Source organism: Manacus candei, unplaced genomic scaffold, assembly GCF_025592945.1.
Source record: "Manacus candei isolate 608988 ecotype Guabito, Panama unplaced genomic scaffold, ASM2559294v1 h1tg000018l, whole genome shotgun sequence".
NCBI lineage: Eukaryota > Metazoa > Chordata > Aves > Passeriformes > Pipridae > Manacus > Manacus candei.
The window spans coordinates 4,448,471-4,692,263 of record NW_026138066.1 but is presented as its reverse complement, the minus strand read 5'-3'; the positions used below and the strand labels follow the sequence as shown (position 1 = coordinate 4,692,263).

Genomic DNA, 243,793 nt, shown 5'->3' with positions numbered 1-243,793 from the left:
CAAGCCACTGTGTTTTCCTTGAAGGGTCCTTTCCATGAGAGGTGTGCAAAGGCTGGACAATGCATCAGGACTGAAGCTAAGCAGGTGTTGGGCCTGGCGCCTGATTTCCTGCAGGACAAGTGTAGCTGACAGGGAAGCATGGGGAGTGCTTTCCTCAGTGCTCTTGTCTCTAGGGGCTCACCAAGGACCATCTGAGCCCATCCAAATCTCCTACCAAGACCCATTCATTGGCAAGGTGGGCATCTGAGACCCTAGAGTGACTACATGTCCTGAAGGCTGCAGTTGGCACTTCCACCTGGAGGGGGTCTGCTTTGTCACCCTCTCTGTCTTTTACTGGTTAAGGGCAGACTTTCCCTAGGACCGTTTTGCGGTGCTGAGGAGGGTAGGTGGGCATGCTCTGCTCAACCACCCAATGCTAAATCTAGGCATGGAAGAGGACAGAGTCGGATCTGTGACCACAGGGTGGATCACCGTGCTGGGGCGAGGCTGAGAGCCCCATGGCCAGCAAGGGTGCAGGCATCCATTGGCCAGGGCAGGACGAGGATGCAGATGCATGTTGCTTTCTGTTCAGGCTGATTTCACGTTGCTTAGCTTCCAAGGGGCTCTGAGAATAGCAATTAAAGCACCGAGCTTAATTGTGGAGTATCCAATTTGGATATTAGCATTATCTCTGCTCTCACTGCTTTCTTTTCGTTCAGATCTAATTCTGCTGCCTGCCTGCTGGCTGGGCGCCTGTTCCTTTCTTCTCATTATTACTATTTTATGGTTATTGTTAATGTATTTTTTTAAGCATTCCTTCTCTCCGTCGCTTCCAACCACCCGAGTCGCGGTCCGAGGGGGTGTCGGACCCAGGGAGCCCCCGGTGCTCCCCGCGGGGGCTGCGGGGGCGGCTCGGCCCCGGCCCCGGCCCCGGCCAGGCAAGAGGCACAGGTGCCTCTTGCGGCTCGGCCCCCGGGCACGGGCTGCCTCTTCACCCCGCCGGACGTCGGAGGTCGAGACCTGCCCGCCTCGGTAGCGGTTGGTCTCCCGTTACACGTACTGTCTCTCCTCCTCCTCCTCCTCCTCCTCCTCCTCCTCCTTTTCCTCCTTCTCTTCTCCCCCCGTTTCCCCCACTGCTCACTCGCACAGACCTCTTCCCGCTCCCCCGTCCCTTGATTTTTTCCCCCCTCCTCACCATTTTCCGCGGGTATATTTAATTATTATTAATCGTTAAGCTGCTTTATTAGTTCACGTTCCCATGTTTTCTCTACCTCTGGGAAGCATTCTCGGATCTTTTATATTGCAGAGGATTTTTTTTTGCAAAATGTATTTTTAGGGTGATGCTCTGAGCACTTCCCCCTCCCCGCCCCGCATCTCCCACCCGGGCAGTAACAGAGGAGAGACTGAAGAAGTTGAGCATGTCTGAGGCGGATCAGCCTTGCAGGCAGAGAGGGGGGCAGTAGCTACTCAGAGCAAACCGAGTGCTTGAAGCAGGATTTGCTGGTATGTATGTGGGTCTGGATTTTATGACAGCTGTAAGTGTGAATCTTTTTCTGTGCGAGATGGGAGGGGAAAAGAAAAAAAATACCTACGGCTTCATTAAATAAATGCCTGCATAGCTATAAGCCCGGTCCGGCTGTGCACCATCGGTGGTGTGGGGACACTCCCAGCTACCCACCCACCCACCCCTAGGAAAAAAAGAGCCCAAGCAAAGCCCTGAGAGGCGAGGGTTGTGTTGCGGGAGGCGAAGGGGGGGGGGGGGAGGGCGTGGTGGAGGGCGCGTAGTGCAAACCGGCCCCGTCGCAGGTGAAGCAGCCCCCCATCGCCCCCCCGGCCCCGGTGGCGGTGCGTGTGTGTGCGCGGAGCGCGCCCCGCGCTGCCCGTGGAGCCGAGCGCGGCGGGCAGCGGTGCCGGCAGCACTGCAGAGGGGTGGGCACGGCCCTCGCCAGCCCTCGGGGGCTGGGCCCGGGGGTGGGCGAAATGCTGTGCGTGCGTGGGGAGGGGGCCGTGGCGGGGGGGGGAGTCGCCTTCTCTCCGCGATTCACATCGTGCCCGCTTTCCCGTCTCGTATGCATGCCTATCCCGGGAATGGTGTAGTCAGCCCGTATCTGAATTATTTATAGACTCGTGCCAGCTGGTTTTTTTTGTTGGTTTTTTTTTTAATTTATTTTTTTTTTTAATTCCGCTGGTGTGCACTGTTGGGAAATGCGTTTTGTCTCCCTTCTTTCTCAATATATTAATGTCTTTGTTGGGGAGCGGTTTTTATCCCCTTCAGATCCCTCTAATACAAAATTGATGCTTATTTTTCCCTTCAGGAAGGGGACGCTTTGAGGATAATCATGCTTCACAGAAGAACGGCACCGACCTCCAGTTGCATTAAACACAACCTCTTTCAATAGGGCTCCAGGAAAAAAAAAAAGAATTATAAGAATAATCATTAAAAAGGCGAAAGGAATGCTTACTCTGGAACCTGCATTTGATGATCCTCACCAGTCGTGCTGAATATCCTCTGTAGTGATTCTCTCCAGCTTTTGAATTTGCACCGCTTCAAGACGCAAGATTGCCACAAAGAAACCTCTATTTTTTTTACAGCCAAGTAGGATTGTTTTTTAGCTCATTCCCCCACATTTGCCCCCCGACCCTTATTCTTCTTATGTGGATATGCAAGCAAGAAGAGGAGACTGGACATTCCCAACATGCTCTCTCCCTTGATCTGTCCGTCTAGAGGTTCTGCTTCTACAAACCAAGGTAGGGAAATTCCTGTTTCTGTGGTTTTGCTGGCAGCTCATTTTGGTTTGCCCAGGGAAGATCACTCACAGTAGAACAAAAGGTTTAGAGATGCTGCTTTTAGAAGCAGACACGGGGGGAAAATAAAATAACATTCACCAGACATGTTGATTCTCTCTTGGCTCATCAAATAGGACGTGAAGAGAAGGCGAGAGGGATGCTTTTGAGTTACATACCGCGTCGTGAATCGGGGAAAAGTCCCTTGTGATTTTTTTTGGGGGGGGGGTGGGGGGGTGGGCAGGTGGGGTCGAGAGAGACACGGGAGGAGGAACGCGGCTTTGGAAAGGGGTGAAAAGGAAAATAATTCCCATCCATCCACCCGCAAATTGCCTCCTTCTTTTCGCTGGTCCAGCGGCTTCTTGCCATGGTTTGATGTGAAAACAGAGCTCATTAGGAACAACAGGACGTAGAAACCTGCTTGTTGCCGAGGAGGGTGGTGCATTACTTAGAACCCACGCCGGCCTCTCGATCGTGAGCGGCCTAACGCGGGGGCCGGGGCCGGGGCCCGGGGGGTGGTCGGGGCCGCCCCTGGCACCGCGGCAGGAGCCCGCCCAGCGCCGGGGCGAGCGCGCCTGCTTGCGTGGAGGTGAAGGGCTATTTTAAGTCCAAGCACGTCAAGAGACTTAGCATGAACCTACGAGGCGCTGTATTCAGGCAACTTCACGTGTTTTAATTTATCCCCGTCCCCCTGGTGCTATCAGCGGGCATCGTGGTCCCTGTCCGCCGCGACCCATCCTCCTCCCCCCCCCCCCCCCCCATTCCCCGCGCCTTCCACCCCGTGTCCCTGCGCAGGCAGCCCCTTCCCCAGCCCACTCGGGAGGGATGCAAAATGGCTAACGTGCCACTCGGCTGTAGATACGCGAGAGATACCGGTGCATCCCGACCGTAACGTGACATGTGAGTCTTTCTGTAAGATGGTGGCAAGACAAAGGGAGCAGAGCGCCGTGGGATGCGGGAGCGCCGGGCACAAGGTGTTGAACGTCTCGAGGTTATTTTAAGCCTCAGCCCGTGCCCAGCGCGCCGCTTCGCCCGGCACGCGTGGGTCTGCGCTCCCACGCCGAGAGGCGGGGGGCAGGGGTGAGCTGCTGCACAGCCCCCTCCCGGGGGCGCACCCCCACCACCCTTACCCGCATCGGCAGCCCCCCCACCTGGGCTCCCACCGACCCGCCTCTCCCTTCCTTTCGACCCTATAGCAGACCGGAAGCCTGGCAGCGGGCGGGGGGCGGCCATACGGATCGAGAGACTCACCCCGCTGCAGAATGAGGGGGGGGGTGTGTCACCCTCCAGCCCTGCCGCGGGGTGAGGCATCCTTGAGGCACCCTCAGCCCTTGAGGCATCCGGAGCATCCTGAGGCGGGGGCGCGCCTTTCCCACCCCCGCCTTTGCCTTCATCCTTCCAGTAGCTCTTTGCCACATTTCTGAGGGGTTTTTGTGGGGCTACTGTTAAAACCCAGGAGTGGTTCCGCGTCAAGGGGTTGAAAGCCACCTTTCCTGACATATTCTGACTGTGCTTCTATAAATATCTAAGGCTTCCCAGGGTTTATCCGCGCCTGGATCCTCCCTGCCTGAGCTCTCCCTCCCTCCCATTTCCTCCGCAAGTGGGAGTAGAAACTTTACCTATGCGGGGAGGAGGGCGTGCCGAAGCCTTTCCCCCCTTTTCGGGAGGAATTTCTCAGGCCTCGCGGCTCCCGGATCTACCCAGGACGCCAGCACCGACTGGGTGGGGGATTGTAGCCCCCTTCGTCGGGGGTCACTTACCCCTGAGAACCCCTAAAACACAAGTCCCGGGAGGGATGCCAGCAGCGTCCGAGGGGAGAGCAGATGCTGGGCTCAGCCCCTTCCCCCTCGCCCTGGCTTTTGCAGGCAGATAGGAGGGAAGAGGAGGAAGGTTGCCTTGGGTGCCTGGTCAGGGTGGCAGTCCCCGGGAGCCGGGCCGGGCTGCCTGCTCCTCTGGAGAGCTGCACCCATCCCTGCCCGCCTGGTGCCTGCCACAGCCACCAGCCCTGCCAGCAGGGCACTGGGCCCAAGCAGCTGCCGCATCGCTATCACAGCCCTTCTTAGCCCTGCCCTGGGCCAGGTTCATGCTCCAGGTGGAACAGGGCAGATCGGAGTTGGGGAGGGGTTTGTCAGCTTTGATGCTCAGTCATGGGGGCCAGGAGCATGGGCCTACATCCTCATCCTTCTTTTACCTCCCAGTCTCTCTTGCTGTTACCTTTACCTGTGACTCCTCATGTTCTCTGCAAGCTCCAGTATGGGCAAAAGGAGATGCCCTCTAAAACTGCTCTCCCCACCATCAAGCACAACTACCTCAGGCTTTGCAAGCAGTGTATGGAGGCAGCTGATCCCCTCTGAGCTGCCCCTTGGGGAGGCTGAGAGGGCTGGGTATGCAATACTCTCAGCTTATGGGATGAGCTCATGCTAGTGCTGCCCCATTCCCCAAGGCCTTGGGGAGCAGAGCAGGGGCATGGCACCCTGTGATGTGGGATGACCTGGTGTGCCCCAGCTGCAGCTCTGGAGAAAGCAGCAGTTTGTGTGTGGGTGCAGGGTGCTCTCTAAGAGGAGAGGTTTGGGTATGGGCGATTTTCAAGTGTTCACCCATGCCATCCCAAAGCAGCAGCTCTTGTCGCCTCCACACATCCTGGTTTTCTTTGGTTCCTCATCACACCGGCTTGTCTCCCAGTCCTGAGTGGGGGTCTCAGAGGATTAGGAGATGATGAAACAGGTTGAGGACAGAATGGGAAAACAGCCTGGGGGAGGTGAGATCCACTTCAGCCTCCTCTCGGCTCAGCCTTATATACGTAGGGACAGATCTCAGCAGGTAAAAGGAAAGAAGCATAATCAAAGCCACGACTCCTCTTCCTAAGCACCCTGGGCTCTGATCTGTTGTCACACACCTGCTGCACCAGCCCAGCTTAGCCTGTGCCGGTCTGGTGCCTCTTGCAATCCCTTTGCCAGTGAGACCATTGCTGGGCAAAAGAAAGTGTCAGCAGCAGTCTCCAGCCATCCCATTCTGGGCAGGATTTTCAGGAAAACTGCATTGTTGGCTGAGTTCTACATTGCACCTGTGCATGCAAGAATGCAAAGAGATCATGGAGAGATGGAAAATACAGATCAGGGGCAAAAATCCCAACCCCCCATGCCCATCTAATAATTTAGGCTTTGACTTGTTTTATCCTCATTTTGGATTACTGAGTCTCCTTGTATAAAAAGCCTGTCAACCTGTGAACCAGCACCCCATCCCCAAACCCTAACCTACAGGGGGAAAAGATGATGGAATTAACGTATGCGTTTCATCTGATATTGGAGCTGCGGCTGTTTCTTGTGCTTGGTTTGGAAGCGGGCAGGTGGACCTCACTGCTGGTGCCAGAGCTATGGAGCTGTGCTTGGATTCCCACACTGGACTCACGTTGCCTGGGTTGGCACCAGGAATCAGTGTCTCTGCAGTACCACGTGGGAGGTCTGGATGTGATTCCCAGTGCTGTTTCCTCATTCCCCCAAGCTGGCAGAGGGTGGGAGCTCTGTACAGACAGCACGGCTTATCTTTGCAATGGGCTCCATTCCACACTCTTTTGCTCCTTAGGATGCACAAAAGCTGCCTGTGAGATCGTCCAGACTGAGGACTGGTCCCTAGAGGTTTAATCTTCTTGGCCTTTAGGGAAGCCACAGCTCTACTCTGCCAGTAGTCTCCTTTGCAGCATGGTTTGGTGGGCCACAGGGAGACTTATCTTGCAGCTGGAGAACACGCAGAGGGTTTTTTTAGTTTTTTTTTTTTAAATTTTCTTTTGTAAGCTGCAATTTATCACAAAGAAATGGATTAGTTAATAGAGGAGATGGACTAGATGATCTTTTTGAGAGAGATGGCTCAATATATTGTGATTGCCTAATCCACCATGGAATGCTCATAGTATCCATTCTGCCTGACATTGGGGCTCTAGGATTGCCTGACTCTTCTGCGATTATCTTTCTTTGATATATATTTATACTTGATAGAAAAGCACAAAATGTTGGGAGAAACATGGCTGATCAGTTACCTGCTATTACTCTCATCCGTCCTCTGTCCACTCATTCACTGGAACTCTTCAAACCACAGTGAATCAACTTATTAATCTTGCCGCTTTGCCGCAGTCAGACGGACTAGCTATGGCCCTGGATACCTCCCTGCATAAGATGAAATAGTAGTTTGAAGATCACAGCACTGAAATATGTGGAAGGAGAACCAGAGAAAAATAAGATATTTGAAGCTAAGCATGGCTCACCTGCTACCACTGCCTTGTCCCTTCTTCTGAGCTTTGTGTTTCTGCTTCAGCAAAGTGCCTCATAATGGGAACTAAAAAACCCATTTTTCCAACCACAGAGGGGGCTCCACCATCCATCTGACTTACCCTTCTTACTTGTCTGTTCATATAGATAGGAAAGCAGTTGCTGGCAGGGATGCTTGCTCTGACAAAATAAGTGCCATAGTGCTAACCACCTGGGAACTAGGAGATTGACCCAGCTGGATTAAATATCAGAGCTACCTCTCATGCTGGAAAAAAAAATAAATCCAAGTGAACCCACCCTTTATCATTCAGGAGCTCATTGCTTCCTTAGCTGCAAACCACAAGCTCCCAGATAGAACTATACGTTGGAGTGTGAACTGGTGTGTGTAAAAGTCGACCACAGGCATGGTGGTGATCTGTGCAAACCAGGCAGTGTATCTCCATGTGCCCGAGGTTACTGAAAAGAAAAAATGTCCCCTCTCTATGCAGTCAGAAACAAATGTGTGGCACAAGGCAGCGTGCAAACTGTGCTGTGATCAAGTCAATTCAAACCATGGCTAATTTGAATCTCTCAAGGCAAGGCTGCCTTTTATTTAGTGTTTTCTTGGAAGCAGGAGAGAACACTGAGTCTGGGCAGGAGGAGGGACTGACTTATCGTTTTAAAATTGTTACACATACACTGAATATGCTTCATGTGTGGGGAATAAAAATATTGCTTTTTCTGTACTCAGGGTCACTAAAAGGGGAGAGAGAAAGGGTACATGCTCTGAGACTCACTGACAGCTGATTCTTCTTAATACAGTGCGTATTTGCAGGCTGAGAAGTATGCTGGGTGGCCCTCTTCCCTTTCTAATACAAGCAATCAAAGACCATGTTTCAGAGCCACCAATACAAATGGATTGATTAAATATCTGGGGGAAAAGAGAAATTTTGAATGAGGGTGTGGTTACTGGCCCAAAGTGAAAGGGATACTATGCTGAGACCTCTGCGGCATTCACTCCCTCAAAACCCATCTACAAGGAAGGGTCAGAACTGAAAAGAGTCACTGAAAGTGACTCAGGTAAAAGGTTGGGTTGCCAACTCTGAATACTGAAGATGTTTCTGTATTCCAAAGCTTACAGTATGATACAGTATCATTAACACTGGTGTGCATGGCTGTGCTGAAACATTTATAGGGAAGAAACACTCTTAGGGGGAAAAATGTGAATTTAACTTCATGTTCGTGTTTGATGGCTTGTCTCTGCTGATTGCTCATCCGCTAAAACAGGTGTGGGGCCACCAGATTATCTGGTCTGAATAATCCACAGGACATGGGTCACTCCCACTCATCCCTGGCATGTTGGGCATGTAGGAACTCACCTCCATTTAACTCTTCATGTGACAAACTCTTAAATTACTTCTCAAGGTAGCAGTCAGCCTACACTTCTTTGTCTGTATGTAGCTATATGGTTGTGGAAATAATTCTTGCTTGCTAACACTTTCAGTCTGGATTTCAACCACTGACCAAGAAATGAAGCAGTCTGACTGCCACCATCCTGCTCTAGACCTGCTGTCCACCCCATGTGTGAACTCCGTATACAATCCTGTTTGCATTATTTGTTGGAAATAATGAAATGATCTGTCTAGTGCCTATTTACAGTTGTGGTTAAGTCCTGCTTAGATAACTGTGTTCTCTTTAGGGGCTGCACTTCTAAGAGAGGGAAGAACTGGAGAGAGTGTGGGGGAGTGAACTAAGACAATGATCACAGAGAAAACAAGACCTGTAAAAAAGGTTGAGAGAGCCACAGAAGCTCAGTCTGGAGAAAAGACAACTGTGGGTGGATCCCTAACTGTCTGCAAATACATAAAAGACTGTTACAGAAGAAGGACAGGGGCCAATTATTCTCATTAGTCACAAAGGACAGATCATGAAATAAATGAGTTTAAGATGAAGGGGAGAGAATACAAATTAAACATCAAATTAAATGTTTACTGCAATAATGTTTTTAGTGACAGTAGAAGATGTTGATAATTTTGGCAGATTAGCTTTGACTGACGATATTTAAAGCTAGATGTAGGTGCTGAACGATCAGGATTTTGTATCTAATAAAGTCTGTCTTCAGTGAACCTTAGATCATGATATTTGCATGCTTAGCCAAACAACTTTGGAAGAAAGATAATGAGGTTGAACTGTCCTGTGTGCAGGAGGGAGGGATTGACTGTCCCATCAGAGGAACCTGATTGGGTTGGGCCCTGTGCTCCAAATCTCATATGGTACCTGTAGGAGTCAAAATGATGGTGTCGACCGGTGGCAACAACCACCTGATACACTTGAGTGTATCAGGAGCTCCCCAAAGATGTCTGGTTTGCAATATCTCTGGTATGTTGTGGCCGCTCATCCTGTTCAGGGGACAGCTAGAACTTCGGTATAGAATTTGGGGCAGAAGAGGCTTACAATGTGAATGATGCTGTAGCATTTGCAAGCACAGTTCTTGAATCCTGGGATAAGATAGGCTGTTCTAGATTGAGACCATATCCCTTTCATTAAGAAGCTTCACCTGTCTGTAGCCGTTGCATTCAGGTTTTTACACTATCACAGCATCTGAACAGCTAGTGTGCCAAAACCTCCTACTGCAAGGGGAGATGATGTTTACCATCACATACTGAATGATGTGAAAATTCACACCTTGCTATTTCATGATGTCATTCTTTTGTCTTACAAGTTGAGATACAGTTTAAAGATGTCTTGTGTTTACTTTGCTGCTTCCAGAAGAAAAAATGGGATATGGGCAATCACAAGCATCATGGTTTCTGAGAATCATGGCTTCACTAGCCAGCCTTCACAATCTCAACTCTCTGTGCTCTGAGTTGGAGAAACTTCCTGTGCCTGGTTGGGGTTTGAATGGGTGGCTCTGTTAATGGGTTCAGTGAGGGGTCTCCCTAGTTTTGAGTCAGTAGAGATTCCCCTGCCGGGGGCTGAGGTGTCTGAAAGTGCAATTTTGAAATTGTGAGTTTGGCCAGCATTGGGAACGTGCTGTGTGGTCTAAGGCCTATGCCAGTGTATATCCTCCTGTGCATCAGCAGAAGTCATGACTGTGGTGCAACTTTGCTGGTGGATTACACTATTTTTTAACAGATCAACAAGCATGTAATCCTGACCTCTGGTGTATTTTGTAGGATTAAAGAGTTTTCTATACAGGTGTCCATGACACACCCAAACCCAAATGGAGGAAATGACACAATAAGCTCTCTTTTTTTATTATGCTTGGATTTAACATTTTTATTTCACCTATTCTCCTAATCTCTTAGTTAAGGTTGCCATGCACTGTTGAGGAGCTAATATACACAACTCTCTAACATGGATGTAGTTTCTTGCATGTATGACCTCTGAAGAATTTGGAGGATTTTACAAAAGGAAACAAATGTAAAACATAAAAAGTTAGTAAGTTATTAACAGTAAACTATTTCAAAACAGACTAGGAGGTGAGATGGTTACTCAGAGCCAGCTGAAACAGATAAGATCTGGTGTCAGGAGCCTGATGATAATTTACTAGTGCAAATGCCATGTCCTACATCTCAGCTGATGGCCTAATGAACAGAAAATTGTTTTCAGGTGATAGGCATAATAGCCTCATGATAGCTTAAATTCACAGTGGTCCTGCATTGTTACCTCTGACTACAGGGCATGAACAGGACACAGTGGGTTACAGGTAGGTTAGAGATTGAAGTCTGCTGTAACAAGGGGCTGTGGCCATGTGGCCCTGTGCCACATGGGACTTCTGCTACTCCAGTGTTCACAGCTGGGAATGAGGTCCTGGAGATATGCAGGGGGTGTTTGGAATATGAAAGAAGAAGGTCCTAAATTAATACCACCTGGAAATGATTTGCAGAAATGCTGCTAGGAGCCTAAAGGTGGGGTCTGATTTCAAGGGCAATCCCAAGTTTTCACAGCATTGTGGGGCAAGTGGTTTTGAAGCCTGTGCAGTGAGAGGAATAGCTCTACTACTGCCTGGAAAGGTATCGGAATGCTGCCAGCTGATCCAGGAGGAGGATGGAGAAAGGGTTGCTGCTGTACATCTCTTTGTGCCAGGTAAAGCAGGATGTTGTTTAATTGTACACAGCTGGATTGCTGGGTAATTTCTGTCACAAGACTGTGCTGGGAAATGCATTTGAAGTGCATTGTGGCAGAGGAAATGCACTAGGATGCACTAACTCGCGGCTACTTGCACGTAGGCATACGCTTGTATGAAAAGCACGTGGGAAGGATCTGCATATCCCTCCAACCCTCTCTCTCCTCCTCTATAATTCTCTGTTATGGCTGGCTGCTGTAGTCAGTGGCCTAAGCATCTCAGGGGAGATTCCCTTGTGTCAGACCTGTTTCGGAAGAGGCAAGCTGAAACATCAGAGGCTGATAATCCCCAAGGGAGAGTTTAATGAAAGCAACAGAATGACATAATCTGTTCTCGTAGGCTCTCCCTTTTGTTTCTCTGTGGTTTTGGTGCAACTTGGAATTACTCTCTAATTTATTACTGAAAAGGTGAATATCATATATAATTAAAATTATACAGATAATGTCCTGAAGTGTTGAAAGTCAAAGTATAAAATCAGTTTGGATGTGGTCTGCAGTACCATGTCTTTCTGTGAGGAAGCTTTTAAGACTCCATCTGAAAGTAACAAAGTGGCAAATGCCACAAAAGTATAAACGGGAATCTCAGAAAAGACACTGCAACCATTTTGTAACATGATGGTGGACCCTTAAGCTAAACAGGAGGAGATAAAAACTAAGAAGCTTAGAAAAATAGAGTAGCTGTGGGATGGCTGCCTTAAGAGATACAGTGACTCTTGCAGAAAGTTCTCTTTCAATCTCTGGTTTGAAAGTTTGCAAAGTTTCAAACCAGTGATTCAGAGAGAGCTGCAAGGATCGTGTGTTATCCTTTTTTAATTTGCACCATTTCAATGGGGAGTAAAGGAGCTAAAAGACTCTCTGAACTTCAGGACTCAGAACTTTGCAAGAGCTGAATGCCTGAGCCTTGGCACTCTCTGAAGCAGGAGCTGGATGCCCAAAGCAGGTATCTTACATGAGCAATGCTTTTTGTGCAATGGTTTTTACTTACTGGAGGGACTAATAACTTTCAGAAACCAGGAGATACATAGTAGGAGATGAGTGTTGGTTAAAGTCTATACCTTGCCTTAATAGTACTTTTTTTTTTTTTTTTTTGTTAGGATATTCTTTGTTTGGACAGATTGATTCCTGACTTCAGCTTTTGACATTAGAAATGGTGATCAAGGTTTTTGATGAAAGAGGTTTGTAATGGAGTGAACATGGCAGGAAATGGGTTAACTGCCTCACAAAAAAAAAGAAAAAAATTAATTTGAGAGGTTTTGCTAGTTCTGCCATGAGATTAGAGTGTTTGATGTGTTTTCATGAAAAAGCAGAGAAAAGAATAGCTAGCAGCCTAGTAGGCAGAAAACTAACTGGGTTGTCGGTGACACATCCCTATTCTGCATACTTTGAATTGGGGACTTGTCCCCGAGGCTGTCTTAGCCAAGATGAGGGCTTGGACAACTGGGTCCTCTGCAGTAATGCTTTCTCAGTTGGAACTTTTCCAGTTGGAACTGTTCTACTTCATATAAATGCCTATTCATTGTCCTGGAGAGGGAGTGCTCTAACGACTGGGCTGTGGAGGTAGTTTGTTTCTTTGGCCTGATATAAAGTAAATACTTATAAAAAGGGAAATTACTTCAGCATGAAAAAAATGGAGGCACAGGCTCTGTAGCCCAGAGGCAGTGGAGTCCTCTGAGACTTAGGAGACATGGGAGCTAATTCTCCCTGCAATTTAGTCAGTGCAGGTTTGTTCTTGTTCTGCTTTGGATGCATTTGTTTTTTCCCAGTGACAACAAAATGTTTCATTTAGCATTGAGCCCCAGTGCTGACTCCAGGTGGGGAAAAAGTGACGGGAGGAGGTGAATTCCCAGGGAACAAAGACCTGATTCTCAAACAAATGCTCTTAAAGGATGAGGGATGAGAACTACAGACTCTGTGACAGGAAACCAGAGTTACTGCTTCAATGAAATTTTTTATCAATTCCTATAATGTGCAGGTAGCTCTTTAAAATTGTCTCCAGATCTTTAAAATCACTTGTGATTTTCATTCCTGCTGTTCATATCCCTCTGTATATCTCCTCTCATTGTTCATCATACATTTGCTTTTATAAGCTTGGTGAGATGTTTGGCTTTTATACAGAAAGGGGAGTTTTTCCAGAAGTGAACACTAGCTGTGGCAGACTTGTTTCTAGAGGACCTCCAGGGAGTCAGTGGAGAAAGACAGGGTCCTTCAAAGGACAGTGTAGAGCAGGAGCCCAATGGATGTGCTCCAGCTTGCCCTCTAGAGAAGCTAATCCCTGTTGAGTACAAAGGCAGCCTACATAGATGAGTTTCCTAAAAGCTTTTAAGTGTCTCTTTTGTTCTGTGTGTATGCATTTTAAGGATGTATGGGGTTGGGGGCTAGAAAAGGCAGGAGGTGTGTTAAATTACTGCTCTTTCATCACCCAGTTTTGAAAACAGGCATGTTCCATGAGGAATCCAAAACCTCCTAATGCCTGGTCCTCTGTCTTGTATTTTTCCACTGTAAGGAAACTGGCATCTGATAGTCCATCTCTTTTTGAATGTGAAGGCCTGGAGATTCCTCAGTCTGGGTCTGATATAAACTGTCCCAAATTCGATTTGAATTTGCAAGAAACAGGGTGCTCTGTATAGATGAGCCCGGCCATGATCTGTGAACTTAGACCTTAATTTCGAAACGCAGTTGAATGTGCAGTTGGTGCATGAGGTCTGTTGACATGACCAGGTATAGAGCTGGGCCTTGGCATACCACAGAGAACTGTTTCTCAGGATGCTACAGGAAGGCTAAAGAGAGATGACCAGGGCTTGCTGCTTTACCAGTGTCCCAGGAAGGAGCTAGTTTAAGAATGACATTTTATTACATGTCTCCATACATTCACCTGCATGGATTTAAAAGCATTGCCTGTCTCCATCAAGGCAGATCTTTCCTGAGAAAGTATTGCTTGCATGATGAAGCATAAAAATCAAGCAAAACAGAAAATTAGAGAGAAGGTTTCCCCTGGTAGTCTGTGTCCTTTTAAGTGCACAGGATAATAGATAAATATGTGTATCTTCTCTGACATGACAGTCTTCTGTGATACTGTAGTTTGGCAACTCTGGCAGGACAAATGGCAACGTGTACCTATACAAGGGTGGAGCTGCAGCCCAGAGATTGGATCCACTGTCCCTTTGAGATAGGGAATCTTGGCAGACTTTGGATGTCTGCTCTGTGGTATGAGACGCACGGGCTTACAATATTTGTTTGAATCAGCTTCATTTTGAAATATTATTGTTTATAAACTTGTTCACTTTTGTCATTGGAGGAACATTGTAAAGAACTATTGAGGTGCTGTCTAGGTTGCTGTTTCAATGCCTACGATGAATGCTGCATAAATCCTTGATGTTAATACAATGGGTGCTAATTTTTGTCTTTGTGTTTGATGATTTCCTTGTTTTTTGAACATTAAATGATGTATATAAGGATACCAACAGATTCTTAAACACTTCTTTTTCCATGTAAGTTTTAATGTATTTTCTTGATCACGTAATGTATTGCTTTTCCTGCAGTATAAAACAGCAATAAATATAGAATCTGGTTGGCATTCAGCTTTAGGATCAGATTAAGTTGTGTCAAGTTTCCTCCCCCAAATCTTTGTGGACTGTGCCTGGGGGAGAAAAATCAATACTCTCTGGTAAGAACTGCTTAAAATGATTGTATTTGGCATAGCTGAAATTTCCATTTGAACAAAATTTGAGACTTTTAAAGCAACTTAATTGTGTTTCCTCATAATCTGAACTACTTTGAAAGAGTAATATAAAATGATGGTTTGAAAATTGCAGGGCAAAACTTGATGGAAAATCATAGAACTTGATTTTACTGTCAGAGATCCAGAGGGAGAAAAAAAAGTGTTCAAGACTTAAATTCACTTTTAAACTCCTGCTTTGCTTATAGGTGTCTAAATATTTAGTGGCAGAAAGACAGTGTTTGGTCCAATGCTCCTCCTGGATAGGGCAAATCTTAGGTGAAGCCTAGGAATTTAAAGGGTTCATATGCAAAAGACTCTGCTTGAACTTTGGCTTTACTGAAATACCACGTTTATTACACCAGCTAAAGAAATAAAGAACTTGGATAAAAGCATCTGGAGATCATATGCTCAATGAAAGATCAGCATAGCAACGTAAAGAGAAGGCAAATTTCACTTGGAAGCAGGAAGTTAAGCTGTGCCTCTTAATATAACTGGAAATGAAATATGAAACATTCATACTGGTAAACAGAAGAACATACTGGGAAAAAGCCCTAGAACTTGAGCAGCATTTGCACTGAATGGATGAAGTTCCTCAGTGCAAAACTGAAGGGCTTGGAGCAGGTGTAATTGACAGTTTAGCATTGCATGCTAGACCAGGATGGTAAGAGCCACACTAAGGTTTTTCTTGTCCATAGTCAGCTCCCAGTTGTCTGAAGCCAAGCTGACCTTCTCATCCTGGTTGAGCTGGTCTGGTATGTGCTGATCAGCATCTGGTGTAAAGGGGTCATCCTTGGTCTGTGCCAGGAGATACAGTCAGATGGTATGGATGGAGTTCCTCTTCTCTAGATACATGCATAGGTCTGGTCTTTCTTTTCAGGTTAGAAGCATCCTGAGATCTTGTAGATTAGTCTCCTGAAGGAGGACCCATGGGCTTCAAGTAAGTGCAAAGTGTCGGAGAGGTGTATGCGTGCATCTGTGCCATCTCATGTTTTTGGAACATACAAAGGATAGACACAGTTTTGTATTTTTATGCAACCCACTTTGTTTTCTCTCTCTGCTGAAACTGATCCTTTTATGAAGATCTTTGTGGTGGTGTTAATGACTGTCACGAATCCAGTCAATTCACATGCTTTTCAAGTGACTTGAGTTGTGCTAAGCCTCTTTGGTCACTTCCAAGTCTGGAAAGTTAATCAGAAAACCTTCTCTTGATGCTGGTGAGGAGGAAGTGGGCTGACATGGGTTATGAGAATAGGTTGTGGCAGGAGGACAGATTTACACACCTTGTTGGACTTTCACTGGCAGTAAATTGCATTCCAGTCCTGGTAAAGCCTGAACCATGAAGTGCTGAGAGAGCTGACATAAATTTACGAGCACTAGCAGTACATATTCATGGGAGAGGGTGAGAGGGAGTAGCCATTGCTTTACTTTGGACTGTTTTCTGGAAACTACAGCCCACTCAGTGGGTAATGTGCCCCCTTCATCTGCGTCCCAGAGCAGAGGGGGAGCAGGCACAGTCAGAAACATAGTGGCAAGGACCCCCACACCACTTGATTTATGAGCTGCAACTGCCTTGTGGCTATCAGAAGCTTGACTGGGTTGACCAGCAGAGTTGAGCAGCCATGGAAGCAATGAATCAATGCTTCCCAGGGCTAGCTCTTCATCCACCCTCAACTCTGTGGCACTCCACCTTCCCCTTGCTCCTCCATCTTCTTTCCTCCTCCTCCAGACTGGACAAGCCTAGCTGGACTTCATTCCATCACCCCCAACTCAGGCCCAGGGCAGCCCTGCAGGTGATGAGTGTGGCTGGGAGGCAAACAGTGTCTCATTGCCTTTGAACAAGTTTGGGAGTTGTTAGAGGCTCTGCTGTCTGGGAGCTGGAGGGGCAGGGAAAGAGTTTTGAAGGAGATTTCAGAGGGAAAAGGTTTGGAGGAGAGGAAAGGGTTTTTTCCTTTTGCATCCTAAAAAATCTTTGCACTTGGATCCTGCTTCTGTGACAACATGATGCTCAGGCAGCATCTGGTGTGCTTTGGACAAATGTGATGTCTCACAGAAAGGCTTTGAGGTACCCTCCCAACTCCCCTCTCTTTGGGATGAAGGACGAGGGGAACTTTTGACACCATTGTTCAGAGGAGGTTGATGTTCAGACTATTAGGAAGGTACCATGCCCACTTCGAGGGTGTGCACAGAGAAAGGCAGTGTACAGAAATATATCCCAGCAGTGGTACATTTAGTTGATGCTTAATCAACACCTGTTCAATGCTCCCAGTTGTTGTCATAGGGCCTGGTGTGGGTCTCCAGGGCCCACTGCTTTTTCTGAGAGCAGGAAAACTGTCATTTACAGTGGCACAACATTGGTCGCCACCAAAGCCGAATTGCAGCCTTTGAAAACCATTTGACCGTTTTTGGTGAGAGACTGATGATGGGGACAGTTGTGTGAAGAATCCATATTGTCTTGTGAATTTAGGGATGTGCCTTGACTGTACTGTGATGACAAACCCTCTGACTTTCCTTTGTGAGAGTATTTCCATTGGAAATCAAAGAGATTTGAGATACATAGCTAGCTAAGCAGTCATACCTCAGAATAGGATTTGGGGATTAGCAGAGTGGATAGTAAATTGAATAGTAGGAGTTAAAATCAGACTATGCTCGGAAAGAAAGCAGAGATGAGAGGTATACCCCTGGAAAGCAGTAATGCCAGAAATGACACTGAAGTTACACCGGTTAGCAAATGAGATATTGGCTCACAATACAATGTGGCAGCAAAGAGTCTGATGTGATTTCTGGATTGCATAAACAAATCTGTTGTGTCTCGAAGCAAGGAAATGTTTTCTGTGTGTTTCTAGTCATGTTTTCTTCATGTGCCTGATCTGACTGTACCTAGGCTAATTTCTGGAGAACTTAGTGCCCCAAAGATGGCAGCAAATTAGAACAAATTCAGTGGAGCAACAAAAATGATTAAGATGCTGGAGGGATTGATCTAAGAGGGAAGATTAAAGTAACTAATTACATTTAGCTTGGCCAAATGACAATTAAAAGAGAGATGTGATGACTGCCTTAAAATGTGTGCTTAAGAATGTAAACACAGAAGAGAGAGAAATAGAACCCGGGATTGTTTATTGCCGTTGGAGTGGCTGTTGGTTAGAAGCCTGGTCTGCACTGTTAGGGGAGTTGTGTAGGAGCCTAACCAGAAACAGAAGAGAAGTAACTGTAGCCAAACAATAGCAGCAAACCTAACAAAAGAAAGCACTGAATAGACAGCGCAGTTCCTGCTGTGAAATGTGGCTGAGGCTAAAGCACTGTTTGAGGGAAGTAATGGTAGACTCTGGGAGCTTTGCTACGAGGAATGTCCAGAATTCTCCAGGAGAGGATGTAGTGTTCCCACAGTAGTCCTGCCCCTCCGATTTGCAGGACTTGTAGATCATTTCTCCCCTGTCCTTTTGTCTGTGAATGTGTAGTATTGCATCCATGTCAGGTTGTAGTGTTTTTAAAAAGATAGTTTGCAGGCTGGAACAGGAGCAAGCAAGGGGATGGGATAGATGACAGTAGACACTAACTCCTGTAAGAAATGCTGAGAGAGTCAGGCATGTTCACTCTGGAGGAAAGATAACTGTAGGTGAAAACTGAACTGCAAATTTGTAAAGTACTGTTATAAAGAGAGAACAGGGGCCAATTATTCCCTTCAGTCACTAAGGGCAAATCTGGAAGAAAGTGGGCTCTTAGCTGGAGCTGGGGAAATCAGGATCTGTATGAAGAGACTTAAGTGTTGGGTGACGAGGAGGCCAGGAGAGAGGATGGGAGAATTGTTATGAGTGTAGATACCCAGGGATGGCATTATATACTTGCTTATCAAGGGATGACAGAGGCATCAGGAAACTGGTCTTGTTTCAGTAAGTTTTCATAGGATTTCACAGTTTTTAAAAGCTTCTTGAGCTTCTGAACAAAACAAAGCTGTGGTGCTTTTCTTTGCAGGTTCTTAATTTGTATTATGTGTATTAACATGTTTGTTAATGTTTCTGTTTAATTATATTTTCTTTCATGATGGATCTGTTCGAATACTGTCTTTTGCAATGGAGGAACTACGGATGAAATGCACCCTTCTTACAAAGAAGTGCAAGGAAGAGCTAGTTCCAGCAGAGTGTGGATTAGCTGGTTTTTTTTGCCCTTTTGGTGTGAATATTTTTTGAGGAAAAAATAGCTTAATTAGTTAAAAAAAAGTCTCTGTACAGTACTATATCTCCTCATTTTGACAGGCATGGGAAAATATCATGAAGCAAGAAGTCTTATTGCATTATTTCTCATCCAGTTGTATTTAAAAAAATTCTGTACATTTTTCATATAAAGTCTGTTTTCAGATGCTGGGATGATATTTCATACCTGGAAATGTTAACTTCCTGATCTGCTTTTAAGACTGAGCACATTTCCAAGTGAAAGGAAGAGCTGAGGACAAGAAACAGAGCCATTAGCTGGTGCAGTATCTCAGCTGGTGGCTCCAGTCTCTCTGGGTGAATGGCTCTGTCGACTGTGATGTGAAGAGCATCCTAAATGTATTCTTTCATGATACTTGTTTGGAGGGTTGTTTTTAAAATAAATGCTTCAATGTAGTTCCCTATAGGGCAGTGACTGTGTCTTGGTGTCATAGCTAGTTCCTGGGCAATTTTAAGAGGAATTTCAAAGAGTGACATGAACCCAGCATCAGAGAAACAGGTTCTTGCTGCAAACTTTTAAGGGCACCATTTAAGGCAAAGGCTGACGCACTGCATGCAAGTGAGGCTGTGCTGTCCTTGGCTACAGGGAAGACTCAACCTGTGGTAGAGAGAAGGGTAGGGTCCCCTATCTGACTTTTCTGTGTATTGGCTTTTATTCAGTTAATCAGGAGCTGTGGTCGTTTCCCTTCCCTGCCCCAACAGTTCCTGCAGCAGTTCAGTGGTCTGGCAAGCCCACCTTCATTGCTGGTTGAGCATAGCCTGTCAGGCTGTTGGCTGCAGTGGATGAAATGCAGGCACAGGTCTCTGTCTGCTCTACCAGCTGCCTGCAGTACCTTCTCACGAGCATGGTAAGCTAAGGTTGGACAAGTCTTTAACAGTAGCAGAATTTGTCAGAGTCCATGAGGAAGTCACTCAGCACACTTGTGCTTCTGCAAGCTGGGATGATGGACACATACCCACCATATAGCTGTATTCAAAAACCATACTTTCTTTTGTGCTTATGAGGTGCCCTGAGACTTTTCAGCTGATGATGCCATACTTACTCTTTACTTAGTCTTGCCTTTCAGAGCTCTACCCCTGGCATTCTTCAGTGGTTTGGCACTTACTGAAAGAAATAAAGCACCCCATACAGAGCAGAAAAGCATTTTACAAAGCATATTCTGATGAAGTCAGCTTCTTGAACAGCTGTGACAGGGACAGAAAAGCAACCAGAAATACAGAAAGGGGAATATGATGGGAGATTTATGCTGGTGAATCTATCATGAGATCTGCAAGATCTGTGCCTAGAGAAGATCTCAGTGCTCAGTGCTGTCTTACCTGTGAAGCTCTCATCCCAGACTTCCAAGGCTCTGCTGCCATTGTTAGATTCGCAGATGTTTTATGTGATATGGGGTTTGGGATACAGTAAAATTCCATGTCCTCTCTGAAAAAAGTATGGAGCATATTGATTTTCCTTAGATTTCTGAAATGGCTTTCTGCTTCTTATGTATTTATGTTTAACTATTTATTTTTTTTCAGAAGACAGCTGCTGGGCTCATGCAGTTTGTAACTTGTTAGTGCCAGTGCACTGAGTCAACCCCATGCCCTGTACCTGTAGAATTCTTAGGAAGAACTGTACTCTTGTTGCTAGAGTATTGGATGATGGTGAGGAACTTGCTCTGGAAATCTCTATAGCAGAGCAGAATATTTCTACCTTTCAGTTAGCTTTTGAAAAATTAAAATGTTAGATTATACCTAAAGAAAGAAGCAACCGTCTGAATGCCTTCATTCTAGAAATGAGTTGGTTTGAACAATACAAAAGGTCTGTTTCTTTCCCCAGAGTACCTCTGAGTGGCCAGGTTTACCTGAGTCAGAATGGAGTTGTACTTTGGAGCTGCAAAAGCTTTGTCCAAACACAATCCCTTTCCTTTGCAAAGCTCCAAGAAGCCATGGTTTGGAAACATAGACTCAGCGCAGGTGATGGCTCAGGGACACCAGAACTGACATGGACAGCAGCTGCTCTGAAGGTCGTATGGGTAGAGTCAGGAAAGTGGGAGTCTGCACTGGGTGTGCAAACGTATGCATGTGCAAGCCCCTGTTAGCAGCTGGCTACCTTGTCCCCTCAGGATGCTGCAGTACCAGTTTCCTACCCCAAAGGGCTGCGTACCTGCCTGCACCCCGCCTGCCCTGATGTGCTCTTGTGTGCTGGCATTAGGAGACATGTTTGTAGGACATTCTGACCTGCTGCATGCTCGACAGACGGTAGAAGATGATTGCTGGAGGCAGCCTTTAGTCTGCTTGCAGATTGACTTCGGGGATTACATGCAGGTACATCTGAGCTGCAGCCTTGATGTACCATGGTTCTGCATGACTTTATAGTGCTTGAGAGGCACGAACTTCATTGTGTGAGATGTTTGCAGCAGCATGCATGTTCTAATTTCTGAAGAAGATGCTTGGCATATCCACCTTCCACTTTTCTCTAGCTTGCATTGGGAGCCAAAGTACATAAGCAGCATCTTTCCCATAGCCTGTTTCTGCTGTTGTTAATATCCGTTGAAAACCTTTTTTTCCTGCACAGTTCTGCAGGTTGGAAAGACTGATGGCACCCAAGGTGAATCACTACATGTTGATGTATTTACTTTACCTGTTGCTCTGTAGAAGCCTGAGATCCAGATACTGAGGTTTTAACAGCTCCCTGCCAATCAGATTAAATATTTAGCAGCAATAGGTTCTGGGCATCCCATTTCTGACAGTGTATTTCATGCATCATTTGCTGTAAACGTTGGGAGATTTTTAGCTACCGCTTGCACAGTAACTCCCTCTCCTCTCTCTCTCCCATTATTATCTCTTCTTTCCACTGTCCCTCTCAATTTTCACTTCTTTTCTTGTTCTCACTTTCTTTGCCCTGCTGATTCCTTTCCCTTAGCTTTTCCCTTCTTTATCTGATCGCTGTTCATGAGTATGTGGTTGCGTACATTGCACCTGGAATGGATAAATCATCAGCCTGTGATGGAGGAGTGGAGGCACTGACTGGATCTAATTGAGAATGCCCACCTTCTTGGAAAAGTGTGCACAGCTAGAGGAGGGTGCAGGCTGATGGTCTTTTTGGGAAGTGGAAAGCACTCTGAGGACAAGAAAAGGGAAAGTATTTCTGTCATCCCTCTCTCCATTATGCAGCTCATCTATCTGCAAGAACTATCTGCTTTGCTCTTATCACATGTGCCGATTGCTCTTGGACTATGACTGTGGGGCAACCTTTTTCCTTTTAGTCCCTTTCTGGCTGAAACTTTTGTAGGAAAAGAGTGCATGGGCTTAGTCATCCAACTGGAAATGTGGTCATGTCTGTCCCAGTAAGGTCCCCTTGTCCCACCAATTGTCAGCTTGCAGCAGACTTCTGTGTCAGCTGTGTTGACATCTGGCTGACACCCCGTTGCTGGGATGAGACCCATCAAACCCAAAAATCTAATGAAGGCTGAAAAAAAGGAAAGAGATATCTCTAGGTTTCAGCATGGGATGGTATTTTCTGTAACAGCAGAGGGTTGTTTCCTGAAACACAGCAAACAGTATAGAAGGGACAAGGACCTTCCTTCACTTCCTTCAGGTGCTGGACAGCAGCAGGTTTCACTTGTACAGTTGTCTGGTGGTCATCTGAGTTTTCAGGCATGATATCTAAGGAGATGGTCCTTTAGAAGAACTCTGTGAAACAAGGATTAGAACTGTCACTAGCAGTTGTTCTGGGCTGATACAGGGCTGAGGAGCATAAAGTATCCTAGGCTAGTGAGCTCTGTAGACAGGATGGAGCCCTGCATATTTTTTGCTGCAAAACCTTCTCTAGAGCTTGTCTTTCACTGATTGCTTGCCATATTTTGATGCTGTTCACTATAAGCTGTGATCAGATGGTTTGACTCTTCATTGCCTTGTTCCCTTCACTCTTTAGTATGTGCATCTTTTCGTCTACTCTTACTCTGTGTTGCCTGCCTAAACATGTCATTGCAGTCCCAGAGGAAGCCCGTGGTTCTTACTGCCTCTGTGTACGCCCTGTGTGATTGCTGCTCCACATTCCTGTCATCTCACATCTGGTACTCAGCCCCAACTGCTCCAACTGTCCTGCATTACCAGTCCAGGAGCTGATGATTAGCACCAGGGCCAGGTTTTTCAAGCTGCTGTGACAAGTCTGAAGCCATCTGGTGAAACATCAACCTCTTCATTTCTTGTTTCTGTTGGCAAGGGACATATCCCCTCTTCACACTAGTGGGCTTGAAGGTGTGAGGGAGACAGGACTGATGCTAATAAAGGGACATTTGGGAAGATGCCTTGCTTTGAAAGCTGGGATGTGTAGGAGATTATTTTCCCTTATGAGAGGAGTGGGGACCCTTAGGTAGAGGGAAGAGGAGAGTGGACCCATGAGGTAATAGCAGCTAGAGAAGATGTCTCTTCATTTGCTCTGTTGCAATGGGCACTGAGAATCTGCTGGACTGGGGTGTGGCAGGCCAGATGGTTTGAAGTGGGTACTGGGACGTTTGGGAAACGGCTTCAGCAGAGATAAGGTGTAGAAAACACCTGTAAATTCTGTAAAACAGAACAGCTAGTGATTGGCAAACCAGACTGCTTAATTTCTTGTTTTTTTTTTTCCTCCCCCTTTCCCTACCCATTGCTCTGGCCCCTTGCAGTCCATTCCCTGCATCTGGTGGCTTATTTCCCTACAGATATCATCTTAGCAGTAACTCAAACCTGAACACCTCCCTTGGGGAGTTTATGCACTGCATGAGTGCTTTTTCTTTCCTTAATGTCTGGGTATCTGATATATTGGGTTTGAAGTGGTGGTCTTTTGTTCGTGTGGGGTGGTTTGTTGGTTTTGTTTGTGTGGTTTGTTTTTTTTTAATATACATATATGCTTTTTATAAATAAAGAAACATTTTAAGAGTGGGGGGAAGGGGTAAGGCAGATGGACCCAGAGAGGACAATCCCTCAGCTGCATGCCAGGCAGCCTGGGCAACTGAAGGGGCTGCACAGCTTGCCCACCAGCTCACCTCAGCTCCAGGGCTGGGAGCTCAGTCGTGGTCTGTTAGGTCCTCTCATCTCTTTAATTAGGAAAAGAGGAATGATAAATAGGTATTGCTGTTTGTCTTGCTGAAGTATCCCTGGCCTCTGGATGAAGTGGTGACATGGCTGTGCTAGGAATATGGTCAGGGAGGTGGAGGGTCCCTGAAGCTTTGCAGACTCTGAAGATAAAGTACAAAAAAGAGGAAGGGGATCCCAGAGCAACACCAGGCAATGTAGTCAGGTGATAATGCATACGTGTCTTGTTTATTCCATCTTTTCCCTTTCTCCTCTGAGGCAAATATCACTAGGAGTGTGGCGAGAGGCTTCTCCCTGGATGTATGCTCTGTTTATAGATCATGAACCCCCTCCAGTGGCATCCAGTGGCTCACAAAGGTGCTAACACCTGTGCAAAGTGAGTTAAAATGCTGCCACATCAGGTCAGAGGGGCTTTACACCCCTCTGTCACAGAGGTAGTGGAAATAGGTAGTGCAAAGGCATCTGAAAATTTTAATGTGCTTTGGCATCTTCATACATGTATAACAATTGACACGGCTGAATGCAGAAATGCTACCTGGCTTGGAAACAAGGTCCTGTCGCAGTGTTGTCCTGAATAGGACACCAAAGCAGGGGCTGTGTCAGAGGCTTTGCAGGAAGCAAGCATAATGTCTAAGTGCGAATTTATTTATTTTTTTTTTAAAAATTGAAACTGGTGATCTCATGGGGCTAGAGTTCAGCCCTGTGGCCTGGACCTGGCCTGCAGGAGAATCAAAGCTGTGATGAGTAGAAGAAACAAGAAAACACCAAAGTGAGCACAGTCCCAGGAAGTTCCAGGGGGATGAGTGGTGTGCTCAAGGCATTTGGAGAGGCAGTTCATATGGGCAACAGGGTTTGCTTTATCTACATTATTTTAAGGATGGGTAATATTTGCAGCATATAATCTTTGGCTGTTCAGGATGTCAGTATTGGTACTGTCATATACAAAGAAGTGTGAGACTTAACTCACTTACCTGTTGTTAACTGACTGCTTTAATGTGGTGGTTATTTGGCACTATAACCTCAGGGTTGTACAAAAGCCCTTCAGAAGACAGGACTGGCACTTCAGTGCTACTGCAGCAATTCAGCATGGGCAGGGTGAAGACAGCCTTGATGCTGTATCCACCAAACTCTTGCCTACAGGCTGAGTGGTGCCTCTTCTTCCACTCCAGAAACAACTCTTGAGAGGGAGAACAGCTGCAACTTGAATGTTGTCTCTACCTTTATTTTTCCTTCCCAGGACTGTTTTTGAGTTTTCCTGTTTTTAGGAATACATGTCTTTAGTGTGTTTAGGAACTGGTGCCATTGCAGGTCTGGCAGGAAAGGAGTAAAGAGCTGCTTCTCTCACCTACTTTCCTCCTTCAAAGAAAGGCAACCCTATCTGCTGGTTCAGGATGAGACAGTGCATTATACCCTTTAAATATATATAAAAATAATAATAATGAAGACATATGTATTTATATATAAATACATACATAGTGTATGTACATGTGAAAAAACACACACTCTCATTTTACCTTATATTTAATTCTGCAGAGGGAATGCACTACTCTTGCAACAATGTTCTACAGCAGGAAATGATGGGAACTGGAAGAATTTGAGTTAGGGTGGACATCTTTTCTCTTGACTCCAGGACTACTCCAGCCTTCATCAGCTGTCCCTGGTCAATAAAAAAATCCCCCAAAGCAGAGCAGTTACTCTCTGTAAACTTGTCAATGACAACAAATACCCTGTGGCTGCCAGAACCCAGGTCTTGCTCAGGTGCTCAGCAGGTACGGTGGATCACAGTATCCAACAAGATCACAAGGTTACAGCCTGCAAGCAGTTTTTCCAAGCAGGGGGCCACCTTTAGAGGCAGAAACTTCTTTTTGATCTGAACCTAATGGAAAAATTCCCTCCTTCTCCCTGGAAATACTGAGATACTGCAAGTTTAGAGGTACCAATGAGAGGGAACTAATTAACTGTGGTGAAATTGTCAGTTAGTTTCCTCCCTTGGCTCCCAGGACTTCTAAGGTTTACAGCTGTGGACCTGGCCTGAGGCCGTGGGCCCTCAGAGTTACATCTGAGGACTTCTCTATGATTCCCAGATTTCTGACACCTCTGGCACTGTAGCCCCAACCAGGACTGTTGGGGTCTCCAGGCTCCAGGATTTTTGTTTAGGAGTGAACTAGAGCTCCCAGGACTCTTTGACCATGTTATAAAGCCTGGTGACTCTGGTCTAACCACCTACCCAGATCTATTTAAATCCAGGATCTGAGGGCCTCCATTTCAGACCCATGGCTAGATCATCTCCTATTTTGAGTTTCTGCAAGTGAATTGAAATGGGGTTGGGCTTTACATTTCCACTGTCCAAGATCAGCTGGAACCAGACCCCCTGGATCTGTGGCAGACTGCCAGAGCAGATCTCTTGATGAAATAGAAGATTTCAAAATCTGGCTTGAAATTGCCAGGTGGATGGGTCCTGGTGCTTAGAAGAGCTGTAGCTCCACCCCAGACCCTGAAGGCTGTCTGGCTGCAATACCTCCCTCCCCGAAACTCTACATTGCTCTTGCTCTTCCTTGCAAGCAAAGAAGCAGCTTTGGACTAGGTGGAAATCTGTCATGAGTTTAGATGTTTTTGTGAGAGTAAGCTTAACAAACATGCAGTTGGTGACATGTTTCATCGCAAACTATGGATCAGCAATATTTTGCAATTTGAGTCAATGTGGCAAAGTTGATATTAAATATCAGGAATTAGCTTGGAAACTGCTAACTATTTGTGGTATTGCAGGATTTCCTTTCTCTCTATTCCTAGCTAAACTAGGATTTATTGTCCTGAAGATCTTGGACATACAGGTTTTAATACACTCTCTTGGGATCCTGTGAGTAATGTTGTGTATGATCTCACAAGAAGACATTGCTGCCTTCGGGTAAGTGCAATGGAAAGCAATAATAATAATCTTAGCTCCTGTAGCTTCTATCGCTTGAGAGTGAAAAGTACTTTAAATACCATAAATAATTAAACATTCTAACTCTATGAAACAGAGAAGATGCATCTCTGCCTTTCTGATGAAGAGAATAAGGCAAAGAATGAGAAGGAAAACAACGGTGTTTACACTTTCAGAAAATGCTTATTGATTTTAGATGGTAGTATGAGGGATTAGAGCAAGACTTCACTGGTTGTGGTTCATTCCCTCCATGCTTTCAAGATTTAAAACCAGATACTGAACAGTGTGAATACAAGTGAGCTAAGATGTACCAAGGATGGACCAAAAATATGACAGTACTTAAAGTGAGGAATGGGGCCGTGAAGGACAAAAAATGGATTAGAGGTAAATGATGGATGGAGAAAGCTGTGAAATGTAGTAGAGTAGGACATATATTCTAGCTTGAAGGAAGTTGATGGGGAATATTGAAATTCTGGATTTTCTTTTATACTGAGCCCTCTTATGCTGTTTTAAAAGTGTAAACTGATCTTAAAGCATAAGTAACTCACGGCTACACTTTGTCCATAGTATTGATTTTTATTTAGTGGTAGTTGCTATTGTGACAATTGTCTGATTCCAGTCACGTTCTCCCTTACTCTTGCTACTAATGCTTTTTTTGCTGCTGCAGATGTAAGCTATAGTGACTTCTGTGTAAATGAGATGTGGCCCAAGGGGGCTGAGCTGCACCCTGAGGAAGCCAATGATAGAGCTGAGCTGGGAGGTGACATAGGCTGGTACTTTCTTGTATGCATTGGTTGGCACAAGGAGGAATGAACAGCTATGTGAGCTACTGGGAACGGTGGCTGAACTGGCCAGCATCAATGAATGTGAGAGGCTGGAGAAAACAGAAAACAGAGAAGAAAATGCATGGAATTGCTATTCAACTGAGCCAAACAATCTGTTTGCTTGAACTGGATTGGGCCTTCCCATCCCTGTTCCTGAAGCATCAGCAGCTATAGTCCAGACACGGCTTTGCCTGTGTATCTTTCTGTCATTGCAGCTCTGTAAATATGATCGAGTGCTGAGCAGAGGGAGAGGTCAGCAGTTGCTGGGCTGAGTCCCTCCAACTGGGAGAGCTTTCTGGACACTATTGATTGAAGTTCTTAGTAAGACGAATTGGCCCTGACCTGTCATACAATTGTAGGCACAGCATGGTCTGGTGCACAGCACTAATGTACTGTGAAAGCATATTGTATCCAGCTGCTTGATGACTGGTATCTTACTGGTCATTGAACTCAGGGAGAGAAAGTTAGGGAAAGAGAAGAGTGTTCAGTGGAAAGAAGAAAGAGGGAAAGAAGAAGAAAAATGAGACCACCAAAAAAAATTTCTGATTTACAGTTGTCAATTTTCTCTTTATCCTGGCTTTAGTATTTTTTGTAAGGATCAAGTTTTTCTAAAGGGGTAAGTGTTTTTTTGGAATGCTTCTGGGTTGGAAGTATAGAGATCCAAACATCTTGAATTGGCACTCTTATATGTGTTACACATTTTGTTTCCCTTGTTAATTCTCCTGGGTAGATTTAGTTTTGTTTTTCAGTAAGTAATGATAACAGGAACATAAAAGTCCTTTACCAAGAATCAGAGTGAGGAAAATGGAGGGATAAAGGGACTGAAAGTTGCAAGGAAGGAGACTCAAATAAAAATTTTCTGGGAAGTCATCCATCATTTCTAGTGGCCTGACCAGAACCTTCTTTTGACCTCTCTTGGCTTCAATGGCTGTGGCTTCCTCTTTCCCCATGCTAAAACCATGTCTTCATCCCTTTCACTTCCAGATTAGTTCCCTGTCTCATTTAATGAGCAAGGCTGGTGTTGTCACAGGGTCCCTTGGTGATTAAACCTCATTTTCCAAAATGCTACATACCACTGGAAATCAAGAGGCCATGAGGCTCCTGAGGGATGCTGGCAGTTTGTGAAACATGGCCCGTCAGTGTCTGTAGCACTGCAGCTTGGTCCTGAACCAGCTCACAGGATGCATCTCTCTCTTCACCCTGCTGCCTCCACTCAGCAACTCTTGTGTCCTCATCACATCTTGGTGTTTCAGGCATTGAGACACCTTCTCTGCCATTTCTGCTGTCTGTAACACCTTTATGAGAGTATGATCAGACCTGGTGAACTCTGGTATCTGCTTTAGGGCTGTTTAAAAGTTGCCGTAGCAATGCCATGATGAGCGAAGGTGGTGCATATTTTCTCCTAGCTTGTCCTTGTTGCATGGTTTCCAAGACTGAGATGTGCACCCATGAAGATCTTCCTTAAGGGATAGCCAGTTTTATGTTTTAAAGCTGCATCCCATGTCATATATTATATCTGAGGAGATTGGCAGCAAACTGGATGACTATGTCCAAAGTGCATGTGTAGTTTGAGGCTGTCTTCTTCTGATTCAGATGCCCTTTTTGGGATTCTTGTATAAGAAGAAATCACTGAATTTCAGCCTTAAAAAAAGACATACCATATTTTATTTCTGACTTACGGTATGTCTCAAGAAACCTTTGTGATTTGGCTTCTACAGTGTTTACATACAGCATCCAAACAATTAAGGACTGTCTCTTGATGTGAGACTTTGAGTAACCAATGGGGATCTTGGTTACTTAAATGGGGATCTTGGGATTCTGGTGTAGAACTTGGCATCTGCCTTCAGGAGACAGTGCAGACTCGCCTGCCTGCTCTGTGTTTTCCCTTTAAGGAAAGAACACAGGGAACAAACAGGTACTGAGTGAGGTGCATGAGAGAGTCTGGGGAACAGGAAAGTCCTTCCGCCGATGGAAAAGTTCTCCATGATTTTTAAATTTTGAAATCCAATGTATCAATCTGTCAATGCACAAAATGCACAGTTGATTAAGGTTGAACAGAAAACCTCAAGTTAATACATCAAATAATAAGAAATGCCAAGGATACACTTCTCTAAACCATCCATGTGAAGTTAAACATGTGTTTCTCATGGATATTAATGGATTGGAAGTATTTAAATCCCTAGCTTTTGGAAATTGCAGTCTTTAATATTCTCATGTTATTAATGTGCTGTTGATTCCTGCTTGGAAATGAAAACTGGAAGTGGAGAATTAAGAAGGGAAGGAAGGGATTGCCTCATGGATTTCCAAAGCGTTTCAGTTCTATTTAACAGGCAAACCCGATGTTGCTCTGTGCAGCATTCTGCTCCTGTTTAAACTGAGTCTTGCACTTCAGGAGGCAAAGCTGCTTTGAGCCATGCTGAAATCCCTGTGGAGGGGCCTCGCACACAGCAACATGTCCTTTGATTTGGATGGTCTTGCTCTGAGCCTGGATCCAGTTCTGAGATGGGGCAGATTACAGTGGGAAGTGGGAAATGGTGCATGCCTTGTAAGCTTTGAACCCCTTGTTTCAAACAGAACAAGCAGAGTGACAGCTGTGGCAATCCAACCCTCCAGGTGGTGAGGATATTACAGTCTCTGGCAGGGAGGACCTGTCTCATCCCTCTAAACTTCTCTAAGCAGGATGCTGGGGGGAGGATGAGATCCTGGCAGGGGAATGGTGGCTCCAGCCTGGCTCTGCAAGCCAGGCTTGCAGAGAGCAGTGGCCGTGCCAAGCCTTTATGCTCTGGCATTTAGAAGTTGGCACTGGGTAATGCCAGACTGACCTGCTGTCTTGCTTAATGGCTTTTGTGTGTGTGACACTGAGTCCCGCAGCTCTGCACGTGTGTGCCAGCCTGGATAAGCAGGTCAGACTCCTCTCTGCCGCCCAGCCGTTACCTTCATTGCTCATTCTGATGAGAATCCAAGGGGACTCAACTTATGAGGAGCGATAAACACAAGCTGAACTTTTGCTGCAGTAGAGGAAAGTCTCAAGGGGTGATCAGATAACCACCTACAAGCATTTTCACAGAGGAAACGGTGAGTCGAGAGGGAGAAATTGTTTAGGCTGAGTGAAGAAGATACTATTAAAGTTGCAGGATAGCTGAGCAAAGGGAAAATTTAGGCTGTTTAGGGAAATATTTCTAAACGTGAGCCTTAGAGTTGTCTCCTAGCAGTGGTAATCCTATTGTTTGTGTCATTTCAGAGCAGGTAGTATGCTAAGCAGGTGCGGTTGACAGTAATCCTGAAGTGACTGAGGAAGGGCAAGACTATTAAACAGAGGATTTTAATTTTTGATTTCTATGAATCATTTGGTATTGGGCTCAACAGAAGCTCGCAGGCTGTAGCTGTGTCAGCTATCACCCGTGATATGTAAAATATGTGGGTGGGAGGAAGTGGGAAGGACACTGGGAACTTACCCTTGGGCAAGCTTACAATAATGAGACATAGTTCTTCATCTGTTGGGAATGATATGGGTCTAATTGATGATCAAAGCGGGTTTTGTACTGCCTTAAGTGCAGGGAGAAAATTGCTCTTCTCCTTTGTGTGGGGTAGAAAAGGGGAAACACTTTTTCACCTTATTCCTGGATACACCTGTTGGATAGACAGAGGCAAACTAGCCTCTGATGTATCTGATACTGCCTCAAGTCAGGGAGGAGTTTGTACCTGGATTAATAAAGAAAGAACAGTTTTGAAGAAAATAAATAGAGAATAGAAGTAAACATATGTGCTACTTTCCACCCAGTGTCTACGGAAAGAAAGCTAACAGTGAGTTAATGAGAGAGCTCCAAGGGCTTCGAAGGCTTTAATTGGGGGTGTGTGATGCATTCCCCAAAAGAACAACACTGACTTGGGAGAAGTAAGGGAAAATTGGAAACGTTTTGTAAGTTAGATAGAAATGAATCTGTAGGACTTTACAGGCATGGACAAAGGTACATGTTGGAGAGGGAGGGATTGTGAAGAGAAGAAAGAAGACCTGCCCAAAAGGCCTCAGAGAAATGTTTCTACCACTGTCATAGGAACATTTTTATATTAGAATGATAATATAAGTGATGTTCAAAGCTAGTTAAAATAAACTAAACCACACCAGTTTTAATCTAAAACTACTGAAATGCCCTTGTGAGTCTGTTTACTCAGGGTCACCGTAATGAACCGTTTTGGTGCTGGACTGTTGCATTCACCACTGTGTATGGTGCTTTCTATTGTCTCTAGTCTCTGCTGTCTTTTATGTTCTGAACGCATGGAGATTTTCCTGCAGCATCATTCATTCTGTTTATCAACACCTGAAGTGTGCAGACGCTTATAAGACACATCTATCGTGCCCCAGATCCATCCTCCTCTTCTTTGTGTCTGTTGACAAAATTCCTGGAGCAACAGGGCTGTGAGCCAGAAGAAGATTTATGGACACTTATGTCACCAACGTAGTAAGAAGTAATATGGGAAACAGCAGCACAAGAGTTGCCAAGGTACAAATAACCTAAGCTGAAGGTGTGGTAGGATAACGGTTAAAGCAGTGTTAGAAGAGGAGGAATGCTTCTTCAGAGATATACGATATGCAGCAAGTCTAGATTGCAGAGACGGCAGTAGCCATGAGAATGGGAGGCTCTCCTAAGCTGAAATTGGGTCCCCAAAAATCAGGGAGTTAGAGAAACATAGGTGTAAATTGTGGTGTGATTTATAGCTTTAAACTCTAGCTCTTAAGAATAACAGTTTCTGAGGTTGCAGTCTGTCCGGTCTGGTTTTTTTTGCATGGGTCTTGGCTCCTGCAGTTTGCCATAAGGTAGGTAGTAGACAAAAAGATCAAATAGTCACCAGTCTTCTGTCATTGGCAAACACTGAGTTCTGCCATTGGTAAACACAGAAATGGTGTTCTTCTTTGGTCTAGACATACTTGTATTTCTTTGATGGACAACCCAGTAGCACATCTAGGCAACGTTAACTTCCCTACAACTGCTTCTAGTGCAGTCGCTGTTCCCTGATGGGGAAAAAAACACGTTCCAGCTTTGTAGAATATTTCACAGGTGAGGTGGATTTCTTCCTACCCACAACAAGGACCTGAAACATTGCTTTTGGATTCATTGTCTGATACTTCTCAAACTGTCAGAGAAATGAAGGCAGTGTGAATTAAGATGCTGTCAAATATGAACAAATACCAAAGGGTATGATAATGTTGATGTTTAACACTGGGGCTGGCAGGACATCTGTCTCTAGGTAGTAATGGGACCCAGAAAGAACTGGGAGAGGAACTTCCCTGTGGCCCTCCAGGGAAGTATTGGAAGGGGAGGCTGGAGGCAGGTGATGCTTTTCTTTCTCTGTATGGAGCCAATGTCCCTGCAAAGTTCCTTTTACTGGTGGCTAGTGCCATTGTTCAGCCTCCTGTCCCAAGCATTATCTTCCTCTTAATTAGGAAATCTGCCTTCAAGACAGCTTTCTGTCTGGGACTGCAGACTTCCTTTCCTCTTGCTGTCTTGAGCTTGGAGACAGCTCCCTAGGGGCTATTGTACCAGGCTACCTGGGTGGCACAATTGCAGCAGGAGATACCAGCATCAGCACACAACAGAAATGCCCCCAAAATCTTGTGACCAGCCCATATTCTGCCTCAGTTTCTTTACCTGACATGACGATTGGCTGGCTGTGCTGTACGCTGCTTGAGTAGTAGTCTGTTTACAGTTAGCCTGGTTGAATGCAAAGTGACTGGTCTGTGTACTTTCTGTATTTTGAAATATCATCCAGAAATATCTCTTAATGCTGAGCTGTATTTTGCCTGTGCAGCCTAATAATTTTCTATTAATACTTATCTTAGGTCTGATCCACATAAAAGTGCAGTGTCAAATAAGGTTCTCGTGATATTTTTAAGCAATCTAACCTTTGATCCTGGCTAAATTCCAATCTGAATAATTACTGACTACCTACATTTTTCTTGCATTTTCAATTGAAGAAGTTAGCTTTCCCTTCCCGTTTTGAAAGTGATTGTGTAACATTGCTCTGCAGTAAGTAGATGCTGCATTCCTCTACAATGGTGCGTATGTTTTACTGGTAAGTTAAACGAGATTATAGAGGTATAATGGTTTTACTGGCATGTTTATACCTAAATATAGATATGTCTGTAAAACCACTTCATCTAATGGCCCTCCCATATATTTTTTTCTAGGGAGTAAGAGACAACATAATAGTGTGGAGTACTGTGTAAGGGATTTTACTTAGCAGTCTGGAGTCTGGGATTTGCTAAATTGTTTTGGAGTGCCAAAATCGCAGAAAAGACTTCACTGTGTTGCCCCACACCACCACCAAGGGAAAATCCTGCTCATGTAAAATACTTTGTAATAAAATATCCCTGCATGTTTTAGTAATCATTCTTGACTGGTGAAATTATACTGTAAAATTATTAAAGTTGCTTGAAACAGAAAGGGTAAATGTCCTGTTTTACAGCTGCAGCCTTGTCTGGTGCTTATGAATTTCTTCATGTGTGAATTTCTTCATTCCTCTTCTTCACTGGGAACAAGAACCCACTCAGGAGGAGGTCCATGTGCTGCCTCCAGTGCTTCCTTGGTTGGATGCCTTGAATGTTTGCATTCAAACACCATAGAAATTAATGGACAAAACTTGTTCCTGTGTATGCAGAAACACATTTTCAGGATAGTTCTGGGGTCACCTTAATCTGATAATAAGTCTATAGTCATTCACCCTTCCCTTGCCTCTATTAGCACACATTCAAAAGGGGCTTGTAGTGAGCCAGACCAGGGGAGGAAAGTGAGATGAGGTTTGTGCTGCGATGTTTGTCCCTTTCTCTAAGAGCCACCACCTGCGTGTGAGCAGACATGTGCAGAGTGGCTACTGCTCAGGAACAGAAGTCAGCCCCAAGGAGGGAAGGGACAGTAACTCCATGAGCACCCCTGTTGCAGTCTCTCCATGCTGCAACTCATGCTCAACTCCATGCTGTGACCCTGCTGCTGCCTTATGGGAGCTGGATGGTAGAAACCACACTCAGCTCTGAGTTGTGTGTAATTTATTGACGTTATCCTGCCTTATCACATCCCTGTGTCCCATCATACAAGGGAGTCCAGCCTGGATCTGGTACCTGTTATTCCCTCAGAGGGACACTGATCTGTGGCACATGGATGGCCCCTGGAGCACCTGAAAGACATTATGAGCATGACAGTAATGTTATGTATGAGTGAGAGAGGGCGAGATAGATGTCTTGGTTGGTACAACACAGGCTATGTAAGCATTGCTATGCCTGATCCAGGTGGGGGGTTAAAGATGACAATCCAAATTGGAGGTGCTGGCTTGGCTATAGAGACACAGACACCCTCCTCTTTGTATTAGCTTCTTTCTAGCCCTGGCTGCTCCCTGCATATCTGGGCAGAGCTTAGGAACTGGCACTGTACAGATAACACCATCATGTGTTTAATGGAAAAATCTGCCTGGGGGGGGGGCACATTGCATGAGCTAGGCACCCAACAGATTGGCACCTATGTGCTCTTCAGGATCTGGACTCTCTTATCCTGCTTGGAGATAGATGTTAGAGATTTATTGGCTTTGATGCAGGTGAAGAGAAGGGGATGGACTTTTTGGCTGCTATTTTTCCCACTGGGAGAGGCCTGTGCTTGGGTGTGAAGGCTGACAGCTGCCATGATTGCCTGTATAGCTTCTGCATGAATGCTATCTGAGCCCTGGGTTGGAAGGCCCTGTTAAATATTCCTGGTGGGAGAAGGACTGGGAAAAACCTACACTTTTCTCCCTGGGCATCGCAACTAGCCATTGCCTAATCAAGTGTAATATACTGTATGAGTCAATGCAGGAGACATATTTTAAGAGAACAAATATAGCATTAAAGTGAGTGAGCAAGAGACTGAGAGACAGAGAGTGTACAGAGTGCATTAAAGTTAATAAAGCATTGAAGGAACGGGGACTGCATTTCACTGTGAAGGAATCTAATTTAGTGACTCGTAATTGGAGGATAACAGTCATGCTGGAATGAAGTTAACTGTTCATTTTGCCAAACTCTCAAAGTCTCTTGGTTCTCCTTGTGAGCATCTCTCGGAAAGTGAATCCGTCAGAGCTTAGAATCGATCGGTGCTTCACAGCCGTGGTCCCTTTCAGCCTTCTTAAGTGGATTTGGTTCCTCTGGTGCATATTTATTATCTGTTTTATTATCTGCTTATTTATCTGGTAATATCAATGCAGGATACATTCTCTCTGGTTAGCATGACAATGAGGGAGCAGGTGCTGAGCCTATGTGTTCTCCAGGGCAGGGCAAGATTGGCCCCTTGTGCCTTTTCCCTATGGATGGCTGGTGTCAGGTAGGGCTGTTTTGTGGGCTTCCCGCTTCCACAAAGCTTTGCCAGCACTGTCTCTGCTGCTGTGGCTTTCTGTTCGTGTGATAAAGGCAAGTGTAGCAGCAAACAGTATGAAATGATCCTGTTCTTGGACACCCAAGAACAGAGGTGCAGTGCAAAAAAGTGCAGGGCTAGTGTATTTATTTGAAGTGTGCCTGGCTGCTGAAGAACAGAATTGTGGGCGTGAGTGGCCGAGCAGGACATTTTGCCCTGGGGAAAAGTCTTCTTTAGTTTGAAATGCCTGAAATCTCCTTGGGACATGAACATGGCCCTGGGTGGGCATACCAAGCAGTGCTACCTCTCACAGGGGTGGTGGGCAAATGTGGGGACACTGCTCTGTTGTCCACAGACCAGGGCTGGGGTTCTGATCTTTACACCGCATAGGTGCTGTAAAAATTAGTTTGTTAATGTTTGTAAAGTGCCTTGAGGATGAAAAGTGCTGTGGAAATGCAAACTATTGTTAAAATGAGAGTAAATAAAGAAAGAACTAGGAACAATCCCTCTGGGAGCTGTCCTGCTCAGGCAGGGGCTGGAGAGATGACCTCATTGGATTTTGCTGTTCCTACTGTTGCAAAATAAAGTGGATGTGTTCAGGGAAAAGATCGATGTAACATACCTGGCTGTAGTAGCTGAGGGTGAACCATCATAAGCTCTAAGTATTTCTCCTTCTGCGCAAAAATAGCTGTTATATGGGCTTGAAGGGAATGTCTTCTCTACGCTGCATTGATCCAGTTTTGGCCCCAACCACTGGGAAATTTTGTATTCCTGGCTTTTTTTTTTTTTTTTTTTTTAAAGAACCCTGTATTGGTGGAAAGCATATAGCTGACTGTACTACAGACTGGAGCTCTGTGTGTCCTGGTGGTGGTAAGAAGGTCGTATGCAATGGATACATATGTACACGCATACATATACATCCAATGACCTTGCCCGTTTGTCCTCACTTTATTCTGGAGGGACTGTGATGAGAAAGTAAAAGGGGGCCCTTATTTGCCTGTTCTCCTCAGTTTCCGTGCCTGTACCTCCCGCACAAGCCCAAACTGATTGCAAGCACCAGTCATTCCTTTGTGTTGAGGGTGAGCACTCAGACATGGGCTTGACATAAGCAATTAATTTCACAAAGTCAGCCGATCAGCTGTCAAAGGACAATTCTCTATCACTTTTGACTTGGGTCTCAGAGTGACATGGGACTTGAGAGATGACATGATCCCATCTTCTGTTGACAGCTGTTTTCTTAAGTGATTCCAAAGTCTGAAGTAGAGGCTGGACTGGTCTGACACTAGGGCTCCCCCCAACTTTAACAGAGCCCTGAATGTAGCCAAAGGGCTAGGCATTAGATGAGAAGGATTGTTGGGAGGAGAGCTAGTGGCTGAGGAAGATCAATGGATCTGCCTTGAAGGCTGACTGCATGACTGACTTGTCAATTAATCACTTTCTTTTACTTTCCCCCTTTCCCTTTTTTTATTTCCTCACTCAGGGAGTCGAAGAACCGAAGATGAGGCCCAGTGCGGAGTGCTACTCTCCGAGGTTTTGGCTGGTGCTGGCAGTCCTTGCAACAACAGGGAGCGGGGCCCATGCCCAGAAAAGCCACCCGAGCATTGGCATTGCAGTCATCCTGGTGGGCACCTCAGACGAAGTGGCCATCAAAGATGCCCACGAGAAAGATGACTTCCACCACCTCTCAGTGGTGCCTCGGGTGGAGCTGGTGGCCATGAATGAGACAGATCCTAAGAGCATCATCACCCGCATCTGTGACCTCATGTCAGATCGGAAAATTCAAGGGGTGGTATTTGCTGATGACACAGACCAGGAAGCCATTGCCCAGATCCTGGACTTCATCTCTGCCCAGACCCTCACTCCCATCCTGGGCATCCATGGAGGCTCCTCTATGATCATGGCAGATAAGGTAAACTTAAATGAACTTCCTCCTATTGCAGACCTGTGGATCAAAACTTAAACCAGAAAGAAATATCTTATTCTGTGATCCTCAGGTGTTGTCTCATGGGGCCGAAGGGTTGAGGGATTAGACAGTTTCAGATTCAAAGAGAGATTAAAAGAGCTAACTGTGTGTAGCACCACTGAGAAGAGCCTATTAATCATGTGGAATTATCTGCAACAGAGAAAAAACGAGGAGGGAAAGGAGCAGGTAGAAGAGAGCTGAAAAAGAATTGGCCCTTTTGTTCTTCCTTAGGGAGGGTAAAGAACCCCTGACAATTGTAATTCTTTTTAAAGGTTTTATTTTTACCCGTGTTTTACCTTAGAAGATCCGGGGATCCTAGCCTGGGTTTTTACTGCATGTAGCTGGAGGACACTGTGGTATTTTCAGGGACATTTAATACAACTCTTACATCTTAATTGGAATATAATTGAATCTTTAATAAAGCCATCCTCTCTCAGAAGTGTTCATTAGCTCCTGAAGTTAAATAGATGTTGGCTAAAACAACTAACCAGTTTGAACCAGTCCAGCTAAGTCTTTCTTTTTTTCCACTGCACTACTTTATTCCTTCATATCATTGACATTTTACTGTTTTCCCAGGCCCTAGCCAGTCTTCTAAGGAATTACTACGCAATCAAGCCTTCCCCTACTGGTTTTGAACAGGGCAAGATGTAGAGGGAGTAGCATCTTTGACCACTGATTACTGTTATCTTAGTGGAGCCTCCATGAGGTGCAGGTGGACCTGATAGAAGTCTTCCTCCTGTAAGGAACAGGGGACCCAACAAGTAGCACCTGAGTCTGCGTTTGGCCAGATGGCTAACATGCCTCTGGGCTACTGTGGGCCATGGAAATGTGTGAGAGGAGCTGGCTGTCCTTTTCGCTGCAGGCTCGAAGCCAGAGAGAGTTAAGGCCAAGCCTTTTATTGAGAAGACCCTTTTGACCCATGCTTGTGCCTTCCAAAGAAGTAAGCAGGGACACAAGCTGACAGCCTTTTTCTTTTACATGTTGTTTTTAAACAAATCTGAGACATTTAACTAGGCAGAATCGGGTCTAATTGAATGAAGAGTGGGAATTAACCTGGCTACTGTTGCTTTTCCTCAGAAACAGATCTAGCGGGAAAAGAAATCCAGGCACTTTCTGTTTTATTTACCTTGCAAATAAATAATCCGGTGCAGGCTATTGGAGGTGATAACAAATTATTTTCTCACTCTTTGACCAACTGTTCAGTTGCCAAATAACATACAGTTACTACGCAGTATTGTTTTCTCATATCAGCCTTTGAACTGAAATAGTCACTGAATAAAATAATCATGGGCCTTTTTTACTCTCTCTCCTTGAATAGTTGCACATGTGCTAAAGTCATGCAGCCACATTCCACCTACAATAAAGCTTTTCTGCCTTGGAGGACAATCAGACAGCAATGCTGCATCTTGATGCTCTCCTGCCTGCTGCATTGCATGGTTATCAATCTCTGTGCAAAAGAGGGTCTGAAGCATTTCTTGAGTGCTGCATTTCACACTTATGGTGACATTTTACATCCTCTTTGAACAAGTGTAAGAGTTACTGACACAAGACCTTCTAGACACTGGGAAAGGGTCCTTGTGACTTTGAACATGGCAGGCAAAATTCTGATTTCAGATTCCCGCAGTGTAAATCCAGCATAAACCCATTGCCTTTGGCAGGATTAGATCAAATTTACCCTGCTGTAATTCAAAGAGAAATTTGGCCTATTGAACTTTGAAAAGATTTTTTTTTTCTACCTGTCTCTAGTCTCTCCTTGGGAAGGCAGCATCTCCCACCACTGCCCTGTGTACCCCACTGGCTTGCTTCTAAAGATCATTCTGGCAGGCAAGCAGCCCACAGGGAGCTCAAAGGTAGAAGCCTTATGAATGGAGATTTCTGTTTTACCAAGCTCCCCCCCCTTTTTTTTTTTAAGTTTTGCAGACAGGAGAAGCAGATTATGTACAAAGATCTGCAGTTTTAGGAAAGGCCAAGGTTTCTTAAACATAATTTGAAAAGGCTGACCTTTACGGTTTCTGATCCGCAGGTGTGTAATCTTTAATGGATAATATTTATTTGATGAATTGAATGAAAATATGGTAGAGAGTAAATACACTAAAATTCTACTAAAAATACTAAAGTCAGCCTGCTAAGTCCTTAAGCAATTCCATTTTCCACAGAGGGCCTTGACAGAGGCTTTACTTTTAGTGACTCTTAGTCATATTCTTTGCAGATGAGTTGTGTGGCTGAGGTTTGATCCTGCAAGCATGGATTGCTTCTTTCAGCATCCCCTCAACGCCCACAGCAGTCAGCTGTGATTGAACTTGCTCAGCATTTCACAGGTTCAGATCTGCACTTACAGCTTCGTTATGCTCCCTGAGTGTTTGTGATCAGTAGCGCCAATGCAAACCTAAAGAACGCTACAAACCACTAATGCCTTAGTGTGACAGATAAGCCCCTCTTCTCTGGAGGTTAATGCAAAAACTCCTCAGTCAAACCACCTTTCCCAGAGTAGCATGTGAAATTCTGTTTCACCTTCAATGAGGGTTTTGTAAGTGTGTCTGCAAGGAAATTTGGGTCATGTAAAAAAGGCTTTGTAATGTGCCATGCAACTGGTAAATTGAGACACAAAAGAGCAGGGAAAAAGAAAAAAAAAATAGAAAAAAATGAGGATTTCAAGCCCAAATTTTATTTTCTCCTGTATATAAAACCAGAAATATTGCGTGATGTGCACCATAAGCTGGCCTTATCTCAGTTAACATGCGTCTGGAAATTTGCTACCCACCAGCTAGAGGTCTAGGCATCAGTGGTGAAGGAGGCACCACCTGAGGACAATTCACCCCACTCACCTCAGGGTGCAGTGAAATGCTCGTGGGACAGTCCTGTGTCTCCCCACTGTTTGCTGAAGAAGGCTGTACCTCAACTTGTTCGTGATGCCTCAAGTTAAATGCCATGAATCCTGTAACATAGGTGGAGGTATGTTGCTGAAAGTGTAACATCTGGTTTTCCTGATTCTTTTTGTTCACACTCACATTCCTTAATATTGCATTGGATTACATTTTGTAGATAATGTTTATGTATTTTTGTTTTCCTGGTGTTTTGCCTTTTTTTCTCTGAAAAATAGGTATAGAGGAATTTGTATATGTTTTTGCTGTTTTACTCAGTGTTCATGTCTCTAATTCCACCTGCTTAGCTGCTACGGAGTGTTACATTTAATTTCTGCCTAATTTGGCATAAGAAGAAAATGACCAGATGATCTGTGTGCACACTGTGATCTGGGTTCAGTTCCAGGAAAATGGTGAAGTACAGATACATGATGTGCCTCACTTGAGCTCTGGAGAGACCACTTTGCCGGGTGAGAGTTGTGTCATAGCCAGTTAAGGTCCTTTAGTCCCTGATAAGCATGCCAGCAGTGATGCCAAACACAGTGAAGTACAGCAGTCATTTTGTGGGGACTGGATGGCCTAGGAGTGATGGCTGAGGGGATCCAATAGCCCCCACGTTAGTTCCTCTCAGAGGAGCAGGGCCTGTAGCTCTGCGGCAGGATAGAAGAGTGCTCATGCTGTTTTGGCCCTGTAAGGAAGCACTTCTTCCTTGTTTTGGTGCCGACACCTTGAAAAGGATTAGGGTGATAACATCGTCTTACCTGGACCTGTGATGAGGAAGGGAAGAGCACTGGTCACTGATGATCTCTGTTTAATCCAAAATAGATGAAATGGAGAGGAGAGAAATGTGCACCAGTACCAGTGTTAGGTTTTTGTGGTAGAATAACTTTGCTTGTGGAAGCTTGCTGGTCTCTTTAGTTTGCCTGATGTTGCCACAATGACCTTACTTTTTGTATTACCCGATTTTAAGCATTAGTTTGTATTGTCCAGAGGACTGCAATGCCTTTTTGACCAATAAGCATATCTGCTCCCATTCCAGTGTTTAAAATAATGTCTTATTTCTCCCCAGTTGTTTTGAAAGCAGAAATTCAATTGTATGAGGATGCTCTATGTTAAGAGGCTGATGGTGAAAGTAAACCTTCAAGGCTGCAAACCAAACTTCAGTTCCGATAACCATACAAACAAATATCTTGTGTTTGCAGTCCTGAGACTGGCAGTCTGGACCGGGCTTTTCTTCACTGTAATTTCAATATTCCCTAAAATCCCTTCTTCCCAGAACTAGGAGGTAAAGGAGCAGTCACAAAAAAAAAAAAAACAAACCCCACAAAACTAACAGATATACATTTATAGGTATCTCAAGAGAAGGATGAATTGTTATTCAGATTTAAATAACTTACTGTGTTGGAAAAGATTTAGCTCCTTGCCTAAAAAGTGACCACACCATTGGCTGACTGATCCATTTTGTAATGATAGAAATATTTATTTGTTTTAAAATAACAGAAAAAGTCAACTTGGTGATAATGAATGCAGAAAAGGTAAGAGCAGAAAATGCCTTGGGTTCTCTTATAGCACAGCTGGTGACCATCATTTTTGCCAGAACTGTGCTTTCCTATTTCTCCACAGTCGCGTTATTTTGCCAAAGCCTCTTGTCCTATGAAGTGTTATAGTAACACAAGGGTGCACAGGCAGCACAGGAAAAATATTGGAAGAAGAGGATGGTTATGTTTTCCCAGGTGAAAATCATTCTTCTCTGTCTCTGCATCCCTTGCTGTTTTCTCCAGGGCTTGCCCACACAGGGATACGTGCAGTATGCATCAGCATATTGATGGAAATAAAATGGTAGGAAAGAATGATCTGTTGAGCTGGGCTGTGCCAGTAATAAAATTTGTATAAAAACTGCATGAAACTAACCTGAAATCTAAGATGTGATCTGTTCTAGGCCAGATTCTCCTTCCTTTTTTTCACAGAGCACGGAGCTGATTTTTCTGTTATTCCCTCCCCTACCTTGTTCTTTTTTCCCGTTTATACCAAAGCTGCAATGTTTTCTCTGCCTTTTCATCCCCACTTCAGAAATCCCTCTCCACTGTTTTTCTTTTCTGTAAGGCTTCCAAGAAATGTTGTCTCTCTCCCTTTCAATGCTGACGGCTGCTATGATTGCTCCATGCTTGGGCCATGCTGCTGCAGCAGTGATTTCCTTGGTATTTTGGTGGGGAGCAAGTCCCAACTTGGACGATAGGTGTAAAGCACCAGGGAAAAAGAGTACCTGTTGGTCAGAGTGCAGCAAAGTGATGCTGCAGATACAGGAAAGCCAAAATTAGTTGGATAAGATGAGCACCTAGATACACACTGAAACCAGGACAAAGTCAAAGACACTGGGACAGTGCTGCTAAAAGCAGAACATCTGTAATTAAAAGGAAAGCACTTTCACTCTCAGGTTTCCAAAGGTTAAATAATAGGCATGCATGGGGAATGCAAACCTCATTTTTTGGATGTAAATTTGTTTCATTTCCATTAGGGATGACATCTGAAATTTTTTGAGCCCTTGTGTGAAGGAAATTCAGTTAAAAAAAAAAAAAAGATAAAGTTCCCTTTGAACAGATTATATGAACTGAAGTAAAATAAATTCAAAAAAAAAATGTTGCTTAGAAGGGAGAAGAACACACATTTTGATCTGCGGACATTGAAAGATTTCTTTCCCTTTTTTCCCTCCAGACAAATTTATATGCAATTCCTGTAAGTTCACAAAGCATTTTCATTTCTCTGAAACTGCATTTGATGACAGTAATAGTTTAAATGTTTCTTAAACTAATCTAATAATTAGCAAAGACAAGTTTGATGTTAAAAAATAAAATAAAAAGAAATTGGCAGTTTCCCTTCAAGCTTTTAATAATTTTTATTGAGGACATGATTAATACACTTCATTTGGTACTCAGTTTGCTTTTGCTGCCAAATGAAAGCTCTGTGTAGCTCACAAATAATGAACTAAATATCATGTATTCTCAAATTATGAATTTACTGCAAAAGTTGAGGGGGGAGAATAAAAGGTAGGTCACAGAGATATAGACAATATACATACAAAATGACTTTTTTTCATGTAAAGAAAGGGAATATAGGTAGCATATTTTTGTGAAGTTTAACACCTGAGAGTTTCCCTAGAACAATTTTTATTACTTTAGAAAGAAATCACAGCATTTAAAATCCCTCAGGTATTCAGAAACCTGGAAATGAACTTTTAAGAGCTTTAACCTCTCCCTAGGGCCATTAAATCCTTCAATGTTAACTCTCATTTTCTAAACAAGAGCTCAAGTACTCTCAGCAGTATTATTTAAATGAAAAAATGACTTTTCAAAGAAATGTATAATTTCTTTTATTAATTATCCTATTAAAATAATCTGGATTTTTTGTTTTGGTGTGGTTTTTTTTTTGGTTTGTTTTGCTTTTGTTTTTTTTTAAAGCTTCCCTCTATTTTATCTCAAATTTTCTTGGGAGGAACCCCATTTCAAGGTCTTCCCTTCTTTTGGGGTATTCTTTTCAAGAGTCTCAGGGAAAAAAGTGGAGTTTGATTCCTTTTTTTTTTTTAATTTTATCCCTTAGAAGAAACAAGAAAGCACCTTTAAAAAACCCAAATAACCAAAACAAAAGTCTTATGCAATGTAACTTTCCATTAAATATCTCCATCAATTTTTCCCCCTCTAATAATTTATACTGGATGCACTTCATATCTGTCCTGAGCCTTGTACACCTGATGCTTGAAGATGTCATCTGAGCTTGAGCATCACAGAATTGCGAAGGAGAAAACCTGGGGTGCCCTGGTGAGACTCATACCCTGCTAAGGTGCCCTGGATGCTTTTGGGCAGAGGCCGTGCTGAAGGAGAAGATGGCTTCCCAGAGGTGCCTTCCCTTAGCAGGAGTTGTCTCAGACAAGAAATGTTAAGCAAAACTGAAGTCTGATTCTCTTACATCAGCCTTTAGCAGTTATTTATAAACTGTTTTGTTTTGGGTCATAGGATTCTTCTTCCAGGAGTACAGAGTGTTAGTTTTCTTCTGTTGTTATAGTGATGTTTTCTTTTGAGGGACAAAAGACCTTTCCTTCCCTAGCTCTGCACGCAACTGCTGCAACCTACCTGAGGTAAAGAGAAGCTGAATTAACCTTATTACTACCATTAACCTTATTACTACCATAAATGCAGTGTTGTCATTCTTTGCCTGGAAATAGAACTACTGAAGTGAGGAAAATATTGATTTCCACCTGGCTTGGATCTGGCAAGTAATAGGGCTTCTGTGAAAAAGTTCTTTCTTGCTAGATTTCTAACCTTGATTTTTACACTAATGATGTTTAGTTAGATCTCCAAATCTGTAAACACTTACCTAAAGAAAATCTGGAAGCTTGATGAGATCTGACCCATAGTTATTTATAATTACTATTACAACCCCTTTCCTCAAAACAAAAAACCCAACACAAAAGTCTTAAATCAATTTGTGCCATCCCCAGCCGGACAAGGAGATTAGTTTCTTCAATCTGGACAGGCAGTCCTTTATTACAACCTCAAGCAGTTACTTGTCTCACAAAATCTAAATTAATTACACTCAAATTTGTCCCTGCCCTAAACTGGCCTCAAAATGAAATTAAAAACACAGAGTGTGAAATTGCCCAGTGCTGCTGCTTTAGATCCATGTGTCATTCCCCAGTAACCGCAGGACAGAGAGAACCAATTCTTTCCAGGGAATCTCTTATTCTCTTTGCCTTTTATTTGCCTCATTAACCAAGTTTGGAGGGGATGGATTATGAGGGAACTTAAGGGAAGTATATATACACAGACTGGAAAAAACTGAGTACAGAAAAAGGTAAAATTGTAGTCTGTGACTCTTAAGGATGTGGAGGAGCCAATATATGAAGAAAGAGTGTAACAGCTGTATGCGTGCATTGTAGATGGACTGAACAATGAGTCAGGGTATGATTTATATACTCAATGAATAGAGGTAGAGTAAGATTAGAGAAAAAAATGGTTGGTGTAGCTGCCAGAAGTAGCAGTAGGAATGACAGGATAAAGTTAAGGAAATATGTTAAATGATGTATTATGATACATTAAATGATAATATTAAATTATATATATGTGTATCAAGGAAAAGGCTCAGACACTGAGATTTATTAAAAAGTGCTCTAGACTTCTTAGGGAAGAGTGTGGAAACCATATTTCTTCAGCTGTTTTCAAGCAGAACTGAATTAAGTGCTGGAGAACATGTTATATAGATACAGCAAAGGAGAAAGAGAATGAATGAGACGAAAGACAGCAAAACTTCTCCTGAACATAGGATCATGGGGAGAAAATTAAAAAAAAAAAGAAAAAAATAGGTTCTGAGAGTGAGGGGAAAAAAATGTGTCCTGGAGACTCCGTCGAGGCAGTTTTTCTCTGTGTTTTGGCAATAGCTTCTAGCTGTATATCTGTGAAGTTCCTGATGATAACAAGAAATGTATGTTTCAGAGGAAGGGGGAAGAAGGAACGAAGCACATGGAGAGTTTAAGGGTGGCTAGGCAAAAAAGTAAAAAAGGCAGGGACACACAGTGAGAAGGACTGATCTAAAGGGTGCCAGCAGAATCTAGCAGTCCTGATAAACCCGAGTCCTCACTGCAGCTCTGCTATAAAACATGACTTTAAGGCAATTGCTCTACAACAATTTGCCCTTTGCAAGAAGACCATAACAATGTTTTTGTAAAGTACTTTGAGCTCTACAAAAGGCAAAGGCTACTTAATTGCTAGGGAACAATTAATGCGTTTTTCTAGCTGAAGTAAATACAATGCTTGATATGAAAATCTGAACTCCAAGAGGAGAAGCCATAACCCCCATTAGAGGTAGTGGCTGAATAGCTGCAGCATGCCGGAGAACTCATTTTATGCAGGGCTGATAGTACCCTCTATTGTAAGCTTGCCCATCATTCCCCATTATAAGATCTCTTGGGGGTTTCCTGTAATTTTGCCAGACTATGACTGTTTGAGTAAAGTTTCCTATGCCAGGTGTATGCCTCAAGCTGATTAATTTATTTTTCTATTTATTTGGAAAATAAAACATCTCTCTCTGAATATGTGGCGCAGGAAGATACATGATTTATCTGTGTTGCAAGTGCTGGCATCTTTCCCTCCAAAGGTTCTGCCTGATGATCATGAGCAAGGACACAGGTCTGGAGAGGGGGTATCTGGTAGGGAAGAGCTTGTAACCAGAGATGTTCTTTTGCTACCACTGCATAGGCTGCCCCAAGTCTGGTCTTGTTATAAGCATGAGAAACTGTGGATATACCTGAAGTCTTTTTAGATGTTTGCCACGTATCTTGAAAAGAACTTGTCTTTGAAAACTTTGCTTCAGAACTAAATCTGGCCCTGGGGGCTGCGCAGGCCATGCTGGAGCTGGAGCTCTCCTGTGGAGTCCTGGTGGGATCCAGCCAGGAGAAATGTGCTGTGCACCAGGGAATCTGGGCTGGAATTCGGGTGAGATAGGGGACACCTGGGATATGAAGAGGAGCCAGTGCAGACGGTGAGCATCTGGAAGAGATCCTGAAACAAGGAGATGGGCAGAGGGACTGGATAAAGGTGGGAAGCAGGAGACAGGGAATAGGAAAAGGCAGAGAAGGAAGAGGAAAGAGGAGATGTGTCTGTTCAGGTGATGCTGCCTGCCCAGGTGATGCTTCCTGGCTGGCCCCAGGAAGCAGGGGGTGGCAGAACTGCTGAGCAAATGAGATCAGGGTTGTGAAATAGGAGTGAAAAATCTGTCAAGTGGAGACTGAGTGAGAACAGAATAGTGGGATGGGGCAGCAATGCTTTCCCTGTGCATGCTGCTTTCCTCCATTTGGGCAGAAATATTCCTTCCCCACTCTACCCTGAACCACAAAGGAAGCCAGAAATGGGTCCTGGGGTGTGACTGATGACTGTGGGGGGACTGGGACTGGCATCAGTTCTCCCTGCGGGGGGAAGGCCAGTGGGTCTTCTAAAGTGTGCCTGGGGCTGGCTTGGCTGTGCAGTGCCCCAGCCAGCACATCCTGTTTCATGGCCCTAGGCTTGGTGGGGAGAGGGAGAAGCTCCTGGGAGGAGGGAGCAATCCCTCCAGAGCCTCCACCTGCTACCTGGCTTGGGGCTGGTGTGGTCACTGTCAGGCCTCTGTGCTGGAGGGGATAGGCTGAAGCCATTAGGAGGTTACTCCATGATGGAGCTGCTGGCTCCTCTAGGTGCAAGCTCCTTTGTCATGGCTCCCTCTTGGGCTCTTGCTCTGGCACTTGCTTTCTGCAGAGGCAGAGCTGTGTCCTTGCCCCCCTGGCTTACTGCAGCAGTCTGGAGGTATGACATGAAGAGCCAAAGGCCCTGCCACCAGGCCACCAGCCTTGCTGGGTCTCATATCCTGCTCCCTACCTGCCACCCTTCCCCTCCTCTCCCTTTTCCCACTTCCCTTCCTCTCACCCTCTTCTGTCTGTCACTCTACCCATTTCTTAATTATTGTTTGCACTGTGCTTTGAAAATGCAGTATAAATGTTAAGTGGTATTATTGTTATTATTATTATTTCTCCCTTTTCATTTGCATCCCTCGCTCTCTCTCCTCTTGCTATTGTGGCTTCCAGAGAGAATGTGTGGGCTTACATTATTTATAGCTGTGTGAGAGTAATTACAGAAATGATTTAATTACTCAGTTAATACTGTTCTCCACATCACCAGCTTGACAAGCTAGTGATCTCTCACCACAGCACATGCACACTAGTATTGTCCACATCATGGATGAGGGGGTAAGGGGAGGCAGAGCTTGGGGAAAGATTTGTGACAGCCCTGCACATCACTGGTTACTCCCCCTGCGCCAAGAGATGAGGCTGCTGAGCCTGCAGGGGCCTGGCCAGGGGCAGCATGTGGTGTGACCTTAGCTAGGGCAGAGCTGCCTTCAAGGAAGTGGTGTGCAGTGATGGTTCATGGCTCCCAGCTGACAGGGGCTACCTCCAACACAAACCTACTTGAGCTGAAGTTTCAATATTTGGTATGCTACATTAACCAGCTCTTCACATTTATCAAAGGTCGCAGATCTGGCAGGGTTTTATTGTCTTAACTTCTATTTAAGCCTACCAAATCATAGGGTAGGGTTCATACACTCTGCATGGAGTTTGAGTGTGAGGTAAAATCACTATCATCAGAAATGTTCTTTCTTGCAAGTAGCCACATGTAGCTCTGACCCTCTTGTAATGAATGAGTTTTCCTTCTGAAGGGGATAGCTTCCTCTTGCTGAGGCTCCTCCCATTGGAATTGCAGTGTTTCTATCCCTTCCAGTTCACAAAGATTTGAGGGAGCTGGGAATGTCCTGTTTCTGGTGCAGTATGGAAGGAGTTTACATGAGGGAGAGTATGTGCTTTCCTTCAGTGGATGCAGTGAGCAGACAGTTACCAATACCTTTTAGTTATCTACTAGAGACCGTTGAAAAAACCCCAGAAATCACCCTAGTGAGCTCAGGAGAAACATAAGAATCACAGAACATTCTGAGTTGGAAGGGACCCACAAGGATCATTCAGTCCAATTCTTAAGTGAATGGCCCATACAGGGATCAAACCCATGACCTTGGGTTTATAAGCACCATGCTCTAACCAACCGAGCTAAGGGAAAACATTCTTTTCTGACAGATAAAGAGGAGAGGGTCAATGAATTCTTAACAGAGAAGGGAAGTGGAGAGAGAGGCTCTTGTTGGATAATGGTGCATTTGTCAGATAACAGTGTGTGGAGAGAGCATCTCTTATAAGTGCCTGCTTTCCACGTCTCCAAATTGCCTGGTTCTATTTGGGCTCCTTCATGGCCTGGGCTGTGGGCCAGGTTCAGACTGTTCCTCGACATGGCAGGGCTGGTGGGCGGCAGGAGAATTGGGAACAGGTGGCATCGAGGCTGGTGGAGTGGAGCGCCTTTTCCATGCAGCACTGCCTGCCAAGCTGCCAGGCGCGGGACACCTGGTATCTGAATGGGCTCTGCCCGCCTCCCAGGAAGCAATGCAATCAAAGAAGTAGGCTAAAGTGTTTTGAGTGTGAACAGTGAATATAGGTCCCTTTTTTTTTTGACAGTATGCAACATGAGACAGGTTAAGACAGCCTTTATTTGAAAAACTGCTGGGCATCTCCATCTTCTGAAAGTTGAGCCTTTCATGTTGCATTTCAGAATGGACACTCGGAGTCCCTCATTGCTTTTGCAAATACACACTAGAGGCTTTTATTTATTTTTTCCCCATCTGACACACTTGAAAGTGAATTTTATGACCTAACATTGGAACAGCTTTTTGAGAAGACAGTGAGTGGAAGGGCAATGGAACAAGTAATTTTGTCAGCTCCCAAATGAATGAATCCTCTTTTCACTGGATTCACATCTCATGGTTAGTTGACTCTTTAACTGAATTATATAACAAGACTGTAATGTGAGCTCAGTCCATAGTAGACATCAGAGAGTCCACAGAGATAAGAACTTGAGCTGGGCGAAGAGATTTCAGAAGAGCTGGACCCATCCTTCCACCAGTGGTGAGGACCAGCGTCATTAGAAGGGTCTCATTTCTTCACCTACTGCCCTGTGTCCACTAGAAGATATCTAGTCCAAATAAGTGTGTTTCCCCACACTTCAGTTTTTCAGGGGCTGTCTACACCTCCTCCCTACAATAATACCATTCCCCCTAGATCTCCTACTGCTTTTCTCCCAGTTTTCACTGTGTCTTTTATGCTCACTGGCTGGCACGGTACATGAGAGAGATGTACGTGGTGCCCCTGGGCATCTGTGTATAGGGGCTGTCCACCACAGGCATGCTGCCAGGTCAGGATGAAGTTTATTTGATTGCCTAGTGAGCCTTTGACTGTGAGTGGGTGAATCATACACACTGCTGTGGGGCTAGACAAAGATTTTGGGACTGCATGCAGTTGCAGCCTGTATTTTTGTACAGCACTGTAAGAATTTAATTCTCTTTGAGTCCCCTGCCCCTTTGTCAAATCAGGTGGAAATTGGCCAGCAGGTTCAAGAGTTACTGGGAAGCCTGACTCACCTATGCACAAACACAAATGCATCAGGTTTGCAAGAGCCTCGTTTCCTAAAAAAATACAAGCTGAAAACGCACACAGAAGGTGGGCACAGCCCTGCATCGGAGTGTCTCGGGAGCTGTGATTTCGGCACAAGTGACCCGTGCACAGTGTGTCCCAAACATGCTTGCAGCTTGCTTGCCCTCTCTGCCGTGCACTCCCACGGTGACTCACTCTGATTCACCCCAGCGCGGCCCTGCTCCGTGGTGCGCACAGGCGAGCGTGCGATGTGAGCGGCGCTGTCTCTTGGGGTTGGACGTTTGGTTCACACCTGTACTTGGCACACACGTGTGTGCTCTGTGACTCACGCCACCACGCCGCAGTGGCGATCTAAATCGCAGCAGTGAATGAGACATAGTCATGAATAGGCACTGGCTTAGTGTCACATGCTCCTATCAGTTAGTTTTTGAAGGGAAACATGGCGCAAGGCTTGGAGATTTTAATATTTCTGTCCAAAGACAGACCTCTTGAGAAAGGAAATTAGCCTGATGACAGCAGCAGTAATTGGATTATTCCGTTAGTATCCTCTGTGGAAGAGGAAGACATGTGCCTTTAACTATATTTTAAATGCAGACTTAAAATGTGAATTAGGCCTTGTTTTTCTGACAAGCAGACATCTGTTTTCTGCCCCACTTTTTTCTACCTTTTAACTGGCTGAGCTTTCTGTCTAGCCTTATTCTTACCCTTGTGCCAAGGCTACAGCAAACTGTGGTGGTTCAAGTTCCTCAGCTGGTGCTGAACGAGATCAGGGCATACTCAATCACTGGGTGCCTTGAGTGGGCTGAGAGGAGACGACCTGAAGGTGAAAATAAGGGAGGATATATCCCTTGATCTAAAGGAGGGAGTGTGCTGAAAGGGCTGAAGTCCTGGGAAGGGGAGAGATGGGAAACTCTGAAAGATGCAATGAGGTGAAATGCAGGGGAAGGAAGTGCACAGTAAACTTTGGATATATCTCTGAGTGATTAGTCCCCCGTGGCTCTATGGGCTAATCTCTGCAGTTGCAATCTGACCATGGAAGTAATCTATAACGAGACTGACAAAGTTTTGGAGTATGTACATGTCTGCAGGGGACAGCAATGCTGAAGTAGAGGGGCATAAGGAGGAACTGGACAGAGGATGAACCAGCCAGCCTTCTCTTTCTGTTAGTTTTGGTCATCTGACAGAATCCCCAAACTCATGTGGCCTGTCTCTATTTTGTTGTATAAGTCTATGATTATCTTTTGGTAAACTTTTAATTACTGTGAAACTGTGAGGTGAGTTTTGATGGGTTTTGGGCATATCCAAATGTTTGATGCAGCCATCATCTGGCCAGAGATGTAATTTTTTTTGCTAGTCGGTTCCCTAATTTGGATTTAATAAGTCACTTTGGCATTAAACATTTTGCATGAAGATCTAATTAATGGAGCGCAAAGTGTGCTTGCCTGCAGATGGTGGAACAGGTTCATTTAGGGAATGGCTGGAAACCGTACCAGGCTGTGCTGGTGCCCATGGTCCATTCTCCCCCAATGAGCCATGCTGCCATTAACCTTTGCTGTCTCCATGTCCTCCTGTGAGATCACAGGGCTCATCTTCACCAGGACTTGTCCCAGCCATTGTCTCTTTTATATCCCTCTGCCCTTGCCTGAGCTCCCTTGGAAGATTTTACATGCACGTGTGGATTTGAAGTTTCATCTGCTTAATTACTATAAAGTGAAGATATGGCTGATAGCTTTCTCACCAGAGACAAAACAGGCTGGCAAAAAACACACTGTGATGCTGATCACCGGGAGGAGAAACAGAGGTTGTGAGTGATATTTGTCTCTTGCTGTGTTTAGGGCCACACTTTCGTCTGACAATGTCACTTACTGGTCACTGCACTGGTCCAGCAGTCTGTTGCTCTTTGTCTTGAGATGTGCCTGTAATAATACTGAGTAATACACAGTGCAAGCTGTGGGGAAGCATTTTGTGCTTCCAGAGAGCCGGTAGCCAGCCATCGGCTCCTGCTGTGCTGCTGCTGTACGATACACAAATCTCTTGAATCATACAGTTATGATGGCTTTTTTGTTTGGTAATAGTGGAGTGAGTTTAGTTTTTCCTTTTCTCCCTCTCCCGGTCTAGTTTAGACTGGAATACTAGGGAGAGGAATTTCTTTCTTGGCGTGCTCAGGTTTCTGTGGCCAGGGAGAAGTGGTTTTGTATGGGAATGGGTAATAGCATGTTACAGGAGATGTGTGACTGTGTCTCTGTGTAACCATGCCCGTGCAGAAGCATGTCCTGTCCTCCACACTGCATGCATCCCTGCTCTCAAGGAATCCTTTTGGTCAAATGTTTTGCTGCCTTTGATGAATAAATTCAATAGGGAAATGAGGTGACATGAGTAGGTTAGACATGAGTGACAAGGATCTTACCTGGACAATCAAATTTTTGCTTTGCACTTGGGAATCTGTAGGGAATGGTCCTCTAGGAACTCATCTGCTGGGATCTGTTCCTTCAGTTTCAAGGAGATAATCTCCAGAGGTTACCTGATACTCCTTCCTTGCCACTCACCTGGTCTTACTATACTTCATACTGGTCCACCTCCATGTGCTAGCACCCTGTGAGGTGTAACCCCTGCAGATTGGGTGGGATTTCTCATAAGAACTGAGAACATGTAATAGAACTGAGCCAGGGGTAAGAAAAGGATGAGAAGATCTGCTGAATAGTTGTTTTCGAGGGTACCCCAAGAGGGTGGAAGGAGGCGAGGGTATGGAATGAGGAGGTTTACATGATATTCTAAGTAATTCATAGACTAAAGCAGATAGGGCTCAGGGTGAGATCAGATAATTGATTAACAATTGCAGGGTTGCATCTTCCTCTCTCAGCCAGCAATATGTGCATTGTGTGAATTCTAGTGAGCGTATCACTCCTGCTGCTTCTCTCACTTACCCCATGGCCAGATGTCCTCAGCAGCTTCAGCTCTCTTACAGACATCCCATATGTGCTTTCTCAAGGCTGTGGACCAGAGGCTGGAGCTGCTGGTGGCCACTGCCATGCTAAATAGTGTTGCCACCTCCTTGGTGACATGTGCTGCCACCCTGCACTGTCCCCATGTGGTTTGCCATGTGTTCCCAGTTTCTGCCTTGTCTGGGAGGTCTTCGTAGGGGGCTACAAAGAAGGGAACGGAGGCTTCAGTTGCCTTTTCTCCCTCTGTTGCCCAGGAAGCAGGATCTGGCCCCACTGCTGATGAGCACCAGGCTGGGGAGGGAAGGCAGTGCAGCCTGGGAGGGAAGGAGTGACTCATTCTCCTGAAACGAAGCAAATGCACAAAAATGTGTCTATGCCTAAAGACTGGGGGAAAAAATACAACTTAAGACTCAAAAGGTTCACTTCTGTTTCCAGAGCATCCTCAGAGAAAAATTCTTTGTTGCCAAATACTTTCTTTTCCACAGCCCCATTATTTTTTCCCCTTAATGGTTGAATCGTTTAACACCACATACAAAGTCGTATCTGGCCGCTCTGGGGTGATTCTGAGTTGCCATGGCAATGAGGCCTGTCTCTCCAAATTAGGACATTTTTCCTGCTGCCTTTTCTATGTGAGGCTTTCTCTCATCTCTTTTTCTCTTACTCTCCCTTGATGTCTAAAGTGCTGAGCGCTGCCTCCTCTTTCGCACGCTCCCTGAAAGGGATCAGATTTTGCCCGTCTGAATTAATTCCTCTGAAGCCTGTGCCAGCTTGGTGTGGACCAACTTTGTGCTCCACAACGAACCTGCTGCAGGATCAGGGTGAGGAGGGGTAGGAGAGATGTAAATGTGGTGAAGTTAGCGAGGGACAGCAGCATGTGACCATGGCATGCACATTCCCTACTTGGTACACTGTTGCCTCATCTCTGCCTGTGTGCTGCCAGGGCTGTCTGGGGCTGGATTCTGGGGTGAGAGCTGCTTAGCTGAAAGTATATTTTAGGACTAGAAAAGCTAGTGGATAAACCTTGAGTGAACATAAATGTACTAGCATGCACAGATCTGTTGGATGGCCTTGGCACACCAAGGTCCCATCCTCTATGGGGCAGGCACCTGCACTAAGACCAGAAGAGTCATTTGTCTCTTTGGGGAATTATGATCTTGTCCCCTGGATACACTGAGCTGTACCTGGTACATGTCAGTGTGCTGAAGCAGGCAATTGGCTTTCTACCACTTGTGCACTTGTATATTCCCCTTGCCGGCTTTGGATTTGGCGTGAGTCAGTCCCACCTCAATTTATCCTGGCTGCTGACAGACTCCCAGGGCCCCTGTGGCAGCTGGGATTAGTCTGACACACAGATGCCCCCAACCAAAGTGTCTTTCCTGGGCTATGCATCTGACCTGAGGGAGTAGGAATAGAAAGGAGCTGGCACAGGCAGCACTAGAAACTTATAGAAATGGAGGCATACCCATACTGGGCAGGTCTGGGTGGCTGAATAATGCCAGGGACTGGGAGCTGATCCGCTGTCTCAGAGGAGCGTCATCATGACAGTGTGAGGTGATGTGTGGCAGAGCAGTACAGTCCAGCATTTTCTACCCATCAGGGCAGAAATGAAAAGGTGATGTGATGAGGTTTCCTTGCTCATTCTTCCCCTGGCCAAGCAGGCTACTACCTCAAGACCAGTTTTTAAATGTGTGGATTATTTTGGGACTTTTATGTAGAGGGCAGAAAATTGTGGGAGGGTAAAAATAATGGATTGTGAATATTTGGAATGGAGATGAAGGTGTAAATTTTGGTGGAGAAGATAACTGGCCTCAGAGCATGTTCTGTCCTGGCCATGGTACAGTGTTGCTGTTTTTCATAAAAGATGCTTTGAAGCTGAGGGCAGTTGTCTGTGAAGCGAAGAGCAAAGCAGAGTGATGTGCCATGGCTGAAGCCCTTGGGCTCAATCCCAGGTGCTCTGCACCTTTGGCTGCCATGGGACGGCAGTAATGTCCTGCTGGACTTGATGGGGTGATCAGACACATTCCTCCAGGAAGCCAGAAGTCTAGATTCTGTTTAATGATGCAGTGTTTAAATAAAAAGAGGTAGGTGAACTTGATCCATAGTGGTAGAGGCTTTGCTACACTGTCCCAACAGACTTAAAGTTGTCTAGTAATGTTAAATGTTAATATAGAAATCTTATGGTAGTGATGCGTGAACTGGTTTATATCAAAAGCTGATTTAGCGCAGCATTCTGCATCGAATAGCAACTGATAGACAATCAGTTAGTGACCTTCCTCAGATTATTCTCCAAGCATCCCATGAGTTATGGCTTGGAACTTTCTAAGCTAGTCAGTGTCTTTGTATTTAGTAGTGCTGGGTGGGTTTTTCTTCCATACACTTACCAACATGCAAATTCTTGGCATTTGTGGACCCAGCCAAGTTTGCATCATCCAAGAGACAAGCAGTTTAACCACTTAACTGCACATGGGGTGAAGAAGTTCTTTGTTGGAAAGTTGCCACTAGGCATTCTCATTTTAATATCTCCTCATTCTTTCACAGGGAAAAAAAGCTGCCTAACAGTTATTCCCTCTTCACCTTCTCTATACAGGCCCTGACCTTAGAAGTCCTTACTGTTACTTTTCTTGAGGAGATTTGCAATTTATTTAGTTGATTCTCAGGAAGACTTTTCCAGTTGTGTCATCCATCCTCATACCTTTTTTTGCTTCTTCTGTATCCCTCTGGGGAAGGAATTACACAGAGACTCTTCACTGAAAACAAGGAAGATCTGTAGACTGTGGGAATTACTTGCAGTGTCTAACTAAGTTGGTCCTGACACAGATACAACACGTCCTGTGCTGTCCTGAGGGACTGTTTTTGGCTCTGCCCTCTGACATGTGGGAAGAGATGCAGGTACCCATCCCTGTTTGAAAGGTAGTTACAAAGATGGTGGAGCCAAGCTGTTCTTGGTAGTGCCAGACAGAGTAATGAAAAACCATCGTAGCTCCTTGGACAACAGGAAAAGAAATGCTGTAGGAGTGCAGTGCAGTGTTGGAACAAGGGCCTTGTTGTGAGGGGATCCTGCAAGTCCTGTCCTGACAATGTTTCTGTGATGCCATGAAGTGAACTTAAGATGCCCCAGAGATGATACATGAGTCTGAGATTCAGAAACTTTCTAGAATTGCCTTTATGGTAAAAAAACTCTGTGACTCTTTTTTTTCCCTGTGATTTCAGTTTACATTGGCATTGATCTATTAGGTTCTTGCCCCTTTGCTGCATCCCTGTAGTAAGCGCACAGCAAGCTTTTGGGCTGAGATGCTGAGCAGGTGGATTTTTAGGACCCAGGAGCAGTTGCTGTATCCTTGGGAAGCTGCAGCATGCTGAATAACTGCTATAGGAGTGTCCTGGTGTTTCCATCAGCCCTCTGTCCATGGCATGTCAATGCTACCTGCCCAGCTGCATGGGGATGCTTAAACAGTCCCCCAGTAGCAGAGAGCAAGGTGTGGGACATGACTTGGAGTGAGCTTAGCTTGCTGAGTGGAGCAGCAGCTGGGTCACAGGGAGGGATGCAGTAGAGATCTTGTAGAAACAACTGACGCCTGAATCATTGCATGCCTGGGAGATGGAAAAGCCAATTAAAATCACAGAATCACAAAATATGCTGAGTTGGAAAGGATCACAAGGATCATACAGTCCAAGTTTTAACCCTGCACAGGTTATCATCCAAAGTTTGAGAGTATCATCAACCAAGATGAGAGTATTATCCAAATGCTTCTTGAACTGTCATGCTTGGTGCTGTGACCACTTCCCTGGGGAGACTGTTCCAGTGCCCAACCACCCTCTGGGTGAAGAACCTTTTCCTAATATCCAACCTAAACCTCCCCTGACACAACTTCAGGCCGTTCCCTCAGGTCCTGTCACTGGTCACCAGAGAGAAGAGATCAGTGCCTGCCCCTTCTCTTCCCCTCATGAGGAAGTTGTAGACTGCAATGAGGTCTCCCCTCAGTCTCCTCTTCTCCAGGCTGAACAGACCAAGTAACCTCATCCACTCCTCATACGGCTTCCCCTCAAGGCTTTTCACCATCTTCGTTGCCCTCCTTTGGACACTCTCTAAGAGCTTAATACCTTTCTTATCTTGCAGTCACCAAAACTGCACACAATATTCAAGGTGAGGCTGCAACAGCACAGAGCAGAGCGGGACAATCCCCTTCCTCGATTGGCTGGTGATGCTGGCAGAGGTTACTGTGAAAATAATTTGTTCTGAAATGGTGTGGGGCTTGCACAATGGAGGCAATTTGAAAGGCTTTGTTTAATATTAATAATGCTACATTATATGTGTAAATGCCATTATTAAAGGCTTTTGGGTATTTCAGTAAAAAATTAGAAGGGAAACTTTGGGACAACTGGTGTAAATCAAACCAAGTGAATGAGCTGATGGCAAGAATGAATAATTATTCCCTTGCCTCCTACTGCATCCCTGCCTTAAGTTCTACTGCATCCTTTCCCCTGGTCTAGAACAACCAAATAGCCCCAAAACAAAACAAGAACAAAACAAGAGCACTTGGTGCTGGAAAGAGAGAACTGAAGTCTCTCTCTGAGTGTCTGGGAGAATTAAGGGAGGACTAAGTAAAAAAAAACATGAAGAAACTCTCAGGCCTTTCTAGAAGTGCAAAGAATTTAAATCAGTGCTTGTAAAATGCAGTGATGAATAAGACAGGTAGGTAAAATTCTTGCATGTAATACCCAAGTACTTGAAGTTTTTGCCAGAGGGGAACATTTTCACCCTCTTGCTTTCCTTGAGAAACAATTCCATTTAAATTGGATTGAAAAATGCACGATGACTGGATTACTGCTACAGGATGACTGCCAAAACAGTCAACTACAGTGAACAAAATAGGAAATATAATTATTGCTGCAATTTCAGATCACAGAGAAAGAGTTGTAGCTGCCTCTAGGAAAAACAGAAACATAGCATTTGAAGGAAACAAATTTTTAATTTTTCTAGCCATGGAGTTCCACAGGAGCTTGTGGGGACAAGGAGAGCTTTTAAAAAAAGATGAAGTTGAAATGATCCAGAGTGCACACGCAATATCCACACGCTTCCGTGTGACAGAAAACGTACAGGGATGGCACGCTTGAGTTCTGTGTGCTGATATCATGCTTGTGTCTCCAGCTTCTCTGCAGATCTTTATGGAGTCCAGCGAGGCTCTTCACAAGCATGGCAGAAACTGCTATGTAGTCAGCCATGGGATCAGAGCCCACAACAGCTAAATGCCCCTAACCAAAACTGAGGAGGGAACCAGAGCCTTTGGATGGAAATGAAGGGGAAGAATGAAAATTGGAGTCCATCTATGAGTTCCTCTTGCAAAAGCTTGTTCTGATCATTTGTCATTTTAACTGTGATTGGCAATTTAAGGGGCATATTCTACTTCTTCTTTGAGGACAGGCACTTAAAGTATCTGGAGATTGTAGAGAGCGAATAGCATATGAATATATGCTCAGCATACTGATGTATACGAAGCATTTCTAAATATGCTGTAGAACTACCTGGAAGGTTTTCCTGTGGAACAATTTTCTGCTGGAAATTGTTGATTTTACAGTTTGAAAAGTCCACTGGGAATGTGTCGAGTCTGTCACAACTGTGGATGGAGATGAGGCAGACGTTGGTCTGCAGAGATTCTGTGCAGCTCTTCCAGATTCCTCACCTGCCAGCTGAGTAGATGACAGGCCAAAAAATGTGATGTCCCAATCCAGAGTTTTTCAAGTAACTCTTTTTGCCTTCTGTAAATATTTTCAAGGATTTGATTTTTCATACATGTTAATGGGAGAATTTTTGTACTCTGACTACAAACAGAACAGCAATTCTGTTTTCTTGTCAGCTCAAGATACACAGCACAATTACCTGTATTACTCCTTCAGACAAAATCCACTTCTGGAATGCCTCTCAAGCTGCCTTTATCATCAAAAGCCCAAAACATGTAGGGGCTATTGCTGTCGAATCCTGGTAGGCTGCAGCCTTATTGGCTGCACCCCCGCATCACCACCCACTGCACAGATGCTCATCCTGAAGACATATTTAGGTGTAGGGTATAGGGTGGGATGGGGCCAATAAGAGCTGCCTTCTTACAGAAAGCATGGAGGATGGAGGAGAGAGGCAGGAAAATTGTATATATGATTCCCCCGGTGCTTCTTTCTCCTCTGGGAGTCCCCTCTGTGGTCTGGGGCTCATCTGAGCCATCTCTATCTCCATTGCACCCACTTGCTGAAGACGCCTTTCTGAGGGGCAGTGGTGGCCTGTGGGTTTTGTAGCAGGAGAGAAGGGAGATGTGGCAGTGGTGATTTGTGGGAGCAGGGTCTATACAGGTTGTGACAGCAATACTGGGGAGAGAGAGTCTGTGTTTACTAGGAGCAGTGAGGGGACATTTAGCCAAAGCTGTCAGAAATCTGGGGAAGGCAGATGGGATGGGGGGGGCAGGACAGGCTGAGAAGCAAGAGATTTCCATTCTGAGGACACGCACATGTTATGTTGGAGAGGGGTGGTGCTCAGTGCTGACTTCTTGTGTAACATCCTATTCTGTTGTGTTAAGTGGGAGCTTGTGTAGGTCCAAGATGTCATGTCTGCATACTTGTGTCTGCAAATACATCTTCATGAGAACCTAGATAAAAAAAAAAAAATGATTTTTGACTTTGCTACGATGTGCTGCTGTCTGGGCCTACTATATCTAAAACCCACCTATGAAAGGGAGCTTTTTCCCATATACATCTCTGTGTTCCTCTCTTCAAGTCCTGATGAATACCATGGTGGATAGGAGTAGGAGAGGTACTTTACTTGGACTCCTTATGGTGATTGTCCAGTGTGGTTCTAATTTACCTTCTGCAATGGAACTAATCTGCAATTTGTGAGCAGGGTGACCTTTGCAGATCTTCCTGGTCATCCCACAAAGCACTGTCAGTCCAAAATACATTGCTGTGGATAACATCCAGGGATTTTGGGAGTGCAGAAATGACAGCTCTGTGAGGGGCATGGCTGATAAAATCACTGAGCCAGACATGCCTGTTAAAGGGAGTCCATCCTGCATCTGTGGGTGAGTGGCTAAATCTGCCTTCAGAGTTTGTAATGAGGATGACCAAACACTCCTCAATAGCAACTCTTTGTGCTTCTGCATGACAAGAAGCCCTGGGAAAATGGAGTGATCACCAGACTGTTCCAAGAAAGGTTTGTCCATCACCAGAAATGCATTCTAAACCAGGCCGTATATGGTAAAATCCTGCACGTAAGGGTAATGTTGATTTGCAATGTATGCTTCATTTTAGAAGGCTCTTGACTGGTCACTTCTGAGTTACCTGAGGAAGCTGGAGGACACATTCTCCATGGCTTGTGGGGACTTGCAACTTTAAGATGCTTTGGTAGGACCCAGCTGTAGCCAGCTGTTTTATTATAGGAATGCTTTCCTTACGCCTGGGGAGTGGCCTGTGAATGGATGCTGAATGAAGCTGGCTCCTTGGCTCGGAGTGAATACTGGAAAGCACATGTCACCAAGAGTAAAATGTGAAAAGAAAACATGTTGAGTAGAAGAACAGAGCAGCCAAAAGCCTTGCCAGAGCTGAGTCGCTTTGGAAGTGCAGGTGATGCAAAGGAACACTTGCATGGTAACTGACCCTAAACCTGCAAGCAAAATGAAAAATGTGGGTAACTGGAAGCATGGGCTTTTTTTCAGGGTTTTTTATCCATATGAGCTTCCACTTGGAATGGGAGTTTATAAATGGAATGATTCTGGAGTTAGTGCAAATTCATCCTGTGGTTTTGAACCAGAGTATTAAAAAGAAGACAAAAAACTCAAGAGGGCTTGTGAAAGTGGAAAGGATGATGTCCTCACCATCTGGCAATTCTGAGAGGTTAAATCAGTCCCTAATAAAAGACTAGGTGGTGATAGGAGGGGACAAAATTCGGTGAGGGTGACCAGAGAGAGAACATGAGCACAAGACTTTCTGTGGTAAACCTTGGAAGAGTACTCTGAATTTCCTGAGGGGAGAAACCACTGAGTCCAGTGAAAGCCTGAGTTTGGTGAGGAATCTGATATGCTGGAAAAGAAGAAATCTGCAAAAAGCTATTTGGCCACCTTCCCTCTTCTAAGTCAGTGTCCACCAAAAATGACACAGGGAACTACTGATTTTGCAGCAAACAGCAATAACCAACACAGTGCCGACATTTGAGAAAAGGGTGAGTGAGAACTGCAGTGCTGTGCTTTACTTTTCAAATGCAATCCCAATAAAGAAGATGCCAGCATCATCATTAAAACTGGGCATCTCTTTGTAGCTGGAAAGAACACTCTTGCAATAGCAGATGATTTTGTTGTCGGCATCAAAGCAAGTGGGATACTTCTTGAAGTGAACTTACACAGAAGTATGTTAGGCTGATACCAGAAAAAATGACATTTGCCTTGAAAGTAAAATGAACGGAAGGAAGTGATAAAGTAGGGAAATTCAGGATATATGGAAGTGAGTTGGTCTTTTGCATGGAAGTGGCCGGGCTAAAAGCCCAACAACCTTAACAAGGAATGATCTGTAATACTATCATTGTAAGGATCAAAATCAGCTAACCTAACTACCTCAGGGTACCATTTGAGGATATTTTCCTGGGGTGAGGGAAGATGCCTTGCTTACAGGGTAGAGTGGTAGGAGCCAAATCAGCTCATGATTCATGACCCTAGAAAATTCCCTTTTGGTCATAAGTGGAGAGTAAATAAAAGATTTTATTCCTCTGTAAATCATCCGGTGATGAAGTGAAGTGTATAAAGCTGGACACCTAGGATCTTAAAGAGTAAATAAATGTTTAAAAATAGATCAGTTCCTGCTGCTGTGAGGGGAGGAATTCTGATATCAAGGGCATGAACTTTTAGATAGTGGAGATTTTGAGCAGCATTAAAACTCCATAAAGCCATTGTCAGATGATCTGAGAAGCTTTGTGAGGAACTACCCACTGTAGTGTGGTAGATACTTTGAAGATTTGTTAATGCAGGTAGATCACAGTATCGCCAATACTGCCCCAGAGACAAGGAAGAAGTACCCCAACTTTGTAAGAAATAGCAGTGCCTCATTTGGTTCCAGCAGTCCAGATCTTGAGAGCACTTCTGTGCAACATGTCCAGTGAATACAAGATGACAAACTGAAGATTATGTGAAGGTAATTTAGGGATTTAAAAGGAAGTTGAGAGGGGCCAGAGAGGTTTTATCCTGAACTCAGAAGAGCAGTGATATTGAAGAGGCTGTCAAAGCTTTTCACACACATACAAAAAATGTAGGCCACGTCAAAGTGACAGAGTTAGAGGTACAAGGAAAACTGGCCCCTTGCAAAGTAGCCACTTATATGTTTTTTAATTTTTTTTGTACTACCTGGAAAAAGAAACAAAACAACCAACAAAAGAATAAAACAATTCAGTATGTACTTGTCCTAAGCTATTATTCTCACTTCCTCGAGTTAACCTTATTAGAAGACACTCCAGCTAAGTAGGTGATCATGCATACCAAATTTGTTTTTCCAGACACAGTACACCTGACTGACTTAGTAGCATCTGACTATAGGCCAGCTTAGTAGGCATGAATTTTAAGTAGTTTGCATGGATTTTGACATGTAACTGCTAGTTTTCTTCATCCATGATTTAACAGATGGGCCGTAAACCTCATTAAAATAATAAAGAACAGAGTGAAAGGGATGTGGGTTATAGTTTGGTGTGTATTAAGCTCTTTTAAATCACAGCATGGCATCAACAGAGTGAGAGTTGCCTCCTGCAGGCTTTTTGTTCAACAGAAAACTGGAGTCCAGAACTGGGGTAAAAGTGACTTGGGATTTGTGGTTAGTTATATGAAGGGACAAGTAAGGCAAAACAAAACGCTCAAAGCATTTGTGGTCTGAGAAACTTCCTTTCTTCATGAAATTATTTTATACGCACACAGGCTGGAGAAGAAAAGCTAGGGGTGGGCCTGGCAACACAGGAAAATACTCTGTTTAGGAGACTGTCAAGTCAGGTGGACACTTATGTTGGGAGACAGGTGATCTTCACGCTCCATATGGGAATGCAACAAATCAGTCATTTTGCTCAGCATGGCTTCAGGTGAGTTACAGCCACAGCAGGTGAGAGATGTGACCCTAGTTACGATGTGACTGATAGACTCAACACTGCTCTGCACATGGAGAAGAGCTGGTTCACATGATACCACAGGTTGCCTCAGAGAAACTCAATGTGCTTGTTTGAGTAGGCAGTGGACAGGTCGTAAATATGCAAAATTTGGTATTATGTTGATATTTGTTGATTGCTGTTATTCTTATGCTTGCTTGGGAATGGAAGATGTGAGTGTCTGTGCCCTTGATGGGCTCTGACCTAAGCCAGTTAGAACTGGCCCTTTTCCCATCCAGGGGCTCACTTTGGTCCATGCATATCAGATGAGAACTGCCATTTTTTAGTTTTACATTTTTTGCATTTTTACAGCAGCTCTGTATCATTGACTGTGGGTGATTTCCAACCTGCTTGGAACAAAATTTTCTGCCCCATGCTGGTGATGCAATATTCTTTTCCATAATTGTACCAGAGACCAGGGTGTTGGTACAGCAGAGAGACTAGATTTCTCTCTTGCTTTGGATGTGGTCCTTCCCTCAGGATTCATGATGGAGGGTAGTAAGAAGTAGTTTTTGCTTTTTTTTGCCTGTCAGTTGGGTCCTGACTCTCTCTTGCTTCTTTGGTGGTGTCCCTCTGAAATTTAGACCTTTGTTTTCCTGTCTCATTCCTGGGGTAGAGGGTCTAAGCGCTACAACTCAAACTCCTTATGATTACCAAGGCTGACTTATCAAGGTGCTGGATGGACCTGTGGTCTTCCAACCAGTGGAAATAGCTTCTAATGCTTATAGGCTATATTGTTCTGAGATGCTAAAGTGCCAGCTCCACATGCATTGTAGTATACACTTTCCCAGGCACTTAGTGGATTCAGGGAGAAAATAACACGTGTCTCGCATACATCCATTGTTTGACTTATCCCTCCATTTTATGGAGCCCTTGCCATGAGTATTTTTTTAGTATGAACCATGGGATGGGAAGCCAAAAAAGCCCCTGAAACCAGAGGAGAAGATTAAGGGGAGCCTGTTCTACATTCTAATAGTTAATTAAATCCTGCACTTTCGAAAGCTGGTATTCCAGGCAGATAAAGGAAGATAAAAGAATCCATTGCATGAGATTACTGCATTTGCACTTTAATACGTTACCAGGTGATATTTTACTTGTGCAATTTCAACTTAAATTTTAACTGTAGCTTTTTCTACTTTTATGTATGGAAGAGGGGGAAGAAAGTATGCTATTAGTATTTTTCTTCAAAGGATACTTTTACACATTATTATTCAGGGAGGAGTCAAATATGGTCCTGCTTTTCCTATGTACTGCACCCTTTAATCATCAGAGACACACAAGGAGGTCTGGGGGCTTGTAGTGTGGAGGTGGGTGCTGGGGAGGAGCAGAGAGATGCTTCAGCCACAGAGGGGCCCGAAGGCACAGATTTGCAGAGTGCTGTTTCCATGACAGTGCTATGGAAACCAGGTTCTGCTGCTCACTGCTGCTCAGGGTGGAATTTCAATGCCTCACACAGCCCTAGTACCCAAGAAACAGCAAACCCACAAACAAAACCCACCAAACCTATAGATACCTCATTAGAGCATGGTTTCTTATTCAGCCTGTACACCCTGCCCATTGCGCTGGGGGAGGAAAGGACGAGCAAGCCTGAATCAGCTAAAATAAGAGCTTGCTACACACTTGTCCCCCACCTACATCTGGGCCCCTCAGAATAGTTTTGGAGGTTCAAGTAAGTTTGATCAGCTCTAGGATCTTCAATCTGCTGTTATATGTAGGCTGCTGAATGCAGTCTGGAAGCCCCATGCAGCACTACAGTCTGGAGGTAGAGTGGTTAGAAAGTGGCCCATCAGAAAAGGACATGGTGGTGTTGGTCAACAGCCAGCTGAACATGAGCCAGCAGTGTGCCCAGGTGGCTAAGAAGGCTGATGGCATCCTGGCTTGTATCAGAAATAGTGTGGCCAGCAGGACAAGGGAAGTGACTGTCCTGGTATACTTGGCACTGGTGAGGCAGCACCTCAAGTACCGTGTCCAGTTCTGGGCCCCTCAATTCAGGAAGGACATTGAGGTGCTGGAGCAAGTCCAGAGAAGGGCAATGATGCTGGTGAAGGGTCTAGAGGGTAAGTCCTACAAGGAGCGGCTGAAGGAGTTGGGGTAGTTTAGCATGGAGAAGAGAAGGCTCGGGGGGACCTTATCACTGTCTACAACCACCTGAAAGGAGGTTGTAGTCACATGGAGGCTGGTCTCTTCTCCCAGGCAACTAGTTACAGGACAAGAGGATGTAGTCTCAAGCTGCGCCAGGATAGGTTTAGGTTGGACATTAGGAGGAATTTCTTCACAGAAAGGGTGATAAACACTGGAATGGACTGCCCAGGGAGGTGTTTAAGGAAAGACTGGATGTGGCACTTAGTGCCATGGTCTAGTTGACATGGTGGTGGTTTGTCAGAGGTTGGACCTGATGATCTCAGACGTCTTTTCCAACCTAACTGATTCTGTGATTCTGAGTGGTTGTATTACAAAGAGTGGGGACGCAGAGGGCTAAAGAAGACCCAAACCAAGAAAAGCTCTCTTCTACTCTTGGCTCATCTTCATGTCTTTCTCTGAATCACTTTGGTTCCCCATGCCTCAGTTTCCCAAACTATAGAACAGAGATAATAATGATACCTCCCCACAGGCTGGGCAAGTTTGACTTCTCTGGTCAGTGAAAGCAAGTCCTTGGAGGATTTGGGCTACTGTGAAATTTAGCTAATGTCTGGAAATTAGTTTGAGGCCCCCTGGTGAAAGTGGTTAGATAACTGCCAAATTTTGCCACCTTCCAGACCAACAGCCTTAAAAAACTTACACTTAAAAGCTAAGACAGGCCTCATCCTTGTGTTGCCTCTGATCTGTGTTTCTTCTGCAGGATGGAGCATGGACACTATGTTGCAGTACATGGAGACTGCAATACAGCAATTTTAATAGCAATACTAGGATCATTAGGTCTGCAATACCAGAAATACGTCTTGCATAGAAAGGAAGATAGCGTAAAGGTTGATCTTGGATTTTATAACCTTTCAGTGCTGGCTGACTTTGACCAGTGTAGCTTGAAAGCCAGCAATCAGTTTAACCTATTTAAAATTTATCGGTAATTTGCCTGGAATGCTGCTGAGTATGTCCCTATGCCAGTAACAATGGCCAAACACCCTGTGGTTGGTAGAGGCAAGAGTCAGAAGACACCATAGGGGGCAACCCTCTCTCATCCCACTTCTGCACAAGCAGTGCCAGTTTTGGGCCCTGGAGCTCCTGGATGCCACCTCCTAGGAGCCTGTATCAAGGTGTATCAATCTTAAATTCCCTGGGAGCTGCAAGAGCATCTCTGAGTCATCCCACCACTCTCTGTGCTCTCCCTTCAGCCATCCCAGCAAGTACAGCACACTGTGTCAGGTCAGCAAGAGCAGCCCGTGCTTACAGTGAGGCACTGGTTTCTGAGCATGTGCCCTATGGACTGGAAAAGCACAAAGCTGCCTGTGACAGCATGGATGTGCAAAGTTGCAGCTGTGTGGTTTGTGATGCTGCATGGAGATGGAGAGGAAGCAGAGAGGGAAGTGCGGGTGCTGAAGGTCCCACATGCAGGTCCACTGCTCCATTGGTTGCCTTGGGGAATGCTCCCCATCCATCTGTGTTTCCTTAGCATTCAGAGCCAGACAGGAGGGACGTAGCACCTTACAACCTTTGAGGGCTGTCAGGATGACGGTAATAGCAAGCGATAACTTGCTACAAGAGCTACAAGAGCTGTCAGCCTTATAAGTACCAAGCCTATGACAGGATGGTCCATAGTCATATGTTGGGGAGAGGATCTTAGAAAATCCTTGGGGGGCCCTGGCTGTGTTGTCAGAGCAGCATCCCCTCACTTGCCAGGGATGCAGGCAAAGCTGGGGGCATCTCTTATCCTGGGGGCAGCCTTCCCTTTGGAATCATCTGCCCCTCTCCCCCTGCAGAGGAGTTGCCTTCTGCTTAATGAACGCCTGCTTGTAATATTCTGAAACAAGGAGGCTAATCAAAGGCCCCGTTCTGTGGAACAGGGATGCTAAGTGACAAGATTAATTTCAGTAATCAAGCAGCTTAATTTGGACATTTTTTTCCCCTCTTCTGTGTTGCTGATGGAAATTGAGGCAAATCTCATTCTGGAGAGACACTTTTTCTCTGCCTGATATCATCAACCTCCAGTACTGAAAATGGTTGTGTAGGGATGGGAGGATGGGGAAGAAAGAAGAGAAGGAAGGGGTCACAAAGGACAGTATCAGAGAATATGTGTGGACTGCTATGACTGATGTTTCTCGAGCTTCTTTCCTCTGGAAAGCTCCCAAAGTGTTTTATAGGCTGCATCGCAAAGGCTCCAGTCAGCACTGAAATGCAGTCATCTTGGCTGGATTGCAGCAAGTCTTTGAAAGGACATGGAAATTCAGTTGGTTAGGTGAGGTCAGTCAGGCAGGAGGCTATGATACCATCAAAAGGAAATCATTAGATGTGAGACTGTGCAATGTGGTGGGACTTACCTGAAATACACTGTGCCACCAGCACAGCCAGCTGCAGTGCTGGGAAATGGTTCTTGTCCATCTGCCCAGCCACTGCTGCTGCCACCTCACCTGCCCCAGGTCTCACCTGTGGGATCTTGCCAGACATGATGTTGCTAAGCTCTGGTGTCACTGCAAACTGAGAACGTTTGTCAGCGAGCATCTGGGGTGGCCTCAGCCCATTTGTCCATTCCCTGATCACAGAAGATAGCGGAGGCAGCTGGTGAGGAGGTTGGGGGGAAAAAAGCAAAACAGAAAATGTGATTTATGGTGAGGCAGGAAGAACTGAGTCCCTGCTCTGGACTCATGAGGAAACACTCCTTTAGTTGCAATTTAGACAGGGGAACACAGTCCCAAGTGATATAGTAAAACTAGGACTGGGTAAAGCCCTGGAGTGGTGTTTTCTTTGGGGTAGTATTGTGCTGGCCTAAGGGTGAGGTGTGTGCATGGGCAGCCTGGAGAAGAATCTAGTAATAGCTATTTACTCATTCAAACGCCTATGATCTGAGGACGCCTGGACAGGCATACAGTGGCGTGTGACAGAGCCCTCCAGAGCCAGCGGGGTGGGTTTAAGGGAATGACGTCCTTGCCCGAGGCAGTGAGGTTTCAGGTCTGGCAGCTTTCCACCCAGCCTCTCCAATCCCCCTGGCGATGTCAACGCACTCCTCCGATGCTGGCCCCTCTCTCGAATGACCCCCTCTCCCTTTCACTCCCTGCAGGGGGCATCTTTAACTTGACTGCACCCCCTGCCGTCTTCTGGCAATCAATTTTTTGGAGACTATCTGTGACGTTTTCCCGACCCCCTCCTTTCCCTCTCCTTCCACTCCCTCCCTCCCGCTGACTTGTTATTATGTACTGCAGCTGCCCGGAGGATTTTAAATAGACCCATAATCGCGCAGCAGCTCCTCTTGGAAGTTTAAATATAACCTCCTTGTTAATCTCGCGTGTGGCAGCAGCACAGCACCTGGGGAAGGGAGGAATGGACAAGCACTAACCCATGGCTTTACATCAGAACTTGGAGAGCTTAGGATTTTCTTTTTAGTGAAATTATCAGGAAATGGCCTTGTTTATTTTAACCAGAATAGTTCCGAGGCTGGTGTAAGATGCCGAACTGGTGATTTTTGCAGCACAAAATTCTTTTCTTAGTTACCATCCCAGACACATCACAAGGGAAGGCTGCCCTACAGCTGCCCTCCCGTTTCCCTTGGTTTGGGCCACTGTGTTACCCCTGCTCCAAGAAAGTCCCCTGGGAGGCAGTGAGCAGCTCAGATCTCCTAAACCCTTTGTCCTCCTGCAACAGTGTTTGTTCCTGCAACAGTCATGTATGTGGCACTGAAGGAGTTGTTTTGAGGAGAGATCTTGCAGGTTATTTCCCAAATTATTTCATGGTAACAGACCATTTTTAAAATAATTTCTAGCTCTCCAATTAACTAACTTACCCCTCAGACTAGAGTATTGTTTGCTGAACATCATAGTTTGGTGACACTACAGAAGAGATCACAATTAATAATGGATTTTCCCAAAGGATCTGTTCTAAAAGAGCAAGTCTAGTGCTCACTAGTCCATTAAATGTAGTGAGACACTTTCAAACAGTAACTGTTGCCCGTTGTTTTAAGCTAACAGGATCCCTACTCTTTCTGCATCTCAAACACAGCCATCTTCTCGTACAGAGGGACTGGAGATGTGTGTGAAAAATCACATCCTAACTAGTTCTTGTATTGTTGTTGGAAGGAGGGTTTAGCTGGCTATTCAGGGATGTGGGTTGTATTTCCTCCCATCTGCTGAGCTGGTGCACAGTGGAGAGTTTGGCACACACCGGCACCAGGAAGGTTGTTTGTTTAGTTTATTTTCTGCCTCTGTAAAAGAAAACCCAACCCAAACAAAAAAAACAACAAAAACCCCCCAAAACCCCCAACCAACTAACCAAAAAAAACCCAAAAAACACAAAACAAAAAACAGGGACATTGTCTTTTAGTTGATGTTAAGCAGTACCCAGAACAAAAAATTGGTACTATTTATGCTAAATTATCCATCCACTCTAATAATCCAGCTGTAGTAAAAGCTGACCTGGAGGACTAATTCACAACACATAATTTATTCAGTGAATATAGCTTCTTTTTGTGCTCATGGAATATCAATTGTGCAGATCATAATTTCCACAAATTTATTTGAATTTATTCAGTGAACTTCTTGGAAAATATTTACTCTATGGATTGATACAGACTGCTTTACTTAATTATGGTTGGCCAGAGAGATCTATTTGGTATTGTTTCTATTCTCTTGTTGAATGAGCACACAAGCACTTCTGGGTTGAATACTTGGATATGAACATGGGAGATGTACACTTATGCAAGTTTCTGCACATTTCCATACATGAATATGCAGATAAAACTCCTATATGGGAACACTGATAGCAAACAAACACAGACAAGCCAGGCATAAGTAATTTTATATAAAAAATGTGAATTAATATTTTTAAAGGGCCTAAATTACTAGGACAAAAGCCTAATTTTACAGCAAAGTAACCTGGTCCTCAGTAAACATCATCTTGAATGGCAATAATAGCTTATTGAATCAGAACCTAATAATTTACCTCTTTGCTTCTTTCTGCTGCTCAGTGCAATGATTTCCTGTAGTAATATAGTCCCCAGCTTGGACATATATTGTATGAAGATTGTTTTTTATTTTAAATTGGCTGTATACATGTGACACTTGATGTTAATGTGCTTGTGTCCTGCAGTGGGTAGTGTTTGTCTGAATGGGAGACCTGATTTTCTCACTTCCATTAGTTACCTGTTTCTAATCTGTCTCCCTCGCTCCCTCTTCTCATCTCAGAAATGAGATGTAGTGTGGCTAAACTGGAACAATCTAAACCACTGAACTATAAATGTTTCCAAATATTTGGCTCTGGTTTATGGTGTAGAACTGTGAGGGATCATTTTCATAAGGACATTTGTGCACACTTGGGAGTAGCATAGCGTGATCGACACAAAGTGTAATAGGGAACAAGCAGGAAGAACTGGACATTCTTTAGGACCACCATATAGAAGTAAGCTGAAATGCACCAGTGTGGAGTCTTGGAACATGCAGATAGACAGGTGTACAGTGCCTGGTTTGGGGCCATGTGGTAGAACCACACTAGATCTGAAGGACTTGGGCAGCAGAAATTGTTTGGAGAGTGCAACACTTAACATATTTCTCTTTCTTCCTACTGGTCTGGACGGCTATGCACAGTATGCTAACCTGTATAGAAAGATTCTTTGTTACTCCCACTAATTGATCCTGGAAACAATGGGATTAACAGTTAGAAGCAAATGAAAAAAAAAAAAAGTGGGAGTATTATTTGCTGATGTGATAACTGAGCCTTCACTATGAGACATCAGCATAAAAGGCAATTGTATTCCTAGGTGCCAGGCAGGATATTCCCTGCCAAGGCAGGGAAGTGTCAGTATCATTGTAGAAGTCTCTACTGTAATTTCCTTTGTGTATAATTCTGCATATAATTCCAGTTATCCCAATTAAAGCAAAATGGAGTCAGAAAAATATTTGCTTGATAGAGGGAGGGGAGAACACATTTTACAAGAGGAGAGTAAGGCAGTAAGGCAGTAAGGCAGTGTAACTTATCTAACCTGGCAAGATGTGATCTGAGAAAATATAAAAGGCTGCCTTCCATTAAAACAAGAGTGAGGTGAAAATACCCTGACAGTAGAAGCACTCTTCAAGGTAAAGAGCTGCTAGGTATTGACTGGCTAGGAAAGGCCTTCAGCAGAAAGTCATCAGTACAGCAACTTTCAAATCTCATGGGAAAGCAAGAAACCTAACTCCTCTTCTCTGAGAGCATGATTGGTTCCTGAAAAGAGTAAATGGAAAGGCTGTCTGGGAGACCAGGGCTGGGACATCCCTTCCAGACTGCTGTTCCTTAATTATATCAAACCCCATGTAGGCACTCTGTTCTTCAGAATTAAAAGGACCTTAAATCAGTTTAGTTCAATTTTCTTCTAAGGGTTGCTTTAATTTGGAAGAACTGTGTCCATTCAAGGCTAATGTGATTTAATGAATTCATGCTAAACTCACAACTTAAGTAATTTGGATTAATTTTCCCAACCATTCCTCAGCAGACAACCCTTAAGATATGTAGTAGAAATGGCAAAGAAATCTCGAGCACTTCAGTCCTGCTTGTGATTCAATTCTAAGCTGACAATTAGATTTTCTGACTGCAGAAGGCCTGAAGAAACATCTGGCCATGTCTAACATGCCTCTCCCTGGAGAGGTGCTGAGGAGGGTGTGAGCTCCCAGACCCAGTGTCTCAGCTGTTCTCTTGTGTTTTCCCTCCCTACCATGGGGGCCAAGCAGAGCAGTCTGGCGATATCCTTTTTTGGAAAGACTATTAGTGCCGTCCCACAGGAAGGTGGGCTATGTGGGACAGCCTGTTCTGTAAGGTGGAGTTGGCTTTGCTTGTAAGTGGCATTGACCCAGAGGAGTGTTGACTGTTTGGATGTGTACTAAGGAGCTACCTGCACATAGAAAAAAAATCTCTTCTTTTAATTCCCTGAACTGCACTCCATTGCTTATCCTTGCCAGCTTCTAGGAAAGAAAATGTGTTTCTCTGTAATGCTGTTCTAAGGGGTTTATAACTCGTCTGTGATGGGAGGTATTATTTCTGTCACTGCTATTACTTGGCGCATCTTTATTTGCCGGTTTCTGGCAGGCACATCATGAGTGGGAAATCTGTGAGCCCTAATCTGTCGGGCTTTGGAAGGCACACGAAGGGTCACCGCCAGCAGCCCTGGCCGCGGAAGGTAGTGGCGTGAGAGGATTTAGCGGTGTTGAGCACGGCTGCCACCACTGTGTGAGGGAAGGGACCGTGCTGCCGTGGCTCTGCACGTTGCCATGGAAACAAAGCTGGATCCTAATCGGAATGCGCGGGTATGTGGATGTGAATCCACTGTCTGCTGTCCTTTTGGCCTCCTGCTGCCCCTGTCCTAGTACGGTCATGACTGCCCTGTGCCCAGTGGCTGGGAGAGGAGCTGATGTGGAGGGACCCCTGGGGCCTGGGGGGTGTAGGAGAAGGCACCAAGGAGAAAAGGTTTAAGTTGTTCCCTGAGCATGGAGAACAACCTCTGTTGAGGTGGTGAGGGCAAGGGGAGCCTGAGGAGCAGGCAGCAAGGGTAAGTCTCCCATGGCAGCTGTTGTGGGAAGCGCTCTGAGATATTGGGTGCCTAGACACTGCAGGGAGGGAGGGAGTCTTGAGAAGGTCATAGCTTGATGTGTGGACCCTTAGGTAGCACCCAACAGGCTAGCTCCAGGAGTGGTACAATCATATCATCACAAATTTAGCTCAGGGACTGTACTGAAACCACTCTTCAGCTTCAGGGATCCAAGCTAATACTTCTGCAAGGTGTTGCTGTGCCTTGTGGGCTTAATTAGGTTGTTCAGGTTAGCTCTGGCATTTCTGAGGTAGGGCTGTGGCATTATACAATATAGGCATGTTTTGAGAGGTCGGAAGATGTGAGAAGGCTATTGCTGGGCAATTGAAGCAATTGTACAGTGTGCTTAAAACAAACTTATGCAAAAATGGGTGAGCAAAGATACCTCGTTTATGGGATTCACTCTGCCCTGTGAGCATCAGCTGAGAAGAAAAATTTGCTAACTCATTCAGTACCTAGAGGAGAGCATTCAGGGAAACCTAGAAGCTGTAGTAAAAGCTCTTGGCACCTCAAGAGGCAGTAATCTACCTTCTGAGTCCATAAGGACTGCAAGATACTGTTAAAATCTGAGGAGGTGGTTTGGTGCAAACTGTAGGATCGAAGGTGTTGCCCACTTACAGTCCTGAAAAATGCCCTAGCAAAATTCCCCAGCAATGGAACTGATTTATGTCTACTGTCCATATCCCAGCAAGAAGGATTATGACCAACCTGCTTAAAAGTCCTCCAGCTGCTTCCCTCAGAAATGCTGTTCATGTTAAGTTTAGACTATAAACTGTTGCGCAGCATCACTGTGCACTGTTAAAATGCTGCTGTCAGCGTGCTTAGAGGAGCGTGGGCTTCCTTTGTCCAAGTCCAAGACACACAACTGATTTTGTGTAAGGAAGTAAACTGCCCTGTTTAGAGGAGCCTTGAGAAAGGTAGAGTCCAAGGCCAGGAGAACTTGTATGATTAAACTGTTGAAACAGACATACTATTGCTTCTGGAATGAAGTGAAAATCTTCTGGGGACCCAACAGCTGATGAATATCAATGAAACACAGAAATTATCAATGGACTGTGCAAAGTGCCCCCCAGAAGACAGCTGAAGGGAAACTCATATGGGTTTCCAGCCTTGTAAATTTCCCTGTAAAAAAAGATTTAGGATCCTCAGCCTTTTATGTAGGGATGAAGTATGTACATTGTAAAACTTACAAATACGTTAAAATATTGCATACTTTTCTTTCCTTGGATATCCTAGAGTTACAGTATAAAGAGAGATTCTGTGGGAAGGCCAGTGAGGGGTACCTGGAAAGGTGATGTTTTTCCACTGATGAATAGAGAGGTTTGTCCATAGCCTACTGCTGAAAGCACTGAATACGTGCCTGAACGTATTTTCACTTCCATCTAGAGTGTATGACGGGACTTCGAAGTTAGTGGGATTAGCCTGGGGAATGAAAGCAGAAAGAGATCTACTATCAGCCCTTAGAAATTGCTGAGTGACATAACAAGAGCAGTTTGATACCAAATGAGCTGTAAAGCACTGGGTTGATATCTTCCATTCAGTGTGCTTCATTCACCAAGCTTGCCCACTCTGCAAGGCTGCATGGCTCGAAGAGCACTGACACCGAGATAGTAAACGCACATAGCTCTTAAACTCTGCTTCTTCTACCACATAGAAGAGGAGAATGTCCTCTGAGATAAAAGGTGCACAGCTACTGCTGCAGGCTTCTATGCAGTGCAGACCTAGTGTGGGAATGTACACATCCTGCAGGCACTGAGATAATGAAAAGGTTGAGCTCCTTGCACTAGCCACTGGCCTTGAAGGAAAGTTTTTTCAGCTCAGTACTTCTCAGGAGGAGATATTCAGAGGTTTGATATGAAAAAGAGAAAAGGCACTTCCTACTAGTAAAAAAAATTTATCTTGAAGGTAGATGACCAGAGTGATGACTTTGTATCAGCTTCCAGAACTGCCTATCTGTACCCTGAAATAAACTGTTGTGTGGCTAAGCCCTTTCCACAAGTATTCCCTCTTATGACCTGCCTGAAAGAAAGACGAATTTGATTATTTTTTTTTAACCCAGATCCTCTTGGTGTATATTAATTAGATGAATACTTGCCTCCATGGAAGGTGAGTCCTGAAGGACTGTATTTTGTCAGGAAGAATAAAGTGTGTTAAGAACATGTACTGAGTGCTTTCGCCCACAATTTGAAGCTCTCTTCCTCTGGGCTGTGCCTAGGGCTGTGTAGTGAAGCAGCCTATGTAGTTCATGGCTTCTCTCTGAGAACACTAACTAGAGGCTTAATTAGCTCTGAATGCATGTGTGGTGATGTAGACATTGCTCTTCAGTAAGGCTGGACTGCACCATCACCTTATTTCATAGGGATCATTGTCAGATGCTAATCCACTTCAGGTGCTTCCAGCCTGAGTTGGAGTGTAGCTGGCATATTGCAGATGAGACAATTTGCATATCTTGAGACATCCTGCATGTAATTGCCTATGTACACATGCACTTGTATATATGTATACAGACAGACACACACACACCTGCATGCATTGAGGAGTCTGGAGTGCAGGAAGACAGAAATGAGTCGGAGTGATACAAACTGGAAGGAAAAGACAAACAGCACTCAGCCAGTGCTTCTTTCCTTGCAGTCAGTGCAGTGCTGGACATGACTTTTTCTTTCCCCTCTCATATGGTCGTTTGTTCATCTTTTGTCACAGGCCCTAGCCAGGCAATGTTCAGACTGAATAGCTCGTTTCTCCCCTGCTTGCTGTAGCTCCTGCTGATGCTTACATCTACTTCCCACTGCCCCATTGTGCCAGAGTGTGCGGTGAAGAAAGAGGACAGACAGGAGATACAGGAAAACAAGATGCATTGGCTTTGCCTTTGAGTCAGTCAAAGAGCTATTTCTATACCTTACACATCTCACTCTGGATTTTATTCTCTTAGATGCTTTTGTTACTCTTATTATTAATGGCCAGCAGAGGCAAAGTCTTTTGCTGCTCCATCATTCCCTTTCTCTACTGTGCTGATCCTCGACAGAAATTTCAGTGTCTTGTGTGCGTGTGTGATCTTGAAAAAGATATGACAATTCAGTCTCAGCCGTGGGTTTTGTTTAAAAAAGTACAAAGTCTAATATAGATAGAAAAATTTGAATTCAAGTAAAAAAAGAATATCTTATTTATTGTACTGTTGCTGTTAAGTCATGCCAAGGGCATAGTGAATATATAGATGGCACCTTCTATTAATGTGCAGATAAGTATAGAAAAAAAGTGAATTTAATTATGTGTGCTTCAGCACACAGTTAAAGTGACTGGAAATGGGCTCCTTGATTTTCATCACCCAATCAAAAAGAATTACAGAACTGAAACTCATAGCATCCTTATTGCAAAGTCAGATGGACCAACTCCTTCTCCCAAATCCTCTTCATCAAACCCTGAGGAGTGTAAATGTTTTCCTGCCTAGATCACAGAGATGGATATAATGGTCTTAACATCACCAGGCACTGTTGCAACCATGACTGTGAAGTACTTCAGGAACTGTGGGGAAGATTTCAGGCTCTAGCTCTGCAAGTCTCCTGTGGTCCAGTCTTTTACCAAGAATAATTTCCAATTCCTTGAGTTCAGAAATGGCTTTTCCATCAAAAGGGAGTTTGCCACAATTTCTTTCTCAGTCTCATAACAGCAAGGGCCATGACAAACAGCTATTAATCATCAGGGCAAAGAAAAGGAATGAAAGAGCTATGATCCCAACAGAAAAATACTAGGAAAAAATAATTCAGCAGCTGTGGATTTGGCAGAAGATCCTGCATCTGTTTGGATGATCATGCATGCATGCAAGGGACTTCATATATTTGTGAGTTTTTTTGTCTGTAAAGCTGTAGGAAACTTCCTGTTGAGTTTCTGAGACAATAGATGGGAGCTTAAGAAGAACATTTGAGAAGGAAGCTTTTTTCCTTTGTAATATCTGTGTAAATAACTCCATGTGGTTTATTGGTCTCAGAGTTTCTACACTATGGAAGAGGAGAAAAAATAATCATTTAAAACTTTGTGAATCAATTCAATAAGCAAGACAGGCATGACAGCAGCTTCCCTGCAGGGCCACTGCTTACTGGTTGTTCAGGAAGGAGAACTTGGTAGAGAGAAGATAGGTGCTGCCATGCTTTCATCCACCCTGGAGCACAAGAGGTAACTTAACTATGGCTGAAGCAAGCTCTAATGGGGATCAGGTCTTCAAGCATGAGGGAGGGAGGCTGCAATATTAAAATCCATATCACTTGTTCCAGCCAAGGACTCTCATAACACTCTTCAGTGATACAATAGCTTTCCAAAGCAGGGGCTAAAACAGAATCTGGGTCCAGTAGGTCAGGAATCCACCTCTGGTTCTTCTTCTCAGGCTTCAAGAATCTCCAGCTAGGTCTGAAACCAGAATAAGAGTCACCAGGATGGTGCAGACTGCGATTTGAACTAGTTAGCTCTCCTGACTTGGCAACTCTAGTGGACGTGACCTGCAGTTTCCACACAGTGTTGATGAACAGATGCCTTAGGGCCAGTTCATGGTTTCTGTGCCTCCTGTTGCCTGGTGCAGACATATACGTTCTATGCTAATGAGACAGATGCTTGCCAGCAGCATGTCCAAACAAAAATGGACCAGGGTACTGTTTCTTCATTTTATGCTGAGACTATTTTTACTGTTCTGGCAGGTGGTAAAATCCCTCTTAAAATGAAACCACACAGAGCTGCCTTCTTTCCTGGTATAGTGTTGCCTAAAACTGGCACTTAAAAGAAACCTCTGAGACTCAATTTGTGGTTTTAGAAATCAAGGCATTCTTTAATTGGCACTGGGTGCACTGGTCATCACTTTGCCAAATGCACACCGAGGCATCTTCACTACAGTTTATATGTCAGCATTACATGATTATTTATTTTTCGTTCCCTGCATTCCTGTTACATATTCATGACATTTCCCAACACTTATTAGCACATATGCATATCCTTATAAGGTCTCTGAGGGTCTTCATTGAGGGTTTTGGTGGTCTTTGCTGTCTGAAGTTCCCCAAAGTTCTAAGTGACCCCCTTGTGAACTTCTTCAAGACAATGCACCTGGTAAAAACCAAGGGCCGGTTGCCTCGGTTCCCCTCTTGTTTCTTTAAATCACTTGGCTCAGCTATCTGTAGGTTCTATGTTGTAAATACTATCAGTTCTTGTTACATCTCCAAACCCCGACATCAACAGAGCAAGGATTTGACATTGCTCCTGTTCCAGCTCTTGCTGTAAAACACAGGTTGAAGTGAGCTGGAGTGAGTGAGGTCTGGGAGAGCCCAAGGCAGGAAGGAAGTGTACTCTGAGCAAGCAGCACCTCCTTTCCAAAGTGATAGAGTCTGATTTGGAGGGTTCTGCAGAAGGTAGCATAGATCCTTACGGTTTTAGAAAGCTGTGAATATGAAATGGCTGAATCCTTTCTCCGAGGCTCAGGAGGAGAAAAGGTGAGCTCACTTCTTTCCCATCAGTCCCCTTCCCCAGCACCTCTGCAGTCCCAGCAGGCTGTCGGGTGATGAGCCACGCTTTGTGGTCTGAGCAGCGACGCTCAGCCCCAGTCTTCACAGCCCCAACGCCGATGGGCCGTGCTGTGCCGGGCCATGCCGTGCTGTGCCGGGCCATGCCGTGCTGTGCCGGGCCGGGCCGGGCTCCGCAGCGCTGCGGGCCGCCGTGCGGCCGGCGGGATGCCGGCGGCCAGGAGCTTAGGGCCACGGCGGCGTTTCGTGTCCGCGGTTGTCACGGAAACTTCGCTGCCGAACTAGGACCAGAGCGGTGGGGCAGGATCGCTTTTTGGTGTTTTCTTTTTTTGTTTTGTTTTGTTTGTTTGTTTGTTTTGTTTGTTTGTTTGTTTGTTTTTTAATCTTTGGGACTTAGATCAGAATATCAATTATGACCCTCTTAGAGAAAAGGCAGCCAGGTATGAGGCAGTGGGAAATCTGGAGTGTCTCGGGTGGGAGTGGAAGGCTTAGCAAAAGTTATTAAAAAGCAAAGCCTTGCCGGTGACTCTCAAGGTACAGAAAGGACTCGCTTTCTAAACTCCTTTTCAGAAAAGGGTTTAGGTTCAGCTGAAGTCTATCTTAACCTCAGACTGTGTTAATGGTTTAAATTTAAAGGAATTATAGAGATGTGATTAAACAACTTTTGTCCTGCAGGTTTTAATGATTGGCAAAATGACAATATTTATATAAAATAAATAATTTATTTTATACAAATGAGCAGACAAAAGATCTTAATCAGAACTATTTACTACACAATATAAACACTGAAAATCTAATAGTAGAGTATAATATAGCATAAAGTAGTATAGTGCACTGTAACAAAGCACTTATCGAAGCAGTTATATTAAAGCTAGCAAAAAGAAATAATTATTAAGGAGAGATCTCATGTAACTCACCCATACCAATGTTCGTGGGGAGATCTCTTTCTCTCAACCTTGAGTAACTTTGGACGGTGTCCCCAGCCAAGGGAGGAATCTCCACCCATACACTCAAGAAAGGTTATGTTAGAAGAACCTGACTGCATGAGAGGAGACTGGACTTTCATAGTATAAAGTGATTGACTGCTAGTCACACATTTAAAAGCCAGCTGTGAGCTTATCTGTCAAATCAGACTTCAAAAAGCAGAGTGTGTATTCAAAGTTTGATGAACCAGGATGGTTTTAGCATAATTAACTCCAAGACAACATCCTGGCTCCAACAATTGATCCTGCATGATAGCTTGCATGATAGCTTGACTGGATTTTAGGTCTTGTCAGGGTGGGTCTGTCCTGCCACATGGAGTCTGTGAAATCTAGTCAGAACTCAGCTCTTGGTCCACTTGCTAGAGGGATCTCCTGTTTTAAGTGAGCATTTTGTTTAGTTTTGTTTTTCTTTTGAGTAACAGAATTGCCCATTTACTGCTGGCCAGGATGGATGAGGCTGAAGCCTTTCCTTGCTCCTTGCCTTAAGGAAAGCAGAGGGCACATCTACACAGACTTTGCCTTCAGGTGCTCGCTCACTTGCCCTCTAAGGCAAGCCAACTCTGATCCAAAGGGTATGAAAGTTATATCAATATGTTAAAAATTATCTTAACTGGTCAATAATGCCAGTCTATGAGAAAAGATGAAGTCTTGACACAATATTACTTTAAACTGACTGCTTCAGCTGTAGTCCATCCAGCTAAGAGCATAGGCACAGCCAACTTCACTCTGCCCATAAAGGCTGACTAGAACTTGGCATCATGACGAGTGCAGGTGCCATCTGTTAGGACATAGAACAACTAACAGCTTAGCCTGCAGAAGGTTAATGATTGAATAAGCAAGGCAGAATTTGAGAGAGAGGAGATGTCACTGCTTTATGAGACAGAAGAGGAATGGAGGCACTCACAGAACACACTCTGACCTGTCTACAGCAGGGCCACAGTGAGAAAAGATCTTAAGCTCCTGAGAGGCTCAGAGGGCATTGGAGGCAATGCTGGACTTCCAGGACTTATCTAAATAGACTCTCTGAACCTTTAGAGGTTCAGCTTATATTAAGGTTTGCTCATAATAAGAGACCAAAGGCATACTTGATGAAATGGATGAGCAGTTAATTTAGAAATGATAAAAAGAAATAGTATTTCACCCTGGGTAGTTGATTTGAGAAATTTATTCAATGAGATCTTGCCAAATACTGTGACTGGACTTTTTTAAGAGTACTGGATAGTTTTATGGCTGCTATTGATTAATAACGCTATATCAATGTCATCTCATTCAGCTTACAATCAAAATTCAGTCCTTACTCTGGATGGAAAGGCAGCCAGAAAAGAAGACCCAGGCAAACACCATGATGTAATCGGATGGATGAGTAATGGGGCAGTCTGACTTTTCTCTGTTTTGGGCTGGCAATGTCAAGATATTAAGCCAGCCTAGTGGGCTTGGCTGAGCTGGGACAGAGAAACTGGTCCTGGGCTGTCCAAATTGCCAGCATGGTGTTAAAATGGTGCCCGGTGGGTGGAATCTACCCAGAGTGGCCAGTGGTTTAATCCATCCATATATTCTCATCAAACAAGGAAATACACACATACGGAGGTGAAAATGGAAATGTAACAATCCTGGTGTGAAAACTGTTTATCCTGGCAGCTTGCTAACTGCCATTTCTCTGCTGTGGAAAAATGCTGGCATCCATATATGATGTTCTGAGAAGCTGGTACAGCATAGCATCATACGTTAGCCTGCTTTGATCAGTGATTGTTAATAAAATTCACAAATGTTACACCCTCTCTTTAGCCAGACAACTGAATTTCTCTGAATTGTGTATGTCAGACAGTCACCCTGCAATGTTTGACTCTTTCATCTGTTTTATCAACTGCATATGGTATGGAGTGAAACAATACCAAGAGCAAGATTACAGAATCTAGGGTATCTTGTGTTTCCTCTGCTGCAAAGGGTTTTGAATGAATGATTTCTGAAGACCTTTAAGTGGAAAGTGGAAATCACTTAGCGTTTTTTCAGCCCTTGAGTCATCTTTAATTGGAGACCTTTTTATTGCAGCTCTCAGGAATTCTTTGGTGCTAGAGCACTTAGACACTTGCCTCTGGGTTAGGACTCTACAGCAGATCTGTTTTCATTGCTACAGAGAGATTAATGTCCAAGCCATGACTGGGGTATAGGTATATGATGATACTTATGTGTGTAGTTAGTATCATTATACATGTGAATCTTGGAATATTTGGTATCATTTACCAGGGTAACAGAATTGAACTACACTAGCAACTCTAGGTTTGTTATTGCAATTAGTAACCATCAGGGATTGTAGCTTCCAGAGAAGATCTAGGGAGTCAACAACCATTCTCCTAATTAATTTATCACAGTATATCCTGCCTGTTTTTCTATCAGTGGGGACACTGAACTGTGTCTCTTGCTTTCATTCATCCACCCATTTCTGTAACCATCATCTGAGCCATGTATCCTTCTGTCAAATAAGTCCAGGCTGTTCAGTAATTATTAGGAGAACAAGGGAGGCAACTGATAAATTATATGGTTATGTAAACCACATTTCTGCATCTAAAAAATTTGAACTTCCTACTGACAGCACGCTCCCAGGGCAGCTTGGAGGATTTTCACCAGGAATGATCTATCCATCAGTGACTCAGAACACTGGGAAAGGATTGCAAGAGGTGATATGCTATGCAAGCCAAAATCAGTAATAACCCAGGGAACCTGTTCCAGTAAGACAGTAAACTTTTGAAATCCTTCTAAATAGTATCAACTAGGCAGTGATTAAGAAATGACACAATTCAACGTGCTCCAACTTTACTTTGAGTAGGTTTTGCTATGAATATGTGTATTTGTGGAAATGTGATTGTGTATGTGTGTGTGAGATGCAGAGATGCTGTTCTAGATACCATGAGGACATTATACTAGGTATGTAGTGTCATCGTGTTCTCATAGTCCCTACCGCAAGCATTCGAGGAAAGGACTCACACAGCATGATACAGCACATAATATTAAAGCCAGAGTTTTATTGTATTGCGTTGTTGAAAACTAAATAAAAAAATTAAATTTGTGGAGAAAAAACCAAATAGGCAGAAGATCCTGACTGTAGGCTAGCCTGAGGCAGTAAATCCATTTGTGGTAAGAATAAACAGGAGTAAATGAACACTTAAGCAACAAAGATCTTGATTTTCTGTCAGATATGTTATAACAAACGGGAGTCACAAATATAGCAAATTTAATTATAAGACGTTGAACTGTTGCGGCATTTTCCATCATGGAGAATAAAACTCCCAGCGAATCAAGTATCCCACTAGGACCGTGACAAATAGGTACACAGTGGTGTCTCAATTTTGAAAAAAAGAAATACACAGGTAGGGAAATGAAAGCCTGTGCTTTCCCAGAAGTTATTTGGTGCTTGCTTGCTCCTTTCCCTCCTGCCCAGATTGTGTGGTAGGCAGGGCTGAAGTATAAACAAGAGACAGCCCTCTAGATCATGGAGGAATTTTGCAAATCAAGACTGTACTAAAGACACATGAACAGCTTTTCTTCTAAATCAGGAAGATGAGAAGAGGGTTTTGGAAAGTGATAGTGGCCTGAGTCATTAGGATCTGATAGGACCCCCTTTGCAAACTGGAAAGGAAGGACAGATCCCAGTTGTTAAATTATGGCTGCACACGAAGCTTAATGAAGCAGCAAATGGGGTTAGATATACTGATGTTCGCAAAAGCCTAACAAAAATGGGCTACTCCCAGAGTAGCACAAATTGAATTTCTCCTGCACCTGTGTGGAAACAGCAGACTAGGGCATTTTGCAATGACATGGTATATTTCTCCAAATCCAGGAAGCAAATAAGTGCTTTTGCTCCTTACTCAAATTCCTTGCTCATAACTTGACACACCTGGCTTTCGTGGGGTCTGGCACTTTGATTGGAGCTAAAGAACCTTGACACCAGTAGCAAAAATCTGTTCATGGCCCAGCATGGGTCATAGAACCAGATTACATTGTGGTAGGCTACACAAAGGAAACCCAACATGCTGATCCTCACTCCCCAAGTCAATACCATGGCTCAGTGGAAAGCTTGCCAGTTCCTCAAGATGATTGGACTGCTGCAACTGTTTTTGGAGATCTTGCATGCCCCTGCTTTATGGATATTCTCTGGTCTGCCCCCTGCTGAGAATCAGTTTTGCTCTGGATAGTAAGATGCTGTTTGTAAGGCAGTAATTGCTTTTGCTTGCCAGGGGAATCTAGAGTGGCTATAAGGAAGGAATTTGTGAGAAAAGCTCCCTAGGGACCTCTCCTGCCACATCTGAGGTAAATGGCTCGTTAAATGGCAGTGATTGGTTTTGAATGGTGCAGCTGCAGGAGGGCTCCTGGGAGAGTCACCTGCAGCCTTGCCAAGGGCTCACATCTCCACTGAGTTTTAGGTCAGACCTGGCCTGTCTGCAAGTCTGAAGAACTTAGAAGTGTTGGCAATAGTACTTGGTTGCTCTCTAAACCCTGTACCAACTCTGCAAACTTTCATCCGCTCATTAGCCACCAGTCTTCAAGAGGAGGTTTCATGGTGAGTGTGTTTGCGCCTTCACCATGTGCAATTCAACCTTCTTGTATTAGGGGTTAAATGTGCAAGAGGAGGAGGCAATACTTATTCCAGCACTGGTAAACTCGGAGCAGATTTCCTGTGGGAGGCCATCTGTCAGCTGGGGAGCGATGCTGTGTCAATTGATCAGCTCCACCTCCAGCTCAGCTGGGCAAACTACAGATCCCTGACCTTGCAGGGTGGCAGTGGGGCAGAATTGGGATCTCTGGAGGCACTGAGATCCTGTAATGGAGCCTCTGCTCTTTCAGAGTGTGTGAGGGATACCCTGCAGAATCTTGCTTTCTCTGGCAGCAGTTAGCTAGGGAAAGCCTGAGCTTGCAGGTGAGAGGGCTATAGGACAAAGACAAGCTTTTTCCTGAAGCCAGGGGATTGTATTTCATCTGGATGATGTCCAATACAAGGGACTTCTGATTTGAGCTCAACCTATCCCTATCCCAAATTTAAATCTGTCTCCCGGTGGTGATGTTGAACCATGTTTTGGCTGTTTCAAGGTAAAAAAGGAAGGTGGAGAACGTGAAATTTCTGCAGGAGAAAAATATGAACTTGTAATGTTCTGTAAAACCTTTAAAGTCTAGAAGGATAAAGTACTCCTTTTTGGTTTTAGGCTGTAGCAAAGCAATAATGATTCTATAGGTTATATGTGTGTAAAAATGGTAAAACCATCTTAGATCTATCTCCTAATTTAAAAACTTTGGCATAATGCCACAGTGAGGTCAAATTCATGTTCTTTCTGATAGCCCTGTAGTTCTCTATCCTCTCTCCTCTTTTTCCTTGACTTTCCATCAGACATGCTCAAAAACAAGGACAAGGAAATAGTGGCTCTTGGGCATTTTTCTTAGTTTGCTTTTTGTCCCCCAAAAAGTCAGTGACTGAGATTCCTATCCAGCTCTATCAGCAATTCTCCTAATTTATTATGAGAGGGACACGTTCTTCTACACTGTTGTCTGTCCTTCCTCACCCCTCTCTGAGTGCTGAGTTGGTTAGGGAATGAAGAACATTTGGCTAGCCCAAGTATTGGGGTGATTAAGTGCCAAAAGACATCTTGGCAAGCCAAAAGCCAGACTGGCTTGCATCTCCTTAATGCTCTCATTTTGAATAGAAGTTGCCTCCTCTTGCTGCTTCTATAATAAAAATGCCAACAGTTGCTCAAGAGCAATTATTACATGCGCAGCTAAGCGGTCTCTGCTGTTTGATTTAAGGAGGGGTGCTTACATTTCTCAGTGGAGCAGAATTGTTTAGCTGGGTTGTGATAAAGCTATCTATTTGCTGTATTGATTTTTGATGTTCTGGTACACTCTGGTTAGTAAGGAGCTCTGAATTTTCTTCCTGAGTCTTTGGGGCAGAATTCCCTTCAATGGTTAGGCAGGGCACTCATGTGGAATGAACTGTCAGCAGGCATTTTAGCTTGGCCCTGTTTAAATCATGGGTAGGGCATTACCTCCCGCACCTAGCTATCATGCCTACTAACTCCTGACTGTGTGTATGCATACTTGAAATACTAGTGGATTTACCATCTTGCATCTCCTATTTGTCACTGAGGAAAGCACCTGGTACTTTTTCAGACAAGAATTCAAGACGGAGCAGATGGTTATGGAGCAGATCATCCTAAGTGCAATCACACAGCATCTACAGGATGGACAAGGGATCAGACCCAGCCAGCAAGGGTTTAGGAGGGGCAGGTCCTGTCTGAGCAATGTGATCTCCTTTTATGATCAGGTGACCCACCTGGTGGATGAGGGGAAGGCTGTGGATGTGGTCTACCTGGACTTCAGCAAAGCCTTTGCCATTGTCTCCCACAGCATACTCCTGGAAAAGCTGCAGCCCACGGCTTGGACAGGGGCACCCTGTGCTGGGTTAGGAACTGGCTGAAGGGCCAGGCCCAGAGAGTGGTGGTGAACAGTGCTGCAAACAGTTGGTGGCTGGTCACTAGTGGTGTCCCCCAGGGATCAGTGTTGGGCCCAGTTCTCTTTAATATCTTTATTGATGATTTAGATAAGGGGATTGTGTCCACCATCAGCAAATTTGCAGATGACACTACGTTGGGGGGGAGGGTCAATCAGCTGGAAGGCAGGAGGGCTCTGCAGAGGGACCTGGACAGGCTGGAGAGCTGGGCTGATTCCAACGGGATGAGGTTCAGCAAGGCCGAGTGCCGGGTCCTGCACTTTGGCCACAACAACCCCATGCAGTGCTACAGGCTGGGGGCAGAGTGGCTGGAGAGCAGCCAGGCAGAAAGGGACCTGGGAGTTTGGATTGACAAGAAGCTGAACATGAGCCATCAGTGTGCCCAGGTGGCCAAGAAGGCCAATGGCATCCTGGCCTGTATCAGCAACAGTGTGGCCAACAGGTGGAGGGAAGTGATTCTTCCCCTGTACTCGGTGCTGGTGAGGCTGCACATGGAGTACTGTGTGCAGTTCTGGGCCCCTCAGTTCAGGAAGGATATTGAGGTCCTGGAGCAGGTCCAGAGGAGAGCAACAAGGCTGGTGAAGGGACTTGAGCACAAGTCCTATGAGGAGAGGCTGAGGGAGCTGGGGTTGTTCAGCCTGGAGAAGAGGAGGCTCAGGGGAGACCTCACCACTCTCTACAACTCCCTGAAAGGAGGTTGTAGCCAGGTGGGGTTTGGTCTCTTCTTCCGGGCAACTATCAGCAAGACAAGAGGGCATGGTCTGAAGCTGTGCCAGGGGAGGTTTAGGTTCGATATTAGGAAGAAATTCTTTACAGAGAGGGTAATCAGGCATTGGAATGGGCTGCCCAGGGAAGTGGTGGATTCTCTGTCCCTGGAGGTTTTTAAAAAGAGACTGGATGTGGCACTTAGTGCCATGGTCTAGTAACCACAGTGGTGTTGGATCAAGGGTTGGATTTGATGATCTCGGAGGTCCCTTCCAACCCAGCTGATTCTATGATGCTATGCTGTGTCAAATGTTCCTGTAATTCAATAGCCAGGCCCTTCATATCTTAGACTCTCTGCTAGACGTGGTGGAAATCTGCAGTCAATTCAGAGGCTCTTATGCATAAGTATAGAAAAGCTCTTGTTGAACTTAATATAAAAATAAACACTAGTCATGAGTGTAGCTGTCTTGCCTTTTCATGCTACAGTAAGGCTGAGTCTTCACACTCTAGCATTCAGTTTGCTACAAGCGGCTTTCAAAGGCACTGTGCAATGAAGGGTATTGAAGATGCTTGTTCAGGCTTTCTTCAAATTCTGGCAGATGCCATGAGAATAGTTTGATTTTTCCTCTGTCTTTTCTAATTTTCTGCATAAGTTCCAAAGATATAAAGTATCTTTTTATTAGAAGAGTAGGTTCTTTTCGTGAGCAGAGTTCTGAGAGAAGGAGGTGAATTCCAGTGATAGAAAGTATGATCTGTTTTCCATGTGTTGAGATGCTCCAGTTGCTGTTCCTGTTGTTTTTGTTTTTGTTTTTTTTTTAAACTTTTCTCTAATTTGTTGTTCCCTTCTTTTTCTTTTTCTTTTTGCATATGTTTATTTTTTCACTAAGCAAAGAGCAGCCCTAAGAGAACTTCCACATGTGGGTGGTAAGCTGTATGGTGAAAGTGAACAGTTTAATTACCAAATCTCTTAAGAAAGGCATGGGGATCTGGCAGCAAGGACTTTTGTATAGGATGTGACCCATACGCAGCTCAGGAAAGAGAAACAGCTTAAGGCTGAGTGCAGACCTTTTTTTGTTTTGTTTTTCTGGAGTTGCTGATCTATGGCATACTTGGTCAATATAGAAAATGGCTATAGGTAATCAAAATCATGACTAAAGGATGAATGGATGATTGATTAACTGGCATCCGTGCTGGAAAACAGCTTTACCTGGCAGGCTGTGGGAGACTTAATTTGGTAGAGAGCTGTTCTAAATGTGACAGTCTTGAGGTAATGTCTTGAGGCACAGTGAGTTTTCCCAGGTCTGAAACTCTGGAGCACCTCCTTTTGTATCTCTGGTCCAGTTTTCAAGGCTTTTTAAGAGAAGGTGGGGCTGTTCATTCTTAAAGGTGGTGACTGGATTTTGAGTTCTTTCTTACAATGGTAATCTCTACATAGAGACATAACATTTAATACTGCTTTTTTTTTTTGTTGGGCTTTTTGTTTGTTTGTTTGGTTGGTTGGTGATCTAATCCAGCTACAGAAATCAGCAGGAGTTTGCAGTTGATTTTAAAAGATAGAAGATAAATCCATAAGAGAGCATATTGGCAAATGCTTTTTTGCATTCCTTTCCATCATGAATTGGGAAAAGTAAGGATTTCATTTTACTGGATCTGTCACAAATTGTATACGTGGTATTTTTGTGAAATCCCAGGACAAAAAGGGTTACACTCTGCCATTGGAGAGCTGAGATCCATACAGAACTCCCTTGGAGTCTTGGAGGTTGTAAAATGGTACAAGTTCTGAGTTTTGTAAAGATGAACTTAGTATGGTAGAAAGATATGAAAGCAATACCAAGAGAAATATTGAGCTGACTTTTCTCTAAAACGTGGTATAAACAAAACTCATGACAGTTGAGAAATCTTTTTTTAAATTTTAGTGTATTTTATGTTATTCTGAGACTGAGCCTCCACAGTTGTAGAACTCTGTGCTGCTGCTTGATTTAAGAGGAGCTTGCAGTAGGGGTTGTCAGAGCTATTTGTGTCCAATGATTTTGCCTACTTTCATTGTACTTTGGTCTGGTGTCGTGGGGTATATGTTGATAGGTCTTGGTCCGTGAAGAAAAGAAGACACACACACACAACAGGGTGATGAGACAAAGGGATGTCTGCTGTTTCAGAGAAGCAGCAGCTTTTATTCAGTTCGCTCGGTTCTACTTTCCCACACACACAGTATAAACATATTCTTGCAAAAACACCCAGGAATGCAACACCTGCACACAGTCAAACAGCTTCACCCTTGTACTCCTTAAAACTCAAGGCTGTGTCCATGGGAACATCCAATTAGCCTTACTGTTCTCATGGGAAAAGGCCTAACTCTCTGTAATATTTTAAACTCCTCAAGCCCCACGGATTTCGTGGAGCTGCCACTTCTCCCCACAGTCTGGATACTCAAACTAGAGTGACTGTCCCATACTAAATCGGTATCAAAGCTGCTGTGTATCCTGTTTATACTACATATAAGATTATGATGATCCTGGGATTAAAGCTTTTAATTTCTGCAGTCATGGAATATTTTGTACATATTCTCTTTTTCTGTCCTGACTTGTGTACCACTTGTTCTCTGTCTGTTAGAATCAGGCCTAACATTTGAAACCTTTAAGTAATTTTGGCAACCTGCCTTTAAAAATAAAGTAAGGACAGCTGGTCATAAAAAGGATTTTACTTCCTTCTCACTTGCTTCACTGAAATTTTAAATTTTAAAAAGTTAAAAATCCTTAAGCTCTCGCCAAGATTTGAAGTGTAAGATTCTGACTGTGTGCCTCCCCCTCCATGCTCAATGGGTTGACTAGGAATGCTGTTTATTTCCTTTGACCTATTCTTGTTTTCTTTTCCTCTCTCTTCCTCTCTTTGACTTCCTATTCTAGGATGAGTCATCCATGTTCTTCCAGTTTGGCCCATCAATAGAACAGCAAGCTTCTGTCATGCTCAACATCATGGAAGAATACGACTGGTACATCTTCTCCATTGTCACTACTTACTTCCCCGGTTACCAGGACTTTGTGAACAAGATCCGCAGTACCATTGAGCATAGCTTTGTGGGTTGGGAACTGGAGGAGGTCCTCCTGTTGGACATGTCCCTGGACGATGGGGACTCAAAGATCCAGAACCAGCTCAAGAAGCTTCAAAGCCCTGTTATCCTCCTCTACTGCACAAAAGAAGAGGCCACCTACATTTTTGAGGTGGCCAACTCTGTGGGTCTGACAGGCTATGGTTACACGTGGATCGTGCCCAGCCTGGTGGCAGGGGATACAGACACTGTGCCATCTGAGTTTCCCACTGGGCTCATCTCTGTCTCATATGATGAATGGGACTACGGTCTTCCTGCCAGAGTAAGGGATGGAATAGCCATAATCACCACGGCTGCTTCTGATATGCTGTCTGAACACAGCTTCATCCCTGAGCCCAAGAGCAGCTGTTACAACACCCAGGAGAAAAGGATTTACCAGTCCAACATGCTCAACAGGTAAGGGAAAGAGCTAGCCCAGCCTTACAAAAGAGGGGTCAGAGACAACCTCTGATACCAGCATAGTTTTACTAGGTCATGTGGTGCTTTGGGGCAGCAGGTGGTCTTGGCCAGAATGTGGGCAAAGGGAGGTGAGCTGATGGTGGGATCTATGTTGCTGTCTGTCATAAGTGCCAGTATTGTCACCTTCTTAGAAAGCCTCCATACAGCACAGAGGGCAAGTCAGCATGAAGAAAAGGATTATAAAGGCATAGTGCAAAAATTTGAGTGTGCCCCTTGATGCACAAATTTTTGCTTCCATAACAGCACTGAACTTCTTGGAGTACTTTTGCACGAATGCAACTCTCAGGTGAGTTCTTGCTCCAAATAGTGGAAATGTTTATGTTGAAATATAGAAGGCACAAGGTTCTGTTTCAGGCACTAACAGTATGTGAACAGATGTCCTTTATAGGTGATGGTTTTGTAACCTACTGGGAATAGTGTCATGGCACCTGTTGTCTGAAGGCTAAATGTCCTTCTGCTGTCCATTAGCCCTGAATTACAGGCGAGAAGGAAGTACAAACAGAAGTGGAGAACTAGAACTGCCAAAAACGAGTCATCACCTCTGCTCAGTTCCTGCTTTATACTAAGAGTCTTTAAACACCTTGGGCATCTTAAGGATCCAGTTTACCTTAGAGGAGGACTTGTGCTACCACCCTGCTGCTTGGCACCTTGTTGATCATTGTCTACTGGGTGTTTTGGGTCCCATTCTCCTTTGTGTACATTATGCAGAAAGCCTAGTATGTTGATTAGTACAGGAAGTTCTTCAAGATTGAAAATTAAATTAAAAATAGGGAAAACCTGTTTCAATAAACATATTTTGATCCAAATTAAGATTTTCTTAAGAAACAGTGCTAAGATGTCTATTTAAGGACATAGACGAAGCCTGCAGTGGAACAAACTCTAGAACAGCATTCTGATGACTAGATTTTCCTTTTTATCTCAACTGGAATTTTAGCATGTAGCAAAGCAACACAGATAATTAGATATGGAATCTGCAATTGTCCAGATGTCCCCTGACCTGCTCAGCTGTCATTCTGCAATGTTTTACATATAAAATCCTTGGACATGTTGGACCCTTTGTGGTAGGACTAGGGCAATCCAGGCAGTAGCCATAAGGCCACACAGAGCTCAGCGTCTTTGTTCATTTGTCATGTTGAATCAGTGGAAATGTGATGGATTGGTCTGTGTGCTGTGACCCCTTGCTGTCAACTGTACTAGGCAGATAGAGGAACTGGTGGACAAGGAAGCAAATTTTGCTTTGCCTGAAAACTGGGAACAGAAAGATAACTCTATTCTTTGACCCATTATATTATCCATATTGCTATTTGTTCATTGTCTCTTTGATCCACTGGCATATACGAGGTCTTATTGCCTTTACTTCCTATTCCCTGTGCTGTCTTTTTGCTGTCTACAAGCCTTGGAACCACCTAAGTTGCCCAAAGCTTTTATGAGTTTCCTTCCTAGGCTTAGAAGTAAGTTTTTTTTTCTGCTGCTTGAGTCATGACTGGAATGATTAAGCAGGGAAAATATATGTAATATATACAAAGTTATGAGAAGTAACATCAAGGCAGGCTGTTGTTCTACCTTTCCAAATGAAAAGGGGTTTGGGGGGGAGCTCTATTGTGTCTTTTCAGCAGTTATCTAGAAAACAAGACATTCCCTGCTATGTTATGCAGCGTTCTGCAGAGACCTTCTGCTAATTAGTTTTGTTGACACTCTATTAGCCTGTGCATTAACATCATACCCATACAGCTATGCTGCTTCAAGGGCCCAGCATAATCTCTCTGCATAGCACCTTTTTGCATTGTATAGAAGTTGTTAGCTCAGAAACTCTTGAGTCTAGATATGACAGTACTGTTGTGCAGTGTAGATATGCCCTGAAGCCTGGGCACACCAGATGAAAGCAGTTCATGTCACTTTTGAAGATACTAGCTTTCTCCTCACCTTCATGGCCCAAATCATGCTGTTTCTTCTCCCTTGTCTGCTTTGGGTACAGCATTCACAAGAATGAGTGCAAATATGTGTAAATATACCCAACTTCGTTTGGGTACCAGCATCAGACTAGCTGAGAAGCAGAGTCAATTAGTCCATGCCAAACTCTGTTCTGCCACTGTGTAGATTGCTGCAGGCACTTGGGCTAACTCAGAGATAATTACACTGTTTTCCAGTTGCTTGTGACCACAGTGCAAATATTTACATTGCCTCCCATGGTGCTGGCCTGTGCAGGGGTTCTGCCCACCCCCCCCACACCCCCACTTGCCCATGTTTCCACCCTCTCTGTATTTCTGAGTGAGATGGTTAAAAAGTTTGACTTTAGTGATAGGGTGCTTAATGTTTTTATTTAAATCAAATTACTTTCAGGCACCTTTTGAAGTTTAAAATCTAGTGGTGTCTGAAATAAGCCATAGATTTTACAAATCCAAGGGGTCAGTAGAAATCTAATGGCTTCAAGCTCAGCCTCACAGTCGAGTCTGGGCAGGTGGAGAGGTAGAGGAGAAGCACAAGATGTGGAAAGAGGCAGACGTGAATATGTGAGTTCACTGTATTGAAGCAAAACCCATAGAGATTAATGGCTGTAATCTGTGTTCATACCTTCAAGTAACCATTGAACATGCTGGAATTTACTAAGTGCTAAGCTTTAAACCTCTCCTGATATGCTTTGTCTATCTGAGGTCTTTAAATTTCTCCTGAAATGCTTTGTCTATCTGGGGTATTACAGATTCTACAGACCCAGCTGCTTCATACTTTCCCTAACCCCTTCTGCCCACTAAGATCCCACAGCACTTGTGCATTGTGCATACCAGGCAGCAGCAATACCTGCATGTCTGGAACATGTTTTGACTCACTTTGGACAGGACTGGAGGGTTCTGGAGAGCTAATTTTAGTCTTGCTCTGGACCCAGCAATACTATATTCAGCCATCTGCAACTTACAGTTCCCTCTCTGCATGCCTACAAAGAATAGAGAAATGCATGGCACATTGGGCTTGATGTCTGTGGAGTGTATATGTATGCGACCTCAGATAATGCATCACCATGTAGCTAGTGTTTCAGAAACTCTTGAAGCTAATCCAAAGCAGTTCAATTTGCTTCAAATCCATAGCTGGGGAGGCAGTGCGATAAAAGGATTTTCCCATTTTATTCTTTGGAGAGTAAGACAACCAACTAAAAAAATGCATACTTTAGTTCAGCTGGGGCACCTTATACACTAAGACTGTGAATCAGTAGTTTCCCAAGATCTGCCTTTGAACTTTGTCCATTTATTACTTTTTTTCTCCTCTTTCTGAGACAGCAGTAGTTCTGAATGCAGCTAGAATCAAATGGTCTTTCTCAACATGGTGTTGGTCATTGATCTGGGTATACAATGGAGTAAGGAGAAGATGAACTGAGTGTTACTCAGATTCTTCATATCTTTCTTCCTTCTTACACTGACACTTGTTCATTTTTGCAAGAACTTGTGCAAACAAAGTTTTGTTTGAAGTATGGCTGCAAGTACAAAAAGAAACAAGACAGACTGTTATCTAAATGCCATTTCTTGACAATGTAGGTGTTTGGTCTGCATCGTATCACTAATGGTCTCACAGCAACTGTTTCTTGTCTGTCTTGAAACTGGTTCTCTTTTGTGTTAGACTGGAACTGCAGAAGTAGGATCACGACCATTGAATATTGCGGATTTTGTCCAGTAAATGAATGTGCTGACGAGATAACTCCACTAAAGAGTAGTAAAATGATACTTTGAGAAAGGTTTGTTCTACAAGATTTGTTATTTTTCTTTTTGAATGATTCTTGAGGAATTTTTCCTCTAGTGACGGATTTATCTCAATTTATTCTGATAATAGGCTTAGGTGGTGATTTAGAGTCCAAATATCCAAATGCGTTTCCCAGTTCAATTACAGTCTTTAATTCTTTGTTTTGTTTGTAATAATTACCTATTCATATATTCCTTCGTTGTCCCAGGAAGAAATCTGGTCTGAATATTCCAGCCTACCAAGTTTATAGTTATCTCAATATCTGGTCTTCTTCTGTGCACCCAGTAAAACACTGCGTGCTCTTCTCTTTTCTATTGGATCACAAAGGTTGGGAAGGAGTTTCTAACAGGGTTTTCCTCTGGAGAAACGCTCAGATGAGGAGTTCTTACTTCTTGACCCTTCCTAGGAGAGTTGCTAGGCTCCTAGGCATCCTGCAAAGCTCATCTTTCCTCCCTTCACCATGGCTGCTGAGGAGTGAGTGGGCAGAGGTGGATGTGTTTAGAGGCAGCCTTCTGCTTATTTCGTTATTTTAATTGATGGAACAGATTTTCTTGAGCTCTGGATTGGTGCTTTTCATTACATTTTAGAAATGGGAAGAAATAACTAAATGACAGGAGCGTTCTTGGGAGTGGAATTCAGAGATGAGTCATGAGAAAAGAATATAATTTTTGGCACATATTTGAGGAATAGAAGCTCAGCTGTTTTGTATGGATATTCACAGTCATTGGGCTATATAAGCTGTGTTTTTATTATAGCCTTCAATGAGACCTTGGTTCTTCCTACTGGTTGTCATGGCTGCTTGTGAATGCTGGACCATAACTACTAGTTTGTTGTTGTAGGGTTACTAATGAGTTCTCCACTGATTGGCTTTAATAGTCTCTCATTTAACACCAGGCTGCACACACAAGATTTCATTTTAATAAAAAGTGCAGTGGAGCATTTGCTTTGGAATTAAAATACAAATGTGGAATTATACCAGCTTTGCAAAGAAATACTTTTAGAGGGGAACAAAGTTAGTTCAATTCTGTACCTCAGATTCCTCAAATATGAAAACAGCTGGCAAGCTAGCGCAGTGCATTGTTTGGACATGATACTTCCACTTTGGGGGAAATAACTTTCACCTGAAAAGATGCCAAACAGTTAGGAAATGCAAAAGAGCCTTTGATGAGTGGTTGGAAACTGTTTTCCCTGGAACAACCAGGGCAAACTCTCTTCTCACATGGTCACAATCCCCTAACAGAAACTAGGAGTTGCCGGGGCTTAGATAGCTGAACAGTGAGTCATGAGCAGAGAAAGTTCTTGCAATAGATTTGTACAAATAAATTGCTTCCCTGGAGACTCAAGACCATAGAGGCCATACAAATCCGTGAAAAAGGTGCAGTGCCCCTTCAGGGTACTGTGTCACCCTGATAACCATCAGCAGCACCATGCCCATAGCATCTTGGACCTGCTTTCCCCAGGTTAGTTCCAAGGACAATGCCCAGGCAACACCTTTCCTTGTTGTCCCAGCCTTTCCCAACCCACCCTCCTGCCTTCTCTTCTTGTGGAAGCCATTGCCTTCCACGTCAGACACATCATATGTCATTTGCAGGTACTGCCATGGAGCCACTCTGTTTTGTCTCCTAGTTGAGTGAATCATGCACCTTCACACAGTGCAGCAAGGGAGTTGAGAGCAGGAATGGAGAATGGACCATTTCTGTTGCACTTTCTCCATTTGTAGACTGTCGAGTTAACCTCATGCTAAGAGACAGGAGCACTGGCCTGCACTGAGGTCTTAGTTTGGCAGGGCTACATCTACCTCCTTGTCAGCTGGCTGAGAAACCCTGCTCCAGCCCTTGAACCCAGCAGTGCTCCAGTGGTGGGAGGCACAGTGCTGGGACTTGCTTCTTAACACCGGGAGGAGGTGAGAGAAGGTATAAATGGCATATTCCCACCGATGCAGAAATTGCCCTTTTCAGAGACTTGGAGGGTGAGGGAGCATATGTAACTTTGACCTTTTGGAGCCTTTAAGCCAATGTCTTGTTAGCAGCTTATTATGTTCCTGCTGGTTGGTGTGTCCTGCTGCCATCAAGCTGGTGCAGGCTAGCAGCACGCGGTGTGAGCGCTGCTGACAGATTAGAGATCCCTGCTGCTGAAATCTACTTGTTCCTGTCACTGCTCCAGCAGCAGCTGGAGGCCAGGGCTGGCCCAGGCCTCCGTCCTCTGTCAGGGTCTCTCTGCCTCCCTGCATCCCTTATTGTACATCACCTCAGTCTCTGTTCTCACATACTGTCATCACTTTCTTTTTTTTCTGTCCCCACCTTGCATCTCCTGTTGCATTTCATTTGCCCTGCATGCATTGCTTGTTGTCCTGGTGGTTCAGTGCTGGGTTTGTTGCCCTGGGGCTACTGGTTATTCATGATGTCTGCCCAGGAGGTGAACAGTGGGTGGGGGCAACAGTTATCTATGTGCCACCACATATGAGGCAGCATTGGCTTCCTCTGACTCCTTTTTTTTTTCTGTCGCTGGAAGGGGATGCTGAGGGCAGTTTGTAACATGCTCTTTACCCAAACCTCACCCATACAGGTCAGTTGCTAAGGATGCCTGTTGCAGAAGGGCACAGTCTGTGGCTGGCTCTCATCCTTGCTTTGTGCAGCTCCTAAGCAGTGCAGCTTGGGCAGTGGGAAGCACTACTGTCTTGCTGGGGAAGATCTAACATCAAATCAGCTCCATATGCTGGTAGGGTATTGGATATCCCTGGCTTCTCAGTGGGAATATATGATGGTGGCACAGCAAAAACGTTTGTTCCTCAGCAGGCATCACAGGATACCTTACTCCTGCATAGCAGGACTTTGTCAGAGGGGAAGAGGAGGCACTTGCTCTGTGTGCATAGCTGGATTTTTCATCTTCTTTGCAATTAAAATGGAATGGGAGGGTTCAAGTGAAGAGATGAGTTTTTGGCAAGGGTTACCTTTTGATTAAAGGACATACTCTTTCATAAAGGCCTCCAAAATCCACCAGCTGGGAATGAATTTTGGTATGCGCCATCAGTTTCCAGATGGGAAAATGTCCATGTTGTGCTTCCAGCCCTCTGAGACATCTCCTGCTCTGAAGCCAAGTCCAATTAGTGCTAATACCGTGGTAACTTCACTTGCTGGTGACAATATGTTTTAATGTGTGCATTCAGACTCTCCACTCTTCATGGAAAGTGAATCAAAATCCTCCCTTTGTGGTGGAGCTGTGAAACTACAAACCCAGTTCTGGCTACTGTTTAGCATCAGCTATAGCAGCATCCTGCCCCTATCACAAAATAGTCAGGGTCCTGTGGGCTTTAAAGCGCCTCAGGGAATTTGAAATCCTGCATTAGCAGAGCGGTAGAGGGAAAGTGAGAAATAGCCTCTTTACTTCAGGGACTGGCTTGATGGGGCCGTGGATATTTTCTGGCTTGCACACCTGCACACTGATGGCTGGCCATATATGGTTTCATCTCTGGAGCCTGTCAGGAACATGTGCATTTTTTTTAAACTTCCTGATAGAAACGTAGTTTCTTTTTTTTTTTTTTTTTTTTCTTTTCCCTCCCCTCAGACTTAATGTTCTTACTATTTTTCAAGTTTTTAAAAATAGGAACTGCTGCGTTGCTATGGCTCCCTGTGCAACTCCAGAGCAGCTTTTTCTTCTCTTTGATGCAATTTGGGTTCACGATGTGGTTTGACAAGACACCAGCTCAGCTCGCCGCCTAGCGGCCCCCTCCCAGGGGGCGGGGGGGCTGCCACGGCCTTTGCATTTCGGGAAAATGTGGATCTGCGTATCTGTGGGGCAGCTGAATACTTATCTTGAAGCAACCCAACCAAATTTTACACCCGTTAACAGGTTTTGAATACCTGTTCCCTGTGCAGAATCCAGACCTCCCTCTGCAGTGCAGAGACCTCTCCATTGGCCTATTTTCAAGTATCAATAATTTTTAAAGTACATTTTGTTTCACTTTGGAAATTTTATTTTTGTTCTCAGTCCAAAGGTGAGCATTTTTTGAAAAATCTGAGCAAAAGAATCCCTGTTCATCCAATTTTGAGTTATGAGAGTGTGAAATGAATGCATTTGTTCTGCTTTCAAATAATTATCCAGCAGAGGGGTTTCTGTTGGTGTGGATAAATAACTCAAAGCTAGCTTCACTTCAAACTTCAGAAATTGGTTTGCAGTGTTAGACAAGGGATTCCTGTTTTGCTAAGGTTAAAAAATGTGGTTTTGAATTGAATATAGACATTTGAAGGTGATGTATGTTACCTTAGTGTAATTTTTTTTCTATTGTACATTCACTGGGCACTATATTTCTTGAAGTATTTGAATGAAATATAATCTAGAAATGTGGTATTTAAAATGCCTGAATGTGAGTGAAATAATAAAAAGAAAATAGAAATGGCAGAGACCTGTCAGCTTGTTCAGTACACACTGCTCTATCATTTCTGCAGCATGTTCTCTCCTGATTTAAGTAATAAAAATGTCCCTACTCAAGCCTGCAAGCACCTTAATATAAAATGAATATTAAAATCTAACCATAGTGCCCTTGAAATGATCAATCAGACTGAATGCTGCCAGCCATCTTCATACAAAGAAAGCTCTTTTCCAGCCCTGTGGAGAGATTTCTGAGCTTGTTATATCACACCAGTCAGGTTATATCACACCAAACCCGCTTGATTGAGCAAAGGTGGTAAGGTGATTAGAGCTCCCCTTTGCAGTAGTGTACCATGAGAAATGCTTGAAAAACAAATTTGGTGAACTTAATGTTGGTCTTTGTTAAGGATCTGGAGAGACAGCAGATAAATCATATGAAGAGTTCACCTACTCGATGGTGTGGTCAGGGCGGAAGAGAGCTGCCACAATGGACTGAAAACTCGTGAATCTCTGTAGCCCAACAGTAGATAAAAATGCACAAATGCTGACTTGACACTGACTTTTTCTCTAGTTTTTGAAGCTGTATTAAAATGAGATGGAAATGAGTTTTCAGTGTCTTGCCCAGCGTTCTTCCCTGTATTATTAGTGTCACAAATGAAATAATTTTTCAGCAAGATGGCTACCTCCAGTAGCAGTGTCAGCATCTTACATATATTTATGACAGGCTGTAGTATCTTTTATCTGCAGTTCCAAAGTACTTTACAAAGTAGAAAGGGATGGCTTAATTCATCACAAAAATTCAGCCATCTCGGGGGTGAAATAGAGCAAATATTTAAGAGCACATAGTATGAAGCGGAGATGAATACTGCACCTCACTGGAGCTGCACGAGGAATTTCAGCTGGCAGAATGAATTTACAAGAGGTGGGTTTTTGCCAAGACATTGGGGGTGTTTATTAAGTTCAAGATATTAGCAGCAGTGCCACACATGGCTCTTAGGTGCCTGTGTGAAGTAGGCACCCAGCAGTTCCAGAAGTGGTTTCAGGAAGGAGGTTAGCAGCTTTTCCAGTGTTCAGACTTCAGCAGCTAATGATATCTACTTTTGGTGACCTCCTATATCCCAAGACCATGACATGTTTGGGGCAGATTTATCTAGATTCTACACGGATCATCTTCTTATTTCCCCTGGAGACTGCCCTGGGCAGAGGGATATGTCCAGGGTGGCTGCTGTGTACCTCCCACTGGTTATAAACAAGTGATAACCAGAACTGGATGGGGAGCAAAGGATCAACTGCAATGAAGCTCCAGGATGATGCAGCTACGCAGGTAATAGATGCCATATGTAAAAGATTGTCTACCCCAAATGGTGTTTTTCATTGCTTTCTTCCCCTTTAAAATAATGCGTCTCTGACAGATTAAGCCCTGTGAGTGATATGAGGTACCTCAAACATAGATTGCTACGAGAAATGCTTTCCACCCTCTTCTCAAAGATGCTGATGCTGCTCTTCTGCATATGAGTGGTGATGTGTGGCATGGTGAGAGCTTATAAGAGCTGGTACTTAAGCCATGACGAAATGCTCTCCAGCATCACCAAGAGACTGTGAAGACTTTGAGGTCCAAAGTACACATGCTTACAGCCTCTGAATAAATCTGAGCATCTAGAAATTGCTCTTCAGTACGCCCAGTATGTATTCATGTCAAATAGATGTTCTCAGGGGGGGAGCATGGGGTGGTGGGCTTTCCAGCATTTGACTTGCCCAGATCCAGGAGGTGCAGCAGAACCATATTTCAGGCTTCTTCATGCTCTGCTGCCCTTGTCTCAGCTTCCTTTTCCTTCCCTTTCCTTGCAGGCATGTAGTTGAGATACAGGGGAGCTTTACTTGCAGATCTGTTTCGGTTTTAATGTAGCTTTAAGGTGGAGGAAGTCTTGCTTTTTGGTGATGTGAGAATACAAGTCAGATGAACCACAGAATCACAGAATGGTTTGGTTTGGAAGGGGACCTTGAAGATCATCTTGTTCCAAGCCCCCTGCCATGGGGAGGGACCCTTTCAACTAGACCAGCTTACTCAGAGCTCCATTTAACCTGACCTTGAACACTTACAGGGATGGGGCATCCATGACTTCCCTGGGCAACCTTTTCCAGTGCCTCATCACCCTCACAGTAAAGAATTTTTTCCAAGTATCTAATCTAAACCTACTCTCTTTCAATTTGAACCCATTCCCCCCATCCTGTCACTACATGCTCTTGTAAAACAGTCTTACCTCATCTTTCCTGTGAGTTCCTTTCAGGTACTGGAAGGCCACAGTTAGGTCACTCTAAAGCCTTCTCTTTTCCAGGCTGAACAATCCCAGTTCTCTCAGCTTTTCCTCATAGGAGAGGTGCTCCAACGAGTGCGTTGGAGGTGGTGCCAAGCCACAGCTTCTCTGGTGGCTGTAGAAAGATGCTAGTTCTGGAAAAGGCCCCAGATTGACTGTCTAGAGTGAGAAGTTTACTTAATTTACTGATTTGTATTTTTTTCTCTGAGCAATTTCACATGGAAAGCTCAAGTTTGAATTGATGAAGGCACAAGCTTAGCAATGCTGTGAAATTGATTTAGAATAGTTTATTATAGATCCATGAAATTGCTTAACAAGAAAGTTTGGCAGAGTGAGGGAGCCAAATGAGAAAAGCATGGTACTCCCAACAGTGGGTGGCACTGGAAGTACTGTGCAAGCCAGGGTATGTAGGCATTCAGGGGTAGGATTAACCACAGGAGAGAGGAGAGCTGACCAAGTGAGAGGCATTCTCCACCTGCCATTGCGGATCAGGCTGGGTTGCAGTGTTGCCGGTTGCCACCCTTTTTGTCACCCAGTTCTGGATCCTCACAAAGCCTGCAGAAGGGTTCTGCCTCTTGGTGCTCAGCTGTGGCAACCCAGAAACATTTATTGCACAATCAGTTGTCAGTGTGGAAGCAGGTCCCCAGAGAAGGGCACTGACAGAAAGGCAGCAAAGGCGTGTGAGGATGTGGTGCAGGAGGAGAACTTAGTGAAATAAAAAGCATCACTGGACTTGGTTTTAGAGCACTCGCTGCGAAGGGTGTGCTGCTGGTTCTCTTAAGTGGGAGGGCTGTGGGTGGGACTGACTTTTATTCCTCTGTGTGGTGTGTAGCTTACCTTTTCAGATGTCACAGGTCAGAGGAAAAGTACCCAAAGCCAGACACTTGCGTAGATGCTGTGATCTTGGCTGTGGCTGTTCTACTGAAGTAGTATCCGGAGACTGTTACACCAGGGAATTCCTGCAGCCTCCTCTTGCTGCCTGAGAATTCAAGGGAAAGCAGCCATATAAGTTTGTTGCATTTGTGACAAAGGTTCATGCTGAAAGTTTTTTTAAGCCTCAAAGAAGGCGGCAGTCTGGTAGCACCTTAGGAGCTGAATGACAAGCAGTCCTTGGTCCACTCCCCTCACCGTTACAGAAGGAAGGAGATGTGGGGTTGGTCTGGGAGATAAATGCTGTTGTGCCTGTGGCTCTTTACTTAATCATTACACCTGTAGGAGAGTGCTGCAGAAGGCAATGGGTCCCCAGCATTCAGGGTACTGAGGATGCTCTCAGTATTGCAGTGTTCTGGTGAGGTGCCAAGGAACTGGTTTGGTACCATCAGGGAGCTATGGAACAAGTTCTTCTCTAGTGGCACATGCTGGTGGAACTGTGAAAGACAGGGATGAACTGAGAGAGGTCTGCCTTATGAGAATGGTCCTCTGGTAACAACTCACACCTTTACTGATGTAGACCCGTGCCAAAAAGCTTATTTTCCTAGTCAAGTCCTTATGTCCCTTAGTTTTACAATGTCTGCTGCGTGTTTCACCACTAAAGATGCTGTTTCTTTAGGTTCCTTCTTCAGGCCAGGAATAATTTTTTTTTCCCTTTTGTCTTGTCAGCAGGCATGGGAGTGGTGGACTTGTTCTGGCCACTGGGTTCAAGAGAAAATTTGGAATATATTCTTCTGCATTATTCAGAATATGTTCTGCAGTGCAGAAGGATGTAAATGGTGGGTAGTCAAATAGAGGAACAGAGGATTGAACAAGTACTTAGATGTTCGAACTAACAATTTTTTTACTTCCTGCTCAACCCACTGATCCTAATGGGTTTCCCACTGTTTGCCTGAGAGAGCACTGAGAGGAGTTGGGAGTGGGATGCTTGTGAGCTTGCCAGATCAACAGTAGTCTTTACTAATTGACATTTTCTCCTCTTTTTCAGCATAATTTTGGGGCAGTCTTGCAGGAGTACATTGTGGAAGGAGAGAACAGGGGGGTTGCAGGGGAGGCAATAACCCATAGGCAAAGCCTATTGCACCGGTGTATCCATGATTCCATGCTCATGGTGTTTCACAAACAGCCAGGAAGGAATCCACTGCTCTTATTATCAGTCATGCCCTCCCTTGTATGTCTTTGTGTCCTTCCCTCACCCCCATCTTCTGTCTTCTCATCCTTCCTTCAATAGGTGATTCTTTTATAGAGAAATATTAAATCTTAGCTTAAAACAGAAGAACCACCCCATTTTCCCCACCCCCTTTCTTTCCTCTCTTTTATCTTTTCTTCCCATGGAAGTGTTTGAAGTAGCACAAGTTTCTGAGAAAGGCGGTTTTTTTTCTCCCTTTGTGCTTTGCCTCTGTGTCCCTTCTTCATTATATCTTCCCTTTGTTATTTTGTTCTGCCTGCCTCATCTCTCTGTTTTCTCCCCATCTCTCAACCCTTCTTCAAGGCTCTTTCTTCATTAATATGTTAATTTCTAACCCAAGAATGCTTCTTGCGGCTCACTGTTCACCAGGGAGAGCCAGAGGAGAGAGCCAGGAGACAGAAAGAGAGGGAGAGAGGGAATAAGAAAAGGGAGTAAGTCAGTAACTTACAACAGGACAGGACAAGGGGTGTCAGCAAAGGAGAATCTTGCACTGACTGGTGTCATGATGCCAGGTAGAAGAGGATTATCTACATTTTGGACTGGGTTGGTCTTTTTCTATTGTTTTGACACTCAACTTCTGAAGCTTATTATTAGTAGGAGAAAAAAAAAGTTCAAAATTAAAGAAGCCCTAAAATCTTTTTTTTTTAAAGGAGTTCCTTTTTGGTGATTTCCAAATTATTCTTCCCTCTGCATAGAATTTTTTCAAACATAGCCCCTACTCCCACCCTAATGTGGTGCCTTTTTTTCGTTTGATGCAAAGGTGTTGCCTCCATGGTCTTTCCATAAGACTTTGGGCACATTTTGCAGGATGAATAAAACTATACCAGAAGTTCTCTGAAGGGAGTTTTCCCCCAGTAGAAGTTTTCGGAGTCTTTATCTTCTTCACATGAGAAGTAGAGAATGTTTCAACCGCTGTCCAGCTAAAGAAATATGGATAAAGACTATAATACTAGGTAAGTTATATAGCAGTGAAAATGTTAGGGGCTAGAGGGAGCATGACAACTGCCATTAGAGATAGGTGTGATGAGTCAAAGTTTTCCTTTCTGCCTCCCACCAGTATAGTTACTGGGTGGAAGGCTGCAAAGAAAAAAGTGATGGAGACAAGTACCTCTGCAGCTTGAACCAGATTTGGGAAGGATGCAGAAAGCCAACATTATTCAGTTTTGCCCTGAAATTAGGAAACCTCTAACTATTGTATTTGCAGCTTTATCGATAATGAAGCAAGACCTCTGTCTGTGCTTATAGTCGTAGGATCGTGATTGCCCAAGCAAATAATAACAGTGCAGCAATGAAAGACAGTGCAGGGGAGCTGGCAGGGTGGGTGGCTGGAGCAGTTCTGAGGAAGGACATGTGGTAAAGGAGGGAGACAGGAAAAGGCAGGCTGTAACACAGTTCCACAAAACTGGTATGAGCTGGAAGTAAAATAACCAGGGAGGAAAACTCAGGGGCATTGCTGCAATGTTCTGTGAAGTCCAAGGCCCCCAAGCCAAGAGCCTTTCATATATTACATACACACAACACACAACTGTGTCAGACGAATATTATTTAGGTTGCAAAGGCAAGCACTTCAAACAGAAGAAAATGCCAGAATTAAGGCTTCAGTCTATGCATTATAGAGCAGTGGTTTCAGGACTGTGTACTGTCTTTCAAGATGGGTGACATTTCCTGACGGAGCAGTGATTCAGTATTTTGTTTTCTTTGCCTTGTTTAATGTGTATCTTTAAACTTTGTATTGTGTCTGCTTTCACAGGCTGCTGAAAATAGACAATTGTTTTTCTCAAGGTGTTATCTGTGGCACACGTTAGGTCAGTATCTCAATACATCATGCAGTTCATGGATTTTCACCCTACTCCTGTGAGATGAGAGGACACAAGCTATTTTATGTAAATCCATTGTATAGGCAGGGAACTGAGGTGCAGCAAGATTAAGGTCAAAAATGTCTATTAATTTTTCATGGCCCATCTGAGACACCTAGAATCTCATTATTCAAAGTACTGATCATTACAGAATGCTCTCTGTGTTCAAAGCAAATTTCTCTTTGTCTTCAACTCAGCAATTCTTTGAATTGCCCCCTGCCAAGTCTTCCCTAGGACTGAGCACAATTTTTCATTGATATTTTATTAATGTAGAAATGGAGATTTTGTGACATACAAGTTATATGGGTTGTTTGTTTGTATCCTGTTTAATTGTTTGTTTTGCAGAAATTATCTTGAACCCAGGAGAAAAGCAAAACAGTCTCCAAACTGTTTCTCTTTTTTAATTTTAATTTGAATTATTTCTTTCAATATATTGGAGATGAATCATTGAATATCTTACTCAAATTAGTTTATAATTTCAATATGTGTCTTTCTTTTTGATTTGAGAAAAGATGTTTGAAAATGTTCAGATTCAAAAGAAGATGGGCTGAATATATATATTTTCTTTCAACAAAGTCAAAATTTATACTTACTGATTTGCTAAAATTAGGCTCTCGATACAGTATTTATTTGTTTAGAATTGCCACCAGACCAAAAAAAAGAAGCCAGAGGGTTTGTCCAGCTTTTGTCCAGAGAACAGGGTGCACAGATTTAGAGACTTCTTTAAAGAATATGGTTTTAAGAGATTTTACTGATCTCTTCTCCCTGGTATCTGGTCACAAGACACACATGAATGGTTCAAAGCTGTGCCAGAAGAGATTTAGACTGGATGTTAGGAAGAATTTCTTCACTGAGAGGGTGGTCAAACACTGCAGCAGGCTTTCTGGAGAGGTGGTCAATGCTCCAGCCCTGTCAGTGTTTAGGAGGCATTTGGACCAGATGATCATTGTAGGTCCCTTCCAACTGAAATATTCTATTCTATTCTATTCTATTCTATTCTATTCTATTCTATTCTATTCTATTCTATTCTATTCTATTCTATTCTATTCTATTCTATTCTATTCTATTCTATTCGCACCACCATGGCCTTGTGTAGGGACAAATCCAGCCTTGCAGTACAGCTCTCAGTTGGCTTAGCAATATGATTGTCTTGTTTATCCTAGCCATTCTCGACTTCTCACTTGATTACTGCCCACTTTCCAAACAGCTAAGTTGGATTCCCAGATTAATCCATCTGGTGCATTCAACAAGACAGGGGTCCTGCAAGAAAAATTGTTGATTTAGGACTGATCCATAGTGGTTATGCAAAATGGGATGCATTCAAATTGCTTGAATAACTGTAAAGCTGATGTTTTCCCCATTTTGCAGTGCTTGACTTTGTGTAATCAATAAGCCCAGACTTTGCCAAAGTGCACGGTTTAGTGGTCATGAACTTGTCATCTTTTGTCTCCCACTGCTGACCTCTTTTGTCTCTTCCAGTTTGCCTCGTCCCTTCTGCCTCCTTGTTCTATTCTGGTTCTTATTAGCAAAGCTAGAATCTGCCTTACAGACAATTAATCTAAGCTCCAGGATCTGGATCTAGAAAAACCCAGCTTGCCCATTCTAGAGTCTTTGCCCCTTATTTTCCTCCATTTCCACTTATCTTACATTCTGGCTCATTTTCACATCTGTCTTCCCACCCCCCAGCCTGAACAAGTCACAGTCTCTTTGTCCAAATGGTCCAGATGTCACTTCCCAATTCTCTTCTCCCATGTAGCATTTTAGCCCCGTGCTTCTCCAAGTGTCCCAAGTCACCGTATCCTGATCACCTTCCTAGCTCTTTCCTACTGCTTTGGAATTAGCCAGCCTCCTTTTCCAGGGACCTCTGTGTGCAGGGAGCAGGCAGGATCAGGCGAAATACAAATCCAAGAAGTGTATTCCTTCTGCTTCTGCTTTCCTAGTCCAGTCCTAGGCCTTAATTGAGCTTAAGTGTAGCCCTTAGACTACAGAAGGCCCAGTGAGGAGAGGATTTTAGAAAGATAGGGGTTTGGTGGGTTTTTTTTGAAAGCTTTAATAATTTTTCTCGAACAACTGTAAATTGCAGTTTTTCCAAAGGCTTATGGCCTGTCTAGGTTTTCACAAGTATGAGAAAAATCAGCATGAAATGAACCTTTTCTGTCCTCTCTCATCAAAATTTGTGTCCCTTAAAATCAGAGAACTTGCTGGAGTTTTTTATAAAGGTCACTATTTTTTTCTTAATGTTGGTAAAATAACTTCCTTCCTGTAGCCTGTGTTTGGAAAAAAAACAGACCATTTTTACTTCCATTTTCCTCAAATATCAGACCTGGAATAAGCATCTGATATAGAAAATGTCACTCTGAAAGACAAAATTTGGCATAGCTAGAGGAATCTGTAAGGAAGGCTTTACAGTAGGAAGAAGAAGAAGACAGCCTGAAGAAATGGTAGTACCAGCTCCAGCAATGCAGACCTCACCTCTGTCTGTGAACTTCTTGGAACATTATTAGGAGGTCAAGGAAGATTTGCTCACTGGCTGAGCATGTTCTTGTAGGGTCTCAGTCAGCAAGCAGAGAAACTATTTGTTTTATTTCAGTTTGAATTAAAAACAAGGTTTCTTAAAAAAAAAAAAAGTGCCTACCACAGGCTTTCAGCACCTTTAATGCTCATTTAAAAACACATGTCACACAATGAAAGAAAATCAGTGCCAGTCCCCAGCATGGAACTAAAACGAACCAGCCAAACAGTTAGCCAAACAAGTGAAAGAGTGGAAAAAAATCCAATCCTCCACAGGCCATCCTTCTCTCTTTCCTCCTTCTCTCCCTTCCTCCTTGCTTCAGCCATGGGTGTTCAGCTACTGGGATGTATTTTGCCTTCACCAAAACACATTAACTCATGGAGCTTATGAATCATCCCTAAACATGGGAAGCCTTAGTGAGAAGAAAGCAGTGCCAAATACTGTTTTTTCTCAAATTTTTGTACAAAGTTTCTAGGAGCTTAGTGGCATGCTGAGATTACAGGCTCCAGATGAGAGCTCTGGCTATGTGCTACAAAGTGTGGCAGACTGGAAGAAGGGACAGGTTTGGGGTCGAGATGCCGAGGGAGATGTGGCAAAGATTTGGCCAAGCATCTTCTGGCACTTAATGCATCCTCCCTTGGCCTCTTCTTGAAGAAAAAACAGTGAAAAACATACCTCTTTGGACTCCAGTACAAGCATTCTGTGCTCTCAGAAGGGATTTCAGAATAGGTGGTGCAGTCTTGAACATCACCACTAGTGTTAATTAAACATTCATAGAATCATGTAGGTTGGAAAATACCTCTGAGATCATTGAGTCCAACCATTAACCCAGCACTGCCAAGTCCACCATGAAACCATGTCCGTAAGTGCCACATCTACACATCTTTTAAACACCTCCAGAGAGGGTGACTCTACTGTTTTCCCAGGCAGCCTGTTCCAAGGCTTAATAACCCTTTCAGTGACGAAATTTTTCCTAACATCCAGTCTAAACCTCCCCTGGCACAACTTGAGGCTATTTTCTCTAGTCCTATCATGCCCACTAATAGCAATGGGATAGGACTTGTGAGGTGAACAGGGTATCTCAGTCTGCTTCAGAGCTGATATTATCCTTCTCCTGAGGCCATTCTCAGATAGTTCTTGTGAATTGTCAGCAGCAGAAGGGGCAGGGGCTTGAGAGGGCTGAATTATGAACTGCCTTCTCCTGGCACGTAAGTGATCCTTCCTGGCTGACATTCAGTAGACAGCGGAGGGAACTTCCTTGACTGCTGCCCACTTTATACCTTTCTCAGGGATAAATAAAAATCTTTAGGGCTATTATGATGCCTCCTTACTTGAGCCTGAAATATACTGAGTATAGATTGAAGAAAAAGAGGAAACAGGAAAAAACACCAGCATCTAAAATGATGTGCAAGAGGGCTGGTGCCTGTGGCACTGTGTGTATTCAGTTTCAGTGTGCTGTATTTACTTCTGTTTCCCTTCCGAAAAGACAGCCTGCAGGCACTTCCCTAAATGGATTGAAAGGTTTGTCTGGTTTTAATGATGCCTCTGAAAGAGCTTGTGTGTTATTCCTCCACTCAAATACTTCTGAGAAATTTTGCAATGCCTGTTGTTAAATCAGAACCTCATGAATACCTTGGCATTTAGGGGATAGGAAATGTTCTGTTCTGAGACTGCATTAGAAGGAGTGACTGGGGTAAATAAACTAATGTTTTGTAGGAGAGGGTATCCTAATCTGAGAGAGTATGGGAACAATCAGTGGATTAATTAAGATGTGTGTACTGGAGTGGTATGAACATTTAACTATAGCAATCATAGGAATTGGAAGCACAGTTTCTGTCTCAGGTGGGATCTTTTAGGGACACAGAATCTATTTGCCCGGTGACGTACAATTCCCTGTACACCTTTACAACAACTCTGTCTTAGTGTAGACAAATTCAGTCTTGTGGTGGTTTGACCTTGGCTGGATGCCAGGCGCCCGCCAAGCCACTCAACTGCTCCCCTTCCCAGCTGGACAGGGGAGAGAAAATAGGATGGAAAGTACATGTAGGTTGAGATAAGGTCGTTTACTAAAGCAAAAGCAAAAGTTTGTGTGTGCACAAGCAAAGAGAAAAAAAATAAGTCTGTTCTCTTCTTCCCATCAGCAAGATGTTCAGCCACTTCCTGGGAAGCAAGGCATCAGCACATGTAGCGGTTGCTCTATAAGGCAAACATTGTAAATAATGAATGCCCCGCCTTCCTCCTACTTTCCTTAACTTTTATATTTGAGCTGACATCATATGGGTATGGAATATGCCTTTGGTTAATTTGGATCAGCTGACCTAGTTGAGTCCCCTCTCAGGATCTTGCCTATCCCCAGCCCCCACGGTGGGAGTGTTGGAGAGATAGCACTGATGGTGTGTCCACACTGCTCAGCAGTAGCCAAAACACTGGTGTGTTATCAACACCTTTCTAGCTACCAACGCAAAGCACAGCGCAGTGAGGGCTGCTATGGGAAAATGAACTCCATCTCAACCAGACCCAATACAAGGCTCTACCCTTAATTATTGTGATCTAGCTGTGAAAGTGAAAGGTATCATTCTGGTTCCTCAGTCATGGAAGAGTTCAGGGGAAAAAAGTTGGAGCTCACATTCCCAAGTAGCCTGGGGCACATACCAGAGGAAAGTGATGGGAGAGCTTGCGTGAGAAAAAATTGATTTGGTCCCACTGACTAGTATTATTTATGCACACAAAATGCTTGTATTAGGAAAGAAATCCTACTTGGTAATTCTGTGACCTGAAGGAGCAACTGCTGTAGGGGTGGCACATGTATTTCATTACCAGTACAATTACATCTATCCTTAGCCAGGCTGGGGCTGGCACTATAGCCTGTGTGATGGCGCTCTGCTTGGATACCACAGACTCAGGCTACAAAGAACCATGGAATCATAGAATCATAAAGATTGGAAAAGACCTCTAAGATCATCAAGTCCAACCATTAACCCAACACTGTCAGGTCCACCATTAAACCGTGACCCCAAGTGCCACATCTACCTCTGGGGATGGTGACGCCACCACCTCTCTGAGCAGCCCGTTCCTTGGCTCAACTTGAGGCCATTTCCTCTTGTTCTATCTCTTGTTACCTGGGAGAAGAGACTGACACCTGTCTACAACCTCCTTCCAGGTAGTTGTAGAGAGTGCCAAGGCCCTCCCTGTGCCTCTTTTTCTCTGGGCTAAATACCCCCAGCTCCCTGGTGAGTGTTTAGCCTGGTGGCACTGTGAGTAAGGGGCTCATCTGTGTTACTGGGCCCCAGCCAGTGAGGAACTGGAGTGCCAGAGGCGTGGGAGAGGCCAAGGGCGGAGTCTTTGCCTGGCCCAGAGAAGAAGAGCATGGGGGCTCCTCCTCTCTGCCTTCTGCTGTGGGCCTTGCCTGCACCCATCTTTCTCCCAAGGTTGCCCAGGCACAGGAGAGCATGGTTGGAAAACCATCCTGTTTTATTGACATGTCCACGGCAAAGCCACCTTGTGTCATTCCTTCAGGACTATGACGTCCCACCCTTAAGGGGAAGGAAGCACCCAAGACTCATAAATGTTTGTGGTTGAAAGGAACGACAAAAGTCAGAGGCTCCATAAAAACTTGCAAAGTTTTATTAGTAAATTACACACTTGGCATGGAAATTGGTATGTTAGTCTCTGACCTACTATATAATCAAATGGCAATGGGTTTTGGATAAAGGGGTAGGGTAAAGGGGAAGAGAGAAAGGAAGAGATGAATTAAGGAGGAGGAATGAAAAAGAAAGAAAAAAGGGGAAAAAGAAGAGGTCACCAGTTCTGGTTCCAGCAGTGGTCTGGCATGTCAGTCCTGGTTCCAGTGTGTCGATCCAGCTGATGGGATGTCCTGGGGGAACCACCTGGGCTTGGGTGGGGAGGGGTACCTTTTCCTAGATAGGTTTCCCCACCCTGAAGATACATTTCTTGCTTTCTATGCAGATTAGTTATCATGCGCAGTCTGTTCTTTCAGACCTTTCTGGAAATGGGTCAGAGGCTTCAGGGGTCTTGGGTGGTCTTGATACCTCCTACAGCCAATGACCACTTCTCAACCACATTTCTGTGCTTGCATGGGACTGTGTTGTGCTTATCTCCAGGAACATGCCACAAGGATGTTCATCTTGGGAAAGTGCTGTCCTTCTTATGCATGGCCCCCTTCTCCAGCCACATCTTGTTCTTTCCCACAGCATGTTATTACCAACAATGCTTGATTATTACCAACAATTCTTGTCTGTTATTACCAGCAATCCTTGGTTGGTTACACAACCATCTGGCTTTTGGTGTTTCAGACATACACATTAGCCCCTTATCTTCTGGGGTACTTCAGAGATGCTGTGCAGGCTCAGGGCCAGCCACCATCTCCAGGGACCCACCTGGTGCTGGCAGCAGAGTGCTACTGCTCTGGCTATCCTGTGGTGCAGAGGCACTGTAATGCCCTGTACAGAGCCCTGGACCACCCACTGAAGAGGAAAGGCTGTTGCACGGGGACAGCTGTAGGTGAGGGCTTGCATTGCAAATGCTCCAGTGACTGCCTGTCCCACGCCAGCAAGTCATCCTCCCAGCAACTGGCTCCCGTGATAGCCTCCATTTCCCTTAAATTCCTCTTTATGTCTTCTCCAATTTGGTAAAAACATTCTTCCTCTGACTCCATGCTTGTGCCCATGTAAAACACCAGTGGGTTCAGGTTGTCAGGACACGTTCTGGACTACCCCTGGCAGACCCAGATTATTAGATGTGGGTGTGTGCAGTCGGGGGTCACAGTGCTCTGCCCATGCAGAGTATTTTTCTATTATATAAAATTACTTCTGGAAAAGGGATTTAGAGATTCTTTTCTATATCAGTATATATGACATCCTGAAATTTAGGGCACCTTCCCAGGGAGACTTTGGTTGACATCCTTATCTGAACAGTCAGGCATTTAGAACTTGAGGTCCCTCTGCTTTAACTACTGGTTTTAACTACTGAGCTTTTTGAGGGGAAAGGGAGATTTTGATGGACTTACTGGAGGAAAGCAATGAAGAGAGCAGAGGATATATGCATCCAAAGGACTGTGAATAATGATGTAGAAGAATGGACATGAATTGTAAGAGGCTCTGTCTCCACAAGAGCAATCGCCTTCTCTTGAGCTCTGAAGAGTGTCTGAAAACACTTTCCAACTCACACCTTGTAAAATTTGAGCCTAGTGTGTGAGCACTAACTTTTAGAAATGATGGGCCAGCAGCTGAGCTCAAATTCCTAGTGTGCCATACAGTACCACGTGGGCATAGAAAAACAGCCAGCACTGGAGTCCTGAGTGGGTCCATAGCCTGATTTTCACTCAAGCGAAAGATAGTGATGCAGATAGCAGTAGTTACTCTATTTCTAAGAGCTATCACATTAAAGAGCTTGTTAATACCCTCCTACCTCCTTCCCATCCCTTAGGCAACCAGCATGGGCAGCAAGTATAAATAAGTAAGGATATGCAAAGGGCGAAATTTCATTCCAGCTCAGGGCATGTTCTGTGATGCAACAAATAAGCACTTAGAGAGAAGACTGGGATGGATATCTGCAATGCTCCTTCCCAGAGCTGGAGGTAATTTTTAAAGGCAGACAGAGTTGTGGTGTGGATGGAGCTGAGTGGGACTGCATGAGTGGGAGAAGAAACATGCCTGACTGACTCTGGCAATGGTGGGGGGTGCCTATTCTGGCAGCAAGTGGGTGAGCTTGTGGGCTGCAGTGAGATTGTGGTGAACACGCATGACTGAATTATTAGTTTGTTATGCACGTGGCTGAAGCAGGTGGGGGGAGGAAGGTGGTCAGTGGAGCAGACTTCTGTCCTTCTGGTCATGGTATGAAGAAAATGCTGAGACCAGTATTTTGATGGGGCTGTGAATCTAAAAGGACTCCCAGTGAGTAACAGTCAGCCTTGAATCTACCTTTTCAGCTCTCTGGGATACAATAGTTCCCTCTGGGGCTTTGCAGACCAGTTTGTAGCTATTGTAAATTGCAGCAAGGCAACAAATCTTTTTACATCTGGGTAATAGAAAACATAAATTTTGTGCCATCTTTCTAGTCTGTCCATCTGTCTTACTTTGCCACCCTTTCTGCTTTGTCTTCGTTAGGTCTCCCTGGCTGTCACTTGAAGCTAAAACGAACTTTCTTGTTTGCCCCGTTGGTTCTCCCTTTCAGATATAGTTAGCACTGATTCTGGTTTCTAGGCCATGTACCACCGTGCAAAGAGGCTGCACTGTGCCCTGGGGAGAGGGGAAGGCAGGGCTAGCCAATTTATGATGAGAAGCACCTAGAAACCAGGGTATAAAACCAGTCAGAAAGCAGTGGGGATGGCTATGAGCATGCATGCTGGAACCAAAGGACTGGAAATGACCAGACCCAGAGCTACATAGGGTGGAGTCTAGGGATTAGCAGCTGTCCTGACCTGGAGAGGATTTTCCTTTTGGCCCTTGCTATGGGTGAGGCTGCTGTGCTCGACCATGGGAGCCAAAAGCTGTGTCTCTTGAACCATGGAGGTTGTAGTGGGAGACCTTCTAGCACTGAGAGTGGGAAAGCTGGAAGCTTAGAGGGGGAGTAATGAAGAGAGACAGATATGGGGAAGATGTGGGTGTTCCCACCCTGCATGTGCTTCTCATGGGGACTATGGCTCCTCTTCAGTTTGCAGTGAGTGGCTGCATGCTTGCTCAGGGGCTGGAGATGGCTGGCATCAGGAAAGCTGTCCTCAGCCCTGAACCTGGAGGGAGTGATGATTTCTGGGCTAGGACCAGTCCTGTTCTGAGTTAAGCACTTCTTACTGCAGAGCTCTAATCTATGGTTTGGATATCTGCTCTACTTTGAAACTGTGGAAGGCTGATGGGGCATGTGGTGCATGTCTCTGCTGTGTGTGTGTGTGAAGAAAACACCCCACCCAATTTGCCTTCCATGCACCAAGAGGTTCTAGGGTAGGAAAACCCACTGATATTAACCTTGCACACTCTTTAGCTGTTGGTTTTCTTTTACTGAATGAATATCACATGTCCTCCCTTCATGCATCATCCACCCTGCCCCCCCCGCTCTGGGCTTTACATCAGCCTCCTTAATAAGAAGTGCTCTGTTTTTAGTCAAGTGAGTGCCGAGCCCTTTGCTGCAGGGCTTACTGTTGCCTAAAGCTCTCATCTGAAATATCAAACTGGTTCTTCAGGCATGCTGCACACCTCTGAAGAGCCAGCCTAGGTGGGGTAGCCTGCATCGTGCATGGGGGTTCATAGCCCTCTCCCACCCCACCTCCACTCATTTTATTCCACATCATCATCAATGACTCGGAGATAGGAGTAAAAAGCAAATATTCCTGGTTTGTGGTTTATAATAAATTCCTTCAGATAGTCAGCTGTCATACTGACAAATCTAGAAGAACCACACAAAAAATCATGTGTAAGAGAACCCTGTTATTAAAGGGAATTAGCAAGGATACACCCCTGTCAAGTTTAGCCCAGGACTGCCACAAGTGCAGTGGGAAAATGTCTCCCTATCAAGTGGCATTAACCAGAGCATGCACCAAGAGATGCATCCTTTCTCTCACCTTTGTCCCTTCTACTCCACAATGATGCCTTTTGCACGGTGCTCTCAAGATGTTTCTTTCACATGTATTTCCGAGTCCTTCAGCTGCCTTCACCTTTATATTTGAGTTTGTTGATATTTTTTCCATCTCAGTACTAATTTCTTGAGACTTCCTTGCTTGACCCTCCCACACTTTGTTCAATATTCCAAGAACAAACAGTATTTACTTAGATAAAATATGTGAAATGCAAAAGGCTAAAAGGAGAGGACATAAAATAGTGTCTAAATAAAAGTATGGAAATAGCTGCTTTAAGGGAATATTATGGCTTAAAAAGAAACCTGAATGGATTAGCCAGCTTTCTGAATAGGACTAGCCCCAACTATTACACAGGGATTGATAGGAACTATAAAGGCTCATGCATCAATTCTGCAGAGAAAGGAGATTCATTTGGGCAGTGATAGGATGGAATTGCAGATGCTCTCATAACTCTGTTCCAGATTGGGAATCTTCTGCTACCATTGTCATGGCTAATGAAGAAACTGATGTACAGGGCAGGGCTCTGAGGTGGCGAAGGGCTGATCTTTAAGCAACTCAGTCTGGCCATATGATTACTGTTCACTCCAAGCCTTTCATCCCTCTGTTTTCTACCACGTCCTGGTGCGAGGAAAGAACTGCAACTCCCTCTCCAACATCTTCATCAGATTTCTTTCACTCTTCCAGCTGTGCACCTGAGCTGCTTATGCCATGGGTCCCTCTGCCTATGCCTAGGGCTAGCTCTTGACTGAAGTAGTGGGAGGGCAGATACTGTGGTCAGGGGCCCCAACAGGCTGCTGGCACCCATTGAGGCTCAGTGGGATGGAGACTCCAAAAGCAAGGAAGTTCCCTGCAGTATCTAAAGCAAGGCTTCTTAGCTCAGATGTCTATACACATTGGCTCTGAAATGCTGGGCTAGGAAACTCAGAAAAACTAATCCTTGTTTGTGAAGTTTTTAATATTTCTAAATACTGCTGTCTCAGATCCAAAATTTTCCCATGCCACAACACTCACACTTCTCCATTCAACCATTCTACATTCACATTTTTTGTCCTTCACTCTTTCCTCTCTTGGTCGAGCCTTCTTCCTACTCTTCACCCATCCTATCTAACTGCAGGATGACTTAGTGTTTTTGTTCAGTTGTTTTTTATTATGCTATTTGTTAGAGTAACTGAAAAGACCTATTGCTTCTTTTTTAAAGGTGGAGCTAAAAACCTCTGTGTGTATGTGTCATTTGGGTGTCTAAGAATGAGTGACTGTGACATGAAGCAATAGGTGACAAGTAAGGTAGTGATCATAGTTTGGTGTTTGGATCCTTCATTGGAAAATGGATGGGGAAAAAATTACATAAGCTGGCCCTCTTTTGAGTGGAGGGCTGTACCAGGTCACCTACAGAGGTCCCTTCTAACCTGAATTTCTCTCTGACTCTTAAAATCTTGTTTGCTGTAGTGATATTTTCATCCTCAGGTGTGTTTTTATTTGCGTGTCTCACAGAGCATGCCATGGTGGGACTGGACAGTATCTGGAATATTGTTGTCTAGGCACAGAAATCCAATCAAGTGTTTCTTCGTTTATGGCCTAAACAAATCTTACTTTGCAGGAGAGCCCAAAATTGCAATTTGAAGAGCTCACCTGTAGAAGTGTTTTGCCAATCGAGCTGCAATGTCAAGTGGGGTCAAAGCCTTTACAATTTCAGAGAGCTAAATGAGGGCTTGCAGATGGAAGTGGAACTGCAAGACTGAAACTGGACCCATACACAAATTTTTCAGTACCGTTCCCTCTTTTCCTGTCAAAATGGTTCCCTTTACAAATCTCTGTAGGCTGCACTTGATCTTTTTAGTCTCTGAACTGCCCATCATAGCACCTCTGCTTCTTCCTAGAAACTCAGCTATTCTCACATGGTTTTTTCCATGTCAAAATAAGGTGAATCAAAGAGAAGGGGGGCATGATGGCAATTTAAGTGTTTCTAATCATTTAATGTTTTCATTCCAAGACACTGTGATAGCCACAAGAGCCTTGATTCTGGCTTTCTATAAAGACTCTGAGAGGGTTTTCAGGGATATCAAACAGTTTAATTTTTTTAGACATTAAGAAAGCAGGGTCAAGAAACACTTTTTTGAATGACTGTCCACTTGATGTACCATGGCAATTGACCCTCTGGAGGCCCTGCAAGCCTAGCTAGCCTCTGATGTCCCTTCTCAGCTACCTCTGTCAGAACAGCTCCAGAAGGACTGAGTCTGGGATTGACAGATGACATTTGCAAGTTGAGAGGCCAGGGATGCTCAGAACATTATTCCAGGGCCCACTCCACTGAGCTGCGTCCCTGCACAACCTCTGCTGTGTAAACTTCCTCTTTTTCAGTCACTAACTACTGGTCTTGGTGGCAGTGTTTGTGCATGGGATCCAGGAGCTATGAGGTCCTTATCCCAGCTCTCAGCTTTCACCTTGACCTGCCCAACAGACCCAAAAGAAACCTATAGCTTTGCCACCCTGTTTCAAGCTGTTTTCTATCACCACTATCATCTGTGGCTGTTTCGTAGCCAGCTGAGGCAACATGTTTTGGAGTGGGTCAGCCTCCCCTCTTTCACAGGAGCTATTGGAAGAGCTGACTGCAAACAGATTTTCACTGCCCCAGTGCGGACTGATGTCAAACAGTGCCCAATGAGAGCTGACAAGCTGACAGACCCGATCTGTCAGTGGAGGATGAAGGGGGGGGGAAAGAGAACATCTCTTGCGCACGCCTTCGAGAGGCAGAGAGTAATTTCACAGATGGGCCAGCAAAGCTCTTGTAAGTGATACAAGTCCATATTTAATAGCCTATTCATTTCTGTGAAGGCAGATGCAGGTGCAGGGGATACAGGGATAAAAAAAGTTCAGTGCCAGGCACAAAGAAGGTGAGTCCAGGGGCAGGCTCCTGTTTGGTACTGTCTCTGACCAGTAAATAACTGGGAGTGGGCTGGCTGGGAACCCCTGCTGAGCTCAGAAGTTGAAGGTCCCTGGAATCAGACTTCAGGCCACAAAAAATAATTCTGTCCCCTTTTGACTTGTACATCCTATATTGCAGAACACTCCTGAAGAGTAGTTGTGATGGTGAAGTTAGAAAGAAAATAGTTGGTACTGGTTCCTTTTATTAGTGCACTGTTAGTTGTTGTATGCACAGTGAAGGGCTCTGGGCTGAGCACTGTCCTGTCTTCATCACCTTTGATAAAGACAAAGCCTCAGCTTTGCTGGAGAAGGGAACTTCTGTTCTTTGGGTAGGAACAACAGTGTTTTCTCATCCACTGAGTCAGAATTAGAGCAGAGTGGAAGCCCTCCTTTTTTTCTTCTGCTCATGGGGCATTGTTCCTTGGCCAGGTTCCAAATCAGACCACAACTCACAACTAGCTATGACCCAGACTTGAGCTCACCTGGGCCTACTACCTTTGCCCAATGTCACTCCTCATATTGGCCTACAGAATGACTCCAACACCTTACTTCAAGATTTTAAAGGGACCCTGCCTGAATAGAAACACTGCTTGTGAGATCACCTGTTTGAAATTGGTCCCAACTGAACAGACTTGCCAGGAATTTCTCAGTATGTTTCTGCGCTGGAAATGCTCGTTGCCAGGTCATGTTGCGCTTCTTGTCAGATCTTGTCAGATCTGGAAATCAGCACTGAGTTGGCCTTGATTTATTGGTTGCTTCCTAATCAAAGTCTATGTGAAAAAACTAATCCCGTGCTGACTCTATTCTGCATTGACCAGTTTACTGCCTAAGTCCATAACAGGTCACTATTATAATTTCCTTTTTCTTCCTCCAAGATGCAGACTGGTTTTAGGTCCCCCTAACAGTTGAGGTAAGCATCCAGGCCATTAGTGACAATTTTCACCCTGATGCTGAGTTTATGAAGGCATTATTGTGCTAGCTTTCTGTCAGACAGGAATACAAGTTATGGAAGTTATAGAGCTCAGAAGAGTCAGTCAACTGCTCTGCCCTCATCAAGAAAGTTAGGAAAAATTCTGCTACTGTCCATGCTCATTCCCTTTATTCCCATATAACATGACTAGATAATTTTAGAAGTAGTCTGGAGGCCTGGGTTTGGCCTTCAGTCCCAGTAATAAGCAGAGCAGTGCAGACGAATCACTTAGTGGTCCAGCAGAGCTGCAACTGGGCTTGGAACACAATGGCAGGGATTTTAGTTCTGCTGTAGTATTGTCTGCAGGCTGGCTGCTTTATTTCATCCGTGCAGATGATTTAGAGAGATGAATGATCAGAGCACTTTGGGATCCCTAGCTCTGAAATATATGTTGGGAAACCAAGCTACTGTTGCATTAAAAATTAAACTACTTCATTGGTGCTGTACTATCGGTAGTAATCTAGACATATAACTTTAAAGTATACAAACCAGGCCCTTTCTGTTTGGTCCGTGTTCTTTTCTGTGATGAAGTGGAAACTGACATCTCCTTTCTTTATAACTGCCTGATTTGCAATCTCTCTCCCTCTTCCCCCACCCTCACAGCAGCCTGTCCTCATACTACTGATTCATTGTGCAATCAGATGAGTGACAACAGATGCTTCAGGAGAAGGGAATCTTCCTCCACAATTTGCTTAGCCAGTTGTGTGGTTGGAGTAGGAGTCAATTCCTTCCTGCCGTCTGCAGCCGTCTGCAGCCTAAAACGACTCATCCATCCCTTACCATGCTAGGGGTACAACTATAAATACTAGCAAGGGTACAGAGAATTTACCAACCCTTTTTAATTTCTTTCTCCAAACTCTGTTTTTTACCATTTCTTATGTCAGCAAAAGGCTTTTGATAAAATACAGTGTGGAAAGAGGTGTGAATGGCTGATCGTTCATTCCACACAGCTGCCTTCCCTCCAAGTGTTGCAGAAAAGGGTTAGAAGGCAGTATTAACTTATTCACTGTGTGCTTCATTTCCATTACCGGAATCTCCTCTAATTTTTCATTGGGCTGCAACATTGTGGCATCTGTCCTGTCTTAGAGATAGGCTGGGACATATGTTGTTCTGAGTGGGACAAACAGAGTTGAAAGGGACCTGGCCTTGTACAAATGTGAACCCAACAACTTTTAGTCAGTCACAGCCCTTCTTCCTCAGTAGCTAAGTTTGCAGGGAAGTAACATTTCCATCTCGATTTCAGTGATTAGGAGTGACATCCTTTTCTACAGCCATCTGGGGTGTGAAAACAAATACATCTGTGTGGTCCAAATCGATCCAGAAAGGTGGAAGGAAAACCAACGGCTATCAGAAAAATTATCCTTCTTTGCCTTGCTCCTTCCCACCCGCTCTGGTTGTTTCGTTTGCTGATCTGTATTTCCTCCCACTCTTCAACTGGGCCAAATTTGGCTCTGTCTGTTGGAGGTGAGGGCAGCAGGAGTGTCAAGGCTGTTGGGGAAGGGGGAAAGGAGCGGGACTGGGGTTCTTCGGGCTGGGGTAGCCTCGGGGCTGGCCAGGTGACTCCCCCAGGCCCTCGCAAGCCCCACTCCAAGTTCGTTTCTAGGATCCTGACTGACTCTGGCAGTTGGCTGCCGATGCAGGAAGGTTTCCATGGCAATGTAGCAGTGCTGCTTGCTCCTTCCTCAGTGCTCTGCCTCCCATTCCCTCCCTCTCCCTCTCCTCGCCCCCCTCCTCAGCCCTCCTGTTTCTCAAGCCTGTTGCCATGGAAAAGTCATAATCCACAAAGAATCTCAGATCCCCCACACTCGTTGGGGTTTGGGTTTTTGGTTTGGTTTCTTTTTCATGTTAAAAGTTTGGTTTTCAGTTTAATGTGTGGGTAGGGGAGGCTCCATCTGCCTCTTCAAAACCTTGTTCCTGGGCAAGAGGAGTGTCTTTGTCGTGGACCTGCAGGTCCTCCTGCAGCGAGGGTGGTGTGAAGCTGTGGAGGGCAACTCCAGCTAATGGCCATCCCACCAGGATCGTGGCTTTGAGAAGTGCTTATGTGACATAGGAGTTTGGTTTTTTGAAGGGACCATGTCTTTTGGCATCTGGAGTTTGAATCAGTGACGTATAAGCACCCAAGACATGTTGGAGGAAAAGGAGTGAGAGATTTCTGAAAGTGATCATGGTGACTGCTGCCAACAGAAAAGGGTGCAGACAACTCATACACTGCCACAATATGCGCACAGCAAGAGCTGTGGGAATGATGCAGCCAAAGGTATGGAATGAGACCAGAACTAGAGCCCACATTATTCCACCTGGTGCTTTTGCTAGTTCCCAAGCTTTCAGGGTATGTCTACAATCTATCAGGACTTTTGTGTGAGGTTTGTGGATTATGTTTTAGTTTGTTAGCTTTAGCACCCATTAAAGGTGAAAAGGGTTAAATTTCTGCTCAAATTAAATGAACTTGCCTAGATATCTCTGAAAAGCACTGGCATACTCTGACAACTGGTTGAACTGAAGGGAGCTGGGGTATGGTAATAGACGTGGAGATTGATCCTCTGATGCACTCTCCATGGAAATGTTCTGGTCTGACTCCCAGCATGCTTTCTTGTTTCTACCTCTGCTGTGTTCAGGCTTCCTGCTGTGGACACTGTGTCCTGGGATACTCAGATGCTTGCTGGAAAGCCTTGTTCATAGTATTTCTAGGACCAAGGAGTCCTGTAAGCCTCCAGAGTAAAGAAATATTCTTGTGAGATTTCCCACTCTCACTGTTCAGGAGGGAGAAGTATAAGGATTCGGATAAAAGATCTCAAATTTGGACCTTGCATTTATTTCAGACTTCCCGACAGTTTTTTATTGGACGCAATGTTAGCATCATGCCTGAGGCTTCTTTAAAGTGACCTTTTCTCAGAGGAGAAGCAGAGAAGTAATTCAAGATCAAATGCAACTCCAGAGTAAAATGGCACATTAACTTCACTGAAGATGCAGCAGCACGGGCTGAAGTTGACTCTCTCACTTTTCTTATTCAGAAAACACCAAGGGTGCACACTTTGTTTCTTTTTTATATAGTCGACTACATTCGGGTGGCCTGCTGCAGACACCTAATCTATGCATCGTGGCTACCTCTCCCCGTTGTCTGTGTGTACCAGGCATCTGAGTCACTTGCTGTTCACCTGACCTCAGATGCCATAATAGTCACAGTCTCTAAACTGGACGTGTGGAGTAGGTGATGGAGTATAATGTCGAGTCTTCTCAGACTGTTGGAAAAAGTATTGATTTACAAAACCATAAAGTCACAGTGCTAGGTCATTGTAGCTCCTTTTCTTTCGGATGAATCCCTGGAAGGTGATAGATTTCCAACTACAACCGAATATGGTTTACCCAACAGAAAGCAAAAAGCCTGATCTCTCAGCAATGCTTACAAAAAGCCTGATCTGTCAGCAATGCTCTACATTTTTTCTTGTGGATATGCCTTTACCCTGTTCTAGATGAACATAATTTCTTCAGTCCCATGCCCTGGGTTGTTTGTCTACTTTTGTCTTCAGCCTTTTTGCAACACTGCTGAGGAAGAAGCCTGAGTAGTTTCAGTGAAATGTTGGGCACCTGTCAGGTGGATCCCATCTCTGTGTTTCACAGAGGGTCCTGAACATTTAGCAGCAGGGAAAAAATATTCAGTCACTACCAATCTGGTCTAAGAGGTGAATTTTTGACCAGAAGGCAAATATTTTCCTTCTTTTTGCACCTGTCAGGCCTCGGGGATGGATCCCAAAAGGTTTTCCACAGCACTGTAGGAGAACGTAGGAGTGCACTGACCATATCAGCAATCACAGTTGCCCTCCTTGTACCTAGCAATGCTTTGTGTAGCTCCGTATCTCTCTCTCTTTTACCAAAAGATTACAACTTGATTTAACAGAGCCTGGACTACAAACTACATCACAAAATACTCTACAAAGTTAATAATACAAGGCACAAGTCGGATGTGATATAAATGATGCAAATGTGTGAACTCTGAGTAGGACTTTGGAAGTGTTCCCAGCCATGTTCAAAATGTACCCATGATATTTCTATCTCCCATATTGGGAACCCACTAGAGGCAGGCATAAAAGACTTAGGTTGAGTTTATTATCCATATTTATCATTCATTTCAGAATAGCATCTTCCTCCCACACTGATCCATCCTCACGGCGCTACATATGCACCCAGCTCAAAGCTTCACACCCTGGCTTTTGGGGCAAGAGTTGAGGACAGTGAGAGGATGGTGAGATAGTTTTGAAGTATTCAGTGTGTGCTGGAAAACCCAAAATAGATGATGCAAGAGAATATGGACTCCATAGCTATACAGGTAGAATTAATGATAAAGGTTTGCAAGTTGTCAAGTCATGGGACTTTGGGCAGAAAGGAGGCATGCCTGAGTGTAAGAACCCATGTGAAAGACTGGAAGGAAATTCTTGGTATTTATCTCCCTTTTATATTTTCCCAGCATTTGAAAAAGGGATGATGTCAGTGGAAGAAGAGCACAAAGGTGTTATTGCTGTTACTGGCGTGGGGATAAGCAGTGGCTGAGGGCTGATGGGCTGAGGGCAAGGTAATTTTTGAGTTGGGACCTGGAGTCCAGGGAGCACTCAGGTGTTTCCACAGTCAGAGCAGAGAAAGTGCTAGTGGTTGCACAGTTGAGCTGGCTGCAGTGAAGGCAGCAGCGTGAGAGCAATGGCTCTGTTGGAAATACTGATCAAAGTGGCTGTTGCCAACAAAGGGCCAAAGGGAAGGATGGCAGAGATAGCAGTTTGGGTGGAGAAGCATAGGCATAGGGAAGATGCTGATGGTGAGGAGGGTACTAATTGCAGTAAGTGTTTCAGTAGTGTTTGGTGTGCTAACTAAAAATGAGGACAAGGATGACTAATTACAGAAAGGATTGTAAAGAGGAAGAGGAGGCAGGCTCGTGGAAGAGTGGTGAGGTCTGACTATGACACTTCGTAATGAAGAAGCCACTGCTCAGTGTTTGACTTCAAGGGATTCGGCTCTGGTATTAAGTGAAGCTGTGTTTTCCTCATGTGCCAGCTTGTGGCTTTCTTGCTTCTCCTTCTATCTTACTCTTCACTTTATTTGCTACTGCAGCATTTTCCCTCTTTGCATGTAGTGTGGAGAGAAATGTGTAAGGTTTCACATAGGAAAAAAAAAAAGAAATCTTAATTTAGACATTTCTCCACTGGTGATGTATCCTGTGTCCCTTGTCAAATGCTAGCTGGGATGCCTTCTTGGGAAGGAAGAGGTTTTCCTTATGCTGCAAGGAAAAAAATCACAAGGAAGTTTAAAGGGGAGGGTGAACATAAAAAAAAAGAAAAAAGAACCCTAGTAGTTCTGAGACCTTCCTCAGTCCAAGGAAGGGTTAATGCTTTAAATGCAGTGCAATTTCAGCGGCACTAAAGAACACGTTTCCATGGAAACGTCAACCCACAGAGGGAGAGAAAGAGGGAGAAAGGAGAGGGAGCAGCAGTGGAGGGATAGAGGCTCCTCTGGCAAGGGAAGAACAGCCTCTATACCCTCCCTCCCCAGTTACTGACAGGAGTGATTATTGGTTTATTTTTGAGTCGATTCCTCCTTGGAGATCTGATAGGGAAGAAAGTGATAAGGTGCCAGCTTGGCCGAACTGCTATGGACCAGGAAAATCCAGTCACACTTTCTGGAGTGAGTCTCCTTGCTGGCGATGACTCTGCTCCTGCCAGCGCTGTGAATTTGCTGCCCTTGCAAATGTGCGAATGCTTTCAACACTTGATAAACTTTGAATAACCCCAAAATCGCTTGTGATTTCTCCTTGGGTCAAAAAAGTTAAGTTAGTCTGCTGTTTCTGAGAATGTACTAAAGGGATTTATTTCAGTTTCTCCAACTGGTTTAGCCTTGCCTGGCTTCTGGCAGCAGTGAGACAGACCTTTCTGGCAGATTTGAGTGGTTTTCCAGAAGCAAAAATGTCCTGAAAGCTCTACAGGAAAACTGATGTGTTCACCTGCTTGCTGGTCTTGACTCCCAGGACAGAAACTGGAATGAGCTCCAAGTAAATGGGTAAATACCAAGATGCCCTGTCGGCTGACTCCACACCAGCACACCAGCCACCTTCAGAAGACCAAAGAGGTTTTTGACATGCACATCTACTTGGCCAGTTTTTTAAGTTGTGGTCTGCAGCCATGTGGGAGGTTTCAAGGGGATGTACAAAAATAATTAAGAAAAGTAAGGCTGCTGTCAGTGGGATTAAATTCACTGCATAGGGACAGTAGTTCAAGTGGAATATTTTTTTACAGTTCTGCAAATTGCCAGAGCTTGAAAGACATCATCCTGGGTAAAAAAACACTGTGAAGAGCCTCTTTTGATTTCTGTTCTGTGACTGCTTCTCCTATCAATGATTGTATGATTGTGCCCTAAGACAGATAAATAGATCTGAAGGACATCTCCTAACCCTTCGGTATTTGTCCTATCCTAGTGGTATGGCTTTCATCAGTGACCTGTTAGCTGGTGCCAAGACATAATTATGACCCACTGTCGGTAGTTCTGACAAATGTAATTTTCCATGATTTTAGTGCCCCATGTAAGCTGAATTTTAGTCCTTTCAAGTGGGAGAAATACCTTGAAAACTAGTTTTACTTTGGAGAAAACTGATATGTTATCTGTTCCTAATGAATAAGGAAGGATGTAAAGATGTAGCAATAAAAAATAGTACTTTATAAAAGTAATTGCCAAGAATTTATTAACTCTTTAAAGCTTTGCAGTTTGATCTAATTTTGGACTGAACATTTAGTTTTTATTTTATGTGGTCACTGTAACAATTTTGACCTTAAAGCTAATTTTCTATTAGCTATTTTCTGTTACTTAAAGGTTTGATGAGTCAATTCAGAAGTATATTTGCTTTTATCAAAGCTTTTATGGCTAAAAAAACCTTTCTGAAAAAGACCTGATTTCCTATGACATTTATAAGTATTTCCAGCTTTAACCAGAGTCTGCTCTTAAAACACTTTTCCTTATATCTGTTTTATTTCCAGTGAGGCCACAAGATGTGAAGATATATTCTCTAGCTACTTAGGACTATGTCATTTTTCCAGGGAAAAAGAAAAAATACCAAAAAAAGGACATAATTTTGGAAGAAAACAATACTTGTAAATCAAATATTTTGGGGTTAAAACAGAATATTTTGACATGGAAATACTATTTGCTGTCTCTTGTGATTAGGAGCATGGGAATTTTATATTCCTATTTCTCCTTCACAAAACTTGAACTAAATCTTTGGTGATATTCCTTTGTCTGTTGAGGTGATACTTTTCCTTGTAGGATTCCCTCAATGTGGCACATTACAGATATGTTTTAATTGGGGATCTTGTCCACAAAAAGAGGGCATGAAAGGTGTCATGCAACAGACTAGACTGTGTGGGAGCATAATGGTGCCAGAAGCTTCATCTTCTGTCCAATGTTACTACAGTTTTTAGATCTTATGTTTCTTTTTCTTTCTGACAAAATGTTGACCTCTTCCTAAGAAAATGTTGTGCCAAATTCTTATCTCTCTTTCCCACTTAAAAAATTGTTTTGGTGGATAATTTTTCATGGTTCTGGCCTTTGCGAAAATAGGTTAGTCTGGATACATGTGAGACAAATTTGGCTTTGATTGAGTTTTCAAGATATTGCTATGACCAGCATAGTGGATGGGGCAAAATGAAGACTTATTTTGCCCTTTTTTCCATAAACAGGTCACCTCATCCTAACGTATATTTATGTTTCCTACGAGTGACCTAGGTCTCACAGTCTAGCCTTGGTACTGTCAGCAGCGCCCTGGTAAAGGGAGTGTGCAGTGCCACTAGACCCAAATGATCCAATTTCTATTAAAGGCAGTAACGGAATAGGATGAAAAGCAAATGGGAGATCAGAGCCTAGATTATATTATATACATGGAGGAAAATGTTATTGTGAAAACTCTGAAGCTTACCGAAGCAGCTTGACAAGCAGTCTTTTTTACCTAGGTGTTACTACTGTCATTTCTGCCCCAGGTTGGAGCTGACCCCATGTTCCCCACTGAGGGGTAATTTGGTGACCCTGCACAATGAGGTCCCCCCCCCCGTCTGCTGTCTGAGGGATATCTGTCTGTGATGCAAAACCCTGTACTGCAGTGATGAGTTTCCTCTTACATTTTCAGGAGTGAGGCTGGAGACTGCTCAGGATGTGGAAAGTGAACCTTGCTTCTCATTCTTGGGAATGGTCCTGTCTCATTAGGATCAAGCAATGTGTGTAGGAAAGCAGCCCTGCCATTGCTGTGGCTCCCTACATCCTCTAAGGATAGATATATCGTCAGTCCCCAGGAACTGTCATATCAAAGTCTTTCTGAAATGACAAATTCATGGTAGATAAATAGAAGAAATGGGAAATAAAGTGGAAGTATCATTTTTTTATGATTAACAGAGAGAGTGACGGAAAAGTTTCATCCTTCCACTGTATATAGGAACTGTCACTTGGAAGTCTTAGCACACATACACATTGCTTTCAAAACAACTTTGCTGAATATGATGGAGAAACAGCAAGGACAGTTCAGTAGAAATTCATCTTCCACCAGAAATGGTTATTTCAGTGGTCAGAATCAAACACCAAGAAAATTCATCTTCCTAGAGGTGAGGGACCAATCTCAGCGGATTGAGCAGTATCACTCCATTGATGTCAGATGAATATCACTGATTTATTCCAGCCCAGTAGCTGCCCTCTTGTCTTCTAAAAAGGTGTGGACAGCAGAGGCAAACCAAATTAATTTCTTATATTTCTGTTATCTTTTAGCCTGAGGGATATTTCTTAGTCTAGATGATCTTCTTTTTGCTTAATGAACACAATCTTGAGCTCTGGGCATTTCTCTAAGGCTACTGGTCAGATTGGTTCCCAGTAGTAATTTAGGCTATAGCCTGGGCAGATTTTCTGGTGCCGGATGCCTGCACAATGTGGAATTTGGCTGGTCTCTTTTCTACTTGTGCTTTCTTTCTTGCTGTTCAGCTCCGTGTATTCAATGGTAACACTGGCAGTGAAACAGAAAGAAACAAGTGAAGACGAGTGAGATACCCCTCGTATAATCCTTTAAGATTTAATTTTCATAGTTAATGATTACTTCTGGTTTTTTCCTATCTCGTTTTGGTTTTGCTCTTCATAATAGCAGAGAGAAGTCCATGCCTCTTGTTACATAAAATCAGCTGCACGCATGCCCTTTGCATGGAGTCCTTTCACTCTAAATTGTACCTGACACCAGACAGATGTTACACAGACACAACCAGATGTGCCTCCTTTCACAACTCCACCAGGCCACTGGCAGCACAGCAGTGGAAGTGACAATGCAGGGCAATGAGCAATGGGAGAACCTCTGAAAGGCTCAGCCAGGGTCACTACAGTCCATGGCAAAATTTGATCGAAAACCAGGCAGAGCCCGTTCTCACCTTTTTTTGGATTGAGCAATTGGCTTTTAGTATCCTGTGGAGACTGTCTTAACTCAAGAGACCTCATACACACACAGCTGGCTCTGGATGGCTGTTGAGCAAGTGTTGGCTGTCCTCTAAGGCAGAGGCAGTCACAGAATTTTTGAGCAAGGGTACGGAGAAATAATATCTATATTATTTTAAGCTTTCCATGGGTTTGGAGAATGGAGGTTTAAATCAGAAGTTGAAGGGCAGTTTTCTTGTTAAAAATTTACACTATTTCAGTGTCTCAGATGAGAGCAGAAGGTATTAACAGCATAGCTAGTGCTGGTTAAATCTTTATCTGTCAATCACTTGCCACTTGAAGGTCAGAATTCCCATTTGTAGATAGCTATACTGGTCCTAAACTCCCTTTTCCCTGTCCTTTGAGTTCACTGGTCTTTCTGTCCATCCTTATGCAGGAGCAGGCTTGAGGGGGGAGAAGGACCTGCTGGAAGGCTGGGCAGATGTACTTTGCTCAGGCTGTTTGTATCAGGCCAGGCTGGGTAGGTCTTGCTGGTGCTGAGCGAGGGAACATGGTTTGGACCTGCGGGCACTTGTACTGAAATAAAGGAACGTGCCTTTTTTTACTCTTTCCTGGGCATGAAGTCAATCTGGGAAGGCAGCTATGCCTGTTCCCTGATACCTCTGGCTAGTGAGTTTTTAATGCTGTCTCTAGGGGGGAAAAAAGGCTATTTCTGTGGGGTAAAGGCCTTTCACTGCCTTCATCTCACTGCTCTTATGATTTTCCTCAGTGATTTCCATTACAGTGAGTTTCCCACAGGATGATGGTGGTCTGCATCCCCATCCATTTATCCTGCTTCACACTCCATCTGCCTTTTACCCTGAAAATCTACTCTGTCAGAGGTATCTCACAACTTTTCCTTCTCCACCCTCCACCTAAACTCTGTTTTTCCCTTGTGTGCTGGGCTGCTGAGATTACTCCCCAGTGCTGACTGTGGAGAGGCTGTTTTACTTATATGGTCTGCCTTATTCAGGGAAGCAGTTGATGTTAGGATAATCACGCTATTTCAGACAGCCTGTTTGTCTCATTGAAGCATAACAAGCACTGACAGGACACAGGGGAGAGTGTGTGTGTGTGGTGCACACGTGTGAGGCAGGGAGTATGATGGACTGAACCGATGCAATGTCCAAATTTGCCCATCCAGTCAGCAGGCTCAGGAGGAGCTGATTCCCTGCAAGGCACTGAAGGCAGAATTAGGAGTGGTTAGAGCTAATTTCAAGTGCATCTCCTTCACATCTCTCTCTAGAGCAGAGAAAAATTCTGTTAGCACCCTTTCTGTGTTCCCTCAAGCCCCCTGCGCCTGCCACATTTGCCTCTTCAGGCTTTCTCCATCCCTGGCTGAAACCATTTAAAATGTCATCATCTCTCTGCTGGTCCTAAATTGGCCATCTGATGTGGTTTTAATGCTCTATTTCCTATGCCAACCAGACTTCGAAACACTCTCCATTAACTTGCAGGGCTGACAGCCTTACATCTAGGATGGGTGATGTTACCTCAGAGCACAGGATGGGGACTGGGGTCCCCTGAGTTTGATTTTCTTTGTGCCCAAGGGCATGTCCCTTCTTTTTGTTCCTGCCTGCTTGTCTATACCACAGGGCTCACAATGTCAGCCTGTTTCCACAGTGTTGTGGAATGTTAAGTGTATGTTTTGCTCCCACACGTTTGGGTTTGGGCATTGTGTCTGCTGCATCTCCACTGGGCTGGTGAAGGGCTCAACCCTTCTGTCCTTGCACCAAGCAGCTCCAGAAATTCCCACATAAGCAAAATCTTTTGCAGAAAGGTGCTTCTAGGAAATTAAATTAAATTGCCTGTGTCTGCCCCCACCGTGCCCTCTTTGTCTTTATGTCTCTCCATCTTGGAATTCCAAACATCCAGGGACTCATGGATTAAGACCTTTACAGGCACAGTTTCATCCTGGTTTGCCTCACCTGCGTGCACAGTCTGCTGCCCTCACCCTGTGCCCCTATTACAGCTGGTGGCTCAGTTCAGACATGTCACGGAGTCTCTCAGCCCCCTGGTTGCCTGTTTAGGGACTGAAGTGTGTGTAAGCTGTAGGGAGGAAACAAATTCCCCTGGCCAGAGCAGGCAGCAGTAGTGCTGGTGTAGGAGGGCAGCAGTGCTGCTGAAGGGGATAACTATTGCTGCAGTAATGATGAAGGGCAGAGCCACTCGAGTGTGGCTGCCTTGCAGCATGTTGCTGACTTGGTCTGCCAGGGAGTCCTTCAAGCCGTGATGCTTTATCACATAGGCTCAGGACACCCAAGCAAGCCCCGCAGATCCCTGTGTGCTGCTTTCTGCCTATATCCCTGTGTTGGGTGGCAGGATCAAAAAGGTGCAGGTGTACAGGGAAAGCTGAGGGAAAGCCACTTCTCCCGCACTCCCCCTGCAAACTTTTGTAAACATATTGCTAATGAGTTCTAGAGAAAACCCTCTGAAGAGTTATTTTGTAGACTAATTTCAGTCATTAAGGTGGAAAGCAAGGGATTTTAGTGCTTCTTTAAAGGTAAATCTCAAGATAGCTCCAAGGATTGGAGTTGTTGATGATCCCTCCTTGATTATTATTAGTGATTCTAATCTTTCTGGTGGAAAATGAACAGAAATGACACCCTCTTGTGTCATATCTGTTGCTGATTTCTGTGAACTCTTCTTGTCAGGCTGTGCAAAGGAGATTCCCATAATGGAATCGTTCTTGGATGTGAGGGGAAAGAGGGCTGAAAACGGTTTAATATTGGTGTTTGTTTAATTAGGTATTGGCACTGCTTACTCACTGACTGATAAAACTACAGCTCCCATCAGGCTAATGGCATCCTCATCTTCTTGGAGCCTTTCTTTGTCTTTACTCTGGTGGCCAGTGCAGAGAAGTCATGAAGTGAGTGTAGTTGTAATCTTGGTCCACTGGAAGAATCTTCCCACCACCGGAGACCTAACTAGGTATTGTAGGGTGCACATGCCTGGCGATGGTCTCTGCGTGACATTCCTCAGTACCAGAGCAATGCTTGCAGCTGGGAAAGAAATGCCAGAAAAAGAGCATGTGAAGTGCTGAGATGGGATGTTTTACACCATTACAAAGAATTGCATGGCTCAGATTTTCCACGTGGAAAATGTTTCGGGGTACTCTCAGTGTTTGGGTGCTGAATGGCTCTGGTTTTTGGAAAATAACCAGTAGTCTGCCTTTGAATATCATCCTGTTACAAATCTTTCATGCTGGGCTCCCTTATGGCTGTGTTTCCAAAGCTGCGCACGTCCCTTGAAGGTCACAACATGGAGCAAGTGTGGAATTTCCTTTAGAAATAAACATAATTGCTGATTGCACTTGGCATTGGGGAATTAGTGAATGAATTTGGTTGATTAATGGAGTTAGAACAAAACATTTGAAAAAGGAAGAAGTGGAAATCATGACCTGCTTTTTTATTTGTTTGAAGAAGTTTCCCTGATACTAATGCTTTCATTAGATTAGCAGGGAGGTCTCTGCGAGCAGATTGAAACCCACTGAAAAAATCAGACTTTTCCCCCCTTTTTTATTTTCTTGAAATTGGTTCAAATTGAGTTCAGAAGGGACAAATTGAAGCTGAATATTAGGAAATGTTTCCCGATGTCATGGTGTAATAGAGCAGAAGAACCTCTCACGTCTGTAATAGAAATGTTGCTTGTGTAATTTATAGAACTGTGCGAAGTAGGGGAGGGAAGAGTCCTGGGGCTAGCCCTGCAGGCAGCTTGGTCACCTCTGTCTCTCACAGTGATGTGATGCTACTGGTGCCAGAGCAGGTTTATAAAGGTAGAATCTACTTCGTGCAACAAGATTGTGAATTGAAGTGAAATATATGAACAGGGGAAACTGTCAGAGTGCCACGGAGATGTCATATAAACCACTGAACTGTGAAATGTGTATTTGCCTCCTCTTCTTCCCCACAGTGTCTTTCTGGATGGTCTGACAGTTAAGGAAACAATAGCCCCAATTCTTATTTACAGCAACATCACTTTAACATGCTCTCATGATGCAGCAAGGCCTTGAAATCAGTGTAGCTGTAATCTCAGTCCACCTAAAGGTCTTCTCTACTGCCAGAGCTCAATAAAGAGGCTTTAGGATAAATGAGATTGAAGCCTGGACTGTTTAATAGTCCGTTTGTACAGCTGACATGAGATGCCCTAAAGGGGAGTGCCTTGTGCAGAAATGAAGGGGCCTTTCCAGACAAAGAGAATCGTTAATGTTGGCTGCAGGGCTGATCACCCTTTAATTTGATCTTACTGGGTGTAAGGCATGACTCTGTCCCTAGGAAAAAAAACTTTTACTGGGCTCTCTCAACATCCTTGTCCCTATTCCTAAGCTTTTTCATAGGATCACTTTGGGCCCCATGAGGTGTGCTGGCTCTGATAGGGATAGAGCTTCTTGTAGGTGTGCTGCTCCTTTTTCTGCTCTCCACAGCTTCCCTAATCATTACCTTGATAATTGGGCTGGAGGGAGGCTGTCTCCACTGCTTCACCTGTAGGCCATCACTGTCCTCAAATGGCCTGCAAAGTCTCCTTTGGAGAGTGAGCAAAGTGTAGGCTGTGGAGTGTGTTTACACAGCTGATTGCTATGGATTCCTCTGCCCTTTGAGGTAAGAGGTGGGACTATGGGCATGTGCATATGTGTGTGTGAGTGAAACTCTTAGAGTTCTTTCAGGAATTCCTTGAGAGCCAACATAGCACATCATTTCCCTATTACAGTCACAAAATGGGGGCAATTGCCTTGCCTTACCTGATTGTCCCAATTCCTGGAGTAATTGTCCTGTTTCTCTGACTCCCTTCCTCTTAGGTTTTCCAATGTTTGCACTGTGCTCCTACTCTCCTGATGTAAGTTGCAGGAGGGAGGCAGGCTCTTGTTTTGAGTTTGGTTCCCAAGCATTAATGGTCTCCTTTCTCTTTTCTCTTTCCTACAGGTACCTGATCAATGTCACCTTTGAAGGCAGGAATTTGTCGTTCAGTGAGGACGGATACCAGATGCATCCCAAGCTGGTCATCATCCTTTTGACCAAGGAGAGGAAGTGGGAGAGGGTAAGAAATGTTTGGTAATTCTCAAACTGTGTCAGGGAAGAGGATGGAGGAAGGCTCCAGGCGAATAATCCCCTCCACCCTTCTGTAGTTCTTATTAAGGGCTGGCAATCTGCTTCTTGCATCCTGGACCACTGGTATCTCCAGTACCCAGGCTGCTGTCATCTCCATGCAGGATGCCATTACATCCTTCCATTAGCATGCATAAAAAATTCATCAGCTTCCTTTCTGTAACGTTTTTCCAGCCTTTCAGAGGAGAGACCTCCTCTGTACCATGAGCTTGAATGGCAGAGACAGAAAATATTTCTCTGTATGGCTTGGAGGCAGTGAAGTTCTGTATACTAAACAGCTATGATTGAGCTACAGCCACACTTAGTAATATATGCCAGTGTTAACTATGCTTGATATATCTGGCCAGTGTTATTCGCAATGGGATGGTGCATTAAGTAGGACGTGAACATGAGATCATATCGAGTTGTTCAAAGATCCAAATTTGCATATTTTGGAATATTTTGCATGTAACCCAAAGCACCATTTTAGAAATGGTGCGGATTTCCGAGTTAGTGTGAAGTTTTGGTTTGTTTCACCTCCTACATAAATGTCAGTGGTCCAGGTTCAGAACAAGCTCTCCTGAAGGGTTTCAATTGAAGCAGAGGAGGTAGTTTGAAGGATAGGAAAATGAGATATAAAAAAGTGATGGGGGTGAGAAGTCAGAGAAAAAGCACTGAGAATTCAGCAGAACACTGACAGATATGAAGCAGAACTTGGTCTGGATGTGATCATGCATACGGCCTAGAAAAATGCCCCTTTGTCCCACCAGGCACAGAAAGGCTTCTCTCCTTGGCTGCTTGTTCTCTGCATGGAGTTTCAAGTGGCCTGCACGGTGAAAGCAAGGAATAAATTAATGGTGAAATGAGAATGAAACAGAAAGCTGTCAGGAGAAGTGTGTTCAGAAGAGGGCCGGAGGAACAACTTTTGAAGGAGGCAGAAGAGCCATTAGTGCCCAGCAGGCATTAAGGTCTCCGAGTAGTTGCAGGAGTTTGGGAAGAAAATGAAAGGCCCCAGCTTGTGCCTGGCTTCCAGGAGGATCTGTCTACCTCGTGGTCTTGGCACTATGTGGACCAGATGAGAGCGTATGGTCTGGCAGAGTTAGAGGAGGTCTCAGTGGGGCAGGAGTGTGAGGAAACGTATGGCATGGCATCAGCGTGTGTGGACAACTCTTGGACATAGTTGGAGCCACACTGTCTGGATACTGCACAGGGGTTAGGCGTGGAAAGCTCAGGCTGCAGAGACCTCTTGTCAGGCTCTGTCCATAAGTCAACTTCACTAAAGCCTACTAGGCAAAGTCCAAGAGGATTTGTTCCTAGCTGGCACTAGATTTGTTCTCTCAGGAGAAAATACTCCATTGTCAGAGCAGGAAAATAAGGCAGTAGCAGCATGAATCCTGCTAGGGATTATTATTAGCAGGGCTGGCTATGGGGAATCTGTTGTTGGAATGCTTTTCAGTCTCTGGGGAGGCACAGCTAAATACAGTCCTGTTTTTTCTTGCCTGTCACATGCATTACCCTGTTGCATCCTTAGTGAGGGCCTGGTGGCATCCAGGAGTGGTAAGTGGGATTGTTCAGTCTCTGAGAGTGTATCCTTGGTCTCTCAGATGAACCAAACAATTAATGGAAGGGATCCTGGTGATCTGGAGTGATGGGGTTAGACTTGGGCCCTGCCTGAGCCTTACTATCTGTGGGGACTACTTGGCATCCATTACACCAAACCAATTCTTCATTTAGCAGAAGTTGAGGCTGGACTGAAATGAGGGTATGATGAACTATGGTAATAGTCATAAGAAAAGCACAATGGACACAAATGCTTTATCTTGAAGTGGGTGTCTCAGTGAGAAGATCACATTATTTTAATCCAGCTCTGAGCAGGTTGAATTTTATGCTGGCATGTTCTTCCTAGAAAACACAGAAGTCATCTCCAACATGTTCTGATCGCAGACAAAAACCTTTCATACCTGGAACCTCATGCTCTTTTTCCTAATTTTTTTTCCATCCAGCAGAAATGCAAACATTAAAATATAAGTGTGAAAAAAGAGATTGTGACAAAGATCATAGTTTTGTTCCATGTTTGCAGAGAGTCAGGCAAAACAGAGTGCTGGCCCTTAACAACAGCTCCCAGGCAATGCCATAATACAAGACAGAAATTATTCATATATTATTAGCACATAATCCCAATACCTTTATAAGTGCATTGCTTTACAGTGTAAGATTGTCCAAATTCTCACTAATTTTATGTAAATTAGGAAGATGCTTTGTCCTGGCAACTTTTAGGCAAACACTCAGGCAGTAGGAGTCAACAGATGAAAGGCTGCATGGGAAACACTGATTTGGTTCAGTTGTGTGCATTCACTAGAGCTCGGTCTTTACCTACATTGCTGCACACTTTTATCCATAATCAGATGCTGTGCCTAGAAGGAACATCAAGAGGTCATTTACTACTTCCCTGTGCCCAAGGGAGGGTTCAACTAGACTAAATTATTCCTGACAGATGTTTGTGTCACCTGTTCTGAAAGACCTTCAGTGCTAGAAACCCCATGAAATCCTGAGTCAATCTCTTCCAGGACTTCTTTCTCCTTAGCCTGCTAGGTTTTTCTGACATCTAACCTAGATTTCCCTGGCTTCAGTTTAAGCCTATTAATACTTGGCATCTCCCTAATGGACAGAGAGAATTGTTTATTTTCTCCCCCTTCTTATCTTCCCTATGTGGGTTTGAAGGCTTCTATCGTGTTGTCTCCCAGTAATCTCTGCTGTAGATTAAACAAGAATTTGTTCAGTCTCTCCTGGTAGGTCATGTTTTCTAGTGTTCTCATTGTTTTTATTAGTCTCTTCTGGATTTAGTAACACAATTTGCAGCTCTGTACAGCTTGGTGCAATTGATTCTTGAAAGATGGCAAATAGAGAGATATGTGTCCTGGAATACAGATACATAACGATACGTTTTAAACCAGGCGTGAAGTCTTCCATTTTCTGAGCAGCAAAGATGCAGACAGTGATTGAGTTGTTTCAGGATTTCAGGTCTGTGAAATCTTTTGCGATTTTGATTTTTTCATCCCAATTTGGGAATAAATATCTCAACACCTCACCAGTTATTTCAGAACAGGAATTCCTTTTCCAGAAGAGCTGCAGCTGACCCCAGACTCTGATGATGATAAATCCCTCACAGGTCCTTCCGACAAGCTGAAATCTTCCAGGGCTGACAATCATGAAAGAATTTCTCAAGTAGAGAAACCATTTTCTGCAAAGGGGCAGTAACCTGAACTCTTCTGCTGTTTTAACCGTGCTTCCTCATGAGAAGCAAATGTGATGCCTTTTATTCACTTCTCTGTTCTCTGCTCCTTTGGGGCAGCAGGTTGCATGCCTTCCCTCACTACTTTTAATCAGCTAGTTAGCAAAGCTTGTTGCTTCACTGGCCAGGCAGCCTAGATGTGCTTTGGGTGCCTAGATGCCCCATTTATCATAGAGGTGCAGGTGTGCAGATGGAGATGGTGAAGGGGGTCTACCCTTATGCCCTGCGAAGGGCCATGCCTCAATGCAGTGATGAGCAGGGGGCCAGAGGTCTTACAGGGTGAGCCAGAGGCTTGGTACTGCGCTAGGTTTTGTGTCAGTGGGTTGTGACGTTTTGTGTGGGAAGTTTTCACCCAGGATTTTTCTTCGCTAGTTGCCTTTCTCCTCTGCTCTCCTATAATCCCACATATGATGAGGACTTATTTCTGGGTTCATGATCCCTTCATGAGAGCTAGCAAGTGTTGCTATCTCCAGCTCTTGTTCACATCCTCTTTCTCTACTAAGTCAGTGCACAACAGTCCTGTCCCATTAGCTCCCAGCTCCTCCTATCTGCTTCCTTACTTCCCCCCAGCAAACCTGGGGATGACATAAATTATGATCACTGAGGCCCCCTCTGCGATTCTTTCTCTACTTTAATTTCTAGTTAGTTTTGCATCACTTCTATCAGTAGGTTGTTCTCAGCCTCTCCTTTTGCTGCTGCTTCTCTGCCTCTTCTCTTAGGCGTGTCACTGGGAATTCAGAGCACCTTTCCGTGAGGCTCATGATGCCAACTTCTTGTGCCATCCCACAGAGCCCTTAGATTTGCACGCTCCCTCCATCTCTTATCATTAACTCCTTGCTCTATTAACCATTGCTCCATTAACTCCTCTTCCTATCTGGACGAGCAGAGCCCCAGGTGATGGGTTTGGTCAGGGTGCCACTACAAGCCATCTTAGAGGACAGATGGGAAACTTATGTTGAAATATTCATTTTCTCTGCTGCATGTGCTAATCCTCTGCCCCTATCAACCTTCACTCCCCTCAGCAGATAAAATGTTTGCCTGCTGCTGCTCCTGTAATTATCAGCATTTGACTTTTGAACTCTTGAAAATCAATTAGCAGCATTTGTTCTGCTTCCTCTAGCCATCAGTGTGGACATGATTGCAAACTCAGACAGGCTGCTCTTAGCCTTACACCATCACACACATTAGTACTCCCTGGGAATGGGGCCATTTGCTCTGACACAGTCAGCTACCTCAGTGACTGTAGACTCCCAGGACTTCCTAATGCTGCAACAGGGTGGAAAATGGTGCCACTACTCTCTGCCTCATGGGCTTTCCAGATATGCGTTCGGCCTTGATCATAGTCCGTGTGAGTTTGTAAGCTTGTGTGACCCTGTCCCTAGCTTGGGACAGAGCAGTGTTATGCCCATCCATGCTTAGGGTGTGAGAGGGACCTGCAGAAAGGAAAGAAGGATTTGGAAGAGAAAAATGAAAAATAAAGATTTCTTTTATCTAGAAAAAAGAGGAAAGGTATTTTGGATACCTAAATAACTGTTAAAAAAAGGACATTATGGTCAGTTGCTTTTCATGCCCACAGTAGGCAGAAAGAAGAAGAGACACCTTGCTAAATTTCCAAGCAGAAAGATTTCAGTTAGATATGTAGGGAGCTGTCTAATTGTTGGCATGGTGAGGCATGGTGAGGCTCATTTGCTGGTAGAGGCTCATTTGCTGGAGGACACATAGAAAAATATCCAACAGTGTGGGATCTCAGTCTGTCTTGTCCTGCCTCAGAGCTGGTGTATGCAGTAAGTGATCTCTTGTGGTTCTCTGCCAGCCTACATTTCTGTGATTAGATGAGCAAGGTGAACCTGAAGAGTGTCTCATAAAAAACCGCTTAAATGATAGGAAGGAAAACCTGGGTTATGGACGAGCTAAAGAGGCTGTAGCATTTGATGATGATGCAGCCTTGGCGCCTGATCTCAAGTCTTTCTGTGCACCAAAAGAAATAGTCAGTGTAATTTCTTTGTGTGCTTCAGTGTTCCAGTGGCAAAAATAACAGGGGAGAGGGGGAAGAGGACTGAAAATCTGATCAGTATTCTTGGCTTTTAGTAAGGGTCCATGTGGCACTCACTACTGCATGAAGAACCAAAATGAATCATGTATCTGTTATATTGCTTAGCATAAGGAAGGATTTAGATTTTTTTATTTCACTTTCTTAAAGAAGAAAAGCCTTCTTAAGAAGGCTCTTTAAAAATAAGACAGGAACAAGAATGTAGGGCTATAAGGTGAAAATCGCAGCTGTACAAATCCAAGCCTTCTCTGAAGGCCCTCCCCTGCCTTTGGAAAGATGACTAGATTGCGCGAGACAGTTTCTTCCTCGTGTTGTCTGGTGCCCACCTAAGCAAGCCTTTCTGATTACTTACAAGTGTATGCACAGGTATGTTTACCTTTACGGGGTAGAATTTACTGCCTTTGATCAGGTTCTGCTCTGTGTGTGGAGTTTTGGCATCTTGCCTGCATGTCCAAAGAGGAAATGATTTTTTATTCCACTGACTCCTTTTACAGTGAGACAAGATTGGATTGTTTTTGCCAATCAGTCTTGTTTTGCTAATTTCACTGTGTACATGGGGATTCATGACTCATTGTCCCTGAGGAGAAATGGCATAGGAGCTTGTTTAAACCTACTCAGAGTTAGTGACTGATTTTGTTCCCATAGAACCAGTTTTTAGAAGGATATAGCTTCACTTAGGGCAGATGGACTGTTCTGGGTTTAAGCACATATGGCTGAAATTAAAATGGGAGTCTGTTACTTGCGTTTCCCCCCTTAAAGTGTTCTTTCTGGACATTTTTCTAAGAGACCACAATTTGCCAAATGCCTTACTTCTCATTAGACAGCAGGCTTGCATCAAAGAATACATATTTTATGGATACCTCACTCCCAAATGAGTGTCCCTTAGAAACCTGATTTAGGTCACATCTGATGGGTCTGTTGATGACCCTGATTCAATCAGACAACCAGATGGCTTTATTTGTGCACCTATGCTGCACCCACTGTCAGGATTTGGCCTGACTTCTCATAATTGTCCAAGATGTAACTGTATGTATTTGTGGCTAATTATGGCCATGGTGATCTTACCCTGACTCCTAAGGAGAAGGGCAGATGTGAGTGCCACACTAAGCTTTCCTTATCAGATGATAAATGGAATAATCTTTCTGAAGAAGCCTCCTATGTAAGTGTGCTGGACATACTGGTCAAACGGTGTCTTTGATGGATTACTGCATCCTGCAATAATAAGCTAGTCTGGCTCTTTGACCACCAAAGGGTGTCTTCTCCTAACCACTGTATATTATGTCAGTATAAGCTGTTCACTCTCTTTGCCTCTTGCTGAAGCAGTTCCTGACTTTGTTTGCTTGAATTTTGGAGTGTATTTATATGATTCATGAGCCTGCAGAAAATACTCTGGCTCTTCTCCACCAGACCCTACTCCTTGGCTACTGAAGGGAATTCTTACATTAAAACAGTGACAGCTTCTTGGAGAGACCTTGTCTTCTTATGCAAATCAGATATTGGAATATCTGGAGATCTTTATTAAACCTGGCCTGTAGTTATAGCCTCCTGTGCTAGTGTAGCTGATGAGGGTGATAGTAGCCATCTGACCTTTACTGGGGTTGCCAACCTGACTCCTTGGACAGGGGAGCCCTGGGGATTGTGCCCAGTGTACTAATGTGATAACATCCAGCCACAGGAGAAGGCTGCTCTTACTGTGGTTGTATTCTGGATGAGAGCTCTAGTCTAGGACTTTCTTTCAGCTGACTCGCTCGTGCCATGCAGTGAGAGGTGCCACTGTTGCCCCTTGCCACATGTCAATGCAGTTACACATCATCATCGCTGTCCCCAGCACCCAGTTATGGATTTGGGACTCAGCTCTGCAGGGAGCTGAGTGAACACTAACAAGAAAGGTGTCTCCTACCCCAAAGTGGTTACACTTTAATTAGAAGACAAAAGGCAGCAGATGGGTACAGATGGACCAACGGGGGAGTACAAGGGAACAATCAGACAACATTAGTCAGCATGGTAGGCAGCAGTCTTTACACACCAACTGCCTAACTCTTGTGAAGGCTTTGATAGGCAGCAGGAGAATTATAACCAGCTTTGTGCAGGCTAGTGGGAGCCTCATCAAGAGTGTGAAGGGCAGACAGGGAAAAGCAGTAAAGGTGCTTTTGCCTGCTTGGAGGGCTGCAGCTGAGAATGTGCAACAGCTCAAAAATACCCAGTGCTGCTGGAAAATTTCCAGTCGTCTTAACATCTGAGGGAATAATCCTAACTTTACAGAGAATCAAAAAACCTGTGGTAAGGCCACATCTTGCAATGCAGCACGAGCGGGGCTGGTGTGCTAGTGTCAGAGCCACATTGCTTCTGGTCCAAACCCCTCCTGCTTTCCAGCAGCTTGGAGGTTTCCATGACATGTCAGATGCTGCTGTGTATCTGTGTCCCTTGAATCATGAGCATTTCATTGATTGTGGGAATGTCTCATCCCAGCATGTTGACAATAAACATCCACATCTTAATTCACGTGATAGCTGAGCTGCTGTGGGAAGATGAGCTTTCAAGCATGGGTCCGGTAATTACATATTCCTATCACAACACAGGAGCAGGGATACATCCCTCCATTCTATCATCCCTGATCAGTCCACAACATCCTCAAAAAATCCCAAGAAGGTTTGTTTGATTTGGTTAGAAATGAAAAAAAAAAAAAGAAAAAAAAGGAATGGTAGCTATTGTTTTGTAATTTTTGGTGAATGAAAACAAATTCATATTTCTTTTTGAGTCCACACAAAATGTTTTTTGGACCCAGAAAGAAAAATATGTCTTGTAAATGTAGTAAAACCATTTTGTAACATATTGCTTTAATTAAAACAACTAATGTGAAAATGAAATTTTCTAAAGCTTTCATTTTGTTTATTGCCATTTTTAAGCAAAGCATGTAATTGTGAAAAATCTAAGTGATAGATGCTGACATTTAAGAATCCCCTTCCTTGCCTTCACTTCAGGCCAAAACTCTTCTCTAATTTCCGTCTGAGCACAAGAATGACCTTTTTCCCCATATTCCATGTACAAGTGAACTGACTCAAGTAGCTGCGGTCACTTGGCTTGTTCAGCATGGAGAAGAGGAGACTGAGTGGAGACCTCATGTTAGCCTACAGCTTCACAGAATCACTGAGTATTCTGAGTTGGAAGGGGCCCACAAGGATCATTGAGTCCAACTCTTCCTCACAAGGGGAAGCATGAGAAGATCAGCAGGCACTGATTTTTTCTCCTCTTGACCAGTGACACCACATGAGGGAATGGCATGAAGCTGTGTCAGGGGAGGATATTAGAAAAAGGTTCTTAACCCAGAGTGTGGTTGGGCACTGGTACAGGCTTCCCAGGGAAGTGGTCACAGCACCAAGCCTGCTAGAGTTCGAGAAGTATTTGGACAATGCTCTCAGGCACATGGTGTGACTCTTGGGGATGGTCCTGTGCAGGGCCAGGAGCTGGACTTCAATGATCCTTGTAGGTCCCTTCCAACTCAGGTCATTCTGATACTCTGTGATTCTATGACTGTTTATCAGCCCAATAGTAATTGCTCCATCTGTGCGCCACTTAGGAGTGACAGGAACTGGTTGTGTCTCCTTCTACACTGGAAAGATACACAGCATAGCCACTTTCACTTTCTTCTGCTTTGTGCCCTGTTGTATAGTGGAAATCACTTCAGGGAGTCTTTGGCACTGAGAAACCACACAGGCTGTCCCAGTGCCATTGGAAGAGGAAGTTTTATTTCCTGTTTTTTTTTGGTGGCCAGTCTGTGCCACAAAAAGGCAGCTGAGGAAAATATGGGAATTTGGGCAGCTTTAAGATCTGAAATACATGAAGAGATGAGGGCAGAGAAAGCAAGCAGCCAACCAAACTGAGTCTGGAAAAAGCACTAGCATAGCTTCTGCTGAAGGAGACTCACAGTGAGTGAATGTGCCCCCCAGTGCCTGAGGGTGTGTTTTCATCTGTTCAGTTGCATTTGCTTGAGACTGTCTCATGTCAACGACATCTTTGCTTGGCCTGTGAATCCTTTGCTTTTTCTATTTTTACATTATCTGAATGTTATTAACTGGAGGCTCTGTTTTCCTTCTATGTGGCTTGAGAGAAGGGAGGCAATGCATATTCATAGGACGCTGTTTTTCTCTCTACTGCCTTTTTCTTTCTCTTCCTCCTCATTCTCTTCTCCATTTGATTTTGCTAGGATTTTGGCAGTTTGCTTTTCCTGGAGTAAAAGTCTGGCCTCATTGTCTTCTGAATGAATTTGAAATAAGTTTTTCTTAATATGAAATTGCTCAGACTTTTTTTTCAGTAAGAAATAGCTTGTTCATTGTGTCTTTGGCTTGGTTTTTTCTCTCCTCTGGTGTTGGTTCTGGCCGGCATTTCTGTGCTTGTTCTTACACAGTCCTTGCTTTAGGTTTGAACCCTGACTGTACGTGGTTTACTTGGCTTGATGCTGACCTGCATCTTGACAGTATTTTTCACTAGACCAGAAAAGTCTTTTCCCCTGTGGTTTTCTCTGAACTGTTACATGTTAACTTCTCCGCTGCTTTTCAAAGGTATTTCAGTGTTAAATTTGTGGTTATCACTGGAGCTACTCTGTGCTTGAGTTATTCTCGCTGCTCATGAACTCTGGCATGCGTTCAGTGTCATCGATTTGAGCGTACAATATGTTCAGCATCATTTGTTTTCCTTCTGCCTGAACTGTGTTTTTCCCAAGTCCGTAATTTTTTCAGATTGCCTGTGGTAACATTAGATTCCAGCACTCACTCTTTCATTGCCTTGTAGTGGTGTCTGAGTTTCTGTCACCATCCTTTGGCCTTTCTTCCTTGTGAAAGGACCTGGCGTTTACTGACCTGGGTTTACTTCTAAAATGTACTTGGAGTTGTGCTGTTCTTCTGCTGAGTCAGAAGTTTGCCAGTCTTATTTAATTTCCTTCTGCTGGGCTAGCTGCATTCTGCAATGTCTCCCACCATGCCAAGCCTGGAAGGTTGTTTGACAGCCTTTTTCTTGTTCCTGTTTAAGCTTTCAACTTGATCTGCATTTCCTGTGACAGTTTCTGGTGCTTGTTTCCCTTAGGTTTTTTTCCTCAGTTCATGTACATGATAATGACTTACATTTCTATTGTTCCTTCCTTCGAGAAAGATCCTAAGCACTTTGCAAAATTAACATAGATGCAACATTTCACTATGAGTAACTATTCAGCTGCTCGTGTGGTGGAATGGGGTTAGGCTGTTCAATGATGCAAAATAGCGCTGCATAGCCATGTAAGGTAAAAAAGATGAGTCTCAAACAGAAGGAGATGAGGAATTTTTAATTAGACTCTGACCAATTTTGTCCACAAAGTCTGTTTTTGGGGAAAATGACACAGATCATTAAATACTAGGAGTGATAAGGCCTATGTCATTCCCTTTCCAGATGATAATGCCCGAGCCTCAGAAATATGGTGGGAGGAAAAAATGAGTCTGTGAAAAAACATAGTTCAGGATCAATGAAAATATTAATTAATTTTGGCCGGATATGGAGGATTTATTTTGGAAGTTTTATTGCTGTAAGTGAAAACTGACATCTTGGTGTTTTATGTAGACTCACAAAAGCCTTTCGATACCATTCAAGAGGTGATGTGGAGGAGGAAATGGCAGCATCTTCCCCCAGATCCCAGAGCCTTATTTGTCAAACAATGAGGACAGACTACTAGGCAATGGGAAAACTGCATTTAAATCACTTCTGTCTGAGTCAGAATGGAGGTTTAAACTGTGGTCTCTGTCACCTCTTATGAGAGAGGTCTAGCCTTTGGGACTGGGATTTTTTTTTAATTGAAACTCCTTTGCTAGTGAGTACTTGAAGTGTCTTTGTAGATGCGTGTTTGGATCCAAATTTCCATCACTTTTATTAATTATGTCTCATAAAGAACATTTTTTTGTGTGTGTGTTGAATGACTGAGTTTGATTAGTGGAAAATTCTAAAAACCAAACAAACCTGGGTTTAGATTGAAGCAATACCTTTATTTTATTTTTTTTTAATTTTTTTTCTGTATTGCTCAGACCTTGCTTTGAAAAATCATTTTTTGCACAACATCAGAACATCATTTTGATCAGTGTTGGAGCATGCAGCACTGACCGTTATGAGACTGGAGAAACTGTGCACAATACAATGTTAATGCTAATAGACATTGTAGATCCTTTTGTTGTCCCAGTAGATCCATCCTGATTTATGTAATCCTGTGGGTTTTGAGAAGAAATAGTCTTTGCTGGTAAATCAACTTATATTGGGTGCAGCACTGGACAGCAGAGGGGTGCTGCAAGTTTTCCGGTCTAAGCAGTGTCATACGACAATCTCACCATCCAAGCTGGGAGATCTGGAAATAATAGAAACAGTCCATTCTGCAGTCTGCTGCCGGCGATTAGCTCCTGCACGCTGAGTTTAACTGTTTGCTCTAAGCACCACCTGGGTGTTTTAAGAATTCAGGATTGCTCAGGTCACTTCTTTCCGGCGAGTGCTTTACTTTTGTTCTTTTTTTAGAAGTGGGAGCTATTTGCTTTCCTGCTTAGATGTGTGCTCATTTTCACCGAGGCCAAAGTTCTTTGTATTGCTGCCTTAAATTATGTTTGCTTTGTAAAGACTGCTGGGATTATGGCAGCATCTCATTTCTGTAGCTTTTCTGCCTTTGACAGGGGCTACCTGTGGACAGCTACTTTCCTCGAGCTTGTCCTGTGTAGAGATCAGCCTGCTTCATGCCCTGTTCCATTTCTTACTGCTGTTTGAGGTCTTGGCTTTTGGGAAGGCTGAGGAACAGACTCATAGAGAACTCTGTGTCTCTGTTTGAACAGTTGTTCTCATCCATACTCTGTGTCCTGTTTCAGTCCCACAGTAAGTCCTGTGTGTGTATATATTTTCCTGCTCATTGCCCAGACACCTTGCTCCAGCCTGGGACTAATGGAGACGCTGTCTTACAAATAAAGATTAAAAGAGTACAGTCTAGTGAAATTGGCACTAAAAACTTTCTCCATTAAGAAATCCCCTGTCTCAGATAAACACTCTGAAGTATTCCCAGGGTTTATTGTGGAATGCTACTTGAACTTTAGTTAAAACCAGTTTTCTCTGGCTAGCCTGTGTCTTACTGGACCCTTGTCTAGTTGCTGAGGGTAGATTTTTCCCAACTATATATTTTTGCCAGATAGGGAATATGATAATTTTCTGCAAGTGTTTGAAGGCAATGATCAATAAGAAAAGGAAGGACTTCTTTAGGACAATCCAAGTGAGTGTAATTAAAGAGTAATGGGGAGGCAAGGGGTAGAGCAACAGTGCCTTTAGATTTAATATCAGGAAACAGTGGGTTCCTTTAGAAGATGCAGAACAGTAGTCTGATTGACATGCTGGGAGCCTGGTTGTTGTAGTTGTTGACTGGGGGATGGGACAGACCAAATTGGAGGGAGCTGGAGAGGAACTGACAGCAGAGACATCCACCAACTTTTTTATTTTCATTGTTGCATCTCTGTCTGTGTGTTGCTCTGGAGGGTGAGCAGCACAGCCCCCTTTGGGAGAAATCCTCCCTCTGCCAGATATGCTCTTCCCCCAGAAGCCCTGCCTGCCTTCCTATGAACAGGAATGTAGAAGAAATTTCCTTTGCTTGAGGGGAGGGGGCCCAGTTTGTGCCATGACAGAGAGAGAGGGCTGAGAAGCCTGCTCTGTGCCTGCACGGGTGGAATTTTCCAGGAGCATCCCCCTCCACCACCACCACTTTGCAAACTCCAAGAAACGCAACTCATGAAAATGCATTCTTAGCACACAGCTGACATGGTCAACATCTGCTTTCCAAAGAGAGTGCTGTGAGAGATTTGAAATTGCTGCACTGTGGAAAAAAATGACTTGGGGTAATTATAGATACCTAACAATACTATTTAATTTCTTCTGCCATGTCTTTGCTACACAGTGTATCTGGTAATGCTTCAGAGAGCTGAATAATTCTGACAGAGGGCAGTGAAAGGGGTAGGTAAGGGAAGAAGAAAGTCCCCGTGATTTCAGTTAGGATCTGAAATGATGGAAATGTGAGTGAAAGATTAGATGTTTTCAAATCCTGCTCCAGAAAGGGGAACCTTTGCCTTTTTTGTGCATTGCCTGTGGGAAGAGGTAGAGGATGTGGATGATGAGGGAAACTGAGGAAAACAGGACCTCTAAGCAAAAACTTACAGATCAGGGGGAGCTTAGCATAAAGCCTCACTGGGCTGCTACTTGGCCCCAGTTCTTTTGAGCAGGCTCAGAGCCTGGGATTCCAGGAAAAGGGGAGGCAAAATTTATAAGGTTGAACCTACGACCAGTAACGAGACTGACTCCTCCAGGAGGCAATTCAGAGTGCTGAAAAGTCAGACCCCTGCTCAAAATCACCTTTGCTTCTTCTCGTAGAGAGGGAGCCTGCAATGACCAACCCCAGGCAGGCTCAAGTGAGGACAAGCCCAGGTCACAGCAAGGTCTCCTCTCTGCTGCAGAAGTGCTGTCGTTCTGTTGGCATTGCAATCCAGAGGTCCTGCATAGGCTGTGTGTCCATAGTCAGGACTCCTCCTTGTATCAAAGAGCTAGATGCAGTGGTGACCTGTCCCCGAAGAAGTGTGCACATTCCCTGAGGGCTGCTGCAGCAGAGAGGGCACCACAAGGAAGCCTTCAGAAGAGGCTCAAGTGCCAAATAGATGGACCCATGTGAAGGTCAGAACAGGGTTTAGGAGAAGCCCTCAGAGACATAGTGGCACATGTAAAGGGGCAAAGTGAAAACCATGGAGAGCAGAACTGGGGAGCAGTGGGCAAAAATAGATTTTGGGGATATTAGATGTCAGTTCTAGCATCAGAGTGGAGGCACCCAGGAGAGGGGGGCCTTGAGGACTATTGAATCTTTCTGCAGAGCCCAGCAGCAGGAGAAGGATGTTATGGGAGGTTGATGTTTGACTTGGCTTGCTATGCATCCAGGGCTGAAATGGATAAAAAAGTATGCAAGGTGAAGACCATGTCTCAAGCCCCTGGGATGTTGTTACAATACTTAAGTGCAGACCCTGGGCAAGAGGCCTACATATGCAAACATATGTATTGGAGTAACTCTGGCCAAAAGCAACTTCTATTCAGTAAAGTTGCAGAAAAACCTCTGAAAGTTTTTTTGATGGAAAAGTAGTATTTCAATTAAAATAATTCTCTTATTTGAAGTGCTTGTTTTCCTTGTGACGTGCTAACTTTTTGAAGAAGTCTGAAAAGTTTGAAAAGTCACACTCCAGAGTATTTTATTGCTACAAATGGGTACACATTTATTTTGTTTTGTTTTGCGGGTTTTTTTTCTCAACTTTTTGAATACTATTTTGAAATTTTCAGCAAAAGAAGCAATGTCAGGGACCTCCTCTCATTTCTATTCAAGTGGATATTTTTGTGTGTTTCAGGAAGCCAAAAGCATGAACCAGATGATTCTGGTATTAAAAAAAGAACATACTCTTAGCCAGTGTACCTCCTTCAGAGGAAATTACCATCTCTCTCTGCTCCAGAAAGTTCTGCAATGATAAATGCAAAGCTGTGCAGATGCCGATGGAATAACCAAACCTTCATTTCTGAGGAACCAGCTAGGGATGAAAACCAGTTCCAGGTCCTGGAAGTGTTCAAGGCCAGGCTGGATGGGCCTTTAAGCAACCTGATCTAGTGGAAGGTGTCCCTGCCCATGGCAGGAGGGTTGGAACTAGATGATCTTTAAGGTCCCTTCCAACCTAAGCCATGCTATGATTATGTGATTCTGTGATCCTGGACAAATCTGAAGCTGCAATCCCTATTGAGGACTTAGGAAGAATATGGTGAACATGGGCACAGCTGTGTGGCAGGAAAGACATAGAAATTATTGGAAGGAAATATAAGAATGAATGATAAATATTTTGACAACATTACAACTTTTCAAGATGATTACTAAAAATTAAAGCAAAAAAAAGGTGTTCTGTTCTTGAAAGGCCTCCCTCACAGGCCACCCAGACACCGTCCTCTAGAGTGACATGTAAAGCTTCTGTCTTTTGCTTGCTGCCCTCTGGCCTCTCCCACTTCCTTATTTTAGAAGCTACTCTGTTGCTGCAAACCAGACTATTATGAGTTACACTGATACTGTAAAAGTGGTACTGCAGTTCCTGACCCAGCCCCTCTGTCTGGGGCCCAAACACTATCTTCGTCCTTTGGTGGGACAGCAGTCCTTGCCTGGTTCTTCCTGTGAGGTGCACATGCTCAGGAAGTATTTTCATGTTCTCCTAACATTGTCCCTCCAGACAGTGCTGGACAGGATTGTTGTGCAAAGCTCAGCAAAGTCAGAACACGAGGATAGCCAAGAAAAGGGAGAAGGGATGGGAAGGGTAAGGGTTAAAACAACTCTCATGAGATCTGTGTTGAAAGCAAACCGATTGCATCCTTGATTAAAAACACATTTTGGGGAAGAGACTAAGCCAGGGTTATTTCTGCTTGGAGTTTTGCTGTTACTGGTCATCTATTTCTGCAGCACTTTGCAGAGCAGTGAACTGAATACTGACTGCCATGTGGCCAGTCGACTATCTACCTGGAGCAGAACACTGACAGCACTGGAAACTGGGATCGGCTTCAAGGATTTTCTGACATCACCCTGGCCTCTGTAGGAAGAGTAGGAGACAGGTTACTAGCCTTCTGTGAGCAGCTCTAAGAGATACTGCAAACAGCTATCTTCCAAAGTAGATTATCTCTCCCTTTTATCTGTCTGCCTGTCAGAGGGTTTCCTTGAAGGGGAAGATGGTTTCTCAGTTGCCTGTGCAGAACAAAATCTGAAAATCTCTGATTTTCTTTAGCCGTTTCAGCTTAGGTTTGGGAACAGGGAACCTGTGAAGGTTGTAATTACCGTGATCCAGTTGCTGAGTCAGGCACATGCCTTTTATTAACACCTCCATTCTGTTCACTTTGGCTTCAGGGTAGTTTGAGGTAATTGCTTGTTTAAACAAAGGACGTTTGTCTGGGGGATAAGACCTCCATGTGAGTGTAAGGGGCATCTTTTTTGGTAGTTTTCAAGGCTGAAACTTGACCATAAGAGGCCATGAGGGCTCAGAAAAGCACTAGACAATGTTCCAATTTGCCTATTAAAGGATCCTGGACGGCAGGGTGTCCCATCAATTTTGTGTTGGACATGTGGAGAAGAAATAGCACCCTAGTGGTTTAAAAACATCTTTGTTTTGGTTTTACTTGTTGTTTTTTGTTTCCTTCTTGCTGCAGTCATCTCTCTTGCTACTTGGTGTACTGGAGCCTGTGCTGAAGTCACAGTGAGGTTAAAACATTTCATTGAATAATGCTGATACACTGACCCTACAGTACATGTATTTTTCAGTGGTGGATCTACCTTGTGTTGTGTTTCTGGTGCAACTGAATGCCACGGTCCGAGGGGTGATGGGGCCATGACACAGCACGGACCGGTCCAGGGACAAGTTAGAGGTGCAAGTGGAATGCTTTATTGAGATACGCAGGGGGTTTTGTGAATTCAGGCGGGGAAAGGGCTAGAACATGGGGTGGAGCATGAGACAGACAAACGGGGAAACAAATCGGGGTAGGGACACAGGCAAAAGGGGGAGGAACATGGGAGGAACCGGGGAAGGAAAGGGCGAATGGTAACTGTCTCCTCTCTGCAGCTTCTGCAGCCCATCAGAGAGGGGAGCGGGGAATCAGGGAGCAGGCAAACTCGTGGCAAGCCCGGGCACGCCCAGGCTGTGCACTATGTAGTGTGGATACAATGAAACAATGCAATAATAACAGTAAAGTCCATATCATAAAGTCCTGTCAATTGCTGTATGTCTTTCTCCACGCCTGGAACCGCTCCTATCCTGAATCTTGTTTCTTCACAACTGAAGGTACTGAATTTGTTCTTCAGAGCCCTCTGTGGCTTTGAATCTTCAGTATTTTATAGCTTTATGCTTCAGCCTGAATTTAAATCTGTAGATTTGTGCATGTAGCTTACAGGTGGTGTGGTCTTTGCACAGGGTGCTAGACACTGATACTTTCTTCTATGTTCCTGGTAAAACACAGACAAAAGATTGCTGACCTTTAAGACAAAGTTGCACTGCCTACCTGTTTGCTGAGGCTGTTTCTGAGGAGAATGGTAGTATAGGAAGGTGTTGGGTGTTTTTATTCTTTATGGGCTGTGGAGGTCTCTAATGTCGTTTTTCTGACCTTGTGTTAATTGGAAGTGTTTCCGTGGATGTATTTCAATTTTATTGCTATTGCACTCGAAGAGATTGAAATAATACACAATACAGAATGGGAAATAAATAAAACTAATGATCTTATGAGGTTTGGCAAATCTTACATCTGTGGTGCCTGGAGCCTCCTTCTTGGCTAATAAACTATTTGTTCTTCTTTCTCTATCTTCTCTTCTGGAGAAAGTGTTCTCACAGGATCTCTCTTACACACAGCGAGTACCAGGAATGCTAAGGAATGGAAGGGAGGGCAGGGAACAGCGACAACACACTCTGGCTGGAGGGGATGCAGGGTAGTAGGGATCTGTGAAATGTGGAATGTACAAAGTGACAGATCAAAGGGAAGGATTTGTTGACTCCTTTGTTAATCAAGAGTCCAAAAGAAGGGGAATCAGTCAGAACATGTGGCCTTCATCTGGGTTAGGACAATTCCTTAGATAATTTCCTTAGCAAGATGACTGATGGGTTGTGGCCAGAAGAAGTCCCAGGAAATGGGACTTGATCAATAAGGGAGGAGGAGCCCAGCAGCCTGGGTGGGCTCCTCAAGCCCCTGTGATGCAGCAGTGCATGAAGTAAAGATTCCTCTTTTTGTGCACTGTAGAAAGAGGAACCTTCTGGCCTGTGGAGGGACTGGTCCACACAGACTGATTTCATCAGCACTTGTTGAAAGGGCAGCTTCATGCTGCAGAGGCAACACTTTTCTTCCTGTTTATGTTATGGTCACCTGGAGCTACTTGCAGTTGTGTAGCCATGGCTACAGAATAAGAATTCAGACCAAAACTCCTTTACCTCTTGCAGTTTGCCACATTCACCAGAAAACCCCGAAGTGTTTTGATGCAGTTCACTAAAACTGTCTTTGATGATCCCTTTTCTAAATCCATCTGAAGGAGAGAAAATTTTATTATGATTTCCAACCTCAGTTTTTTGGCAATGTAGTTTACGAAGGGGCATGTTTTTTGGATAAATTGGTTCAATATTTATTGTTCTGGAATGTAAATTTCCTCTGTACCACCATTCTCAACAAATTAATTTACTTGAGAAAAGGAAAACTTTGACAGTTTGTAGTTCTCTGTCCTGAAGCCATGCTGAATATCAATGATATTCTGACCTGTGGCCTTGGGCAAGTGTTGTTATTATCTGATTTACAGCAGCAGTTTTCAATGCAAGATTGTAAGGTGCAGTTGCCTCTGCAAGGGTGATGCTTGATTGTTCTAGGTCCTTCTGGTATCCTTCTGCAGTATCCCTGCAGCCTATGATGGGTGGCATTAATTAATATAGACTAATTAATTCTTTAATCTGTGCACAAACTCCCCATGAGAACCTGAGGGAGAAGAGGTGGAGCTGTCCCTGTGGCAATTTCCCCTCCCTCCCCTGCAAACAGGGGACCAGGAGTCAATTTTCCTGGCTGCTGAGGAAGATGCATTTTTGAGAAATGGCAGCTGAGATTAAACTGTGGCAAGAGAAAAGGGTGGTAGAGAGAAGTACTTTTTGAAAGAACACATTAAATCCCAAAGATCTCCTTCAGTCCAATGCCTCTGCCACTTACCTTTGTGGTGAAGACAGATCAAGGGCCTTTCACTCGTAATGAGAAACAGTGGTTTTTCTTTCAGCTACTAAGAAACTCTACTCTATGCTGCAGGCTTTTCTGTCCATGGCTAGAAGCATAGCATCTCCACAGCAGATAGTGTTTTAATATGGGCAATAAATGATGTGGGATACTTCAGAGTGGTTCAAGACATAATGTCACATTTTCTCAGTAACAAGGTAGGACTGCTTCTGCCTATGCTCTCTGGAGAGCAAAGTGAATTGGATCTTCAGGCTGTCATTCCAGGCTCCTCCACAGATGCTGAGAACAGTTAAAAATGCCAGTGAACTTAAGTGTCCAGTGATTTGGACTTCATGGACAAGGCCTTGTCCCTTGGATATTATAAGTGTGTGCTCCCCTGGGGCCCAGGAAAAGCAATAAAACTCTGCTAGAGACAAGCACTTTTCTGGCATAATTTTGTGTTCAAAGCTGTGTTCTTTCAGAGTTTCCCCTAGGCCAGGACAGTCAGCAGAGGTAGATTTTCTTGCGTAATGGCTTAAACATAATTAAATGGGCTAGACTCCCATCAGTATTATGTCTTTAGGGAAAATAGACTAAGTTTTTAGTTTTGGGGTGATGGTTTTTTCCATCCTCTTTACTATCTTGTTTTGGCTGCTGTTTGGGACTTCTATTCGATGACCAAAGACCTGGGGCAACCAAAATGTCAGGTGTGAAAGTCTAATGCAGCAATCTTGTGTCCTGCTTGACAGTTCTCACCATCCAGGCTAGGTTCTGGCTTTTGTCTGCTTTTGCACCCCATACACCAAATGTAAGCCTAGAAACAAAACTCAACATGGCTGTGAACAGGGAGTGGTTGGTACTAGATGGGAATCCCAACCTGTTTCCTCAGTGTTTCCAGGAGATGCTTCTGTGCCTGTATAGCAGACAAGACTTTGCATGTTACTCTGTGAGGGGCTCAGGTGAGTGCTGTTTGGTGTCTGCAGAAAGCTGTATATGTGTATATGGGTACTTGGGCTTAACAGGGTACATGTGGAAATATACTGGACCTGTGTGTATTTCTGTGTGTGTGTTAAGAGATACTGATCCTTGCAGCACGTGTGGAACGCTCCCTCTTCCTCTGTATGTGTGGGTGTACACTGCCTAAAGCCACCATCTCTTCCTCAGTCTTGGTTTATAACCTGTATCACAAGAATTTTTACCGCTTCTATAAATGCAAATTTCTTTGTCTTTGCTTCTTTCTAATCATTGCCATTGCAACTTTGGGAATGGTTCCTAGACCTGGGAATGCTCAGTCCTTTCTTCATCAGCATCAAGCCGTGTTCCCCATTGTTGTGCTATGACAGGAAGTTCAATAACCTGATGCTCCGGTGTGTGGAGAAGTATTTCCTAGGTACCAAAAGCATTTATTTGTGTTCCTAAATGAAAGACACTAATGACAAAAAAAAAAAAATAAAAATCAAACGAACTTGTAGCTACTTTTTAAAGACTCCAGATTCAAAAAATAAGGCTTTCTTTCTTTCCTGGATTGTAAGCAATTTGTCTCTGGTGTTGTCTGCTGTAATTGTATCTAGTCCTCTATAAGCTCCTATTTTAAAAAGCTCTGCCATTTGGGGATCATGATGATCCAAAATACTTTTATTTTGTATGTGCTTGACCTAACATTTCTTCAAAAGTTGAAAATTATAACAAAAATCTCAAACAAAAAAACCACTTAGAAATTGACCTTACTAAGTATTTTTCAAATTATATTATTGTGAAGAAAAAACCCACCTATTTCTAATAAAGATACACTTTTTAGTGCTCGTATAATTCTGTGGTTGATCAAATTTTAGCTTCATGCTTGTTCAATGGCATGAGTGACATTTTACATCCAAGGAAATCTAGTCACAAATAGAAACGTTCTGAGTGATTGTGAGTGAATGTTCCTTGAGATTGCAGCTGTTCTTTGAGATTTCTTCTCATTTTCTCTTTTTGAATGCACATCAGCTGTGATTCTCCTGAGAGACCTGCACCTAGACATCTGATTTTCTGGAGATTGTGTTTCATCCCCAAAACAATAATGAAGATTAAGTGCTGGTTATAGCCAACATGCATGGTGAATTGGAGTGCATGCATGGGCTTGTGCTGTTAGGAGACAGTCTTCTGTTGCAGCTCCATGTGAAAATGTGTGTTGATAGATGGAGTGGGAATTTGAACGTTGGCAGCTCATTTGAGGTGAGAGCTGTCTCTTTCTGTAAGTGGCCATTGACACAAGGGAGCCTAGGATGTTTTGTAGTCCACTGAACTATGCCATAATCTATGGCAGCTCTTGATAAACTTGTGAAGTCCATTGAGGTCTGGGGCAGTAGAGTGGTCAGGATGTGGTAACAGCGCTGCTCAGGCAACGGTGTGTTCTTGGTTTGACCTGACACCAATCTAAGGTCTTCTCTGCAGTCTAGGAGCTGGCTGGAGAGGATATGGGCTGCACCCTGAGGAAAAAAAGGAGATTCTCTGGAAGGAAAAGGGCGATACTACAGGAGTCATACTACAAGGCATCAAAGAAGCCTTTCCTGTGCCATGCATGATTTCCTTTGGCAAGGGGAAGGCTCTTCCCTTTTCTCTCCCTCTCTCCTTACTTCCTCCTCTCCCACCTCCTCTGCCTTTCTCTTTCCTTCTCACTGGCTGGGTCTCTAGGAGCAACCCAGCTGGGATTGAGGTAAAACTGCAACTGGCCTCTTGTGCAGTCTCCTAAATGCCTTTTCAAGCAAGCTCAATAATTGATGAGCACCTGGGTCCTTGTCTGCACTGAAGAGTGCACATGGTATTTAGTACATGAAAAAGCTATTTTGCCCATCAGAGCTCATCACTGGAACAGCACTGTTTCCCCAGGACACCAGTAATTGTTCTCTCAGTAGTTACAGAGGAGCTTCCTTTCTCTAATTGTCTCAGCTGCTTCACTTCTTCCAGCCTAGAGCTTGTGCCTGCTGTTGACTTCCACTTGGCACACCAGAGCACAGTTCAGACTCTTTTTCCTCCAGCGGGTTATTTCCTGAGCACTGCTGTCCAGCCTGTCCTCTGCTATAACTGAAACAAGGGCAGCAGACCTCAGGTCATCTTCTGGGTTTCCACAGCTTGGATTTTCATCCTGAAACATTTCACAACTTGTTGCCTGCCTGGAATTAACTGCTCTTATTGAGGTGAAAGATGCACTGACACAGCTGTGGGTGCAGGAGGGAGCAGGAAGTCAGGGTTGGAATGTCTCAGGAGAGATGGAGAAGGAGGAGGAGGGTGAGTGAGTGCTGTGGTTTAATGCCAGCAAACAACTAAGTACCAAGCAGTGCCTTGCTAACCCTCCACTTCTACTGGTGGAATGGGGAGGAGAACTGGCAAAAGGTAACACTCATATGTTGAGATTAAAACAGTTTAATTAGTGAAAGAAAATAAAATATAATAATAGTAATGAGAAGGGAGATAACAATAAGAGAGAAAGGAATGCAACTCAAGAGAAACAAGTGATGCACAATACCATTGCTCACCACCTGCTGACCAATGCCCATCCCATCCCTGAGCAGCAGCTGGGGTCTCCCAACCAACTCTCCACAGTTTATATACAGAACATGATGTTCTATGATATGGAATATACCTTTGGCTTGCTCACATCAGCTGACCTGGTTGTGCTCCCTCCCAGCTTCTTGTGCACCTGCTCACTGGCAGAGTGTGGGAAACTGAAAAGTCCTTGACTTCAAGTGAGCACTACTTAGCAACAACTAAAACATCAATGTGTTATCAACATTATTCTCATACTAAATCAAAACCACAGCACTGTACCAGCTAATAGCAAGAAAATGAAATTTATCCCAGCTGAAACCAGGACAGTGGCTAAGAACTATCATACCAGGGAAGGTGCAAGCCAGGAGCTTTACATCAGTCCCTGCTGAGAACACAGGTTGGATAGGGTGAAGAGGACAGGGTAGCTGGGGATGCTGCCAAGCAGGACAGACAAAACTAAGTGTGGAGTGGAAGGAAGGACTAAAATAGTTGAGGTGCTACAGATGAGGTCATAAGTGCACTGACTAAACTGCTTATTTCTGTGAAGGACTGAAATGGCAGGACATGCTGCAGGCCAGGGCTGCAGGATGTGAGGTCTGGTGCATGTTAATACCAGTCTCTACTCTGCTGTTAGCCTGACAAGGTAGACTTGCACAAGGGCATGGGTGAGTGTTTCCCAACATAAGGTAATGACCTCCTTTCTCCTTTTGCAGCAACACATTACATACCCAACCTGCCATATTTCTAAAGCAAATTTACAGAAAGGATGTTCTCTGAAGACACTGCACTGAATCTGTACCTGTAAAGCTGACCCAGCTAATGTCTGCCAGATACTGGAAAAATATCAATGCCTGTCTTTGAAAAAGAGCAGGAGGAACAGAGGGGAAAGGAGCTTGGGAATTGTAGATTTATGGAATTACTGTTACTTAACCCTGAATCTCAGAAAGCATATGAAATGAATTGTCAACTAAACTCCTTGTCCACACCTGAGCAATAACATGAAGACCTGTAAAACTCTACTGGGATGTGTTGAGAACAAGTTATGTCAGACCCATCTAGTATCTTTCTGTGACAGGGTAACAGGCATTGTGGACAGAGGTGAAACTGAAGGTGTCATCTACGTGGACTCCAGTAAGGTTTTTCTATTCTCTCATCATACTTTGTTAGCAATCTAGAGGAAGAAGGTCTCAAGGAGAGCTAATAACAAATGCATGCAAAGTGAATAAGAATGTCAAAATGGAAGGGGGCATGGACTGGGGTTCTGTGAGGGCCTGTCCTGTGCTCAGTTCAGTTCAATGTTATCTTTCACAGCCTTGGTGATGGATGGAGAATTTGCATATTGAATTTGAAGATGACAGAAAGCTGGGGGGGGACTGTGAATTTGTTGGAGAACAGGGTTAGAATTCATAATGGTCTTGACAAACTGGAAATACACTGAAAAAGTGTGATGTAATTCATTAGAGACAAGTGCAAACTATTGTACCTTGGCAGGAATAATAGACTACATAAATACAGTGCAGAGAAAGATCAGCTAGATCACAATTCTACAGAAAAAGATTGGGGGAAGGATAAAAGAGGATCACAAGCTGAATGTGGTTGTATGTTGTTGAGAAAGAGGCAAAATGCTGTACTTGGACGTATAAATAGGAGTTTAACCTGCAAGGCATATGATGTAATCTCTGTGCTCTGCTGGATGATGGTAAGGCATAAAATCTCTTTGCAGTTCTGTGGATAGCAATTCAAGAAAGGTCTGGACAAACTAGAATTACTCTGGGAGAAACAGCGAGGATAATCAGGGATGTAGAAAATCAGACATTCAAACAATGATTTAATGAATTGGCATTGTTTAGTTGTAATTTGGAGAACTGGGGAGAAAGGGAGAGAGACTGGACAACAGACAATGAACTCTGAATCTCAGCACATTGGCAGCAATCCCTTTGACAGCCCTAAGTGACATCAACGACTGTGTCAGCACTCTTACCTGGTCCCTGATGGAGGAAGAATTTCTGTGCTGGAGTTTGTATGGTTGGAAGTTCAGGTGGTTCCTGTCTGTTTGAACAGTTCCTTTGGACCATGGTCAATGCAGTGACACTGGAGGCTGTCACAGGAAAGAAGGGGAAAAAGGGCAAGTGAGCAGGGCTCTCTCCCACTTGAAATAAGTGGGTGCATCTAGACCAAGGATCTGCTTGGGCCCAAGCAGTTAGAATCACTCATTATCTCTGCTCTGTACCAGCCAATGTCTTCAGGGTGAGGTTAGAAGGTTGGCAGACCATCTTCTGCACAGCATCTGTAACCTGTAATCTGTAAGAGGGATAAAGGCTTCATATTGTCTGTCCTATTTTTTTCTTTAAGGCAGGTTTTGCTCTTTAGTGCCTTACTTGGCCTTATCCTTGACCTTGTCTTTTTCTTTCATGTCCATCCTCTGTATGTATATGTCTATCTGTCTGTCTATCTATCTGTCTATCTACCTATCACTAGTGTACATCCACAGTAATTTGACTGCCTCAGTTTCCACTCTTCTGGACTTTTTGTACATGTGTTCTGTCCTCTTCCATCTGGGTTACCATAATTCCATAGGAATTTCACATCTCACCTCTCACATCTTTAGTGTTAGTATTATGGTGTCTTGTATTAGGCACTGCAAAAACACCTTCCAGAGGTCAGTCACTCAAAGTGTTGAAAAGAGAGGTTGCACACTACAAGTAGATAAACTAAGCAGGCATATGGAGAGTGTAGGGCATCGCAGGGATAATGAGGAAATTAAATACCTGTATTATAGCATAATGAATGGTGCTTGTGACTTGCTGTCTGCCTAGCTTGTTGTAAGCTGGGCTGACAATTCTTGCAGACACTATGGCTGAAGATAGTTTGAAGGCTGAATGTCACCGTATTTAAAATGATGTCTAGATTTCACCGGATGCCAGAGTGCCAGATTCTGCCTTCTCAAAGGAACTGGGAAACGAATTTATCCTTCCACACATGAAACTGTGTCCCATTCATTTCTAATTTTCAAATTACAAATGTATACATAGTGCTTTGACATCCTTGACATCCCCCATTTTTTTTGCGGGGGGGGGGGAGGAATGTATTCATAGACAGTTGTCATCTGCATCTGCAGTACTTTTAATATATATTATGAATATTAGGCCCTGTGAACTCTGACAAGCCCTGTCTGGTAGTACTTAGGAGCTATATAAAACAACCTTGAAATGTGGAGGCAATATTTGGGCATGGAAGGACAGGTGCACTTAGTCTTTTGAGAAGATCTGAAGTCGGTAGCTGATGATAAAGAGGGCAGGCAAGAAAGCTCCTAGGAAGGCAGAAAACAGAAACGCAGCATTTTTATGGATGAATGAGCTTTTATGAAGTTGCTTTTAAATGGTGAAATTATATGGCCATTTGCACTGCCTCTTGATTGCTCAGCACACCAGCTATTCTTTATGCTGCATGCCATTTGCAGTCTTGTATTTAACTTCACAAAATATTCTGGGATGCAGTTTTCACAAAGATGCCTGTATTAACACATTGGTACTATTTCGTACTGTTAGATGGGGGTAGGATTTCCTCCAGGGCTGTTCATTAACTACCAGTATTTTTGCCCTTATTTTGTGCCATAACTGAGCTCTAGACTCAGCTGAGTTAGCTGAGCTCTAGACTTGATTATGACAGATGGCTATTCTGTTGCAGTCTTTTTTGGCCCTTTTTTTCCCTCTCCTCATGCTATAGCTGCAACATAAGCTTTGAAGGCTCATTATCTAAATCATTGCATAGAAAAGTCCTTTGAGAGCCAAATTCACCTCTGGCATAAGTGCTGCAATTCCATTGACTTCAGAGCAGGTTCACTGCTTGATGCCAGGGGAAAATTTTTGCAATGTAGATATCAAAATGAACGGTACTAAGACATAATGGACTGGTTTCTTTCCCAAAAATGACCCATTCATGGGCTTGGTTTGGCTTGTTGTCAGTGCTGCACTCCATCCTTGTATACTGAGAACCCCTCTTCTGTTTGTTTCTGTCCTGGGACCTTCTTTTCTCCTCCCTGTTGTATCCTTCCAAATGCCTTTAGATCTGCTTATCTGCAATCTCATGCTTCCTCAAGTTGCATGTTCCTCCTCCTCTGCTCCCTCTTTGCATCAAGTTGCACCGAGTCCTTGCAGCAGACATTGTTGAGACAAATCTAAAACAATGATCATTCCAGGATGATCATTGCCACTAGGTCTTAGGAGGTTGTGGAAGATGTAGACCAAAGTCCAGAAATGCCATCTCACAGCTATTGCAGGCCAGGACTCCCATATCTCCCTTACACAAGCGAGCAAAGACAGGGAGGAGCCATGGAAGCCTGGTTTACAGTGGTATTACAGACCTGAGGTATTTTCAGTAACCAATACACAACTCTTGGTAGTATTTAGAGCCTCACAACCCTTCTGGAGAGGACAAGTTGTGTCAGCAGCCCCTGGGATGGGAGAGGACAGTAGAAGTGCAGGCTGGCAAAGCCTGAACTGATTGACTCTTATTGGCAATGAACTATTTTTGGGAGCCAATGATGAGAACAGCCTGTACTGCTGCAAGTTTGACTCTGCCTTGCAAGGTTATTATCTGGGAGTTTAATCAGAGTCTGTCACATGCATGGAGTGAGTAGCTAGTGTCTTAAAGGGTGTGTTTTGTGCTGGGACAGAGGGAAGGATGGATGGGGAGAGAGGCTTTTGAAATATAAATGGAAGAAAATAGACATCCACTTCTTGAGTTTCTGCCATTTTTTCAATTGTGATTACATAAAAATTCAAGACAGACTTTCCACATACCTATGAACTTGTCGTCAGGCGGAAGGAAATCTGTGACTGCAGACCTCTTATTTTTCCTGTGCCTAGGGAGTCCCTGAGCTCTGTGTGAATGAACTCTGTTCACAGAGATCACTTTGCCCTCTGTAGAGATGCAGCCGTACCTTCTTGGGATGAGATGTGGCAGCTGTTCATCAGTGCAAAGCCATTCTAACCAGCCATTAGGAAATGGGTGAAAATGGAGAGGTAATTAGGGAAACAAACACTGTAATGAATAGCACTCAGTCTGCAATATGACTATTATTCTCTGTCTTACAAAAGACCATCCCTGGTTAGTTTGGTTTATGAACTGTGCAGAGCAAGCTTATGGTTATTTTGATTATCTGTGTTACTGTATTCACTGAAAAGGCCTGCCAATAACCAGTGTCCCACTGTGCTGGGAGCTGCACAGAGGCCTAGATGATGGCTGTAGCCACTAAACACTTACTAAGTATCAGCTGAGGAAACATGGTCACGTAGACAGATGTGAGAGTCAATACACAGGGAATGCAGGCAAGTTAAGAACAGTAGTAAATACCCAGGATTTTCTTGCTCTACAAACTTTAGGGAAAGTCTGTAAAGAGATGATGTATTTTATCTGTTAATGACAGTGAGTACTTTTGCATTGACCTGTTAGAGAAATATGAATTGTAAATGGGTGAGGATTTTAAGTTTTGTGGACTATAAGCTTAGCATATCAGCAGCTTGACTGTTGCAAATTTTCTGCAACTATCTGGGCAAAAGTGAGACTTAGGGTAGAGTATGAAGAAGAACAATGATGTAACTTCAGTGGTGTTCATGGGACCTCCCCCAAAAAGAAGGCCAAAACTGAAAAAAGCTATGTGGAGCTCTGAAAAACTACTAAAGAAAGTGGACCAGGTCAGCATTCCCATCTTGCTACTGACTGAGGGATTAGAGGCATCAAGTGTCTTGGAAAAGAGGCACTCGATGCAGCTGGGAAGGGAGGCAAAGGAGGACTGAAAATAAAGGGGAAAACTGATATCAGGCAACTTATCTTTGAACAGCCTTTTGAATAGATGTGCAGGGGGTTGGGGACTGAGAGGCATTTGTCAAAGGCAAAGTAAAAACACATTAGAGTAAGTGAAGGAGTGGTACCATGACTGTTAGTGAGGGTCAACAGACCTGGGTCCTAATCCCAGACCTCAGACCTGCATCTTTGATGACAAAGTGGATTCAGGAGCCTGGCTGTATTTCCCTTAAAAAAAACAAACAAACAAACAACAGTTTGTCCAGAAGCAGGGTTTGTTCTCCTATGCCCAGGAGTTGGAGCACAGAGCTCTCCTTCACTCGCTTTGTCTGTTCTGCTTGCTGTACGTCACCAGACTTCTGTTTTTTGGAGATATCTTGTCCAGCTCTCATGAGACCTGACTTTTTCTTAACCTGTAAGATTATGGGCACCTCTGACAACCGCTTTACAATGTTACAGTTGCAGAAGTGCAATAACCTCCTGCAGGAAGCAGAAAAAAGTTCTTACATGTAGGTAATTTCATGAGCCTTTCAAAAATTCCTGTTTGTTCTCTATATTATTGTCTGTTCTGATTGGAAAGTCTACATTTTTTAGGAGTGAGGGTTCTGTAAAGTGAGAAATAAAGGACTGGGAAATACACACATATTTACTGTGGTGCTGACAGGCGGGGTAATCACAGACAGTGAGAATGTGATCAGTGGAAAGGGCTTGATGCCACAGGAAAAGCAAGCTGCAAGGAGCCTGACAATGCTGCAGCCATTTTGGGGAATCATCAGCTGTGATGACTGTGTGGGGTGAAAAATCCCAAGAGATCCCAACTGCGCAAATGCAGTTTTGCTTTGACATCTGGATGACTACTTGTGGGAAGAATGTTTTCATTTTCCACTCTGCTTACAGAGAAGTGGGAATGGATGAAAGGAATGGGCTGAACTCTCACGTTTGATGGTACATACCATACTGACAGGGCAGGTCTATCAACCGTTCTGGTGGATACTGCCGTCTCTTCTCACTCCTCAAATTTCTGAGACAGAGTGCTTCTCCCTGTAATGGAAGAAGGTTGCCTAGCGGAGGAGGTACATTCCTTTATACTTATTGCACAGAGTTCAGGTAAAAAGCCATCCCCTCTCTCACTCTTCTTGAACACCCTGGTTTGCATATATGCAAAGGCTGGGTTTTTTTGATTTCTGTATAGAGTGGTATGTTATTTTGTCATTATCAATAAGGAGCTTTTCCCCTAAGTGTCTCCCTTTCCTAAAGAACAGTGATGTAGAGCAGGGTAAAAAGGTGATGAAAAAAAATCCTGCTGATGCAGAAAGAAAAGCTGCAGAAATCACTGAAACAGAGGAAAGAAGTGGCTTCAACTGATTACATTCACTTTGGGCCCAAAGCTCTCACTGATGGCTTGCTTCCTACCACAAGTCAAAAAGCAGCCAGAATCTTTGTACCTAGAGGAGAAAATAGTACTAATGAGCCTAAAAGGGGGCGTTCCTTGACCTTTTCCGCTCTCTGGGGAAGTGAAAAATCTGGGGCATACTCCTAAAAGAAAGATCTCCAAACTTCTCTGAAGTGTCACCCTCCAACAGCTGCGTGCCAGTGCACAAAAAATGCCCTACTCTGATCATACAAGTGGTCCTTCAAGTCTACTGGTGCCTGCTGTGGGTTTTGTGTTTTTTGACACTGTGCTCTGCAAGAAACTGGCTCTTGACTGATTTTGTGAGGGCTTTTTAACTCTTCTGGATATGCTGGGAAGCATACAAATAGTATGTGGTTTCTTGGGGTATGGCATATTTTATATAGCTATTACGCCTCAAGCTACTATCTTACATGGGTGACATAAGTGGCCAATTTTATACCCTATTCCCTACAATGCCCACTTTCAGAGCAGTGTTTCTCACAGAGTCTAGAAAAGATCCAAATGTTATTCTTTGATGTCTCATAGAGACATCTAGTGTTGTGGGCGTAGGCACAAGTAATTCTGCATGGGTATAGGATCCACAAGCTGGTGAGCCTGGAGGAACTCTTGATATAACAGCCACTGCTGAGCCACGTGGCAGGGATGAGGGTGAGCAAGTGGCTGCAGGGTTTTGGAGAACAGCCAGTGGGCCCTCCTGGTACCCAGTTCAGAGGGCAAAGGAGCAACCAGGTGTGGGTCTCAGGCCTGGCCTCTGTATGCAACAGACCCAACCAGTCCTCAGAAATGAGCCTCTAACTTTCTGCTGGATATTCGAGGCTTCATTCTGGAGTGTGACAACAAACTAAGAGAACAATGGAGCACATAAAACCAAAACGACTCAGCATTAGGTAGTACAGTTAATTAGCTGTGTCTGTGGTGGTTCAGTTAAAGGCTCGTTCCTCTACTAGTCTACCAATATGGAACATTCTTGGTTTTTTGATTTATGCAGCTGTACTAACACAGACCTATATTATATCAGCTCTGGTCTCAGGGTAAAACCAACTTGTGCTGGCTGGATCAGGGAAGAGAAGGGGATGGTTGTGTTTCCAGTTCAAACTCTCATCATCATTTGTCTGCTCCCAACCCTTCAAAAAACGGCTCTGTTCTTACCTCTCTGTGGACCGAATACTGCAGACAAGTCCCTTGCGTGCTTTTCTGCATCTTCTGTGGTTCAGTGGCTACTTAAATATTTATTTATGTAGAACTTGCCCCTGGGGATTGTCTTATGAATGCAGAGGAGGGGTATTGTGAGAGAAGGAGGGAATGAGCAGTCCCTAGAGGGCTCGGTGTTGTCTATTGTCAAGAGGCAGAAACTACATGATCAAGCCGTGTCCTGGAAAAAGATTAAGGTACAAAAGAACACACACACATGTGTGCCCCCACACACTTACACACGTGTATATACAAACAGCAAACTGGCAACTGAATACAAAGAGAAAGAAAGCATTTACACAGGTCAAGTGATTGAAGAGCCAGCTCTGTTCAGTCTTGGAATTTGCTTTCTTCTGACCCATAGGACACCAGTGTTTTTACAGACCTACCATCCATAAAATGTTGCAGAAAGATATGTAAAGCAGCAGGAATGGCCTGAGATGCTGCATTCAGGAATAGGCTATTGTGAGTTGAAGGACAGACTGTTTGTCATTGGAAATAGGAGTTTCCTGAGGTTTGCAAACACACTTGAATTTGCCCATTGGTTAAGTGTTAACAATCTCTTTGTAGATAGCATGTAGGAAAATCTGGAATCTTTTTTGCTGTTATGATTGATATTGCTTGAACTTTAATCATATGCAAGAGGCAGCTCAGCTTGTTGAATTCATTAATTGCTAAGGCGTAACATATTCACTTAATTGGATTCTCTGCTAGATAGAGACATATTTATATGTATTTGTATATGTGCTTAGTATATATATTTAGCTCCACAAAGACTGATATTAATGGAATGTTCAGGTTGCCTGGTGAAATAATCAGCAGATGGAAGGGATAAATGTTCAGTCGTAAGCACGATCTTTTCAGTTGCAAGAAGGGTAAGGCCTGGCTTACTGGATATTCTTAGCACAGCAGTAAAGCAGGCAGGGCTAAAGTTGGCACTGAGGAAAATTTGCATGTATACATGCCTTGGGCTGGCTGTAGGGCTGCCCCTGCCAGGCCACCCCACCCTAGTGCCTGTCTCGTCACCAAGGACTGCCGATCAGTCAGTCTTTCTCCAAGACAGTTTCTTCTGCCCAGGTTTCAGAGGCTCCCTCCCTTTTCTTGTGGAAGGCAGCACTGTGTTGGTGAGCCACAGCTCTCAGCTGCAGCTGGGGAGCATCCTTGGAGGTGGGACAGGAGAAGCAATGCTGTTGTCTGAGAAGGCTGCAGCCTCCCTTCCACCCACCCGCATCTCACCTCTGTATGTGGAAACCTACTGTGTGGGGCCCTGGGATTGCAGAGAGGCTGCTTCAGAGCCATGAGAGAGAGCTGTGGCTGGGGGACTCAGCTGATTGAGCTGTATGTTGTGTGTTGGGCTGTATGTTGTGTGTGGGAGGTGAGATGCATCTGCTTCCTGGAAGTTGGAAGAGGCAGGGCTGAGTGCCACTGCACCAACTTGAGCATTGCTGTGCTCCCTCTTCCAGGAAAGGTATCTTCAGAGAGGGAGGAAAGACAGCTGCCTGGTCACTTGTGTCACTTCAGCTTCCAGAACAGCTGGAAAGAACCAAAGAATGTGCTCTCGAGCTTTAGTTAATCTCCTGAACCAAAACAAGTCCTTAGTGATTACCATATAAAATCCTGCTGTTCCTTTTACAGCTGTGGATCCACATGCCTCACCTACTGTACTACTGTTCCAGCACAAGTTCCACTGCTGACTGCTGTCATGCACGGCTGTTCTACACTAACCATCACCCTTCTATGGCATAGGTCCTTCCTCTGATACAGGGTGTGAAGGTATTGCACCTGCACCTCTGAGCTGCACAGTTCCTCTGGTGTGGATGAGCTGAGGATACTATACTGACCTTTGTCGTTGCTCCCAGCTGTCAGCTCCTTGTTCATCCCCCTTGCAACATGGGACTGATTATTAAGAGCCTTTTACAGGGGGAAAAACTGGGCTTCAGAGAACTTCAGTAGCTCACTTAAGGTTACAGTGTAAGCACAGGACAAAATAACAGCCAGCACTTAGGTTCCCTCACTCCTGGGCATCTGGGGAGAAAGCATCTGCGCTCTGCACAGCTGCTGCAACTGCTTAGGGCATGTTTGCCCTGTGAAACACAGCTATGTGTTGCCTGTGCTGGCATAGGCTTGCGATGGTAAATCGCCACAGTGCAGAGCAGTGCCACAGGGAAGCATCTGCACGGCATGGTGCATGGCAGCTGTGTGAGCCTGGCAAGCTGCCTCAGCTCTCAGCTTAGCCCTGCTAGGCTAACATGGCTACATGGCATCTGGACTGTAACTGCCCCCATTCCCTCTACCCCCACCCTCGTGCTTCTATTCTGAGGTGACACAGACCAGACCAGCTTGGTCCTGTCCACACCTCCCGTGCAGACTAGCCTTCTCTCTCCCTTAGCCTTTTGTAAGCATATTGCTGCAACATGAGAAACCTGTCTGTAGCATGATCTGCCTGATTAGTGTCTTCCTTTCCTCTCCCCTTCTGGGCATTGTGACCATGATGGACCAGCAAGCTTCACTCACTTCGGCCTCTTTCCAATGCATTCTTCCAATTTGGCTTCTACTTTCTTTGCCTCATTCAACCCCTTGGCAAGGTCAGTGTGCTTCTTTCATCATAAAATGGGATTGCATAATCTCTGCATTGGTTGATTTTTTTGCTGTCTGTAGCTATTTCTTTATTCCTCTCTCCACCAGTTCTTGGTAATTCACGGATAGCTCTTTCTCCATCTTCACTGATATTTTCTTGGCCCCTTTATTGGTTTTGTAATAGCTCATGCACATTCAAGCTGGATAAGCAATTACATACAGAAAATAAAAGAACAGTGATTTAATTTTTAGCTTGTGAAATCAAGCTAGGAAATGCCAGTTTTGTTTCCCAGGCCACCTTAATTCTGTTCCTTCAAGTTTCTTTGAAGTACAAGGATTGAGGGAGGGACCCCATGGAGAGAGTTACATGCACTCATTAATTAAGACTTGAATCAAAATGTCCACACACAAGTGGGATGGAATAAAGGCTGAAAAGAGATCTGTAAACCTGCCATTTCCTAATACTTCAACCTAAATAAATTACCTTTAATGTAGTTTGTTTTATGGTTTGGTGGTGGGGGTTTTTTATGTGTTGTGTTTTGTTTTGTTTTTAGGGGGAAAACCCAAAATCTTTTCTGTAAAAATGTATTTTTCATACTCATGCATGCTGAGCCTTCAGCACTGAGTCTGACTGTTCAATCCAGCAACTAACCTGTAGTTGTTTCACAGACAGTCATGAAAGCTCAAACTGGTTTGCCTTTCTTCTGCATCTTGAGTAGTGGAGTGCAAGTGACCTTTTCACAGTGAGGCACATTTAAACAGATAGAAGAGAATCTGGATGGTGTTTGTCCACATTTTGTGGGCAGTCTGATTGGACTTTTGCCTTTCTCTTGCTCTGCCAAAGCTGAAGTGTTTGTTGTACTTGCTGTGGTACTGGTTGGGGTGTCCCTACTGATTTACTGAGTTGATGGGTTTAGCTCTGAAAACGTTCATGCTCAGATGCTGTTTGGACTGTCTGCCAGGATTTCTGCAAGAAAGTGACAGAAAAGAAATTATGATTATTCAACTGTTTGTAATGCAGTTAAGTGAACGAAATTTGATGGGCCAAAGTAAAAATCATGTCCTTAGCCTCAGGGTTTTTTCCCTACTGACTTTAAAATGCCTGTTGCAAAACATGGGGATACCTGTTGGCTTTTCTCAGGGAACTGGCCTGAAGACTTTTGTAATGGAAAATGTCAGAGAACCTAATTACAGGCTTACTACTTATTCCCCTTATAGCAGAGGTAACTATACAAAACACACACATTTAAATACACAAAGTCGTCCAGCTAGTTCTAGACTGACAGAAGTCCTTCCATGTGTGGACTTAAATGTATCGCAAAAGACATTCTGCAACATGCTGAGAGCCTTAGCTTCATCTTATGTCTCCAAGACTGCCTCTATCATGCCCTCTCCTACTTTTGGGCTGCAGAAAGGAAATAGCACAGGATCTGTTTTGTGTTGACATATTCAGGCACAAAGTGACAGGCATATCTTTGAAAAATAGGTGTGCCTGAGGTCCATCAGGGCTGAGAGAAGAGGAACATTTTATTTGTCTAAGGCCATGCTCCCAAGAAAACAGTCCTTGGCTTAACTCTTCTTTGCTAGCTGGGGTTGGCAAATAGATAGGTTCCTCTCTCCTTTCCAAATCACTGGTTTCAAGGTTAGCTCTTGCTCTCTCTATACTTGTGTCTGATTGTGCTCCTTTTGCACAGATATTCCTTGCAGCCCAGATGGCCTCAGCTGGGCCCTTGGCAATTCTGCTTGGACTCCAAACCCAGATCAGCCTAGGATAACTGCTGCTGGGGGTACCTCTGTGTGTTTGTGGATGTGTACCTGTGTGTGGGTTGGGAAAGGAGAAGAAAAATCTTCTGCAGAGCCACTCCTTGCTGCTCACAGGGCACTTGCTGGCTACAGCCAGCATGGCAGTAATGCACATGTGTGCAATGAACCAGTTGTCCTAATGGTGGGCTCCATCCAAGGATCAGGTCTTCTCTGTAAGTTGTAGGTAGAGCTGATAGGTCTTGTCTAATGTTCTACCCAAACTTGGCAGAGTGCTGTGGTTTTCAAGCAAAGCCCAGCGCTTGGCTGTAGCAGTGGGTCAGGTGGGGATCCTGCAGCTCATGAGTTCTCTTTCTGGAGTGCTCATCCATCAGAAAGTCTGAAGCTTGAGCTTCTAAGGCAGGAGTATCCAGCTGGAGAGCACAGCCCATACTGGCTCCTGGGGGGCCCCATCCGACCTGGCAGCCTCTCCTGTATGAGGGGTTGATCTGCAGTTGTACAGGCAGAAGTACCCTAGCAATGCACACTGCTGGTGGAGATGTGCAGTGCTGACACTGTTCTGGCTTGAGCCAGCACTTAATTTCAGGACAGAGGTGAAGTCATTGTTTGGACACTGTTGGGATGGGGATGACCCAATCCATATCTAAGTCAGTGGGAGCTGAGATGTGGGGAAATCACACGAGTTACTCTCCCATCCCCACAGGTTTCTACACTGCTTGCACTGGTCTCACTTCTCTGACTGGTCCTGGCACAGGGGCATCTGACTAAAGACATGATGGAGGCAGCAGTTAGAACACATGGGTCTGTGCAGCAGGGACTGTGTCCATGGGTGCAGAGCAGTGATGGGAGGCAGGACCATGGGTGGGTGAGAGATGGGGTGATAATGAGCTGGGGCATGAAGGACCACAGTCCATTTCTGCTCACAGGTGAGGTGGGGGATGTCTGTTGCCTCTGCTTTCCCCCATCCCCTTCCCCTGTGTCTATTGGGGAGCACCTGAGTGAATGAAAGAAAGAAAGAGAGAGAGAAACTGAGTCTGGTCATGAAGGTGTCTACATGCCTTCTCCATAGAGACAGCTAAAGGAGACTGGATAAGAAAACGTGCAAGGATGCAGAGAGCAACCCCTTAACCACACATGAGGTAGAGGGAAAGCAGCAAGGGTGTCCCTGGTTACCCCTGTCCTACAGGTTTGCTTCCCATCTGGTCCCTTTGCAAAGCCAGGTGAGGAGACCTGGCAGAGAACCAGGGTGCACAGCAGAGCTGTTGTTTCTACTCTGTTTGGAGATCTGGTGACAACTTGAAGCAGTGGTTCAGTTGACTACCCCTTGGGATGGCCCCACCCCTCGTGCATTGCACGAGACTCCCTGCCTTGTGCCACATTTAGGGGGAAGACACACACACTGGAGGTTTGTAGGTAGTGGGGCTGGCTGTGGCTATGCCAGTGTGAATCCAGAGCCAGGATCCAGAAAGAGTGTGCTGTTGGTGGGGACAGCATTTGCAATCACCTGCCCAGTGCTCTCCGTGGTGGGAAAGGAAGGAAACAGTAATGTGCAGCTCTGTAACTGCTTTCCCTGGAATCTGGCTCCCAACACATGCTGTAATTCCTCCAAAAGAGGCATGATCCTCCCCTTTCCACCAGTGAGAGAAGAGCCGAGCACCCCACACAGAGGAGTGTGTGTACAGCCATGCCAGTGCTGCTCTCAGCAGGCATGCATCTCTGCACAGGGGCAATGTGGGGCTGCCAGGCAAAGAGCAGAGGCTCTGGCTGCTGTATATAGGATGGGGAAGTGTTTCAGTGTCTGTGACAACCCTTGGTGAAATTAAAAGGATCTCTCTGATGTTCTCAGAGATGCTTGTAGAAGTGGCACCTTCAGTCTTGCTTGCACAGCTCAGAAAACAGTGAGGTTTATGCAACTCATCCCCTCTCTCTTCATGGTGTCTCCTCTCCTAATCCTGCTGGGGTTGGCTTCAACGTCTGACTTGCCTCTGCACAAGGAAGAGGCTTTGGCTTTCTTCTACATCTTTGTTTTTAAACATTCCTTTAGCCTTAGGTTCTAAGAGATGCTGAGAGAGATATTTGCTCACTGGGAAGAGTAGGTGTCACTGCACACATGTCAGGATTTCGTACGCTGCTGTACTGGACCCACTTACCAACCAAAGCTCTAAACCTTCTCCCAGACTGCAGTGTAAATTGGCAAACATCCCTCCCTCTGTGTAACATGTTTTAGAGGGAAAAAGAAAAGTCTGAGTAAAAAAAAAATGAAAGCTCAGCAAAATCAAACTCAAACGCAGAACTCAAGAGGGAAAGCCAAGGGGAAAAAATCATTAGATAGGGCATTACATGCATGGACACGTACTGGATTCAGACACACACCTGCACAGTGCGGATGCACTCCTAGAGACAGCAAAATGCTTACATAGAGCATTTAGATGCCTATATGTGGACATAAAAATAAATTTTTTTAAAAAACCTTTGTGACTCCTGAACCCCTTGTGACACAAAACATGCAATCTTACCAGTATCCCTGCTACATTTTCCTCTGCCCCACAGTTCTGCAGAGGAGAGTGGTAGAGGTGCTCAAGGTGAAACCTTCTTTCACCTTAGATGAACAACGATAGGGGCAGTATAAGCTCCCTGGCTTTAGATTTTATTTCCCAGACTAGAATCAAAATAGACTGATATTGGTGGGGTTTAGGGCATTGTATTAAGCTCCCCTGTCCTCACACAGAGTCATTTCAGGAGGACGTGATGTCTCTAAGAATGCAACGTTATTATGTAAGAACCTGAGTCAGGTGGTGTCACTGCCTGTTAGCTGGAGGTGGGTTATGTTGGATGGTAGTCAGTCTTCAGAGTTTGTTAAGATATGTTTTGTTTTAATTCTTCTTCCCAAATCCTATCGCCTGATTTGCCCATGCTAGAAGCTTAGAGTTGCATTCTACAGCCTGCTCAGATCTTAGCCTCCAATACCATGAACAGCTTCCTCTAACCTTTCCCCTCATGTCTCCTAATTATGCCTGTGCTGACTGCAGTCTGCATTTCCATAAATCATGGTTATGTATACATCGGGTAGCACTGAAGTCCTTGATAAACTATGTCCCACTGGAGATCACACTGCTTCTACATGAGCCAACCTTGCCTGGATGAACCACTTCTGGGCTACCAAGTTAATTCTACTACCAAGAACACCACCGTTGCCCGGAGGGAGGTATCAGGTGATCCTGGCTAATTTTATGCCTGTATTGAACTCTTGGTACCTTCTGGCTTGGAGGAATGATTTAGCAAGGCAAACTCTTCGGCATTCTCACAGCTCTGACCTTTTTGTGACACCAGTGGAGCTCCATAGTTCACTGACTTTGCAGAAGTCAGAAGCGCTCAAAGTATACCTCATTAACCTTCTCAGGCTAATCATGGCAGGGGACAGGACCTTAGCAACTGCAAAAAGCATATAAATGCACCAGGAAATAAATGTTTCAGCAAAAATGGCAAGCGCTGTGTAAATGCCAGATCTCAGTGAGCTGGAGGACCATGTTTCTGCAAAGAGCTTTTATTCCCAAAATGAGTTGTAAAGCAAGAGCAAGTACCTCACCCTATCTGTATTCTAAGCTCAGCCTCTCTCTTTCTGGCACATGCTAGGTGCTGTATAAATAGAGGGGAGAAAATTACACCATCTCCTGCAGCCTACAATTTTAATTGAAAAGCTATTAGAAGCAATTCCTGCTTCTGCAGGTGCAGTCAAGAAAGCAGCCTTCCCCAGGTGGTTGTGGAAGGTGAGCTTGAGGTTCAGGAAGGAGTGTTGTTTTTGTGTTAATTAATTTTGCAAGTGGAGCATTCACAACCATTTCTTGTCTGCTTAGGCTGATGTGGCTAATTAATCACCATAAGTGTCTGTAAACAGGAGATTTTTGTGCTCTGTGGCATCTCTTCTTCACCTGCTGTAGACCAGTCTATGTGAAGGTACAGATCTGTAGCCTCACAGGAATTGTAAGTTTGGTAATGGCTGTGATGTCAGCGCTGTAAGTATGAGAGTCATAATTTAACCAGCTTGGGTGAAAGCTAAGAGGAATGTTTTATTCTCAGGGCACTGGAGAAGGTTTTGCTGCTGAATGAGTGTGAGCCAAGGAGTTGGAGATACCATTAACATGAGTCTTTGTGTTCACGTGGGTTAGCCGAGGGACAGAGATACACTGATTAAGACTGAGTTTTGACATCTGCAGACTGAAAAATCAATGGGAAAAGGCTTTTCACAGAGGAATTCCTCCTCTTGCTTCTGTTTACTTGAAGTCACTGGACTGGAAAGGCTCATCTGATCCCAATCCTCTGCTCTAGGCAGCAAACTCATATAGCCCTATACAAACCAGTTCTCCTTGACTCCAATTTGGTTGCTTTCACAGCTCCTTTTGGGCAGCTGTTCCAGAACTTCCCTCCTCTGATGGTTAAAATCTGTCTTATTTTCAAGGTAAATTTCCTCACAACCAGTTGTTCTTCTACCAGCATTGTTTTTCCTGCTTATAAATTACTTTCCTTTCTCCCTTGTGTATCTGTCCCCCCTTTATTTATACAGAGCAGTCATATCCCCTCTTGGCTTTCATTTATCTAGGTTAAACAAGCTTTTTAATCTCCTCCTTTAAGGCAGGCTTTCTGTTCCCCTAATCGCTCAATCCAAGGTTATTTATGATAACTAGCTTTTCTGCAAGGTTCCTCGCTGCTTTGCCCAAACTGAGTGTAAAACATCATGACCCATTGCCTATTGAGTAATTTTGATGTGAAGAAACGTGTCAAGAATCAGATCCAAAAAAAACCCGTCAGGGTTCTGCTGTTAAAATTTGCTGTTGTTCTCCACCTTATCTCTATGAAGCTAAAGACTCCCATAATAACTTAGTTCCTGATAAAATTTCTCTTCAGTAACAGTGATGACATCTCTATCCAGACTAAAAGCCAAGCCTGTGGAGCTATAGTAGATCTCTGTAGTTCAGTCCTGGTGGAATATCTTGCAGCAGCCCTCCAAAAACTATTTCAATCTAAAATGATTCCTCTTTATTTATGCATTATTTATTTCTTCACAGTCTACTGCAGCATTAAGGTTACAATTGCATCCCCCAGGTCTACCTTTATTTTATGTATCCTGAGCAATGACTCCTTCCACTGACAGTGTCCCAGTTATAATTGCTATTTCTATGGTGCTTCTGTTACTCCTGCGGTAGCCCTTTTCAGGTCCTGCCCAGTTGTTCTGGTTTACCCACGTCCTCAATAGGGATCTGTACCAATTCTACTGACAAGACTCTTATTTCTCCCTGGACTCGCGCTGCTTCCCAGAGGGACTAGATGTGCTTCTCCAACAGCTATATTACCAATAACAGTCCCATTTTCTGCCCCATGCCCAATATCCTACCTTTACCTTTTCTGTATTTGATCTTCCATTTTTCATGTATTAAAATAAGGTGTAAAAGTTATGTAAGATGTTTCCAGTTAACCAACTGACATCAAAGATAAAGACAGGAAGTTTTCATATTTAACCATTCACAGACACATGCTATATATGTTTCCTCATCTATCTCTAAACGCACGTGTGTGTCTCCTCATTTCCACACTACTTGTGAGCCTCATGGCTTTTTCTGTGTTTATCTGCCAGTGCACCCCAGAGGTGAAAACATGTCATTATGTCAATTTTACGCAATGTGGATGGAGGTGCAAGGGTGCAGATTAGGTTACAGAGGTTCTGGGTGGAACAGGGAATTTCTGCCTTCTAATCCTGCTCTGTGTTGTTGCTTTAGTGCTTCCCCACTGGAATGAATGAACTCCTCAGCTCCTGGGAAAAAAAAAAAAAAAAAGGGAAAAAAAAACACAGACCCCCTCAAAAAAAACCCAAACAAACCATAATAAGAAAGGAAACACTAAACTTTTGGGGAAATGCAGAAAGCAGTTCAAGTCCGAAGTGTTTGGAGTAGTCTTTCTCTTATTCTGCAAATGAAACCAAATCCCTTTTGTTCATTTTGTACTTCTTCTATATCAAGGGTGGCAGGAATTGAGATAAGATTGTAAATTAAAGAGAGTGGTGCAAGGCATGGTGCAAATAGAAGCCTAAATGAAATAATAACTATCAAAAGGCTTTTCCTAGACATAGTTCTCCTCCAGCCTGTTGAAAAACAAGCACCTTCAGGTTCAGGCTTTCGTCTGGACCTTCACCCCAAATACCTATGCAATGCCACGGAGTATCTTGCCTGAGAAATGTATCTGAATGTTTCTGGTTTAATCTCGAACTGTATTCTGCTGCCTAAACCTTGCAAGCTAAATTTCTAGAAGGTTTCATTTTTCCATCTGTTGACGTTAGTTAGAGGTTTCTCCAGATGCTCTTGCATTTTGAAGTCCTGCCTTGGTGTATTAGAAGGAACTCAGGGATTGACTTCTGCCTTTGCCGGAACAGACAATTTTGGAAATTCATGGGAGTAGCTTGTACTTGTCCATCCTACCCATCTGGGTAAGGATTCTGTAAATGGTGAGGCTGGGTGCTAATCATTTTAACAGGTATCTGCTGTTGCCAGTATAGCTTATAAGATAGCCACTGAACCAGACTGTCAGCTCCTCTGTTATAAATATCTTACTGACCTGATAACACTGAAAAGAGCACATGTAGGAGAATAAGGAAATATATTTTCCTGCTATAAATTTCAGCAAGAAGATTTATGTTAGACATCAGGAAAAAAGGCTTTTTAATGGGAAGGATAGTTAAGCACTGGAATAGACTGCTTGTGGAGACCATGGGCTCTCTGTCAGTGGAAGGACAGGTTAGAGAAACATCTGCCACAAATGGCTGTTACAAGCCTTAGCTTCCCTTGGGAGGAAAGAAAAACCTCTGTTAAGAATCAGTTTCAGGGAACTAATGTAATACACCTTTCATTAAAGATGCGCATTAACCTACTGCAGAACTCTTTTATTCTGGCTACATTATACCATGGTTAAAGGCAATTCTCCAGCCTGCTGGAAGGCTTTCAGAAGGCTCCCACTTGTTTTCCTCTTGCATAGGCAATCTCATCTTTTGTCTGCATGGGATAACTTATGTAGTTTGACAAACAAATAGCATATATGATTAACTTTTTGTTCTACAATAGCTCTCCCTTTCCTTCTTTGCAAACGTATTGGACTTATACTTCCAACAATGTTATCCAAAGTAGGATCTTATAATTAGGGTAGAAGTTAGCTCTTCCCCTCCCTCAACACCTCCAAATTTATCCCCAAACCAAAGTGACTTTACTTTCTTGATAAGATTGGATGTGGTATAGGTAGAACAAGGGGAAGTTAAGGTGAAATTCTGTCTCTTAGGAGCTGTGTCCTGGCATAAAGGAACATACCTAGGGATCGGAGAATATGATTAGAAAGGAGGTTTCACAGATCCCTCGTATCCTTAATTTTACTGATTCAGTGACCTTCCAGGGCTTCTAGTGGAAGTTTGGATGACTAGACCCTGATTGGAGAACACCAAATGGGTCTTGAAACTGCAGGGTAACCAGTATGTATGTGGGATGCCTGGGATGGTTTATTTTTCCTCTTTTTGCTGAGGCAAGCACTCAGCAAAACGTAAGTAATAACAGTTCATGGGCTGTTAATGCAAAATACCCTGAGACTTCAGAAATGCCTTGCTCTGCTCTATACAGCTTGGTAGATTATATTCTTTAAGAGTAGGCATCATTACCTGGACAAATCTTTGGCATTTAATTCTGCTAACCTCTGTCCCTGCTGTGACTTCCTCCTTCTGTCTTGTGGCAGATTATCTAACATATGATGCACATTTATGTGTTTTTTTTCTCTTGCATTGTTTCCATCCTCTGCACATGTGATGTTTCTTCTTATCGATCCTTGCCCACATGTTGCTTAAGCCCATCCTTCTTCAGCTACATGCATACACCTTTGACCTTTGCATGCATAAGCATGTAAAGAAGTCTGCCCCCTTTTAATTCACAAAGCTTTTCTGATTTTCCTTGTTTGCATCTGTACATGTCTACAGGTATATGGCATGTCTGATTGTTCAGGTTGGCAACGAAATGTAATATTTGCATGTATTCTCGAGACATTTTATAGTTGATCTGAAAATTTAAGTCAGAACATTTCCTTATATCCTGTTTTTCCTCCTCTTTGGACAATTTAGAGTGATTTTATTGGAATAATAAGGAAAGGACATGTATTACTGTATTTGCAGATTAGGTGATTCAGTGCACAGAAGGCTGTGGCAAGACTGTCATTGTTATCCTAATTTCATAATGTTGTCTATGTAGTACAACACTGTGAAACGTGCCTGGCACACAGCCTTATAAACTCCTGTTTTTGTCCCAGAGAACTTCTGGGTAATTATGGGTTGGGTTTGCCTATCTGATCTAATTTATCACTTAGGGGGTTATATCATGCCTGTTACTGAGGTATTTAAGGGCTGCTGAGATTCTGCAAGATGTCTCTTTCATCAACCACTTATTTCTATGATAAGTTAATGTTCCTGAGCTGAAATCTGGGCTGTTCTGTGCAGCATCTTAATCACTGGTCCCTACTGTGCCCTCTGTGTGCAGTTATTCTGCTTGTCTGGTAGCTTCACAGAACTGCTTTTGGGGATTTGAGCTCAGTTACTTGAGAGCTGAAGCATCACTGCAGAAATCTCTGTCTCAGATGATGATAAATTGACCTGCTTGGTCAATGAGTGGGAAGTCCAGGGCTGGGCAGACCCCAGGTGAGTATGTGAGTATATGCTCTTTATTCCCTTAGAAATTCACTGTCCACATCCAGGCTTAGATGTTAGCTTGAGTACAGATCATCTGCTGCCCTAGACAACTGCCTGTCTTTTGTGAACAAAAGGAGCCACCAGTCATAGAGCACTCAGTTTTCCAGCTTTAACCCGATGCTCAAAGTGTATTTAAAAATTAAAACAACAACTCCCTGACCACTTAAGCACAAAAAAAAAAAAAATAGATAAATAGATAGATAGATAGATAGCTGCACATACCCTGCTTGGTGGTCCAAGCTGTGTGACTTCATAGGTGGAGGGAACATTAGGAGCAAACTCTTCTTGGCATTTTTTGCCCTTGAGAAGTCAAGACCAGCTGTCCAGAAACTTCACCCACCTTCTTACAAACCTCCTGCCTTGCACTCATTGGGGTGCTTTGTTCATGCTGCAGGGATGGATGGGGAAACTGCTGTCTCCAGGTGCTTTCTTCTGCCTTTCTTCTCCCTCCACAAGCTCCCAGGGTGGATTTTTCTTTCATGGACAGATGAAGTGTTTGTTTATTTTGAAGGTGACAAGTGTTTTATGTGAATTCTAGATGCTGTGAAATGCCAAACCCCAGCTGGGCTTTGAGTTTCACAGATTAACCGCTGACACCTAATGAGGCTTTAATAAGTGCTTCTCCCTCCTATCCTGTCATTTAAATAAATAAATGACTGAAATTTGGGGGTGGTAGGAGGGGTGTTGGATTGCAGTGGAATGAAGCTTTTCTGTTTCCCCACCAAGCCGGTACACGGCAAAGAGCAGTCATGCAAGCTTCCCACACACCCACACTGCCTCTGCCATCAAGTCAGCATGTCTCAGCCCTGGCCCGGAGGGCTTGCTTTGAGGGTCCTGCAGGAAAGTTCCCTCTAAAGCTCAGTTAGCTTCTTAACCCTCTCCACTTCAGCTGCCAGCCAAGGTGCTAATTAGTATCAGCTGTCATGGGGAGACAGGAAGCTGAGAACAAAGATGAGACTTTGATAGTTGAAAGTATAGCTGATGTTCAGTTTTTTTCTTTTCCTGGAATTTTTAGGAAGAAATTGTCTACCATGGACAGTGGGCGTGCTTAACATGTATTGTCTCTTTAAGGACTCTAGTGGCTTCAAAACAGCTGTTTGTAGCAGTAGATGTATGGCATCTGTTTTGACTGTTGAAGATATGATCTCTATTCACTTAGGAAACAGAAAATAAAGAGTTCTAAAACAGCAATAGAAATTTATGAGGGTGATGAAAATTATGGAAAAATAGCAAGATTTAAAAAAATCATAGATGCTCTTTGGTTTTAATTTTCATGTGTCAAAACCACAAAGAATTCCTTGTTTCCAGCTAGGGTATGTAACCAAGTAATTGTGAAAGGACAAGAGCAGGTATTTCAGTAAGGCCTTGCAGGGGATAGCAAGAACTACTGTTAAAAAGCATCTCTGTCAGTGTTCTTCTCCTGTGAAGACACTCCTGAAAATGCAGAACATCTCCCTCTTCAGTTATCTGTCTCTTGGAAGAACTCAGTCCTGACTACGAATGGGCAGTCTTTTTCCAGAAGAAGGATCTATTTCTGGGCAAAATCAAGTTTGGCTAGATTGAATTTGTTTGATGAATTCCTCTGAAAACAAATGAAGAAAAAATTTTGAGGAAATAAGAAGTTCTGGTTTGACTTTTTCAAGTGAAACGGTTCAACTTTTATGTTTCAAAATAACATTTGTTTCCGAATTTGTATGTATCTCCTTTTTTTTTGAAGGCCGCTACCCCCCCCATATTTATTGTGACTAGTAGGCTCAAGTCAACCTTTCAGGAGACATCAAACTCTGTTCCTATTGTTTGGCTGAGAAAATTGAAAGATGTCATGTCTGTTTGACCATGGTTATAGTACTCCTATGATTATCCACTCACTCTCCCAGAAAGTAAGACCATCATAGAGATGAGAAAACCCAGATATCTTTCTTGTTCTCTACTTCCTTCTTATTTGAACCCACTTATTCAGAGCCTTCTCAACCCAGAAATATCCTCATCTTATAGGAGCCATGAGCTTGGGTACTCCGGAGTGCTCCTCCAGTCCTGCAGTAGCTGTGATTGATGCAAAGGGATGGGACAACTAAAAGTCTAACTTCTGTGGTTTGTGTCTCCACAGGTGGGAAAATGGAAGGAAAAAAAGTTGCAGATGAAGTATTATGTGTGGCCACGCTTTGAGCTGTATCCTGACTCTGAGGAACGTGAGGATGATCACCTGAGTATCGTGACCTTGGAAGAGGCACCATTTGTCATTGTGGAGAATGTGGACCCCCTAAGTGGCACCTGCATGAGGAACACGGTCCCTTGCCAAAAACGCATAGTGACTGAGTATGCACCCCTGGGTTCTTCTGCTCCTATTGGGCTCTCTCTTCTCAGCAGAATGTCGAGTGTCTGTTGGGCCAATACCATCATAACCTGATAATCCTTTTTAGAAAATCACCTCCATTTTTCTAGCCTGTCCTGTGTCCGTTCATGACTGGCCCTTTTGGGCTAATTATTGTAGTGTGTCCCTTCACCCTCCAGCACAGATAGCACAAGAGAAAGTGTCCACATTATACTATGGGAAGGGGAATGCAAACTGACAACAGAAGGGAATTAAAGGTGTTTCTCCCAGTCTTTTAACCCATTATTGTTGTTATGATTTAGGAACAAAACCGATGAGGAGCCAGACTACATGAAGAAATGTTGCAAGGGGTTCTGCATTGACATCCTCAAGAAAATCTCAAAGTCTGTCAAGTTCACCTATGACCTCTACTTGGTGACTAATGGCAAGCATGGGAAAAAGATCAATGGAACGTGGAATGGAATGATTGGAGAGGTCAGCAGCAAAGGGAGGCCATGGAGGGGTTTATCTCTGGGCTGGGTGACATACATCAGTTCTAGTCTCCCATCATTATTGGATCTCCTTCTGGGACAGGAGGAGAGGTGACTTAGGAAATTATTGGCCTGCATTCTTTCTTAGCACTGGGTAAATTAATCTGCTCTGACACTCTGACCGTGACTACCTTTCCTGTTTGACAATTAATTATTATTCTCTGTGCTCTCATAAATTTGGCCTATACAGTCTTAGAAAGAGGCTGATATCCATGCACCCTAGATTATGCATAGGTTGTATATAAGGTGCATAAAGAATGAAATAAGACTTCTCAGTGTTAGAGGGAGGATAAAACAAGGACAGAAAAATGAGATAAGATGTCTTCTCTGTGGATGATGTGTTTATTCTAAGACCTCTGTGGATTTATTTTTTATACACATACCAGCTTTGAGGAGAAGATTAATGTCTAAAGGTTTCCTGCAAGAAGAAAGTGTCCTGATGAAAGATTAGACAGGAAAGATGTTACAAACAATCGAGGGAATGGGATTACAGGAGTAAGAGGATTGTATTGAAAGGCAGAAAGATGAGAAGGGGCTTGACTGTGGTAGTTGAGTACTGCTTCATGTCTGTGAGTGATCTTTTCCTTTTCTTCCTCCAGGTTGTCACCAAACGGGCCTATATGGCTGTGGGATCCCTCACCATTAATGAGGAGCGTTCAGAAGTGGTGGATTTCTCTGTGCCCTTCATTGAGACGGGAATCAGTGTCATGGTGTCACGTAGCAACGGAACTGTCTCACCTTCTGCCTTCTTAGGTATCAGTTAAATCTAAAATTAAAACTTAAAAAATTAGGTGAAGGTTGCTTGTGATTCTTAGCCTGAAAGCTCCTTTTTGGGAGTACCTGTGGGACAGGTATATAAAAATATACTGTGTTGTTTTAGTTCTAAATCCCAGGCTAGCAAAATCTGGGCAAATGCAAACAGGCAGTGCATAGGAGTTCCAAGTCAAGGCATTTTTCGGCAATTGTGTGCCTAGTCCCAGAAAAGAATGGGCTTGCTCAGAGTTGTCACCTACGCTGCAGCACGTGGTTTCCCAGTGACTCAACTAATAGTATGTTCGAGGAGTGTAGGCCAGAAGAAAATTGATTCAAACCTTATAGCTGGTATGCCATAGCACTTAGTGATAGCAGTTAGCAATAAATTGTTGCACTTTGAGAGACATTATTTGTAAAGACGTTGTTAACTTGACCCTCCCTTGACAGAGCAACTAGGAGAAGTTAGAGATCTAATAGACCTTTTCAAGAACAGTTGAGCCATCAATTCTGTGCTGACATTGGGTCTTCCAATAAAGGCATTTCTAATGTCCTTCAGTGGTGGAGAGTGATCAGAGAATGCAGAAATTATGCTGCATTTCCCCAAGACATTCATATCTTCCTTGTATCTACTATTTGACTTTATAAAATGCTTTATGATGCAGCAAACACAGAATAGGAGTTATATAATTACTGTCTGCTCTCTGCCAGAGTCATGAGAACATTTACAATAGAAATAACTTTATACGGGTAATGAAATTTTCCAAAACCTTTTTAAGTTGGAGTTTCATGACTACTCACTCTTCAGGAGTTTTTGCCCTTAGCCAAGTCCAGCAATATTGCTGGGGTATGTAAAAGCAACGTTAAAGTTAACTCCAAAATTTTAAACTGCAATTTAACAGAGGTTGCAATATTGGCTATACTCTGGAACAAAATTCTCAGTTTCTTTGATCTGTTTCAGTCCCATTTTTATCTGTTCCAGCTTGGAGAAGGAGAAAACCTGGCAGAGATCAAATACTTGCAGAACATGAATGCTAACATTTCTAGAATGAGCCAGTGTTCCTATTGCTACAGGAATGGAATAACTGAAAAAACTACTATCGTTATGGCTGAACCTTAGAAATTTGGAGATGCTCTTTGGCTCAATAGCATCTTGAAAGTTGGATGCTTGTCTGAAACTCTGCCAGTTCTGCTTGATTTTCCCCACTCTCTCCAGATGGTGTTGGAGGACTTCCTGGGAACAATCTTTTATCAATGCATTTTATTTTATCAATGCATGCCACAATGGCTGCACGTAGTTCCAGATGGAGCCATGTGTCACAAACGAAACAGTAGGATGGAATGCAGTCATTACAGAGGCAGAAACTATAGTTCTCCCTGTTCAAGAAGCTTTTCAGAATCAGGTTGAAGGTTTTAAGTTCTGTTTTCCCCCAACCCAGTTTGCCCCACATTGGTGTGCTCTGGAAAGCAAAGGAGGAGAGGTTGTTGTCGGGGCTTTTATCATGGTTTTCTCTTCCTATCCAGAGCCTTTCAGTGCTGATGTATGGGTGATGATGTTTGTGATGCTGCTTATCATCTCTGCGGTGGCCGTCTTTGTCTTTGAGTACTTCAGCCCTGTGGGCTATAATCGGTGCCTTGCTGATGGCAGAGGTAAGGGGAACCCTTTCTTGCTATGATTCTCTCTTATTTTCAGTCCTATTCCTTTGTAGGGTGTTCTTTGCCTTGAACATAATACAGATCTAGCCCACTCTGAACACTGAGTTCAGACCTAAGAGGGCAGGGATGGAGGCGGAAAACAGACTGTGAAGAGAGCAGATGTGTATAATGGATAATTTGCTTGGCCCGAGAGACGGAGCTGTGTTGCCTTTTATGTTTAAAGCAAATACCAGCTCCAACTTGTTTCTCATTGAGGGAAAATGGGCCCTGGTAGTTGGTGTTGGCAGGGCCCATGATGCTGCACTCCCTGAGACAATCATAGGGCTCAGCACTATCAATCCATCCTTTAGTGCTACGACTCCCTGGAGAGCAAGCCACTCTGCCAGCCTCCCAGCATAGTGCTATGTCCTCCAGACTTCACATCTGTCACCTGGTCATGTCTTTCCACTACTTGGCTCTCTGGCTTTCGAAGACCAACTCAGAAAATGGGAAGCTCATTTTCTTAGGAGTGGGTGAAGAATTACTTTGCAAAAGAACCAGGAAAGATGGGAACAAGTGAGTGATCCATCTCTGTGGTTCTGATCTTCAGAAGGCAGCCAGATGAGTTAAAGAGAAGATGAACAGACAGCCTAAGAGACAGCCTTTTTTTCCTTATTGAGATGAAGATAATTAGCAAGTTGAGTCTTCTGTCATCTGCAGATCTTCACCCCATGATAAATCAGCCCTTTGAACATTTCTGGGTTTATTGACCTGTTCAGAATAGTGGGAGAGAGATAGTTACTGAAAAATGCACTCATTTGCTCCCCAGTCTAGTGCTTTGAGTGAATTTATGCCATCAAGTTGGAGAGGAGTGAAAATAAAAAGTGTTAATGAAAATGCAGGCAGAACAACATGCATGGGGAACTGGAGAAAAGTGGAGAACTTGTCTCTTAACATGGAGCTGTGGAGGGCCTTTATGGCAACTGATCATAGCCCCATGGATTTGTGGACACAAAAGTAAGTATTGATAAACCTGTGAGTCTTTTGAGAGATATTGATACACGTGTGGAACTGGAAGCAGTTCTTAGTACAGGCGTGCAGTTGTGCAGTTATCAAGTCATCTGAACTGCAGCTGCAATTATCAGTATTTCTGAGTAATTATGAACAGTATGGCGTGATCAGGCAGATATAATCCCTGACATATGTGATGTGAAGATATAGAAATCTGCTGCAGAGACTGCAATGCTGCTTTTGGTAATGAACACGCTGGCTAATGTTACTTTGGCTGCATTTGAACTATGGCAGTATGCCCCTGCCTCCCACACCTGGATTTTCTCCTTACGAACATTAAGATTTTTCTCTCCAGAGTCAAGTGGACATGCCCTGATCTAGTCTCCAAATAATGTTGTGCTGTTGTGGAGCACTCAAAATTGGAGAGCTCAGAAAGATTCTAGGTTCCTGGTTTGGATTGAAGTCTCCCATTACAGTCTTGGTTTGTGTCTGACAAAGTCAGGGTGTGATCAGTGGAGAGGAAGGCTTTAAGAGGGAACTTCTCAAGATTTCCTTACATCTTATACCACTGATGTTTTTCAGGCCTTTCACCTGTGTGTCTTAGGGCACATTAGGTGGAAGGGATATAAAAATACCACTCCAGCATGTAAAAAGACAAGGAGTGATAAACCATGTTTCTTGCAGGAACTTTATCTCATTGGTATTTAGAGGCACCAATTTTGCCAGGTGATGATTCTGCTCTGAGCTTGGTGTGCAGTTCCCTGGGTGCAAAATGAGCCCCTTGCATTGTTCAGCTGTACTTAGAGTAAAATGTTAGTGCTTTCAGATGATCTATGCTATTTGCTGCTCAGGATTTTGGAGAAACATGTCAAAGCTTTCTTCCCTTTTGCTAATCTGATGGAGTCAACCACAGACAGCAGCACTAAGCTCCAATCAGCCTATCCAAGTTGATAAAGCATGGGGTGCTGACCAGGTTGGCAGGTGTTTGAACTGTCCAGAGGATTCTCATCCTAAGAAGATCTTCCTGGTGCCTGAAGCAGGATCCTGGAGTAATTGAATCTGTATTCTCCCTATCAGCTCTTCCTGTGCTCAAGTTGAGGAAATTTTGGTTTAGGTTTCCACTAATGGAACCAGCATGTGCTGGGGGTACGAGATTGTTGGGAGAGACGTGTGATTTCACAAGTTTTCAGACCTAGTGCTTCATGAGCACACAAGGCTTCTGGGGTATGAAAAGTGAATAAGGGGAAGATAGGAGCTTTTAAAACACTGGATCCATTCCTGGACTATCTGAGGCAGAGCTGCAGATTTTCCTGAGGTAGACCAGAGTATATATCACTGTTATGTACCTTAGACACAGAACATGGAGAGAGGGAGCTGTGTTCTTCTCTGGTTCATGTGTCTTCGGCAGAGTGGGTAAAGAAACACTCTTGGAGAAGTATTTGTAGAGCCCTGCTATTTCAGATGGTCCTCTTCCTTGCACCTGTACAAGTACAGTGAGAACCATGTTTTGCCCAGGTGTATGCTGGGAGCTCAAGGACATCACTCTTGAGCAGCTAGAAATGAGGACAGAATTTGTCTGAGCAAACTGTATTTCTGGTAACAACACTTGAACCAAAATTAATTGTTTGGGCTTCTAGATATTTTAATCAAATAAAAAAGAATGCCCTTGTAAAAGGTTTCAATGTAAATCTCCGAGACAGAATAAATATCTGAGGATATTTTTGAAAAATAATTTTTCAGGATACGCTTTGCTGAGATATGGTGTCATAAACATAGGGAGTTCAGATGTGGACATTCACCTCACAAGTGGGAATAGATACTGCTCTTAACTCTAAAGTCAAGATGTGGATGTGAATGGAAATGCAGACCACTTACTCTCAGATGCTCACTGTGGGATCATGTTTCTCAATCACTCTAGAGCCAGGAGGTCCCTCTTTCACCATTGGCAAAGCTATCTGGTTGCTGTGGGGGCTGGTGTTCAACAACTCTGTGCCAGTACAGAATCCCAAGGGTACCACTAGCAAGATCATGGTGTCGGTGTGGGCCTTCTTCGCTGTCATCTTTCTGGCCAGCTACACTGCCAACCTGGCTGCCTTCATGATCCAAGAGGAATACGTGGACCAGGTGTCTGGCTTGAGCGACAAAAAGGTAATCGATCCACCCAAACCCTCAAAGCAGCCTTTTCTACAGAAGAGGCTGCTCCACCCTCTTTTCTTTGCTTTCACTACGGAACTGTGCGGATGTTTTCATAGTCACATCATAGCTTTAGGCCCTAGTTTTAACAACTGTTCTTCATTGGTATTCGGTTGCACTTTTACATGGTTTAAGAACTTCAGGAATGAGTTATAAACAGAACTGAACTGTGCTTGCTTACACAATTCCAAACCACACCTTGACTGTCAGCAAGTAACGAATTAATGGAGCTTTGGAGATGATGTGTACAATGGCTGTAACTTGTTTTTTCAGGCTGAAATAATTTGTCTGTGCAGGAATGCTAGCCATTAGGCTAGCAAATGTGATATGTTAATTTATTCTCAGGAAAAGTTCTGCCCGTGGGGGTAAATCGGCATGGCTTTGATGATTTGCTATTACTTGCACTTAAAGTTATAGTGTCTTTTTTTTTTTCAAGGCCTTTGGAGGCTTAGCACAAGAAATTGTTTCCTGTTCAGACTGTTTTACTGCCTTGTTTATCTGTACTGCATTTTGTCCATGCAGACCATTTGCTTTTGCTGGACCCTGGACACTTGAGGATTTTGAGAAGATTGCTGATGCATGCAGGGTAGCTCTGTCTGGTTCATGAGGGTGTAAAGCTTTGCACGCTGCTTAATTTTTGTTTTGAGGTGAGGTTACTCACAAGCAATTGAGTGTTGTGAGGCTCAGTTGCCCATGCTGAGTTTGTAACTCAGTCACTGGGGCTGCTTAAGGGATCATGCCATTGTAGGGTAGCCAAATAAGCTTGCATACATTGCTGTTAGGGCTGGCAGCAAGAGGAGGACTGGTTATAGTTACTGACTCTTGTGTCCCTCATGACAGTCTAGAAATAAATTGTGGCCAGGCCCCTTGTGCATGCAGTGTCCTGCGCAGCAGGCTAGAAATTCTGTGATGGATTAATTTTTAAGAGTTTTTCTTTCCCATTTGTTGTTTTTTCCTGGAATGAAACATGGCACAGAATAATACAATCCGTACAGAAGTGCTCCTGTTATTTGTTTTAATTTTGACCTCAATTTGTTTCACACTGTCTTCACATTTGCAGTGTGCTGTGTTGAGGATGGGGTGGAGGGGAGGATGTTTTTCTGCTAAATGGAGATTGTTGCAGAGGCTGCTTAAAAGCTGTGGGCTCCTTCAGACTGAAAGATACTGTTCAAAACCAGCCAGCCCTATCAGAGTTAACATTAGTTTGTCATCATTAGGTTTTCAACTGTCTGAACTAAATGGGATAGTTTGTACCTGTGATCTATTGTTTCAGGCTGTGCCTAGGGTCATGCTTTTATTCTCATGTTTTTAAGATATTCTTCATACCTGCAGAGATATGTGCATGAAATTTCAATTGAAAGGGGTAACTCCTGGAGCTTCACAGAGCCTTTGGTTACAAGTTTCTGGGCCTATCTTAGCTGATTTTACTGTAGGGCCACCTGTGTGTATTGGATTGAGGTAATTTTCTTCTACTTTTCTTTGCCATGATACCTGTTTTTTCATTTGCTATCCTAAAGCATATATGCTTTGTTTCTTGGGGAAGAGAAAGGCTACAGTACATAGTCAGAGCATTGTGATATGCCTCAAACACAGCTGCTAGTGCAAGTACAATATTTGGGTTTACAATTATTTACAATATTTACAATATTGGGATTACAATCTACCAGAGCATCTGAAATCAGATGAAAATTGGCTGGTGAAACTGGAAACCAACAGCTGCCTTTGGAGAATAAAGACAGGTGGGACTAGCTCCAGCCAAAAGATGTGAGTTAATAGCTTGGTCTACTGGGCTCATGGATTTCCATGTATTTCCATTTTTTTGAACATGCAGAGGGCCCTGCAGAACTTGGGAGAGGTCATCCAGGCATTTGTCACACTGCTTCAAGATGCCATGATTTGGGAGGAATTCACTTTTGTGAATCTCATATTTTCCCTTTTCCAAAACCTGCATAATTGCTTGCAGCTGACTCACCCTCTAAATACACTACTTAGCCAGGATGAAGGGTGCAGCCACACCAGGGCACATGGAGATGTTGTATGCTCTACCTCCCTCTTCCTGCCTGCTTAAAGCCATTTCAGACTTTCAAAGCCAAGTGGGAAAGACTGTCTTTTCCAAGAGGAAAAACTATTGCTTCCAGTCCCTTTTATCTCCAATGTCTGATCTGGTGTCCACAGCAGAACTGAGTCTCCTGGTCTTCTCCATCAGGTGGTAAGGGCATCTGTGTCCAGCACAAGGAGTCAGTAGAGGATGTAATCCAAGCTGACAAGAAAAGGGATAGTTATTTTAAGGGATATTGTTTCTACTTGCCTAAACCCAGATCTGCTTGTGAATGTCTTTGTAGTATGACAGTATCTGGGGAAGGTGTCCCACTGGCACTGTAGAGCAGCCAAAATGCCAGATGCACTCACAAAATCCATTACTGTGCCTGGCTGGGGTACACCTGTCAAGGTCAGTCTGGCTACACTCTGAGACAGCCACCCTGAGGGTCTCCTTGGACCCTCTTCCTTGGGCCTTGCCTGGGAAAAACCACTCTGAGAGGTACCTGCAGCTGCTGATATGCCACTTCCCCAGAAAAACAGGCTGAAACACACCAGATGTCTCAGGACTTGGATGGTGTCTTGGCTGTGCCCCAACATTTACTTCCTAATGACATGCAAGACAATGCCTAATGTCATGTTCCTGCTGTGCTGTGCTGTGCTGTGTGGATTCTTGAGCAGGTCTGTCTGAGCTGGGCTGGAGTGGATGCCCCTGTGCCAGGGTACCATTTTGAACTAAGGATGTCTGGAGGCTCCCTGTACTGAGCTTAGTGACCTCTGCCACTCTCTCTGTCCCAGGTGATGCCAACCCTGCTGAGTGCCACCCTTTGGGCCTAGCTGGCTCAAAAGAGGGGCCAGAACTTCCCCAAGAACCCATCTCACGATGGCTGTTAATTCCCCCATGTTAACCCTTGGAGCTGCTAAATCATATGTCAAGCTGTAGCTCTTAATGCTGGGGCAGCTGTGGGCAGTTTGAGGGAGGAGAAACCTGCTCCTCCCTGAGAGCAGTACTGTCCCTGTGAGTCCTGCAGAAGGAGTGCTGCTCTGACAGCCTCTCCCTTTCAGCTCCCAGTGATCGTGGCACGCTGAATCACTTTCCTTCTGCACAGGTGCCAAACCAGCACCCACTGCCTCTGCTGGTCTACCTTGCGCAGCAGAGGGGCTTGATGTGGCCCTGGAAGGGGCAGTGCCATGCTGGCCATGTCAACTCCCTGTCCTGAGCTCTGCCCCTCGGTGGGACAGACCGCAAGCCCAGCCAGAGCATCCTTGCACGCGCTGCTGGACTGCATCCATCTAGAATCCATGTGGGGGGCTGCTACCCCCCTGACCCCCTGCGAAAGCTCCAGTGGTAAGACAGCCTGTCGCAGAATACTGCAGTCGACTCCCGGGTCTGGATTTCATCTGACTGTAATCAGGAGATATAACCCAATTTCCATTAACGGGAGAGCTTCAGACACATTAGAGAAACAAGCGCCTGCGGTATTTCAGTCTAACGAAGGCAATAAATACAGGAAAGATTATATAAAATGAACTAATGTGTGAAGTAATCTAATAGCTATACGTAATTTCCATTCATATACAGTAGTAATAGAATAAAAGGAAATGTGGACAGCCAGCAGGGCATTTAAATAAAATAATTTAGAATGCAGTAGGTTAATAATAATAAAAAATAGTATCCTTTCGTATAAATTAGTTGCAAATGCCAAAGAAGCTAATAAAGTATCAAAATGGTAATTTTGTAATTGACATAAAAAGGAGAGAAATGTATTTCTGCATGCCTGCAAATTAATATAGATTGCTGAAATTTCACGGGTATTTGACTTATTTGCTTTTTAAGATGTTAATGAAATGCCAAGACAAAGGGCCTGTTTCTGTTCAGCATAGGTCAGTTATTTTTTTGATAGATACGTGTTTGGTTTTGGGTATTTTTTTAATAACTTTTGAAGTTAAAACTGGCCAATAATTTTACTGAAAAAAATCTGAGGAGAGCATAAGAGGCCAGAAGGAAATTCTGATATTTTCCAAAGTAGCTCATTTTAGTATACTTGAAACAAAATACTTTGATATTTCTGACATGTATTTTGACATGTCATTTTCTAAAGGCACTACAAATAAAATTGACCTACATTTAGAGAAAGTAGGAAAAAAAAGTATTTTTTTTTCTGTAACAAAACAAAGGGACAGGAGGAGATAATTGGAAGACAAGACAACACACGTAGTTCTGAGGTGAATGAAACATTTCAGGTTGATACAAAGCAAAAGCCTCAGTGAAAAACCTGCAAAAAACCCCCGATCTGCTCTATTCTGGCAGGTGCTTGGCCGCGAAACTGAAAAATGAATTATTTCCAACATTATACTCTGCAGCACATTAAATCGACATTATACAAGGATCCCAGATATGCAGAACACTTAAGCTTGTGCTTAACTTTGCGCTCATGAGTGGTGACATTAAAGTCAATGGACTATTATTCACATGATTGAAGTTAAATGCTTTTCTGAGCTTGCAGCTTTTGTACAACAAATATCTGTTCTGGAGAAGTCTAGGGAAATGCAGAGCTAGATATCTACAGGTATACATTTTTCAAGAGGACTAAAAGTGAGGGTCAGTCTTGTACCTTGTAAAGTCTGTCATGGGAAGGTTGTCTAACTGGATGGCTTGGAGGTAGTACAAATCTTCCATGGGATTAAACATTCACTATCAAGAGACAGTTGTGGTAATTTCACACATTTCAGCAGGATATAAAGGAATTTTTATGTGGTGGTGTCCCAAAGCAGAAAATATGCAATCCTTTCAACAGCAGTATGATTTTTATTCTCAGGACACCTTTGTGGTGATATGAGTTAGCTAGACAGAAGTAAGACTGTGCCATTTCCACTAGCTCCCATAATCTGAAATTTTATGGCTTAAAATCTGATTATTTCTCTGCATCTCCTTGTAAATCATCAGTTGCTATAGTACGAAGTATTTACTAATACTCTATAGTGTAGTTACATATTGTGTGCAATTACACAAAATACACATTTATTATGTGTAATTACATATTATGCTAATGTTTTCATATTAATAAATAGCTATTAAATATGTACAGCATATCGATGTTAGTAATAGATCTTTCTAACTTGTGACTTACATTTATTGTGTACATAAATATGATCTCAGATAAATTTTTGCAGTTGCAGATGAGTACGTTTATCAGATTTAGACATTCTGCACTTTGGATTGGGATGATTTTTATGCTGAGATCTTTGGAACAAACCTCGGTGTCTGTGTGCTAAAATGTGATTCAGTACTTTTAAGACTATAAATGTTTAAATTCAGTGGGTTTTCAAGGATTTTTTTCTTCCACCCTCTTCAATCCTTTGTCATTTTCCCTCTTTTTCTTATGCTCAGCACTGTGTAGTGCACAGTGGCAAGGAGGCTGCAATGTGCTTTAGCCTTGACTTGGTCCCTCAGGGTTCTCTCTTTCTGTTGATTAGAGGGATTCCCCTGGTATCAATACAGACTGGGGGATGAGGGATCAAGAGCAGCCCTGCAGAGAAGTACTTAGGGGTGCTGGTGGATGAGAGGCTGGACATGGCCCAGCAATGTGAGCTCACAGCCCAGAAAGCCAAGTGTATCCTGGGCTGCACCAGAAGCAGCCTGGGCAGCAGGTCAGGGGAGGGGGTTCTGTCTCTCTGCTCTGCTCTGGTGAGATCCCACCTGCAGTGCTGCATCCAGCTCTGGGGTCCCAGCACAGGAAGGACGTGGAGCTGTTGGAGCAAGTCCAGAGGAGGCCACCAAAATGATTAAAGGGATGGAGCACCTCTGCTATGAGGAAAAGCTGCAAGAATTGGGATTGTTCAGCCTGAAGAAGAGAAGGCTTTGGGGTGACCTAATTCTGGCCTTCCAGTACCTGAAGGGAGCCTACAAGAAAGACGGAGAGAGACTTTTTACAAGAATATGTAGTGACAGGACAAGGGGCAATGGTTTCAGAGTGAAAGAGAGTAAGTTTAAATTAGATATTAGGAAAAAAATTCTTTAGTGTGACTGTGGTGAGGCACTGGAACAGATGCCCAGAGAAGTTGTGGATGCCCCATTCTTCTAAGTGTTCAAGGCCAGATTGGATGGGGCTCTGAGCAACTGATAGAGTGAAAGGTGTCCCTGCCCACAGCATGAGGATTGGGATTAGATGATCTTTAATGTACCTTCCAAGCTAAGCCATTCTGTGATTCTGTGATTTAACGGCAGCAAATGCTTGCAATGAGATTCTTCAGGATTAATACCAGTTAAAAAAATGCAGTTTAGTTGGGAACTTGAGCAGGTAGGATGCAAGGGGAGGGGATAGTCAGAGTCAGACTGTAGGCTTAATCCTTGCTGGAAAGGAAGAAATGCAAACCCTTGGGTTTTGCTGGAGGCACAGATGGGAGTTGCTGGGTGAGGGACATTGGCTATGGGGCCATGGAAGCTTGCAGCTTTTGCATTCCCCCTGCCACACCGTCCTGGTTAAATTTGGTTGCTTCTGTGCTAATTGCGTGGCAGTCTGGAAAAAGCTGTCTTTGGAGAGTTACATAAGGGAAAAGAGGGGGAAGCAAAGGATTGTCCTGCTTCTCGCATCAGTATAAGTCAGTGGAGAGGGAAGCAATGACTATTTTTATTTATTATTTATATGGTGCCATAAATGTACTTGGCACTTTGCAGTCAAATAAAAGACAATGGCCCTACCACCAGAATTTGGCAGCCTTAGAGATGAGAGCTGGCCTCCTTCAACTGAATGATCAGGGCTGAATTGCTGGTGGGTAGGGGATAGGAGGATGAAATCTACAGGATTAAAAAAAATATAACAGCTTTCCCCCCGCCTTTTCGTTGCTAATGCCTAGCTACTGTGACATTTAAAGTTATATGTACATACATATACTTGATAAATATTTGGCAGATTGTATCTTCCCATACATTTTTACTTCTCTGTGTGGAAAGAAGCCTTGCTTCTCCCAGGCCTTTGGCTACTCAACTTCCCCTAAGTCTACTCGTGGCCCAGTAGACTTGTTTGCTTCAGATGTACCTGATTCAGCACCCCAGGACTCCCAAGGAAGTGATACAGCTTTCATTCCTCTGTCTTCCACTTGCAGGTGGGAGGCAGCTTTCATCAGAAGGCTAAAGGAAGGCATTATCTCCTGCCTCTGGGAAGGTGCTGGAATGCTCCAACTGCCCTTACTCTAATGCCCTGCTTTTTTGCTTTGCCTCCCTGCCTTACAGAGGTGCTTAAGAAATTGCACTAATGTGATGATTAAGCTTTTCTAATTACTTGGATGAAAATTCTGGCCCCTGTGCAGTCTTTGGGAGGTTTGCCAGACTTGCACAGGATTTCACCCTACTACCCAGTGGTTAGTACCCACATAACAGTAGGTTGGCTACTATTAGTACTCAGAAGCAAGACCTTCCTTTGCTAGTGAAAATGGGGGAAAAATGGAATTGCTCCCCCACCAAACTACATCCTCTAAATTTCTCAGCGTGTTTCATAATTTATTAACCAGCTGTCTCATGTGCAAACAAAATAGATTTCAAATTCTTCTGTACTCAGCTGCCACCTCTCCTCTCAAGGTCTTTTTCATCAGTTAATTTTTTCCCTCAGAATGAACATCTACACTTCTAATGATATTAACATGAGTGTAATAACTGACATCTTTCTGCCTTGCTAATTTCTGTTTTGTGTTTCCTGGGATTATTCAGGCCTTTAGCCCCTTTGTGTTTATTTTCCAAGGAAGCTGACTTTCAAAGATGAAATACATGGCATGATTTGATGCTGGGATAAACAGATGATCTCCATCCTCTACATGCATGCAAGCAAAGTTAAGTGTACTGTAGCTAGGATTTCACAGCCCACTTCATTGCAACAGATGTGACTGTGGTTGTCTGATATCACACATACTAATACTCTGCAAGGAGCTTTTGTCTCTGACTGGTGAAGCTGTAGTGATTCCACTACAGATGTTTTCTGGTCAAGTGTGTGGGATACCTAACAGTATGACTGACTTGAAGCCTATACACCACCAAATGTGTCCTGAGGAAATTTTCAAGCATTGTTATTACCTTCTGTGTAGAGAAACTGTGCAGAGCCTGTATAATGCTCACGCACTTTGCAAATCCAGAAGACACCTGGTTTGCTGACGGTGAGCGGACTCTGTCTGTATGTGGTGGTCTGATAGTGAAGCGGCCCCTCAGGCCTGGTATATCCTTAATGCCTGGGTCAGGAGAAAGGCAGTCTGGTGCCAGCATGCACACACAGGTGAGTCTGTGGAAGACATGGGATCCCTGAGGTGTCATCTGTTTGTGGTGATGCTGCACTGCCCAAGATCTTCAGTCTTCTGCTCTGTGCAGAAACCACACAGAGCAGGTCTCTACATAGCAATACAGCTTGCAAAGAGGCTGCACAATGCTACTGTGTGCATTGTTCTGGCAATAACTGCATGTGATGGAGACTTCTTCCACCAATTGGATCTCTGCTTTCATCTTAGTTATTTTGCAAGGACAACTATTTTTAAAGTTGCTATATTTGAACTCCTTTCTTTTACTTTCACCTGCCCTCTCTCACCTCTGCATTGTCACTAGGTTGCTCTGTTCCCTTCCTTGACCCGCATGTGTCCCTATTTTGCCAACAGACATCCATGGATATTTTTCTTTCTTGTTTATGGGTCTGACCAACACTACATCTTCCTTTAAAAGTTACTTTAATCCAATTCCTTGCCAACTTTGCTGCAGTCAGCTGCACTAACTGATAACTCCTTTCTCGGACTTATCTATAGCAATTCATGGGTGAAAGCACTATGCAAAGCAAGACAGAGAATTTGAAACATCACTGGGTGATAAACCACAAAGTCAGTCTGATGGAGCACAGGGTAACTTTATGCCCTCCAAAAACTGACATATTGGATTTGGTGCTGTTCATTCTCTCTTTTTTTTTTTTAATTTCCCTTTTTTGTGTTTATAAATCAAGGCACGTATTGTTTGACTGCTGAAGACAAGACACTGGGGTTTTACCATTGCAGTCTTAGGGTTGATTTCTGCAACTGGGCCCACAATCAGGAAGAGTTGACGTGACGACTGGATTCACAGAATCACAGAATATGCCAAGTTGGCAAGGACCCACAAAGATCATCGAGTCCAACCCTTAGCCCTTCATAGGACCATCCCCGAGAGTCACACCATGTCCAAATGCTTCTGGAAGTCTGGCAGGCTTGGTGCTGTGACCACTACCCTGGGGAGCCTGTTCCAGTGCCCAACCACCCTCTAGGTGAAGAACCTCTTTCTAATATCCGACCTAAACCTTCTCTGACACGGCTTCATGCCATTCATTCAGGTCCTGTCACTGGTCACCACAGAGAAGAGATCAGTGTCTACCCCTCCTCTTCCACCCACAAGGAAGTTGGGGACTGTGCTGAGATCTTCCCTCAATCTCCACTTCTCCAGGCTGAACAGACCAAGTAACCTCAGATGCTTCTCATACGGCTTCCCCTCGAGGCCCTTCACCATCTTTGTTGTCCTCCTTTAGACGCTCTCTAATAGCTTAATATTTTCCTTATATTACAATGCCCAAAACTGCACACAATGTTCAAGGTGAGGCTGCACCAGTGCAGAGCAGAGTGGGACAATCCCTTCCCTTGACCGGCTGGCAATGCTGTACCTGATGCCCCCCAGGACACGGTTGGCCCTCCTGGCTGCCAGGGCACTGCTGACTCAGATTCAACTTCCCATCAACCAGGACCCCCAGCTCCCTTTCCATGACACTGCTTTCCAGCATCTCATTCCCCAGTCTGTATGTACACCCAGGATTGCCCCATCCCAGATGCAGAATCCGGCACTTTCCCTTGATGAACTTCATATGGTTGGTGATTGCCCAGTCCTCTAATTTACTGAGGTCTCTCTGCAGGTCCTCCCTGCCTTCGAGGGAGTCAACAGCTCCTCTGAATTTTGTGTCATCTGCAAACTTGCTTAGTATCCTTTCCAGTCTCGTGTCCAAGTCATTAATGAAGACATTAAAGAGCCCAGGGCCTAAGATGGAGCCCTGTGGAACCCCACTAATGGCAGGTTGCCAGTCTGATGTTACCCTCGCCCTCTGTGCTTGATCTGTGAGCCATTTGCTCACCCATGGCATGATGTCTTTATCCAGCTGTGTGCTGGCCATTTTGTCCAGAAGGTTTCTGTGAGAGACAGTATTGAAAGCTTTACTGAAATCCAAAAAGATTTGGCTTCCCTTGATCAATCAAGTGGGTTACCTTGTCATAAAAGGAAATCAGGTTTGATAAGCAGGACTTTCGTCCCATGAAACCGTGCTGGCTGTGACCAATGACTGCATTGTCTTTCAGGTGTTTTTTCAATACCTTCCAGAATAATCTTCTTCATAAATTAACAAGGCACTGAAGTGAGACTGACTGGCCTGTGGTTTTTGGGGTCCTGCTTCTTGCCCTTCTTGAAAACTGGGACAACGTTCACCAGCTTCCAGGCAGCTGTGACCTCTCTGGGTTCCCAAGACAGCTCAAAAATCATGAAGAGAGGTTTTGTGATGACATCAACCAGCTCTTTGAGAATTCTTTGATGAATCTCATCAGGCCTTATAGATTTGTAGGGATCCAGCTGGAGCAGCAGATCCCACGCAATTTCAGGGTCAACTGGGAGTTGATCATTCTCAGAGTCATGGTCCTCCAGCTCAGGGCACTGAGACCCTCTTATCTGTGTTGAAGACAGAGGCAAAGAAAGCATAAAACACCCCTGCCTTGTCCCTATCCCTGTTTGTGAGGTGACCATCCTCATCCTGTAACAGGCCAATGATATTTCTATCCTGCCTATTGCCATTAATGTATTTGAAAAACTTTCTATTGTCCCCCACATTTGTGACCTGCTTTTACTCCAGCTGAGCTTTGGACAGATGAATTTTCTCCATACAGCAGCAAGGAGAATCTCTGTATTCTTCCCATGTCACTTGACCTTGCTTCCACCGGGCATACACCTTCCTTTTTTGCCTTATTTCCAAGAGAAGATCACTGCTTAGCCAAGGCCTTCTGCCTTGCCTGCCTGACTTTTGACACTTGGGAATTGCCTGCTCCTCTGCCCTTAAGAAGTGCTGTGAGTAGTCCTAACCACTGCTGAGGAGGTAGAAGGTGTTACTGTGAGGGAAGAAATAAGAGCTAGGGTAAAAGGATGATCTGAAAACTTGTAGCCACTTAGAAATGGCTTGTGAGTTCCACCTTGGAAATAAAAAATGTCTGTGATGTCAAAAGTACGTGACTGTGCAGAGGGGAGAGGAATGCTTTAGGAATGAATCTTGAGAAGTATCTGTACAAGAGATTCATTAGTAATAGAGAATGAGCAGCACAGTCTCTTTAGTCTGCTCTCCTCTCAGGTTTGTACCAGTTCTATGATTTAAGTTTGTAGTATGATTTTCTGCCTATGCTGTTGGGCTGGCACACTCCTAGCTGGGATGCAGTTTTGTCAATTTAATAGTGCCCTACAGTGCCATGCCACTAACAGGTTGCAGGTTCCATGCTGGGAATCTGTAGAGCACTTTGTCTAGCAGGACAGGTAACGGGGGCATGAGTTTGTGGGTGTGTCTGTGCACAATCAAGCTGCGTAAAGAAAAGAATACAGTAAAAACCCTGAAGATGGTGCTGATAGTGATGCTTGATATTCCAGAAACAAACTGGTCACTACCTGAATGCATCAGGGCAGAGCTATAGCTTTGAAGAACTTGCAGTCTGCAAATGAAGGACAGAAGGAAAATTATATAATATAGAGAGGCACTGAGTAATAATGAGCATTAACTCTCGCTAGCATTGTTTTTATTGCCTTGATGCAAGCTTTTTTAGTGTAATGTTCTCTTAATATCTTTGGGTCTTGATCAGATTGTTCTTGGTATGGTGGAGAGCATGTTCACCAACAAAAGGTAAGTCAAGGAAAGATCTGCAGGATACAGCCAAAGGACAGCAGGTTACAGGTCCACATGATACAGTTTGCAAAGAAAGACTGAGAAAACAACTTATTTAGCTGCAGTGAAAGAACACAGAGAAGAAACAGATTAATGGTACTAAAAAACATAAATTTCTCCTTCAGAGAAGGAGAAACTATTTGAATTTCCCTGTCCATTGATAACAGAAAATATTGTAGTTGTATTGCAGTAGGGAGGCTTTGGTTGAGACACTTGGAAGAACTTTCCATTAGTAAAGCTCTGGTGGGGATTGTCCAGGGAATGGAGGAGTCTCCAGTACCAGCCATCTTCCACAGCAGCTGTCAGGAATGGTGATGTCCAGGAGAGACTCACCGGAGAGAGTGAGGTAGAAGAGAGATCTTCTTAGGGCCAAATCCACATTTGTGATTCTGTGGCACTGTTTGTCGTGCAGCTTGGGGCCAAAAATTATATATTTTGGGGATATGAAAAAGACAAGCCTCTTCTTTTTGAAAGTCATCCATTAGTTGTGAAGGAGATAATTTCCTGGCTGAAACAAAGGATACAGAGGCAAGGCAGCTAGGGCAAGACATGCTGCTGTAGACATGCTCAGTCTGTCAAGACTCCTCGGGGTTAGACCTGGAAACCAGTGGCCTACTCTTTAATTTTTAACAAGTTCTGAATGAATCTCTTGTGCAAATAGCCTGGCTGGATTCTCAGGCAATGAAGAGAGGTGCAAGCTGACCACAGAGACATGCAGCTGAACCAGAGCAAGAGGAGACAATCAAGGATGTTAGGGCAATTCAGAAAGGTTCTGCTGAAATTATGCATTTGAGCATGGACTTTGCTTTTCTGGCCTGATGTCACTAAATCTTATGTTGCAGCTTACTAATAAATGCAATCTTTTTTGAAAGGTATTTGGCCTGTACCACAACAGATGTCTGCTGGTTTTACAGCTGCCAAAAGGACAAGCAGAGTGCTGCTTATAGGTGCCTGAGCAGAAGGTTGTGACTGATGCCCTGATGCGCAAGTTCAGGGGAGTGGTGGGCACTTCAGGCTCTTTGCTAACCGCAGCAGTTGGCTCCCTGTACTTCTGGTGGGAGACGCTGTCCTGAGGGCCAAATGGCTCAGTGGCTGGAATAATTTGTGCTAGTGTAGATGTCTAGAGCCAATTTAGGTGTACTGGAGTATCCAACCTACCCTCAGGTGGCTAGCAATTCTGACACAGAGACTATGAGAGACCTGCTCCCAGGGTAAAATTCCCTTGGCATCTCAGCTTGGCACTTATATTTGGGCAAATTAACTAAACCCAGAGTATCTAACATGGGCTTAAGGTCTTTTGGACTTGTAGCTAGAAGAGGAGCTGAATCTGTGGACCTCATTTTAATGGGTCAGAGCTCTGGAGCTTCCTGTACTAGAAAACTTAAACTGGGGATCTGGGCCTTACAAAGTGTGAGGAGCCCTCCCAGAGAAGCTGTGTAAGGGTAAGGCACTAACACATTCACACACACACACTTGCACCAAGTTTTGCCAGCTCATTATGTATTCCAGCAGGGGATTTTTTTTAAAACAGCGTAGATTGACTGATAAAAAAGAGCCTTTTTCTTGTGAGAGCTTGCTGAATTTGGGAAACTGCTTTCAATGCTATTGGCAAACACTTTACAGTGTAAACAGGGCCTACATCAGGCAGATAAATAAGTGCAGATGTGCTTTTCTGTAGGAACCATTTGGTGATAGACAATATAATGGAAAAAAAAATTCTCATCAAATTAATTGTGGCCAATTAGACATAACCCCTTCCCCTCATATCTGAATCCCCTCCAATTGAGGCTGCATGAATGGGAAGAGCTCCTGTCACCTGTTTCATTATGCAGATTGATATTCGAACATCTGAGAACAATGCTGGTTTCTGCACGGCATGGCTCCAAATTGCTAATGAAACAGCTCTGCCAGACAAGTCACTTAAACTCGCTCTCACTGCTGCTGTCAACAGCTCTCATGGCGAGATGTGGAGGGGATTGGGAAAGGATCTCTCCCCCCTGAATGTGCTAACAGCCCCCAGCCTGTGTGTTTATCGCTCTCCAGAGCAGGAAGATTTCTGCTCTCTGACTGAGAGGTTACTTTTCCAAAGCCAGAGTCTGCTTTGCACTTAATGCTCCTTGATTTCAGTTTGTGGAGTGAAGGGTTGAAGAGGCCGGCAGCTGCTGGGCTCTGAACACAGACATCTCATGTCCTGGAGCTACCCCAGCCCTTCAGACATGCTTGGTATCTGCTTTTCACCCCCATCTCCAGCATCCGCCTCGCCCACAGTAGCTGTGAAGCAAGTGAGGTTTCTTTCATGGGTGAGAGTGTGTCACATCACCTTGGGTACAAGTGGAGCATCTCACAAATGGTGTCCCATGGTAAATGAGTGGGAGGATGCAAATGGGGTACATCTCTGCCTGGGACTCTTTGGGTGCAGGACTGGCTGAGCCCTGCGGGTTCCCTCACAGGCAGTTATCCCTTGAGGTAGGTAGAGCTGGGCAGCAGGACTCCTGCTGCATGCGAGTGTGAGATGGGGCTCCTACAAGTGTGGACCCTGTACAGCTGGGTTTGGTCAGCAACTGGTGCATCTTCCCTTCCCTTGTTATCATCACAGGATTCCTCTTTGCAGATGGGGTAGAGTAGTTTTGACTTAGGACTCTGACAGGAGAAATACTTACATGAAATAATGGGACAGTTCTCCCACTAATCTACATTCTGACCCTTTCTGTCAATATCCATGGTTAATTCCTTTGTCAATATTTACTGTAGCATTGAGATTATCTCTGCATAGGCTTCCTTCATGTACTGGCCCCTGTGTCTCAGCTCCTGCCTCGTGTTGCAGACTCCTTATAGACCGGTTTGCTTTCCTGGGGCTGATACTTATGACCCAGGCCCACTGTCCGAGTCCTTGGAAGAAACCAAACAGGTGGCATTCCTTACTGAATACTTTGCCAATGTGTCAATAAACTTTATTCCTTATAGATCTTCTCCAGTTCCTCCACACATTCCTCCACTGTGATGCCACACACTCCTTCCCCATCTGTTCCATGAATTTTCTTGAAGGGTTTGCATGTGTTTTTGCCCCTTTAGTATGAGCAGTGTGGGGCAGCAGATAGTTCAGAAAGATGCAACAGTTTTTGAGTCTGGAGAGTTCTTTGGAGATTTCTCCATCCCTGGACTGAGCTGTGCCCACCTACTGCCAAGCAACAAACATGGTGATTTTCCTACCAGAAAGACTCATGCATGTACCATACTATTACTTTTCAAAGTATCTGCTTATCTCTGGCTCCATGGACTGTGGAGTCAACTGGACATCAATTGCTTTCAGCTTTGTAAACACCAAATCAGGTTAGCTGGGTATCTGTGTTCCTCTTAAGCATTCAAGCTAAAATTCTCTGGTGTGGGCCCATAGGGATCCTTTCATAGTTTCCTGTCTTGCTGTCCACCAGGCCATGGTTGAAGTGTGTGTGCATGTTGGTGTGCAGAGAATGATTTGCATTTAATGATCTATTCTGACTGAGGAATGAGCAGAGGGTAAGGATTGATGAGTCAATGAATAGTATGTGGATTTGTAGAAGCCATCAACCTGACTTCCTTCTCTAGAAATGTGCTTTTCCAGTTGCCAGAAACAGTAATTTCCTTCAAGAGAAATGTTTTCATTTATTTATTGATTACCCAGAAGGTTAAAAATTAAAAGTGGAGCCTTTCACTTCTGGCTGCTATAATGGGCCCTTAACCAGAGGGGTCAAAGGATAGTTCAAGAGTGGGATTGTTTCCCTTATCACAGCCCTGCCTGGCTATAATCCTTCTTACTCCAGTAGATACCATGATGGACGCAGACAAAAGTAGAGATACTTTCACTGGGAATCGAAGGTAGAAGTATAAAATGGACACTGGATGAGGCCTCTTTAACAGTTTCTGGGCTCAGACAGAGGCTCTCATAGCTGCTGCTGTTTCAAAGGACATGCCAAAGCTCAGTCCCACCAATGTTGGTCAGGCCTGCCTGATGCCTGACTGTAAAGTCCTGTTGACTTTACTCTGTGGAGGGCTCTATGGGAATGGGAATGTCCTGTTTGCCTTCAAGGCTGGGTTCTGCAGCCTCTGGGAAAGCAAGTTGCCCACTCTACAAACACCTGGTTTAGCATGTCAAGGGAGAGAGTGTGTTTCTTTGCATCTGGTATGGGCAGTGCCCTCCTTGTGATGGGTCCCCTAGGCTGCTGCTTTAATCAGCTTGGTAGAAAAAAATAATTTTAGCAAGCTGGAGTGATTTTTCTCCCATCAAAGTTTGCTTTCATTACAGTCTTTGATAGCTGTGAGTTTGTCTTCATCTCTAGAGGGTGTGACAGGGTTCTAAGAGCCACTTTAGTGTCTGTTTTATTATATGTGAAACCTCTGTTTTTTTGGTGATGTACCAACCTGAGTTCCAAATAACAGCCCTGATGTTTTCTGTTGGCTTAAAGCAGTACGACACGTGTTCTCTCTCACACACTTGTGTGCACTTACAAGTTAGTTCATCTTGCCATCCAAACTGGAGGGATAATTCCTTGCACAGCCAGATGAGTTGACTGGTACAAGGAAACAGAAGAACAGTGTATTCACCTATTCACAGACACAGCTCCTGGTTGTCCTCATGGCTGAGGTGCTGTGAATGAGATACACTACTTTAGGGGCTTTGGCCTCCTTAGTTGAGTTGACCAGGTTCCCAAATGGCTTTAAGCAGTACTCAAGAACAAGGCTCATCTGTATGTGTTTTAAGCTATAGTTGTAGACTGCAGCTGTATTTCCAGTGTAGAAGGTGGCAGTACATGATGGCATATATTCATGTACCAGGTGAACTCTAGCTGTTAAATGGGTTTAGTCTGACTATTAGCATGTTGTTAGCATGCTTCTCAGGATCATACAAATATACAATCACAACTGGGAGTTGAGAAATAACACCAGGCAAGCTAGTGCTTGATATATCCAGAGAGGAGGAGGCTTTCTTCCATCTAACCTACTTTTTCATCTCTTTCTTGTACTACTTATTCAGTTCCTGGTTTATAGTTCTGTGCTCCTTCCTGTCTGCTGGTTCTAGGGGTTTTAAGCAGACTTGATAATTGACAGTCTAAATTTTACTGCTCATAAAATCCCAGAGAGCATTGATTATGACTTAAGTTAAGCTAGTGGCATATAAAATCTCACAGCCTTGTAGCCATGGGGGAATGTTATGATAAATGTATTTCTCGTGAGCAGCAAAAGCTTTGGAGTATTCTGCCAGTAATGTTCTGGGCATCAAATGTTAATAGTGACTTGCATCCACTAATAGCATTTCATTTGGAACATTTGCCCAAAACTTTGAAAACTGATCATTCATTTGGTGGAGTGGGTGGGAGGTGTGCTGAGAGGCATCTTTCCTCTTTAATTATTTTTCTTCTTCAGTCAGAACCAGGAAGTGCAAAGGCATCCACAGAGCTGAAAAAGATACTTCTTAGGAACTAAATTATAGTTTGTGGATAAAAAGCACATAGATTTTATTGAAAATCTTTCCTTGACTGTGCTCCAAAGGCACTGTTACATTTTCCCTTTCCTTTTTCCTTTTATCTAAGCTCCTGTTTAATCTTTGATCACTGGCTATTTCATGCACTTGATCCAGAGTGGGCAAAAAGAACAGCTTGCTCAGATTTACTTCTTGGTTCTTAGGCATTAACAGAAGATGTTTGTGTTTGAAAACAGTGAAATATAATAACTTCTCAACAATGTTTTCTACCTGATAGTAAAATAAAATCAGAACTACCTTCCAGGGAGAGTATGGTCTCCCAACCAGGTGACTGTTTCAATCTGAAAGATTGTGAGAAATGTTCTTTTTCTGTCTCTTCAGTTTCAGAAACCAAATGACTTCTCACCTCCTTTCCGCTTCGGGACGGTTCCTAATGGCAGCACAGAGAGGAACATTCGCAACAACTACCCCGAAATGCACAGCTACATGGTGAAGTTCAATCAGAGGGGAGTGGATGATGCACTGTTCTCACTGAAGACTGGGTGAGGCTTTCTTCTTGCATTTTTACTCTGACAGGAACCTGACTCTTTTGCATGTTTGTCTGGAATTTTTTTTTTTTGGTGAGGTTTGAAAAATAAGCCTGTGTTATCTTTCCATGGTTAAAAGCATAGGAAGACCATACATAGCACAGGAGAGTAACTCTGTTGTTCTTTTTGCCATTTTTTTCTATTGATATCTGTTTAAGAGTTTCTGTTTTTACTGTGTTTGTAAGACTATAAAAAAAAAAATAGGATCTACTGTATCCTTGCACATTAGCCATGTGTGTATTAGTCCCAAAGACCTTGCTTCATCAAGATGTTTCATGCTGATGGGGTTTTATGCATACACAGGAAAAGCTCACAGATCTCTGTGGACAAAGTTTTTTTCAGAGCATTTATATTGTCATCTGGAAATTCCTTTGTTTTCCCTCCTTCTGTGTATAAAAGATTATGCTAATCAGAAAACTGAAACAATCTTTGTCAGACTAATCCCACCCCAGTGTATCACCAGCTAATACAGTATAATGGAAGGTGCATTTGAAGCAAAGAGTTTGGAAGTAGCCTACTCTGGAATATTTTAGTAGCAAGGACTAAACAAAATGTTATTTGAATAATAAGGAAGTATAAAAAAATGTAAACATTTCCTTAGGTAATTTGGGAAACATGGGAAAAATCATTAGCAAAAAGCATGCTGGAATAGCTCATCCTATTTTAATAGCAATGAATCTGCAAAGGAACTAACTCAAAATGACATTTTGCAAGCCTTTGTCATTTGTAGGTTAAAGACCTCCTCCCAGAGCTGACCATTTTGGTTCTCAGAGCCCAGCCCCCGTGAGAAAAACATTTTTGCTTACACTCATGTTGCAGTCTTATGAGAAAGTTCATTCCAAAGCACAATGAAAATGTTCAGCCAATTTAATTACTAGATTGACTGAATATTGCTAAATGTGTTTGCCAGGTTCAGAGGCATGCAGCCCATTAGAAATGGTTGTACCATCACTGGATGTCATCCTAGGAAGGTACATTTGCCAGGATAGTCATCATCCAGGAAATAAATATGCTCTGTCCTGGAAATATATGGATGAAATAGAGCTCATCACTTGTGGTAGATGTCATCCTGGCTTCATATCCACCCTTGGACAGACTTCCTCACAGATAAGCACTTGAACTGAGATAATCACTATACTGGAAATATATGTGCAGGAGGTGGATTGTAAAGATAGTATGCATTTGAGAATGTGCAAGCAAAAGGTCCTTGGTCTTTTATCAGAATGTGTTTCATTTCAGATCTAGTGGGAGGATTTACTCATCAGCTGTCTTTGGATATGTGGAAGATGCAGCACTCTGAGACTGCCCCCCACATCCAAATCAATTTGTTGTGAATTTCTCTCTGTGAGAGAAAGCTCTCATCAGTCTGTTGTGCTGTCTACCCAGCACAGTCCATAACGGGGATTTCTCTGCACTGAAACAGAATTTTTGTTGTGGTTTTCAGCTAAGCATTTTTAACAAAGAGCTACTCAGCATGGTAAACCATGAAGCTGCTATCGTGGCCACTTGACATTGGTAAAGATCCAGTAGTGCTTTTCACAGTAACCAAGGGGTTAAACATAATGTCCTGACTGTATTTGATTTGAAAAACAACATTTTGCTCAGCTAAGGCCTGCCAGCAATTTGAATTGGAGATAATATTTTCCTTATTTCAACCCCTACTTTGCTATGTAATATTGATACATTTTATAAGGCATTTTAGATTCTTTTGAGATTAAAGGCAGTACAGAAATACAAGCTATTCATAGGAATATAGATCTCCTTGACTTCCTCTTCATTCATCTTTATCTTGCAGTATATTTTCATTCCAAATTTTCCTTCAGATCAGAAATTATGATTATTAAAAAGTCAGAAAGAAATAGACAATCCTCATTTATAATCCAGCTTCCACCTGTAAACAGGTTCTGGGCTCAGATTTTAGTTAATTCTGGTGAAGTTGAAGATGACAGACCTGAAGGACTGGATGTAATCCAGAGGGACCTGGACAAGCTTGAGAAATGGGCCCACAGGAATCTCATGATGTTCAACAAGACCAAATGCAAGTTGCTGCACCAAGGTTGGGGCAACCCCCAATCTCCAGGCTGGAGGATGAACAGATTGAGAGCAACCCTGCAGAGAAGTACTTAGGGATGCTGGTAGATGAGAGAGTGGACATGACCCAGCAATGTGAACTCACAGCCCAGAAAGCCAAGTGTATCCTGGGCTGCACCAAAAGCAGCCTGGGCAGCAGGTCAGGGGAGGGGGTTCTGTCCTCTCTACTCTCGAGAGACCCCACCTGCAGTGCTGCATCCAACTCTGGGGTCTGCATCACAGGCAGGAGACATCAACCTTTTGGAGCAAGTCCAGCAGGGCCACCAAGATGATTAGAGGGGTGGAGCACCTCTGCTATGAGGAAAGGCTGAGAGAATTGGGATTGTTCAGCCTGGAAAAGAGAAGTCTTTGGGGTAACCTAATTCTGACCTTCCAGTACCTGAAGGAAGCCTACAAGAAAGGTGGAGAGAGACTTTTTACAAGAATGTGTAGTGACGCGACAAAGGGGAAGGGTTTCAAAGTGAAAGAGAGTAGGTTTAAATTAGGTATTAGGAAAAAATTCTTTCATGTGACAGTGGTGAGTCTTTTTACTGTAAGGTGGTGAAGTTGTGGATGCCCCATCCCTGTAAGTGTTCGAGACCGAGTTGGATGGAGCAACCTGGTCTAGTGAGAGGTGTCTCTGCCCACATCATGGGGTTTGGAACTAGATGATCTTTAAGGTTCCTTCCAACCCAAACCTTTCAATGATTCTATGTAACCTATTGTAATCCATCTGAAAGAGGTTAATTTCAACCTTAATTACCTGAGAACACCTTTGAATTCATACAGATTCTATGTTTTCTGGTTTTTTCTCTTGTTTCTTGCATCTGTGCAGGAAGTTGGATGCTTTCATTTATGATGCAGCAGTGTTAAACTACATGGCTGGCAGAGATGAAGGCTGCAAACTGGTGACAATTGGAAGTGGGAAAGTGTTTGCCTCCACTGGCTATGGCATTGCCATCCAAAAGGACTCAGGCTGGAAGCGGCAAGTTGATCTTGCCATTCTACAGCTTTTTGGAGATGGTAAGTGACAAGAAAAAGAAGAGTTCTAATTTTCCTAAGAAATACCAAATTTTGCATGTAAGAAATGGAAGTTTCTAGCTCTGGTGCTTCAGATTTGAGTTGAAACCATGAAATTATTAGAAAGGTTTGTTTAGAGGCATCGCACCAAAAATGCGAGGATATCACTTCTTTTATGTTGATGCAGGGTAGCGGTATCATCAAAAGCAATGTCAAAAGCACTAAAGTTTTCATAGAACAAGCTCAGATGTATGTTTGAAAAAATACCTTATGTGAAGAATGTCTTGTGAAAACAAGATTTCTGTTGTGAACTTTTTACTACCTTTGTGGTTTTGTCATGACCAAACCCACTAACCATACTGTCTATGGTTATTTCATATTTTGTAGTTCTAGACAGGATCAATCCATGCAGTTTACAGAATTAAAGGATAAATATTTCTGAATCAAAGAGCTCAGAATTTCCAAAACCTCAAAAAATAACAAAAGCAAGGAAGAACTTGAGACTCAAGAGCATATTTTGGAGTGAGTTTTAAATTGGAACATTATAGTTACCTAGTCCATCTCTTAATTTACTTTTTTGAATGAATAAAATTCACATGTTATTTTATTTATAAGTATTCCTTTTTTTCTGAACTCTGAAAATTACGTACGGTATTATAAATATGGAAAGAACGTAACTTGGATATACTTCAGCAAATTGGCTACTTGGCAGATAGGGTGTTCTGTTTCCTAAACAGCCTAATATGCATTATTTCAGAAAAAGATGAAAGTTCTCCATAAAGATTCAAAGTCTCTGTTATGGCACCACATGTATATATGGAATTTTTCCCCCTTGTCACTGGAGAAAAGACTGAAAATGTGAAAAACTAACTTTCCTAACAGCGTGAAAAAATTTGCCAACCTGCAAAATTAGTTTGTTCTGAATGCCTCAATATATGTGCATGTGTATGAGTGTTTATCTCTCTCTCAACCCTCATGAAAATACCATAATGGGAGTAAGTGGTGTATGAAATTAGACTGCAGAACATTTGCTCCTAGCTGATACAAATTGCTAATATATTTGATTGGTCAAAGGGCATGGAAGTGTTGAATTTGGACAAAATGGAGGGGAAGAAAAACAGGTAAAAATGCACAAATATTTTTGGGTACATTGCACCTAACTTTAATGAGCTGCGGACATGATAGAAATAAATTTGATTTTAAAAAAAAATCAACATTTTTAATTGAATTGGAAACATACAATGTTTTCATTTCAAAGTGATTCATTTTTGTCTACCAGTATCAGGCACTAATTTTTCCCTTCATTGACCTAATGAAAGTGGAAGTTTGTGAAGCCAGTTCTTCGGTCATCTGGTGGGCAACTGTTTCAGGATCTCATTGTAGACAGTTAACAAGTGTAATAGCTGTGTCCTGTGTTACAGCTTTTTATGGCTAGTATCTGACTGTGGAAAAATCCTGTTGACCTTCTTGTGACAAATTGCACTTGCCCCCATCAGACGGGCAGTCAGGATATTTTATGGATGTTACATGTTCCATGTTTTCCAGAACATGTAAATTACCACAGATCAGCTTCTTGCTTTCAATCACCCCCAGTTTGAGCTCTTTAGCTGTTGCAGACTATCTAACCTGCTTCTTTCCTTCTGTCTGTCTTTCTAGGGGAGATGGAGGAGCTGGAAGCTCTCTGGCTCACTGGCATTTGTCACAACGAGAAGAATGAGGTTATGAGCAGCCAGCTGGATATAGATAACATGGCAGGTGTCTTCTACATGCTGGGAGCAGCCATGGCCCTCAGTCTCATCACCTTCATCTGTGAGCACCTCTTCTACTGGCAATTCCGCCACTGCTTCATGGGTGTCTGCTCTGGCAAGCCTGGTGTGGTCTTCTCCATCAGCAGGGTGAGTGTCATTAACTGCCAGGAAAGAACAGAGGCTTTATTCAGACAGTCCTAGATACTGGAGATGGGGAAATCCACCAAGACTGTTTAACACACAGGTGGCATAGGGTGACAGTCTGCAGGATAAAGGCTGTCATCTTTGCACCATTAATGTTGCAAAAATGTGTTTAGTTTTTCTGTGACATCTCTGGTCTCTGTTGGATTATAGTCATGGAAATGAAAATGCAGTGTAAGGAGAAGCTAATTGTTACTGTCTGCTCCTCTGAAGGGAGTTATGAGGAGGCCAAATTTGGGGACCCCCCCAAATTTGGGTTCAAGTAATGGTGGATAACAGGATTAAAAATTCAAGAGTTTTACATTGTCCTCTATATTGCAGCTTTTCAGCTGACCTTTTGTTAACTAGAAGTGTGCCATCATTAACAGTCAGAAGTCCTTAACCAAATGCCATGCCCTAAACTGTACAGACATCCTTCAAGAGAGGATGACCACATAAACTTAACAACTGCCTTATGCAAATCTGCCTTAGGGTATAACATTTACATTTAAAGCAGATTCCAACCATTTCTGAGTCATCTTTCTCCTATCGGTGTTGTTAGCAGTATCCTATTCGGGGCTTTTTTCCCTTCTTTCAAGACCGTGGTCCTTTCTCCTGATCCGTTCTGAAGTAAGGTCAAATCTTGGCATTTTTTAGGTCAGTGTCTGATGTAACAGAATTTACTTTGATTGTGCAAGGAATATATAATTGCTGCATAACATAATGAGGAGAAATGACAAAGCCTTTTGAATGCAGGGGCAGAGCCTCTCTTCTATATTGTTAGTTTCTAACGTGGTTTAGTCTGGAGATAAGATGGGGACTTGTGTTTGGTAATCCTTAGCTAAGTACAGATTCTTTCCTTCTGTGGTTACCTGTTAGACCTGGACCAGGTTGATGAAAAATCTGAAAAGTGTTAATCATCTGCTAGCTGCTGAGAAACCATGGTAACATGGTGTGATGGTGTCCATTTCACAATTGACATTAATCATCAGACACCATTTAGCAGACCAGGGAATAAAGGAGCCCCTTCTCTTCTTAGGGGTAGCCCTTGCAAACAGTCTGTGTCATGGCTGAAATGAGCTTGTGGAGCATATGGGGGAATTGGGAACTTCTGCTGTCTGATTTGAAGTTGAATAGAGGACTTTCAGGGATCTCGATTTGGAACCTGTTATCACTGTTGAATTTAACAGAATGCAATTGTACCTCAGTTCATGAGATGCAAAAGGCCTAAATATGAATTTGACAGTCCCACTCTTTCTCTATTTCCTTTTCTAATCTGTACTGGTGATTAATGTAGCTAAGTTTATGACAAATGAAGCTGTTCCCTTTTTAAGATAACTCCTGTCTCATTGATTCACTGATGTCCAGATGAATTTCAAGGGCCAAACCAGACTTTTTTCCTCTTATCCACACAGAATTGTTTGTCTTGATGCTTTTGTTCCCAAGGATATTATTGTCCCCATTTGCAATTCTGTGCTACACCTAGATTGTTACACCTAGATTTGACTAACTTTTAATGGATGCAGGCAGGTATTCCTGCATCCTACATATATGACATGAGGCAAAGCAGAGGAAGAGGAATGGAAGGAAAGGAAAAAATGTGAGAGGCAAGAAAGAGGGTCAGAATATCAAGAGCAGATCTGATTTCATTTGATTGGATTATGTTTCAATGATGGAAGGCTGACAGGCCTTACTGTCCTACAGGAACATGCTCTTGCTGCACAGAGTGCTTCCCAGTCCAGGTCCCCTTTTGTGTATTCTTTACAGGACCACTCACCTTCCTGGTTTCTCTCATTTCAGGGTATCTACAGCTGCATCCACGGCGTGGCCATCGAAGAACGCCAGTCAGCAATGAACTCCCCCACAGCGACTATGAACAACACCCATTCCAACATCCTCCGCCTGCTTCGGACAGCCAAGAACATGGCCAACCTGTCAGGGGTCAATGGCTCACCACAGAGTGCCCTAGACTTTATCCGCCGCGAGTCATCAGTCTATGATATCTCTGAGCACCGCCGCAGCTTCACCCATTCAGACTGTAAATCCTACAACAACCCCCCCTGCGAGGAGAACCTCTTCAGTGACTATATTAGTGAGGTGGAAAGGACCTTTGGCAACCTCCAGCTGAAGGACAGCAATGTGTATCAGGATCACTACCACCACCACCACCGCCCCCATAGCATCGGCAGCACCAGCTCCATCGACGGGCTCTATGACTGTGACAACCCACCCTTCAATGCCCAGTCACGGTCCGTTGGGAAGAAGCCCTTGGACCTGGGGTTACCTCCTGCCAAGCACAGCCAGCTGGGTGACCTCTATGGCAAGTTCTCCTTCAAGAGTGATCGCTACGGGGGCAGTGGGACCCATGATGACCTGATTCGCTCAGATGTTTCAGACATTTCCACTCACACAGTCACCTACGGCAACATTGAGGGCAATGCGGCCAAGCGGCGGAAGCAGCAGTACAAGGACAGCCTGAAGAAGCGCCCAGCCTCTGCCAAGTCCCGGCGGGAGTTTGATGAGATAGAGCTGGCCTACCGCCGGCGCCCGCCCCGCTCACCTGACCACAAGCGCTACTTCAGGGACAAGGAAGGGCTACGGGACTTCTACCTAGACCAGTTTCGGGCCAAGGAGAACTCGCCGCACTGGGAACATGTGGACCTGACGGATATCTACAAAGAGCGGGGAGATGAGTTTAAGCGGGACACAGGAGGAGGAGGAGGGGGTGGATCCTGCACCAACAGGGCCCACCACAAGCACGGCTCGGGCGAGTTCGGTGGAAGCAATGAGCACAAGCATGGTGTTGTGAGTGGGGTCCCAGCGCCATGGGAGAAGAACCTGACCAATCTAGACTGGGAGGACCGGACCGGGGCTAATTTCTGCCGCAGTTGCCCTTCTAAGCTGCACAACTACACGCCATCAGTGGTGGGTCAGAATTCCACCCGGCAGGCCTGCATCCGCTGTGAGGCTTGCAAGAAAGCGGGCAACCTGTATGACATCAGTGAGGACAACTCGCTCCAAGAGCTGGACCAGCCACCTGCCCCTGTGCCCGTGGCCACTAGTGCCACCTCTTCCTCCAAATATCCTCAGAGCCCTTCCAATTCTGCTTCCAAGGTGCAGAAGAAGAACCGCAACAAGCTCCGCCGGCAGCATTCCTATGACACCTTTGTGGACCTGCAGAAGGATGACTCAGCCTTGGCCCCCCGCAGCGTCAGCCTCAAGGACAAGGGCCGGTTTTTGGAGGGGAGCCCCTATGCCCACATGTTTGAGATGCCAGCTAGTGAGACCACCTTTGCCAACAACAAGTCCTCAGTGCCCGCCACCAGCTACCACCACCACAACAACCCCGGCAGCAGTGGGGGCTACATGCTCAGCAAGTCGCTCTACCCCGACCGGGTCACCCAAAACCCTTTCATCCCCACTTTTGGGGATGACCAATGCTTGCTCCACGGCAGCAAATCTTATTTCTTCAGGCAGCCTGTGGTGGCAGGAGGGCCCAAAGCCAGGCCAGACTTCCGAGCCATTGTCACCACCAACAAACCGGTGGTCTCAGCCCTTCATGGGGCTGTGCCAGCCCGTTTCCAGAAGGACATCTGTATAGGGAACCAGTCCAACCCCTGTGTGCCTAACAACAAAAACCCCAGGGCTTTCAATGGCTCCAGCAACGGGCATGTTTATGAGAAACTCTCCAGTATTGAGTCTGATGTTTGAGTGAGAGGGGAAGAGCGTGGGGAGGGACTGGGGGTGTATGTGGGGCATGGGAGGGTGGGGTGGGATCAATCCCATCAGCTACTCTTCTGAGTCGTCCTTAGTTTGTGGGATACTGGAGTTCTGAGTAGTGCAGCACTGGTGACAAGTGCCACCTCTTTGGTGTCCCCTCTTCGGTGTCCCCTCTTCCTCCTCCCCTTTCTCAACCCTCCCGTTTTATCTCTTTTTCCATGTTCTCACTCCTCCCATTCTCCTCCTCTCCATTCCTGGCCATTGCACTTTACAGTGATGTCGGAGTTGGATATCCTTGCTTGTGATTTCAGAAAGCAGAGAAAAAGGCAGGGAAGGGATGGGCTGAGGAGAAGCAGCAGTGACTGTAGTGTTTCACTTCTGCTGACTCCCAGCAGAGAAAGGCATGTGCACACACACGTGTGTGTGTCAGGAGGAGGCAGCAGAAACAGTGTAATGGACATGCAGGAAAATATACTTGCTCAGCCAACTCTTCCTAAAACTGCCTACAAAAGAGTAGTATTTAAGACATGGAGAAAGTGAAGGGGGAATAACACGACTAACTTGATGATGCACTTATATGTTAGCTATATTGAGGTTCTTGTTACATTATTTTGTGAAGACTATGGGGGTTTAGGGCTGAAATATATATATATATATATATTTGCGTATATGCTGAGAAATTTTATGCTAGAATTTTGAATTGTCTGCTGGGGGGGTGTGGAGGGAGGGAGAGAAGGCTTGTCTGCAGGTCAGGCTAGTGGTTTCACTGTGGCTATTACAGCCATTGAATCTGTGGCAGACCAGTGGGAGAGATAGATAGGCAGTGGAGTCTGAGTTTGGGAAAGCTGATCAGCAGCCTTTCTGATTCCAGGGTTGGTTTTCCAAACTCTGACAAAAGATGCTGGTTTGCACTGAAATGAGAAGAATTTGGGGAAAGGGGAACAGGGTTAGTTCATTAGCTGTGAACTGCTCACTAGCTGTGACATACTTCAAGGGTGGGAGCAGTATATAGTATGGGTTTGCCTTTATGCGAGTATATACGATAGCTTATACTTGAAATGTCTATGAAGAAAGCAAAATAAACCCGCGATCCTATAAGGTGTCTGGAGTACAAACACAGTGGAACAGAGCTTAAGAATAGGGAAAGGTGGGGAGTTTTTTCACTGTCACTTCAGGGGACACCAAGCCCATTTTGGTCATGTTCTTTCAGTGAGGAGGGGAGGGGAAAAAGGGGATTTCATCCTTCTGCTCTCCCTACCCTTGGCCAACAGGTTGGAACAAAAAGAATAGGGTGCCCGCTGCCAATGCTGACATGGTGCTAGAGAGGAAAAAAGAAATTTCATAGAAGGGTGTGTGTGGTGGCAGTGGTGCTGGTGGACTGTTTCAATGCCTCCTTGCACATGTGGAAATGGGAGGAGGGTGTACGCACCCTTGGGAAATACATATGTATATTTACTATTGAATGTACAGAGGAAGTACACAGCTTGTCTTCCTGGGAAGGGGTGTGCTTGAATAAATGCCAGAAAGCACAGAAGCTTGTGCTGAAGGCTGAAGAGAGGACATGCAAAGCTGAGATGTGTGTGTACATGTGTGTGTGCCTCTGTGTGCAAGAGAAAGATACTAGCACAGGTGCAAAGCTGGAATAGCCTAGGGTTTCCCATCCCTGCAGTTGTAGTGACAGCTTTCCCGGTGCACTTAGTATCGATAAGAGTGTTTTTTCTTTCCATTGTATCATTTTAGATGCAACTTAAACTAAAGGAAAAGGAGCAATGGTAGGAGTGAGAAGTTGAACACCCCATTCATATGTCATCTTTCTCTTGAGGTGGGGGTGTGGACTGACCTCTCCCTCCTGAGAGATATGGCAAAATCTCTACTGCTTATTCTGGGTCTGTCCCAGTGTCTCAATCACCATGGCTCACCAGGGGAAGGAAGAGTTAAGAGAGTCCTGTGCTGAGAGCAGGGGGAGACTGCTGGGGATTGACACTGAAGGGAGATGGCAGCCCTGCCTTTATGAGCCACATTTCTTGGAGCTGAAAGCCACCTCTCTCACATTCCTCACCACACCATGGTTGATTTTATCTTATCTTTCTCTTTTTAAGCCAAGAGAAGGCCTTTTCTTTATTTACCTATTTAATTTATTTATTTTTTAAACTGGGGAGGGTGGGATTTACTTGTAAAGTCAAAGAGTGTGAGGAGAGGGTGGGCAGGGTTGGTGAGGGGAATATTTTCTTATATTTCACTGAGGAAATTAAGGAGGGAAGAAGGGGAGAGTCTTTGTGATGCCACCCCTTAGTCTTTGAGGTAAGGGAACTTCTTACTCTTTCCCTCTTCTCTTATTACAAAAACAAATAGGGAAAGAAAAAAGAAAAAAAAATCAAACAAATTAACAGAGCGATCTGCAATCCAGAACACATGGCAGCTTGTCAGACACCTCTGACAGCGGCCACCAAGAAGGCGTTCCTTTCATTTGTAAATATTTCTTTTTTATTGCGTTTTTGTATAAATTGGTGTTTCTCTTCTCGTGAATATTCAGGTTGTGGGGTGGGAGGGAGGGGAAGTTTGTTTCTGTTCTGTTTGTTTTCTATGACTTTTCAGGCTGCGTTTTGGAAGCGGTTTACGCAGGTCGAGGCCGTATGAATGAGAAAAAAAAAAGAGAGAGAGAGAGAAAGAGAGAGAGAAACCCATGTGTGTTGTGTTCCCCTGAGGCCCCCTGTATTGCCCTGTCACCTTTATCTTCATGAATGGAAGACGCCGGAACGTCACTTCAAGCCTTGCCAGCAGGGTTTCATGTTTTGATGGGAACACCCCCAATTCCTTTTTGCATATAAACTCTCTGTACCAGCATCTCTCTGTGGAGCTTGGGCCTCAAGGCACTACACTGTCTTGATAGTAGTGGGGTGAACCATCAAGTTGGCCGCTCAGGTTGGACCATCACTTTGACATTAAGAGACTTCTCCAATGCTACTTTGGTTTAGAAATCCTGGACCTGGGAAAGCTTGTGCTAATTTCTGGTATTTCCTAAGGGCTTGGGGTGGGGGAGCTTGACAGCTGATGAGGGCAGCTAATCTCTTTGGTGGTTATCTCGGTACTTTTCCCTCCCTCCCCACCTGGAACAAGGAAACCTGAAGGGTGGCTCTGCAGGGAAATTAAGCTGAAAACAAACCAAAAAGAAGTTAATGGAACTTTTTTCAAATCTCTTCTTAAAGGTTCTGATTTTTGTGTTCCGGGTTGAAAGTTGGTTCGTATTTTCTCCGAACTGGTCTGTCCCTTGTTCCACTGATCGGCAAATGATAGTTTGCCAAAATCATTATCTAGTATTGATACTGTTGTAGCACTGTTAACACTCTGAGTGCTCTGCAAATATAACTGTGCCACAAACCACTCAAATGAATGCTCTAGGGCAACCAGAAAAGAAGAACTGGAAGTTCTGGACTGAACCACTGGTCTAACCACAGGAGTCTGGTATTTTGCCTTCTCCCACAGTAGATTAGGCCATGTGTCCATCAGGTTAATCCTTTCTCCTATAAGCGATCTTTTCTGGTTGTTTTGTTTATTTTAGTTCTGACAGGTCAACAAGTTTTGGGACAGAGATGAAGGGGAAGGGGGGGAGGGGGGAGGGTGTAATTCATAATCCAGAAAATAAATCAATGATGTTATTAAACTCTGATTATATATTTAGAATTTTAGATTTGGTGTATTTTCATTGTAAGTCTTCAAGTAAATCAAACAGGTAATATTAGCAGCAGGTGTTGTCTATACTAGGAAACGACCCATGTGCTGTGTATTACCAGGCCAGAAAAGAATGGAATTTCATACCAGAGCCTGACAAAACTCCATATCCCCTCCCTTGCCATTTCTCTCTCTCTACTGTCAGAACACCAGTATTTTCTGGGGCAGTGGCTGGGAACATTTCCCCTCTCTGAAGGTTTCTGCACACAAGAATACTGAGCAAAAGCCGTTGTGTCCTATACTGTTTGGTGACCTCTATTGAATATTTGCAGCCAACCTCCCAGGGAAGATTAGGTGCCTTTGGCAATGTTTCTGACATTTACCTCCTCACTTCTAGCCCCAGGCATGGCTCTCTGAGAGATATTTTCATGAGCCATGTTCTTCTGAAGTGGTACTGGAATGTATGTACTCAGCTGAAGGAGGATGTGTATGAAGGAGACTGAAGAAGTATTCAGAAAATATCAAAATGTGCCATTCACAGTGGAAATCAACTGGCAGGTAGAACTTGCAGCCATGGATCTCCACATCATAAACATTGTTGGAGTATTCACACCAGCTTTTTACTGTAGTGCAACACAACACAGGCTGGTGTAGTGGTTCTTTGTCTCCCATCACGGCTCCCAGTGAGGGCAATATCAGAACTTTCAATGTCACATCCTAAGTAGGAAAGAAAAGCTGCAGTCAGGACTTGTTGTCAGTTGAGACAATGAAGCACACCGGCCCCACCTCCTCAATAACAAAAAAAATCCCATTCTCTCTGAAATCCAGCATGCACTGTCAGAACTCTCCAGGCGAGAAACCCAGTGGGTTCAAAATGTTTAGCAATATGCAAGTATGAACTTTGCCTGTAGAAAATTGGTACTTCAGTTTCCAGCATATGGGGGGAGGAAGGTTCCTTTGTGATATCCTGAAGGATTTGGTGGAGGAGTTAAGAATTGCCAGAATGAGCCTCTTCTTCAGCAATACCTGCTGATATTGAGCTCTTCACTTCAAAAAGACACTAGCATCCATCTTGAATAATGCCCCTTTGTACATTCAAATAGATTTTTCTCACAGCAAAATTGCCAGTAAAAGAGAGAGGGGGAGACAAAGAATGAATATGATGGTGGTGACAGGTCAGAGTGATCAGAGATACCTCAGGGATCTTTATAGGCAAGTCTTTGCTTTAGAGCTTTCTATCAAATATGGCATATCCTCCCACCTACATTGCTTATCAACAGATGGAAGGAAGCCTGGGAACACAGCCAGTGATCAGACTTAGGCCTTTCACACATCTTCAACTTCAGTCAAGCAACCTTTGGTAAGCCCTTCCCATGGAGAAGGGTGGGAGGTTGCTCTTCCCCACGCATTTTTGGTTGCCAAAAAGAAAAGGAGAAGGGAAGGGGATAAATATCAGGGGTGCTGATGAAAGGACTTTGTGCTGACTCTCTTCACCCTTGCTTTAAGGAATTACACTTCACGCTTCCTTCTCAATCCAAGCTGACAAAGGGTAGAGTCCAATTATGCTTCCTCTCTGTGGTATATGCCTGGCTCACCACAGGGCCCTCTGTGAGCCATGTGCAAGAAAGGAACCAATTTGCTGGCAACAAACGGGGGCAGACTCCAAGCCACAATCCCCTACTGCACCCACTCTTCCCCATAAGTGCTTCCCTGCTGCTGAACACACCTGGCGTGTCCACCTGGAACACACCTACCATGCTGCTGGATGCTGCAGGGCACATTGAGATAGTAACTAGTGGGACCCAAATGTTGTCCCCACAAGGGCTTATTTTCAAATTGCAGCCAAATAGATTTCCAAGCCATAGACCCTCGCTGCATTCACCCACCTACACTTCCCTGTGGCTTCCTCTCTCCTCCCCCATCAAAGGCAAACTGGGGCGCTGAGTGTCTCACTGGCAATATGAATACTATTGCTTCATCTTCATCACGGGCTCTCTGGACCTGCCTGGAGCTGACTGCAGACAGACCTGGGTGTCTGCCACTAGAATGGCAACACAAAAAACATTTTGCAATTGGCTTTGAGTTCTTTCTCCATCTCTTGAGCATCCCCAAATTCCTCACCTAGCCATGCCATTTGAGTGAATTTTGGCACCCTTCTGTCATTGCTGACAACAAAATTGGCACAGCATAAATCTGCTTGTGTATAGAAAAAGACAGTGAAACCACATCACAGAGAGCAGGCCTCATGTCTGCAAATGCCAAGGGCACAGTCCCCTGGGTGCTGAGGTAAAAAAAGGATCTCTGTGATGTGTTAGCAGTTACAGATCTCTTAACCTGCTGGCCTTCTGCCGTTAAACGAACACAGCAACCACTGGTATACACTCCAACAGGTCAGAAAAAAATTCCATGCTGTGGAACAGAGGTTCCTCTGGGCACGCACACTCATGAGACATACTGGGGAAGTGAAACATACATGAACAAACCCAATACAGCAGGAAGCTGTGAGGGTTGAGTGACTACACACACACATAAACACTCAACTTACACACACACATAAACACACAACTCACACACAGTAGATTGCAGTACACTTAATGACTCTGTCCCACAATGCATTTTTGCCAAGTAGGAACAACGTGACCTTTCCTAATGTTCTGCTGGTAGTTATTTAATTTATGTATTCACTTTGTGACTTTTACATCATCTGCTTTCTTAACTGCAGCATTACTGTGTAAATACATGTGTATATATGTACAGAAACTAGCTCAAGCAATTATATTCAGGATGGGAAAAGGGTGGGTTTTATATCTGTACAGTATTTCCTTATTAAATAATGGCATGGGGGGGGTTGGGAAAGTTAACTTTTAAATTGTGGTTTTATTGGTCTGTGGTGTTTGAAGTTGTTTCAGTGGTTGCTTTTGCTGGTTCGGAAAGTTTATCTGGATGTTATATGTGTGTGCCAAGAAAGGGTCCCCAAACAGGGGAGGTTTGGGATTGGTGAGGGGTGGTGGGTAGCAGAGGGTGTTAATAATTTCCTGTAATAAAAGCCGTGTTGATTGCTAGGGACTGTTTCTGTGAGGCACAGGGCTGTTTCCTTTTCTATGTGCTTTGCTCTTTGATTACTTTCTCTTCCCTGGTCCCCATTGTCTTCTCCCTGGGATGTCAGCAGAGTACATTTATTACTGTGGATTTCAGGGATCTCCCTATGGGCCTTCATCTCCTGACCAACTCTTCCATCTCCCTCTTTTTGTGGCCTTCCCAGTACCAGTGAGAGGGGAGATGGCATGGTCTCATATCCTCTGTGTTGACCACTTCACTTCCTCTGCTCTTCTCTGTCCTTCCTCTTAGCAGAACCTCATTTTCAGGTGTTTTGATCTCTTCAGCAGCTTACTGTGTCATCTCCCTGGCCTCTTATCTGCTTTCCTATTTTACTCACACCTATTCTTCAATTTCATCTCTATGCCTCTCCCCTCAGAATGACTTATGTTGGCTGTTTGCCCACTCTTCTCTTATTACTGTTTTGTTGCTCTGTTGTCTTCATCAACCTGTGCAATGCTGTGTAGAAGATGAGTGAAGGGCAGGCCTCTACTACTTCTCTCCTGGAAAATTCTAGCCATGACCAGATTTTTAGAAGATGATATTTCATAGCTATTTTTGACTTCTCTGTCACTTTCACTGAAGTGGTGTTCTGCTCTTGCCTTCTCAAGAAATAAGAAATAATCAGTATGGCAAATTTGCCCATGCAAGGGAGCAGTGAAGTTGTATTTTCTGAGAAAGCCCAGAGAAAGAACATAATTTCTGTCCTTGATGGTTGACTGGTGAATTTAGAGCAGGAGCAGATACAGTTTTTAACCACTCCAGGTTGATCCATATCAGGATCACTAGAGTTTCTTTGCTTTTACTCTACGTGAATAAAGCAAGGTTGCTGGAGAGAAGTATGCTATCTTTTAAAAGCACTTCCTTTAAGTCCTAGAGGCCATTGGCTTGTAAAGACCTATGTTCTGCTGTATTGCAAACCTAGGAGCGAGTGTCTGGTAGTATTTGCTCCCTTTCTGTCTGATAAGTTAATACAAGCTGGTACTTGGCACTATCTGCCTAGGGTTTGTGGTCTGATGTCATGGCAGTAAGGGAGGAGAGTGATAGGATAGTAAATAAGCCAATGCAAAACTGGTAGGAGCTCTGGGCAGATGCCAAAACACCTCCCTCCTTCCCTTTTTGACAATTTGCATTGTTCCTTAATGAACATCAACCCAACATCCTCAACGTCCATGTTACTGGTTGCTTATCCTTGAAAACACATGGATCTGCTGGCCACAGTCTGAGAAAGGGCCAGGCAGTCTCTCCGTGTGTGTAGTGTGTTGCCAAGTGCCATGGTCTCTGAGGTTTTGAGTTGTGCTGTATGAAATCATATGGGCAGTGCAGGGAGCAATGCAAAGGGTCAGCATGGCCAGAGGTTATTCAGAGCAGCAGTCTTCTCCCAGTTGCAGCTAACTCTTGTTCAACATCATTGCAGACCTGTGTTTCTGATTTCTGGGTGAGAGAAACCACCACAGCCACATGGGAATGGAGCTCTGCTCACAAGGGTGAGCAGGGTAGTTATCCTTCTCATGTACCCTTGCTATGACATTGGCATTACTGTCCCAGCATGGTCCACAGTGGTCTGTGTACCTGTAAATACACGTCTGCAAATACCTGTCAGTCTGGGAGGAGGTGTATGTTTGTGCATTCGAATGACTCCTGGCAGAACTCCAAACATGCGTGGACTTGGAAATGCGGGCCCATTTAGTGCCAACCCACAATGTGGGTAGGTATCTCCTTGGGAGTACATCCCATCTATTAACTTATGACCAAAAGAGTGAGTTACTTTTCTGGGCATCACCACTTCCTTGCTGTGTTTCCTTTGCTTATTCTATGTGCCATAAGTATGACGTACTGGCAACATTTGTGGGGTGTCCAGAGAGAATGCATCCATTACATGAGACTTCTGTCTATGTCCTTGGACACTGGCTGCTAAGTCCCATGTCAACAGGAGAAAGATGATACCTGCCCCTGAACAGACAAAAATCAGTTGAGGGGATAAGATTAAAGTTTTGTGCTTTCTCCCTCTGCTTTCCTTTCAGGCCTTGAAACCAGATTCATCTTCACAGGCAGCTAAACTCCTGTGAAATTCAAGGGGCTTTTGGAAAAGCTACTTAGGGGTTTAGATGCCTGGAATACTTTTTTTTGGATTCTCTTCCCTGTGTGGGCCTCTTCCTGCAGTGCATTTTGCCAGGATTCATCTCCCAGGAACTCACCATGCTTGAACACAGCTTAGAGGGGTTTCCTCTGCTTGGGATCACCATGTGTATGTTGCATGCCTGTTGCTACTTGTCTGTATTTCTTGCATGTGTCTACTTGTGGGGGGCAGGGGTGGGTTCATATTGGTATGTGTATTTATGCAACCTGCACACATTTGTATGTGTGGTGCCACGGTGTGTGTGCTTAGGTGTTTGTATGCATGTGTTTGAACCAAGAGAAAATGTTGGAAGCCGTATGCTGCTAAAGCCAGATGATGGGTACTCGCAGGTAACTTGGCAACCCTGTTGTTACTTACCTGGCAGACCCAGGCACACCTGCTTTGTTTGGACTCTGGGGGACCAGCTCTGAATCAGGGCTGGGATGCAGACTCCTCCTGTAGAGGGTTTGAATATAGCACCAGAAATCCATTCCATGTGTTCATTCACTTCTGTGGTAAATCCACTGTGCCACATTTCCAAACCATTGTGCCACACTCATTACCTACTTTGGCCTTAACTGATAGGTGGAGCAGGAAGACAATCACACACTGACCAGTAAGGTCCTTTGGGAGAGATCTGGTCAATCTGATCTGTGACTGAAACAAGACTTCCTTGCTATTCATTTTGCTGCCTCCTAGGGCAATGCAAGCATTGAAATTCCACTTGCAAGAAATCTTGTCCTTTCTTGCTCTTGTGTCAGATAGGCACAGGAAAAAGCTGAGCTGAGGTGGATTGATCTCCCATTCCCTCTGTTTGAAAGGACATCACTGTTGCTGCTTGGAGCTGGTTAGGGAGCTTGCAAATTCCACACTCTGGAGGGATTCAGTTTCCTCAGAGGGAACCGTGAAAAGGGAGGGTGGGAGGAAGTGACCTTTCTGCAGCCATTCTCCATCCCATTCATTTCCAGGAGAGATTGCAACACTGCTAGCACCAGAGAGGATGACCTGCTGGGAGGGCCCTACAGTGCCAGCTGGCACAGCATTTTAACTGGCCAAACTGCTGAACAAGACACTGCTCTCCTCCGTCAGCAGCCAGAAAAGACAATCAGAACCTGAAGAAGAGATACCATGTTTAGTCACATGGAGAAGGAGCAACATTTGGGGGCTAGGGCCCTCATCATCTACACTATATTAAGTCTTCTTAACCAGCCCTTTATTGCCGGTGTCACTGGGTCTCTTTGATAGTTTCTTTTTCTTTATGTGTAGACTCATTCTATCAGACAACATCTGTCCACCTGCTCTGCTTTCTTCCATGTCCAGCCACTCTTTCCTCTCCATCAAATTGTATCCTGTGCTCTGCCAGGCTTGTCTTTTATGGAAGAGAAGATGTATGTGTGTGAGTGCTTGTACGTGTGTGTGTATTAAGTATTATTACTACTACCAACATGCTATACACCTAAAAGCTCCTATCAAGCTGGAGCCTTCAAGAGGTGCTGTAGGAAATGACCTTCCCACTGGACAGCAGTCAGTGTGGAGGTTAGCACAAAAAGCTGCTAGCTTTGGACGCCTCTTTGCCTGTCTGGTTGCTTTTCCTATCTTCAGAACAGGCTGTCTCTCACCCGTGATCAGAAACATAGTAAACTGCTCTTTTTAGCTTTGCGTTTTCAAAATTTCTAACACGGGGGGGAAAGATTGTTGTTTAGCTGTTGATTTATTTTGTGTGTTTGCTGTTTGTTTGTTTGTTTGTTTACACAGTCCTTTTAGTGGGCGCAGGGAGGTGTTTTCAGCAATACAACTTTCTGAGACCTCAGTTCTGTGCAGTTATTTTTTGTATGGTTCAGCTGTATTTGGGGTCTTTCCTTTGTACATGTTTTTCTGGAACGGCAGGGCTGTCTTGAAACGTCTCTTTGCCAGTGACCAAAGCATCATCTGTAATTGGAGGTGAAAACTGGTATAAAGTGGAGGCAGCAGCCTTTTGGGAAGTAGCTTTTCACTGACTTCCCTATGGAGTCCCAGAAGACAAAATATTTAATTGTTGCACAGGTGGGTTTTGGAGGTTTTTTGTTGGTTTGGGTTTTTTTGGCTTCTCCCTCTCTTTTCCTTTTTTTTTAAATTTTTCTCTATTTTTCCCTTAAAAAACATTTAAACGTTTCTCCAGTGAGCTTTGGCCGTTGAACCAAAAGCTGCTGCAAGGCAGGGAGGCTGTCTGAACTCCAGGTCCTGTCCTCCTGAAGCCATGCAGGATTGCCTGGGCGAGGATGGAGAAAGGCTTTTTTTGGCAGTTTCCATGGCCATTCCTGGGACAAGAACCCTGTGGCTGCTGAGGGGCCTGACCCAAAGGGAATGAACACCCACAGAAGATCATCCTCTGGTATGTGCAGGTTGTGGGTCAGGCTGGAGAACAGGCAGGGGAAATGGCTCACTGGCCCCTGCACAGTCCTTCCTATGCTGGAGCAGGAGCCAGGCATGTAGGTCTGCAACAGGGACAAATGAATGACCCTAAGTGGGCCAGAGGGGCTCAGCCTTGCCTCTCCTGAGCTATTTGCAACTGGTTAGGAACAACCCTCAATCTAGACAACGTCATTCAAGACTGAGCAGAGTCTCACAGACTGTGAAGCAGGGATTAAAGGTGGTGCATGGGTATCTGGCCAGCTCTCAATATCATGACACCTAAGGGAAAGCCCAGCACCTTCATCCTTTGGTACTTGGAAGTGGCTGAGAACGGTAGTGGAGAACTGTTGTGTCTGCTAGGGTTGGGGCAGGTAGCGTCTCTAGACCTGGCGCAGGTCAGCTTCAGCTGTATTTGCTTTCTAACTAATATACATTTACTTTGGAGAACACATTTGATAAGCTCAGTCTATCAACCAAAAGAAAAAGAAATATGTCTAGTCTAAGTCTTCTACTGCCCAACACTGCTACCTCCTCTTCTCTTGAGCTGTTGGTGTCTTGCGGTGAAGCCGGCCACACATCAGGCTGTTGAACACAGCAGATATATCCGCTTCTGAGACCATCTTTGCCTAAATTTTGCCTCCTCTTCATACCCTTTATGCATGCAAGTGTGTGTGCACATGCACACACACACACACACACACACACACACACACACACACACGTACCACATAAAAACACACACACACACACACACACACACACACACACACACACACACGCACATGCCCACCTCCAGCCACTCTGCTGGTGAAAATCAGAGCCACAGAGACATGAGTGCCAAATGACTTTTTATTTCTCAAGTAAATGATATAAAAAGTTTTGTTATTTTTCTTTTTTTTTTACATATGCAAATGTAAAAGGGAACCGACAGTGAACTGGTGGTGGTGAGAGGAAATGGGATGTTTTGTAACCCTAGCTGCAGTAAAAAAAAAAAAAGAAATGAAAATCCATTAAAAATATTTAAAAAACACAAAAAGAAAAAAAAACTTGAACTATTTTGGAAATATTGTGAATAATTTTTTGATATAAAAACTAATTTTTATGTAGCATGAAAACCACCAAAATAAAATGATCAAGAATAAAAGCTGTGCAGAGGGTGTTTTTGTTTAGTTATTGAGGGAAAAGAAAGAAGAGAAAAGCAGTGGTGTATGAGAGAGGGATGCTTCTGTCATGGCTTTTACTGTGTTTCTCAACATATAATATTTTTATTCAGTCTTGGTAAGTGGACTTTTGTGATTATGTAAAACAAAAGAAAAAGGGAAAAACTCATTTTATATGAAAAGATAATTTTTATCTATGATTTCTGGGGAGGAAACCTTGAAAACAAAACCAGAATTAATCCCAAGGACTCAAAAAACCAAAAGGCAAATTGAAAATGGCCATGATCTGCTTTTGAATGTTAGCAGTGATCACGATTTTTTTCTTTTTGATTTATGATTGTTGAGTAGTTGAGGTATCAATACTGAGGAGGCAGGTATAATGGAGGTAAGACAATAACAAAGGACTGACAAAATTCTGGGGTTTTGTTATGTAAGGCACAGGAGTTAAACCAGGGTCTCTTGACATTTCCTTCTGGAGTAAGGGAACAAGGTAGTGTCCTTTTGCAGGATATATTGGTGCCATTCTTCATTCCTTAAAAGAAAAAATTAACACTCTCCCTCACCAGGTTTCTTAAAGGAAGGAGACTGCCTCTCCCAATTCCAGACAAAACAGTATGTCATATCAGTGCTCCAGACTCTCTCAGAAATGATGGTGGTGATTCTCTGCTCCACTGAAAGCAGTGATGTGTCAGTGCTCTTTATCTCCTTTGGGGTCTCTGACTCTAGGTGCTGGAGCACTGCATTGCCTTTGAGGAGGTGCTAGCACCCATCCCACCCTGCTGTGGATCAAGGTGGATCGTCAGCGCATGCTGTGGATCTTTCTTGCTCAGAGGACAGGAGATGCTGGTTTCTGGACTCTTCCAGGGAGGTTGGTAGGTTGCTCAGTTCATTTTGCCTTGAAACTTTTTCACATGCCTGCATATGAATTTCAGCTTCCCTCCCTTGTGCTCCCATTTCCCACACAATCATTTAAACACTACCCCACCAGCTAGCAGGGGACCTTCCCTGCTGCTCCTGTCCTTTTTGTCTTGGTGTCTTCTACACTGTAGGCTGAAAGGGAGTAGGCAAATAGCACACCATATAGCTTAAAATATGTGTTTGGCACCGAGAAAGAAGGACAAAAACCAATGAGGACTCAATATCAACCTAGACTACGCCTCTAGCAGTGTGCAGAAAAAGAATCACGGATAAAAATCAAGTCGAGATACAGTGGACAGGGAGGACCTGGAGGCAATGGTGGTGTAGACTAACTTGACTGGTAGGTTCTTGAATTCTGAGCCCCAGATATAGGTGTGAAAGGGAATCCATGGAAACATTACCTCTTGGTGGAGGAAAGAGAGGGAGAGTCCTTTTAGCATAAAAGAGGCCAAATCCTGAAGCAACTTCTTGGCCTATCTGGGTCTGAGTTAGCCTGTCTGAGTCTTTGGCCATGTGCTATGCTATCTGGAAGTTCTGCCAGGGGCCATTCTACTCCAGCCTCTGTGCTCACTCACCTTCCCTTCCCCAGAGTGAAGCAACAGGCTCAACTCTCCTCTTAGACCCAGAGGGCCTATTGATGAAGTAGAACATCTTGCATTTTGCTCAACTTATTTCTACACCAAACTGCTCAGATCTCAGGTCTTTCAAAGTAGACATTCAACCAGGCCAGAGGGAGGACAGTAGTCCTTCCAGTACCTACGTACAGCAAAGGCAGGAGTCTGGAGGTTTTGAGCACACAAATCCTAGATACTCTTCTTGAAAGATCTCTGTGCCTTTGTCAATGTGAGTGCTGCTGGGTTTGTTTGCCCTCAACAATTCTGTGTGGTCACAGAATCACAGAATATTCTGAGTTGGAAGGGACCCACAAGAATGTTCAAGTCCAACTCTTCAGTGAGTGGCCCCTCCAGGGATTGAACCCACATCCTGGGCATTATTAGCACCAGGCTCTAACCAACTCAGCTAAACTCAGGGTCCATCAGGAAGCCAAGACTGTCAATGAAGAACAGCTATTCAATGTGGCTTTTTGACAATTTGAACACGGGGCTAGGATTGTAGTTACAGAAAAGGCATCTGCAAAGATGTATATCCCATATCTGGGGAATATTAGCTCATGTTCTTTATTTATTGGAGCAATTTCAGGTCTTCTCTTTGACCTTTCACATGTAAGGACTTTTACATGTGATAAAGACACTTCCACAGGCTCTTGTCCTTTCCTGCACACAGATACTCCTTTTTCAGCTTTGGACACTGAACCTTGATGTTCTAAGATACAGGTGAAAGCATCCTATTTGGAATGAAAAAGAGCTAGTAGTAATGAACCAACCACTTCTCTTAGCTTTGCAGCTTCACACTGCTTAGGGACTAACTGTTCAGATGTTCTTCTTCCTCAAATCACAGCTCTCTGTGCTGCAGCGGCAAGCCAGTTTGCTGTCCCTGCTGACCTTCCTCATTCTACATGCAGGGAGTAAGGGCTTCATGGACACTTTATTATCTGAGGCATTAGATTAAAATTGGAGAAGCATGACGCTTTGGACCTGTGTCTGTGGCTCTTTGATTAGTTATCCTTGCTGAGGAGGCAAGACACTGAGGCCTGCCAGCTGCAAGGTTAAGCTTTGGGTAAGCGATTGCCCTTCGGCTGCTGTTAGCAGAGGGGACGTGCACTGGAATGCTAAGTGACTGACACTATGCGCTCGCTGCTCTTTCAAGACTGGTGTGTAGACTCACATCAAAGCAGAAAAGAAGGAATTGGTTTTCTCCATCCCTATTTCCCCAGTTCCCAAGGGAAAATTTCCTGAAAATGAGAAATGGAAGGTTCTTCCCTCACTTGGAAACTCTGACTGTTGTCTCTTCATGTAGAGTATTGTTTTGCAGTGGTAGAATAATGCAGATCTTTTGCTGGTGTCCAAATACAGGCTCTGGGCATGTTTCTACATCGTTTCTTTTGAGGGAATAACATAGTTTCTGCCACAAAGGGCAGGGCCACTTTCTGTGCCACCTTGGTCTCAAGGGATGAACCCTGAGTCCAGAGTCTCAAGCACTTAGTGCTTGCTTGGCGCTGTTCAAGTTGCCCTTCTACACACCCTGGACATAGAGCAACCCCAGGCACCCCCAGCTGGGGACCATCAGCACTGAGTGTTGGGAAGAAATAAACAGTTAATGCTTTTGCCACGTTTGCATCAAGTAGGGAAGGATTTTTAGAAGCACCTGATAATTTTATTAAATCAAACCCTATCTGGTTGAAAGCCAATAGTGATTAGATGCTCAGATGCCTTTAGAAATTTCCACTACAGAAGGTATAAATGTTTATTCTTTAAAAAAATCTCTTTATGAAGGGTCTGGAGTTTACCTTAATAGTGAGGTAAACTAATTGAGTTCTCTTGAGCCTAAACTATTGTGATAATAATTTCAACTAGCAACTAATCCTGGAGGATGCCCTCTGTTGAGCTGAGGATAGGGAGCTACCTTCAGAGGGTGCAGGACCTCCCTCCTCAATAGCACCTGCCACAGAGGGGAAACTAGGTAGTACATTGGCAGGGTTTCATCAGAAAGGTGTGCTTGGGGATGTGCATCGAATGCAAGCAGTGACTGGTGTCTTCAGGGGTAATTTTGTGTTAGTCAAAATGACTCCGTCTCTCCTAACAACATTATTGCTGTGGAATTGGACAGTGTCAGTACCGGTCATTAATCTGGGGAGCAGTGAATAAAGTGAAATGCTGTGCCAGTAGGGTGAAACCCTGACATAAAATTGATCAAAACCATTTAGGTGCTGTTTTCAAACAAGATTTGTCCATTCAATGATTCACTCTGCCACAGTCCTTACTTCAAAGAGTTTGCGATTTTGATGCTAAACTAAAGACGTTAATATTAGCATTTACATTAACAAATAAATTGACAGATGCCATAGTTTACATATATTATGCAAATATCCTGAAACCTTGCATGCATTTGTGTCTAAATTTCTTGAGGTTAAATGAGACATACACTTTATAGGGGAAATAATTGAGGCATCCAGATGTATGGGAAGCTAGGTGACTTGATATGACTGGTATGAACTGTGATAAAACCAAATGGCAGAGGAGAAGGACATCTGGCATTTTCATTTGTGAAAAGTATTGCGTTCATGGTTGCTGTTTGGAGAAAGCAGTGTAGGAATCTCCCTGGGATATTCCTAGAAGTAGTACTCCCAGCTTGTGCTGGGAGACAAGATTTGGGATGTTGACGGACTTCAACCTGAAGGGCCAGTCAGGGTCTCAGCCTAGTTGTTTGGGGGGTTTTTTTGAGATTTGAGAGAGAAACACTCATCCCTTTGCAGCACTGCACAAACACCACCCAACTGATCTTCCCCCACCCTATAAAGGGATGAGATTTTCCTGCACAGGCAGTGGAACAGTGAGGAGATGAGTCTGTGATTCCCCCCAGGAGCAGACCACAAGACCCTAGACTTGCCTGTCACCACTTCAGTACCTGGCAGAATGTTTTCTTCCTCTCATCCCTCTGAAAGTTGTGAAGGGATGACAGTATACCCAGGGCAATCAGCTTCTGCTTCAGGTGAGTTTGGTGAGAAATTTGCGATTCTGGCAGTGCTCTTGTTTTCCAGCTTTGTTTCACTTCTTCCATTGGGCAAAGCCTTGAGGATGCTGTAACTCATCCCAGCCTTAGACAAAGAGAACCTGAAAGACAAATTGTGGTAGTTTTTGCCTTGCATTTTTAATTAGCTCTACTTTTACAGGTAGCATGAGGAAGTGCTTGTATGGATCTGATCCAGAGAGGTGCTGGGCTGTACATGCTCTCTCAAGATGTGTGCAGTACACGAGGCCCAGCCTCTGCTGTCAGCTTGACCTAATTTCTCTCAGCTGAAGCTCTACTAGGATTCAAAATACATCTCATTTCCCTTCTGTGGAATCTTGCACATCAAGGTCTTATTGTACTCCTCACAAGTAGTCTTGAGCATCCCTTTGCTGCTTTTGTCAGGCTGCTACAAACTTTCAGCATTTACAGGGAGACTGTCAAAATATTGTATAGAAAATAATTCCCTTTTTTCAGTTCCACCAGTGTGCAGTAACACCTCAGACTGTCACATGGGAGAGGCTTCATCAAGAACCTCTTTGTGTCATGCAAAGCGCTCATTCAGCTTGGCAAGTCTTGATGAATTTCATCCAAGACATCCTGGTCTCTTTGAACAGTGGCTGAAGTTTCTGGCCAACTTCTTCTTGGGCTTTGCTTCCACACCTTGCAGGATGCTTTGAAGTGCAAACAAACATGCAACTGGACAGAGGCTTACCTAGCTTCCTTTTGTCTTCAAAAGGCTAGGACAATAAAACCAGCTTTCCTAGGGTTACAGTTCAGCTTTGTTCAAGTTCCAGCCTCATTAATTGCTCCAGAATTTTAGGTCTGTCTTGCCAGAACCCCTTTAAATTATGCATACTCCTACTTACACAGTCACTGCCACTCTTCAAATATTCAAGGGTTCCTTACATTTAATTTTGGATGGTTTACTCTCTCCAGGGAGGAGGCAGTGTTTTAAAAAGAAATTGCTGATGGATAAAGTAGAGCTTACATGACTTGCAGCAAACAGCAATTTGAGTTCTGAAGAACATGTGTATCTTGGACATTCAAATTTTACTCATTTGCATTTAAAGGGCATATATGACATACAATGCTGCTTTCTCATCCAGTAACATTATCATCCAGTGACATTAACTTAATGCTTAATGTCAAGTTTTTATTAACATTTACAAGCACATTGGGAAATTAATTTGTTTACTTGTATTATGCGAAACTGATTTAAGATCATGGTTTGCATTTACACACATTACATAGTGTTTCCTGATTAATACATTATAATACACACAAATCACGTGTAAATTGCAGGCTCACATCTGCACCATAAACTTCATTTTCTGTAGTGTAACATTTGACTTAGCTGGCAGAACTTTTCCATCAGGTTGCAGTTGAAGTCAAGATATCATAAGGAGGGAATTAAAACCAGGAATCAGAGGTGGATTTTCTGTCTTTTCTTAGTACATGTTACTTGCCAGTACCCTGCAGTCATGAAACAGAAGAAGAGGATGCCAAGGTTAGCTGGCAACAGGATGAGTTTCATGTAATGCTGTGGACCTGGAATCAGGCTTCTGTGAACACACAGTTTCCAACACACTGAGTTGTGTGCTCAGTGATTTTAGACTTGGAGTGAAATGGATGAGCAGCAAAAGGAACCACTGGGAGGGAATGGGGCATCAATCATCGCTGCCAGTCATGGCCTGGCTACCTTGGCACTGATCCTCGTGAAGGGGCTTGGCTGTGTGCAGCAGAGACCCTTGAGACACTCCACTCTGCTCCCTGTAACACCTTTGGCTCAGGATGTTCAAAGCAGGCTGGCTGGCATGGGAGGACCAGTGAAGAGTGTGGGGAGAATAGAAGCAATGAACACTGAGCATCTGGTGTGGGGCTGAGACAGGGATCCAGAAAGGCAGCACCCTTGCACTGAACATGGGGGCAAGGGAACACTGGATACTTCCCCAGTGCAGCGTCTTCCTACGGGAAAACGCGGTCAAACTCAGGCTTGCCTCATCTCTCTGAGGCCCTAACCCTACTATCTTTTCTTCACCAGTCATGACCTCATCCTCCTCTTCCATACACCCTCACCCCCCTCCGTTTCTTCTTTCTATAAATAACTCTTTCTGATTTTGGACAAGCAGGGATCAACAGATTCTGGAGGGGGGTGGGGAAGACACTTGTTTTGTTTGTTTTTTTTTTTCCTTTCTCTCTTGAATTTTGGTGTTTGAACTTGAAAAAATTATATATATAAACATAAAAATATATGTATTTAAGAAAATGGATTTCCTGGAGAACTAAGAAAGAAGTTAATTTTTTCCCCTTTGATTTCTTCTATTTCTCATTGGGGTTTGTTTTTTGGGGAAGAGAGTTTTTGTGTACTGTTGAGATTTACAGTTCAGCATTGTTTAAAGGATGTGAAGGGGAAAAAAAGAAAAAGAAGAAAAATCAACAAAAACATGAAAATCCTTGTGGTGTACAAAACCTGTAAATAGTCAAAGATACTTTCTCTTTTCTAACAACAAATTATTTCTGTCACTTTATATTCAAAAATAAAGAAACGTACCACAGAATATCAGGGTTAAAAAAATCGTAACCCAATATAAAAATATTTTCTTGGTTGTCTTCTTTCATTTTGTTCTTAACCTGGAGAAGTCCTGGGAATTTTGCTGTATGAGTGATGTTTTAAAAGCCTGAAATGAGGATGAGTTGAAATTAGAATGACCATGTTACTTGAGAGAGGCTCTTGGTGTTCACTAGTAGCTGTGGGTTGAGGCTACTGTCTTGGGGTTACATGATGAGAGCGAAAGCATGAAGGAGCCTGATCATATTCACTAAAAGCAAACACATACTGAGGCAGTGACAGGGATGGGAGACTGTCTTAGTGGGTTGAATCTCCCTTTATACTGCCTGAAAACTCTCTGGGGCTTGCATGATGAAAGCCACCACAAAGCTACTGATATCACTGCTAAACTACCTCAAGTGTTTGGAACTGTGTTGAACCCTTCATGTCAGGCCAGCAAGAGACAAGGCATTGACACATTGTCTACATAAAACAAAGCCCAGGGTGGGACTATAGAGGAGTGGCAAAGATGGCAGGGAAGTCTTCGATGATGTCAGCTTGTCTTGGCACCAACCATTAATTGTGACACCCAAGACTACAGGAAGTTGAGGGAAGAAGTTGATCTTTGCAGAGGTTATCCTGGTCCACCCAATGAAAAAGGCTCAAGAGGTTATTTATAATGGAGTGCTAAGAAGTGGCAGGTTTTGGAAACAGAGAGCAGTGCGTCACCTTAAATTGTGAGAGGGCAGTCAGTTATTTTTAGCGGAGCTAAAAATAAAGAAAATGGACTAGCTGAGCTAGTCAGAGGATGTTAGACTACCTGTGGGGTGCAATTAAAAGTGTGGAACACAGCAGAAAGACTCAAATGCAGTAAGTCAGATTCAGAACAGGAAAAGCAGTGTTCAGCCAAGAAGGTCATAATAGCCAACACAAATGAAATGTTAGTAAATGAAGATAATCAACAAAGTGAGCAAAATTGTGAACCAGGGAAAGAAAATCCCTGGCTAGTAAACACAAAGGTAAATAGGATTATATATACATAAACATATGATTATTGAGAATCCTAAAAACAGATGTGAAGTACTAATGGTGAGAGGTAAGTCAATGACAGCACAGGAGAGACTGAAAGGCTCAATACTCAGTTTTGATAAGAAGCTGGAGAGACAAGTGGGTAATATCAGCACTGCTATTCATCACCAAAGGAAGTGGGACATTATCTAAGATCCAACTGGGTACCTTTCTGAGGACTGCAGCTCCAGGCCTCCACAGTCACAGCTCTGTGCCCTTTGATATACCTGCCCCTTTCTCTTATCAGCTGTAATTCACTGGGCTTGCTGCAGTAAAATGACTCAGCTGCTGCTTGTGTGGATAGTCTTGTGACACTGGTTCTTCCCAATCTCAAAATCCAGCAGTGCAATAGTGACCTTAATGATACCAGAAGGCAAAAATAAAGTTAATATTGGGGTTTTGTTTTTCAGTCTCAACCCACGTGCAAAGGCAGAGGTGCTCATCCTTATATTTCTGAGTTCCAACCAGTACCATTTTGATTGGTAATAATTATTTTTTTGACAGGGGCTTAGTGCAAAAATGTAGTATGTTTTTTTTTTTTAAATTCTGACAGCACTTGATATTTTTTTGTTAAGAAAACAAAAATCTGTTTTCCAGGTCTGCAATGGAGTTGCATTAATTCCCACTCAAATGCAGAACACTGTCATCAAAACTGGTTAACTTCCAATACATAGCTGAAATATTGTATAGTTTATTCAAACTTTAGTTCTTGTCCCATGTTCGTGTGCCAAAGAAAGGCAGGTATTTAACTAGATTTCACTTTCTAACCAGAACAAAGTCTTGGCTGGAGGTGCAGGGGAAAATCAAACAGTTTGAAAGTTTCAAAGTGTTTCATGCTTTTATCTTTTCAAAATAGGATGATTTTCTACCTTTTCAATACCGTTCATAGCATTTTCTCCTTTTTTTGTTACTGAAACTGTTAAATGATGAGTTCTGTTTTGAAAAAAAGACATGTCTGCCAATTTAATTTCAGATTTGAAAATATTCACCTCTTGGCCAAGCTGCACACTTGAAAACTCCTATATAGAATAAAACTAATCCAAACAGAAAAATAAATGGAGTGTGTGAGTGAAAAGTAAAGCTAATCATCAAAAGGGATTGAAAAAGTATTCAAACAGTAGAAAAATATATCTCAGGAGGTTTTTATTTCTGTAAATTTCACTAAAATAAAATCCAACCAGAACTTTTCAAATGGCTCAACTGACAGTGCTTTAGCTGAAGTGAATGATTTTTAAGAAGTCTGGAGATGCTATCAGTGAATGAGATAGCAACCGAAAAATCAGATACTCTCTCTGAATCTTCCAGATGCACAACAATGTGCTGGAACTGGAAAGAGATTGATTAGTTTTCCTCCATAGATTTTTCTTTTCTTTCACCTCAGTCATAATCTGGTGACCCAGGACGAGGTATGAAAAAATGAGTAAAAATATGGGGAGTAATAATCGCATTATCACTAGCCTTATGATACTCAAGTTTGACAAGTATAGGTGTTATCAGCAGTGACCCCTTTGGTTCTTTGAAGAGCCAAGGTTTACAGAAAAGCTTTTAAATACAGCACAGGAAGACAATGACAGAAAAGAGCTATTCACTGCTCATATAGGGTCTGCTACCCTTGCCACATAGGTGAGGATGCACCTCCCTAACAGGGACACCCTAACAGGTGTCTAGCAGGGGACATCTCCAAGGCTCTTGTTGTGGTCATGATGCAGCAGTAGGCATTTTTCAAACATTATACTGGCCTAAGGCCAGTGAACTGGGGCACAACTGCCCTTGGATAAGCATTTCCATTGATAATTGTTCAGATGATTGGCACTGGTGTGTGGACTCTGTCCAGTCAATGGACTCTAGAAAAGGATTTGCATCGTCTCCATGTAGGTATCGCTTTTGCCCCACAGAAATCTCCCACCAAACTCATTGTCTGGCAAAGTATCTGGTGGGAGTTCAGACCTTTGGACATTTTCATTGGAAGACAACTAAGGGTAGGTCAACCAAAGTCCACTGCTTGTGTTTCTGTTAAGATGGCAGAGGTGACTGGGGAATAAATGCCTCCCTTACAAGTGAGTTGCACTGATTGACAGGCCCTGAGGACAGAGGTGGGATTGGGATTCCCTTCTGGGCAAAGTTCTCTGCCACGGGGTAGCAAAAAATGTCAGGCACAGAGGAGGAGAGGGCTGAGTGATGTAAAATGGGAGCACAATCAACTGTAATGAACTCCACTATCTGAGGCATCTCTTGACAGTCTGTACTCAATGGCAGATCAATAAGCAGCTGAAAGAGTTAGAGAATAATGTATGTCTTTGGGTTAAAAATATAGCTGAAATCAAAGATACTTATGATTGCAGTGGCTGACATTGTCTTCAGTACAGCAAGGGTCCCTGCATGTCTGTCCCAGAACAAGACCATTATGCCATCTTTCAGGACCTAATTCCTGACACTCCCTGGCAGCACTGACAGTGTAGCTGCAACTGAGAAGCAGCTTTGCTCTTGCACTTGCCTTGGGGACCAGCTCTCCTTGTTGGATGCATCACCTCTTGTGGGTGTCCCTCAGAAAACACTTACATACAGACTCAACTGATCAGGAGTGGGCACGTCTCCTGACTCCTTTCCTCAGTGCAACTAGGTGCACTGTGTTCCATCTTCCTGCTCAGATCTTTTCAACATTAATCCCAAGGTATGCAGAAATACAGTTGCTCCAGTAAAGGTCCTACTCCAGCTGCCACATTCTCCTGTGCAGGGTGCAGAGGGTGAAATCACTCCATCATGTGCCAGCAATGAAATTAATGGAAAAAGAGGGCCCCTTTCTGTACGAGAAGAACAAGCAAAAGTTTAGCAAGCAATTAAAACATATTAGTGTTGTCCCCAACCTCTACTATCCTGGGCTGCCCTCTTCCTTGAGTGGCCTGAGGGATGTGAACCCTTCAGTCTTCATTATTCTCAAATTAGGAAGGCTTATTAGAGGACCCTAAAGCAAAAGTCATCACTGCAGTGCCTTACATAGGATAAAGCCTCACTGGGAGAAGGAAACTAGGATCCTGCAGAAAGATCGATTGGTGTAAGAAGTGCTCACTGCTTTCAGTCAGGACTGAAAACACGGAATGAGGCTTGGCACACAGCCGAAATGTTGTGTTTCCTGTCTCATTCCTCCATTTTCTGCCACATGAGATGTAAATAAAGCACTGTACAAGCAGAGGGTTTACAGGTCCCTGTGCATTGCTCAGCAGGGGGTGTTTCATGTATCTAAATCCTGGTGAGCCCTCTTCTCAGCTGGTGTAACATTAGCACAAATGGCTACAAGAGCATGAAAGACAGTGGTGTCTTGTACTCGACTTTGGTTGTATTCAGTCAGAGACTGGATCTTGACTGCTTTAGAAGGGCCCTAGAAAAATTGCGCTCAACAGCTTGATGTCCCATGACAATAGGACCAGGGTGACCCGGAGGGGGCTGTGCTGGCTTTCCTGCTCTCAGAGGAAAGTTGTGCTCAGCTTTGTGTCCTCTGACTCAATTTGCTACAAGCATGTTCAAACATGATAACATTGTGCAGTATAGAAAAGAACAGTGTCCTGGCCAAGTTCCAACTTGTATAATTAATTTCTTCTTATCTAAAAATTCTACCTGTAATTTTGAATGAGCGTGAATGGATTTTTTTTAACTTTTCCCAACTACCGATTCAAACCACCAACTTCTTTTTTTTTTTTCCTCCTTGACTTCTTAAATATTTTGTTGCTCCTTTATATACATGTATGCATGCATATTTATATCCCTCTTTTTATCTTTTGTGTTGTTCCAGCAACAAAAACTGTAACTCACTTCTCTTAAATTATTGTGTGATTGTGCGATGTACTACATAGGGTTAGATGCAATAATGTCCTGCTAAGAAAATGAAGCAGAAAGATTGCACATCCATATATTGAAAACACTGTGAACTATCCAAACCTCCCAAAGACTGACTGCTTATTACTGCAAAGTGTCCTTGCACCAGCTATTTGAATGCTGCTCTTTATTCAATAATCAGATACATACTCAGCACTGCATATGCATTTGGATATGTCTGAGCTCAGGAGATGCAATCAGCAAAAGATTATTCTGTGAGACAATATCTATTCTTTGCAGATATATTCTTTAGGAGAAAAATTACTGTCCCAGAATTACCAAGAAACCTTGGTTTAGTGTCTGACTGAAGGGCTGTTGTGCGTATTTTCTTACTTGAACCCTCCCAAGGGGAACTGCCTACTTGTAACCCATTCATAAGTGTGAAGGAACTCAGTAGCCCAGGCACGGCAAAGGTGCTTTGCTCAGCTCCGTTCAGCAATGTGCTATGTAGTTAATCTAGCCAACACCGAAACTGTTTACATTAACACATTTGCTTTGTGAGTGATAGTGTTAAACATTTTCTAGTGGAGAGAAAATGCCTTGTTTAAGTGCAAGATGACACATGCACAGAAAGTGATGTTTGCTTGAGCTATCAGGCTGCTCTCTCAAAGCAATCAGACCTGTCCCGTACATCCTTTTTCCACCTCTGATACCAGGCTGTGATAACCTGAGTACCTGGGTAGCAATGCCCGTGGGGAAGTTAGTGTATTTTAGTAGTGAGTAAGGTGATTTCTGCATATACATCCCACTGTGTAGGATTTGAGTTTGAGCCAGCAGAATTGCCCATGACCCTTTTGCAAGCCCAGTAGGTACCTAGACTTGATGTTCAGCTTGCCTAGGGTATTGCCAATGGCAGCAGGTCCCACCACTGGGTAGCTGTGGGTGGGAGGGTTATTTGGTATGGCTGAGGAGTGCAGAAATAGCTTCCATGGCTGGCTTCCTTAGCATGTGGACAGCATAGAGATCAAGCCTGACGGTGATGTCATTGCTGCTGCTAGGAACAAACAGCTTTAAGAGTCTCTTCCAAGCTCTGTCTCCTTCTCTGTGTGCATCACATTGGGAAGGAGGCTGTAGCTTTTCTCTTCATCTGCCCAATGTTTCTGCTGCTCTGCTCATACCCACATAGATGTGTGGTAGTGATGTTTGTGGCCAGGCAGGCCTCCCCACTCCCTCAACTCAGTCATATGGCAATCTGAATGTGTGTTGTTCTAGGTGACTGAATGTCTGAGCCAATTCCTCAGTCAGCAGTGCCTGTGTAAGTAACATGGCATTTTGACAGCTATTCAGCCCTTACCAACTAAGCTGTTTCAACACCCTGTCATCATGTGTTGCCAGGTGGTTGTAAAACAAGTAGAGGTGTGCTGATACAAACAGAAGAGGGAGGGAAAAAAAGGAACGGTGTAATTAATGAGGAGTGCAGAAACCACAGAGGTCCAGTGAAGGGCAATTCAAATGATCCAAGCAAGAGGGGCTGGCAAGCTGTCAGGGAATGAGCAAGGAGCTGATGCACAGTGAGACCAGGGATGCTGGAGACCAAAGCGGAGGTAACAAACAGGTACACAACAAATGGTCAAGAACAGGTCAACAGACGCTGGTCAGCCTGGTCCAAGAGAGGAAGTCTTAAAGGATACATCCTTTTCCTTTTTATAGATTAAAGGCACTCATATTTCTCACCCTGCAATTAATCAGTCCCTGGGACTTGCTCTTCTTGCATACATCAAATATATATAATGCAACAGATTTTGTGGAAAGTCATGAAGGTATTTATTTGCAGCAAGGCTCCTGGGCAATGCCCTCAGAGACACAGCTCGTCTCCACATCACTCCAACTGGCTGGAGTTCTCATGGCTCAAAACACCCCTCAGAGAGGAACAAATTCATCAATTCCCACCTGTCCAGACCAAAACCACTGTCACAGAACAGCACAAAGGATAGTAAATTTACAGATTAGACATTAATATAGGAGTGTTATGCCTCAACAAGTAGTTTGAACTTGGTTGAAATTTACCAAGAGCATGATTAAAAGCATAAATTAATCTCTGGTAGGACAGGAAGACATTAGAGGGTTATCCAATTATAGATAGTGTACAGCTCAGGTAGGGAAGAGAAACTATGACATCTCCTGTTGCTGTGTCTCAGGCTAAGGCAAAGACAAGTTGCCGGAGAAGTAGAGTCTGTTCTATGAGGGACCACTCAGGTGTGTTGAGATGAGGAGAGTGAGTCTAAAGCAGCCTCCTAAAGCAGGCTGACTGTTGGTACCTACACAAACATGAAAAGCACCTGTGTAATTGCTTTTTCACCATAAAGTCCCTGAGTGGATACAGTCAGTGTCTGTGATGTGATGTGATTTTTTTAACATTAACAAGAGGATGCCGTAGGTACCCTTTGGTGCTGGACCACCCACCAAGGACCCTCCATGCTTATGTCAGCCATGAAGAGTGAGAAAAGGTAACTGAGTAGAAAAATGCGTCTGCTCCTTCTCCCTTCCATCTCACTCTAAGGGTTTCTCTCTACTGTGACAGTTAAACAAGTCCTTGAGAGGGGTTAGGCAGTGGGTATGCCATGACCACAGATTATTCTGCTGCTGAGCAGTCAGGAAAGCAGAGCAGCTACCAGAGCACAGGTGTAAGGCTTGAGAAGGGGATCTCCGCTCTGAGCCCCTGTGTTGGCTCTCCTGCCTCTTCCCCAGCTGCTGGGCTGGTGGGCTATACCTCCCCTGGCAGTCTTGCTTGCCAGCAGCTTTTTACCATGTCTGGTACACAGACCTCATAGGGCAGGGACTAGCTCTTGTCTGTGTTTGTGCAGGATCTAGCAGGTGGGGACATTGCTCTGTATTGAGGTTGTCTCCAACAGCGTGTTATAGTTGGAGAGGTTCACACAATGTGAACCTCTCAAAATAAAAGAATATGTTTAAGCCACCTACAGCACATTTGTAAGTACTTCAGTGGGGACTCAGTCCCTAGTGAGGCTTTTATCTTCCAGTGGAAGAAAAGCAGAACTCCAAAGGGTGAGCTAAATGCTTTTGGGAACAAACAACCATAAAAACCACATGGGCACTCTTGAAAATTAATCCCAAACCAAAAGCAAACTCACAGAGTGGGTTAGCAACTAGAGGCAGCTTTGCATGGGAATTCCTTGCTCTTGGGAGTAAAATGGGATCCATCCTCCTGGCAGGGTATATATGTGATCAGCTGGTAAGTGCCAGAGCTGCTTTTCCTATTTGGATGCATTTAGATATTTTGCTTGGACTCCTGTACTGTTTTTACATGTAGAGTTCTGCTGCTTTGCTTTGTTAAATACTGAGGTGTCCTGAATGGAAACACCAGGAGCGAAGAATATTCCAAAGGGAATAGACATCTGGCATCAAGTCCCGTGGCACTGCTTTTCTTTTGACAGGCACAGAGGGAACATGAGCCATTTCCATGCTCTCCTGTGTCCTTGTGGTTGCAAGGATGGGGAAGTAGGTTTGTGTGTCTGCTGAAGGAGAGCTCAGCAGGGACTCAGTGCAAACAGACTCAGCCTGATGACTGGTTGTATCCACCATGTACATGGGTTATCTAGTCAGTCAGTTATAAAAGTGATGAGTCTATGGATGTGCAAGAAGCTGAACTGATAGAGGGAGAAGCCTTATCTTTTCTTAATCCCCTGGAGGGAGTGCAAAGGGGCCTTGAGACACACAAGTCCTTCAACCTTGCTGCTTTCAAACACAAAGATTTTTCAGTCTGCCTGAAAAATCTCTGTTTTCACCAGAGGAGGCAATGTAATGTGAGAGTACAAGTGACTCCTCAGTGACACACACTCTGGTTCCTCTTTGTTAATGAGACATTCTGTTAATTTATTAAAACATCTAAGAGCATATCAAGCCTGTAATCAAAAATATTAATAGAGATAATTTCAGGCCAGCAAACAAAAGTCAGACAGTGGGAAAAGGGGGTTATTCTGATCAGCAAACTATTCATGGTTTATCAAACTTGTCCTCTCTGGTCACTTTGGCCACTGGGCCATTTCCTGTAGGTGGAGAATCTCATTTTGTGCCATGAGGGACTGAGTTAGTTCTACAGACACAGAGCAGCACTATTGATATTGTATGTGTCCCTGATAAGGAGGTGCAATCTTCTGTTTGTCCCAGGTGGTTACCTCTGGGGAGCATCGCAGACGTGTAACCTAGATGTGAGTATCAGAGGTGTTTTACCAGTCAGCCTTTCTCATTTCTTTCCAAATCTATATGCCCTGCCCTTAGGCCCTTGATCATACTATGATTTCATCACTGGCAGTCTGTGTTTTAAACCAGACTCATGGACAGCCTTCTATTTCAAACTCTGTTGATGTAATTTGTCTTTATCCAAACGTGTCATGGTCACTTTTGCCATATGGTCTCATTTAGTGGTTATGACATATCTAATTCTTTCTCATTTCTCTAGCAAGTAACAGTTTGACCCTCTTTTTAGAGAGGTCTGCTGTGTCTCCTGGCACATAGTTTTATTTTGTAGTGACTTCAGTATTAATTAACCTTGGATACAAAAATATTTTAGACTATGGCAGAATTCCTGTTCAAGAATCTCTGAAAGGGTGAATCTCATAAAGTACTGCCAGATATTTTGGTCTATGCTAAGACAGATCACTTGAATCCAATAAGACTTCATCTATCCAGTACTCTGTCATTTGTATGGATTTCTCGTTTACCTTATTTGACCCTGCATTGATGTGTATTCTTGAAATGGCACATCGAAGAGGCACACACAAATGAATTATTACTTACTAGGAATGCACCCAAAACTTCTTGGTGCAAAAAACCCCATGATTTTTTACTTTTATTAACCTGCACTTCTTATGAAACTCTCATCATAGGAATGAAAATATTTTTTTCTCATTTCATTCAATCTGAGCAGTAACTGGACCATGGACAACAGCAACCTCTGGAAACATCGTGGATTCTTTGCCAAATTTATCTTTAGACTTTTTGTTAATGTCATAGATTGACAACCTTTCCAACAGCCTCTTCTCTGATTTCACACTAGCTAACAACTCGAACTTTTAATCTTGAAAAAGTGATCTTTGGTAACTTATTTTACTTCTCTCAGTCTTTTCCTCTTGCCAGTTAGGTTCATAGAATCACAGAATGTCTGAAGTAGGAAGGGACTTCTGGAGGTCATCTTGTCCAACCTCACTGATCAAACAGGTCCACCAAGAGCCAATTGCCCTGGACCATACCCAGATGGCTTTTGAGTATCTTCAAGGATAGAGATGCTGCAACCCTTCTGGGCAACCAGTGCCAGTGCTCTGTCACTCTCACAGTGAAGATGTGTCTCCTGATGTTCAGAGGGAACCTCCTCTGCTTCAAACAGAGAATTATGCCTATTAGCTCTGGTTCTGCCACTGTGCGCCACTGAGAAGAGCGTGGCTCCATCTTCTTTGCACCATCTTCTTTGCACTCTCCTTTCATTCATTTGTGTACATTGAGAAGATGGCCCTGAGCCTTCTCTTCTCCAGGCTGAACAGCTACAGCACTCTCAGCCCTTCCTCATATGAGGAGCTCAGTTGCAGCAACTCAGCTGCAACAAAGCAGAAAGACCTTGTAAGTATTTACTTCTACCCATTATTTAAAGTCCTGCATTTTTAGCAGATTTTTTCTCATTATTAAAATCTTTTCAGGATTTTTATCAACTGCTTTTTCCACAGAAGTTCTTTTTAACTAATCTCATTCAGTTGTTTGTTTATGCTCCATTAAACAGTCTTTTCTTGGCATGCAGCAGAGAAAAATGCATGAAGTTCTGTTGATCACAAAAAAAGGAAAAGAAAGAGTTTTATGAAAATAAGGCCATAATCCTCTCAGTGAGTGCCAAAGGAAGCTCTGTTTCTCTGTGTAACATTCCTGGTCAAGCAGTAATATTTTCACTGGCACGTCATTCTG

The 243,793-nt window shown here is 44.0% G+C and overlaps 1 protein-coding gene across 6 annotated transcripts; it reads left to right on the top strand.

The window, feature by feature from the left end:
- The first annotated feature begins 1,399 nt into the window (after window positions 1-1,399).
- GRIN2B (glutamate ionotropic receptor NMDA type subunit 2B) lies at window positions 1,400-232,983 on the top strand. 6 transcript variants are annotated; one of them, XM_051784128.1, is made up of 14 exons: window positions 1,400-1,482; window positions 2,295-2,727; window positions 37,710-38,138; window positions 90,464-91,062; window positions 133,889-134,003; window positions 180,295-180,503; window positions 180,822-180,993; window positions 181,649-181,802; window positions 183,324-183,449; window positions 186,364-186,593; window positions 204,471-204,631; window positions 207,582-207,769; window positions 209,423-209,661; window positions 211,495-232,983. In XM_051784128.1, the coding sequence occupies exons 3-14, from the start codon at window positions 37,728-37,730 to the stop codon at window positions 213,403-213,405; spliced, it is 4,515 nt and encodes a 1,504-aa protein (XP_051640088.1). In that variant the 5' UTR covers window positions 1,400-1,482; window positions 2,295-2,727; window positions 37,710-37,727; the 3' UTR covers window positions 213,406-232,983. The 6 variants fall into 6 exon arrangements, 5 of the variants coding, with proteins under 5 accessions (XP_051640088.1, XP_051640087.1, XP_051640085.1 ...); XM_051784127.1 differs by lacking the exon at window positions 1,400-1,482 and adding an exon at window positions 1,755-1,785; XR_007904021.1 differs by lacking the exons at window positions 1,400-1,482; window positions 2,295-2,727 and having other exon boundaries at window positions 37,241-38,138; window positions 211,495-227,107; window positions 228,290-232,983.
- Window positions 232,984-243,793: the final 10,810 nt, after the last annotated feature.

What these genes read in the sequence shown, in the direction of transcription:
- GRIN2B (XM_051784125.1), top strand. Translation starts at nt 37,641, where the DNA reads ATGACTGACTTGTCAATTAATCACTTTCTTTTACTTTCCCCCTTTCCC. An exon ending in CTCACCTTCTGCCTTCTTAG is followed by an intron (nt 181,803 to 183,323) that starts GTATCAGTTAAA and finishes CTTCCTATCCAG; the next exon opens with AGCCTTTCAGTGCTGATGTA. An exon ending in CTGGCTTGAGCGACAAAAAG is followed by an intron (nt 186,594 to 204,470) that starts GTAATCGATCCA and finishes CTGTCTCTTCAG; the next exon opens with TTTCAGAAACCAAATGACTT.